Source organism: Megascapheus bottae, chromosome X, assembly GCF_031878675.1.
Source record: "Megascapheus bottae isolate mThoBot1 chromosome X, mThoBot2.hap1, whole genome shotgun sequence".
NCBI lineage: Eukaryota > Metazoa > Chordata > Mammalia > Rodentia > Geomyidae > Megascapheus > Megascapheus bottae.
The window spans coordinates 10,008,606-10,296,963 of NC_143547.1; the positions used below are offsets into that span (position 1 = coordinate 10,008,606).

The following is a 288,358-nucleotide window of genomic DNA, read 5'->3' on the forward strand; positions in this document are numbered from 1 at the left end:
TAATAGACAGAAAGTTCAAAACAACTATTCTCTTTAAGAGCAAAAACAAATCAAAACCCTATTAAAATATGAAATGTGCATTTGTATTCTGATAAACTTAAGGAAATGATTCATAGCTATTACTCATGCTAAACTCCAATGACTAATTTAGTATAATGTGTTAAAATATTAATCTGTTTTTCAACTTGAGTATTAAAACATTTCTAAAATACTGAACTTTCAATTCTTCTAAATTTTGAGAAGATCCAATTTACAAAAGTACTTAGTTATCTCCATAATCAATCAGAACAGATTCAATACCCTCTGGAGACAGGAAGTTTTTCACATTCACATAATGAAAGGCAAAGCCCTTTTTCAAAAACAAAGACAAAGAAACATGAAACACTTATAACTATAGTTATGTAATATTTACTAGAGATCAAAAGCAGACATAGAAGCCAGTGGGGTGGCTCACTCCTGTAATCCTAGCTCCTCAGAAGGCTGAGATTTTAGGACCAAGGTCCAAAGCCATCCAGGTCACTCAAATGTGTAAGACTCTTATCTTCAATTAACCATTAGAAGTGGGGCTTGGCTCAAGGGTAGGCAGTAGCCTTGAGCTGAAGAGCTCAGGGACAGAACCCAGGCCCAGGGGTAGGGCGGTAGCCTTGTATATATGTTTATTTATTTATTTATTTGAAATAGGGAATGGAAGGGGGGAAAAACAAGATGATTGGGGGAGTTGAGGGGGGGAAATGGGGACAAAAACATAAGAAGTGGTATCTGTGTAAGAGAAGTAATGCACCTCCTACCTGACAAATGTAACTGTAACCACTCTATATATTGTCCTGACAATACAGAAAAGAAGATAGCCAGAAAAAAGTAGATCTATAACACAAATATTCACTTACACAAATCTCAGTGTCTTTCCTTATAAGACAGCAAGGCAGTCTAAGTTGAGATCTCCAGTAGGCAAATAGGCAAGTGAACCATAAAGACCAATATTTTCTATTTTCTATTGTCTTTCATCACCATTCATTTCAGAAATTGTGAAGTGGTTGTACCAAAGCCCTAATGAATGCTTTCATCAATGGTGAATAATTTTTGTCCATACATTAACTAGAAACAAATGCACAAAATGTACAAAGGGAACCTGAGGTCTACATATTTCCTTAATAATAAAGCTAGTTTCATCAACTGAGGCTATATGGGCATCCAACCCAATCACCTCCAAACCTGTAAAGTTACTCTCCAAAAGACTAAACTAGAACATTTACAAACACACAAAATAGGTACATACCAAGCATTTGCTTAATTATGAAAGGACCAAGATTATAAAGGTATTCCAAATACATTCTGGATGCCAATACACAATGTTCAATGAGATTTGTGATCTAGACATATACGAGGTTAATAAACTACATGGTCACAAAGTGAGGCTTCATGGTGAGTATTGTTAGGTAAAATAAAAGCCATTCGGTTCAAGGTCAGTTTCAGATAAATGATCATTTTAATATAAATATACCCTAAATATTCCCCAAATACTTCATTTTTATTTTCTAAATCTGGAAACTCTATAGTGGGAGAGAGGAAATATCCATTGGATAAGAAATATTTGTTTTCCTACTGGACAAAATTAGCCTGTAAAAAAAACAGCCTGTAAGAGATGTAAAATAGCTCCAATTACATTAAGCCCAGAACTATACCAAAAGAACATCTAAGCTGGGCACCAGGGGCTCAGGCTTGAAATCCTATATACTCAGGAGGCTAAGATCTAAGGATCATGATTCAAAGCCAGCCTATGCAGGAAAGTACTTCAGGCTCATATGTCCAATTAAACAACAAAAAGTCAGCTGTGGCTCAAGTGGTAGAGCACTAGCCTTGAGCATAAAAGCACAGTGACAACGCCCAGGACTAGCACACAGACAGGCATAGACGGGCATAGATAGACAGACAGACAGACAGACATACACAGACACACACGCACACAGAGAGAGACAGAGAGAGACAAAGAGAGAGAGAGGCCATCTAGTTATCTATTTTACCGATGTACAAATTTTGGATAATTTTTTGAGGAAGTACAAATGAATAAAGTGAAAAACATTACTTATAAAACAGTGTTGGGAATTAAGGTATTAAAAGCAACCATATAGACAATATCCTCATGTCTATATTTAGTTTCAGAAAGCATTAGTCATTTTTCCAGGGTACTATTTGTATTTAGAAGATAATCTGATATTTAAGACTGCATATTATAGTCATAAACACAGGTTAGAAAGGTTATTTTTAGCCATGTATGCTTTTCAATTGCAGAACAATATTTGCTTCCCCAAAAGAAAACATAACAAACCTCTCAATCAGAAAACAAGGCAAAAATTGTTCACAAATGTGCCTTGAACAAGGTCAGTAGCTATATCCTGCTGTGTTCATCTCTCTAAAGCAGAACAAGATATATCATTCCACACAACTAAAATCGGAGTATATTCCTTGTTAGCAGGACACTGTATAAGAACCAAATAAATCTCATTTGAAGTGAGAAAAATCAATGAATAAATGATCATAGTTGTAAAACTTAAGAAGAAATCTGTCCAACAGCTACATAGACAGTAATATTCATATAGTTACTGTTTAAAGTATAGAGGGGTTAGAGTTATATTTGCCAGATAGAGTATACATTACTTCTCACACATTGATATCCCTTCTCATGTTTTTGTCCCAATTTCCCTCCCTCCACCCCCTTGTGAATGGGTCCCAGTTGATAACCGAAAGCAAACAAATTGAGTCTATCCATTCATGAGCTTATTTGGATGAAGTGAGAAGAAGCTAATATAAATCAAGGATGAATAATTGAATTTTAAGAAACGTTTTTAAGAAAAGAATTTCAAAACTTTCACGCTTAAATTTGCCTTGTTAAATACTGACAACCTAATACAAGTTGAGCTCTGTCAACAGAATTATGGCATTTATTTTTAAATTAAACTTCTATGATTCAGGAAGCAATGTCAAAAACAACATCAGCCTAAAGTTCATTTGAGAATGTATGTGAAGTAATGCACCTTCTATCTGGTGAATATAATGTAACCCTTCTATTAATTACAATAAAAATATATGAAAAAAGAAGGCAGAGAATGAGAATCTGAATTTAAAAAGAAAACTTGAATTGTTAAAACACTAGAAAGGAAAAAATGTTTGTACTTAACAAATGTAAGGACAAGTATTGAATGGTCTTATAAAATAGGCAACTCAGCAGGTAAGATTAGGCTCGGTGAGAAACTATTAGTCAGGCAATAATCAATTTGGTAAGACGACGACTTGCCAGAATCAAATGGAAATTTTCCAACTACATACAAGCATCCTATCTTTAAGATTTAAATATCTGTTTGGTGGTTGTAACAACTAGCTACATATCAAAATGGGTTCTTCCTCTCTCTTATGAATTCATTTCTGTTTACCTCTCCAGATTTCTGTAGCTAAAGTTGAGTTACTGAAATGAAAGTAGAAATCTAACATAGTGAACATTGAGGAAATTTAGTTTTTCCCAAAAATAGAGACAAAATAGCTGGCATGCTTTTCTGCCACTTACCACTCTCTATTTCTTTCTGCTCAGAAAGGAACATGATCACTAAAGTCAATGCCAGTACCTTTCCAGAATGAAGAACAAAGCCTTTAAAATTGGAGGATGTAGAGACAAAAAGGAGCCTAAGTGACAATGATTTTCTTGAGTAGCTTTACTTGCTCTATGTTGCCTGTTTCTGAATTTCTTAGTCACTGAGGAAATTAGGTAAACTCTTACTTAGGCAAGCAGCATAATTTGGTTTCACTTACATTCAGCTGGATCTAATTTTAGTGGTAAATGGAATGAAAGAGGAAGGAAAGGAGAAACATGAGTAATTATATTTGAAATTGTTTCCTAAAGGAATTCCAGTGTGACCTTCTTAGGGAATATAAAGATAGGAGTCTTCACATACTTCATGTCATCTAGACCAAAACTCTGCAAACTTCAACATGCATAGAAACTCAGGAAAGTTCTTATTTTAGTGCATGCTCACATCCAGTGTCTTTTGAATGGGGCCTAGGATTCTGTCATTTTAGCAAGTTTCCAAATATTGGCTGCTACTCCATGAACCAAACTGAGCACTCAGAATCTAGACATCGAAATGAGAAATGTTAATTGCCATTATAGGCAGTGTCCATTCAGTTCACATAGCTCTCCCTAACTCTAGCTGAAAGATTATTTTTTTCATTTGAGGTAAGTTTTATAATTAAAACCTACAATGGGACTTAAGAAAATTTAACAAGGTATTACACATAATTCAACCAAGAATGATAATATAAAATTGTTGGGTTAAATCTAAAACTGATCATTCTCAACAGAGCCATAAACTATACATTTTAATTCTTTTTGTGTCAGTAGCTCTATCTGATAGGCTTGCAATTTAACATGTAAATTCATAATTTCACAATATTCAGTAATATATAACATATGAACAACAAGAGGCATAATTATTACACAGCGTTAGTGTAATAATTTTAACTCCAATTCACACCAATAACTCCAATTCACACGTGCTAAAGGAAAACAACTTAGCTATAAGTACCTGAAGAAAATGCTAAGTCCTTGTTTTGTTTCTATCCTTGTTCTGGTTCTTTGTCAGTCACTGATCTGCAGATGTATCACAACTCAGTTTATCATCCATTACATTCTACAGGAAAAATCCATAGACATCTGTGAACAAATGTCTAAGTAGAGACCAAAGACCAAAGAACAGAAATTATGCCCCTTATAACCTTGTAGAACACTACTACACTGAAGGTGGGAGTGCAAACTTATTCAGCCACTCTGGAAAGCAGTAATGAGGTTCCTCAAAGGACTACACATGGAGCTTCCATATGATCCTGAAATCCCACTCCTAGGCATTTAAAAATTACCACAAATAAGGCCACACTAAAGTTACCAGCACAGCTATATTCATTGCAGTATTATTTACCCTACCTAGATAAGGACCCAACCCAGGTGCCCTTTAGTAGATGAATGGATCAAGAAGATGTGATACATATACAATCAAATTCTATACTTCCATCCATATTCATAAGGAAATGAAAAGCCCTGGAAAAATATATTAAATAAATCAAACCAGGCCCAAAGAAAAGTAAGTTGCATGGTTTTCCTCATTTCTAATAACTAGAATATGTCTATGATATTCTTGAGGGGATCGCAATAAGTGCATAGGACAATATCAAAATGAACTCCAAGAACTGGAACCAAGAGGTTCTTATTATATCCTGTATGCCATTAGTTCTATTTTTTCTGTACATTTTATCTTGTATAAAATTTTATCGGATTCATGGAAAGCAAAGGGAATCACACAAATAGGATGAAGTAAGAACTAATGCAACAATGATACTCACTTGATACTCTGTTGGAAACTAACTATACAACTTGGGGGTGAGAGTTGTAGGGATGGATAAGTGGGAGAAAATGAGGGAGGGGATAACAGTGTTTTAAAAGAAATTTAACCATTACCTTACTTATGGTACTGTAACCACTTGTTCATCATTTTTATAATAATTTTTGCCACTCCTAGGGCTTAAGCATTATCCTTGGGCTTTCTCAAGGCTAGCAATCTACCACTTGTACCACAGCACCACTTCCAGCTCTTTCTGTGTTTGTGGAACTGAGGAATCGAACCCAGGACTTTGTGCGTGCTGGGCAAACACTCTACAACTAGGCCACCCTCCTAGCCCCAATAAAAAAATGGAAAAATAGCCCTGTAGCTCAAGTGTTATTACTTAGCCAATAAGGTGAAATTTTTTTAAATGCATACTATAATATAGATTTCTGAAATGGTATTTTACATATTGAAAACTTTTTTTTTCCACCTCTAGCCTTTAGGACAAAGCATGAAACATCTACCATTGATTTGGGTGGAAGAAAATAATTTTTGGAGGGAACAAATAGCAACATCAGAAATTTTCCATGCATCATTTAAAATACCACAACAGAAAAGTGAGTTCTGGATATGGTTGAGTGAGAAGGTTTGTAAAAACTAAGTATAAAGCTGAGTTCAACTGATAAAAGTGACTGGAGTACTATGGCAACAGATCAGAGGCATGCAACCATTGAGAAAATATGTTTTGAAATATGCGGAAAATTGAGGGAGAACAATAGGAGTCTGTGGAAGTGTGGCATGGGGTTACACTCAACACCTCTCCAATTCTACTGTCGTGGTTTACCAGGGCAGTGCAGGTGACAGTCTGAGAGCTTCACTGGCATGGCTGAAGAAGTATGAGCATCTTCCTTGTACAGCAGCATAATATAGATTCCTTCCAAGTACACAGGGAACATTTCCAAAGATAAACTATAATCTGTGCCATAAAATCGAAAAATCTAGGGGCTGGGAGTTTGGCCTAGTGGTTAAAGTGCTTGCCTAGCATGCACGAAGACCCGGGTTCGATTCCTCGGTACCACATACATAGAAAAAAGCTGGAAGTGGTGCTGAGGCTCAAGTGGTAGAGCTCTAGCCTTGAGAAAGTCCAAGGACAGTGCTCAGACCCTTAGCTTAAGCCCAGGACTGGCAAAAAAAAAATCGAAAAATCTAGATAATATTAAAAATACAGAAGTCACATTTTATATACATATACACATAAATATTTATGTATGCAGTTTGGGTTCACAATGAAATTAAATAAGGAATCAAAAAGCAAATCATCTCTGTAAAATCCCAACTATTTAGAAATCAATATAATATTTTAAGATAATCTACAGACCCAAGCTGAAAACAAAAAGTGAAATATTAAAGTTTCACTTGAATGTATGCTGTGTATGTGGATGTGTGTTTCCCAAAATGTGGGAGATTTCAGTAATATCTGAGATACCTCTAAAGCAGTATTTAAGTGCAAAAAGCCTATTTTTTGTTGTTAGAATTTTTTTATTTTTTTAAGTAAAGAATTTATTAACATTGATTTTTACATCATATTTCAAATGACATGTTTAACAAACAAGTGTTCAAGAAGGGAATCTCTATATACAATCACTGGCACTTAGTTTTTAGAACATAATCAAAATTAGGCTAAGGGTTCGTATATCATAGATTAGTAAAGAAAAAATTCTCAAAAAGTATTGTAATTTCTATCTTAAAAAAAAACAAAGTAAACCCACAATAAATAGAAGAAAGCAAATAACAAATATCAGAGTTGACATAAGTGAAATAAAAATAGAAAAATGAATTAAACTGCAAAGTAATTTTGTAAAAACATCAATAAAATTGATAAAACTTTAGTCACTTTAGCCAGGAAAAATGCAGAAATAATGAAAATAAGGGTGAAAGAATGCATCATTATAGATTCTGGAAATTTTTCAATGATAATGGAATATTATGAGTAATTTCTGCCAATAAACAACTTTGATAGAATGGATTAAAAGCATTAACTTACCAGAGTTCAGCGAGGAAGAAAAAATTATAAAAAATCCACACAGAAATTGTCATTTAAAACCTTTCCACATAGAGGATGCAAGAATCAGATGGCTTTGCTGGTAAATTCTATGATCTAAACTGTTCTATAACACTTGAGAAGTTTCAAAGATAGGATTCTCTATTTATAATTCTGGCTAGAACTTCAAATTCCAATAGGAAACTTGGTTAAAACTAATAAATAGATATGAAATTTCCTTTTCTTCATATTTTTCAGGATCGGTCTGTTCTATTCACTCTTTCATTGTGTTATTAAATTATATGAAATAGCTAAGAATTAACTGACTTCATCATTCCTTCTTAAAGTGTTTTGTCTCTGCCTTATATTTTCAGCCTCAATCACGATGTTTTGTTCTTTGATGTGCAACATTAGTTTCTCAACTAGTGTTTCTCTTCCTTAAGGGCGAATAACAGGAACTTTTTTTTCCTCAGTGATCTTCACAGTCCTCAGAACCACACAGAATATAAAGTGGATTTAAAAATATTGCTTCCAGGCAATGGTGGCTCATGCTTGTAATCCTAGCTACTCAGGAGGGTTATCTGAGGATTGCAGTTCAAAGACAGCCTGGGCAAGAAATCCATGAGTCCCTTATCTCCAATTAACTATCAAAAACAAGTTGAAGTAGAGACATGTCTCTAGTGTTAGAGGGCTATCCTTGTGCAAAAAAAAAAGGCTCAGTGCCCAAATTGTGAGTTCAAGCCCCAGGACCAAACTGGCACATATATGCACACATATATGTATATATGTATGTGCTTATGTACACATATATGATGTGTGTGAGCATGTGTGCATGTGCATGCGTGCACGTGTGTGTGTGTGTGTGTGTGTGTGTGTGTGTGTGTGTGTGTGTGTGTGTGTGTGTGTAGCTTCCAGCTAGGAGCTGATAGCTTATATGTAATCCTAGCTACTCACAAGGCTGAAATATGAAGATCATGGTTCAAAACCCACCTGGCCAGGATAGTCTTTGAAACTCCTCTCCATCTTCAATTAACCAGCAAAAAGCCAAAGGTGGAGTTGTGGTTCAAGTAGGAGAATGCTAACCTTTAGCACAAAAGCTCAGGAACAGCACCCAGGCCCTAAGTTCAATCTTCAGTACCAGCACACCCAAAAAAAAAACATTTCCTTTTGTGCTTAGAGAAAATGTATTATAGTTTGAAAATGTCTGAATAACATGAATTTACTATTGCTTTGAAACTTACAATATTTGAGTTGAAATGCATAAAATGTACCTGCAAACATAATGCGTTCATGATATACAAATTCTCAAAGTTACAGAAACCCCCAAAGCTTGTGTCATCTTTCACATCATATTTCAACCAACAGAAATAACACTAAAGAAAAAGGTAAGGGAAAGAGAAAGCCTACAAACCAAGGGAAAATGGGCCCAGTGCCAGGAGAAATGACTCAACACCTTTGAAAAGGCCATAAGTATAGCATGCCTCTTTAGGAAAGACTTAAGGACAGGATGTAGGTAAGTATAGACTGTGAGGAAGACAAAAATGTATCAGCAGAAAAGGAAAAGACCTTTTGCTTTAATCTGTGTTAGAATTATGTAAAATATCTCTGATCTCCAAGTCAAATTTACAAATACAAAACATTTTCTAAGAAGTTGGGTTTCTATTCCTTTGTCTTATTTCCTTTCATTTTAAATATTCTGGCTACAGGCCTCTGTTGAAATTCTTTCAATCACTGTTGAAAATGACTTTGATGGTATAAAAAAAAGACAACTCAAGTAGTGCAAACTAGTAATGCTGTCAATCTATTTTTAGAATGTGAGAAGAATTTCAATTAAGACCAGGCTGTTAGAAAGGGACTGAAAACACTGTCCTTAGTCAGCCATGCTAAGCTCTCCTAAAAATCATTTGGAAGGCCTCATGGTTTCAAATGAATTCTTTACTCAGAAACTGAAAGTCTATATAACAATTAGACATTGACTGTGCTACTTGATGAAACATGATTTGGCCCCATCCTTCCACCACAGGCCATGGCAACCATTAATATAAGATGACTTAGTGTAAGGGAAATCTTCACATCTGCCAATTAAACCTAAATAAACTTGCAATGCACCAAAGTCATTGGACACTTACTGATATGGTATCATCAGATGAAAAACTTATAGAATACCTGTTTATATCTGTTATACACCAAAGTCATTGGTCACTTACTCATATGATATCATCAAATGGAAAACTTATAGGCATACCTGTTTATGTCTGTTATACTGGCACCCTAGTGATATATGGATGGTCATCTCAAAATTCATAGGAACAGCAAAAAATTGTATTCTACAATCTTTAAACATATTAGGTAAAATATATAACAACTCACTGGCTATAAATAATAGCAATTGATTATTTCTTGGGAGGACTTGAATTGGTATAATGATTGTGATCCATATAGAAAAAAAGAGGGAAAGAATAATACATGTACCAATGAACTTTTGCAGGGATAGTATTCAATTGTTTTCTTGTGAAGGCAGTCTGTCATAGGAATGATTCACACTAGAAAATTTTGACAATAGAATTTGTGAAGCAAACACAAATTTGCCTTATAGTACCCGGGTTCAATTCCTCGATACCACACACATAGAAAAAGCCAGAAGTGGTGCTGTGGCTCAAGTGGTAGAGCTCTAGCCTTGAGAAAGCCTAAGGACAGTGCTCAAGCCCTGAGTTCAGGTCCCAGGACTGGCAAAAAAATCTATAAGAAACTGGGAATGTTTTCAAACAATTGAATAATCATTTCACATAAGTATTTTAAATTATTTATATTTTATATTTTATCATGTCATTGTTATAGGACTCAGGCCAGTTTATCCACCATCATTAAAAACAGTAAAACTGCTTTTATGAGCACATGGCTTAGTTTCTTAGGATAGAGGATTTATACTTATTAGACATCACTCAATGCCTGCTTTCTAGGTACCTCTTTTATTTTCAGAAGTGTGGCATTTTAACTTAGGTACTGGAGGTTCACTCCTGTAGTCCTAGCTAATCAAAGGGCTTAGATCTAGAAGATGGTGGTTCAGAGCCAGCCTGATCAATAACATTCAATTGATTCTATCATTATTTAACTAGCAAAAATCTTCCAAGCAAGCAAAATAAAACAAGTGAGAGGCCCTGAGTTCAAACTGTGGTACTAGCAAAAAAAAGTGTATAAATTTGGAAAATGAAGTAGGACACATATTTTAATAATACAGCATCATTTTTACAGAGGAAATTTCATTTTATATAATGTGCAGCGGAATCCTAGATTATGTCAATATATTTTTAGTATTGCCCTCCAGTCAGAATTAAAGTCTTATTTTAGGCTCAAATGGTATATATAGCACAGACATCAGCTCATTTTGGGGGTTAGTGATGGGCATTGAACTCAGCGATTGGGAGCTGTCCCTGAGCTCTCTTGCTCAAGGCTAGCACTCTACCACTTTTAGCCACAGAGCAACTCTGGTCTTCTGGTGGATAATTGGAGATATGAGTGTCATGGGCTTTCTTACCTGGCCTGACTTTGAACTAAAGTCCCCAGATCCCAGCCTCTTGAGCAGCTAGGATTACAGGGGTGAGCTACCAGTGCTGGCAACTCTAGCTATTCAAAGAGCTTTCATCTAGCACCTAATTTTACTTTTGGTAACTTTATAATTACATCAAATTGGGGTGTAAGAAAATGAAATTTTTTGTTTTTTCTAATTACTTTCACTTAATAAAACAGATGTATAAACAAAAGGCTCTATACTTTTATTTCTAGAAACTAGAAAGCAGTTGGCAATACTGTCAAGAATTAGCCAATTTAATCCTAGGCTAGACTACTGTGATCTAGTTGTTGCTTCCTTCCTTAGCCATTTGATGAGCTGCTACCAGGTGGAGAATAGTTCTTCTTAAGCATAACTGAGACATTTCATGAGTATAGATGCTTTAAAGCATATTATGTCTTTATTTACCATCTATTGAATGTTTTCAAGACTTTAAGAAAGGGATAGAAAAGCCCAGGCCTTTAGCTTCGGATTCTCCTGCTATGGCTCCATCTGAGATTCTCCACTGCAATTTTTTTTATTTCATTTTCATGTAGGCTTATTTGAGAAAAATATTTGAAAACTAGAAATAACATTGAAACTGATCATTTCTGAGGTAAGTATACAGAAACCTTCTTTAAATACCATTTGTTTGGTTTTCAATCCATATCAAATTCCAATAGATAAAACCATTCAGTGGTCATGACTAGCTACTTAGATGGCGGAGATCCAGAAAATTGAAATTCAAAGCTAGTCTAGGCAGAAAAGTGTGCAAGACCCCATCTCCAAAGTAACCAGCAACAAGCTGGACTGGAGTTATGACTCAAGTGGTAGAGTGCTGGCCTAGCAAATTTGAAGTCCTGAATTCAAACATCAGTATCTGAAAGAAAAGAGAAACACAGAAAAAGGAAGCCAATTCCTCTTCATTCTAAAAGTTAAATAAAGTCTTTAGTTAAGCAACTTAATTGTTCTCTAAACTTGATTTGACAGTTTTTGGACAAGACTTTCTCAGGCTTTGGTTATAAAATAACCATCTGCCCATTTGTATTGGAATGACTCTGGTTTTTCTCATTGGTGTGAGTAATACTGTAGTTTGTTTTTGTATCTACCACTGCCTAAGTTTGATTGCAGAGCCTTTCACTTGCCTAGCTTGCTTGGTTGGCTGGCATTTTTATCACGTTTCCTTCCTCCAGCCCAGATTTTGGCTGGTACCTTTGGGGCAGCCTTGCAGACTTTTCTTTTTTACTTTTTAAAACTTTGTTTTTATTGTTATTGTAGAGGGCTTAGAGTTACATGAATCAGATGAATCAGATAATGAGTACAATTATTGTATTTTATTTTATTTTTGCCAGTCCTGGAGTTTGAGCTCGAGGCCTGAGCACTGTCCTTTTCTCGTCAAGTCCACTGTTCTGCCACTTGAGCCCGAGCCATGCCTTTCCAGCCACTTCCAGCCTTTCCATGTATGTGGTACTGAGGAATCAAACCCCAGCCTTTGCACATGCTAGACAAGCACTCTACCACTAAGCCAAACGCATAGACTGAGTACAATTCTTTTTTTAACCATGTCTCCCCTTCCCTCACTGCTCTCTCCCAGTTTTTCCCTCCTATCCCCACCCACAAGGTGTAGTTAATTTTACACAGTGTCTCGTGAGTACCACTGTCCTATTTGTTCACCCTTTATTTCACCCTGTCTATGTACTTCTTAACTGGCCCAATACAAACTAACAGATAAGACAAAAGGAAAAAGAGTACAAAAGCATCAACAACAGCACCTCAGAAACAACTCTTGTTTCCTTTTCTTCCAGTTCATTTCATAAAATATTATTATGTGAAACAAGATCTGGAGCTCAGCCTCCTGAGTAACGAGGATCATACTCATGAGCCACAGGTGCCTGGCTGACTGGAATAACTCATAAGGGGAAATGCTATTGTCACCTTTCTGGTTAATATAATCATACTAAACAACATTTCTTTTTCAAATCTATTTATTTTTGTGGTCAGAATAGAGTTCAATCAAATGCTACATCTTTTTATTTCTCATTTTCCTATTCCCTTTTACTTGGGAGAAATCTCTAAGGAAAGAAGGCCTCTATGGCTATTTTGACTTCCAGTAGGGAAGTGTTTCTGGTTACCATGACAACCTTATTTTCCCAGAGCTCTCTGCAGTAACTCATTTGTACTAAACAGGAATAGTCATTATTATTCAATGAAGATTTTGATAAAGCCCTTTCCTTTTTTGATAGTTTTCAATACTCTTTGAAGCTCTGCTTTTTACAAAGCACAGTGGCTCTCTAAGGGAGATTATATTGAGTTTTCCCACAAGAACATCACCTTTGCCACCTATTTACCAAGCAAGCATAGGGCATGAATATAGCCCATGGTATCTTCATCTTCTCGGCACTTCCTGACATTTCTTTGATGAACAGACTTGGATTTAACAAAAATTCAGGTGGCACTTCTAATATTTGAGAACTTAGCCATATTTTTCCCAAAATTCTCCCTATCATATCAGAAATTTCTTTTTCTGGTCAGTCATGAGGTTTGAACTCTGGGCCTTGGTGCTGTCCCTGAGCTTTTTCACTTACGGCTAACAATCTCAGCCTCCTGAGTAGCTAGGATCACAGATGCGAACCATCAGTGTCTGACCGGATTTTTTTTAAACTTAAAAATTAACAGAACATTTGGGCCCAGAATTTGGCCTAGTGGTAGATTGTTTGCCTAGCATGAACGAAGACCCAGGTTTGATTCCTTGGTACTACATACAGAGAAAAAAGTTGGAAGTGGTGCTGAGTTTCAAGTGGTAAAATTCAAGCCTTAAGAAAAGCCAAGGACAGTGCTCAGACCCTGAGTTCAGTCCCCATGACTGGCAAAAAAATAACAGAACTTATAAAAGTAGGTTTCACAATGAAAGCAGTTAAACCTTATGATACAAATAAGAACTGAGATCTATCAATCTCAGATGAACATGGATCTAGAAAATATTCAATTATGCTTTACAATAGAGCAAAACCTAGATACATAAGGCCATATGGGATAAGGCTAAATGTAAGGACCTCCAGGATATAGAAACAAAAGTCATATAATGAGTGATTATTGTCCTTAATGTACTATGTTATCTCTCATCTCTTTTGCTGTCTGTTGGTTATCTCATATTGCTACAGTATTTTACCTTGTTATCTGATATATTGTATATATGCTTGATGGGTTATTTGAAATTGGATAGGGAAGGGGGGAAAACAACATGAGCGGCGGGGGAGAGGGGAGGGAAATGGGGACCATAACATGAGAAAGGGTATCAATGTAGGTGAAGTAATGTACCTTCTATCTGCTGAATATAATGTAACCCTTCTATTAATTACAATAAAAATATATGAAAAAATACTCAACTACGTTACTGTACTTTGCCTTTCCCTGTATCTACTTACCCCTTAACTTTGCATATCTGATACTTGAATATAGAGGCTTGTGAACTATTATTGCCCAAAGGTTGGGTACTAAGAATTTTCAGGGTTTGTAAGCCAAATGGTCTGTGTCCCAAATATTGTGCCACTGTCACAAAAAATGTGGCCACGGAGAATAAATAATCAAATGACCACAACTGTGTTCCAATTCAACTTCATTTACAACAAGGAAGGATTAGACTGGCTCATGGGCTGTGGTTTGCTAATCCTTCTTAAAATAAAAGGAAAGGAAACTTTTGATGTATTTATTAAAGTGGACATTTCTGCTGGGTGTCCTGTAACTCATACTTGTAAGTCTATCAACTTAGGAAGCTGTGAGATCTGAGAATCCCAGTGCAAAAACAGGCTAGGTAGATAAATCCAGGAGCTGTTGTCTCCAGTTAACCAAAAGAAGAAGAAGAAGAAGGAGAAGAAGAAGAAGAAGAAGAAGAAGAAGGAGGAGGAGGAGGAGGAGGAGGAGGAGGAGGAGGAGGAGGAGGAGGAGGAGGAGGAGGAGGAGGAGGAGGAGGAGGGGGGGGGGAGAGGGGAGGAAGAGAAGGAGGAGGAGGAGGAGGAGGAGGAGGAGGAGGAGGAGGAGGAAGTGTGGCATAAATAGTAGAGTACCAGCCTTGAGGAAAATGCTAAGTAAGAGCAAGAAGCTCTGAGTTCAAGCCCAGTACAGCACAAAAATAGTAATAATGTAAAAATGTACATTTTTCATGAGGCAGTGAAAACTTTCTCGGTCTGTTTTGCTCTTTTCCTTGCTTTCAGGAAGCTCAGAGCTAAATTTAGAGCTCCCCTTTTTAATAAATGGTTTCATGGTTTCATGGTTCTACTTTTATAGTGTGTTACTTCGTTATCCTGTGCATGTTTTTAATATTATGAAGTCTTTACATCATTTTTGTACCAGTACTGCTTGAACTCAGGGTCTGGGCTGTCCCTCAGTTGTGTGTATGTGCACGTGTGCACGCATGTGTGTGTGTGTGTGTGTGTGTGTGTGTGTGTGTGTTCTCAAGGCTAACCCTATACCGCTTGAGCAACAGCTTCACTTCTGGATTTTTGGTTGTTAACTGAATATGAGTCTCACAGATTTTTCCTGCCTGGGATGATTTAAACTGTGATCCTCAGATCTCAGTCTCCTGAGTAGCTAGGATTACAGGCATGTGCCACCAGCACCCAGCCTTTAAATAATGTTTGAAAAAATATAAAGGAAAATATTATCCACAAGCCTCTCAAGTGTCTTTCAACACCATTATACAATAAGCAAACAAAGACAAGACTAGATAGGATAATCTCTTTTACATCACCTTGATTGCTTATGTCTGAACATGATCTCTTTTAGAAATTGAATACAGAAATAATAAGGAAAAATGTATTCAAATCTGTTATATCACAATTATCATTGTTAGTTTCATAGGTTCCTTATCACTAGAACTCACCATTCCCTTCTCCCCTCCTTCTTTCAATCTGGCCCACTATTTTCTTACTCCTTCTTTCTCTGTGGTCTCAGAGCACGCATTCTCACAGGCTCATTTCAAAACCCAGGGTACTCCTATGTTATCAAGTCCCATTGTCTGCCTGCTTCTTCTTTCTTCCAAGTCAGTGTTACCTGGAACTTATAATTTTTCATATTTTCTTTCTGCCCACAGAATTCTTGCTTCTAGAGTCCAAGAATCCACTCCATGCTGTGCCCTAACTTTCAGCTCTGATGCAGTATAATCTCTCAAATGTTGTCAGGACTATGGGTTTTTAGTCCCTGTATTAGATCTATTAATAGCAGCAGCAGCAGCAGCAGCAGCAGCAGCAGCATTGTTTTTCCCTGTTCTTTGTATCAACAGCCTCAATCTAGTGGCTATAATTTTAATAGTGTAGACCAGTCCAGTGGCTTTTTTAGTTTTAATAGCCTTATAGAAAATAACTACAAATAACAACTCCCAAAATTGGTCCTTAGTTTCCTTAAAAGGCAAGGTGCTAGAGAGAAAACAACTTCACAAAGGTATCAAACATTGAGTTACACCCATTAGATTCCACTCACAATCATATCAACTGGAAATTGTGTATAAATATCCCCAAAAGACAACTCTGAGACTATAAAACCCTATGCATTAATATAGAGCTGGAACAGATTTAATAGACAAAATTATCATATTCACACTATACTAGACTCTATGAGATTAACTAAAAATAATTACAGAGAAAACACAGTACTTTAATTTATCTTTAGAGATTATTATTAGAATTTTCTTCATTTCTATGTCCTGAATTTTTCACTAAAAGTATTTTATTTTGGTTAAAAAATAACTGGATACAAATATTTCTTCTTAATGATCAAATTTTCCAGAAGACTTAGCCTCTTCAAGTCCAAATTTCATTAGGGACTGAGCAAGAAACTAAGTACATATTTTACTGCAATTTTCTCTTTCCTACTGAGACTAAGAAGATAGATTAGACTAAAAAAAAACCTCGAAAAACCAAGTAGCTTGGAAGATATATAGAAAACTTTGCTTGAAAAGTTGAGGCAGACATTTGCTTACATTTATTTAAACTGAGAAGTTTTGGTAAGGACACCTATATGCAGATAATACCATGTATTTAGGGCTCCAGGGGAGCGAGGCACTAAGAAAAGATATATTTTCAAAATCATGAACTTTATTTCAGTGAAAAGCACAATAGTATTTATCACTGTCATTAGAAATATTAGTTTTCTACTACTTACTATTATTTTTATTTTGAATTGTATGTGGAGACAAAAGAATACACTTTTCAGAGAAATGATCTCTAACAACTCTATTCTGATCCTACCCACTTATGCATATATAGAAAAATATACACACACATATAAGCAAAGTAAAACTGATACTTTTAACTTTTGATTCAAAATAACTTAAAAATTAAAAATACTCAGTTAAAAGAATCATAATGTAATTTTTAGTCTAATTACATTAAACCCTATTTGCAAAATATACATATCTTTTTAGGACCAATTCTGTTACATGTAAATACCACTAATATTGTTTTATTAGCCAGCTATAATAGCAAGTATTTGAGTTCACATAATCAAATTGCTTCTCAGGTGTTTTCCAACAAACTATATTTTGATATGAAAATTTATTATCGACTCTTTTGAGAAGAGATATACATTTTTGCTCTACTAATTCTTGTTGTAATTATGAATACATATTAATTGGAAAAATTAATATACACTGTGATATTTCCAGTTATGCACATGCTATGCATTGATGTCAATATGAAAAATTCAAGATAACCTGATGAACTCAAATTTATACATTTTGAACCATGACTGAACCAAGACGTTTCTCATATCTTCATCCATAGAAACTAAAGCCTGTTCTGAGTTATATTTAAAAATCCTAAAACAGTGTAAAATAATAAGTTCTGATACTAGGGGTAGAATCAAAAGAAGAATCTCTTAAGAGATCATGTTGGAAGTACATGAAAAGAAAACTCGAGTGGTTTCATGTTGGTTGTGTTATCATAATGAAACCTCTTTATTCTCTGTTAAATTTTGTGTCTTTGAAGTTTTCTTGGAAAAGAATAGAAAAATCCAGTACCTGAATCAATGTTACTCTTAGTTCATTTACAATTAGAATTCTAACACTCAAAAATGCTGTTTTCATATTAACATGGTGTGTGTGTGTGTGTGTGTGTGTGTGTGTGTGTGTGTGTCGTAGTACAAGGGTTTGAACTGAGAGCCTTGTATTTTCTAGGTAAGTGATGTACAACTTATGTTATACCCCAGCCTTAATATGTGTTTTATTACAGGGAAAGAAATTGTTTTTGTTTGTTTTTTTGCCAGTCTTGGAGCTTGAACTCAGTGCCTGGGCACTGTCCTTGGGCACTTTATGCTCAAGGCTAGCACACTACCACTTGAGCCACAGCACCACTTATGGATTTTTTTGTGTAGTGGTTCCAGGAAATTGAACTCAGGGCAATGTGCATGCTAGGCGTACACGATACCACTAGGCCACACTCCTGACCAGGAAATTGCTTTAACTTAGTATTTCCTGACAACTAATGCATGTATATACTCTATAAACATAATGTTTTATTACATACACTAATTTGTATCTATGACATACAGCTTAATTTTAATTATGTTCAATAATCTATGTGTCAGTGATTGTATATACAGATTTTCTTCTTGAATACTTATTTATTTGTTAAATGTGACATTTGAAATATGATGGAAAAATAAATGTTAATAAATTCTTTAATTAAAAAAAATTTCCAGGTTCAGGAGTTTGGCCTAGTGGTAGAGTGCTTGCTTAGCAGGCACGGAGACCCAGGTTCAATTCTTTGGTACCACATACATAGTAAAAGGCCAGAAGTGGTACTGTGGTTCAAGTAATAGAGCACTAGCCTGAGGAAAACCCAGGGACATTGCTCAGGCCCTGAGTTCAAGTCCCAGGACTGGCAAAAAAACTTCCCATAACAATAATAAATTGTCCACCAGTGGAGTATTTGACACCACTGGAGTATCCTATAATTCAGTTGAATCCTGGCTCTAACTGCTTGATGTGAACATAGACCTTACAAGTTGAAGGCTCAGTATCATAATAATGGCTATCATTTAGACATCAGTCAGAAGTCCCATATACCCAGTCACATTTCTAATCAACTGGCTATAAACTAGGGGTTCCCATGAGTTCCACCCTCAGTCTCCAAAATTTTCTAGAATGACTTCCAATATTTAGAAAAGCACTTTGCTATTACTGATCCGTCTACAGTTGAGGAGTAGACAAATGGAAGGGACAAACATGGCAAGATACAGAGGAAGCCTTGTTCTCTCAGCACTCCATGTGTTCACCCATCTAAGAATTCATTAAATGTGACTTCTTAGGGCAAAAGATGCTCTATTTGTTCATCTACCTACTTATCTATTATTTATTATTATTAATATAGAATAATTATTTTTATATATGACAGCCAGTGTATGTAACCTTATATTTTCCTCTTCCTGCCTGGTCCATAGCTCAGCTTTCTCTTTTGCTCTGATAGAATATTATTCTTTTCTCTTTTTCCATATTATTAGCTTATCATGGAGGAAATTTCAAGGGGGTTAGAAACACTACATCAGAACTAGGCTAAAGACCAGTGTTAGAAAAGATGCTCCCAGGGGCCAGGAGTTGGGCCTAGTGGTAGATTGTTTGCCTAACATGCTTGAAGATCCAGGTTCCATTCTTTGGTACCACATACATGGAAAAAAAGTCGGAAGTGGTGCTGAGGCTCAAGTGGAATAGCTCTGGCCTTGAGAAAGTCTCAGGATAATACTCAAGCCCTGACTTCAAGTCCAGGACTGGCAAAAAAAAAAGAAAAGAAGAGGTGTTCCCAGAACTCTAAAAATAAAAAATTTATCAGGAAGCTTTGTCCCTCCTTTGGTAGAGACAAACACTAACGTTATTCTTTCTTATTATAGCACACACTGGATACATTTGAAAACAAATTTAGGAGTTTTGTGTCTGCTTTTTACTTTGATATATAGTAAGTCAGAAGTCATACTCATTTTCCATTTGTTTGGTTTATTTTGCTTTTGTTTTTGTTTTGTATGTTGGTCCTGGGCCTTAAACTTGGGGCTGGGCACTGTCCCTGAGCTTTTTCACTGAACACTGAGTTCTAACACTTGAGCCACAGCTGCACTTTCGGCTTTTTGGTGGTTAATTGAAGAGTCTTATAGTCTTTTCTGCCAAGACTGGCTTTGAACTGCGATCCTCAGATCTGAGCCACCAGTTTTGTGTGGCATTCATTTTTAATGAGTCTTTTAATAATGAACCAAAGACCTAGCAGGATTTTCTGATAAATTTACGTGTCCTAGTGCTGAATCTCTAATGTCTACCAGAATAAGAATTTGAGTTGCATTTAACACTTCTTGTACATGTGATGAAATCATAAATAGTGGATGAGACTCTCGGAAAATTCATATGAAAACCCTATGATAACTTCAATCATATTTTCCCTCTGATAAAACATTAAGGCATGTATATTCTTTCTTTTTATTTTTTGTTTGTGCTGGTATTGAACTCAGGGCCTTGAACTCTCCCTTAGCATCTCCACTCAAGACTGGCAGTCTACTACTTGAGCCATGCCTTTGCTTCCAGCTTTTTACTGGTAAGCAACAGACAAGAATGTCTCTGTTTTGTCTCTCATGGCTGGCTTTGAACCATGATCCTCAGGTCTTAGCTCCCTGAGTAGCTAGGATTACAGGCATGCACCACCTGTGCTCAGCTACATATTTATTCTTTTAAGCAAACATGTCAGATACTTATTCATGTCCTCCCAAATATCCCCATTCATTTAAATATCTTACAATAGAATATACATTTTCTAAATAACTGTTCCATATTCCAACCTCACATTCCATTGCTTTTTAAATCTCTGGAAACATTGCTATTTTTCATGATACTTTTTTTTAATAGTAAGGGCAGAAGATGTTACCATGACTTTCACTCTCTTTTGATGAATGTGCCTTTTTCTCCAAGTAAAAAATACTCCCCTTCTCTTTTCCTTCCGCCTTCCTAAAATTATTCTTCCCACTCTATTTCCCTGTTAATAGGATTCTTCTGAAATTGAAAAGAAGAATCACTAAGCCTAGTGACCCAGGAGCTGCCAGCTGGTTCTCAAAAGGTAGGACTGTCAAAGGAAAGAAAAGAGCAACATTCTTTCCTTTCACCTTCCTCTCTACAATTTAAGTGCTTCCTCTTTTTAATTTCCCTGCCCAGATGAAATAGTAGATAGTACTTCTTCTTACTCCATTTTCTGCTTCTATCGCCTGGTGCTTTTCCTTCAGTTGAGGTCAAAGAGACAAATTCCAGGGCCATTAATCTAGTACACTGAGCAGCAAGTCTTCTCTCTAATGATGATATATAATCATGAATAGTTAAGGGAAATCTTGATTTGGGCTTTATTAACTTTAATTCATTTTACTTATCAAACTTACTGTAACTTAGAAATTTATCAGTATTGGGTTCCTTGTTATTAGCACCTATTTTTTTCAAATAAATGGGAAATTCAATTAAAATAATTAATTGTTGGAAACTAGCTAAGAATGTTATATGTTATGAAGTTTCAGGTACATTCTATCTTCAGACACATGAGCTTTTTTTTTTTGCCAGTCCTGGGCTTGAGCTCAGGGCCTGAGCACTGTCCATGGACTTTCTCAAGCCAGAGCTCTACCACTTGAGCCTCAGCACCACTTCCGGCTTTTTTCTATGTATGTGGTACCAAGGAATTGAACCTGGGTCTTCATGCATGCTAGGCAAGCACTTTAACCACTAGGCCAAACTCCCGGCATGACACATGAGCTTTGATAATGCACAGGCCTCCAAGACATGACTGAAATGCACAGTACTGAATACTATTCTAGACATCTACTGGTATACAAAGTCCATGCTGAGAGACAATCTGCAACTTACTCACTGTTGTATTCTCAAGATTTAGCACTGGTCAGGTGTTTCATGTCTATGCGTTGAGTAAATGTTTTTCTTCATCAAGCCATGAAAAATTATTTCAAAGAATGTCCATCTTTCCAATCTCACCTTGCAAAATTTAACAAAAGATTTCACATAAACCCAAGTGATGCTGTAATGACTAGGTCCGCCACAAAGAATTTTGTATGATTAAGTTATTATTCTTACAAATGGTGCTATGAAAAGAATATATTATTCTCCTATTGAAATCACAACCTACATCAGGATAGTGGAGCAGAATAGTTTCCCACTGAGCTGTTATTAGCTTATTTATGACTTGTAATTCATGTTTGAACTATGTACAACCTTCATTGCAGAGGTAAAATATTGTTAGTTCTCTGATTTTAATAAATGTTCAGTACTTGAGAGCCTATTTCCAAGAGGCCAACTCAGACAATGTAATGAGTAAATGAAACGTAATTATTTCTCAAAACATTCACTGACCACTGTTTGTGTGGGGGATATTATACAAGGTCTTACTGAATTCATCTCATAATCAGGAAACAAACAGATTGATCATCCATTGTAAGCACAGAATGAGAAACTGAACTAAGCCACAACACAAATTATTCTACTTTCTTGAATACATTTTAAAATAGTTTTATTTAAATGTAGCTTGCAATATTAAAAATATATGAAGAGAAAAAATCTAGAAATGTTTGCTATTCAGTCACAGTTTTTGAAAGCATGGTTATGTGACATATCTACCTTTACTTATAGTTCATCAATCTCTTATTTCAACTTCTTTTTCTTCCTAGGGTCTTTGATTTGATCACATGTGGGGATTACTTCTTGCTTTATTAAGAAACATATGGGAAGCTTCTGGCTGAGTTAGTCAATGCTGGTTCTTTTCCATTGCTTTCTTATTTACTTTCATCCGCCTGAGCTCCTATTATCTAATGCCTCAAATATAATGGACTTCTTTCCTACATTACAGCTTTATAAAGTCTGAAAGGAGATAAGCTCAATCTCAACTTGAGAGAAAAATATACATAGGGTTAAAACATGTTGGACATAACATGAGTCCAATAACATGTGTCCCATCATGACATTTCTTGCTGCCATAGTGCCTCAGGCTCCTGCTCAAATGGTTTTTCTTCCCATAATGCCTGATGCCTGCTTAACCAATGAAAAGAGTGAGGATGAGCATGCACATGCTGTCAGTCAGTGTAAAGCCAAGGGGAGGAAATATGGGTCGAGCCCCATACAATACAAACCCATGCTCCAAGAGGGCTCTATTGGACCCTTTTATTGTCCCTCTCCAGATGGAGAGGTTCTGCTATTTTCTTTCATAGTTTTCCTTTTACTTTCAAATAAGCTCACTCTGTTTACCTTAAATACTTTCTGCTTTTTAATTCGTTAATGGGTAAATGCCCATAGAGGGTACCAAACTCTAAAGTGGATTCTTTTACACTTTATTCTCTGAGGCCAGGCCAGTTTCATAGATGTGCAATCAATCTGTGTGGTCACAGATGATAACACACTCTAATGAGCCTTATGCTAGTCATCTTGAAATTCTTCGTTATTTTCTTGTATCTGTTTGTATCTGGTAAGTAATGTCTACTGAAATCCTGGAGCATGTATAAGAGAAAAAAGAGGACATATGGACGAAAAAAGTTTTATCATTTAACCTTTAGGATATCTTTGTGCTTTATTAAATAAGAGGCTCTGAACATTCACTTTGTAGTGGATTCCACAAAGGATATAGCCAGTTCTTTCTTGAGGAGAAATATCTGCGAATGTGATCCAGCCATACTTTCTCGAAAAGAAAATTTCAGAGAACTGAATTTTCAAAATTGTTCTCTGAAAACCATCAAAAGTTTTGCTATAGTGAATCTTTGTGATAAATACAGTACCTATCTAGTAGAGCAATTTAATTATTTCAGCCTGTATTAATTACCATAATAAACTCTACTCCAATAGGACTCTAGATAGACAAGTCTTCCAGCCTCAGGCCTCTCCTCATTAAACTGCAATTAGCATGATAAATGGGGAGTGTGATTTTGCTGCAGCCAGTATTAGCCCTACTTATTCATAAGGTGACAGAGGAAACCATCAGAGAAAAGTATTAAAGATATTAAAATAACAAGGAAAATGGTAGGATCTGTGTCTTCTGGCCTTTAGGCCAACACATCTGTATGCTACTATGCCTTACACATTCCTACTGTGAATGATAAATGAGCACTAATGTTGTTATCAGTTGAAACAACCTGGTAACTAAATACAGGCTATCCTTAGTGTCAGGAACATTCTCCCCCTCCCTGAATTCTTAGCGTAAGAATGTGCCTGCATAGTTCCTTGCCCTAAGGTCACTAAGCAACTCAGGCCTGCTTCTATTGATATGTAAACATCCTTCCACCTGACCTCCTACCCTGAGTGGTGTCCCAACCCCCTCTTGCCTCTCCTGAAGAGGCATATAAACCCCTGTGGGAAAAATAAAATTCGCAGCTTGATCAGGACTCTTGTCTTGCTGCCTTCTTCGTGTCTCCTGTCCCTTTCATTCCTCCCTCTAGGTTCTTGGCCCCAGTAGTTGTCCCGCTGGATGGGACACCTTAGAAAGTTTTTAGTATAAGAACTGAAAATAGAGCTTGACTTGGTGGCTTGTGACTGTAATCCTAGCTACTCGGGTGGCTGAGATCTGAGGATGGCAGTTCAAAGCCAGCCTGGGCACTAAAGTCTGTAAGAATCTTACTCTATTTAATCACTAGAAAAGGGGAAGTGGGGCTGTGACTTAAAGGGTAGCACAGTAGCCTTGAGGTGAAGAGCTCAGGGACAGTGCCCAGGCCCAGAGTTCAAACCTCATGACCCACAAAAAAAACCCCTGAAAATGGATATAATTCTAACAAAGGAATAATAAGAAATGTTACCAAATAATATGTTTGTGTTTTCCCTTAAGAATGAGCCATTTCACATGTGCAGATGGAATGATTCCAACAGCATAGTAATACCGCATGCATTATTAACATTCACTAAGACTTTGCCACTTGAGCTACACCTCCAGTTCTAACATTTTTTACACTGGAGATACGTTTCTAAGCCTCAATTCTCAAGTCACAGCCTCTTGCATAGCTAGTATAAGTATGAGCCACTAGTGCCAGGCCAGAATTTTATGTGCTTTAAGAAAAAAATTGAAACAAAATGCTATAGATTATCATGTGGCAAAAATCATCCAAGTTGGCAAGCATGAAGTTGAGGTTATTCATTGTCCTTTCTTTTCCTGGGCTGGAAAACAGAGCCATTTTCAATGCAGACACCATTTCCCCTCAACTCACTTCTCCCACTAGGACTAAAGTACACGTAATGTCCGAGAGGACTGGTGATGAGTAATTATTCTTGTCAGTTGCTTTCGACTAGCATCAAATTCGGGCCCTTTATAGCACATATTCTTATAAATGACAGCTTCAGTCAAACCTATCTCCTTAAATACATGAACCAATTTCCCTGCCTTCAAACATTCTTTTCTCTCTTCTAAGGTTATGTCAAAAATCATCATGATTAATAGTCAATATATCCACTCCTCTCAGAGGAATTTTGTAAGTTTTTATTGTCATTCTTTTAGAATTCTATAGGAAATAAAACATTTCCCAAGGAACTATACTGTTCCCATGCAAACTTTGAGGGAAGAAAATGTCTAGCAATGTGGCTGAAATTGTTATCAGCGATTTTATCACGATCATTATATAATATATAAATCCCTTCATTATCAAAATACTTTATTTCAATTAATATAAAATCATTCTTTCCTTTTCCTTTAATTCACTCCTCCCTTTTCTTGAACATTTCTCACAGTTGGTGATAGCTTATAACAACTAAAAAATAGTAAATAGTTAAGTTGTGTGGTCCTTACTTTTCTCGGGAAGAGAGCAACATCACACTGAATATTTAGCAAAATGGTTTTGTAGGACAGTGAAAATCTTTCATCAAGGGAGGAAATTATCCTTGTAAAGACATATACACAGAAGTACAGATGGTCTATTTTCAGTGGGCCAAATTTAAAATAAAGGATGTTATTTTCTCAGTCAAGTTTAGTGCTATAGGGCTGGGAGTTTGGCCTAGTGGTAGAGTGCTTGCCTAGCATGCATGAAGACTCGGGTTTGATTCTTTGGTACCCTGTAAATAGGAAAAATAAATGCCAGAAATGGTGCTGAGGCTCAAGTGGTAGAACTCTAACCTTGAGAAAGCCCAAGGACAGTGCTCAGGCCCTGAGCTCGAACCCAGGAGTGGCCAAAAAAAAGATTAGTGCTATACCACTTGGACCATAGTTCCATTTCTGATGTCTTGGTGGTTAATTGGAGATAAAAGTCCCAGGGATTGTCCTTTCTAGGCCTGCTTCAAACCACGATCTCCAGATCTCTGCATCCTTGAGTAGCTAGAAGTACAGTCATGCAACACTGTTACCTGGCAAGATGTTAATATTCTACACATTTCATTTCCACTGCCCTTCCTTCTTCCACCTCTTATCCTTCTTTGGTTCATCACAAGATGGGGAGCTGCTTGATGCATGTCACAGGAATAGTATCCATTGAGAGGTCAGAATGAGCAGAATAAGAATGAGAAAATAAATCAAACAGAGAAAAAGAGAGCCAGTGAGAGAGATAGGTAAGAAGTGGATATAATGTTAAATTTCAGTTCAGGTGACAAGAAAACCTCTTGACTATAAAATATGCTTTTGATATTCTATAAAATCTCTGAAGATATAAAATAATCAAGTAAGTGTTTCAATAACCATGAAAGACATTTAGTTAAGAGAAGAGATAAGAAATGATTTATTTTTATGAAGTAGGAAGACCAAAATTATGTCCATTGATTAAATAGTACTTCCTATTATAAAAAAACATGCTAAGCAAAGTAAATTAAGGCTCAGATTCATTTTTGTTGCACACACAAACTAATATTCATAGTAGCAGAGAAACATGGTCCCTGTCTTCCTAATCACTTTCACACAACAATGTTTCTCCTCTGCAGACTGGTATTTTAGAAAGGCAATTTGAATAAGGCTGAAAATCTGTCATACCATATCTGCTGTTCTTTCTCAAATCAGCAACCATGCAGAGAGAGATTACTAAATGAGACCTTTGTCTCTTCTCTTTCTCATCTTCTGTCATTTCAACTTGTAAGAAGCTAACAGATAGTAAATATCCACACAACAGAGCAACCCCAAGTGGAAGACTGACTTAAAATGCGTTTCTCTCACTTGACAGAGAAGAACTAGAAAAATCACTATAGTTTCAGGTAAGTGTAGAAAAAGGTTCTGTTATTTTCTTACTTTAATAATAATTCTATTTTGGCAGACTGCTACTCTTCCAAAACTGACACAAAATGTCCTAAATAAACTCAGTTCTTCTCTTCTATTTTTTGTTTTTACTTTTTAAATTTTATCTATTTTTAGTTTTAGTTTTCTCATGTAGTTTAAAAATGGGATTTCAGCTTAACATGGAAATTTGTAAGTATAATTCATCTTGATCAGTGTCATCCCTTTCATCATTCTCCCCCACCTCTTTCTTTGTTTTTCATGCTGGATTTCTATCATTTTGATTCTTAACATTCCTCTAAAAGCATTGTCAATTTTCTAAGTTCATAAGCCCATGTGGGTTTACGTCTTGCTTTAATTAATACAACACATTGAAGTGAAATTATACATGAAATAATATACCATTTAATAGCAAAAGTTTAAACAGGCATAAAAAGTATAACAATACCCAACAAATAAGGAATATGGGTGTCCTGATTCACTAGTAATCACACATTTACAAACTGAAAGACACAACAAAATATCACCATATACTTAATAGAGTGATGCTATTTCCAAAAGAGGACAATATAAAATAATATAAAGATATGGATAAAGTAGGACTTCTATAAGCATTTTATGGGATTAATTATAAATGGAGTGAATTACTTTGTAAACTGACCCTTTGTCAATGCCCAAGTAAATGGTTTTAAGAAAATGATGGAATCTTCCATAGGCATGACTACTGGTGAAAAGTACTACGAATAGTAAAAAGAAATTCACCATAAAATACTGCAGGAAAAGCTACCCCAAAAGAATAATACCTCATTTCTCCATCCACACAAAGTCAGTGAGGATAAAGCTATTCCTTGCTCTGAGAAGTGAAGATGATTGTTATCCTGGAGTTAGAGAGGATGGAAGTGATCAGAAAGGACAGCAAAATCAGCATCTAGACTATTTTTCCTAGCCTGCTTTTTGCTCTGGATGGTATTTCAGTTGAAAAACACTTAGTGACATAATACATAATTAACAGAGCAAAAGTTGAGAGACAATATGATAGAGCACCAGGATTTTGTGACCAGTCCCCTTTTCACACCCAGCCTCTGGGGTTCCTTCTGTCAATGCCATTTTCATTGTGTAGTAGGGTGAACATTTGTCATTGCCCATCATTTTATAAAATAACTGAATTGAATAGTTTTGCCTGACTGACTTCTATGTGATGCTTCAGCTTAAAAGTTTACCTAGAAAGAAAACATAGAATAAGGAATCATGACAAATACTAATGTACTTTGTATAAAACAATAAATCTCTCTTCAAAAACAAGAAACCTATACATTCTTTTTCTTCTTTCCCCTAATTTACTCACTTACCCTTAGATGATTTGAGCTCTCACCAGAAATCAAGCTATTACAGAGAACTAGTTCCCTTCTGCAACCTAACCCATCTTCTTGCTTCCAGTCTGGTCATATGTACACTCATACACTCATCATACTCTCACTTTGCTTTACTCACATTATATTTGCAATTATTTAAAATGTCATATATAGTTGGGTGTGGGTGGCAATCATGCATAATCCCAGCTTCTCAGGAAGCTGAGATATGAGGACTGCAGTTTGAAGCCAGCCGGGGCAAGAAAGCCTGTGAGATTTTCATCCCAAATTAACCACCTCAAAACAGGAAGCAGAGCTGTGACTCAAGGGGTACAGCACTAGCCTTGAGCACAAAAGCCCAGGGACAGCTCCCAGGCCCAGAGTTCAAGTTCCATGACTAGCAATGGAGTAAAGACACTGGCCTCTATGCAGATTCTTTTCAATAGCATACCGAAATAAGAAACTGAAGAAAAGTTCTTACACTGAAGTCACAATTCATTTATTACACAATGGAAAAAATTAAACAACCCATGCCTTAAATTATTTTTACTTATGTTTAGTGTCAAACTATGTTTTGAAAACTCTAAGTAAAAGTCATACTTGATTAACACAAAGTTCAGAATATTGAATAGTTGTAATGGGAAGGTGGGAATTGGGATTGACTAGGAACAAAAAAAGCAAAGTCTGTATCTTAATGTAGATAGGTGTATGTTTGCCCTACTGAGAAAATTTCTATTTCTTATTCTTTTGCCTATACATTTGCATTTTGTGTACATGGTATTTTATGTTCCAGTACTGGTGCTTGAACTCAGGACCTGTACTCTTCTAATTCTTGAGCCACAGTCCACTTTCAAGTTTTTGGTTAAAAAGAGATTTTCTTCCTGGGCTTCGTTTCATACCAGTCTAATTATAAGTATGAACTATCTGCACTAGGCTTTGTACATTATATACCATATTGTGTGAGTGTTAGTTGCCTATATTTAGACCTGGTTATTTGTCTTCATATTATTATTAGAGATCTTTATATACAATAGACAATATCTTTAGATCATATTGTCATGTTTCCAAATGGTTTTTTTCAGTTTAAGTAAATTTATTCTAGTTGTGAAATGTACAAGATTTATGGCTTTGGAAACATTTTAAATAAACATTGTATTTGGCAGAGAAGTTGATGGACACAAGGAAAGATAGACTTGCATTCAAAACAGCTTAGTATATTGTAACTTCTCATTTTCTTCCTCGTGTGGTCAACCTCTCAATTGAAATGCCAACCTAATTTATGTAATTTTTTCATATATTTTTATTGTAATTAATAGAAAGGCTACAATATATTCACCAGATAGAAGGTGCAATACATCACAAACATTGATACCCTTTCTCATGTCTTGGTCCCCATTTCCCTCCCCTCATCCCCACCCCTCATCTTTTTTCCCCTTCCCTATCCTATTTCAAATAACCAAATAAGCATATATATAATATATCAGACAACAAGGTGAAATACTGTAATAGTATGAGATAACCAAGGAACAGCAAAAGAGATGAGAGATAACATAGTACATTAAGGACAACAATCACTCATTATATGGCTTTTGTTTCTATATCCTGGAGGTCATTACATTTAGCCTCATCCTATATGGCCTTTTGTATCAAGGTTTTGCTCTATTGCAAGTCTCTGCTATGAGAGCCCAAGGTTTCTACAGATTATGACAAATGAGGGAAACCATTGAGCCTAAGTTCCTTCGAGTCTGGCTTACTTCACTTAATATGATTTTTTCTAAGTCTTTCCATTTCCTTACAAATGGGGCAATGTCATTCTTTCTGGCAGCAGCATAGAATTTCATTGTGTATAAATACCACATCTTGTTGATCCACTCATCAACTGAGGGGCATCTGGGTTGGTTCCATATCTTTGCTATGGTAAATATTGCTGCAATGAATATTGTTAAACTTTTTTTTTGATTTGATAGCATAGCTACTCTGTTGCTTCCTTTGGTATACAGAAGCTTTTCAGTTATATTGACCCACTTGCTTATCTTTGCTATTGTTATCTGGGCATGTGTGCAACTCCAAAAAAAAATCATGACCAAAGTCAATATCAAAGAACATGTTGTTTTAGGTTTTCTTTGAGAACTTTTAGAGCTTCAGGTCCTACATTTATATCTTTTTTTCACCTTGAATGTATTTGTTGTGTATAATAGAAGGTTTCAATTTTACTCTTTTGCACACAGATATCCAATTTTTCAAATATCTTTTTTTTAAGAAACTATCCGTTTTCCATTGTGTACTCTTGGTACAAGTGTCAGGCATCCATTGACTGTAAATTCATGGGTTTAGCTCTGGACAGTCTGTTCTGTTCTATTGCTCTATGTATCTGTTTATACAAGGGTGCTCTTCTTTCAGATTGCTTTGGCTCTTCAAGAACTATTTTAGTATCTGTTTATACAAGGGTGCTCTTCTTTCAGATTGCTTTGGCTCTTCAAGAACTATTTTAGTTCAATATGTATTTCAGGTTTCTTTTCTCTCTATCTGGAAATGCATCAAAATTTTGATACAAACTTTGTGAATCTGTAGAACTTTGGAGATGGTAGGGGTTATTTCAAAATATTAATTCTTCTAATCAGTGTACATAAGATATCTTTCCACTTATTTGTGTCTTCTTTCATCAATGTTTTAAGGCTTCAGTATACAGATCATTCACTTCCTGTATTATATGTACTTTTAATTAATTCATTGGTTTTATTGCTATTATATATGGATTTTTTCCTTGCTATCTTTTTAATAATTTGCTGCGAGAGAAAAAATGTACTAATGATGCATGTATATTGATTTATTTATCTTGTTTACCTTACTGAATTTATTAGTTCTAACTTTTCATACAGAAAATCTTTCAAATTTTTTTGAAATGTCTTCACATTTTCTTTCAAAATGAACATTTTATGTCTACCTTTCCAATTTGGATATCTTTTATTACCAAAGCTATCCTGAAACCTTCAGTACTCCTGTTTTATCCTACAAATTACTAGCATTAAAAGTGTACACCACTTTGCCTAGTAGGAAATTTATGGAAAGAATATATCATTTCATGTACATTCCAGTCGATGTAGTATTGGTAAGATTACAATTACTTGCCTTTTATTTGCACAACTTGACTTCTATTTTTCTATCTTGCCTAACAATTCTATAAACCTTACAATCATGTGCTGAATAGAGGTGGCAAGGAGGAGCATTTTTACCTTTTTTTTTGCCAGTCCTGGGCTTGAACTCAGGGCCTGGGCAATGTCCTTGGGATTTCTCAAGACTAGAGCTCTACTACTTGAGCCACAGCACCATTTCGCCTTTTTTCCCCCCTATATATGTGGTATTGAGGAATGGAACCCAGGTCTCTGTGAACATGTTAACTTGCACATAAACATTTATAAAATTTTATTATTATGGTCTGCATTCTTAAAGGATATTTCAAAAGCATAGAAAAGCAGATTTTGTATTTAAAAATATATTGGGTATCAAATACTCCTCTCCTCATGCTTCATATCTTTCTTTCTGGTTTTCTCCACTGATTTTATAACAAAGATGTTCTGGGGAGTAGATTTCAGAGTAGAGAATATATTAGTGTAAATTAGTTTTGCTATTTCACATTCCTAATTGAGTTTTTTTTCTGCCAAAAGCTTCAAATTGAAGTGATCTTGATGAAAAAAAAAAGTCTCTTAATTAGTACAATAAAATTCAAGAGAGGATACAGAGGAATATACTGGGTTAGATTTTCTTTTTAGATTGATAATTTTCTATCAGAATAATTTTTCCAGGAACATTTTCAAATATTTAACCTCCTCTTATTTCCTGTGAAGACAATTGATTGGAGTTGTTAGTCACTTTAATTTTGTGGTGGATTTTTAGGAAAACATTTTCTCACATACAATATAAACACAAAAAAATGTTCAGACCATTGATTTTATGAAGTTCCAGTATCAGGATGACCAGCACTCGTACTCTACCAACTCTTTGAAATCTCCCTGTAAGCCTACTCTCAATTATTGACTTTTTTTACCTGTATCAGTTTCTGACATATGTTTAGCTAACAGCTAATATACAGTCACTTAACCACTTGTTTTTTTCCATATATTTTTTATTGTAATTGATATAAGGGTTACATTACATTCGCCAGATGGAAGGTGCATTACTTCACATACATGGATACCCTTTCTCATGTCTTGGTCTCCATTTCCCTCCCCCCCACCCCCCTCATTTTGTTTTCCCCCCTTTCCTATCCAATATCAAATAACCAAATACAAATATATCCAATATATCAGATAACAAAGTGAAATACTGTAACAATATGAGATAACCAAGGGACAGTAAAAGAGATGAGAGATAACATAGTGCATTAAGGACAACAATCACTCATTATATGGCTTTTGTTTCTATATCCTAGAGGTCCTTTCATTTAGCGTCATACTGTATGGCCTTATGTATCTAGGTTTTGCTCTATTGCAAATCTCTGCTAGAAGAGTCCAAGGTTTCTACTGATTATGGCAAATGAGCAAAATCATTGAGCCTATGTTCCTTTGAGTCCGGTTTACTTCACTTAATATGATTTTTTCTAAGTCTTTCTATTTCCTAACAAATGGGGCCGTGTCATTCTTTCTGACAGCAGCATAGAATTCCATTGTGTATAAATACCACATCTTGTTGATCCACTCATCAACTGAGGGACATCTGGGTTGGTTCCATATCTTTGCTATAGTAAATAGTGCTGCAATGAACATCGTTGTGCTAGTGGATTTAGTATGCACTTGTTTCTGGACGGTTGGAAAAATGCCAAGTAGTGGAATTGTTTGGTCATAGGGGAGCTCTATGTTTAGTCTTTTGAGGAACTGCCATACTGCTTTCCATAGTGGTTGAACGAGTTTGCACTCCCACCAACAGTGTAGTAGTGATCCCTCCTGGCCACATCCCCTCCAGCATCTGTTGTTATTAGTTTTCTTGATCCTGGCCATTCTAACTGGAGTGAGGTGGAATCTTGGAGTTGTTTTGATTTGCATTTCTTTTATGACCAGAGATGTCGAGCATTTCTTCATGTGTCTATAGGCCATTCTTATTTCTTCTTCAGAGAAGACTCTCTTTAAGTCTTTGGCCCATCTTTTGATGGGATGGTTGTTTCTTTGGAGATTAGTTTTGGAATCATTCAATTTTTTGAGGTGCTGATATATTTTAGATATGAGGCCTTTATCCATTGCATGGTTGGTGAAGATCTTCTCCCATTCTGCAGGCTTCCTAATTAATTTACTAGCTATATCCTTTGCCATACAGAAGATCTGCAGTTTAATGCAGTCCCACTTATACAGCCTTCTCTGATTTGTTGTGTTTCTTGATTATTAAGAAATTTTCAACCTGTGCCAAGGTGGTCTATTGTGTTTCCTATTCCTTCTTGTAAAGTTTTCAGTGTGTCAGCTTTTACCTCGAGGTCTTTGATCCATTTGGGGTTAATCCTGCAGCAGGGTGACAAAGAAGGATCCAACTTTAGTTTTCTGCAGGTGCTTAACCAGTTCTGCCAGCACCAATTGTTGAATAGACTGTCTTTCTTCCATTCTATTTTTTTGGTTCCCTTATCAAAGCTTAGGTGGTCATAGGTCTGTGGTTTAATATCTGCGTCCTCAGTTCTATTCCATTGGTCTTCAGGCCTTTAACCACTTGCTTTTATTCAGCTTTTTAGCACTTGTAAATATTTTCAATCCCATTTGACATCCTCTGAGTTTCAGTTAAAAAATCTCTTAAACTAGTTGAGAACTAACTCAAGGAGTGATAATTCTAGTATTTTCATCTACTATTCAATATCATTCCTCAAATTCATGTCAGATTGCATCTATTGTTACCTTTTACCTTAAAAACTAAGAAAATTAAAATAGAAATTTCCCCCTACAAGTAATTATTTTCAAAAAGACAATTCTAGTTTATTTATCCCTTCTACAAACTTAAAGAAGCAAAGCATTCAAATTCCAAACAAACTTTACATTTAGAAGAATTAGACCTGACCATTCCATTCAGCCAACCTAGTGATACAAATAAGAAAGGCCCAGAAAAGTAAATTACTTCATCATCACGTTAGGTTATATCCCCTTTATCACCCAAAATCTAGACATGACCCTTTCTAAACTAAACTGGAGGCAGAGCTGTTTCTGTAGAGTAAGATGAACCTGATATAATATCTGAATTCACCACTGACCAGGTAGTTGAGCTTAGAAAAATTCCTATATATGCAAAACTGTTTACTAATTTTAATATCTAGTTATTATGATAACCCAATGAGATAATGTAAGTATTTAGTATAGTACTTAGCACACTCACCACTGAGACATCAAGAGTTATTACTGCTGCTAGTATTGTTGATAAAGGAAAGAAAATCAGATGTAACTTCACAAATATATTCTTGTAAAGAAAAATAGAGCAGTAGACATTTAAAAAAACTCAAGATTCATGAAGGCTGCAAACACATATTGTCTGAAGTTCTTTTGATGTATTGCAGTTTTTCTTAAAATCCATGAAAAGTATGTTTGGATTACAGAAAGCAAAACAAGACAAGTGACTAAAATCCAATGTTACTTAGTCTGTAGAGTGTTACTGTAACCTTCTTTAGTACCTTCCTCTCTTGAAGGTGAGAAGAGTAAGTAACTTTCACTGCCCAACACTTTGTGGATTAGCTATGGCTATCAAGAATGGCAAAACTGGAGCTGTAGTAAAAGTTGGTTATAAGACCCTTATCTGAAAGACATAAGGAGTACTCTGGAAGATAGAAGAACAAGTTATTGATTTCTGAGTAAAGCCTCAATTGCCCAGGAAATAAAAATAATAATTGACAAGGAAGGACTGCATCAAAAAAAAACTACACAGGCAAAAAAAAGAAAGAAAAAAAATTACAAGATCCAAGACATAAATCTATAGAATTGAAAAAAAATCATTGGCAGTTTTTCAATTGATAAAGGATCAATACCTAGGAAATACAGGCAGCTCAAAAAATTAAACAGAAAAAGAACAAATAATCAGAATATACATGGTAGAAACAAATTGAACAATTTGCAGAGAAATACAAATAGCAAATAAATACATGAAAAAATGTTCACCATTTTAAGGGTTTCATTTTTATCCCTGTCAGAATGGCAATCATCAAGAAAACAAATATTTGTTAGTAAGGATGTGGAAAAAAGGAAATCTCAAACTGTTGATACAAATATAAATTAGTGCAATAACTGTAGAAATTAATGTGGAGGCTCCTCAAACAAGCTAAAATAAATTTACTTTATAAACCTACCATACCACTCTTAGACTTATATGTGAAGGATTATAAATCAGTGTGCAAGACAGATACCCATATAGTCATGATTATTGCAGCAGCTCTGTTCACAAGACACAGCCTGTGAAATTAGCCGAGGTATCCAGCAACAAATGAATGGATTTAAAAAATATGGTACATATACACCAGAGAACATTATTCAGCGATAAAGAAAAATAAAATTATATCATTTGTAGGAAAATGGGTGGAACTGGAAATCATCATAGTGAGAAATGAACCAAGTTCAAAAAGCCATGTATCACTCATTTTTTCACTCATTTGTGGAATCTAGATCTAAAAGATATACATATATACAGGTGTATGCATATATAATAAACACACATATATACATTTTATCTATATATATAGAACATGCTTATAACTACAGAAACTGAGGTGGGAAGGAAGAAGGAAAGATAATGATGGATGGTGAATAATATTGAAATATGGGGATACCATAAGGAAATTCACTGAAACCGTATACAATAGGGATCAAGGTGGTGGAAAGAGAGCTAATAACAAAGGAGACTAATCTGACTAAATTATAGCACATGCACATGTCAAATGCTATGGTGAAACCTCTTGATATAATTAATATACAATTGAAAAATTTAAAAACTAAATGTCAGGAAAGTAAAACAGGATCTCTGTGAGGGTAGGTACCAGCAGGAAAAGCTAGGTCCAAAGGAGAGTGTGAATGAAGGTGAATATAGTCAAAATATATTATATGATATATGAAAATAGAACAATGACACCAGTTTAAATTGATTTTCAAAGGAGGGAAAGGGATAAGGGAAAAGATGGAGGATACGAGTTTGCTTGGGGTACATTGTATGCATATATGGAAATATCACACTGAAACCTCCTTTTAGAAATAATGCTAATTTTTGTCACTTTTGGGCTTCAAACTTGGGGTCTGGGCACTGTCCCTAAGTTTCTTTATGCTCAAGGCTAGCACTCTACCATGTGAAGCACAGCACCAATTCTGTTTTTTTCAGTAGTTAGTTGGAGATAAGAGTTTCACAGGGATATTTTTGACCAGGCTGGCTTCGAACCACAATCCTCATGCTAGCGATTGGCACCCAGCTAATGCAAACATTCTTTAAAATACAAGTATTTGTAAAATAGGTTATAAGTATATTAAATAGAATATTGTTGATTACCAGGAGGGGAAAAAATGCTCTCTCATCAGATACTTCATGTGAAAAGCTATAAAGTACAGGAGTTTGCTCCCTTAGTTTAGAAATCTGCATAACAAAGCCTAAAAGAAACTGGTTTTATTGTAAGACCCATCTGTTCTTATTGTTTTGGCAAACGTTCGTATCTCCCATGTCTCCTTTTTATTTTGTATATCCTAGTAAAATTCATATTGATTAGAGCTTATATTCAAACTATCAAGACTGTTTTGGACACCAGTTTAATATCAGGTTTTAGATATTGGTCTGGAATATTAACATTTAAGAACTGAATTACTTAGCTCTTAAGCCTGTCTGAGTATTTCATATATAACAGTATAAGAAAAGGCAGTAATATGGTATGATGTGTAAATCTTCTTCCCCACATTTATTGACATGGTCCATTATACAATGCACTTAGGCTAGTCATTCAGATACCTACAAAACTACTTAAGTATGGCAATTATCAATTCTTTTATCATCTTCTTGTCCAATGAGAATGTGAAAAAAATACTGACTTTTTCTTGTAGAAACAATAGGAACAAATCCATGAATTTATTCACAAGTACAGTCACCGAAGTATCAAACTGCTATTGGAGTCATGTTAGAACTATGTCCTGTTCCATGCTTTTTCCTCCCTAACACTTTCTTATTTCGATTCAGTCTTCTTTGGTAGAAAAAGAAAACAACATGGGATTGTACTATATACTTTCCGTTTTAATTCGTTCAAACACATGTATTCTCTGGAATAAGTACAATATGGAAATTATCATTTGCTAGCTTTGTATAATTGTAATCATTTCATTTTCTAGCCACTCTAGTTGCCCAGAGAAGACACAATTAGTCCATGGAATAGATGTCAAATAAATATCCTGTGATCCTATTACAGAGATCTCAAAAGTAGTATGTAAATGCCTCACTACCTCTCTGGTTCAGTAAATAAACAGGATTCCTAGAAATCTAAGAAATTTTCTTCTCACATGGAGGTTTGCTTGTTCAACAAGCTCTCTGGGAGTTCCAAGATACCCATCTGCAGCTGTTCTACCTTTTACTGGGCTTTATAAAGCACATGCTTTGCAAAGAAAAACCAATCTGTTCATTCAGGTTCAGAGCACTACAAGAAGCAATATTCCTAATTCAGGAAGGAAAAGAGAAAGTGACCGATGGAGATAGGGTTTTCTGAGATTCAAAACCATCAAACAAATATCCCTGCTATTATTAAAATCCAGAATTCAATGAAAGAACACAACATATACTAATGGGGTTTGTATGAAGTCCAAATCTATCATCTAAAAAATGAAAGAATGCATATGCTTACTACTTTTGTACTTATGCCTTGCAGGGAATTTTTTCTTTTTTGTCTTAGCTTCAGACTTTGATATTCTAGGATGCTATAGCTGGAAATCTGAAAACTGCATTTCTAATACACCTTTGCTGGTAGATTAGTTTCAAACAATTATAACATACCAAACAGAGATTAAAAGGCAAGATAGGGGATCAAGAGCATGGCCTAGGGATAGAGTGCTTGCCAAGCATGCTTGAAGACCTAGGTTCGATTTCTGGGTACCACATACACAGAAAAAGCCAGATGTGGTGCTGTGGCTCAAGGATAAAGCACTAGCCTTGAGAAAACCCAAGGAGATTTCCCAGGCCCCAAGTTCAAGTCCCAGGACTGGCAAAAAAAAAGAAAGAGAAAAAGGACATAAAAATAAGATAGAGGAAGACTGTGCTTTTCATTCCTCAGCATCAGCAGTTCCTTGTAATTTATTTTCCTTTTGAATTCATGGAAATAGACTTACTATGTCTACTTGCATGTACCTATAGTATTAAGGTGGTTTTTACCTCTGTATAAGCTTGAGCTCCAGCTATACATGATACCTCTTCTGAGATCCTAAATAGCACCAAATTAGTTAGGTCAGGATCCCAGTGTAATTACCTATTCTGCCAGTCTCCTTTCTAAGTTTCTGTAGTTGAGTTATCCAAACCACTTTATTTTTATATTTTCTTGTTAGCCAAATCTGTTTACATTGATATTTTATTTATCCATGTTTCCTGCAATTATTTTTTTGTTACCTGGCATTTTTCTGTTCTCTAAAACCTTCAACAACTGTATATTCAATTCTTTATATTAAATTGTTTTGGTTGAAGTCCTAGTGTGACTAAATAGAGCACTCCTGATACAATATAAAATGACATGTTTACATTTCTCACAATTCCCACTCTAAACAATTTTGAAATATCCCTTCTTGATATTATTAAATGTAAGTCAAATGATGTGAATATATATATATATATATGCCACCCTTGTAAGAGACATTTAGCAACTTCAAATTACTAAAACTGATTATTTGAAAACTTAAACATACTTGCATGATAATTACAAACATGCTTTGCCAGTAAATTAGTTCTGCTAAGGAATGCTAATATACGTTTTTTCTTGTTTATTATGCAAACATTTTCCAAAGAACAATATTGGTTGGTTACTATTATGAGAAATAAGGCCCGTACTGACAGTCTGAGTCTATCTAAGCAATTAGACAATGAGACTAATGAGCACTGGTGTAAGCTACCTTACTACAGAGAAATCAAGTAAGTACTCTTAATATGCATTTCCTTAGTTGAGTTTCATTGAGTTCCATGAGGTAAGTAGTATTACTTTAAAATACAAATAGCAGGATAAAAGAACAAAATTGTTGTCCAATGTCAAATAGCTTATATAGGACAGAGACAATATATCATACTCCCTCTTCCATTAGAAGCCACAATTTCTGCTGCAATCAATGTATAGACAAATCATGCCATAATATATTACTTTATATCTATGAAAACAAGTATAATTCTGGATAGTGAAGGATTGTTCATTTAGCTTGATTAATATACTTTAGTCATTTACCTTTTTATCAAAGATTGCAACTTCTCACATCTGCTTCTACTAAGTAAAATAAAACGGATAAAAGTTACATAGGTATGAGGAAATAATTTAACCCATACTTCTGCTATTAGGAAAATCTTGGCCTAATTCCCATGATAAAATTGCATAAACAAACAGAAGTAATTAGTATGTGAGAAGGGAGATGTAATACTGATGAATTTAATTGAATAATGAAGTAAGAAATGACACACTAAACAATAAGTAGTGAGATGGTACAATTGTCTGAGTAAAACAGAAATAATAACTGATTAGGGACACAGACATTGGAATTTCAAATCCCATTCTGCTACTGACTCGCTTGGTAACATTTGACAAGTTATAAGCTGCCTGATTTTTACTTCTCCCCAAAGAAAACAGAGATGATATGATTGTAATTCTCTATACCACAGTACCTTATGAGAAATCTTCAAAGAAATTATTGCATAAAACTCCAGAAATATCAAATACAGCATAATAATATAGTTTAATAAATTTAAATGGTTTAAATTTGCAGATGAATAAAATTATTACTATTTAATTCTTTGAAAACAGGACAAAATACTAACTGAAATTACATTAATTCTTTTCTATTTTCATTGCAATCATATCAATAGAAAAGTTTCACTTAAGTAAGTGTAAATAAGTAGAAGTTGTGCAAATGCTCAGTTTTAATTCTCCTGTAGCCATGGACCCAAATTTATGCATGTTAACTTTTGGCCAACTTAGCCACAATTCTATAGACAAATTCAAGAGCCCTATGGGAGATTAAAAAAACAAAACACTATAGTGTCAATCAAAATTTTACAGGACGTTAAGATAATAAGCAATCATTCCATAGGTTGGGAGAGATAAAATACTAAACTGGAAGAAGTAAATTAATTTAGCATGCAAATAAATCCCTGAAAAAATAGGAGCCCAGAAAGGGAAGGATAATTATACTCTGAAATAATATGTAAAAAGTCTTAAATATAAGTATAAAACAAAATGTAACATTCAGTCTTCAATATTACTCAGAGGATCACAATCTACTGTAATTTTAAACAGATGGCAAAATCAAACTAGTGGTATAATCTGGGAAAATGGGCTAAGAATATGAGTAAATATGATATATTGAGTAGTAGAGTTACATCCAGGGAAATATATCTAAAACAATGCAGGAAGATATGTAGCCAATTATTTTAGTTTGGGGAAAGAGTTTGGTAAAGTCAGGCCCTAATTAATGTCATATTTAAGAGCTTTACCCTCCTCATGTAGAAACTGGAGAGACCAAAACAGAGAGACCTCTTATCCTTTAGAGACTTAGGTCCCCAAACTTTTCCCACAATGCTGATAATATCTATTATGGTCAGTTGCTTTTTAGTCATTTCAACTCCTACTCCAACCCTGTAATTCCCAGCCCCATTCCACTTCCCTCTCCACTGCCAAGGTAGTTGATAAGCACCATATATCTTGTTACATTGGTCTGCAACAGGTATTTTGAGGAAGTGTCTAAAGCATTCTGAATCTGAGCTGGGACTTGCAATGCAAAAGACACTGACACAAATGATTTTTATGAGTCTGTATTGTAAAAAAAATTAAGTTTCTACATTGAATAACAAATTAACCAATAATAGAAATAAACTTAGAAGATATTTGAGATATTTAATAGATATTTTAGAGAGCAACCCCCCCCAAACACAACATACCAGGGAACAAATAGAATTCATCAATCACAGGAGAATTTCTAGCTTAAGGTTGAATGAAACACACCATAGCCTGTAGCCCAGGAAAACTGAAGACAAACATGACTTAACGTGGTGTGTTGATCCAACATTTCTTTACCTTAATGAGTGCCAAAACCTTCCTAAATTTCTAACAAATATTCACGCTGGAATCCTTAAAACAACTCTATAAGTTATATATATATATATATATATATAATTTTATAGGCTATGAAACTCAATCAGAAAATGTTAACTAAAGACAGTGAGCTGCTTACACTCTGACATAATAGAAATTTATTGGTACATTCACATCAGAACCTTTCTTCTGGGCTAAGCATATTAGCACATATCTATAATCCTAGATACTATATTTTGGAGAAGATAGAAAAGGTAGAAGTTCAAAGCTTGATCAGGCTAAATATTAGCAAGATCCCATCTCTATCAAGCTGGTCATCATGGTTTATTATGTTAAATCCCAGCTATGTGGGAAGTATAGGTAAGGAGTATTGTTCTGAGGTCAATTCTAGGCAAGAATGTATGACCTAAAGCAAAAAAATGAAGTTAAGATGGCTGGGTGATTATGCACTGAATATAAGGCACTGATTTCAAACAGGATTTGCCTGTACTGTATTCAAACCACAAAAAAAAATGTGACTCAAATATACAGCCTTAGAAGGTCAATTAAAAACAATTGTTTCACCTCAGTGTCTATGGCCACATGAACGGGACCAAAAATCAATTATGCAAATGTTCAGAGGACTTCAAAATTAAAATTCAGATGCCAACTCAACCAATGATCTCACTGTGAGCTCTGTGTGCCTCATGTTCAGATTATCAGTGTCCTTTGCAGATCAAAAACAGTCTCAGAATGAGGAATGGACTGGCCTGAATTTACTCAGGTAGTTACATGCTAGTTATAGATTTCAAACCAATCTTTCGACCTATGTTCTTTGATCCTTAAACCTTATTTATTCCCTCATCCCAGTTTAAAGTTGGCAAAATTTGAGGTCAAAAAGGAAATGAAGTTTAACAGAATCACAGGAAACTTCATTGAACAGGCTTTATCACTGAAAGCTTGATGCATAAACACATTCTAGTTCATGATTTAGGGAAAGGCTCTATTTAATACCATCTCTGGCAATATTGGCGATTTATAACCAGGTGCTTGCAGTTATTCAGTGTAAATAACTCATTGGTGTAAGATTTACCCTCTAAACTTCAAAGACAACAGGAGGGGGTGGTAAGCTGCCATGAAGTATTTATAATATGTGTTGGTATAAGTCAGGATTCCTAGCAGAAAACACAAATCATTCTGGTTATTTTTTAAAAAGGGATTTAAGTCAGGGACTTAGGTTGTATAAAATCATTGGAAGCCCTGGAGTAGCAAGAATCACAAACCATCACTGAAAACTCTTGGATTTAAAAATATGCTACAATAAATATGATCCAAAAAATAGGAAGCTCTCTCTGGATAGTTCCAACATTGGTTACTCCATTCTGAAGCTCTGATTTTTACACTCCATCCATTCCTAGATAATATCTTGGCTTTACAACTTTTGTAGTTTGACAGAAACAACCTCTTGAATTTGGCCCATACATGAAGTCTACTTCATAAATTCCTACAAATGAATTTAATGGAAGGGAGCTATTTCATATTTAAAAACCTTTCAATGGGAAAATAAAACCTTCCAAGGAGTCTGGGAAATGGCAATTTCAAGTTCCAGCCTTTGTAGAATGGGATAATGCAAAGGTAAAGATAGATATGAGGAAGGAAATTCCAATCAGTCATATCTAGGCTTCAGCTAGCGCTTTCTACTTTAATTATAAAGAAGTTGCACCTTACACAAGGTTTTGACAGAAGTGTTCCTTTCACTCACTATTTTCTGTAGGAAGAAAAGGAAAGGGATAGAGAAGGAATGAAGAGAGAAGACATAGCCTCAGTATTAACTTCGGCCCTTGCTGTTGTGGTCCAGTTATATACATAGAAGATGGCTTGGAAAAGAGCCCAAATGAAATGCTGATCTTTAATTGCTTGGTTTTAAATAATAACATCCCAACTAAGCCAATGATTTAAGCATAATTAAGCTAATACTATAGTTACTTCACAGAGAAGAGAGGATGGCTTAAGAGACAAATTTTACACATTTAACTTTTTTCCCTAAAGGAAATTGAAAACGATATACATTTTTGACCCGATATTGAGTGTGAGCTCCTCTACTCTTTGTGCCATTGGGAATTTCTTGAATATAATACTTGAATTTTTTGTTGTTGGTGGTCATGGAGCTTGAACTCACTTGAAGCCTGGCACTGTCCCTGATTTGTGCTTAGTGCTCGAAGATTTTGAGTGCCAGAGTGTTTGAGTGCCAGAGTGTCATTTTGAGTTTTCTGCCAGTTTTCTGGTGGTTAATTGGAGATAAGGGTATTGTAGACTCTCCTGCCCAGGCTGGCTTTGAACTGTGCTCCTCAGATCCAGCCTCCTGAGTAGCTAAGATTACAGACATGAGCCATCGATGCCTGGCTAATTTTATATTCTAAGTATGATCTCTGTCAATATCAAGGATATATATCGAATGTGAGTAAAAATAAAGGTCCTTTCAAGTGCAGAACAAGCTTCTGAGGGGCCCTTTAGAAAGTTCTAAAGAGAAATTGTAATTTAAAGAAAAAGTCTTTATAAGTAATTCAAGTCACCTCTATTATTACCTTAAAAATACACATTCTCTTTTGAATAAAAAATCAAAAGCTTAACCTCAGCAAAAATCACATAATCACATGCAGATTTTATTCTGGAAAAATTGATTTTTTATTCTTATGGATTTTAAATTTTACTCCTTTGCAATCTATTTATTTCAATCTTAAGTAAATTCAAGGTTGCTGAAGTAATTATACTACAGGGTAAAAGACATGAGTGTAATGTATTTTAGACACTGCTTGATATAAACTATTACTGTTAAATAATTGCAAGTTATTGATAGCATATAAATTAAGAGAAATGATTTGGGAAATCAGGGTAACTAGTCAGAGTGAATGAACATTCATCCATTCATTCATCTGATAAGTGCTTAACAAATTACTTAATTTCCATATATTTTATTGTAATTAATAGAAGGGTTACATTATATTCACCAGATAGAAAGTGCATTATTTCACAAACATTGATACCCTTTCTCATATCTTGGTCCCCATTTCCCTCGCCCCACCCCCACCCTCATCTTGTTTTCCCACCTCCTATCCTATTTCAAATAACCAAATGAGGATATATACAATATATGAGATAGCAAGGTGAAATACTGTAACAATATGAGATAACCAAGGGACAGCAAAAGAGATGAGAGATAACAGTACATTAAGGATAACAATCACTCATTATATGGCTTTTGTTTCTATAACCTCGAGGTCCGTTCATTTAGCTCATATGTATCTAAGTTTTGCACTATTGTAAATCTCTGTTAGAAGAGCCAAAAGTTTCTACTGATTATGACAAATGAGGGAAACCATTGAGTCTATGTTCCTTTGAGTCTGGCTTACTTCACTTAATAGGATTTTTTTCTAAGTCTTTCCATTTCCTAACAAATGGGGCCATGTCATTCTTTCTGACAGCAGCATAGAATACCATTGCATATAAATAGCACATCTTGTTGACCCATTCATCAAGTGAGGGGCATCTGGATTGGTTCCATATCGTTGCTGTGCTAAATAGTGCTGCAAGCGTTGTGCTAGTGGCTTTAGTATGTCCTTGATTCTGGACGATAAGGTAAATGCCAAATAGTGGAATTGTTGGGTTATAGGGGAACTCCATGTTTGAGGAACTGCCATACTGCTTTCCATAGTGGTTGAACTAGTTTGAACTCCTACAAACAGTGTAGTAGTGATCCCTCCTGGCCACATCCCCTCCAGCATCTGTTGTTACTACTTTTCTTAATCCTGCCCATTCTAACTGGAGTGAGGTGAAATCTTAGAGTTGTTTTGATTTACATTTCTTTTTTTTGATATATTTTTATTGTAATTAAAAGAAGGGTTACATTATATTTGCCAGATAGGAGGTGCATTAATTCACATACATTGGTACCCTTTCTCATGTCTTGGTCCCCATTTCCCTGCCCCCACCCCCATCCTCATCTTGTTTTCCCCCCTTCTCTATCCAATTTCAAATAACCAAATACAAATATATCCAATATATCAGATAACAAAGTGAAATACTGTAACAATATGAGATAACCAAGGGACAGCAGAAGAGATGAGAGATAATATAGTACATTAAGGACAACAATCATTCAGTATATGGCTTTTGTTTCTATACCCTAGAGGTCCTTTCATTTAGCATCATACTTTATGGCCTTATGGATCTAGGTTTTGCTCTATTTCAAATCTCTGCTAGGAGAGCCCAAGGTTTCTACTGATTATTACAAATGAGGGAAACCATTGAGCCTATATTCCTTTGAGTCTGGCTTACTTCACTTAATATGATTTTTTCTAAGTCTTTCCATTTCCTAACAAATGGGGCCATGTCATTCTTTCTGACAGCAGCATAGAATTTCATTGTGTATAAATACCACATCTTGTTGATCCACTCATCAACTGAGGGACATCTGGGTTGGTTCTATATCTTTGCTTTGGTAAATAGTGCTGCAGTAAACATCGTTGTACTAGTCGATTTAGTATGCCCTTGTTTCTGGACAATTAGGTAAATGCCTAGTAGTGGAATTGCTGGGTCATAGGGGAGTGATATGTTTAGTCTTTTGAGAAAATGCCATACTGCTTTCCATAGTGGTTGAAAGAGTTTGCACTCCCACCAACAGTGTAGTAGTGATCCCTCCTGGCCACATCCCCTCCAGCATCTGTTGTTCGTTTTCTTGATCCTGGCCATTCTTGATCTTGGCCATTCTAACTGGAGTGAGGTGGAATCTTAGAGTTGTTTTAATTTTGATTTGCATTTCTTTTATGGCCAGAGGTGTCGAGCACTTCTTCAAGTGTCTATAGGCCAATTTTATTCCTTATTCAGAGAAGAATCTCTTTAAGTCTTTGGCCCATCTTTTAATGGGATGGTTGTTTCTTTAAAGATTAGTTTTGGAGTGATTCAATTTTTTGAGCCGTTGATATACTTTAGATATGAGGCCTTTGTCCATTGTATGGTTAGTGAAGATCTTCTAACACTCTGTAGGCTTTCTAGTTAATTTGCTAGCTATGTCCTTTGCCCTACAGAAGCTCTGCAGTCTAATGCAGTCCCACATATGCAGACTTTCCCTGATTTGTTGTGTTTCTTGGTCCTTATTAAGAAAGTTTTGACCTGTGCCAAGGAGACCTAGTGTATCTCCTATTCCTTCTTGTAAAGTTTTCAGTGTATCTGCTTTTACCTCGAGGTCTTTGATCCATTTGGGGTTAATCCTGCAGTATGGTGAGAAAGAAGGATCCAACTTTAGTTTTCTGCAGGTGCTTAACCAGTTCTGCCAGCACCAATTGTTGAATAGACTGTCTTTCTTCCATTCTATTTTTTTGGTTCCCTTATCAAAGCTTAGGTGGTCATAGGTCTGTGGGTTAATATCTGAGTCCTCAGGTATATTCCATTGGTCTTCAAGCCTGTTCTTGTGCCAATACCAAGCTGTTTTGGTCACTATAGCTCTGTAAGAGTCTAAAGTTTGGTATTGAAATTCCTCCTGCGCTGTTCTTTCTGCTAAGAATTGTTTTTGCAATATGGGGTCTTTTATTATTCCATATGAAATTTAGGATTGCCTCTTCTATTTCTTTAAAGAATGACATTGGGATATTGATGGGTATTGCATTGAATTTGAAGATAGGCCTTGGCAAGATTGCCATTTTCATGATGTAAACTCTTCCATTCCAGGAGCATGTGAGGTTTTACTATTTCCTCAGTTCTGCTTTAAATTCCTTTTTCAGGGTTTTAGAGTTTTCATAAAAAAAGGTCCTTGACATACTTAGTTAAGTTAATTCCTAGGTACTTTAATTTCTTTGAGGCTATTGCAAATAGTGTTGCTTTCCTGATTGTTACCTCTTTCCTCTCATTGTTAGCATATAGGAAGGCAGTTGATTTTTGAGGGTTAATTTTACACCCCGCTACCTTGCCAACGTTTTGGATCAGCTCAAGCAGCTTGGGAGTGAAGTCTATAGGGTTCTTTAAATACAGAATCATGTCATCTGCAAAGAGGGAAAGTTTCACTTCCTCTTTCCCTATTTGTATCCCATTTATGTTTGCTTCTTGCCCTGTTGCTCTGGCTAGGAATTTTAATACTATGTTAAAGAGGAGTGGAGAGGTTGGGCATCCTTGTCTGGTTCCTGATTTTAGAGCGAATGGCTTTAGCTTTTCACCATTAAGTATAATGCTAGCTGTGAGTTTGCCATACACAGCCTTTATTATACTGAGGAATGTTCCATGGATTCCTAGTTTCTCCAGAGCTTTTATGCTAAAGAGGTATTGGATCTTTTAGCAAACCACTCTGACAAACATTTAGCAAATAAAAATGAGTATCACACTAGCATTCTAATGAAGTTAACCATTAAGCAGACATGAAAATCAATTATAACCTAAGTTTTAATATAATCATTCAGCACAATGGTCATGTTACAGGAGTGTTTTCATGGGATATATACTCTGGAAAGATAACTTATCTGGTAATTAAGTTCCTGGGTATTCCATGGATCAACATAAAGGAAGGAAAGGAAGAAGGTTGACTAGGGAAATCCTGGTTTTCCATATACTTTTTACTATATATTCAGCAGTTTCCACAAGGACATCTGAAGCAGATATTGCTCCTCAGAGTGGTCACAATCCGGGCCAACAGATTCACCTTGATAAGTCAGTGAATGAATTCTGGTGCTTAATGAGTGCATAATGTTGAGTAAAGTAGCTTCTTCTGGACAAGGGAAGTTATCAAAGATTAATGAAGCTGAGAGTTGTCAGTGGCAGCATTCTCAGTAGTAGGAGAGACGAGTTCTCAGTCCTCAAGGGAAATCTGAGTAACAAGCATAGCATTCACAGGTACTATGATCAGACACTCTTATGGGGATTATCTGAAGAGCATAAGCTCACTCTGAGCAATATGGGCAGAAAGTACAAATTGGAGTAACTTACTGGAGAAGTAGTTGAACTAAAACTTGGACTGTGGTCAACATTATTCCACATAAGAAACTCTTCAGGCAGAGGGGACAACATAAAGAAAGTAATAGAGGTGAATGTGCAAAGCATAATTGTAGAAAAGTAAAACAATCAAAACAGAAAAATAGAATAAGTATTCTAGAGAGAATATATGGGTGAAGAAGGTATTAGGAAGGAATTTAAAGCTTATAAAGAGATTAAAGACTTTGGACTTTCTCCAATAAAGAAATCTAGTTTTAAAAAAGACTTTAAAGGAAGTAAAAAATAGAATATTCTGTGAAGAAGATAATTCTGCCCGTACTGAGGATGAATGATTGGAATAGACAGAGTTGGAAGGAAGGGCAATGGATTTACAATAATCTAAAATGGAAATTGTGAAAGCAAATCAAATGGTTTTCAAGGAGAGAAGAGTGTAACATGAAATAATTGATGAAGCATATATTTCACCATATTATTAAGAAATAAATTAGCTTCTCCTACCCATATACATGACATTCAATACCATCTAGGCTGTAAGGGAAACTTTCTATTTTTAGTATCAATATTAAATAAAAACTATTAGCACTAAGAAATTCAAGAGGAAGCCTTGAACATACGAATGTCTGCTAGGCTAGATGAGAAAGGTAGTTGAGAATGGCAACCTGGTAAATATGGAGGACAAGCAATGGCAATGACCCCACCTGACAAACTGCAAATTCATTTTCTGAGTTTGTAGTTTCTTATTCAACGACAAGTAAGTCAGCTAACCAAAGTCCACAACGTAGGACACAAAAATATTCTATACTAGAGCTTAATACATAATAAACTGAGAATATTTGCTATACATAAAGTATAGTAGATTCTATGGAAAGCTCAAATAGTATAATTTTTTAGAAAGACAAAGCCAAATCCTAATATAGTAAGCACCAAGAAATGGGTACTTGCAAGGGGAATAGAGGTAGATGAATAAAGTGGGGAAGAATGCACCCAAGCATTCATTGCATATACTATAAAATTAAGAAAATAAGGGAAAGGATGGGTGGAAGGGGAGTGAGAATGTTGATGTCGGTGACACTGTGATTAAGATGCATTACATCCATAGACTGCCTTGTTAAATGTCTTCTCCTTTGTACACTACTTAAAGATAAGGAAAATTTAAAGTATACAATACAATGAAATATCTTGTAAATTTAATTAAAATGCGGGAAAAATAGTCATTTAAACATGATATAAATATAAGCCAGAAACCTAGCAACATTGTTCAAAATGAAAGATACTTATTGCCTGACTTATGTAATTGTAACCATGTTGACATCACCTTTACAATATTCTTTAAAGGATAAACCTTCAACTTTAAAAATAAATAAATATAAGCTACAATTGTCTGACAAAAAAAAAACTTTGATGAGGACTGGGAGTGTGGTCTAGTGGCAGAGTGTTCGCCTAGCATGTATGAAGCCCTGGTTTCGATTCCTCGGTACCACATACAAAGAAAAAGCCAGAAGTGGTGCTGTGGCTCAAGTGGTAGAGTGTTAGTCTTGAAGAAAGCCCAAGGACAGTGCTGAGGCCCTGAATTGAAGCCCCAGGACTAGCAAACAAAACAGTTTGATGACAAAGAAATATTTATATATTCATTCAATAAATATATGTTAACTAGTCTGGCAGAACTAGGAGGCAAACTTTAAAACAAGGATTCTTATAGAAGTGATTCTTTCTAAGAAAGCAGAAAGAAGTTACAGTGAGTCGGTTGAGAAAACAAGATGCTTCTCCAGAATCTTTGTATCAGTCAGTCTTTGGTTAAAAAAACAAAACAAAACAAAACAGAAAACATTCAGAATCGCTGTATAAAATTCTACATTGTTCTCATTCTCTGGTAATTCCTATAGCTAAAGGTTTAATCCTATGAACAGAGGTACAAATACTATTCTAACATTGCAAGAATCAATACAGAGTAGCTAAAGAACAGTTAGATAAAAATGGCAGAAGAAGCCAGGTGGCACTGACTCACCCCTGCAACCTTAATTACTCAGAAGGCTGAGATATTGGATCATGGTTTAAAACAAAGCTGTAAGCACAGATCAAGTGTTAGACAGACAGCCAAGTAAGCAAGCAGAGCAAGCGCAAGGACAGGAGTTCAAACCCCAGTACTGAAGGAAAAAAACTAATCTGGGCAATAACAGCAAATTTAGATATTCTCCCACTAAACCTGGATAACCTAATAGAACACCAGACTAAGATAAGGCTACTCTAGGAACATGATTGATTGAGACAATACATGAACACTTTATAATCACATCTCAACAAAAGAAACACATGATCTTTGTTCAACCCACAAATGTAAGCCCAATATGCTCCATCCTGGCTGATATAAATGGCTACTACATCTTCATCAATTACAGTTTAATCAGCTAGTTTATTTCTTCTTTCTATATTAAACATTACTGTTTCCCAGTCATACAATTTACCTTCTTTCTGACAGCTTCCCACCCAGAGCAAAACCCTACTCCCTTGAACGCATCCCCGAAATCATATGAGGAAACTGAAATCACAAAACAAACCTTACCTAATACTCTTTTATTGACACTATTGGGTCCTTAGGATATGCTCTTTTCCTGCCACTAGAAACTCAACTTCATTTGCCTAAAGATATGCTCCTGGAGATCTTTGGCTACAGGACTCTGACACCATTTAAGATTATCTCAATAAATATTGAACTATTGATCTATTAGGAAAAAGTATAGAATGATGCAAAAAGGTGGAATAATTCACAGTAAGTAAGGAAGAAAAAGAAAAGAAATAATAAAAAGGAGAAAATGTATAAAATAACTTCAGAAAATACAACCCAATGCACCAGTGATCTATATTAAATTATATAGATTCAAAAAATAGAATTATTTGAATAGAAAAATCTTTAAAAGACAGAAACATTTTATAAAAAATTGCATCAGACATGAAATAAAAATGATTGAATAACGGTGACATATTTCAATTAGGATCAATTAGAAATATGCAGGGAGTTTGACCTAGTGGTAGAGTGCTTGCCTAGCATGCACGAAGACCTGGGTTCAATTCCTTGGTACCACATACATAGAAAAAGCCAGAAGTGGTGCTGAGGCTCAAGTGGTAGAGGTCTAGCCTAGAGAAAGTCCAAGGATAGTGCTCAGGTCCTGAGCTCAAGCCCAGGGCTGGAAAAAAAATAAAAAAAGAAAAGGAAAGGAAATAAAGGGAATTTATCATGTGGGCCAAATTTTCACATGGAGCATACTCAATAATTTTCACATGTATGTTCTCTTCTGTTCCATAATACAAAGCAGTAGAATTTCAGCTTCATATACTAAAGCCCTGTATAAAGCATTTCTCAGGTTCCCTTGAAGCTAAATCAAAGTAATTTATCAGGAATCATATTCATGATGGTAATACAACTCTAAATCATAATATTTTTTAAATGAGGCAATGTTATAAAATACTTAGTATAAAGGAAGAACTGAAGAAAAATAAATATCTATAAGTACATGAAAGGCTGGAATGTGAAAGATAGGAAAGATTTGTTCCTTGTGGCTTCACAGAAAACATTTATACAAACTGATCAAAATTACAGAGAGAGAATTGCATTTAAAAACGATAAAGTTCTTATCATATATCCACAAATGGTTGCAACCTTTGAACTATTTTCATGCATTCATAGTTAGGATCACCTCACAGATTTTAGGCAGGGCCCATTAGGAATATGTTAGAAGTCAATCATCATATGACTGGTTCTCCTAACTCTCTGGGCTCACATCCAAACATAAGATTCTATGACTCTTACTGTTTAATTTAAAGTTCATTCAATACGGCATCATGATGTAAGAACCAAATTCTGATGATCTCTATACAAATAGAGACCATTGAAGCAATTTCCCAGAAAATTCAGCCTTAATTTTTCCTATAGAAATGTACTTCAAAGATGAACCAGCTTAATATTCACAGAAGTGTAATCCCTTAGCCAATGTCATCTCATTCCAGAAATATGTTGTAGGATATTGCTAGGGGCAGTCATTCCAAGGAAACCAAGCCACATGTCACTCATTTTTTTCTTTTTTTAGCAGTGAAACTTATTTTATTTTTTAAAATTTTATTGTATTGTTGGGGTAATGTGCAGAGGGGTTACAGTTACATTCATCAAGTACTATGTCCATTACTTCTTGAATGTTGTTACCCATTGCCATGTTTTTTCCCACTTTCCCTATCTCCACCCCCTCCCAATGATCTTCTTTTTCCCTTACCTTCCCATTTTCAAATACAAAAATAAACATATATACAATATACCAAGTGCCAAAGTCAGATACAGTAACACCATGAGATAAACATTAAGGGGAAAAGAAGGAAAAACCTAGCTTCACAAAGTACATTAAGAACAACAATCACAGAGATTAACCTCTTGTGTCTATATCCTGGACCAATTTTTTTCTGAAATACATTTTGAATGATTGAACAAAGACATTATCAGTACACTTTTGAACCAGATACATTGTGGTAATGAAAACATTACCACATCTCTGCATGCCTTTCCTGTACAATTATTGGTACATAAGGTCTGGAAACAATTTCCCAGACTCGATTGTCTACATAGTTTCCATTACATCCTGCTAACAAGAAGTACATGATAGAGATTTGGGTGGCACTAGACAAGGAAAGCATGATTTTCTCGGGAAATGGCATCTAGGTACTTTGATATAAAAAGATGGTAATTTTTCTGAAATCCATCCTAATGACCTTCAGTCCTCTAGCATCAACTGTTATGTGAACCTCCAATTCCCAATCCTAAACCTTTTCTGGTGGAAATATCTAGAAAAGCTGCTGTTTTCCTGACCAAGACTTAGCTAATGATCTAAGAATCACAGTCAAAGACAAAATGTAAGAATGAATAACATGCTTCCAATTCCTTTTAAAGGAAATCCATACATCAGTGATTTAGAGTCAGGGATGAATTTTGACAATTGAATTAAATAGTAAGATTCAGAAACATGGGTTCAGTAATGAAACAGCTGAGCAAACGCGTTAAACATCTTCTGTTTGTCAAGACAAAGCAGATACAAACAGACGGATTCTATAATATCATGAGTAGATTTTTTTCAACTTATTAAAAATGGATAATTATGCATATTCTGAAACTCTGGATAAGATGCCAGATCCTCCCATCCCAACATCAAATTAATGTGATCACAAACAAGACAGATGAGGCACATGTCAAGTTTCAGAGACAAAGTTATTGCCTATAGTTAGGTTTATTTCTATAATGAAAGACTCTGCTGACTATGTCAACTGATGATTCACTTGCTATTATTTGATTTCAAGGACTTAATTATTTGTATCCCCTCAGATTTAAGGAGTTTCCAATTAAAAAGATAGCTTAGACCTACTCAGGAAGCTGAGATCTGAGTGAAGCCAACCTGGGCAGGAAAGTCTTCGAGATTCTTATCTCTGTCTCTAATTAATCCTAATTACTCATTAATAAGCCAAAAGTGGAGCTGTGGTGCAAATGTTAGAACCCTAAACTTTGAGCATGCCTCAGGACCAGCACATACACACGTGCACTCATGAGTGCGCACACACGCATGTATGCCTGTTTTTTAATTATTTATATATTTTCATTGTAATGTAAAAAGGGGTTACAGTTATATTTGCCAGATAGGAGGTGCATTACTTCTCATGTTTTTGTCCCCATTTCCCTTCTCCACCCCCTCCCAATCATCTTGTTTTCCCCCTTCCCTTTCCAATTTCAAATAAATAAACATATATATATATATATAAAATATAACAGGTAACAAAGTCAGATACAGTAACAATGTGAGAACCCTGTTTTAAAATTACTCTACTCCCATGTGATTTATGTGCCATTTGTAGCTCAAAATTCAGAAAACTTTGAGTGTGTTTATTTCTCATGGTACAGTAAAATTCTAAATCCTGATCATGTTGGATTTGACTTGTTGCTGTGAGTGCAGCAAGGAAGATTCAGTATATTCCCTAAGTTCTCCACTCAAAGGGGAGAAGGATACAGAAATTGATTTATCTATCCCTTTCTTGTTATGATTCACTTACAATTCTCCTAGGCTCTATTTTCCTGCAAATAACCTCTCCACTCATACATCCTATCATGGGTAGAGGCATTCTTCATCCTACCTGTTTACCACTTGATAGCCCCTTATTTTCGGGCCATTTTTTAGTAAGCCCAATTTGGCTAATTAGCTAGGGGTGGGGGGAGGAGGACAACAGCAAGGGTCTGAAGTTCAGAGTTCAGAGCATTCTCACTATTAAAAGGGAAGAGTCTAGTTAAGCTTACAGTCCAGTCCCTCCAGCTGATACCACAAGCTTTTCTTTTTTTCTATTCCACTAACCTTCTGAGAGAGCAAGTGTTTTGATCATTGTCTTCCACGGTAGGACAAATTGGTTTCATATACTAATAATCATCACTTTTATAAGAGAAATGTCTGGAGAGATATCACTTTCAATGAAAAATGCTATTCTTCTCCATCTATTCACTCATCTTTCAAACACAGCAGTAGCTCACAGATGTATGTCTCCAGAGAAGAAAATTGTGTGAAAATGCTATTTTGTTCAAGCAGGTAAATCGTATGTATTCTAATCTAATTACCATGAAGAATTCTATTAAATAAAACCTATATTGTTCTATAATCTATAAAGAAGGAACAGTATCAGTATGTAGGTAGCCATTTTCTAATCCTTTGTTAAAGATCTAAACCTTCTAATATCTGAGCTCATCTGTGCCTCTCACTACATTATGTACTGCCTGTTTACAAAGCACTTGCACATCAATTATCTCTTTTTACAACAAATCTGAGCCCATCACTTTAGAGGAACTGGGAGATGTAATTAAAGCATTAATTTTTAATTAACCTTTTTCCATTTCTGACATAAAACACTGCACAGACTCCATCAGCCTGTGCATTAAAAACTTGAAGGCTGACAGAGTACACTGTAGAGAGATTTTCTTCCTAAACCTAGTTCAGTGTAATAGAGATGAAATTTCAATTGTCAGAACCAAGAAAATGCTTGCCTAGTCAGTAAGCCAAGGTGTTATAATGGCTTCATAAACCTTTCCAAAGATAGCATTGGAATATTGCAGATGTTACAGGGGAAACAGCAAAACAGATTTGATGATGTCAATTTTAAAATAATTATTAGTTGATAAAACCAATTTGTGCTATCTGGAAGTCAATGATCAAGCAGCTTGCTCCTTCAAAAAACAGGTGAAATAGCATAAAAGATTAATCAAATCAACTAAGAAAGCTATCACTTTACCAATTATACATTTATTAGGAATAAATTATTTTATACAATTTATATTTTTGCTGTTTGAAATTTTTAAACACTCATGCTTACACTTAGCAGTATGTTTAAGTATTGATTTAATAATGAGAGGTGGAGGGAGGGAAATGTGACCAAAATATGAGAAAGGTTATCAATGTTTGTGAGGTAATGCACCTTGCATCTGGTGAATATAATGTAACTCTTCTGTTAATTACAATAAAAAATATGTACTCACCCCCCCAAAATCTTTTACTAACACCAACTAGTTGTTATAAAAGTGGGGGTTCATTTTGAAATGTGCATATATAAATATATACCTTAATTAGATTCAGCCTCTCCATCACTCTCCCTCATGCTCCCTCCTCCCTTCCCAAATCAATCCCAGCAAGTTTCATTGCTCTATTTTCTAAACTGTACATAAAGTATGTTGACAACATTCATTTTCCACCCTCTCCATTCACTCTCCCTTTCTCACTAGCATCATTTCAGCTGAGGGTCATCATGGTTTCTCACACATACATATAAATGTATTTTTATGAAAATAATCATGCTAACCTCAGATATATGAGATAAAAGATAAAAGAATGATTTCTATTAAGTTTTATATTAAAATATGATTGCAAATGTTACAATAAATCAAGTGTTGATCTGGAAAGATAACAGAAAATATTTTCAGTATTGAAGCAAAAATGATATGCTTTATTTATGTGCAATTTCTGAGGAAAGCATTGTATTGTTTTCCAACTTATGAAATTAAACAATACAAGTTCAAGAATGAAGACACAGAAGCCATATTGGAAATCGATCACCAAACCCAGTTCTAATATATAAATGAATAAATACATGTTCACAATAGAGCTATTCTATAGATCCCAAAAGTGAAAAACACTTGAAAAGAAATTATTTTGCTATCAAATATGTAACAACAACCATCTAACACTGAAATAGTAAGATTAACACTCAAAGTCAGACCAAAAAGGGGTAAATGGCTAACGAAAAGTGAAATATATTAACCATCATTTTTCAAAGACAAAAGAGAAAAGTGCTGGAAAGAAATGTACTTTTTACCTCACTTATGAAACTGTAACCCCTCTGCACATCACCTTTACAATAAAAAAAAACAAAACTTTAGTTGTTCTTTAGTAACCCCTCAGCTTTCATCTATACTTTCACCTGTGCCTTCTGCTCTTCTGGCTAACCCTCTGAAATGCTGGAAAAGCATGCTACACTCTGGGATTTATTTCAAATGACTTCCATCAGTTTCCTCATTCCATTCTCATCTAGTGTTGAATGTAAGAGTCCTACTCAACTTTCAGTTAGGTTGAATTCCATGTCTGGATTTTATTAAGTTCAGATAAATTTAATTTTAAAATGTACACTTGCAAACACATTGTGATTAAAGCCTTCATTGCTCTTTTTCACCCTCTCCTTACTTCTTTTTGTCCTTCCTTCCTCTCTGTTCTTTCATTTCATCTCATACTATTTTTCTTCTTTCTTTACCAGTTGGGATTTGAACTCAGGGCCTGGGCACTCTCCTTGGCCTTTCTTAAGGCTAGCACTCTACCACTTGAGCCACAGCACCCTTCCAGCTTTTACTCTGTATGTGGTACCAAGGAATTTAACCCAGGACTTCATGTATGCTAGGCAAGCACTCTACCACTAGTCCACACTCCCAGCCCCTATTTTTGTCCTTCTGTGTATAGCTAACTATCAACCCAATGTATAGAAATAGAAATTTATTAGGGATTAGGAATGAAGCTCATGAAGTATAAAATAATTTCCACTGGATACTAGCATATTGTTCATGTTACTCTATTTTCCTCCTCTTAAAATTATTATTAATATTATCGCTGAAATAATTATTACTAAAATAAGATCTGTTGTTGTTCTCTCCACTGGTGATTTCATTGAATGGTTTCTCCTAGAGAATACCAATATTATTGCACAAGCATATTTGTAGCAATTGATTTTTTCTGTATAAACGTTGGGAAAAAAACCATCAATATAGAATTAATTAAATTATGCTACAGTAAATCGATGGATTTAACCAGTCACTGAAAATAATGACGTAAGCATATATAGAGGTAGTAAAATGTGAAGCCACCTGTTAAAATGTAGCATTTTGAAGTGTTTCAAAAAATATTCTTGGGAAAATTCTGGAATCATAAATGAAAAAAGATTAGCTCAAGGAAAGCTTGGTCAATAGTTTGGTTGTTCCTTTGTTTATGTGTGTGTGTGTGTGTGTGTGTGTGTGTGTGTGTGTGTGTGTGTGTGTGTATGTGTGTGCACGTGTGTACACTTATGTACCCATATTAGGGCTTGGACTAAAAGCTTCATGCTCTACTGTAGCTTTCTTGGTCCACGCTGGTGGCTCTACCACTTGTGCCACACTTCCTCTTCTGACTTTTTGCTGGTTAATTGGACATAAAGTCTTACAGACTTTTGTCAGGACTGACTTTGAACTGTGACTCCCAGATCTCCAACTCTCAGATCTCATCCTACTAAGTAGATCTGATTACAGTTATGAGCCACCAGGATCACTTTATACTCTTTTATTTAAAAACAAAACAATCATATAGGGGGCTGGGAGTTTGGCCTAGTGGTAGAGTGCTTACCTAGCATGAACGAAGACCCGCGTTCAATACCTTAGTACCCCACATACATAGCAAAAAGCCGGAAATGGTGCTGAGGCTCAAGTGGTAGAGTGCTAACCTTGAGAAAGTCCAAGGACAGTGCTCAAGCCCTGAGCTCAAGCCCAGGACTGGCAAAAAAAACACACAAAAAAACAAAAAAAACAATCATATATTAATCATGTACTCAGAGACTAAGCCTATTTAGATAGAGAAAGGAAAAAGAGAGGGGAAGAGAGGAGCAGAATGAAGGAAAGGGGAGTGAGGGGAGTAGAAGAAAAGGGAGAGGGGACCGTATTTATGACACTGACTAATAGTTTTTGAAACATGCTGGCATTTTACTATTTGTGTTCACAATGTGTCTCAATAATTAAATATATGAACATTTAAAATTATTTTTGTAAAAGTCATTCTTTACCCTGGTGTCAGTCGTTCATGTCACTTCGTAGGCTAAGATCTGAGAATCACAGTTTGAAACCAGCCTGGGCAGGAAAGTCTATGAGACTCTTACCTCCAAAAAGTGGGAATCTTGGAGCTCAAGTGGTAGACCACTAGCTTTTTTACAAACAAAACTAAACAACAACAAAAACAAAGCAACAAAGTAGCTCAGGGATTGTACCCAGGACAAGCATACACACACACACACACACACACACACACACACACACACACACACACACCCTTCATCCTATGATGATCAATAAATATATTCCATCCTACTGATGAGAAACATTTGGTTATGCTATACTAAGTAGTTTATGTAAGATACTTTTAAAAAGTAATATATTTTCTTGTGGAACTATATCTTCTAAAATACAAACAAACTAGAATAATTCATAGCAATCATTAGATTTTTGAAAACTTCACATAATCTCAGCATTCAAGCTAATTCATGTGGATTTTCTGAGCTTTCGTCTCTCAGCTTCATTACTAACCAGGAATTCTATTTCTGTGTGTGTATCTTAACTCTTTGTCTTGTACCTATTTTTCTTAATGACTCTACAACTACCACAGTGATTAATGAGCCCATAACCAACAATCTAAACACATTTCTCATTTCTTTGGGTCATACAATATGTGTACTCTTGAGTTATCTTTGCTGAAACACTATGTAATATCTGACCAATCCAGAGCTCCATAGAATGGTGTTTGAACATTCTTTGTTTAAAGGCTCTCAAACGTGTGTGTGTGTGTGTGTGTGTGTGAATTCTGGGACTTGAACTCTGGTCATGTGTGCTGTTTCTGGGCATTTTCATTCAAGGTTAACTGTCACCCCTGTATACATTACCCCGACAATAAAATAAAATAAAATAATTATTATGAAATAAAACAATAACATAATTAAAAAGGAATGCAAGCAGTGAAATACATCATGCCAACAAATAAAAACGTAGTTATTTAGAAGGGAATCCATATTTCTGATAGACACTACCCTTGAGCTTCTGGCCAAGTGTGTGGTTAGGAAGATTATGTTCTTTATGACCTAGCTACTTTATTCTGCCTACATTCTTTATCCTGCCTATGCATCTCAACACCATCTCTCAAATAGTCAAGGTCCAATCAGCTTGACCTACAAAAGCCTGAACTTGATATCCTTTTTCCGGCTGCATGAATTCGGAGAGTTTCTATCTTATTATCCACTACTTTTCTGCCACTCAAAAATTGTACTATTTAGTACTATTGAGTACTAAATTCACAGTAGGTACATCACCTTTACAATGATATTTAAATAGAAAAATAAGAAAAGATACTTTACAGGAATAATAAAGTAATAAATGCTTATTACCAAATAGTATTTAAGAGTCAAATAGGGATGAAATCCCAGATCCTTTAAGTGTTGAGTATCTTATTTATCTGCATTTACTCATTTTTTGAAATTTTACTTGGTTATATATTTAATAAAATACCAAAGAATATTACGCCATATAATTTGATTATCATAGACCTTATGTAAAAGTTATATAACTCAGAGCACATAATATACAATTGTGTTTCTATAGTAAAGTCTCTAGATTTATTTTTAAATGACTATAATAATACCTACATGATCTGATTAAATTAATGACTGTATGGCAAGTAATTAGAATAGTGATTAGCATTTAATAATCTATTAAGTAAATGACTATATGGAAAGTGATTAAATCATTTGATAACTGTTAGCTTTTCTTTTATCCCCTTACAATGTAATGAAATTCTGATATTATATAAATGACCATATCTAAGACAATTTATTCCTTATATGAATAGTGAAGGAATTATTTTTTATTGCCAGGGTGATGTACAGAAGGGTTACAATTCCACTCATCAAGTAGTGGGTATATTACTTCTTTTTTTTTCTTTTTCAGATATTTTTTATTGCAATTAATAGAAGAGTTACATTATATTTACCAGACAGAAGGTGCATTACTTCACAAAAATTGATACCCTTTCTCATGTCTTGGTCCCCATTTCCCTCCCCCCACTCCCATCTCTCATCTGGTTTTTCCCCCATGCCTATCTGATTTCAAATAACCAAATACGCATATATCTAACATATCAGATAAGGTGAAATATTGTAACAATATGAGATAACCAAGGGATAGCAAAAGAGATGAGAGATAACATAGTACATTAAGGACAACTATCACTCATTATATGGCTTTTGTTTTCACTTAGCCTCATACTATATGCCCTTATGTATCTAGGTTTTGCTCTACTGTAAATCTCTGCTAGGAGAGCTCAAGGTTTCTACTGATTATGACATTGTTACCCCTTCCCATGTTTTTCACCCACTTTTCCTCCCTCACCCCATCCCACTCATATTGTTATTCTCTTACCTTCCCTTTTTCAAATAAATGTATATATAATATACCAGGTAACAAAGTCAGATACAGTAACAACATGAGATAAACCATAAAGGGAAAAGAAGAGAAAAGAAATAGCTTCACTTAGCATATTACGAACAACAATCACAAAGACAAATCACTTGTTTCCATACCCTAGAGTTCATTTTGATTAGTCTCATCCTATGTGGCCATATATACATAAGTGTTGAGCTATTATTATCCTATGTTTCTTTGGCTCTGTCTTACTTCATTTAATATGATTTTCCTCCAAATCTTTCCATTTCTGAAGGCATTATTTTGAAGATCATAAAACTGAAGGAAAGCTTTATCAATTTTCTCATAATCTCAAAATTGTGGAGTATTAAAATCTATAGAATTCATATAACTCTATACAATAAAATTTTCTACAAGGTCTTGACCATGTGTTAGAGTTTATAGTCTATGGGTCACCAATTAATCAACCTTAATACTTGCTGGAGTGATACAGGTGGATTGGCCTAGGTTCTATTTCTAGTTAGTATTTTTTCAAGTCTGTGATCACAGCCAGTTACTTAATTTTTCTATGCCCTGAGATCCTTTTGAGCACAATAATACCAACTTTAGAAAGTTATTTATTCTAAGACTCAAATGACATCAGCTATGTACGACATACTTAGCAAAATGCTTGGCACACTGAAAGCTTAATAAAAGTAAGCTGTCATCCATCACTGGTTATTAACCTTGGTAATTTTGTTAGTTTCTGCTTTGCATTATGACATTTAAAAATCTAATTTGCAATTCTGGAGGCATAGCCTCTTTTTAAAAACATTTCCCTGAATACCACCACTTCCCTCCTAGGCATAACTAAGCATACCTTTTCCTTTTTTTCTTGTTACTCATGGAATATAACTGAAGATATCATATACTCTGATAAATTATGAACATCTGGGAAACCTTTGCATCCTTTGGAAATGTTAACTGCAAATGAATGCATCTACAGGGATGAACAGGTCACACGAAGGCGTGAAGTTTGTCTGCTTGCTCTTGCAGTTGAAAAAGGACCGTATTCCCCCAGTTAAAGCAGGTGCCCAAAGAAATATTAAGCAAAATGTACAAAGACATATTACAGGCAAACTATTTTATACCAGGGAAGTTTTTGTTGCTGTTGTTGTTGTTAGTCATGGGGCTTGAACTCTGGGCCTGGGTCCTGCCTGAATTCCCTTTGCTCAATGATAACACTCTACCACTTTCAGCCACAGCTCCACTTCTGGTTTCCTGGGGGAAATGAGTCTCAAAGACTTTGCAATCCTCAGTTCACAGTATCCTAAGTAGCTAGTATTGCAGTCTTGAGCCACCAGCACCTAGCACCAAGGGAGAGCTTAAAGGCAGCCTTACAGTAACTTTGTCATTACTATTAATGCTGGGAAAGATTATCCCAGTAGACCTGTACTTCATTAAATGTTCAAGAAATTCTTCAAAGCAGAAGGAAAGTGGCACCAGGTAAAGATTTGGATCAACACAAAGTAATAAGTAGCAGAGATTGTGATTACTTGGTAAATACGAAAAGGATTTCCCCTTGTATTTTAACTCTCCCCAAATAGAACTTCATAAATGACATGTTGATGTTCATTTTTATTGATCTAATTTTTCTTTATATCATTTTGTTCTTTCCTGTCTATGCTTAGAATTCTGAGTTAATAACAAATTCATTCAGTAATGAAATGGCTTCAAGTAACCACAAAATATTTACAACGGTACTCATTAGATACTATATGTATGAAATGTTAGTTTGAGATGATAATGTGGGAGTCACTTTCCTTAATGAGACATGGTAGGATGAATAGACCAGTGTCTCCATAACTTGTTATATCTCCCTACCATAGCCTTCATGGCACTTTTTGATGATTGTAACAGTGCTTTCTTTCTGCATTTTTTCTATATTGTTCCCTACTCCCCTTTTTCCTTCCTTCTTTCCTAATTATTTGTTGCCTTTGTAAAGGTAAACATTATGTTCATTTTGCTCTCCAGTAACTTTTGAGTATGTTCTATAATACTGGGCACAAAGTAAGGCCAAACTTTGTATATGTGCAAATAATTTCATGGATAGTTGGATGAAATAAGTAAAGTGCTGGCTTCTGATGAAAACTGGCAGATTATCTGTGCAATGTTAATGTGTGACTATGGATGTCAAAGACAGGTTTATTTCTTCCAATAAAAATGCAGAATAAAATCATTCTTCTTAGATTCACAGGTCTAGAAAAGACCTTAGAAATGATCAAGTTTAACAGTTCTTTTATAGCAAAGGACTCTGAGACTGAAAAACGATAATAATTGAGCCTGAATACATGACACCTTAGACTAACAGCAGGTATTTATTCACTGGACACCCAAAAATGTTTGCTAATACCCAATGGACACTGGTTGATTAGGAAAGAGATAAGGCTACAACATTCCTGTCCACAAAGAGAACACAGCTTCAGAGAGAAGATAAGACTTTTGCATATCAAATAATTAGAAGACAATGAGAAAGTATGTTATTAAGTGCTAAATCAGGCAGAACAGTTGTTCAAAGTGAAGGGAGAAATAAATTACCAAATGAGCTCAAATTGATCACTTACTGTTTTGTGACTCCCTCTCATAGTTCTTCTTAGTGTGTTTCTGACTGTCTCTAACGTCATGGCCACCTCTTTCTGGAAAGGGAGCTTTTTGTTGTTTTCATACTTATTTTGCTAGGGGTAATTATCAGCTGAAGAACCCTGCCTGATGCTGTCGTTTGGACTGGGGTGAAATGAAACTTTTACAAATCACAATATCCTCTTCTAGTCAATGATATTAAGATTTTTAATAAGATAATATGTAAAACGAAGCATTAAATTCCAGAAGCTGGTTCATTCCTGTAATCCTAGTGACTCTGGTGGCTGAGATCTGAGGATTGCAGTTTGAAGTCAACATAGGCAAAAAAAAGTCCATAAGAGGTATCAATGATGATTAAACAACAGAAATTCAGAAGTGCCGGGGTCAGCTGGCAGCGAACCAGGACTCCTGAAAAATAGGGGGCAGGGACTAGGAAAAAATAGAAGAGAGACAAACAGATGGGGCTCGGGAGGACCACAGTCCAAGTCAACAGCCCAAGAAGGCTGTGAGCTTAAGACTGCAGCCCTGTTTATTTCCAAATCCAAGCTTATATACTTTCTCTAAACCAGGGAACTGCCAGGGGTTACATTCAGATGGTAAATCTCAGATCAGTTAAGCAGGACAAGGCCAAAAACAATAAAGCAATAAATCAAAGAGATCAGAATGTTCACAATACAGATAATGTAGCTTCAGAAATTGCACTCACTTCTTAGTGAGGTTATCTTACTCTGATGTGCAGATTCAAGGGACAGCTTGGCTCCACACTCTGGCTTCCAATACAGAAGGGGAGCTATGTTTCAAGTGGCAGAATGGTGGCCTTGAACACAAAAGCTCAGTCTTCAAGATTTTGAAGACTGGCAAAGGAACAGATGACTATTTTCTCCTTTTTTCCTATTTCTAAACACCGCCTCCCAGACACACACACACACACACACACACACACACACACTTTTCAGGCCTATGCATGTTTAAAGGAACACAGTGATTAACTTTGCTTTATTTAGCCAATTGATTGCATGTCAGAAGTGTGACGTCATGTTCTGCACATTTCTTTTGCCAGGTCCTTTTAGAAATGTTATATAGCATGCCTGTTCATCTGTCTCATTCCTTGGAGTTCTGTTAGTGTTCCCATCACTTCTAGAAGCTGCAGTGGGTTAAGCAGGACCAAAAACTGTACCTTTCCTGTGTACATGTGATCCTGCCACAAACCAAAAAGTCTCAAAGACAAATAATAGCTCAATATTCATAATATTCAACACCATGTCCTAAACTTCCCTGGTAGAATTAGTCACTCTATGCCCTGCCCATCTACAATTCCCTATGGCAGCATCCAACGATATTTCACATAGAATAGAACTGCAATGATGAATCACTGAGTCTCTTCTGTGCTAATCTGTAACTTCTTATAAGAAAGTCTCTGTAGTTTTTTATTTTAGCTGGCTATCTGACACCCAGAAGATCTCAAACATGTTTTATATATATCAAGCTAGTGGTTATTGAGGCCTGATTTTAATTAAATGCCTAAGTTTTAAACAACTTTCTCAACAGATGACCTAACTGGCTTTTCAGATATAGTCTAAATCAACAAGTTATATTCATTTTCAAAAGTATTTTTCAAGGAGCCTTAACATGGTTATTTAAACAGAGACTACATGAGAGTTCTAAAATTAAGAGCCTTAGGCCACTAGAGAATATAGTACAAATTTATAGGGAGAGATAGGTTTCATCAAAGCTTTACCTTAGAAAGATATTGGCTTTATTTCCTCCTGGAAGATCTTCACAATGGCCTGGTGTCTTAAACACTGACTTGACCTGTTTGGGGTTGATATTATGACTCTGAAGTATGACTAATAAAATATTTATAACCTTCTCTAAGGTACATAGATTTTTTTTATTAGTTTTATATCATAGATATACATGGCACAAAGGAAAACCACAACAGCAAAATTCAAATAGATTGGTTCCTCATAGTTACTAGACCAATAAACTGAGAATGCTGTTTAATATAAATAAATGTAAAGTAGTAAGTTGAGAAACAATGAACCAACACAGAGTCCATATTAAGCAGTAGCAACGTGATGCAATGTAAATGATTTGAGGCTTCTTGAGTGACAATTCTAGAAACTAGTAAACTCTGAAATGTTCACTAATCAAAAGGCTCACATGATGTACAGAGTAGAAATAAAAGTATATGGTAGACATACTATGAAAATGATATTGATGACACACTTAAATCTCTGTATGTTGACTTTTCACCATGTCACCAAAGGGACGCAGGCCCAATTAAGTGTTGGCTGTGTACAAGGACTGATGATAGATAAATACATGTAAAGAGGATATTGGGAAGAGCTGCCTAGGCCTATGGCTTGAAAAATACCAAAATTCCTTAAAAGAAATATAGCAATAGCTTATATTGTGTGCAATTTTCTCAATTGTAGTGTATTTTATCCTAGAAAACCTCATTTACTCCATACAGTAAAGTTGTGGGGTGCTCAAAAAATTGTATTTTCATTTTACATGAAGCTAAAATGAGATTCAGTAGCCAAAGATAGTAGCAAGGACAGAATGGAACCTCAGAGTTTATAAATATCACTTCTTTGCCCTGACATCCTTTCTTCAGGCATCACCAAGAAAAAATTTGGAGCCCAGCTTTTTACCAGATTTCTAAGAATCATATGGAAAATTCTGTTTTCTCTATGAAGGCAAAAGACTGGCTTCTTTTTTATATTTTTTTATTTTTTTGGATTCATTTTTAAAGACACATTCCCTTAAGAAGTTTTTTTAATTCAGTGTGTTTAATTTTACATGTGATCCTACAAGAATTAAAAGTTCTTAACTATGAAAAGGATGGCATTTTGTACATTCTAAAGATGTTCATAACATTTCCCATTAGATGGGCCTCTTCACAATATGATCCTAATTTGTCTTTCATAGCGAGATAAGGTAATTCTCCCATTCACTTGAATCTGGGTACACTTGAAAAGATGGAATGACACAAAATGTAGGTCCCAAAAGTCAATCCAGCTGGAACATTCCATAAAGGAAGCCCCAACTTACCGATAAAATGAACTCACCTATAGAGAACTGAGACTGCCCAAAGAGAGCTTTCTGGAAAGCTCTGATTGCAAGTACAGATAGATATGGGGCCAGAACCCTTCCATGAAGACCTTCCTATATATTCTCGACATACATGAAAAGAAATATGATTTGTTGCTCTCTTGCACTGATAAGTTTGGGCATGATTTGTTATTCATCAAAAATAAAGTAGAAACTGAATGTAGGCATCATCAAGAGCATTTTTCATGTGTATGTTCCAGTACTGGGGCTTGAATCTCAGTGTTGCTTTGATTTGCATTTCTTTATGGGCAGGGATGTTGAACATTTCTTCATGTATCTACTGGATATTCTCATTTTCTCTCCAGAGAAGTTAATAGTTCTTTTTTTCCATCATGCAAAAGCTTCTAGTTAGCTAGCTATAAACGTTTTCTGATTAGAAGTTGCAGATACGTTCAGGTTCAAATTATGAGCTTTGTTACCTGTCTATATAAAGACAACAATGTACCAAAATGACATCACTATTTGTTGTAATTAAAATTACAAGTTAGTCTTTTTTTTTCTTGATAGTGTTCTGTTCTCTAAATAATTATAGTAAACATGCATCCCATGTTCTTTAAAGGATATAATAAAATGGGGAAAAGTGTTGTAATAGTCCTTGGATATACAAATATCCTAACAACAAGCATGTTCTTACCCTTTTTTGGTATGAATAGATCAGAAAATGACCATATGAAAGCTGACACACACTCCATTTGATGATCAGCCACCTATAACCAGGGCCACATTGGGAAGAATACACTGTTTTTCCAGAGAATTGCCATGAATATAGGGTTTAAAAGTTCAACAAATATAAGAACTCAAAATGCATGAGGTTTATAGGACATACAGCAACATGTGAAAGAATTTTCACAGTCTAAAGAAATCAAAGTTTATATTCATAACAACAGAAATTCATCTGGAATCTCATTCAGCACAATGCTCCCTTCTGACCCATCAATCCCACACCTGAGCATCTACTCAAATGACCAGAAACAAGGTCTCACTAATGCTCCCAGCACAACCATGATCATTGTAGCACTATTTACCATAGCAAAGATATGGAACCAACCCAGATGCCCCTCAGTTGATGAGTGGATCAACAAGATGTGGTATTTATACACAATGGAATTCTATGCTGCTGTCAGAAAGAATGACATTGCCCCATTTGTAAGGAAATAGAAAGACGTGAAAAAAATCATATCAAGTGAAACAAGCCAAACACAAAGCAAAGTAGGTTGCATGGTTTCACTCATTCATAACAACTAGAATATGTCTATGATATGCTTAGCAGGCGATCACAATGGCCCAATCACTAAGTGCACAGGACCATATATAATGAAGCACATCAACATGAACTCCAAGAATTGGAAGCAAGAAGTTCTTATTATATCCTATATGCAGTTATTTCTATTTTTTTCTGTTTTATTTTTATGTACCCTTTGTCTTATATATAAGTTTATCCAATCCATGGAAGGGAAACAGAATCACAGAAACAGCAGGACAAAGGATGAACTAATGCAATAATGATACCTACATGACACTATGTTGGAAGTGAACTATGAAACTTGGGGGGAGAGGGGAGTAGGGAGGGGTAAGCAAGAGAAAATGAGGGAGGGGTAACAATGTTTAAAAAGAAATGTATGCATTACCTTACTCATGTAATTATAACCCTTTTGTTTACATCTTTACAATGAAGATTTTAAAAATACATTTATACTTGTTATATATTATACTCTATTTTGATTGGTTACATAATATATATTATAAGTATTCATACAGGTTCTGATATGAGGGCATTTGATTGAGGTAAATTATTTTAGCACTCTTTCAATTAAGGGAAATTTTGAAATAATAAAAAGGGAAGTTCCAGGCCAGCTGGTGCATAAACATGTATGAGAGTGTCTCCACAGAAGGAGCTGAACATTGTAGTGCCTGTCTGTAATCCCCACTGTAATAAGAAGCCTAAAAGAAGCAGATTGTAGTTCAGGTATATACCTGGCTGGGAAACAGGACCCTATCTCCAGAACAGACAGCACAAGAGGGCTGGAGGTGTGGCCAGTGGGGGAATGTCTTCCTAGTAAGCATGAATCCCTTAGTTCAAACCCTAGAATCGTCAAAATAAAAAGAACGTTAGAAATATATGAATATTCAACAGGAGAGCTGTTGCTTTGGAAACCAAGTCTGGTACAACACAATGGCCTATATAGCAAGCTGATCAGCAGACATTTTACCCCAAAGTGAACAAGTACGATATCATAAGTTAATGGTTCATGCAATACCATATTGTATTATTGTTCATATGAATGTTGGAACTAAATACCTGCCCCTAAAGCTTGATATGTCCTTAGTTATTGAACAATTCAAATATAAGGAGCATAGCTAAGTAGAAGATCCACTGACTATGTGAATATTTGTGGGCCTTCAGGACTAAACTTGCGACATCTCATTAAGGGAAGGTGAATTAATAGCATATACCCTGAGTAGTTGGAATGGATGGATTGTCTATTCCATCCCCCTTAAACTTGTAAGTTGAAATCTGGAAGGGAAAGGAAAGTACAGAAATGGTAGAACAAAGGACAAAACAATTCAGCAACAAAACCCACTAGACGCTACATTGGAAATGAACCATACAACTTGAAGGGGAGCGAAGTGGGGAAGGAAAATACTTGGAGAGAAGGAAGAAGGGAGTGACATTTTCCAAAAGGAAATGTACTCATTACCTTACTTATATAACTGTAACCCTTCTGTACATCAACTTTCCAACAACTTTTTAAAATAGAAATAGTGACACTGAGGTCATGAAAGCAGAACACACAAAAACTGTGTTAGGGCCCTTAGAAAAGAGGATTTAGAGACTTCCCCCTCTCCCCTTCTGCCATGGGAAGTTACAAAAAGATTTCAATGAGTTCCATCAGACTGTGCTGTGATCTTGAACTTCCTGGCCTCTAAGGTAAGTTTCTGTTGTTTATAATCCTCTCAGCTAATGGTATTTTCTTATATTAACCCAAACTAAACGCAGACAGTCGTCTTCACTAAGCACAGATGTAACGATGCCAACTATTTTGGCATAGCCATACACACTTTGGTAATATCTAACTTTATTGGACAAGTAAATTCAGTAGAAGACAGAAGAAAAATAAGAATTTCAAATTAAGGAGAATCATGAATTTACTTTTCAATGCTGGAAACATAGTGAAATGAGAAGGAAGGTGAACATGCAGTACTCAAAGCTTACACTAGGCACAAATGTGACTGAGTTTATCTCAGCAGTTATTATAGATAGAAATATCTAATGGGTCAGGCACCTGTGACTTACAACTATAATCTTAGCTACTCAAGAGGCTGAGAGCTAAAAATCATCTTTTTTTTGGTGCCAGTCCTAGGGCATTATAGTATACTGATGATTCATTCTGATATTTACTTCCTCTAAGACCTAGAATCATTTTTCCCCAAAGACCCTTCATTCTATTTCGAATGCTATTTAGAAAATGATTACCACCACTACTGGCACTTTCTGGTTGGATTCTGAATTGCTTTGGAATCAGTCTCATCCTGATTTTGATGGTCTTTTTGCATTTTCTTTATTTTTCTGGTCAAAACAAAATGCTTTTCTCAGCTTGTATTTTGTCCTGTCCCAGGCACAGAATCACACTTTCTATTAAAAATTCTGGTGCTTATCTATCTGGCAAATATGTAACCCTTCTATTAATTACAATAAAAATATATGAGAAAAATTCTGGTGCTTCTCTTGGAGATATGTATTCAGACACAATGTTTGGTTACTAAGTGTATGCACTGGTACAGATATTGCTACTTCTAACATTTCAACTGAAATACCTAGGGAGCATACAAACACAGACATGCCTTTATTTTAATCATTGCTCTTTTTAGTAATTGACATTATATTTTTTATTTCACGACTACATGTTCCTCAACTGTGTGCAGCTGGGTGCTGACTTCGGACATAGTGTGCCTGATGGTACAGAGACATACACAAGCCTGTGTGCCAGTGAGGTATGAACTTCAGTGCTGTGGGTTGTCATTGGCATCTGGCGCTGGGATATTTAGGCAGCCTTCCTGAGCCAGATGGACTAGATCCCCCATTCTGTGAGTGAGGGAGCCCACAAGGCAAAGCACAGATGGGCTTTGGGTTTTGGTGAGGTACAGACCCCTGGCCCTATGGATGAGGGTATTCCATGTAAGGATGCCCGGGCTGGCTTTAGAGGAGGTCTGATCTGAGTGCAATCCTCAGTGCTGTGGGTAGTGCCTTCTCAGGTTAGGAATGCACACACAGGCTTTTGAATCCAGTTGAATGCAGATATTCCCCATTCTAGTGCTTTTGGAGGCTCACCTGCTCAGGGGTAAAAGGTCAAGTGTGGGTGGGTGCTACCCTCCTTGTGCTGTGGGTGGCTCTCAGGTCTCTTTCATGGATGCACAGATGGACAGGCTATGTGTAGGACTGCCCCCTCCCCCCACCCTGGGGTGGGCTTGGCTGGCAGCTTCATCCCAGGCCTGTAGGGCCTTAAGTCCTCAGGCAGGAGTCTGGGCTATGACTGATGTGGGCTCTGAATGGGAGCCCCAGGCTTTGTCCTTTGCCCTTGGTTCAAGCATGCCCAGTGTCGGTCAGAGGCTCAATCCTCTCTTACCTAGTATGAGCTGGGACTAATGCCTTCTCTGAGTGCCCATTACCAAACTCTGTTTCCTGATTCAAACTCCCCCAAGTGCAAATTCTTGAGGCCATTTGAAGGAATTTAAATCCTCGCATTGCTGGTGCAGGCTAAGATCTATGTAGGTTCTTGGTTCTGAGCTCAGAATTTTGTCCCTAGTTTTTGGTCCCTCTGCCAACCTTCCTATGCTCCGGATTTGCTTCTGAGTTGGAGGTTGAGTTCCTCCCTAGGGCTTGAACTTAGGGCCTGAGCACTGTCCTTGGGCTTCTCAAGGCTAGTACTATAGCACTTGAGCCACAACACCACTTCCAGCATTTCTATGTATGTATATGGTACCAAGTAATCAAACCTGGGTCTTTGTGCATACTAGGCAACCACTCTTCCACTAAGCCAAACTCCTTGATCCTGAAGGTCATCTTTGAAGCCAGATTCAACAAGGAAGTCTAGTCTCTTATCTTTAATTAATCATCAAAACCCAGCCGGAACTGGAGGTGTGGCTTATGTGGTATAGTGTTCATCTTGTGTGAACAAAACAAAACAAAACAAAACATTAAGGAACAGCACCCAGGACCTGAGTTAAAGTGCCAGTACTGTCCACCCCCCAAAAAAAATCTAATGAATACTTGTCTTATAAGTGGATATGAAAATAAATTAGTTGACTGTTCCAGCTGTACATTTCAGTGAGTTCTGCAGAACGGGGAAAGTGAAGGCAGATATTGAAAGTCCTTAACTGGGTTTACTATGTCATATATTTTCTTTTTTGTTTTTAAATAGAAATTGTAATATCTGTACAGTACAATACTAGGTGAATACAAAAATAAATGAGACATAGTCATTGTACTCTAGAGCTTTGAATGTAGTCATTTCTCATGTACCTGAGTCACCAAGAGAAAATGAAATTAGTATTTTATGAGAATTATATAACATTGCATCAAAGCTGTAAAGGATAGAGCACTGATATTTAAAGGTGGGAAGGAAGGTAACAGTGAAGAATTCAGGGTAACAATATTTGACAGGATAACAATATTTGAAGTGAAGCTTGGTAGATGAATCAAAACAGAAAGATGTGGAGTTCCCATACACAGAAAGAAGAGGATATAAAGAAGAGAAAAGGTTCACAATGGATACTACGTTAGAAAGCATTCTCACACTTCGATGTGCCTATTAATCAAATGGGGAGTATTGTTAAAATGCAGGCCGGAATTCAGTTGGTCCTCAGGGTGATGAGGCAAGGTTGAAATTCTGATTATTTTAGAAACCTCCAAAGAGATGACCAAGTTAGAGATCCATGGTAAGATACCCATTCTGGTGGCTCATACCAGTGCTCCTAGCTACTCAGGTGGCTGAGTATCTCGGTTTGAAGCCAACCCAGGGAGGAAAGTCCATGAGACTCTTATTTCCAATTAATAATGCCCCCCAAAAACCAAAAGTGGAGCCATAGCTTAAGTGGCAGATCACATCCAGGCCATGAGTTCAAAGCTCAGGACCAGCCAAAAGACAGACACAGAGAGACAGAGAAAGACAAAGACAAAGACAGGAAAGAGATGAAGGATGAAAGAATGACAGAAAAGAGAGAGGGAGGAAGGGAAAGAGAGAAGAAGGGAGGGAGAGAGAGTGGGAAGGAAGAAAGAAAGGAAGAAGGGATGGAAGAAGGAAGGAGGGGGAGAGAAGCAAAGAAGGAAGGAAATATAGGAAGGAAAGGAGAGAGGAAGGAAGGAAGGAAAACAGAAAAGAATAGAGGGAAGGAAGGAAGGAAAAGAGTGAGGGAGGGAGAGAGAACAAAAAGAAAATGGAAGAAATATGAGAAAAAATAGTAAAAAGGGAAGAAGGAAAAGAGGAAGGAAGGAAGGAAGGAAGGAAGGAAGGAAGGAAGGAAGGAAGGAAGGAAGGAAAAAACACATGCCATTTTGGCCATACTGAAAAGATTAGAGTGTGTGATGAAGCTGATAATGGAGTTGAGGTTCAATCATGAGTGGCCTAGATTATCATGCTAAGGAATATAAAGCTGATTACACTGTGTCCTGAGGAAATATTTAAGACTTGAATGGTTCTACCTGATTTAGCAATATTTTTCCATATTATTAAAGGAAGAATCTTTAATAATACATATCCGAAGTTGCTATTCTTTTTAACAAAATCCCAAGATCTAGAGTTCTAAAGACCTTAATACAAAACAACTCCAAAACAGCGCTTGGGGCCCAGAAATCTGTGTTGTAAGGTATATTTAATTGTTACATTCCTATACATGCTTCTAACATGCTCTAATCCATCTCCTTTCCCTTTCTTTTATTTCCTCCCCTTTCCAAAACAAGGCTAGTAGGTGATTTTCATACATGCTAATTTTTCACACTCCCATAGCTAAAAGGAGAATAATCCTAAGGCTTAAAGTTTTATAAAGGATACATGGAAAATGGAAGACTTGAAAAAAATCATATTAAGTGAAGTAAGCCAGACCCAAAGCAACATAGACTCCATGATTTCCCTCATTTGTAATAATTAGTATATGTCTAGGATTGTCCTAGCAGTGGATCACAATAACTCCAAAGCTATGTACATGCACTCATAATGGATTAGACTAAGTGAAATGAACTCGTTTTATCCTGGGATAAAACTCTCAGAATAGGCAGGTTTACCTTTGTGATTGTTGTTTTAAATGTAGTATGTAAAGTTATTCCTTTTCTCTTTTTTCCTCTGACAATTTATTTCATGTTTCTACTGTATCTGAATGTGGTACCTGGTATATTGTAAATACATTTCTTTGTTTACTTGGAATAGGGAAGGCAAGGGAAAAACAAGGTGTTTGGGAGGCCATAGAGGGAGGGAAAGTGGAAGAAAAACATGGAAAGGGGTATCAATGTTCAAGAATGTCACTACCTGACAAATGTGACTGTAACCCCTCTATACATAACCCCAACAATTTTTAAAAAAAACAGTACATGTAGCTTTGTTACACTATTCTGTATATTTGTATATGCTGGAAATTTTGCAATTGAAAAGTTAAATAATAAATAATATGAGAAATTAAAACATTAGCTATAATCACTTCCTTCTAAAGAGTACGGCAGAGGCCAGGTGCTTGTGGCTCACACCAATAACATAGGAGGCTGAGATCTGAGAATCGCAGTTCAAAGCCAGCCCAGGCAAAAAAGTCAGTGGGAGTCTTCTTTCCAATTAGCCTGAGGTGAAGCCATGTGTTAAGCAGTAGAGTACTAGCCTTGAGCAAAGGATGCTCATGGATAGCTCCCAGGCCCTGAGTTCAAGCCCCAGGGCTAGCACAAAATAAAAAAGCGTATTGCAAAAAAAAAAAAAGAATAACTTTATAGTGGGAAAATCCTGTAGGCACTATCTCAACCAGCCAGTGATAGGTGATGTGATGACATGTACCAAACTGCCTTTGCTTCACTTCAGCCTTGCCCCTGTTCCCTTCTCCCTTTAAGATTCATCTATTCAGAACAAATTCATGGTCCAACACATTGAGCAGAAGCTATTCACTTTCAATGTCAAATAGTCAGTCCATCCTTATTTCATCTTCCTTTACCCTCAAAAATCTATCCAGTCTTTCCAAATACAGTTAATTCTCCTCCCTTTCCCTGATTGTTGCTATCCTCTCTCCCAAGTATATGACTCTCATGTGTTCTTAGGTTACCCTGTGTTTACATGGCTGCTCTCCAATGGATGGTAGATTCTTTCAGCCTGTTCTCCAGGCATAGAGCCAGCTCACATTCTGCTTCCACCCCTGTCATGACAAATACTAGTAATTCAATAAAGATTAGTTGAAGGGATATATTTTGCATCACCTATTGTCCCTTATGTTCTCAGCCCTTGGAGAAAATGTCCCATAAGGAATTTACCAATATAGGTTGAGAAACTGTTTTCTTGTACTTCCCGGTGATGGTTGTATAATTACAATCATTATCAGAAACAAGCTATTTGCATAAATATGGCCAAATCCATATTTGGGTTCAGCAGTGTTGATAGGATTCACAAAAATCCTTTGCTTTCTAGCACTGGCATTTTCTTATTATCTCTGCATTTCAATGTTACCTTCCAGGCTCTGCAATTAAACAAATTCTTAGAATTTTAAGCAAATAAGCTTGTACATTTTAAAGTGGCAAAACACCCAGGGGCAATGCTTAAGCCTCTGATTCTCTCTCTCAAAGGGTTTTCTGAGCTGTGGCTGACAGCTTGGTGATTACAAATCCTCCTTGTCCAGAAGGGCTGGACTTTCTGTTTTCCACCCCATGGTGCTGTGCTTCCTCTGCAGAATATATTTACTTGCAGCATTCAAGCAGGAAGACCCTGGGAGGATGAGTCATCAACTAATGCAGAGACTCATCCTGGCAGCCATACAGAGAAACTCTCTGCTTTCTTACTGTATAGATAGGCCCTGGTTAGGAAACAAGGCTTCTGTGTACAGAAATGCTTACCACCTAGGCAGGAAATGACACTTCAAAAATGCTGAACAATAATTACGAGGGGGACATAATGCCATTTCTGGGACCCAAGTGTACTATAAGGCAATAAATCTAGTGTAAAATAGGTGAGTGTTCACTGCATATAAGAATCTATGGCAGGTGCTAGAGAAAAGTTTTCTCACCTCTACATGAGGACAAACATGTCATTATCACAATTCTAACAGCCCCTGATTATAAGTCCCACCATTATCACATGTGACTCAAACAGGGAAAAAATTAATAGTAAAATTTTTTGATAGTAAGATGAATCTCATTAGATATTACAGGAAAAGGAATTAATCAAAGAATCTACGACCTGATCAAACACAGCAATGTAGGAATAACAATCACACAGGGCTGTTTAAAAATTAGGTAAGTGAATATGTGAAATGTACTTAGAACAACGCCAGATAAATGATCCATACATCCCCTATGGGAATGAGATAGTAGGAAATATTTTATTTATAACACTATTGTGTGTGATTGCAGGGGTTTCTCCTACTCTATTTCCAATCTGCCTTTTGGATCTCTTTACAAACATGAAGACTTTAAAGTCTCCAAACCATAGTATGCCAGAATAAGCAATTCCTTTGTGGGAAAGGTGACTTTTGATCCTGGTCAGAAGTGATAATATGAAACAGGTAATTAGTATGCTGTGAGTGTGTGTGTGTGTGTGTGTGTGTGTGTGTGTGTGTGTGTGTGTGTGCATGTGTATGCCAGTATTGCTGCATGAACTCTGGACCTTGCACTCTCACTTAGATTTTTCAATCAAAGCTAATAGCTAATGCTCTACCACTTGAGGCACCTCTCAACTACGGTTTTTTTTTTTTACTAGCTTGTTAGAACTAAAAGTTTCTAGAATTTGTCCTCCTACCTGATTCTGAGCCCTTAGCACCCTGAGTAGTTACAATTACAGGTTTGAACCACCAGCAACAGGCATTATTATTCTTTTTTAAATTACTATTACATTTTACTTTTAATTTTTTTTTGCCAGTTGTGGGTCTTGACCTCGGGACCAGGGCGCTGTCCTTAGACACTTTTTCTCAAGACTAGCATTCTAACACTTGAGTCACAGTGCCACTTCCAGCTTTTTCTATGTATATGGTACTGAGGAATTGAATTCAGGGCTTTGTGCATGCAAGACAAGCACTCTCCCACTAGACTACGCTCCCGGCCAATGCATTATTATTCTTTGATAATTATTTCACAGTGTTTATGTATATTAAATAATCAACATGTAAAACTTAAATATATTTGGTTGGAATTGCAAGATACAGTTCAATTAAGAAACAAAATTGGTTGGGAGTGTAGCCTAGTGGTAGAGTGCTTGCCTAGCATTCATGAAGACCCAGGTTTGATTGCTCGGTACCACACACATAGAAAAAGCCATGTATGGTGCTGTGGCTCAAATGGCAGAACTCTAGCCTTGAGAAAGCCCAAAGACAGCGCTCAGGCCCTGAGTTCAAGCCCCAGGATTGGCCAAAAAATTAACATGGTTTCAATTTAGATGTGTTTCTGTATTTACGAATAGTCTTTACTAAATTTTTCCATCATATGTTTTGCTATTTTATAGATATTTAATACCTCTAGGGTTTTTTAAGATCTTAGCTGACCAGTTTTAATTGGTTTGAGTGAGCACTCAGTTCAAATTCATTAATTAACTCTTTAGAATATTTAAACATACATAACATCCAGGATATAACAACTTTTCTAGATAATATAAATGTACCCAGGTCACACTGGGGAGCTAAATATGTTCTATAGATTTAAGTATTACATGAAATATAAATTACCACAAAAACTCTACATTAAATACCCACAAAAATTTCTATTACAATACAAGTAATATAATTAAATTGAACATATAAATTAAATATTTCATTATAAAAACACCTATGTATGTCAAAGAGGCATTCAATAATGTCATCTATTTCTATCATTTGAGTCACATCTCCAAACCTATTTTTCTTCTGTTCATTTTGAAGATCGAGACTCATGACCCTTTTATCCAGGCTGCATTCAAAGGTCCTAGCCTTCTTAGTAACTAGAATTACATTGCCCAGCAGTACTTATGTTTGTATGACATCCATCATTGAAGATGAAAGGTCAAAGGATCTCATGCCCCTTCCTCTAATGAATGATCCCTCGAATTTATACTAATCATATTTTCTTTCATCATATGAATGCATACAATTGCTTAAACTCTGGGAAACAGTATTTTCTGTGTCTACATACTTAACTAAAAATTAGAGACTAGATGAATATAGATGAACGAAGAACAGGCATTAGATGAGAAATCGTCTCTGAAAAAAAAGTTTATGTTTACCTGGCTCAAATCATTCATACAGCAAGATAACTATTATGAGTATTATATGATATAATATTTTTAAAAAGGGAAATTTAATATGCTGTTAAGAAAGCTTAAATATGCTTATGTGTTAAACTAACAATCTTGTTCTAGGAAATTATAACAATCTAATGCAATGAGCAATGAGTGTCTCGTTGTAAAACAAGTAATAATAGATTATTAGATTAAAAGTAGGAAATAATCCAAACTGTTGAATAATAAAATATAGCCATAAATGAAATATTATAAAGCCATTAAAGATCTGGGAGAGGGAGCTGAGGATATAAAAGAGATAAAAGAAGGTGGAGGGAAAGGAGAAGAGGAGGAAACAAACGGGCCAAATTAGTGTGTTGTCTTTTTTTGTAAATTTTAATCATATTAACACCCAACCTTCATTGAGCACTTATAGTAAGTAATTTGCAGTACTGTCTCATTTACTCTTTACAATGCCCTGTCAGTACATACTATTATCTTGCAGATAAGAAAACTATAGCAGGGAGACTGGGGTAATTGCCCAGAGTCACACAATTAGTAAAGAACCAAAAAGGATATAATACCAGTAGATTTAACCCCAAAGTTTGCAGTTTTATTTTGTCAAGGGGAAGATGCACATCATTTCAAGACTGGTGACCTTCGTGATAATTGTATAGACTATTTACCTCAATATATTTTGTGAAAGTCTAAAATTTTTCCTTGTTGATTATCAGCTTAAATAATGAAATTGATTTTTTAAAAACTCAAGGGTTATGAGCATGTACCATAATAACTAATGTTGCAGATGGAGATTTGACTTGTTTTTAAATCAATGCTTTTACAAAATTTGTTGTATATTATCTAATATCATTCCTGGGCATCTATCCTGAACATCATATCCCAGGATATGATAAGGACACCTGCTAAGCTATGTTCATCTCTGCACTATTCACAATAGGTAAGCAATGGAAACAATCCAGATGCCCCATTACACATGAATGGATACAAAAAATGTGATATATATATATATATATATATATATACACACACACAATGGAATTCTACGCAGCCAACTGACAAGATAAAATAATGGCATTCACAGGGAAGTGGATGAATCTAGAGCAAATCATGCTGAGTGAGACAAGTCAAGACCAAAGGAACAAAAGCCACATGGTATCCTTAATGTGTGGCTATTATTCCAAACAGTACAATATTTGTGGACTCAATGCTATGGACATGATATTGGAAATATAAACACAACTACATAGATATAAAAATTTATGACTCTATAGACATAATGTTTTATTACATAGAACTATATGTATCTATGACATACAAACCCTCAGTCTAATTTTAAGTATATTCTAAAATCTAAGTGCCAGTGATTGTATATAGAGATTCGCTTCTTGAATATTGTTAAACACATCATTTGAAATATGATGTAAAAATCAATGTTAATAAAAACAAAAGAAATGCTAGCAGTGTTCTTGTTTACCCATAGTTAAAGGAAGGAAAAAAAAAACCTGTTTCCCACTTCATTGTTGTTATGCTCCTGATTTTCTCATCAGAATGCCTGACAGATAATAACTCTGGCTATTCATACGCATATGAATTTAATATACTAATATCCAATGTCCTGAATATAGGACATTTGTGGTAAAAGAGGAATGACAAGTTAACGAGTTTTTCTTCTGAGTAGCTGGCATTAGCTCTAGTAAGCAATAAAATATATGTGCAGCACATAGTAGGCCTGTGACACTGTTGTGTCATTTTCTCATCATTGTGACAAAATACTTGGCATAAATACTTTTAAAAGGAAAGATATTGTCGCATCTTGTTTGGTTCAGAGAATGCAGGTATCATGGATGGGGAGGTGTGGCATTGCAGATCAGCTCAATTCACGGAGGCCAGGAGTGCTAACTTACACTAGTCGGATCTCCCTTTCCCCATTTTAATACACTCAGGCCATCAGTCTATGAGACAGTCTAACCCATATTCAGGGTGGATTATCCTTTAGTTAATCCTTTCTGAAATAGTCCAAGAGAGATACACAGACTTGAACTTTAGTAATCTCTTAGGGGCTTCTTACACCAATCAGGCTTTAAATCAAGAATAACCATTTCAGATCCTTACATGCTGAATAAAAGAAGATCATTTATATTTAACTTGGGATTTTTTAACATGCTATATAATTTGAAATGACAAGAATATTTCATTCCATTAATGTTGGTGAGGCATAGGATTTTTACGATTCCAGGGTTAGATGACAAAGAGCACTTGAAAGCAGACAATCTCTACCTTCAGTATGCTTATCAGCAGCTAAAGCACTAGAACAGGGGTCAGCAAACTATGGCACATAGGGCACATCCAGCAAAGCATCTGCATTTGCATATCCCATGCCCTTAGAAGGATAAATGGTTGGGGGGGAAAAAAAACTTCAAAAGATTATTTTGCCAGTTGCTAGTGGCTCATGCCTGTAATCTTAGCTACTTAGGAGGTTGAAATCTGAGGACCGAGGTCCAAATCCAGCCCAGGCACTAAAGTCCTTGAGACTATTATCTCCAATTAACTACCAGAACACCGGAAGTAGTATTGTGGCTCAAGGGGTAGGGCGGTAGCCTTGAGCTGAAGTACTCAGGGACAGCGCCCAGGCCCAGAGTTCAAGTCCCCAAACTGACAAAGAATATTTAATGAAATATAAAAAATACATGCAATTCAAGTTCAGCACCCATAAACAAAGATTCATCCTCTCATATATTTATAGAGTTTACTTGAAGGACTATGAACACTGAAGCTGTTTTTGTCAATAAATGGAATCTATCGGGTGCCAGTGGCTCATGCCTGTAATACTACCTACTCGGGCTGAGATCTGATGATCATACTTCCAAGCTAGCCCCACCAGGAAAGCTTATGAGACTCTCTTATCTCCAATTAACCACCAAAAAAGCCAGAAGTGGAACTATGGCTCAAGTGTTAGAGCACTAGCCTTGAAGAAGAAAAAAAAGCTCAGGGATAGCACCCAGGCCCCAGGACTGACATAAAAATTAAAAACAAAAAGTAAATAAATGACATTTTTGGCTATTTCTCAGATATCATTAGCAATTAAAACATAATTTCAGCCAGGTATAGTGGCTCATGCCTTATAATCTTCCGTGACTCAGAGTGGGGAAACTGAAAGGATAGAAACTTGAGGCCAGTCCTGGCAAGATGTTCATGATACTACTTCTCAACAAATAAAAGCTGGACAGGGTGACATGCACCTGTCTCACCGCTATGCAGGGAACATAAATAGCATGGTCCATGACAGGTAGGGAATAAATGTAATGGGGCATGTTTCAAGTAGTAAAATATGAGACCTAACAAGGACAAGGTCATAAGTTCAAATCTTAGCATTACTACACCTTCTTATCCCATTCCCAAATAAATATTTTAGGTCATCATATCTAGGCCAGAAAGTAAATAGCTGAGGCTATGTGGACCACATGATCTCTACTGAAACTATTCTACTCTGTCTTGGAGGAGAGATAGTAACAATGGACATTAGATAAACGAATAGAAGTGGCTATGTATCAGTAACTTTAGTTATTCATTAAACTTCACTTCTCAATTCGTTTTGTTCACTGTTCTTTCTAAGCAGAATTCGGGCGAACTATCTTATTAAGGAGATCAAATATGTTGCAACTGTTTATAGTTATGATCAATTTCTAATGTGAACATTGGGAAAACTAATATATAACACAAGTTTCACTTTGTTGTTATTGTTGGTTTGGGGACTTGAACTCAGGGCTTGAACACTATCCCTAAGCTTTTTTGCTGAAGGCTAATACCTTTCCACTTTTCCTTCCATGGCTGTCTTTGAGCCATGATCCTCAGATATCAGCATTTTGATAGCTAGGATTACTAGAGTGAGCCAGCAGTTGTCTTTTGAATAGACTCCATTATATCATTGATAAGACTTGAATGTTAATGCAGTATCAAGCTTTATATCTTCTGATTAAACATCATTGATTAAAAAATATGAGTAAAGGCTATCTAAACATTACACCAAATTTTAATTCTTGATTAATTTCCACAAACACTGTGAGTCAAAAGCAAAGCAAAACTATACATTCATTGTAAAGTGTTGTCAAGGGCATGAGCAAGTAGAATTATTGTTCACAGCTAGTAGAAGCATATGGTGGTTAAAAAAATAAAAAGTTCTGAAACAGTTCCCAGTATCTATCAAAACTTAATATATGCATTCCCTATGACTCACTGTTTCTGCTTCTAGTATATACTTAACAGAAATGCGTATGTATTATGTTATATATAAAAACATTTCTACAAATGCTTTGTTGCAGTATTATTCTTTAAAAGTCAAAAACAAATTCAAAATCAGAAAGAACTAAATGTTAACAGTAGGATGGAAAAATCTGGTATACTCATATAGTAGGAAAGAACAGCAAGAAGAATAAAAAGAAACAAGAAAAATTATACTCAGTAAGTAATTTCAATTAGTGAAAATTCATCTGTACACTTATGATATGTGTGCTTACAACTTTTTCAAGAAAATTGTTGTGACTTCAGGAAAAAAATTAATCATTCCAATGATTTTTTGAATCCCAGAATATAAATTTAGTGTATCCTGTTATTCTTGCTGTGGTGAAGGTAAATATGATTCAAATACCAAGTCATTCCATTGATCCCAATTTGCCTGCAAAATAGAGCCCTCAGGTCATGTAAGCTATCTCCTAACACAATGATTTGAAGAATTACCTAAGGATTCCTCAACCCAAAGCATAGGATGCCTTATGAAAGAAGAAGGCTCAGAGAGAGGCCCTTGGAACCAATTGCTCTATTCTCATAACAATTTTAAGGTACTTTTGGACTCAGATATTCCTCTATGGTGGGACATAGTCATAGTATACTGATGCCAACATACTCAGGAGTATGAGGACAATAAGACAAAACTGAGACCATCTTTGATGTGTCACTCTATGGTATGAATGTTCACAAAATGAAATATAAATCAGATCCAGTGAAATTACTCATGTGTGTATTCCTTGATACTTGGGACATGGAGCTCAGGAGACTGTGATTTTGGAATCAGATGAGGCAAAAAAGTTCATAAGATGCTTTCTTAATCTACATTTGTACATAAGGCAGAAAGTACAATAGGAAGATTGTAATCTAGGATACCTAAGCAAAAGCATGAGACTCTATTTGAAAAATAAAGCAAAAAAAAAGCCTAGGGGCAGGGCTTAGCTAGTAGAGCACTTACCTAGTAACTACAAAGCCCTGAGGTCAGCCTGCAGGACCACCCATAAAATGAAGAAACATAAAACATAAATTATGCTAACTTTAGTCCTGAAACCATATCAAATATGATATCATTGAAAACATCTCTCCTTCTAACAATATATAAAGATCATGTCCAAATGGAAGTCATCAAGAAACTTGCAAATGGCTTTTTTCTGTTCATATCTATTATCTCTGTATTTCTATAAAAAGCCAGAGATATCACTATAATTGGCTAGGTGAAGTGCTATTTTGTCATTATAAAAGAAATGATTTGACAACTAATAATGATTGACTGGGATGCCAGGGTCTTATGCATGTAATTTGAGCTGCTTATGGAACTGAGAACTGAGAATCATAGTTGGGAGGTAGGCCAAACAGAAAATAAATCTACGAGACTTATCTCCAATTAACCAGTGAAAAGTCAGAAGTGGAAGTTTGCCTCAAGTGGTAGAGAGCCATCCTTTAGTGAAAAAGTCAAATAAAAGCATAAAGCATAAGGCCCTGAGTTCAAGCCCTTGTACACACACACACACACACACACACACACACACACACACACACACTATGCTATCAGTGTAATAAAACCCACAAAAGTGTAAGCAAATATAAAATGGGAAACAGTGAAACCAATTACAAAAGCATGGAAATTATTAATAATTGGTTTATTTGTTCTCACAAGTCCACATTTTTTAAATTTTAAATAAATGGTGTGTTATTATTTTAATATTACAAAATAATGATGAAAGCACAAAAGTTTGAAAGACTCACCAGTATCTCAAGGAAAGAACATGATAAATGCCATGTGGCACACTGAAGAAAAAGATCTGAAGTTGAACCTGAGGGTTCAAATTCTGTTGCCTTTCATGTGTCATTTTCTTCCCTCTTTCAAGCCTAAAGTCAAGCCTTCATCAGACAGGCTTTTCTCTTTATTTGAAAGAGCAAGTGTCACCTGGATTCTTCTCCTTCCATGTTGGGTACAGTAGACCACTGCTCAGTTAGACTCCTAAGACATTGTTATCTGCTTACCTATCTGTCTCTCTCTCTCTCTCTCTGTCTCTCTCTCTCTCTGTCTCTCTCTCTCTCTGTCTCTCTCTCTCTTTCTGTCTCTCTGTGTCTCTCTCTATTTCTCTGTCTCTGTCTCTGTCTCTTTCTCTCTCTCTCTCTCTCTCTCTCTCTCTATATATATATATATATATATTATTTATATATATACTGATTTGGTTAGTCACTATAGATTTAAGAATTAACCATATGACAACATTAACCATATGGCAAAACGTGACCAAGTTTCTAAATCCTCCTAGTGTAATAGTCTTTCTAGAACCCACTTATTTGTCATCTTCAATAGCAATAGACTTGATAAGATTTTCTCCACTTGCATTTCTCATCTGGGAGCCATTTCTGGGTACCAGCTCTCCTTAGGCCCAAGATTATACCTTGATCTTAACCAATTCATCCAGTATCTACCAAATTAGTCAAGTACACAATTTGAAAAATCATAATTATTCTACAAAGCATTAAATGAATACCCCTAGCATTACTTGCTTAAAAAAACAACCTCAGGAGATGCTTCATTCACTCAGAATAGAACTATAGCTTCACTATGTCTAGGACTGGCCTGAGGGAAATAGACATGCCAAAAGAGAAGTGAGAAGCTGCCAAAGAGATCATTTCCAGTTTTATACCCTGAGTGACTCTATATCAAGAGCAGTTAAAGATTGGTAGACCTTAAGAAAAAGTTGAACTCACTCCATGGCTTAAATCATATAGATATGGAAAACCACAGACTTCAGTGGATTTGTTCAAAAACTCAGAAATGTGTCTGTGTATATGAATATAAAGAGAGATAGTAAAAATGAATTACAGAATGAAGAACAAGAGATTTACTTTTGTGGGTTTTGTTGTCAATGTACTATGTGAAGTTATTTCTTTATTCAATGTTTGATTATCTCTTTTCCTTATGGTTTATCCCTTTTTGTTATATCTGACTTTGGTATCTGGTGTACTATATATACATCTGTTTGTTTATGTGAATCAGGGAAGGGAATGTTAAAAACAAGATGATGTGACAAACATCAAAGGGTGAACCAGTGTAACAGCAGAGTGATATTCACAGAACAGTAGGTTGGAAATGAACTTTACAGCTTGGAATGGTGGCAAGGGAAAGTGGGAGAAATCATGGGAAAGGGTAACAATATTCAAGATGTAATGTGTTCACTACCCCATGAATGTAACTGTAGCCCCAATTTAAAAAATAATAAAGAGATAGATGATAGACAGATAGATGATAGATAGATAGATAGATAGATAGATAGATAGATAGATAGATAGATAGATAGATTCTATGGCTTTGCATATGTCTTGTGAGTTCTAAATGAGAATTGCTGGCTACCAGATGTATTATATACTTGCCAACATATTACTTTGCTAAATAATTTTTGACACTGATAAAAATTCATTGTAGGGGCCGGGAGTTTGGCCTAGTGGTTAAAGTGCTCGCCTAGCATGCACAAAGACCCAGGTTTGATTCCTCGGTACCACATACATACGAAAAAAGGCCGGAAGTGGTGCTGAGGTTCAAGTGGTAGAGCTCTAGCCTTGAGAAAGTCCAAGGACAGTGCTCAGACCCTGAGCTCAAGCCCAGGACTGGCAAAAAAAAATTCATTGTATTTATAAACTGACATATTGAATGATTTTAAAATATGTGTATTCATAAACCAACATGTTTAAAAATTCTCAAAGTTGATGGCAATGCTAGTACCAGTAACCACATAAACCTTAATTCAATTTGTCATTTGGTAATGCTGATTATTAAGAGCATTCGGGTATGAGTAAACTACCCTGCAGAGAAAAACTTCTGTCCTTTTTTCAAAAAGTCTATATTAACATTGATTTTTACATCATATTTCAAATGATGTGTTTGACAAACAAGTATTCAAGAAGAGAATCTCTATATAGAATCACTGGCACTTAGATTTTAGAACAGAATCAAAATTAGGCCAAGGGTTTGTATGTCATACATATTGATCTATGTAATAAAACATTATGTCTATAGAGTAATAAATTTTTATGTTTATGTAGTTGTGTTTATATTTCTAGTACCATGTCCATAGCATTGGGTCCACAAATATTGAGTCCTAGTTCTTGTACTGTTTGGATCTAATAGCCACATATTAAGGATACCATGAGCCTTTTGTTCCTTTGGTCTTGACTTGTCTCACTCAACATTATTTGCTCTAGATTCATCCACTTCCCTGCAGATACCATTATTTTATCTTGTCTGTTGGCTATGTAGAATTCCATTGTGTGTGTGTGTGTATATATATATATATATATATATATATATATATCACATTTTTGTATCCATTCATCTGCAATAGGGCATCTGGATTGTTTCCATTGTCTGGATATTGTGAATAGTGCAGAGATGAACATAGCTGAGCAGGTGTCCTTATCATATCCTGGGTTCAGGAAGATGCCCAGGAGTGGTATGGTGGGATTATAGGGAAGGTCTTTCTAAATATTTTTTTTATGAAAGACAGAAACTCAGAGAAGAGGACATTCATTTAAACTTTAGAAACATGGGCTGCTATTAAGGACTGGTGTGGCCATCTTTTTCTGTTCCCCAGTTATCAGCCAGTTAATATCATATGGTTGAGCTGTGGCTCAAGTGGTAGAGTTCAAGCCTTGAGCAAAAATTTCAGGGATAGTGCTCAGGTTCTGAGTTCAAGCTCCAGAAGAGGTACCCTCCAAAAAGTCAGAAGTAGAAGTGTGTCACAATTAATAGAGCATCGGCCTTGATCCAGAAAGCTAAACAAGATTGAGAGGTCTGAGTTCAAGTCCTATAACTGATATGAAAATAATAATGTCTAATAGCATGTGAAAAATTAAAGCAGTGGAGTACTGAAAGGATTGAGCAGGTAGGTGCTGCAGATAGATCTCAGGAAAGAGAGAAATCTTTAGAAAGAGTAAAGAAAAGCATTGTCCTCTGGACCTGACTGGAGAGCTGTCATCCATGAAATGATAACAAGAGGCTTCGGCTTTCTATTTGCTGATAGTTTTAAGGATGAATTTTAAGCAGACAGCCATTAATGACTCTTAAAATATTTTTACTTTAGGCCATATATGGACAATATAGACCAGTGGAAAGAACAATAGCCGATATTTCAAATAATTCTAGAATAATGTCTATCATTTCCTCTCTAGTCATTTTCCTAGTTTACAGGCATATACAATTTTAGCAGCATCTGGCATGATATTATTTTTCCATTGATGCCTTTCATTATGTGGAAATTGTAGCTGCTGCCCCAAAGCACCCTCTACTCAAGACGCATCTGTCTAGCCTAGCAGTCTGTGTGGCTTTGAGGTTAGTGGCAAAACCCTGGGGGGCTTACCTGTACTTCAGAATCAGCTCTATCTCAATGTGTATCACTAATAAATCAGATGATAAATAAATAGAACGTCATCTAAAATCCCGGTGTAGAATTTAGTCACTTCCCAGGAACATAAACAAAATCAGCATAATTTATTTGAGGTTTCTCTTCCATTGATCTTTTGTCTTTTGTCTTTTTTGTTTCAAAAATAGGCAGCAAACATTCACTAAAATACCTGTATCAGTATTCTAAAGACAGCTAATTTTTTTAACTGAATTTTTTTGCTAGTCCTGGTGCCTGAACTCAGGGTCTGAGCACAGTCCTTGGGCTTTCTCAAGGCTGGAGCTCTATCACATCAGCCACAGAACTACTTCCAGCCTTTTCTATGTATATGATACCAAGGAATCAAACCTGGGTCTTTGTGTATACTAGGCACTCTACTAAGCCAACTCCCTACCCAACACAGCTAATTTTTGAAAAGCTAATTCATATGATTACTACTGAGCATTCATTTCAAGGTGATGATGTTCTATAGTCTATGCAATAATCTATATATAATTATTTTCTGTGAGCACTTCCCTATTCCATATGTCTTCAACTCTTCTTTATAAGCATCCTGCTTAGGACACTAAAGAGAAACTCCAACACACAAACTAAATCCTGCAGAACTGGTAGACAATGTGCAGAATATAAAATGAAACAAGTATGAGGGAAAGATGACTTGGCTTTTTGGTCATTGCATGATACTCCTTTGCCCCCCCCCCACATCAAACAGCTGTCTGAGCAGACTTCAAGTCACAATTATACTCTCCAATCAAAATCCAGCAATGACCAATCTATTGCTTCTATCCTGAAATATCATAATAAAAGCCTCAATCTCATTCCTCCAGACGCTTCATCTCTGACTTATTATATAAGCAAACTCCCTTAATAGTGTGGTTTGCTTTCCACTACTAGTCATCCTAGACATGAAGTAAGTTACAAGCATTAAATAAAGTACTCTCATTACTCTTCATTCTTCAAATTGTTAACATCATGGTATACACAGGGAAGGATAGCAATTGTGTAACTCCTATGAACAACTAACTTACAATTTCACAAAATGAGTACCAGGAAGCTGGAAAGTGTGTTATAGAGGATTAAGGGAGAGGTAGACAACTGGGGAGAGAAAGAGTGGGACGATACAGTCATAATATTCAATGTACATATATGCAATGGGAAGTAAGTAACTAGAGAAGATGGGTGAGGTTGGAAGAGATAGAAGAAGGGACACTGATCAAGATACCTTTTATTCATAACCTGAAATGTTGAATGGAAATTCCTTTATGTAACTACTCAATGATAATCATTTAAAAATTCTTTTAACTGCAGAGCAGTGAATGAAATATATATTGTGAATCCTCTCTAAAAATAAGGATACACATAAACATACAGATAAATACACATTTAGTCATATTTCATATATTTTCATCCCTTGTACATAATCTCCCAAACAGATGTATACTCACCTGTACCATTCTTTTCTGTGATACAAATTTGGAGAAAGGAGCAACAATTGTCAGAGATGTAGAGATTTATCCCATACAATCTAGTTTCTCTAAGATTCAAATCTTAGAGAATCCAAAAGAAAATGCTATGAAATGTAAAGGAGTCAGCTGGGTGGTTGGTGGCTTATTCCTATAATTCTAGCTACTCAAAAGGCTAAGATCTAAGGACTGTGGTTCAAAGCCAGCCTGGGCAGGAAAGTATGTGAGACTCATATTCAATTAGCCCACCCCCCCAAAGAAGTGTAGTTATGGCTCAGGTGGTAGCGTACTAAGCCTCAGGACTAACACACAATTAAAAGTAAAGGAGTACATAAACATAAGGAAAAAATACTACAAAAATTAAGAATATATGTATATATATTTTGGTTTGGAACCTCAGAGAAACAGAATCTGAGTGTAGGACCTTAACTAGGTAGTTTCTTTGGGAGGAAGATGGAAAGGAGTGGAGAAGAGAAGACAACTAATAGACTCTAAGAAGGAGCAAGTTTACTCTGTAAGAAATGCAGTTTGAGCCCTTTAGCAAAAATCTGGGAATCAACATAAAACACACTTCAGAGAATACTGACAATCAATATAAAACACACAACAGAGAATTATCATCATCCAAGGATAAAAGAGGAGAAGATTTTCATCCCAACTCCCTTAAGTCATTCTAGGACACTCTTCCAGACCTGCTGCATGTGGGAAGCTGTGGAGGCTCGGGAGAATCTTCAGACCAATAAACCTGAGTGCTGACAAGCTGCCAAAAATGGTGAGGGATACAAATGACATTTGCCATAGCAAATGTCTGCCTCTGTACATATTTTAGTATATTCCACTGTATGTGTTTTAGTATAGTTATGTGAACAAAATTGTGTCTATAAATGGAACATAAGACACTTTGTGACAGAATAGTAGGCCAGCAGTGAAATGAAAAAGACTCTCCAAATGGCAATGAAAAAAATATCTATCAAAAAGAAAAACAGAGTGACTAAGTTGTACATCACATACACCAGATGTTGACTTGAAAATGCCACAATGATAGAATGTTCCTGAAGCACACAGAAATAGCATTATTTCATTTGAACCATGAAAATTGGGAAGAAAAATTAGAAGTGAAAGTTTACTAGATATTAAACATATTATTTGTCTTATAGCAAAATATGATAACTAATTATAAAAAATAAAAAAATAATAATAATAATTAGGATGCCCATAGTTTTATGAAGAGACAAAAATAACAGTATGAAGTTTGTATTAGAGTTATGTGTGATTGCTCAAGCTTGTCATTCTAGCTACTTGAGAGGTAGAAAATCAAGGTTTGAGGACAGCCTGAACAAATAAATCTGTGGAGTTCCATCTTAATAAATGCTTAAACATGGCGACACAAAATATCATCCAAAGCTACAGGAGGAGCTCAATGTCTTGGTGCAGTGGTATCAGCAAGTGACAAAAGGAAACACACATAAATAGATCACAGTCCTGGAGTTTGGTTTTTCTAGAAGTGGATTCTATGACAATGCAAGTAGAATGGCTCCTGTAAGAGGTGATGTCAGCCACCTTGGTAATGAAATTAAAAATGGAGAAAGGAGAAACTAGCTAATAAAAATCAATTAAGGTGCCACATAGGCAACTGAATCATCAAGTCTTGATAAAATCCTGGGAGACTGTCAAAATATACCTTAGAGTACGGCAGCTGAGCAATAAAGAATTGGACTATATTTCATCAATAACTTATAATGAAATAAACATCTCCTTATATTCTCATCCTTGACCCTGACCAATGGTCTTCAAGGGTAAGCAAAAAGTAGGAAGTGATTGCGTCCAGACCATGTTTAACTGTATATATTGACATATGAAGTACAGTCATCCTTCAGCATCCATGAGACATTGAGTGTAGGGCCCTGTGCCTTTGAAAACCAAAATCCATGAATGCTCAACCCCATTGTATAAAATTTTGTAGCTCTGGCAAACAATTTGCACACATACCTTCCTGCACACTTTAAATCTTCTCTAAATTATTTGTAATATGTAATAAATATAAATAATATGTAAATAATTACTATACTGTATTTCCTAGGAATGAAAAAGTAGGTATATGTTCAGTAGATATGCAATTTTTAAAATACACTTGATGCACAGTTGGTTAAATTTGCCAATTAGGAACCCTCAGAGATGAGGGACAAGTATAAATACAAATTTTTATCCATTATCTATTTTAATGGATATAAAATCCAGAACGCCCATCTTATTCTTCAAATGCCTTTTTCTTCAAAGTAGCTTATAGATCAAAAATATGCATGTTTATACTTACCTTTTAATAAATGTGAATATTTACTAATTTTCCATAAGCTTCTATCGGCCAATGCTAAATAAATATACACTCTGGGTTCTATTTCCTTCTTGTATGAAACCTATAGCTGGAAATCTTTACTGACTCATTTCTGGAAGACTTTGATTATTTGCACAGCAGTACTCCAAGATCAGAGTACCTCATATAAATAAATACAGACAGGAACAATAAATCTTTCTGTGCCAAACTTCATTTTTACTGGGATTTTAAAGAAAGACTTAACCTCCACCTATTTCTGATGCTGCGTGATTTTCTGACACGTGACAAAGTTATTGGAAAGAGGAACAATTTTTCTTCAGGCAGACAAATACTTTTCACTTCTTAAAGAAAGACAAGGTTGGATAATGTCCTAATTTCATTGATATATGCATTTCAATTAATGAAATTCACTGAGAGCTTATTGAGAGGAAATAAAATCTGTTTGCTCTTTTACAATACACTCCTTGTTTTCATCAATGTATTGGCTATGTTGCACAGACTAGACTATTAGATTAGATCATGTAACATGATTTTATGTTTCCTTTTCACCAAACTGTGGGTCTTAATAAACATGATTTGAAAATAACAAGTTCCCATGAGATAGTTTGCTGTTCAGCTTCTCACTGTCATGTACAAACTTATTCCAAGCACAACACATCTCTTAGATCCTTTAAAATATTTTGGTCATTGGAAGTGGTTCTGTGGCTCAAGGGATAGGGTGGTATCCTTGAACTGAAGAGCTCAGAGACAGCCCCCAGGCCTAGAGACCTAGTTCTATGACTGACAAAAAATATTTTGGTCATTAATTTCTTATCTTCTTTGAAATAAAGTTAAATTATTGGGCTTTTATAGCACCAAGTAGGATCATTCAATAAGTAAGATATATATTTTTCATGTTCAAAATATTGATGGTTTCTTCATGGTGTATATTATTCAGAGAACAGGAGGTAGGGTCGATGAAATTGATTAAATATAACCCTTCAGCAACCTGGTTTTTATTAAATTGCTTATGTTTGATGGGAAGTTAGATGATTCCTGGAGTTTAAACAAAGAGCCTGAGGGGCTGCCTCAGAGTTTTTGTGCTCAGGGATAGTACTCTAACACTTTGAGCCACAGCTCCAGTTCAGGCACTTTGATAGCTTATTGGAGATAAGACTCTCACAGACTTTCCTGCCTATGCTGGCTTTGAACCCTGATTCTCAAATCTCAACCTCCTGAGTAGCTAGGATTAGAGATATAAGCCTCACAGTGCCCAGCTAAATGTTTTCCTTGATGATGGGGATGAAAAATTGATACATATGCTCTTTACCACATGTGACAGTTACTGCAAAACAGAGCCTTCCTAATTGCTATCTAGTATAGTAGGTCTTGACGTTGGGTAATATCATTCCCCCAAGTCATTTCTTTTTCTTTGGTATTTAGTAGATTTTTTTTTTCATTTTTGCCTTTTCAGAAAAACTTTAGGAAAAATTTAAATTTTTCTTGTAAAGGTAATGTAGAGAGGGTTACAGTTAGATGAGTCAGGTAATAGGTACATTTCCCTATGAACAATGTCATCCTCTCCCTCATTCTCTCCCAGTTTTGCATCTCCTGATTTTCCTCCTTCACTAGAGAGATTAGCCATAGCTCTACAGTTGATGGGGAAAAGTTAATTCTGGACACGGATTTTAGCTTTCCTTTACCACAAGTATAAGCATAAAGTCAACATAAATAATCATTTTCTGTGAATAAGTCACGGAAATGAACCACAACATTGCCTCCATCAAATAAATGAATGAATGTTAACTTCTACAGTGTAGTTAAAACTGATAGAAGCTTCTTAATTTTATCTGTGTTCTACTATAAAGAAAAGAAAATCTAATTTGATTCCCCTGCTCCTGGAGTGATCAGCAAATGTACTTTCAACATGGATTCACATCATTTCATAGTCTTTGGCAGTGTTCACCTAGAGACTTCAGGCAACCTGTCACAATGTTTTATAAAGATCTCTGCTCACTCAGTACACATTACAGATCTATCTACTCTGTCTTAATTCCCATTGCTACCTATCAACTAGTATTGTCAAGAGTACGCAAATATACTGAGAAAATACTACTCCTCTAAATATCTTCTTCCACCTATTTCAGTCCGACAGGATGTTCTTTGAAATATAATATAATCAAGTCAAACATATTTACTGTGTCTAATCTGTACCTTTCCATGTTTCTCCCATGACACGATATAAACCAACAATTCCCAACCACTTCAGGCAATCCTGACAGTCTGGCTAACCAACTAATAAGTCCATTGCCTTTTGTTGTTCAACTCAGAAATGACACTGCCCACTGCACAACTAACATACAATGACTACTCAAACCCGTATGTTGCTACTTCATTTGGAAATTTCATTTTCTATTTGTGACATCACTGTGTTCTTAACAATTCCAGTAAGAATGTCTCATGTACTTCAGGAAAAAAAAGGACTTAAGCTGTAGTAGATCGCAGGAACTCAATGTGAATGTAAATCCTCTGACAGCTAAGGAACTATATATATTCTTCACCCATCTTCATCTGAAATTACAAATACCATAAGGTGCTATGTTTTGCTATAGTTCAATACTGAATACACATAAATCATATAGAGTTCTTCAGGGAAAATGATTTGGTCATTCAAGACACTGGAATCTTAGTGGAAATTATCACCGGTGCCAGATCAGAGGCTGAAATTGGAATTTTTATTAAAAAGAGATAAGAATTTCCAGTGCTACCTCTCTAGCCTCAGTTGTGTAGGGATCCCCTAGGATGGGTATGTACTCATTACCTCCAATCACAGTTCACGGGTGAGGAGAAAGCTGTTATGCGGAATGGATCAGTCAGGTTATAAAATGAGAAGTGATCAAATGAACTAATCAGGGGCCGGGAGTTTGGCATAGTGGTTAAAGTGCTTGCCTAGAATGCGTGAAGACCCGGGTTCGATTCCTCGGTACCACATATAGAAAAAAGCTGGAAATGGTGCTTAGGCTCAAGTGGTAGAGCTCCAGCCTTGAGAAAGTCCAAGGACAGTGCTCAGGCCCTGAGCTGAAGCCCAGGACTGGCAAAAAAAAGAGAAAGAAATGAACTAATCAGAAAAAAAAAGCATGTATTGAAGTCAAGTGAAACGGAGGAATTTAGCACCTATCAAGAAAACCTGTTATTACAATGTAGTAAAAAAAAAAAACAAGGCAATCTGAACTTAACACTACAAAGATATTCTATATTTGAAAGGCACTTTTAATGAACTTGGAGAGTCACCTTTCAGTGGCTAAACTACATGTGTGACACAAAAATGAATGGGCTCAAGAATAGCGGACTATGCAATTAATTTTGTCTGATTTATAAACTAGTTCACTGATATACCCATACATATATAAACTGATAATAAATGTGTGTGCTCTAATTGTTCCTCTAGCAGGAAAGGTGAGGACTTGAGGCTTTGATATCTTAGGTCTTTCTTAGTGCCTGAGACTACTAATTTTACTACTTCTCTTATGTCTTTTGCTTACTTCTGTGCAAATTTGGAATGTTCTCTGCTTTGTACCAAAGAATATGTAATAAAAATCAAATTTATGAAAATCACAGTCTATGATCCATAGTATATTTTATGTAGCTCCAGCTAATTGAGAATACTCAATTAGCAACTACTCAGCTCTAAGCTGTGTTGAGTACAATTAAATTTTCTCCCTTCTGATGTTTCTTAAAAACAGAGGCAGCATATAATATCAGTTATTTTAAAATTTTTCCTCTAAGTAGCAGTGTGGGAGATGTAGTTTGCACTCTGATTGCTCTGAATTTCAAAGAGAGAAAAATGTTCTGAAAAGTGTATTATTCAAATGAGGGATCCCCCAATCAAAGTCATTATGTCTGGTTTTTGTGACACACAAACATTTTCTCTGACAACACTAATAGTTGCTATGTAGTCACTTCATAACACATTCTGTTTGGACCACAATTGCATGAATCTTACTTTTCTGGAAGGTAGAAATGGTCATTCATTCCTATCTTCATAATTAGCAAGCTCTAGAATTCTTTGCTATTTTGTCACTCAGTCCACCAGAGCTTTTAAGCACCAAGTGTGTAGTAGGGACTTGGAAATAGTGATGGTAGAGAAACTGGCAGGATATTCTTGGGTAATGTCTCAAGTTAATGCGCAGACAGGGCCAACTAACCAACAAAGCTTGTCTCAGAAAAAGGAATACATACTCTATTTACTTTCTCCCTCAGTCTAGAACCCAGACTTCCATAGCCTGGTCTATGATATGGAGCTGGGGCTCTGTGATACATATTTCTGCTTTGCTGACCAGATTCCTATTAGTCTCTACAGGGGAGTGCAGGGATGGAGGAAAGACACAGGACTTGATCCTGCATGCTTCCTGTAGGCTTTCTCTACCAACGTTTATTCACCAGCGAAATGACAGTAGCATTCCATGAGAGCATCCGGATACCCTTTTTCTTTGTCAAACCAGCTTTATTATACTCCCTTCATAATCACCAGAACAAGCCACGCTCAGAGGTGTGGGTTTCTACTCCATCAAGATCCTCTTCTATGTAACCAAATATTTAGAAAAAGCATCAAGCATTCCAATCTCTTCTGTTTGTTTTTCTCACCCCTGGGACAGATGTAGCTTCTTGTAGTTTCTCCTTTCTCAGTTTCTTAGTGATTTTTTATACCTTGCTAGCAATTCTTTATATTGCAGTATAGATTTTTTTTCTGTTAAAATAACTGAAGGAATTTCTGCATTCTTACTGGGCCCTGACTGATTAGTTCATTTCTTTGATCACTTGTCATTTTATAACCTGTCTGATCCATTCCACATAACAGCTTTCTCCTCACACCTGACCTGTGATTGGAGGTAATGAGTACATACCCATCCTAGGGATCCCTACACAACTAAAGGTAGAGAGGTAGCACTGGACATTTTTATCTCTTTTTAATAAAAATACCAATGTATTTTAATAAAAATCCCAAATATACAATGCAACAGATTTGGAGAGTCTCTCTAAACGCTCAGAATAATATAAAGACGCACAGGTAAATTGCCTCCTTTCTGACCAAATGGAACATACTCAGAAATCTTAGAGTATATGAAGTCTTGAGACTTGAAAGCATTTACAGTAACTCATAGCGTCAGTGATGTATAGAAACCAAAAACTATGTATACCCATCTGAGGATCACCTAGGTCTAGTCCCAAGTTGACTACTTCCATGCACCACCACAGATTTAGCCTGCATTTCATAAGATCATGACCAATGATTGTACTTGTAGCACCTTGGAGCTGGAGCTATTTTCTGGTTCACACAGTCTTGGCCAGTCCCCATTCCTGTATTTTAGCACCCTTACTTGATTTTCTCTACCTGCTGGCTTGGAACCCACAATCCATTGCAAGCTCTCTCTCCTGTAAAACAACAACATGGTGCCTCTACCTGCTCAGGCTTTGCCTAACCAAGATAAACTCCCCTGGAACACAGAGATTAGTAACACAGAGATTCCTTCTGTCAAAACTCCAGCAAAAGCCTTGATATTCTAAATGGTAATAGCAACCAAACTCTTTTTAAACAAAAATGATTTTTCTTAATCTTATTAATACACAGAAAGGGGTTTTATCATGACACTTTCATATGTACATATAATTATAAACATATTCACCCCTTTAATTGCTGTTTATTTTCCTTTCTCTGCCCTCCTCCATTTCCCATCGCCTTTCATCTCCCCAGTAGTCCTCTTTTACTTTTATAATCAAGATATTTTGTTTTGTTTATCCTTACTTTCCACAAATGAGCTAAAACGTGCATCATTTGTTTTGCAGAACTGGCCTAGTTCACTTAACCTTATGATCTACAGATCCATCTATTTTCTAGCAAATGACATAATTCATTTTTCTTAATTGAATCCCAACCCCTAATATGTATTTGCTTACTCTAGGGCTCAGTCAATCCTATGAGGCCGAAGATTTGTGCTTATGCCCTTGTCTTCTGCTCAAAGACAGATGCCTTAAAAGCCTGCCCACCAACACCATAAAGTTATTTCAATAAAGTCCAATGCTCAGAGCATGCTTGAGCACAAGATCCATCATTGGAACTAGTGGAATTTGCAGTGTGAGGCCAAAAGAAACAACCATACATAACTCAGGTTGTTTAAAGATTTTTTTTAACTTGATGTGATTCTCTTGCAAGATTTTACAAGTATACTGGGGGTGGGAAGATTTTAGGCATGAATTAACATAAATGAGATTATAGTTCCAGGATCAGACCTGGAGTGGTAACCAGGAAGTAATACACACTTCGCCCTCCCCAAATATGTTCTCACCCCTACTTTCTCAATCTAACTGAGAGTCAATGCTATGATCATGTTTTCCTCCCAGGTCCTCAATGATAAACTTCAAGACCTGCCTCAAGTTTTCTTTTTGCTTCATAATCTTACCAACAACACCAACTGTCAGTTATTCATTTATGGGCATATATTTGGGTCCATCAATTTCATATTATGTATAGTTCACTAAAAGGGAAGAGTCTAATAGTCATAACAGAATGGGTGGCCCACAAAATAAAAAAATATCACTCTGACCTTTTACAGAAAACATTTGCCCACTTTATAATCATTTTAGATACATATTCCATTTTAAAACAGTAGAAATGACTTTATTGAGTTCACTAAAGCTCTCCTGCTATTTGCTTCAGGATCATGATACGAGACATATGAAACCAATGGTCTAGCCATAGCTGATCATATCTGAAGCCTAGGAAATTGCTTGTCATTATTTCTTCTCAGAATTAGAACTGCCTGCCTTTGGTAAGCATTCTTAACATGTGCATTTCATCTACTCTTACCAACTACAATATACATTACTGTTTCTATTTTTAGATGAGAAATATGTTTATAGAATTTAAATAACTTTAGCAAGGTGATCCAGGGAATAGTTGGTGAAAGCAGGATACAATTTTTTAATGTACTCCATTATATAGATCTTTTCAAATCTTAATAATGCATAGTAATTGCCTGTGGATCTTGATAAAGTACAACTTCTGAGTCAGGAGGTCTGAGATGAAGCCAGTGTCTTCTTTTCAAACTAATCCCCACGTAATGCTGTTGATTTTCAGACTATACAACCAAGGAATCATTTCATTCTGTGTCAGACTGTAAGAGAAATATTTTATTCCTATTTTAAAAGAATAGAAATATGGGGCCAGGAATTTGGCCTAGTGGTAGAGTGCATGCCTAGCATGCACCAAGACACGGGTTCCATTCCTCGGTACCACATACATAGAAAAACGTGAAAGTGGTGCTATGGCTCAAGTGGTAGGGTTCTAGCCTTGAGAAAGCCCAAGGACAGTGCTCAGACCCTGAGCTCAAGCCCAGAATTGGCAAAAGAAAAGAACATAAACTTAGAGACTTAGATAAAAGATTCAGTAACTCATCCAATGTGACACAAATGTAAGCAGAGGAAGAGAAAATCAAACTTCACTCTATCTCTCATGAACCTAAATTTAACTGGTGATTTACTACATCCTTATTGTTTAAGAGACATTAAAGACAAATGCTGGCTCCAGCTGTGAACCAGCCTCTGTCATTTCCAGCCATTCTTAACTGGGCTCCCTTAGACATTCATTTTCCATAGGACAAATCATGACATGAATATGTTCAGTAATCTAGGACCAACTTCCAATACAGCTGGAATCAACCTTGCTTTCACACAAATAATATCAAGCATGACACATCGATTCTGCCTTACATAAGCCTCATCCTATGCTGGAATAGTTTACAAACAAACCTCCATCCTCTTTCCTTCTACCCACAATTCCAGTCCTTCCTAGGCAATGCAATCTCAGCACAAATCACAGCCTGTTTGGGTAGGACCCTGATCCCTCATCAGTGACTTGTTTCTTAGAATTAGGTAATCACAACAGCTCTCTAGCTGGCAAGTTTTCTGTGTTCCATTGGTCTATATGTCAGTCTTTATTCAGGAACCATATTATGATTCCTATTACAGCATGTTATATTTTAAAAAAAATATCAGATGTCTCCACTTGGTCTTTCTTTCTCAAGGTCAATTAGCTATTCATTTTTTGTTGATCCATTTGAATTTTAGAATTTTTTTAGTATTATAACTACACATGTTGGGTGGTATGTAAGTGGTTACAAATGAAATCAACTGAAATATAATCAACTCAATGGAGAGAGAGCATAGATACTATAATCTCTTTAAAGGACTAGGTCAAAGTCCAGGAAATAGGTATATCCATGAACTGCGGATGGGACCAAGAGGAGATGGGTACATGAATGAAGTAGGAGGAGAATGTAATCAAGAGTTCATTATATATACCACAAGGGGTAGGTTGAAGATAAGAATGTTGAAGGAGTGACACTGACCAAGATGCATTTTATTCATATTGCTTTGTTATATAGCATCTCCTTTGTATAACTAAAGATAATTTTTAAAAATAAAGTGTAAAGCTGGAATAGGTTAAAAAATTAAAGATGAATATCATTGGCTCACGCCTATAACCCTAGCTACTCAGGAGGCTGAGATCTGAGGATAGCAATTCAAAGCCAGTTGAGGCAGAAAAGTCTATGAGACTCTTATTGTTAATACACTACTCAGAAAAAGCTGAAAATGATACCATGGTTTAAGTGGTAGAGCATTATCCTTGTGCTTGAAGAGGCTCAGGGATAGTTTCCAGACCCTGAGTCCAAGCTCAAAACCAGCAATAATAATAACAACAACAAGAAGAATAATAAACATGCTACTCACATAGTTTAAAAATAGCCAATTAGTAAATAATCAAGTGTTTGATATGATTATTATTAAACAAAATAGGTATATATATATAAAGAAATTATTTGATTCCATTAAGTTACCTAGTTAATAATAAATATTTAAAGTCATCTAAAGAAAAAAATAGATCTTGTTCAGTTTCTTCCACCAATGCCTTCATTTTAACCTAATAGCCTTTTGCCTCCTTTGCTTATTCCCTGGTATTTTATCTTTTTGAATAAACTAAATGGGATTGTTTTCTTAAGTCTGCTTTCAGATATTTTACTGTCGTTGTATAAGAACACATGTAAATTTTGTATGTTTGTTTTGTTTCAAGCTAAATTACTTTATACAGATATGCTCAACTAATTTTTTACAAAGGTATCAAAACTATTCAATGGGAAAAATGATAATCTCCTTTATACATTTGGGTAGCAAAAGTAGATATTAATATTCAAATAAATATTGGATCTTTATCTCATATATTTAAAAAATCAACTCAAATTGGACTACAGATTTAAACGTAAGATCCCAAACTCTAAAATTGTTAGAAGAAATTTTTCATGATATTAGTCTTGGCCATGGCTTCATTGATAAAATACTAAAACAATAGGCAGCTAAAACAAAAGTAATCCAATAGGGATACATCCATTGAAATCACATATCTAACAAGGAGTTAATCATTAAATTATATAAAGAATGCCTACAGCTCAATAGTGAACAAAATTTGACTGACTCGATTTAAAGGTGGGCTAGGAACTTGGATATTTCCTTGTATAAGATGTCAATGGCACATAGCTATATGAAAAATATCCAGTGTCACTAATCAACAGAGAAATACAGATCAAAATCACAAGAGATGTAACTTAACACCTGTCAGGATGAAAACCATTTTAAAACAAAGAAACATCTGTTAATGAGAAATTGGAACATTTAAGTCCTTGCATACTGCCAATAAGAATGAAAAATGGTACAAACAGCATGGAAAGCAGTACAGGAATGTCTCAAAACTTTAAAAACAGAATCACTACATGATTCATAAGGGTCACTGCTATGTATTTATCTAAAAAAGTTAAGTCTGCATTCTAAAAGACGTCAGTAACTCCTGTGTTTGCTATCGCTCTATTCACAATAGTTAAGCTGCGGAAAATGACCTAAACTACCATTGCCAGATAGACATATAAATAAAATAGAATATGGACATAAATGGAATACCAGCCTTTATCAAGAAGGAAATTGTTACTAATTTTTAAAACATAAGAAATGAATGATTAACATGCTAGATAGTGGAAATGAAAGAACATGCGCAGAGATGGGATCCACAGTCCCCTAGACTGACTTGAGACTTATAAATAAACCTTACACAGAAAACTCATGGCATTTCTCATGTGCCCACATTGGCACCTTATTGGATGAGCTTTGTTATCTTGATTTATTATATAAAACTTCTCACCTTATATAAACTTCTTACCTAAAAAAAAGGAGTTCTGTAACATGTAAGAGCATGGATGAACCTTGAGGATATTATGCTAGGTGAACTGAGCCAGTCATAGACAGACATTGATTGTGAGCTCATCCATAAAACAGTGAATTACGTTAAACCAAAATGTGAAGTGGTCAATTCCAGAGGCTTTAAAAAGCAGGAATAAGGAGTTACTAGTCAACCAGCATCAAGTTTAAATCAAATAAGATTAATGAGCTCTATAGGTCTGCTGTAAAATATTGTGCCTAGAGTCAGCAATAAGGCAATACAAACATAATTTAAGGAGATAGCACCCATTTTAAAATTCTCTAACATGAAAGTACTCCAAAATTTGCATGATTGAGCATGTTATCTGTCACAGTGAAATCAGTATTATTTGACAAGCAGAATGTCCATAAGAAAGTCAGTCAGTCAGTCTAATACCACTTGATACTTTCTCTGAATGGTCTTTAAATAACCACACAAATTAATTTTCTGCCATAATTCACTGAAGTTGTAATATTTTTTCAGCGAATTGAGATCGACTCCATGATGAGAATTAAATGATACAAAACACCATGTCAGTAAAAATTGAAAAATCAAAAGCATTAATATTTGTAGAGCAATGGGTAATGTTGAAAAGAGTAAATGCCAACAAATGCATTTAGTTTCCTGTCAAGTGTTGTAATGAGAGTGGCAGTAAAACAAGATGGCAAATTAATCCTCCCTTAAAGGCTGCTGCTTTTCCTTCCACCAATTTTCTGCTCCCATCATTTAAGAAAATCAATCAACTCTCAAAGGGAAGAGTTGTTAACATTGTCATCTTGTGTTTCCCTTCACCTACAATATCTCATAGTAGATTAAAGATAGCAGGTGATAAAAGTCACCTGCTCTCTCCCTCTGCACACAGCAAGAAAGTGAGCATAAACCCCTTCCCCAAATCCTCAGTCTAAATGGTTTTATCAACTACGAGCAGTCCCAAAGTGCCTGAGGAAGGCAATCAAAACTTATGTCACACTGGCTTGCCTTTTTTAAAATCCCAGATTATCAGAACTGAATATGTTTATTGGAAATTATATCCTTCTCAGTGTTTCCCCAGTCTATTGTTAATTACCCTGTAGGGAGTCAGACTATCTGTTTATGTTTGATTCATCACACTCAGGAGTTAGCTGTGTGACCTTGGAAAAACAACAAACTATATTTGTATCTTGATTTTTCTCATTGCATAAACTATTGCTTTGAGAGAACACAAAACTGAAGGATGAACTGAAACAACATGTAAAAACAAAAGGTTGAAAAGTCCTTGGAAATCTAAAACTCACACATGATGTATGTTAACCATTTACTGAGATGCTAGGCATACAGGTTGGCATCTATAACCTCAGCTACTCCTGTGACAAAGATAAGAGGATGGTGTTTTGTGGACAACCTGGTCAAAAACTAACAAGATTCTATCTCAAGAAACAATCCAGATGTGGTAGTAAGCATCTGTAATTTTAACTATGTGGGAGGTGCATATAGGAGAATCCTTACCCCAAGCCATACTATGCAGAAAGTACTAGACCCAATTGGAAAAAATAACTTTAAAAATGGCTATGGATGTGGATCAAGTGGGTAGAGGAACAAATGACCAAGCATGAGTCTCTGATTTCAAAGTTCAGTACTGCCTAAATAAATCATAAACAGTACTACTCAATTGGTCTGGTAGATTTTCTAAGAATAATCACATTCTCATTTTCAAACGGAAAGTATGTCTACAGAAATCATTTTGAGAACTGAAAACTATCACCTTTAAATAGAACTCTCTGCAAACCTTGTTGAAGAAAAAGCCTTCCGTATGCCATTGTGTATTATGGCTAGATAGAAGTTCTTTGTCAGATATGCAATTTGCTAACATTTTCCCCAAATGTAGGGGTTGTCTTTCCATCTTAGCACAGTCTACTGCAATAAATCATGCTTTCTTTGTACATCATTAAAATTATTTTTTTCTTGTAAAAGCACTTTCAGGACTAGGTGCAGTGGCTACTGCCTGCAATTCTACCTATCAGAATAGAGTTCAGAAGGGTCATAATTGGAGACTAGGCTGGTACAAAAGTTACCAAGACTCTAACAAATTGGATATGGTACGTGATTCATTCGTGTGCTTCCAGAAACTAGGAGTCAACTAGGTAGAAAGACTGCAGCCAGAAGCTAGCCCCAGAGAAAATACATACTTACGTGTATATATATATAATCTGTCCAGTGTCATTGTTTACAGCTTGATGCAGTATGAAAACTATATATCCTTTTATGTACCTTACTGTCCTTAGCTCTGATTATCTTAATATTTCTCCTACCTCTACATACAGTTAAAGTCACATCAGACAGTTTTAATTCATATATTCTGTAAGCTTGTTTTTATCATTTCTTTTGGGCTTGAAATCCTTTTGTCATTATTTTAATGTAGATATGCTGGGAAAAATATTTTGTTCCCACTCATCCTGAGAAAATTATACTCTTATTTTCATTTTGGAAGGTATTTTCTCTGTATATGAATTCTGGGTCTATGGTCTTTCCTTTAAGTACTTGAAGACTATTGTGCAACTTCCCATGGATTCTGAAAAACAGTCTGCTATCATTTGATCTGATGTTTCACTATAGGAAATATGCTACTTTTTCTCTAGTTTTCAGAAATAGTACATTGTCTTTATATTATGTAAGTTTGATTTTGGTACATCTTAGCTGAAGTCTGTGTTGATTCATCGAGGTTGGAATTTGCTCTAAAAATATAATTTTCATGAAACTGGACATTTATAGTTATTGTTTCATTAAATATTTGCTTATATTCATTATATTCATTCTTTTTCCTCCTTTGGAAGTGCAAAATCATGAATATGAAGCTTTTCTTTCTTGTACACAGATCTCTAGCACTCTGTTAATTTTCTTTCTTCCTTCCATTCTTTCTTTCTTCCTTCCTTCCTTTCTTCCTTCCTTTCTTTCTTTCTTTCTTTCTTTCTTTCTTTCTTTCTTTCTTTCTTTCTTTCTTTCTTTCTTGTGCCAGTCCTGGGGCTTGAATTCAGGGCCTCAACACTGTCCCTGAACTTCTTTTGCTCAAGGCTAGCACTCTGCCACTTGAGCCACAGTGATATTTCTGGCTTTTGCTGTTTATGTAGTACTGAGGAATTGAGCCCAGGGCTTCATGCATGCTAGGGAAACACGCTACCACTAAGCCACATTTCTAGCTGGGCACTCTGTTAATTTTCTACAGTATATATTCCTTTTTTTCTTAATGAATTTATTCTAATGTTCTGTCTTCAAGATCAAATACTCCTCTCGTTTCCAATGCTTTACTAATCCCATTTTAGAGATCTTAGTTCTGAAGTTCCTATCTCATTTTCATTTTACTATCTCCTTCCTGCAAAGATTTGCCTTTTCTTTTTCATTTCAAGTATGTTAGTAATTGCTTACTGAAGTAATGTTTATGATGGTTGCCTTTAAAACCTTTCCATATAATTCCAAATGTTTCTAAGTGTTGGCCTCTATTAAATGCGAAAAGGCCTTTTCTCATTCAAATTGTGATTTTTTTGTTTCTAGTTCTTTCTATGTTGAATATTTTTTAGACATTCTTAGATAATTAGTTCATTCTATTATATTATTTTGGCTTCAATTTTAATCCTCTACTTTAGTAGGCTTCTATAGACACCCCAGTAATAAGGAAAATATGTTATAGTCTCATTCAAGTCAGCCAGATGTGGAAATCCGGGCTTCCAATTTAGCCTTCATCTCTCTACATTGTGGAGAGATAAAAGAAGACCTTATTATTGGACAACAAGGGTAGTCTGAACTTACCATATGACATAATACAAAATGGTAAAGAGATGCATCTCATTACCTCTTGGAAGTGCTGAAAGTCTGTCTAATTTCATCATTTTTCTCTGTGGGTACTAGCTAGTGGAAGGAGGGACAGAGTATCTCATTACCATTTCAGATGGATGAGGATGGAAATCTAGTTTCTAGATTATGGATTGTCATTCTTAAGTACTATGTGAGGTTATTTCTTTTCTCTTTTTTTTCCAGTTATGGTTAATATCATGCGGTTACTGTATCTGACTTTTTACCTGATACACACTATATACACTTATTTGTTTATTTGAAATAGGGAAGGGAAGGGAAGGGGGAAAACAAGATGACTGGGGGTGGGAGGAAAAAGGGGACAAAAACATGAGAAAGGGTATCAATGTGTGAGAAGTAATGTACTTACTACCTGACGAATGTAACTGTAACCCCTATACATTATCACAAAAATAAAAATAATTTAAAAAAGAAATCTGGCATTCTTATTTGGCCTTTGCTAATAAGATTTTATGCGTGTTATTAATGCTTCTGTTTCAGTGATGTTTGAATAGGGAAGTTAAGGTCATACCATTTTTTTCCTCGAACTTTGGCTTAACATGATGTTTTTCTTGGGCCATTTTAACTTATTACACATACATGTCAATATTTTCATGCTGTATCCTTTTTCATCACTCAGTCTATGATGTACGGAGGAAAAAAGAAAATGCAGTCCATTCACCACTATGTCATTTCTCAAGTCCCAAAGTCATTAGCTGGTCTGCTTTCTTCTCTTAGATTTCATATGTTTCTGCGTATGTGTACATATGTGTGTTCAAGATTTTTAGCAATATTTAGCAGAAAGAATGTACAGAAATATGCCTATGTTGTCTTGTCCAAAATCAGGTCTTCATTTCTTCTGCTTTGAAAAAGTGGGGCTATTATTTTTTTAAATTTTACCTGAGACTCACTTAAACCACATGTAGATTTTACCTTTACTTTTAAATAAACAAGGTGGAAGACATGTTCCCCAAAGCCAATCCTTTATACCTCTAAAATCTTGTCATTGTTAGGATATTGTTTTTTTTTCTTTAAGCAATGCAAACTATGTCAATAATACTGTTGTTCTTTTTATTTATCAACTTCACAGTTAATAATAATATTGCCCAGGAAAGCCTATCCAACTCCTCAAAATAGAGGTAAGATATAGCTGAAGACTATTATTACTTTTAAATCACATGCCAATATGTTAACATTTCTATATACTGAGTTGGTAAGCAAGAATTTCCCCCAAAGGAACTTACTGCAGGTGCTAATCAGCTTACACTATTTTTTTTTTACTTTTTATGCTGAAGGGAGAATTAATTACCTCAGTAGCCTTACTTTTCATATACCTAAATAATTCACTCCCCCACTCTGTGGAGAATAAACTCAATTTGATAGAGAAAGCTTTAAAGCATAGCTAAAAATAGCACGGTAATCTCCTTGAAAGAACTCTCAGCACTCTCCTCCCTCCTTTTAGACAGACTTTCCTTTTCTGAAACTGCTAATGAATGGTTTCTGTATCCTTGTGATACTCTCTCATTCTCCATCCTCCCCCATGTTTGGAAAGACTATTAAAGTTCATTATTCTCTAATATTCATGATAAGTAACTTTCTTGCAATCCATTAGATCCTTAACAGGACAATTTCAATCTATCCATGGAAGCTTATAAAATCGGCTTTGAAAGGAAGACAGTGCCCTTTTGTTTTAGGTGTAAAACGCGAAGCTCTCATTCCATCATTGTGATTTCCTCCAGTGAGCTAGTTGTCTCTCATCTTAATTGTTCCCTTGGTAGTATGTGTTTATACAGCACTCCAAGAGCCTTCCTGAAGATCTTTAATGATTTCATTGTCCCAGTGTCAGTACTTTATCTTCTGTCCTTTATAGTGGTTTACATTGTTTACCAAGCATCTTCTACACAATCTCCTGCCTGACTTCCTGTTATATCACTGTTGTTTTCTGAGTCTCTTCAGTCTTTCTTATCATCTGCCTCTTGTCTGCCTCATCACCTAATCATATCAACTCTTTGGTTACTTAAGATATTCTTAAATCTGTTTCTTAAAATTATTTTTCATTCCTTTTCTCATCTGAGACACAGCCCCAAATTTCCAAGTCCATTTACAATTGTTTATCCCACTAACACCCCAAACAGACACAATGAAATCAACTTTTTTCCCCTATAAACTGCTTCTCTTTCAGTCTGTCAAATGGCTCTAAAATTCTGTGCTTCAGTGAATTTCCAGCCCAGAAAATTGAGTCATCTTTACTTAAATATTCTTTTCATCTCATATCTAGAATCAGGTAACAAAATCAACTACTTCTCTCCCCTACAGACTTGAGTCTGATAAATAGAAAAAGATCTTGTAGCTAATCTAAGACCTGTGCCTAATTTAATTATGTCATTTACCGTAACTTTGTCTGAACTTGGATATATTATATATGCTCTCCTAGCTTCCATGGTTTTACTGAAAGAGGAGAAAAATACTCAGTGTAGAGTCACTGTGATGAATATATGAGTTAAAACCATTGCATATTTTGGCATGGAGCAGGATTGAAAGATATAGCATACTTTGAGGTGGTAAAAGCAAAGTCCCACAGCTACACTCTGTTAAAGTCACTCAGTCTGAGGTATTAGAAATATCACAACCAAAGCCTCTGTTCTTCATTTCATTTAATTGAGTTCAATTTCTTTGTACAGACATGCTTCCCTAATTGTCATATAACTTCATTATAAATTTCTTACATTTACAACATGCTAATTTGCAACTTCTTTGTCTTTAAGGTTTCTCTAATTTCAGTTTTCCTTCTTTCCTCTCAACTTGAATGTTCTAGTTCTCCAACTGGCTGTTATCTATTCCCCCAGGCCTCTGTTGGTTTCTTCTACTTTATGATCCTTCCATCTCTATTTTTTTTGCCAGTCCTGGGCTTGAGCTCAGAGCCTGAGCACTGTCCTTGGACTTTCTCAAGGCTAGAGCTCTACCACTTGAGCCTCAGCACCACTTCCGGCTTTTTTCTATGTATGTGGTACCAAGGAATCGAACCCCGGTCTTCGTGCATGCTAGGCAAACACTTTAACCACTAGGCCAAACTCCCCGCCCCTTCCATCTCTATTTTTATACCTCTTCCAGTGACAGGTCAGACCTACTTTCGTCATACATCATTGTTTCAACTTTGTAACCTTGGAACTCTCTCTAGCCCTTCCTATCTATAAACATGAATATCACTTCATAGCATTCTGACTTGGGTTTTAAAAATTAATACCAAACCATAAGGCACTGGGATACATATATCATAAAAACCTTTTAGACACCAAGACGGATGGGGGGTGTGGGGGGGGGAGGGAAATGGGTACCAAGACATGTGAAAGGGTATCAATGTACGTGAATTAATGCACCTTCTATCTGGCAAATATCATGTAACCCTTTTACTAATTACAATAAAAAAATAAAAATTAAAAAAAAATTTAAAAAAATAAAAAAACCTTTTAGACACCAGGGATAAGATCATTAAAAAATATGTGGAACAAAGAATGTCACATTGGTGATCCTTAATTTAGGTGACAACTAATTTTCCCAAGCAATAAAGCTAATAAATGATTCTTAAGGGACAAAATCTCTCAGTAGCTATAATATTTAGAAAAGACTTATTTCAGTCCTGGGTCTTCCCAGCAATTCACCACAATGACTTGTACCTTAAAGTATTCTGTACTCAAATTTTACAAAATATGACCTTTCTTCATTTCACTTTCATGACTTGTTCCCATTCTTCCATCTCACCAACATAAAACAAGATTAAAAGCAAAAGTTAAGGTATGGAACCAAAGCAGATGCCCTCAGTAGATGAACAGATCAAAATGGGGTGCTTATACACAATGGAATTGTATGCTGCCATCAGAAAAAATGTGGCATCACCCCATTATTAAGGAAATGGGAAGACTAAGAAAAAATCATATTAAGTGAAATAAGCCAGACCCAAAGGAACATGGGTTCAATGGTTTCCCTCACTAAATATCTAAATATCTTTGGCCAAGTCCAGAAAATATTTTAGTTCATCGATTTCATTTTTGTTATAAAGGTCTATGATTTATCCAACACTTCAAAAACTCTGTAACATATACTATATAAGGTAAATACTAAGAAATAGCCTGATGTGTTGGTTCACACCTGTAATCCTATCTACTCAGCAGGCTGAGATCTGAGGATCACATTTCAAAGCCAGCCTGGGCACTAAAGACCACAAGATTCTTATTTCCAATTAACCCCTAAAAAACGGGAACTGGGGCTTTGGCTCAAGGGTAGGGGGTAGCCCTGAGCTGAAGAGCTCAGGGACAATGCCCAGGCTCAGAGTAGAATCCTCATGACCCACAAAAAAAGACTAGGAAATAAAGATAGGAATATAACTGTTCTTTCTCTAAGAAAAAGCCAAATTTTATTTCTAAAAAAAGAATTCTTGTAAATAGTTAATGAAGGTAGTGGAAATTCCTCACTTTGGTTAGAATGTGGATGATTTAACAACCAAATGAAAAACAAAACTTGGTTTACATAATCTTTTTATATAGAGCAGTGTGTTTTTCAAATTGCATTACCCAAAAAACACTGCTTGTTATAGAAAATATTAAAATGAATTGCATTAAATGGACAATGGGCCCTTGAATGGGCTCTCTGAATGTAGTAAACTCACATTCAAAAAATTAAATGTGAAAAGGAAGAAATAATTTTTACACTGGAGATAGTCTGGGTAACAACACCACTTAACCAAGTGACCGAGGTTAACATTACTAAAGATGGGTCATGTTGATGTGAAGTAGCCATTTTCTTAAATAAGATATGATGAAAAAGGTGCTTCACCTCTGTGGTTTTTGTCCTAAATTCTATAACCCCAGACTAATCATGAGAGATGACATCAGCCATAGCTAATTTGAAGGACATTCTACAAAAATGTCTGGAAATTGTTCTTCAAAACTGGCAAAGATAAGAAAAATAGGGGGAGACTGGGAAATTTTTCTAAACCATCCCTGAAAAGTAAATAGAATGTGGGGTCCTCCTTGCAGTTTTTGTCCATTTAAAATTCTCTTTCTCTTTCTTCTCTGCCAAGCCTATCATATTTTTCCTTCTAGGTTCACATAAAGTGCCACATTCTTCCAAAGTTCCTCTCTACTCTCCTTTCATTTCAAAACTCTGAGTTTTCATTCCCTATCACCACTGACATTAGTAAAACACTACGTTGCATTTCTAGCTTTGAAAAACAAAAATTAATAAAAATAAATTGCACTACCAGATACTTAAATTTATAAAAACGTAACAGCTAAAATAGTCTTATCTCATGGGATTAACAAACCATGAGAGAGAGAGACATCCAGAGCTACACATATAGAAACATCAGGTATAGAGTAAAGACAGAATTTTAAATAAGTAGATTCTAAAACCAAAAACATAAATAAATAGAAACTATATAATTCATGGCAGGAAAATTGATCAGCCAAAAATACATATTAAAAAGAAATTAAATTTAAAAAATAATTAATGACTAAAAGCATCTCCACCAGATTTTTGTTTTTGATAGAAACTAATAGGTGTACAGAAATACAGTTTTTAAGATCAAAGTAGAATATGAATTTTTGCCACTCTTGGGGCTTGAACTAAGGGCATGAGCATGCTCCTTGGGCTTTTTCAAGGCTAGAAACTTACCACTTGAGCCATAACACCACTTCTGGCTTTTTTCCCCCTATGTATGTGATACTGGGGAATCAAACCTGAGTCTTCGTGCATGCTAGGCAAGTACTCTACTACTAGGCCAAACTTCTGGCCCTGGAATATGATCTTTAAATATAAGAGCACCCACAGAAATTTTATTTACTTTTAAATTTCAAAGTATTAGGATTAATGATATAAAAGGAAAATCTTCTAAATGTAAAAATATGCCATCAAAGGCAATTAAAACACTAGAAAAAAGTCCATATATAACACTATCACTATGATTTATATTTAATATTCAGAACATTTTATGAAAAGGAAGATAAACGAATCCCAAAGTAATAATATAGTTAGAAATGTTAAAGGCAATTAACCAGACAAGTGAACAATGAACACTTGGAAAAGTACTTGGCTTTTTTATAATCAAAGATATAAAAATTAAGCCAAGGAAATAACTTTCTTCTCCAGTAACTGAGTTAAGAGTAAGAAACATAAAAGGAAAGAAAATATGAATGCAGAGAAATACGGACAGATAAGTTATAATTTGGTATTACTATATTCCTTGGAGGGATAGTTACAATTATGCATAAAGTTTGTAGACGTTTAGAAGACTTTGACCTAGTTAATTCATTTGTAGACTCTTATCCAATAGCTAGTGAGATATGCATATCAACATTTATGTACAAAGCTATTTACAATAGTTAAATGTTAGCACATTTTAAAATTAACATTTAACATATTTAACATATTTTAAAATCCTCAAGTTTAATGCCATGACACTAAATAAGTAAATTACAGCTTACATAGTCCTGAGTTGTAATACAGAAATCATGGTCTTAAGGAATATTTAAAAGTCTGAAGGATAAGTATTCATTAAATGATCTTGTGTTTATAAGATTATATTGACCAGAATATTTATAGAGGTAGAAACAAACATAGGCACACACTGATGACAGTGATGATTTTCTACATGATTAGTGGCATTAGTGGTAGCTTTAATTTTCTATCCTATTTTCTAAGATTTTTAAATAACATTATTTTCATTGTCATAATGTTCACCTTCATTTTTAAATAATTGTTTCAAAAGTAATTTAATAAATAATTGACTGAAGAAATTATTCATCAGGCTTTGTGTTTGAAGATATTTAAGGAACAAATGTTTTTGTCTTTCCCACACTGAAATACAAATATGGAAAGGGAAAATGGGTCTGTTTGATAGTACTGCATATTAAGAGCTAAGAAACCAATAGAAACACAGACAATATCTGAATGAATAAAAGTAATTTTTTTTAATTTCTTTTCTTTGTTTTTTCTGGTAACATTTGCTGATTTGCACTTCACTTTTTGTTTAATAGTATGAATAGGAATGCATGTTTTGGTATTTTTCTTGTGTGTGTATGGGCTCATGGGGCTTAAACTCGCCTGGACACTGCCTTGAGCTCTTAAGCTCAAAGCTACCGCCCTAACTCTTGGCCTGGGCACTATCCCTGAGCTTTTGAGCTTAAGGCTACTGCCCTAACCTTGAGCCAAGCCCCACTTCCCATTGTCTAGAAGTTAATTGGAGACAAGAGTCTTGGGTCCTTTTGTGCCTGGGCTGGCTTGGAACCTTGATCCTCAGATCTCATACTCCTGAGTAACTAGGATTACAAGTGTGAGCCACCACATCAAGCTGTATGAAGGTTTTATGCCTTTTATATATATCATGCATATGAAGGGACATCTTATTTATCATTTTTCCATGAGGCTGAGATCTGAGGATTGAAATTTGAAGCCAGCCCTGGTAGGAAAGTCCATGAGATTCTTATCTCCAATTAATCACCAGAAAATCAGAAGTAGACCTGTGACTCAAAGCAGTAGAACAATAGCCTCAACAAAAATGCTCAGGGATAGCACCCATACCTTGAGTTCAAGTCCCACAACCAACCAAAAGTAGGGGAAAAAACATAAAATACCTTCTGTTGCGGTAGTACATTTTCTGTTATTGAGAAGTTCCTGTGAGGTAGAATACTTGAATGGAGCTTGAGTATAATAAAGAAATTAAAATCTCTCCTGGACAATTATTTAATGGGGACACTGAAAATGCAGGAGTCTGTGGGGAATTGCTGTAATGTTATAAAAATTGGAAGCATATCAACCAGGCCAGTTTTTGAACAGTCAGCAGCAATTAGAGGAAGAAGTGTGAAACCAGCAGAGTAAGAAAATTGAGCCACAGTCATGAAGAGAACCACTATCAAGGTCATGTGAAGCAATAGCTTTAAGAGCATTCACACTCGACTGCACATACAGTACATCACTGACTCTGACAGATTTGAAACAGAGTCAACCAGAGAATTCTTGCAATCAACAACCTAGAGGGGCAGAGGAAAAACAATTCTACCTAATGGAGAGGCATACTCAAAAGCAATGAGAATCATCTCTGAAACACAATGAAATAAAAAATAATACTCCCATACACAGAAGGAAGTAAAGAGAGAATCAGATAAGCCATCTTTATTTTCTAACCTGAGCTTTCTTAAAAGCCAAGAATATATTTTTATAAGAATACTGAGAAATCAGAAAAAAATATTTCTCTCTCCTTTCAGGGAATGTCTTTTCCCTTATAAACAAAACAAAACAAAAGCCAGGTGATGGTGGCTTACACTTGTAAACCTAGTTTCTCAGGAGGCTCAGATTTGAGGATGGCAGTTAGAAGCCAGCCCCTAGCAGGAAAGTCCATGAGACTCCATTTCACCAACAAAAAGCCAGAAGTGAAGGAAGGTGTGGCTCAAGTGGTAGAGTGCTAGCTTTGAGCAAAATAGCTCAGGAACCAAGCCTAGGTCTTCAGTTCAACTTCAACCCCAGTACCCTCCTCCCTCCCGCACACCCTGCCCTACACACACAAACACACACACACACACACACACACACCCTGTAAATCAGGATTTCTTGTTATAGTGATTGGATAAAATAATCTTTAAGGAAAGATGAGAGGGGGAGGTTGGTCTCTCTTCATGCTGACTATTTCCTCTTGCTTCCCAATTACTGTCAACGCTGTTTGATCCCATTCAGGCTCATAAGACAAACATAAACTTTAATATCTCCTCCCTGTCTAGAACAGAAACAATAACTAAAGGCTGACATTGCTTTACTACCTGTAAATGCACTCTTCACTTTCCCTCTTCTACTGTAAGTTTCTGTTTTATCCTACCCATTTCAACACAGTAAAATGTCCCTGAGTGATGTTTACTCATCATAAATCAAGTCAATTCAATATTTCTAAGCTTGCAGTATACAGTGAACTCTCAACAACACATGTACCAATGTGCTTTAGGGTCTTAATTAAAATTTCAATTGAAACCCACTTCTCATATCCTGCAAAATCCCTTTGAAGACTTAACTAATTGCTTTTTGAATCATATTCTGTAAGATTTTCCATAATTTTTAAAATTTTCTCCAGAACCAATAATGGTGACCTTTTATGACTTTCCCAGCTATTTCTGGTTCTGTTGCATTTAGGCTCTCCTACATAAATGCATGGGATATCATATGACACTCCCTTCAAATTCTGCCCTTTTATGAGAGAAAAGAAAATGGTGGTAACTAAAGAGAATACATGTTTTCTGTTTTAGAGGAATCTTTAAGTATGTGTGTGTGTGTGCATGTGTGTGTGTGCCCACACACATATGTGTATGCACACACATGCGCACTTGTTTTTGGTCTTAAACTTAGAGTCTTGAGCTCTCGCTTAGCTCTTCCACTCAAGGCTAGAAATCTGCCACTTGAGGCACACATATCTTCTTGTTAAGTTTTGTTGGTGATTTAGAGATAAAAGGCTCAGGCATATGACTTCCCAGGCTGGCTTTGAACCTTGATTGTGAAATCTCAGCATTTTGAGTAGAGTTACAGCTGTGAATTACTAACACCCAGTAGACTAATTGAGTGTACACCAGGAGAGAGGGAGAGAAAGACAGAGAGACACAGACAGGAGGGAGACAGAGAGACAGACAGACAAGAGAGAAAGAGGCAGAGAGATGGAGTCTTGCTTTGCTGAGAACACACAGCCTTCCTGACTACTACCTCCTCTGAACTTCATTCTGTCATTCAGACTTCAGAATATTATCATTTAGTATGCAGAATAAGTAGAATTTACTGTTTGTGTACATGAAAACAAGAATCTTCTATGTTTTAGAAGATATCATTTGCTGCCCTCAGATTCAAAATTAAAATTATAGCTTAGGATGTATTTTCAGGAGTCAGAAAAACGTTAAGTATGTCTCAGTTTAGGCACTTGCTCCGAGTTATATCACTTTGGGCTCTAAATATTGGGTTTCCTAAGCTATGAAATATGATAACTTTTTACTTGTACTTGATAAATATTAAGTTGTAGACATAGAAAGTACTCAGGATAAAAACTATGTTACACTTAATGGTCGAAATCAAAATTAAAAATACAGGAGTAGATGATAAAAGGTAACCAATTTAAACTCTCACTCTCATAAATTATGAATGTTTCTGTTTCATAAAACAAGTCCTCAAATAGTGTGATTTATTTGAAGAAATGTTTCCGCAGAGAAGATACTGTTCAGTTTGTTCGTGAAATGTATATATTCTTGGTCTCTCCTTTGTCCTCCATATGTACTCCCCTTCTTCAACATGTCTCTGAGTGTCACTTTTCTAGTTATTATGACCAAACACCTGACAGAAACAACTTAAAGAAGGAAGAATTTGCTTTGACTCATGATTTCAAAGGGTTCAATCCATAGTTGTTTGGCCCTTTGTTCTTGGATAGAGCATTATGGTGGTAGAAGTATGTGGCCAAGGAGGCAGACAAGAAGCACAGTGGGACTGGAAGGAGCCAAGAATATAATATCCCCAAGGGGACTACTTCGAGTGACCTAATTCATCCAGCTAGTTTTCAACTCCTAAAGTTTCCAGAACCTGCAAAAATAGTGCCACCAGCTGGAGACCAAACATTCAACAAAGAAGCCAGTAGAGGGGCATTTCATATTCAAGCCATAACTCTGCTTTTTGTGAATTTCACATGCACATGGTAGAAGATGGATCCCTGGTTGTATACCATCTGTTCGTGCCATGGGTCCAGATAGGGCTAGAATGTCTCATAGCTAATGTATATCTCTGTAAAAAGAGATTGCATTTAAATCAGGCATCGCAGTCATGATTCAATCAAGTGTTATAGGTAAGAGTGCAAGTAGTAGCAGGGTTCTCTAAGGTTCATTAATGTTAATATAGCTACTATGGCCGGGAGTTTTGCCTAGTGGTTAAAGTGCTTGCCTAGCATGCATGAAGACCTGGGTTCGATTCCTCGGTACCACATACATAGAAAAAAGCCGGAAGTGGTGCTGAGGCTCAAGTGGTAGAGCTCTAGCCTTGAGAAAGTCCAAGGACAGTGCTCAGGCCCTGAGCTCAAGCCCAGGACTGGAAAAAAATATAGCTACTACGAACCCATCTCTATAAAAATAACTTAGTACTAAATTGTTTATCTTATATATAAAGCTAATAGATATTTATAAATATATGGATCCAGTTATCATTTGAACCTGCCATACAAAAACTATTGAAGTTCTTTTATTAGTGTTTCTTTGAAATATGAGCATTTTCCCCTAAGGAACCAATTCTCTGGCATTCATTGGTATAGCAATTATTGTTTATTTTATCACATATCTAACTTATTCTTTCTTGAAGCTTTCATAAGAGCATTTGATCAGCAAAATTTGCCTCTAATGAATTTTAATCACTGTTTTTCAAGGGCAGCACTCCTATATTTATGTCATTTCCCAGGCCTTTATTGTTAAAAAACTGTAGCTGTTCAATTAATAAATTAAAATGTTTAAAATAAGACAACACATATCACTATCTGCCCCTACTTTCATGAGCATAGTTTTATTATCATTGTTCTTACCTTTAGATGTTTACATTCTAAAACTAAAAATACAAGTTGAGCTTTACATTTATGACTTAAATAAGAAGAAGTTATTTCTTGGCACTACTCTTCATATCAACCTAAACTATCTGCTTTTACCTAGAGGTCTTTGATCCATTTGGAATCGATTCTGGTGCAGGGTAATATACAAGGATCTAACTTTTGTATTCTACATGTATTTAGTCAATTCCACGTTTGTGGAAGAGGCTTTCTTCTATCCTGTTGTTCTGGATCCCTTATACCATAGATTAGGTTCCCACAGGTTTGCAGGCTCATTTCTGAAAACAATCATATTAAGTGAAGTAAGCCAGACCCAAAGAAACATAGGCTCCACAGTTTCCCTCATTTTTAATCATTAGTATATGTCTAAGATAGTCCTAGCAGAGGATCACATTAGCTCAATAGCTATATTCATATGGCCATGTAAAATGATGCTAAACAAAACAAGCTCCAAGATACAGAAACAAGAGGGTTTCTCCCCATTATTCTTTTTAGTGCACTGTATTAAGTTATTTCTTCTTTTTTTCATTTACCCCCACCCTTTGGTTTATCCCCTGTTGTCATTGTATTTGATTTTTTTGTTTGGTAACCCATGTCTTGTATATACATTTATTTGATTTGGGAAAGGGAAGGGGAACAAGAAAATGATGAGACAAAGACAAAGGATGAACCAATGCAACAGTGATACTCACAAGACTATGTTGGAAAAGAACTTTACAAATAGGGAATAGGGAGTGGAGAGTGGGGACGGCAGGGAAACTGGGAGAAAAACAAGTGAGGGGATAAAAAATTTTGAGAGAAATTTATTCATTACATGAGTAACTATAACCATCTATATATCACCTTAACAATAAAATTAAAATTTTTTAAAAAGACCATAAAATTAAATTTTAAAAATTAAATTTTAAAAAATTAATGGGGGAAATGGTCCAGAAACAAGGACATACTAAATCCACTAGCACAACGATGTTCATTGCAGCACTATTTACCATAACAAAGATATGGAACCAACCCAGATATCCCTCAGTTGATGAGTGGATCAACAACATGTGGTATTTATACACAATGGAATTCTATGCTGCTGTGAGAAAGAACAATATTTCCCCATTTGTAAGGAATTGGAAAGACTTAGAAAAAAAATCATAGTAAGTGAAGTAAGCCAGACTCAAAGGAACATAGGCTCAATGGTTTCCCTCATTTGTCATAATCAGTAGAAACCTTGGGCTCTCCTAGCAGAGATTCACAATAGAACAAAATCTAGATACATAAGGCCATATAGTATGATGCTAAATGTAAGGACCTCTAGGATATAGAAACAAAAGCCATATAATGAGTGATTGTTGTCCTTAATGTACTATGTTATCTCTCATCTCTTTTGCTGTCCCTTGGTTATCTCATATTGTTACAATATTTCACCTTCTTAACTGATATATTTTATATATGCTTAATTGGTTATTTGAAATAGGATAGGGAAGGGGGAAATCAAGATGAGTGCGGGGTGGGGGTGGGAAATGGGGACCACGACATGAGAAAGGGTAACAATATTTGTGAAATAATGTACCTTCTATCTGGTGAATATAATGTAACCCTTCTATTAATTACAATAAAAATATATGAAGAAAAAATTAATGGGGGAGGGAAATGGGGACAAAAACATGAGAAGGGATAGCAATGATTGTCAAGAAATGTACCTTCTATCTGGCGAATATAATGTAACCCTTCTATTAATTACAATAAAAATAAATTTTAAAATAATCTTTAATTTTTAAAAAGCGCTGGGTGAGTAACACTCCAATTCTAGCTACTCAGGAAGCTGAAATTTGAGGATCACATTTTGAAGCTATCTTGGCTACAAAAGTCCCCATGAGACCCTGACCTCCAATTAACCACTGAAAAGCCAGAAGTAGAGCTGTGGCTCAAAATACTAGAGGCCTAGCTTTGAGCAAATGACCTCAGAAACACTCAGGTCCTGAGTTCAAGCCCCACAACTGATTAAAAAAAGAGAAAGTATTCATGATTTCATCAACAACTCTTGGTAGAATTGTTCACCATCCTGTACTCTATGGAAAATTCAGACTATGATACATCATGGATATAACCACTTAAGAGCTAACCACTGTGGCACTATTGAATCATGTTTCTGATCCTACTAGTAAAAGAAATACTATGAAGTGGAGTCAGTGTCTCTCTTATGGAGCTTAGGTAGTGAAAAATCTCTCAGCTATTGAATACAAATATTTATGTTCAGAATAAGCTCTATCACTTTTAAAATTTCAAAACATATATAAAACTCAGAAATAACAAAAACCTAAATTTTGAAAATGCCAATAATTTATCATGTTTCTTTTAGACTTCACTTCACTAATATCTCCAATTTCATGTGTCCTTCCATATTGCTATAAAGGACCTGTGCCTAGGAGCAACACAGACCAGTATTCTGTCTTAAATTTTATATAGTGTCTTGACATATTAATTCTTTTGAAAACTCCCTTAGCTCAATACAAAGTGAAATTAAAAGGATCTTTTATATAAAACTGTTATTTATTTAATTTGCTGGCTAGCTTTGCCATCCTATTATTCTACAGAGATACATGTATCCATGTCAGATATGCTTTTATATATATATATATTTACATACCTGTGTATATATGTACATGAAGATAACCTATATTAACATTTATCTTAATTGAAGCTTCAAGTAATGTTGCAATGAACCTTCTTGCAAAAATCTCTCCATGCCTGTGTATACGAATTTCTCTAAGTCACATACAAAAATGATATTCAAGGGAAATAGATCAATATCATCATGATAGTCACTACAGCTTATATTTCTACTGATCAGTTGATACTAAAGAAATATTATTAAATACTCTGATTATCACCCCCCTGGCACATATCTAGAATGAGATCAGCCTTACTATATATTGTCCATAGTTCTTTAACGAGGTTAAAACAATTTACTCTCCTAATAGTAGTATCATAAGTATATCTCCATTTTCTTACAAGTCTATTATTAGACTTTTTCACTTTTTCAAGTTTTATGGCATATATGTAAATTCATAAGGTTCTATTTACTAATTGGTAAAAGATCATGTTTATCAAGTCATTTGGAACTTTCACTTTGTTCATTGAATCTTTATAGCATTTATTCCATTTTCTACTCAGAAGGCTATTTATCTTTTTCGAGTTGATTTATTGTAAGTGTTTTATATTTTTTCTGCATATTAATCCATTGACAACTACAGTTTGTTAGCAACTTCTTTAGATCTATGAATTATTTCATTTTCTTTGTTTTTGCTCTAATTCTAAGTCCTATGATTTTGGATAGACAATTTAAATTCTCAACAACTCAATTTAGTCATTTATAAAATGAGAACAATAAAGGTTTTTTTATAAGCTGGAAGATGACTCATGCCTATAATGCTAGCTAATCTGGAAGTGATCAAGAGGATCATAGCTTAGGGCTGGGAGGGTAGTCTAGTGGTAGAGTACTCGTCTAGCATGCATGAAGTCCAGAATTCGATTCCTCAGTTTCACATACAAAGAAAAAGCTGGAAATGGTACTGTGGCTCAAGTAGCAGAGCACTAGCCTTGAGCCAAATATGTATCCAAGAACAGTGCCCAGGCCCTGAGTTCTAGCCCCAGGACTGGGAAAAAAAAGAATAATGCTTTAAGACCAGCCTGTGCAATATGTTCAAGAGACTCCATTACAGCAAATGGAAAGTTGGGCGTGGTGGCACATACCTGTCATTCTAGCTATCGTGATCTAGGTCAGCCAGAGCATAAACATAAAAACTTGTCTCAAAAATAACCGAAGCAAAACCAAAGCTAGAGATATGACTCAGGTATAAATCACCTACCTAGCAAGTGTAAGGCTAACGAAAAACTGTTTTTCTTTAGAAGGTTGCTGTGAATAAAAATAATGAGATATAAATGCAGTTAGCTAGGTAATATGCAATGAATAACCAGTGTTTTCCCTGGGGCCATACCCTCAGACTACAGGGGAACAAGAGTCACTGCTGTGAAAATATCTTCACTGTGTTACTATGAATCATAAAAGAAGCCTTTTGGAAGCTTGAACTGGAGGATATATTGACTGCATTATATAATTCACTGAGTAAATATTTAATTAAATCTTCCTATGTACCAGACATAAAAACAGACTTAGAAAGAAAACAAACCAAAGATTGTCTACTGGGAGAGAGACAGGAAAATGAATTCTTATTTACTGTAATGTCAGGATGAAACAAACTAACAGCATGTATAGGATTACAAAACAATATAAAGGTACAACTTCACACTGAGCAGTCAGAGAAATTGCATTATGAAGGTGCTTGGAAGAGAAACTCATAAATGCTGAGGATGGGAGCCGTGTGAAGTAAGTATGTGTAATGGCCCTGAGACCCTATCACATCTGTGGATTAAAGACAAGGATATTGAGAAGACAGAAAACAGCAAAACAGGGCCGGGAGTTTGGCCTAGTGGTAGAGTGCTTGCCTAGCATTCAGGAAGACCCAGGTTCGATTCCTCAGTACCACATACATAGGAAAAAGCCGGAAATGGTGCTGAGGCTCAAGTGGTAGAGCTCTAGCCTTGAGAAAGTCCAAGGACAGTGCTCAGGCCCTGAGCTCAAGCCCAGGACTGGCAAAAAAAAAAGGAAAACAGTAATAGGTGGTACATCTTGGAGGGCACAATGAGGATTATTTGATTCTAAAATCCTTGGAGGGCTCTGAGTAGAGAAGTAACATGTTGTAACTCATTTTTACAAGATCCATCCAGCTATGCACCAAAACTCACACCTGTAATCCTAGCTAGTCAGGAGGCTGAAATCTGTGAACAGATGTTCAAAGCCAGCCTAAGGAAGAAATTGCAAATCTCATAGACTCTCCAATCAACCTTCAAAAAGAAGTAAAGCCAAACGTGGTGGCTCATAGCTACTCAGGAGGCTGAGATCTGAGGATCAAGGTTCAAAGCCAGCCAGGGCACAAGAGGACCTGAGACTCTTATCTCCAATTTTCCTCTAGAAAATGGGAAGTGTGGCTTGGCTCAAGAGTAGGATGGGCAGTAGATTTGAGCTGAAGAGGTCAGGGACAGTGCCCATGACCCCTCCCCCCAAAAAGGAAGTAGACCTATGGCTTACATGGTAGAATACTTGCCTTTAGCACAAACTCTCAGGGACAGGGCCCAGGCCATAAGTTCCAGCCCCAGGACTGGCTCAAAAACAAACTAACCAACCAACCAAAAAGATGCAGCCAACTTCAGACTACTTGAGAGTAGCCATAGGAGGCTGCCTTTGTTATTCTGAAACTTTATTTAAAACCATTTCTAGTAATTTTCCCCAGGAGCCATAATGTTGAATTGAAATTGCAAATACAGCCAATGGAGTTATTGCCATTTGCTCTTAGTGGTCATTTCATGTTTAATTCACTCACAGAAAAAAAAATTACAAAACAATAGTATGGACCTTGTTTATGTCCTATTTGTATTAGCCAGCATATGTATTTTTCTCTGATTTAAAAAAAGTTGAAATTTATTCAAGATGTTTACTACCTGTACCTTTTTAAAGTGTAAAATGGCCTGGGTAAAAGCAATTGTTTCCCCATATTTTTTTTGAACACCATTACTTGATGTCAGGGAGAGGTTATCTCTGAACTTCACTCTCAAGGAATAAATCGCTATCTGAAAATGAATTTTTCTCAATTCTCTCTTCATTCTTCAAGGTATTTTAATTGATTTTTCTCCCAGTTATTTAGAATCCACGGTTATTTAATTAATGAAACCTTTTTACACAAGTAGAAAAACTCAGCATGACTAAAGTCAAATTGGTCAATAGCTGAGCTCTTCTTGCCTCTAAGCAGTATAAATTCTGCACCATAATGTTCCTATTAGGTCCAAAAAGATTTTCTTTGAAAAAGTCAAAATCTTTGCTTGTATTTCATAGTAAATTATTACTATCACAGATTTTCCCAAATTTGGATATGGGTGGGGCCCAGGATTATGCATTTCTCAGGTGATGCCACTGATTAGCTAAAGGCTATGATAGCCAGGTTCTCAAAACTAATCAAAGCAAAACCATACATTTTAATCATATGATTAAATAATTTAATCAATTTATATTTTCAAACAAATTTTGATATCAATCAGCAGTTGTCAAAGAAACAGGACCAACAGAAGAGTTAATTCTTAGATAAATAAATATATTATGTATATTACAATAGTTTTCTTATCTTAAAAATGTTTTCACATAATTACAAAGGCTGAGAAGTTCATGAGCTGCCTTCTAAGCTGGAAAGCCAGAGGTAGAGTTTTAATCCAACTTGTAGGCCCTGAAAACCAAAGGAACTAATGTTATATTTCCTAACTCTAGCGCATGAGAAGATTGATATCAAGTCAAATAGTAGGCAGACAGCAAAAATTCTATCTTTTTGTTCTAATTTGTTCTTTCCAAGTTCTCAACTGTTTGAATGAAGCTCACACATATTGGGGAAGGTAAATTGCTTTACTCAAGTCTACTGCTTGAAATGCTTATCTCATTCGGAAATAGATACACAGACATACTGAACAAAAGGTTTCATCAAATCTAATGTACAATTCTCTCAATACACAAAAATCGTTATTGCAATATTATGAAGGCATATATGAAGTTTATAAAATTATAATGTTAAATATGTGTGTGATATGAATCTTACTATGTGAACCAGGCTGGTCTCTGAATCAAGATCCTCTTATGCCAGTCTCCAAAATGCTGGCATGACAAGTTTAAGTTACCATACCTTGGCTCCATGATTTTTCTTTGGGCATCATTACTTAAAGAGAAGAATTAAACCTAAGTATGATGTGCATAATTATTAAGTTCTGTGAATTAATGACCATTAATTAATAGCCATTTCCCCTAACACATGAGATCTTTTCAGGAAAGGGAGAATTTTTTTTTAGTGTCTGGAATTTCCTCAAGGCCAATAGTTCAAAATGCTGAATGTGTTCAATTATCTGCCCTGTTTCTCAAACTACACTCTTAGACCCTCTCTGTCAGAACATCTACAACCTTCTTAAAATTGCAAGCTTTGGGGTCATACCATGCTGACTGATGAGAAATGATTTTCATAGAATCCAGGTATTTGTGTTTGAACAAGCCTCTCAAGTAATTTAAAATTTTTTGGAACCACAGTTTTATAGGACTACTTTTTGTTTCCTTTCCTACATAAAACTCATTGTTAAGGTTTTTCTTAAATTCAGTGCATAGGACTAGTTTTGCAATCCCTAACAATAATGTTAACCCACTTTTCAAACTGTTTTGCACATATTAATGAATTAATAAATACAAACCTTGAATGGGGAAGATTAGCATAATCTATCTGACAATTTGAAAAATATCACCTTTTTTCTTACTAATTTGTTAGTTCTTCATTGCATGATAAAGGAGTTTCAAAATGTGACACAGACATTAACATTTAAATTTTGAGGCAATTTATAGTAAGAAATAAGGTCTCAGGAGGACAGCTTCATATTGCCTTGAGGGTCACTGCTCAATTTTTTATACAAAGAATATCTAGGCATTATTCTTTTCTCATCTCCAAGTCTATTCCTCTTGGGAAGAATCCATTTGAACCATCTCTTCTCTATAATTGACTATTTATATGCAGCCATAGCTGGCAAACTTTACTCTCTTGTGGTCCTTTAACTATGTGCAGGCCCAATGTGGGGTTATTTTTATGATGAAATGTCACCAAATAAGAATCAAAAATAACTCAAGGCTCATTTTCTTAAACCTTCTACAGGAAAAATATCAGTAGGTTCATGTTTAGTCCTGGGCTCTGAAAAGTATCAATAGGATTGTGTCTAGTCTTGGGCCCCACCAAAATAATGGAAGGAAGGAAATAAGTAAAGGAAAGAAGAAAGCTTAGAAAGAAGGAAAGAGACAGGGGAGGGAGGAAATAAAGAAAGGGTGGAGGAGAAGGATGGAGATGGAAAGTGAGAGGAGAAATGGTGACTCTATCATTTCTTTTTTCTTTTTTTTTTCCTGCGGGTCATGGGGCTTGAACTCAGCTTGGGCACTATCCCTGAGCTGTTCAACTCAAGGCTACCACACTACCCCAGGCCTGGGCATTGTCCTTGAGCTCTTCAGCTACTCTTCAGCCAAGCCCCACTTCCTGTTTTCTAGAGGTTAATTGGAGATAAGAGTCTCAGGTCCTTTTGTGCCTGAGCTGGCTTTGAACCTTGTTCCTCAGATCTCAGTCTCCTGTGTAGCTAGCATTACAGTGTGAGTGACTGTAGTCTGTTGTTTCTTTTTGTAATTTCCATTGATACATCCCAATTGCTTCTCTGCAATATTTTGGCTACATGTACATATTGTATAATGTTCAAATCAAGATAAGCATATATTAATGCAAACATTTATCATTTTTTGTGGTAAAAACAATAAAAAAATAATCCATTAACTTGTCTGGGCCATGGTGCTCAGATATTTGTTCAAATATTACTCAAGATGTTTCTGTGAAAGTGTTTTGTAGATGAGATTAACATCTCATTGTATTTATAGGTTTGAGGGAAAATATATTTGCCTCCATAATGTGTATATATTTTATTTAATTAGTTGAAGGCCTCAAGAGTACAGTGACTAAGCTCCCTGGCGTAACAAAGAATTTGGGGACACGTGTCCTATAGGTTCAAACTACAACTCTTGCCTGACTCCAGCCTGCTGTAAGATCTTAAATTAAGTGGTCTCTATCTATTTATCCATTCATCCATCATGTATCATCTATCAATATGCTTACTGATATGCATGTATCCTGTTCTGTTTATCTGGAAGATACATAAAGGTTAAAGAATTGCTTTTTGTAAGGGTAATGTGATATTTATTGTACAAATATGAAATGCTGATATATCCATTTTTGTTAACTTATTAATTACAAGCGTAACTAGAAAGACATTACAACAGGTTCCACAAAACATTCAAACTATATAGTTGAGTTGAAAATGTTAAAGTGGTTTCAGAAATAAAATGCCAGAATAACTTTTGCTATAGGCTGGAAGAAAATCTCCTTCAGACAGAAAATGCTTGTCTGTAGAGCAGTGTAATAGTTGTCATATAACTCAAAAGCAATGACAGAAGCCATCCATACTAAGATAACTCAGATTTTGTGCTAAACAATGTCTTGATTTTTATTGAAAACATCTAATTCGAGGCTTCTCAAAATTTAATTCTACAAATAAAATATAGATGTTTTCAGTGATAACAAAAGTGGTTATCACTGTAAAAAGGAAACAAAGTCCTTATGTCAGAATTTTAAATATTGACTCTAGAATATTATGTCCTCCTGTCTTTGAATAAAGCTCAGGCTGTCAGGACTCACAAGAATATTTGTACATAAAAGTATTTGCATATAGAAGTATTTGTACACACAGATAGACAGACTGACCTCATTAGCAAGAAATTACACATATCAGCTTATCTGTTATTTTGGCTCTTAATGAAAAACAGTATGTAAAACTGATTTGATGTTATCACTAAAGTCAAAATTGTGTCCTCTACCTGCTCAGCTATGTTCATCTGCACCATTCACAATTGCCAGGTGATGGAAACAATCCAGATGCCCCACTGCAGATGAATGGATACAAAAAATGTGTGTGTGTGTGTGTGTGTGTGTGTGTATACACAATGGAATTCTACATAGCCAACAGAGAAGATAAAATAATGGCATTCACAGGGAAGTGGATGAACCTAGAGTGAATAATGTTGAGTGAGACAAGTCAAGACCAATGGAACAAAAGGTGCATGGTATCCTTAATATGTGGCTATTAGATTCAAACAGTACAATGCGAAGACTCAATATTTGCATACCAAGTGCTATGGACATGGTATTGGAAATATAAACACAACTACATAGACATATTTGTGACTCTATAGACAATGTTTTAATATGTAGATTAATATGTATCTATGACATACAAACCCTCATAATTTAGAACATAATTTTAATTATGTTCTAAAATCTAAGTATCAGTGATTATATATAGAGATTCCCTTCTTGAATATTTGTTTGTTAAATATATCATTTGAAATATGATATAAAATCAATGTTAATAAATTCTTTAACAAAAAAATAATTAAATACATGTGTCCTCTAAAGCAACTGTCCTATTCTGTTTATTTACTAGGACAATGTCCCTCCTGTTGAGAATTTCTTCCTGGAAAAAGAACTTAAGTCTTTCAAAATAATATTGATTGTATCTGTCTGGAATGTACTCAGCATGGGCCAGGCTGAATAAAGATAAATTTGATACAGTATATAGATGTATAAGAACATCCCCTCTCCTTCAGTGTGTTAATTCTTAATTTCTTGGTCTTTTACCTATTGCTGCCAAGATAAAGGTCCCCCTTCTCCCTTGGCACTAAAAGAAATGCCTATCAGTTCATTTAAGACTTGGCTCCAGCTACAGAAATTGGGAAAGTGGAATTTTTATCTTCCTGACACATGTTGTTTTAGCTCTTAGTGAAATAAATGGTTTCTATATTGCACATCATTATTCATATGCCAAAGCTTTTTTTTCCTCTAACATCTCAAAAGATTATTTGTACTTTGGATCATCCCTTATCATTCTGATTTTTCTTCAGCTGTATTTAGAGAGCTCCAGGAATAAAAACTTTCATAAATAACTAGCAGTAAGCCTGTAGGGAAAGAAGATGGAGGAATGCCTCTTTTTCTCTCCTTCCACAGTTCAAATAAGGGAACCAGCACATGGTTTCTACATCCCGTTATAGTTTTAAGTACTGGGTATCCATTAAAACTTTATTCCTAAAACTGGTAAAATATAAGTTTCTCAGAATAATTCAGGCTTTCCTTTTAACTGAAAAAATATGAACATTAATATTGTGTTCTTCAAACTCACAGTAGAATATACACTAGTCATTATGTATAATTCACATCACATTCCTAATAAATTTTCAAGTCCCATCTAGGACTGCATAATAGAAGAGGAGTGGGGGAGTCCAATTATCATAGGATTTGGGAACAAAGACAAAGATGGAATTAGGCTTGTAAATTAAGATCTTCTCAGAGAATCAGAATTTTTAAATGAAAGAATTGAATAACCAACTTGTGCTAAAAATGAAAAGGAGCAATCAATGCATACTAACTCCATTTGAGATGTGGAACAACTAAAGTATCAGTAGTAAACTACAGACAAATGAATCAATTCAGACATAAAGCACACATTTTTCTTCCTTCTAGAAAGGTCAGGAAACTTTAATAACAATGAGTTTTTCTGAAGATTCACTGAAAGGCTGGGAGGCAGTGGCTCACACTTCTAATCCCACTTACACAGGAAGCTGAGATCTGAGGATAACAATTTGAAACCAATCCATGGAAGACAAACCCAATTAACCAGCAAAATATAAGAATTAGAGGCATGACTCCAGAGGAGAATGCTAGTTGGGGGCAAAAAGGCCAAGAGCACAAGGCCATGGATTCAAGCCCCAGTAATGCCACACACACACACACACACACACACACACACACACACACACACACACACAAACACACATGACATATTGATCCAGCAAATCTATTCCTGTAATCGCTCTCTCCTCAACTTCTTGCTTCCTCATTACTCTCTCTGCTCCTGGCCTTGTTCTCACATATGCATCCAGTCATGCATCTATTTGGGAGCTTAGCAATTGCCAAGTTCCTTCTGCCTGAAAATTTCCTTCTTTGGGAAGATGATTTGGGGTCAATTCTTTTCTTTCTTTGGATATTTTTCTAAAACAATTCCACAATGAAACTTACAATAGATGATACGTTTATTCTTCTTGATAGCTCTCAGACACACTACCAATCATACCGAACAGTAGTACTCTATTGTATCACAGTACCAAGGTTGTTTTAACCAGCAAAAATCTGGGCACAAAACTCATATTACGAAGCCACTATAACCCTCATCCAAAACCAGACAGAGATTCAACAAAGAAAGAAAACTATAGCCCCATTTCTTTGATGAATATTAATGCAAAACTTCTTAACAAAATACTGGCCAACCTTCTTCAGCAACATAAAAAAATTATACACTATAATCAAACAGGATTCATCACAGGGATTCAAAGTTGGTTCAGCATACACAAGTCAATTAATTCATCATATCAACAAGATCAAGGACAAGAATCAAATGAATATCTCATTAGATGCAGAAAAGCCATTTGACAAGATCCAACATCCCTTTATGCTAAAAGCTCTGGAGAAACTAGGAATCCATGGAACATTCCTCAGTATAATAAAGGCTGTGTATGACAAACCCACAGCTAGCATTATACTTAATGGCGAAAAGCTAAAGCCATTTCCTCCAAAATTTGCAACAAGACAAGAATGCCCACTCTCTCCACTTCTCTTTAAAATAGTATTAGAATTCCTAGCCAGAGCAATAAGGCAAGAAGCAAGCATAAAGGGGATCCAAATAGGGAAAGAGGAAGTGAAACTTTCCCTCTTTGCAGACTCCACTCCCAAGCTGCTTGAGCTGATCCACAACTTTGGCAAGGTGGCAGGCTATAAAATTAACCCTCAAAAATCAAGAACCTTCCTACATGTCAACAATGAGAGGAATGAGGCAGCAATCAGGAAAGCAACTCCTTTTGCAATAGCATCAAGGAAAATAAAGTACTAGGAATTAACTTAAATAAGAATGTAAATGAACTTTAAAACCCTGAAAAAGGATATTAAAGTAGAACTGAGGAAATGGAAAAACCTCTCATGCTCCTGGATTGGAAGAATTAGTTAGCATCATGAAAATGGCAATCTTGCCAGGGGCCATCTACAAATTCAAGGCAATATCCATCAATATCCCAATGTCATTCTTTAAAGAAATAGAAGAGGTAATCTAAAATTTCATATGGAATAATAAAAGACCCCATATAGCAAAAACAATTCTTAGCAGAAAGAACAGCGCAGGAGGAATGTCAATACCTAACTTTAGACCCTATTACAGAGCTATAGTGACCAAAACAGCTTGGTACTGGCACAAAAACAGGCCTGAAGACGAATGGAATAGAACTGAGAACCAGATATTAACCAACAGAACTACAGCCACCTAATCGTTGAGAAGGGAGCTAAAAAAATAGAATGGAAGGGAGACAGGGGTGCTGGAAGAACTGGTGAAGCACCTGCAGAAAACTAAAGTTGGTTTCCTCTTTGTCACACTGCTCCAGGATTGACTCCAAATGGATAAAAAACCTGGAGTTGAAATTGGATACACTGAAAACTTTACAAGAAGGAACAGGAGATACACTAGGTCTCCTTGGCACAGGTCAAAACTTTCTTAATAAGGACCCACAGACACAACAAATCAGAGAAAATCTGAGTAAGTCGGACTGCATTAAACTGCAGAGCTTCTGTATGGCAAAAGACATAGCTAACAAACTAGAAAGCCTACAGAGTGAGAGAAAATCTTCACAAACCATACAACAGGCCTCATATCTAAAATGTATCAACAGCTCAAAAAATTGAATCACTCCAAAAATAATCCCCAAAGAAGCAACCACTCCATTAAAAGATGGGCCAAAGATTTAAAAAGAGTCTTCTCTGAAGAAGAAATAAGAATGGCCTATGCACACATGAAGAATTGCTCGACTTCTCTGGCCATAAAAGAAATGCAAATCAAAACAAATCTAAGATTCCACCTCACTCCAGTTAGAATGGCCAGGATCAAGAAATCTAATAACAACAGATGCTGGAGGGGATGTGGCCAGGAGGGATCACTACTACACTGTCGGTAGATTGCAAACTCGTTCAACCACTATGGAAAGCAGTATGGCAGTTCCTCAAAGGACTAAACATAGAGCTCCCCTATGACCCAGTAATTCCACTACTTGGCATTTACCCAATTGTTCAGAAATAAAGACATACTAAATCCACTAGCACAACGATGTTCATTGTAGCACTATTTACCATAGCAAAGATATGGAACCAACCCAGATTTCCCTCAGTTGATATTTATACACAATGGAATTCTATGCTGCCATCAGAAAGAATGACATCACCCCATTTGTAAGGAAATGGAAAGACTTAGAAAAAAATCATATTAAGTGAAGTAAGCCAGACTCAAAGGAACATAGGCCCAATGGTTTGCCTCATTTGTCATAATTAATAGAAACCTTGGACTCTCCTAGCAGAGATTTGCAATAGAGCAAAACCTAGATACATAGGCCATATAGTATGACGCTAAATGAAAAGACCTTCAGGATATAGAAACAAAAGCCATATAATGAGTGATTGTTGTCCTTAATATACTGTTATCTCTCATCTCTTTTGTTGTCCCTTGGTTATCACATATTGTTACAGTATTTTACCTTGTTATCTGATATAGTGTATATATGCGTATTTGGTTATTTGAAATAGTATAGGGAAGGGGAGAAAACAAGATGAGGGGTGGAGGTGGGGGTAGAGAAGTGGGGACCAAGACATGAGAAAGGGTATCAATGTTTGTTAAGTAATTTACCTTTTATCTGTTGAATATAATCTGACCCTTCTATTAATTACAATAAAAAGTATATGAAAGAAATCTGGGCACAAAATGGTAAAGCTGTCATAAGTGAGGAAGCAAACTGAGCAAATGTGAGGCCCTGAGTTCAAGCCCCAGTACCAGCAAATGTTGTTGAGTTTCATTTCATAAACATGATGAGTCTATATATCAGTTCTGAAATATCTATGTGTTTCTTATTTATCTTTTTTGTTTAATATTTTAATTTCATTTTTCCTAGTGCACTTATCCATTTCTGAAGCATTTTTACAATAGTTGATTTAAAGTATGTAAGTAATTCCAATTGTATACGATTTTTCCTGGCATACTGAGCAATTTTCCAATACATTGTAGACATTTTGAATGCTGTGTTATGTGATTCTGTGTCTTATCTAAATTATGTTAAGATTGTTGGTATTATTAGATGAATCTAGTTGACTTCATGCTACACACTCTAGGCAAGCTTTCCTAAGTTGATATTTCCTCTCAGTTCTCATTTAATAACTTTTTCAGGATTTTATGTATCTCTCTATCACATTCACTATCCTATGAACAACCTTGAGCCTAAGTGGTGATATTCAGCTGTCTGATTCTATAATGGCTACATATGTCAGAGCCCTGCACAATGAATCATGGGAGGGTTTAGAAGCTCACAAAGAACTTAACCTGTTTGCTGTTTCAATCATTTCCCAGTATATTGTGAACTTTATGTTATGGATCTCTAGCCAAAACCTTGAGGGCTTTAACTCTCCTTGCCACACATTTCCTTCCATCAGTGCTATTTAGACCCATTGACAGAAGCAAAAGAAACATTTTGATGAGTTTACCTCTACCTTCTTGTTGTCTCATCATCTTACAATAGAAATATCCTTCTTTTCAGGGATGGGGTAAAGTCAACAGGAAAGCGAAAGGGATCAACAAATGAAGAGAAGTGGAGGAGAATGCAGTGAAGAATACAATGTACATCTTACAAACTCGAGAACAAGGGAAGGGGTGAATAAATGAGGGAAGGTAAGAATGTTGAAAGGAGTGACATTGATCAAAATATATTGTATTCATAAACTCCACTGTTAAAAGGAAACTAGTTTTTGCCAGTCCTGAGACTTGAACTCAGGTCCTAGGCACTGTCCCTGAGCTTCTTTTGCTCAAGGCTAGCACTCTATCCCCTTGAGCCACAGCACCACTTCTGGATTTTTCTGCGTATGTAGTACTGATGAATCAAATCCAAGGCTTTGTGCTACCACTAGGCCAAACTCCCAATCCATGCAAACTCTTTTATACAATTATTGAAAGATAATAAAATAATAACTAGTAAATAAGTAAAATATAAGACAGTGAACCTGCTGTTCTCTCACATGGAGAACAATCAGTGTCACAGTTCTGCGGCTCAATCTCCTGAATGACTTAAACGTTCATTTTGTTAAATAAACTTTTCATTAGCCTAGCATAGAAAAGAAAGATTTGCCTTTTCAGTATTTTAAGCTTTTATGAACTACTGCCCCTATAATATTTAATTCATCTCTTTCCAAGGGATTCCATAGGGTGAGATGTGAGAAAATGAGGAAATAAAACTAGATTTCCAACTTGTAAATATTGGAAGACTGTTTCCCTACTTCTAGATCTAGAAATCAAATCTTCTCCTGGAGATTCCTTTCTTTACCTCAGGCCTATTTTTGTAATCTAGGCTTCACTATCTTCATGATGGAAGATGCTAAAGGCAACAAAGATAAACTCCTCACTGCCTGTTCAATGCTTTTTTTTTTTAAATTTGGGCCTTCTATCCCATTCTGCCTTCTAGTGTTTATATTTCAGAGGCCTCAAATAACTACTCCATACATTCTTTTTCTTTTATACCTGTATTCAGTGAAAAACAAAATGGAGTTCCTTACTTGACCTTATCCTGTATTAGACATGCTCAGACACTTCATATTCTTTGGCTCTTTGTTTAGGATTTTGCTTTTCATGAGTTAGACTAGAAAGTCTGGATATCATGGATTTTGGCTTTTTTTATAACCATGATTTCAGCATGGGTACATGGTAGGTACAATTTTGATGAGCGATTGAATGAATGACTCTAGAAATAAATGATTACCACTTGGAAATCAGTTTTTCAAAGCTTAAAGTTACTGATTTATTTTTTTGTTGTTGGTCATAGACTTGAACTCTGGGCCTGGCTACAGTCCCTGAGCTCTTCAGCTCAAGGATGCCACCCTACCCCTTGACCTACAATACCACTTCTGCCTGTTTTCCAACGATTAATTGGAGATAAGATTCTCACAGTCTTTAGTTCCTGGGCTGGCTTTGAACCGAGATCCTCAGGCCTCAGCTTCCTGAGTAGCTAGGATTATAAGCGTGAGCCACTGTGCTTGGATCTGATTTACCTTTTTTATACCTAATATATAAAATTTTTAAATACAAACACTAGTTAAGGTGTTCAGACCCACACTCTCACACATTGATTTACATTTAAAGAGTAACTACGAACTTTTTATTTTACTTGAGAATGATGTAGGAACTTGTCAATATTTAGGTTTAGTACAGATATAGAGCTGTAACTTCAAATGAAAAATATTTGACATTTCTTATAAAAATATAAACTAGCATTATGAATGCCAATGACCATTTTTGATCAATAGGGTGACTGAAGGACATGGATAAAGGAAGCAACTGGTTTATTCTGATTAAAATATAATATATACACATGGAAATATGCTAAACACCTTGGTAAAATTATCATACATTGAAAAAGTGAGTGGCACAAAAGTAAAATATGCTATGCTGGATATGAGTATCAGGAATGGGAAGGCAAATGGCAAGAGTAGATGAGGATGAATATAGTCAAAGTGCTTTACTTGCATATATGAAAATATAACTGCGAAACTTGTTGAAATTGTGTTAGAAGAGGAAGGGGTAAGTATTTTCAGGATACATCAGCTGCCTATGTCAAAATATCACAATATATATATATGTATATTCCCTCCCCCTGAACAACTAATGTATGCTATATATTTTTACATGTTAAAAATTCAACTACAATACTGTCATTTACCCCCAACACCTATTGCAGAAAATAATAATTGGTCCTTATTAAGAAAGTTTCAACCTGTGCCAAGGAGGCCTAGTGTATCTCCTATTCCTGACACACTGAAAACTTTACAGGAAGGAATAGGAGATACACTAGGCCTCCTTGGCACAGGTTGAAACTTTCTGAATAAGGACCAAGAATCACAACAAATCAGAGAAAGGCTGGATAAGTGGGACTGCATTAAACTGCAGAGCTTTTGTATGGCAAAGGACATAGCTAGTAAACTAATTAGGAAGCCTACAGAGTAGGAGAAGATCTTCACCAACCATACAACAGACAAAGGCCTCATATCTAAAATATATCAACAGCTCAAAAAATTGAATCAACCCAAAATTAATCTCCAAAGTAACAACCATCCCATTAAAAGATGGGCCAAAGACTTAAAGAGAGTCTTCTCTGAAGAAGAAAAAAAATGGCCTATAGACACATGAAGAAATGCTCAACATCTCTGGTCATAAAAGAAATGCAAATCAAAACAACCCTAAGATTCCACGTCACTCCAGTTAGAATGGCCAGGATCAGGAAAACGAATAATAACAGATGCTGGAGGGGATGTGGCCAGGAGGGATCACTACTACACTGTTGGTGGGAGTGCAAACTCTTTCAACCACTATGGAAAGCAGTGTGGCAGTGCCTCAAAAGGCTAAACATAGAACTCCCCTATGACCCAGCAATTCCACTACTTGGCATTTACCCAACCATCCAGAAACAAGGGCATACTAAATCCACTAGCACAACGATGTTCATTGCAGCACTATTCACCATAGCAAAGATATGGAACCAACCTAGATGTCCCTCAGTTGATGAGTGGATCAACAAGTTGTGGTATTTGTACACAATGGAATTCTATGCTGCCATCAGAAAGAATGACATCGCCCCATTTGATAGGAAATGGAAAGACTTAGAAAAAAATCATATTAAGTGAAGTAAGCCAGACTCAAAGGAACTTAGGCTCAATGGTTTCCCTCATTTGTCATAATCAGTAGAAACCTTGGGCTCTACTAGCAGAGATCTGCAATAGAGCAAAATCTTGATACATAAGGCCATATAGTATGAAGCTAATTGAAAGGACCTCCAGGATATTGAAACAAAAGCCATATAAGGAATGATTGTTGTCCTTAATGTACTATGTTGTCTCTCATCTCCTTTGCTGTCCCTTGGGTATCTCATATTGTTACAGTATCTCACTTTGTTATCTGATATTTTGAATTTATTTGTATTTGGTTATTTGAAATTTGATAGGGAAGGGGGGAAAACCAAGACGGATGGGGGGTGGGGGGGAGGGTAATGGGTACCAAGACATGTGAAATGTTATCAATGTATGTGAATTAATGCACCTTCTATCTGGCAAATATCATGTAACCCTTTTATTAATTACAATAAAAAATTTAAAAAAATAATAATTGGACTACGAAATACTCTGTATACCAAAGTATAATAACCATCACCATTTCATTAGGTAGAAAAAAATAATCTCAATAAACCTTATAAACATTATTCCAAGAAATAAAATCTGACTTGCCTCTTTAGTGACAAATGCTTTTCCTGTTTACAGGAACATGTTCATGCCATCCCAAACTTAAGAGATAGAACATGGCAGAGAGATTTTTAAGAACTTCATTTTTAATTTGTAATAAAAGTGTACAACTTGATTTTTTTCACCAAAAATGGCAACAAACTACAAGCACCTGTTAATAAAGGTCTTAAATTTTTTTATAAAAAGAACATGGCAGGAATCCCTGTCTTTCAGGTGAAACAAACACTCTAATTAGTGATAGCTAGATCCACGACCCTTACCCTTGCCAGTTTGCATTGAGCATTGTGATTTCAATTTCTTTCATCTTGAGTTGTAGCAAAGACAAGGGGGATAAAAGAAGTGTATTTTAAATATTATTACTATTAGAAAAAAATCTAATAAATGTATGGGCTGGTACAAAGCCAGTAATTCACACAGAAGGTCATGTGGAGTAATTCCTATACAATATTTGTCTTTTCAACTTTTCCCCTCATTTGCACAGGGGAGAAAAAGGAAGAGATAAATAGAAAATATATACGTCACCAATCAATGTCAGAATGCAAACACATAGCACATAATAGGTTAGTCAAGCTCCTACTGAATTTTCTTCCCGGTTTCAAATCAGGAAATTTTCTACAGACAGTATAATGTAACTTAAAAAGAACAATGATCAAGTGTCAGCAGGCTGTCCCATAGTGTCATATTCTTATATTCTCTGTCTAAGGGGATTTATATGATTGGATTATTATGTGAACAGAGCCTATGGAAATCAATAGAAAATAAATACTGCCTTTTTCATGTGACATCTTTTCCATTAAATTTAAACACTGTTATTTTCATAGTCTCCTTCTGAGTACCTTACAAGATAGACTGTGGGCTTTCTGCTAGATTAATACAACTGTTCCTATCCCTGATACAGAACTAGAGGTGACTTTCTCTGACCTACCTTTTCAATTACTCTTATCTAGAAATAGTTGTAAAATCTACACTGTCCAGAGACATAATCTCTTTCCAAGAAAACATGAGGTTTCATTCTACACAGGCTGAAACACATACCAAATTTCCTGAAAGAAGAGGGAAAAGACAATCAATAGCCAAAGAAGGTATAAATAAAAAGAAAAAGGTTTATGGCATTCTTACATGTTTAATAAAGGTATATGTATATATACATATTTATGATGTGTGAATATCTATATATGTATGTCTATATGTATGTATATCTATGTGTAAATATACATGTATATTTCTGTTTAAATAGCTAAACTTTAGTGTAAATCTACTATTGACTTAGGTATGCCATTGACTTTCTGCAGAGTATTTTTTTCATCTTGAAATCAAGTAATCGTATCAATCTTATTTGGGTAAAGAAGTTCACTACTTCCTGAATATTAATCAGTATCCTTTTTCTCCTTACAAACTTTTCTGTCTGAAAACAATGGTTGTTTTAGAATTGCTCATGCTGGGTATGGTGACTCACATTTATAATCTATAATACTTGGGAAAAAATTTTGAGGCTGACCAGGGCAAAATTTAGCAAAACTGTATTTCAACAATAACAATAAGCACCTGTTCTCTCAGTTGTGCTGGAGATGTAAGTTAGGAGGGTCACAGCAAATAATAGCCCAGCAAATAATATAAGAAAAATAACTACTGAATGGAGAAATGTACATATGGTCAAATATTTTATGGATATGTGTGATAAATGAAACAATGAAGCTTGTTGAGGGTGATTTGGGAAGAGGAGACCAGGGGTGACATGGGGTAAATCTCATATCACAATGAAATAAACTTATACAACTAACATATGCTAATATGAATGTTAAAATGGAAAATAAAGCAATAAAGATTTGAGTATATAAATATATATACACATAGATATACACATACATTCTTTCTTCTTTTTCTTTTGGAAATATAGTCTTGCTATGTTGCTCAAGCTGATGTTGAACTCCTGGGATGAAGTAATTCTCTTAGATTTCTAAAACACTGTATATTATCATGCCCAGTTTTTTTGTTTGTTTCTTAATTAACTAGAATCATTCAGTTACATTAGTTCTAAATAATTTTTATACAATGAAAAATGTTCCCTTCCTTAAGATGCAAGACTTTTATTTCTGAGAATTTTTCTACTATTATATCTCTAAATAATTTTTGCTTAGAGTTTTGTACTAAAATTTCATTTTCTGCTGTATCTCTCATTTGTTTAAAAGCTAAGAACATGCACAATACTTATATTTTTAGTTTAGCCAAACATTATTTTTCTCTCTTTCAGAGACTTCTTATGTCATTGCATAATGTAATATTGATTTTATAATAAATAATTTTTCTTTTTGTTTTTTTCCCTCTTTTTGCCAGTCCTGCGGCTTGAACTCGAGTGCTGGGCACTGTCCCTGAGCTTTTTTTGATCAAGATTAACATGTGTTATTTTAGATCTTGATTTATTAACTTGTTGTACATTCTCCTTTCCTATCTTGTTCATTTGTACCTTCTTATCATTGCAGTCCTAATGTTTTATTAATATTATTTCCAAGTTCTTTAAGAGTATGAACAATTCTAGAGTGCTTTCTTTTATATATTAGCCTCAGTTTTATTCAGAAATTTTATCCTTTGCATTTATCTTTTGTTTACAATTTTCATTGATTCATTTACTTATTCACTTAATGTTTCTGTTCTGTTGCACTACAATAGTGTAGCTTCCATTTTACTTCTTATCATCTTTCCCATGGTTTTGTTGATATATTTTAAATGAATTCCCCTTAATACCATACCTGTTTTCAGAGCTCCATTAGTCTTTTCCTGAATTTACAGAGAAGTCAACATTTAACTTGATCTGTGTGAAATTTGAGCTCTGCTTGTCCAAATCTCCATGCTACCCACTTATTCTCTGAACTTAACCATGTAAATTCCTCAGTAAATAAGGAGTTTTGTCATTCTCTTGGTCCTAAATTCTCTTATCAATATAGTAACAAGTATTTTTCCTTAAATTTCCCAGTGTCTAATTACTTCTCTCCTTAGTAAATATTCTCTAAAACTAAGCAATGTTCAGGGTAAATTTCAGGTTTTGTTTCTTTACTACAATCTATTCTTGGATGCAGCAGAATCCCTGGAAATTTTTTTTTGCCAGTCCTGGGCTTGAGCTCAGGGCCTGAGCACTGTCCTTGGACTTTCTCAAGGCTAGAGCTCTACCACTTGAGCCTCAGCACCATTTCCGGCTTTTTTCTATGTATGTGGTACCGAGGAATAGAACCCGGGTCTTCATGCATGCTTGACAAGCACACTACCACTAGGCCAAACTCCCAGTCCCCATCCCTGGAAAATTTTTTTGCCTTTTTTCTGCCCCTTTTCAAATTTGGAATATAAGCTTAACATTTTCCTGACTTGCTTTCTACTTTTTACTATTTTTCCAGTAAAGCCTTTCATTTATTTTACCAGTTAATTTAAGATAGATGCCATTATTGGGGCTTGAACTCAGGGACATTGCCCTGTCCCTGAGATATTTGCTCTAAGTCTAGTGCCCTACCATTTGAGCCACAACCCCAATTCAGTGGTTAATTGGAAATAAGAATCTCACCAACTTTCATTCTTGTGTTGCCTTCATCTTTTTAAATCATAAATATAAATCCATTTGCTTTATGAAATACAATACTTATCTGTTATAACCAAATTCACTTTCAAATTTATAATACTGTTTATAAATAGAAGGGATTGTATAAATAGGGGTAATTACATATATTGTGGTAAGTATTGACTGAACAGTGAGCAGCAATCTGGAGCAAATCCTCTGACTAGGAACCTCCCCGTTTCTATTATGAATGCAGAAATATATAGAAAGTTTCTTGTTTTTCATTAAAATCTCAGTATACCACCTCTAGAGGGGAATGTATTCACATATGCCTTATTATAATCCTAGATCTCACACATCATTGGGAGAAAAAGACAATAAGATCATCAATTTTCAGGATTTATAACCACTTTTCTGAAGGTTTTTTTTCCCATCCTATTGTTGCATATCTAATCGTTCTCTCTCACTGTTCTAAATCCACATCTTTGAAACAAAGTAATAATTTGAAACACAATCAATCAATTCAGTGTTGTTTACATCAGACATGATACCTTCAAATTTAAAAGTGAAGAAAGGATACTTTAACACAGAAAGAACTTCTTTCTTTTATTTTTTAGAGGGATTAGAGACCTGCTCCCATAAAACACAGATGAAAGAAGATTGAAAAATGTTGGATCTCAGTTACAGGATCGGGAGAGCTTTCTTTAGAATTATCAAAAATGCAATCCATCCTCCATCAAGTTTCGAGGCTCTGGATTATTTGAACTTTGTAAAGGTTATGATTATGCATAATTTTGAGTTTGTTACACTATCTTTAGGACAAGTTCCATCTAGGGTTATTATTTAGACTGTGAAGAATGTGGAGTGGATACCAATTGTATGCTGGTTCTCTTGGGGTAAGATGAGGGGAAACAAAAATATCAATGGTATAAATACTCTTATCATGACTAATTTCAAGCTCCCCTGTAGTGCCACTGGACACCAGGCTTAGAATACATGTGCCACAATCAATTCTTAGTTCTTGCAATGTGGTGGGAATAGTTGCAGCATGCTTCTAATAGAACTTCAAATACAATACAGTAAGAGTAAACATACGTATGATCATTCCTTTTCTTTGCCATCCAATTATGTCTCATTTCAAAGGAATCAACATTTTTGGAAGTGAAAGTAAAGAAAGAGAAACCCTTTCTGTCCCTAAGCAACTCTGGAATAATTCTTTTTATCTAAGGCCTTCAAATATTGAAAGCACAAATAATAGCAGTTTTGCCCTTTAGAATTATTTTTTTTCTGCAAAACACTTCAAGTACTTACATGAACAGCATTATCAAAGTGTAAACTCTATTATAACTTTTTCACTTCTGGAATTATAGTTATTAATAAGGATTACACAAATAACTTTTTGTAAGTTAAAGAAAAATCCACATATAATTAAATCCAAACTACGGTAAGAATAAATAACAGTAACTACTGCAGAGGTATTTCATACCCTCTTCAATGACAACTGCAGCTGTGCCAGTTATTTAAAGGGTGGTCGTGGAAGTATACAATGCATTATGAGAAAGTGGTGCATGCAACTCTTAAGAGAAAAAATCTGAGTAGGTGGTAGAGAAAAGGAGAAAGCAATAACAGAATAGTCTAAAAGATAACCCAGCTGTCTTTGTTTGTTAAGAATCCATAAACTCTTCCCTTTTTATCAGTCCTGGGTCTTGAACTCAGGGCCTGTGCACTGTCCTTGGGCTTTCCCAAGGCTAGAGTTCTACCACTTGAGCCACAGCACCAGTTCCAACTTTTTTTTTTGTATGTGATACAGGGGAATGGAACCTGGGTCTTCGTGTATGCTAGACAAGCACTCTACCACTAGGCCACACTCCTGGCCCTAAACTCTTCTCAACTGTAAGCTCTGTAAGAAGTCCCATCTTCTATTTCTCTATCCAAATTTGAGTATCCTATACTTCAGTGCTTCAGAATTCTAGGCAATCCCTCTCAACTTTTGAATTGCTAACTGACAAACATGTCTTCCTTGAATAGATAATGTCAAATATTTTAAAAGGGCTATACTTCCTACAAACAATGGGGTATTGGGGAAAGATTCCAGAAAACATAGTGCCTTCACATGATCTTTAAATGAAATGATTCACATAGAAAATGTAACTCCTGGCAGTAGCAACTGGGATAAGTGGTGAAGGAATCTAGAAACTTCAGATGACTAGTTGCATTTGCATTTATTCCACACCAGAAAATGTTAATTCTTAGTGCTTGGAATATCTCAAAACCATTTAATCACATTTAATACATCCAAGTATCAGTTGGGAAACTGACAGCCTAGGGGGAAAAAAAAGATCTTGCCAGGCATTGGTGACTCATGCCTGTAATCCTAGCTACTCAGGAGGCTGAGATCTGACAATAGCAGCTCAAAACCAGTCCAGGCAAGAAAGTTCATGAGTTTTTATCTCTAATAACCACCAGAAAACCAAAAGTAGAGCTGTGGCAGAAAGTGGTAGAAAGCTAGCCTTCAGCACAAATAGGTCAGGGACAGCGCCCAGATCCCTGAGATCAAGCCCCATGATCATCATCATCAACAACAACAGCATCTTGTTGTAAGTCATGATCCCTAGGAACCATCTCTGAATTAAAATTTAGCAAGTAGTACATTTATTGAGCCAATTCAGATATAATGGGAAGCAAAGAAAGAAAAAAAATCTACAAATACAATTTAAAAATGTACCTGAGCCACAATTATTGGCATTAAATGTAATTTTGCAAAATTGATAGATCTAGTAAATCGATACTAAATATAGCTGAAAATTTTCATTACTAGCTATTTTAATAATGCTTTAAAAGTGTCTAAATATAATTTGAAATTTTTATGACAAAAAAGATAGAAAGAAAAGAAAAGAAAAGAAAAGAAAGAAAGAAAGAAAGAAAGAAAGAAAGAAAGAAAGAAAGAAAGAAAGAAAAAAGGTAGGATTGTGGTCCAGATATACCAGATATATGCCCAGGTGAGAAGTAAGATCCTATCTAAAAAAACCAGTGAGGGTACAGGAGTGTGGCCTAATGGTAGAGTGCTTGAATAGTATGCACAAAAACCCAGGTTTGATTCCTCAATACTACATAGAAAAAAAAAACAGAAATGATGCTGTGGCTCAAGTGGTAGAGCTCTAGCCTTCAGAAAGCCCAAGAACATTGCTCAGACACTGAGCTCAAGCCCGGGACTGGCAAAAACAAACAAACAAACAAATAAATAAATAACAAACAACCAGTGAAAGAAAGGACTGAAAGGCATACCTCAGTAATAGGGTATCTGCTTACTAAGAACAAAGCCCTGAGCTGGAAGGGAAGAAGGAGGAGGGGGAAGAAGCAGGGGAGGAAAAACAAAGGAGGAGGGTAGAAGGAGGAGGCAGGGAAGGAGAAGCAGGAGAACCAGAAGGGGAAGAAGGAAGAGGAGGAAGAGGAGAAGAGAAAAGAGAAACAGAAGGAATTGGGAGAGAAGGAGGAAGCAGGGGAGAAGAAGAAGGAAGGCCTAAGTGATTCATTTGCTTTTGTTTTCTGACTAGACACTTAAAATACCAATATCCCTTTAATAAATAAGACAGCCATCCTCAGTCTTCCTTAATCAAATTGTTTACTATGGAAGAACACAACCTCATGTATCTCATAAAGGAACTAGCTAAATGGAATAACTGAACGGAAATGGGGACATCAATGTAAAATGGGCCAAAGGAAAACTATGGTTGAAGACTTGCCCTTTTCAAATGCTGCTTGCCTTTTGCCTTTCACATGTTGCTTCCTTGGAAGTTCTTTGATAAGTATGATAAGATTTTCTCATCCAATGATTGGAGAATGTATCCATTAGTTCTTCAAATAACCATATGGGTGATTGTTGTCCTTAATGTACTATGTTATCTGTCCCTTGGTTATCTCATATTGTTACAGTATTTCACCCGGTTATCTGATATATTGTATATATGCATATTTACTTATTTGCAGTCAGATAAGGAAGGGAGGAAAACAAGATGGGGGCGGGGGTGGGAGGAGGAAAATGGGGACCAAGCCATGAGAAAGGGTATCAATGTATGTGAAGTAATGCACCTTTTATCAGGTGAATATAATGTAACCCTTCTATTAATTACAATTAAAATATATGAAAATAACAAATAACCAGGAAGAAATATAAATGCTTACTAAAACCATAGAGCCAAGAAACTATAGCCAAAATAATTTATATTTCAATACTAATAAAATTCAATTTAAAGGTCAAATTGATAGAATTTTCAAATGTAAAGGTAATCACACACTTCCTTATATCATTTCATTCACCTGAAATACTTCTGTTGCTTCCATATCTTTGAAGCATATCAGACCTTCAAGTTCTTTGTTTCCCAAATACTCCAATCATATTTCCTTTCCAAATTCACAATATGATTGATTTTTATTGCATTGCTACTAATAGCATTAGTTATAGACTTTAGTTATTTGATTAGATCGAATATTTGCATATACCCTGTTATCATAACTTGAGGCCTAGGTCTATGTCCATATGATACATAGAAAAGAACATAGGTCCTGCAAGATGAACAGTCCCCACAGATCAAATAGAAGATGATAAGCCCAGCTCACACGGACTTCAGTAGCAGTGTGCTTTTCTCCTGCTGCCTATATATTGTGCGCTGTTCTTTTCTCTCGGGTTAGATATAGACTTACTAGTAACCATGTTCTCATACCTTCTTGTACTTACACCCCTACCGCATCATAGGAATCAGAAGCATATATCATGCATCCATTTGAGAAAAATATAAAGAAATAACTGAAACAGGAATATCAATATAGATAGATTCCTACAACTATTCCAGACGATTGTTCCTAAACCTCTCAAAATTTGCCAGAAGGATACATTTCATAAAAAGATTGAGAACAATTTCATATCCATCCATGTCTGCTTCCATGTACTGATGCCAATGTGTGACTTAGTTTAGACCTCAGCTTCTTCACACACTAATACAGAAAGCAAGAAAAATCGATTAAGAGTAGGGGTTATCAACAGCATGAAGAAGCTTAACACAGATACATGTCTGGTTGCTTTTGATTAAAATAAATTGAAATTATTTATCTTGAAATGATAACAATACAATTGGAAGCACTTGGCAGTTGCCTTGAATATATAATTAAGGATTATTCTCCCACCCACATTTATATCCTGTAGTGTGTGCTGCACTGAGAAAGGCCTGGAAAATGACAACTCCTTAATTAGTCAGTGCTCAGTGACAAATTAGGGAAACTTGCTCTGAAATGTGTAGGGAGGGAGGAGATGTTAGATTGGCTTAAAAGTCTCTCTGTATTTTCTATTATATGTTTCACAAAGCCCGATTTTCATTTCATTGTTAAGATTGTACAAACCCAAAGAAATAAGATTCACTAAATACCATACTAAAAACCAAATGAAGGGTTTTGCTTCATTTAGTACCTGAATCAACACTACTTTACCTATCAAGGCAAACCTGAAACCTCCTCCTACCAATGTTTCTTTTGATATGAGAAAAGCAATTAGAATTACCTACCAAATTTTATTCATCAGTGCCCTTGATCGGCAAGCTATGTTTTTTTTAATTAAACAATTTTCCTTAAAATGTTATCCTGTCAGCAGTAGTACCTTCCTTCTAGAGTTAGGACTCAAATTATTTATTGAATTACATCAAATGCCATACAGAATTTAGTAATGATAGCTGTATGCAATAATTACATGCTACATTGCCTCCATTGGAAACCATGGCAACTGATCAGCTACTGTTTCAACCTGCCTCCATACCTGAAAATGGCATAGAGGAAAAATATACTCATCATCATACATAGTCAATCTGCAGATAACTGTTTAAAATTAAGCTAATATCTTGTTCTAATTGCAGCCACATTTTCCTCTGTGATTGATTTGTGCCTGTAGTTTTGAAAGAAGATAAGGAGAAGTAGGGAGAGAGTAAGACAGGAAAAGGAAGATCGTCAAGAAGATAACGCTAATAATGTGAGTGATTTTGAATATCAAGTTCATTTCATAGGAAAAACTGTAATGATAAAGACCAAAACAATTTCCTGGAAAATCCCTAAAACAATAATAGTAACTTTAGTTGTTTACCTTTCTCCTCAAGAAATGAACAAGAGAGAGATCATCACCTTTAATCTCTCACTTGGGAATTCTTCCCTGAATATTCTAGATGGAGGAACTCACTATTCATTTAATTCCTGGGTGTTGTCCTTACAAGAAAAATCTTCTAAATTCCATTAAAATCTGTCACTGGACATTTGGACATTTCATTCTTACATTGTTCCATCTGGTCCTTTTCTAGACTATGGCATACTTGCTCTCTCCTTGGAAACTTTGCATGCTCTGCACCTTATCACTCAAGATTTAGCTCAAATGTCATCTCCTTAGGGAAAGCTACCTTTGATCATCTGGCTGCACAAATTAAACTAGCTGCTTTCACATCTCTCTTTATCACCTAGAAAGCATCTACCATTTTCTGAAATAATGCTGGCACATTTAGTTATACAATATGTAAGTTACCTAAATATTTAATGTACTATGTACCACTTGGTACTCACTTGGCTGTCATCTTCTTGCCAAAATGATTCTTATTCTCAGTAGTAATCATAAGGCTTATCTTCAACATCATCTGCTTTCTTTTTCCCCACAAGTAAAATCTAGTAGAATATATGTGTCCATGGGCATGTCATAATAATGGTTTAAATATATATATATATATATATATATTTCAAGAATAAATGAACACTAAATACTCAAAAAACATCTGAAACATGAGTAAATTCAAACCAAGTAAATTTATCATCCCTTTCTCCCTGAGGCATGCCTATGTATTTTTTTTTTGCCAATCCTGGGGCTTGGGCTCAGGGTCTGAGCACTGTCCTTGGGCTTTCTCAAGTCTAGAGCTTTACCACTTTAACTACAACACCACTTCTAGCTTTTTCTGTGTATGTGGTACTGAGGAATTGAACCCTGGTCTTCATGCATGCTAGGCAAGCACTTACCACTAGGCCAAACTCCCGGCCCCATGTATTTTTGAAGAAAAGTATCCTACATTAAGCCGGGCACTAGTGGTTCATGCCTGTAATCCAGCTGCTCAGGAGGCAGAGATCTGTGGCTAATGGTTCGAAGCCAGCGCAAGCAAGAAAGCCTATGAGACTCTTATCTCTAATTAACCAGCAGAGAATTAGAATTAGAGCTGCGGCTTAAAAGTGGTAGAGCAGGCCGGGAGTTTGGCCTAGTGGTAGAGTGCTTCCCTGGCATGCACAAAGATGGGGGTTTGATTCCTCAGTATCACATACACAGGAAAAAAAAGCCGAAAGTGGTGCTGAGGCTCGAGTAGTAGAGCTCTAGCCTTGAGGAAGTCCAAGGACAGTGCTCAGGCCCTGAGCTCAAGCCCAGGACTGTTGCAAAAAAAAAAAAAAAAAAAAAAAAAAAAAAAAAAAAAAAAAAAAAACAGTGGTAGAGCACTAGCCTTGAGTGGAAAACGTCCAGGGACAGCACCTAAGCCCTGAGTTCAAGCCCCACATCCTATCAAAAACAGAAAATTATCCTACCTTATTTATGATTTCTCTTAATACTATATGTGAATGATATCTACCACTTAAGTGATGTTCACTGGAGTACTCAGTTGAGGACATTAAGGATTTCTTCAATTCCTCTTAGGACCTGATTTCAAATCTCTCAGCATTTCCTTATGTTCTCAAGTATGTGAGTGTAATATTACATTTTAAAATCTGGCATATAGAACTGAGTAGAGTTTTCTGGTGTGATCTAACCAGTCCAGATATATATAGACACTGACAGACATGCTCAAAATAATACAATCCTGTGAGACCTGCTTAAACCACTGGTCAACCAACTCCTCTCCAAAAACATTGTTAACAGTTTTTTCAAAACATAACCAAAAGATGATGTGATACAATGCAGTACTTCTCAAAGTAGACTATGCAGTTCCAATCTCTCAACTATGCTTTAAAAATCATTAGAAATTAGATAAAATTAGACTGCAAATTTGGATGCAGTGGGTGTAGAATGAAGCTTGAGATTCCACATTGTTAAAAAGCTGGTGTTAAGCCAGGCAAGATGGCTCACGCCTGTAATCCCAGCTACTCAGGAGGCTGAGATCTGAGGATCAAGTTTCAAAGCCAGCCCAAGCACAAAAGGACCTGAGACTCTTATCTCCAATTATCGCTAGAAAATGGGGAGTGGGGCTTGGCTCAAGGGTAGGGTGGTAGCCTTGGGATGAATTGCTCAGGGACAGCGTCCAGGCAGAGTTCAAGCCCCATGACCCACAAAAAAAAAAACTGGTGTGAGGCCTATATTTTAATAATAAAGCTATACCATAATGCTAAACTCAGAACTAACAAGGCTATGTCTGAACAGGAGTTCGGCCATTTAATAATAGCATACAGGGCCAGGATTTTGACCTAGTGTTAGAGTGCTTGTCTAGCATGCACAAACACCCAGGTTTGATTCCTCAGTAACACATACATAGAAAAAGCTGGAAATGATGTTGTGGCTCCAGTGGTAGAGTGCTAGCATTGAAAAAAAAAGCCCAAGGACAGTGGTCAGCCCCTGAGTTCAAGCCCCAGGACTGGCCAAAAAATAATAGTATATAGATATGCAGTTTCAATGTTTTCCCTATATGTCGAAATAAATAGTGATGGCCTAGAGTTGTCTCACGAGCTAAATAAGACAATGGATGAAGTTGGCATATAGTAGGAGTTTAACAAATATTTTTCAACAAATGGCATCTATTGATGGAAGTTGGAGATTCATATTGAATATGTAGTCAGAAAACAACCAACTATTTTTCATATAAAATGGCTTTGAAGCCAAAATTTCTCTCATCCAGCACTTGTATAATTGATTTTTAAAGTAAATACAAGATTTAACATTTATAACTATGAAATTTCATCTTGTTTGGACAGAGTTCCAGCCTGTCTAGATTGTTTTGAATTAAGATTCAGTTACTCAGCATATGAGTTCCTACTCCCAGCTTTATGTCATCTGCAAATTTGATAAGTATGCCTTGTATGTCATTATACATATCATTAAAATGTTGAGTCGGACAGACCAAGGGCAGAGAGATTTGGCATTTTATATGTTTTGAAGGAAAGAACATTCATGAGGTTGAGAAAGGAGCTAAAATTGACAAACTATAAATCCATTTAACTCAAAGTAACCCAGTCTACATTTTCCAATTTCCTTAGAGAGGTTCCCCTATTTTTTTTGTGAAATGTATGAATTAAATCAATACACATACAGCATATAAAGAGACTTTCTCATTTTTTTTCTAATTTTTACCTCAAACTAAGTGAAACAAGATTAGTTTGTCACGGCTTATTCTTAGAGAAACTAAGATATCTCCACGTAATCATTGTTTACTTTTCAAAGTATTCAATTAGAGTCTATTTGGAAATTTTAGCAGACAATATAATTGGAGCCATTGGTAGTATATGTATTCCAACACCAAAAATTGTTAAGATATGTTTTTAGAAATTCTTACCATAAATACATGGCAGATAGGCATGCATTGTTCTTTATATATCTCAGGTTTATCACTAAGCACACGTCAGTGATTTTAGTGGAATGGCTTACCTCTATTAAGCCCTAAGACTTCTTTTTTTTTTCAGAATTGAAGATCTTTATTTCACAGAACAACAGGACTGTTTGTTCAGTACATGGGATTTCATCTTTACCTTTGATAGAGTTTATACTTATTTGAAAATCTTTTTTTCTTTTTTTATTGTAATTAATAGAAGGGTTAGAATTATAATCGCCAGGTAGAAAGTGTATTACTTCACATACATTGATACCCCTTCTCATGTTTTTGTCCCCATTTCCCTCTCCCCACCACCTCCCCATCTTGTTTTCCCCCTTCCCTTTCCTACTTCAAATAAAAAAATAAACATATATACAATATACTACATAACAAGATAAGATACTGAGAATGGTAATATCACGACAGAAATTACCAAGATCCAGAGCATCATGAGGGAATACTTTTCAAACCTTTATGCCAACAAGTTTGAGAATCTAGAAGAAATGGATGAATTTCTAGCCAATATTAACATACCCACACTGAACCAAGAAGAAATAATCCAAAGAAACTGGCCTATTTCAAGCATTGAACTAGAAATGGCAATAAGAGAACTTCCACCTAAGAAAAGCCCAGGGCCAGATGGATTCACAGCTGAATTCTATAAGGTCTTCAAAGCAGAGCTCACACCAATAATCCTCAAGCTCTTCAACAAAATTGAAAATGAAGGCCCTTTACCAAACTCATTCTATGAAGCCAGTATAATCCTCATCCCCAAACCAGACAGAGATTCATCAAAGAAAGAGAACTACAGACCCATTTCTTTGATGAATATTGATGCAAAACTTCTCAACAAAATACTGGCCAACCGTCTACAACAACTCATCAAAAAAATTATACACTATGATCAAACAGGATTCATCACAGGGAGGCAAAGCTGGTTCAACATACGCAAATCAAATAATATAATTCAACACATCAACAGGAACAAGGACAAAAATCACATGTTTGTCTCAATATATGCGGAAAAGGCATTTGACAAGATCCAACACCTCTTTATGCTAAAAGCTCTGCAGAAACTAGGAATCCATGGAACATTCCTCAATATAATAAAGGCTGTGTAAGACAAACACACAGCTAGTATTATACTTAATGGTGACAAGCTGAAGCCATTCCCTCTAAAATCAGGAACAAGACAAGGATGCCCACTGTCTCCAGACTCTTTAACACAATATTAGAATTTCTAGCCAGAGCAATAAGGCAAGAAGCAAGCATAAAGAGGATCCACATAGGGAAAGAGGAAGTAAAAATTTCCCTCTTTGCAGATGACATGATTCTGTATTTAAAGAACCCTATAGACTCCACTCCCAAGCATCTTGAGCTGATTCAAAACTTTGGCAAGATAGCAGAGTATAAAATGAACCCTCAAAATCAACTGCCTTCCTCTACACCAACAGTGAGAAGAACAAGGCAACAATCAGGAAAGCAACTCCTTTTGCAATAGCCTCAAAGAAAATAAAGTACCTAGGAATTATCTTAACTAAGAATGAAATGGACCTTTTTGATGAAAACTTTAAAATGCTGAAAAAGGAAATTAAAGCAGAACTGAGTAAATGGAAAAAACTCCCATGCTCCTGGATTGGAAGAATCAACATCGTGAAAATGAAAATCTTGCCAAGGGCCATCTACAAATTCAATGCCATACCCATCAATATCCCAATGTCATTCTTTAAAGAAATAGAAGAGGCAATTCAAAATTTCATATGGAATAATAAAAGACTCCGTATAGCAAAGACACTTCTTAGCAGAAAGAACAGCGCAGGAGGAATTTCAATTCCAAACTTTATACTCTATTACAGACCTATAATAATCAAAACAGCTTGGTACTGGCACAAGAACAGGCCTGAAGACCAATGGAATAGAACTGAGGACCCAGATATTAAACAACAGACTTATGGCCACCTAATCTTTGATAAGGGAACCAAAAAAAATAGAATGGAGGAAAGACAGCCTCTTCAACAAGTGGTGCTGGCAAAACTGGTTAAGCACCTGCAGAAAACTAAAGTTGGATCCTTCTTTGTCACCCTGCACTAGAATTAACTCCAAATGGATCGAAGACCTCAACATGAAAGCCGACACACTGAAAATTTTACAAGAAGGAAAAGGAGATAAACTAGACCTCCTTGGCACAGGTCCAAACTTTCTCAATAAGAATCAAGAAACACAACACATCAGAGAAAGGTTGGATAGTGAGACTGCATTAAACTTGAGAGCTTCTGTATGTCAAAGGACATAGCTAGTAAATTAATTAGGAAGACTACAGAATGGGAGATCTTCACTAACCGTGCAAGGGGGAAAGGCCTCATATCTAAAATATATCAACAGCTCAAAAAATTGAATAACTCCAAAACTAATCTCCAAAGTAACAATCATCCCATTAAAAGATGGGCCAAAGTCTTAAAGAGAGTCTTCTCTGAAGAAGAAATAAGAATTGCCTTTAGACACATGAAGAAATGCTCAACATCTCTGGTCATAAAAGAAATGCAAATCAAAACAACTCTAAGATTCCACCTCACTCCAGTTACAATGGCCAGGATCAGGAAAACGAATAACAGCAGATGCTGGAGGGGATGAGGCCAGGAGGGATCACTACTACACTGTTGGTGGGAGTGCAAACTCGTTCAACCACTATGGAAAGCAGTATGGCAGTTCCTCAAAAGTCTAAACATAGAGCTCCCCTATGACCCAGCAATTCCACTACTTGGCATTTACCCAACCATCCAGAAACAAGGACATACTAAATCCACTAGCACAATGATGTTCACCTTAAAATAAAATTAAAAATTTTTAAAAAGACCATAAAATTAAATTTTAAAAATTAAATTTTAAAAAATTAATGGGGAGGTCACAGTGTCAGCTCCCGAGTCTGCACTGTGTCCCTGGCCGGTCAGTTCACCATCTACTTCCCCAATAAATGCACCTTTTTATATGAGACTGTCTCTGTGTGGTGGACTCTGGTGGGACGTGGAATCCCCACCTGGAGGGATGTGGAATCCCCTCCTCTTGACCCCATAACATTTTTGGTGCATTGGCCGGGAAGAGTCCTTAACCACAGAGTAACGCGTGGGTTCGTGTCCCACCGGTGGATGTGGAATCCCATCGATAGCGTTAGACCCAAGAGAGTCTCTGACTATCCTCGAGGAATTCTTAACCATCTTTTTGGGGAAAGTTGCCTGGGTGAAAAGTAAAGGCCTTCGGAGAAATTTGCAGGTGACCCAGCAGGAGGTGTGACATTCCATTGGAGCTGCTGCGAGAGACAAAGCTGCTGCTATACATCCTGTCCAGCCTGACTCCACAACTCTACAACTGCTTCCTGACTGGAACTAAACCCTTGGTGATGGGACAATATATCTGTGCTAAGTTCAAAGTCCTCTAGGTTTTTGCAGCCATTATGGTGACTCTGGATGGGTGAAGGGAATTTTCCATCCAGTGCTGAACAGCCTAGAGGTGAGAGGTGCAAATGTAAATGAGGGCTCAAATGAAAAAGAGAGAAAGGTTAGTAAAGGTTTGAGGAGAGGAGTTGAAAAAAATGGTTTGTGAAGGATAAGAAAGGATATGTTCGTGTGAATTATAAAAGGTTTGAGTATATAGCCAATGGTATGAGCATTATCTTAAAAATGGAGATTACAAGTAGAATTGGAAGGTATGTAAATGAGTTATCCATGATACAAGCTGGGTCAGGATTGGTAGACTGGTGTGGAACTATTTTTTGTGCCTACCTGAGGGATTGTTAAGCATGTTTCCTAGTTGTGAGAGCTTTTTCTTGGGTGCAGAACTGGGAGGGCATGCTATATGCCACTCCAAACCAAAGAATGCTGTGTGCCCGAGTCTGATAACAATTGCTGGCCCCCCAAGTCATGTGTAATCTCATCTGGCATTGTTTACCATGATTCAATCCAGTCCTTACAGGCCTTACAAGTTGATTTGCGGACATGGTCATCGTCTGGTTTCCAGTACCCTGGCACTCAAGTGAACCTGCACTGTGATTCCCAGCACTCCAACCACTGTGAAGGTAGCAGGAAAGAGCTACTGGGTTCTTCACACCTAGGCGAAGACAGCCTGTGAGGATCCTGGACTTTCAGACTCCCAGAGAACTCACTGAGGTCCCTACCTGAAGTTGTCCTCCAGAACAGAAGAGGACTAGATATATTGTTCCTAGAGGACTGAGTGTCGCCCTGGGAGGAGAATGTTGCTTTTGGGTGAACCACACTGGAGTAATAAAAGATAGCCTGGCAGCTGTAAAGAGGAGACTAGATGAATGAGAAAGGGAGAGACAGAGGTCCCAAGGATGGTATGAGAGGCTGTACAACTGGTCCCCGTGGGCAACTTCTCTAATCTCAGCCATTATTGGCCCACTGGTGATTATTTTAATGTTATTGTTGATTGCCCCTTGTGTAATTAATGCAATGATATCCTTCGTAAAAAAGAGGGTTGGAGTTATCAAACTGATGATCTTACGCACCCAGTATAACCCTGTTTGTACTAAGGTACAGTCAAGGATTTGACTAGGCTAAAAGAAAAGCGGGGAGTGATGAGGGGAGCCCCTCACTTATTTTAAGGTTTAGGGAGGATATGTCGGAGACATTCTCCTCCTCCCTGAATTCTTAGCATAAGAATGTGCCTGCATAGTTCCTTGCCCTAAGGTCATTAAGCAACCCTTGCCTGCTTGTATTGATATGTAAACATCCTACCACCTGACCTCCTACCCTGAGCAGTACCCCAACCCCCTCTTGCCTCTCCTGAAGAGGCATATAAGCCCCTGTGTGAAAAATAAAATTCGCAGCTTGATCAGAAAAAAAAAAGAAAAAATATTAAGTGAAGTAAGCCAGACTCAAAGGAACCTAGGCTCAATGGTTTCCCTCATTTGTCATAATCAGTAGAAACCTTGGGCTCTACTAGCAGAGATCTGCAATAGAGCAAAATCTTGATACATAAGGCCATATAGTATGAAGCTAATTGAAAGGACCTCCAGGATATTGAAACAAAAGCCATATAACGAATGATTGTTGTCCTTAATGTACTATGTTGTCTCTCATCTCCTTTGCTGTCCCTTGGGTATCTCATATTGTTACAGTACCTCACTTTGTTACCTGATATATTGAATTTATTTGTATTTGGTTATTTGAAATTTGATAGGGAAGGGGGGAAAACCAAGACGGGGGGTGGGGAGGGGAGAGGGTAAAGGGTACGAAGACATGTGAAAGGGTATCAATGTATGTGAATTAATGCACCTTCTATATGGCAAATATCATGTAACCCTTTTGTTAATTACAATAAAAAATATTTAAAAAAAGGTTCAGAGACTGAACCTGAGTTCAATCCTCAGAACTGGAACACAAAATTAGAAAAGTTAACTAAAAATGAGTAATTATTGTTCCTTCTATCCTTTGAAAATACCATTGGGGAAAAGAAACAGACTGATGAGGCACTGATTACATTTTTTTGCCAGTCCTGGGCCTTGAACTCAGGACCGGAGTACTGGTTTTGGGCTTTCTCAAGGCTAGAGTTCTACCACTTGAGGCACAGCATCGCTTCCGGCTTTTTTCTATGTATATGGTACCAAGGAATACAACTTGGGTCTTTATTCATGCTAGGCAAGCACTCTACCACTGGGCCAAACTCCAAGACCCTGTTTAGAATTTTTTCCATATATTGTTATTGTAATTAATAGAAGGGTTACATTATATTCACCAGATAGAAAGTGCATTACTTCACATACATTGATACCCTTTCTCATGTCTTAGTCCACATTACCCTCACCCTATCCCCGCCCCTCATCTTGTTTTCCTGCCTTCACTATCTGAATTCAAATAAGCAAATAAACATATATAAAATATACCAGATAAGAAGGTGAAATACTGTAACAATATGAGATAGCCATGGAACAGCAAAAGAGATGAGAGATAACATAGTACATTATGGACAACCACTCATTATATAGCTTTTGTTTCTATATCCTAGAGGTCATTTCAGTTAGCGTCATTCTATATGGCCTTATATATCTAGGGTTTCTTTTATTGTAAATCTCTGCTAGGAGAGCGCAAGATTTCTACTGATTATGACAAATGAGGGAAACCATTGAGCCTATATTCCTTTGAGTATGGCTTACTTTACTTAGCATGATTTTTTTCTAAGTCTTTCCATTTCCTTACAAATGGGGCAATGTCATTCTTTCTGACGGCAGCATAAAATTCCATTGTGTATAAATACCACATCTTGTTGATCCACTCATCAACTGAGGGACATCTGGGTTGGTTCCATATCTTTGCTATGGTAAATAGAGCTGTAATGAACATCGTTGTGCTGGTGGATTTAGTATGCCCTTGTTTCTGGACCATTGGGTAAATGCCAAGTAGTGGGATTGCTGGGTCATAGGGGAGTTCTATGTTTAGTCTTTTAAGGAACTGGCATACTGCTTTCCATAGTGGTGGACGAGTTTGCACTCATGGCCTCATTCCCGCCAGCATCTGTTGTTATTAGATTTCTTGATCCCGGCCATTCTAACTGGAGTGAGGTGGAATCTTAGAGATGTTTTGATTTGCATTTCTTTTATGGCCAGAGAAGTCGAGCATTTCTTCATGTATCTACAGGCCATTCTTATTTCTTCCTTAGAAAAGACTCTCTTTAAGACTCTAGCCCACCTTTTAATGGGATGGTTGTTTCTTTGGAGATTAGTTTTGGAGTGATTCAATTTTTTCAGCAGTTGATATATTTTAGATATTAGACCTTTGTTTGTTGTATGGTTAGTGAAGATCTTCTCCCATTCTGTAGGCTTTCTAGTTAATTTGCTAGCTATGTTCTTTGCCATATAGAAGCTCTGCAGTTTAAGGCAGTCCCACTTATCCAGTCTTTCTCTGATTTGCTGTGTTCCTTGTTCCTTATTAAGAAAGTTTCGACCTGTGCCAAGGAGGCCTAGTGTATCTCCTATTCCTTCTTGTAAAGTTTTCAGTTTATCTGCTTTTACCTGGAGGTCTTTGATCCATTTGGAGTTAATCTTGGTCCAGGTTGACAAAGAAGAAATCAACTTTAGTTTTCTACAGATGCTTCACCAGCTCTGTCAGCACCACTTGTTGAAGAGGCTGCCTTTCTTCCATTCTATTTTTTGTGGCTCCCTTATGAAGGATTAGGTGGCCATAGATCTGTGGGTTAATATCTGGGTCTTCACTTCTATTCCATTGGTCTTCAGGCCTGTTCTTGTGCCAGTACCAAGCTGTTTTGGTCACTATAGCTCTGTAATAAGAGTCTAAAGTTTGGTATTGAAATTCCTCCTGTGCTGTTCTTTTTGCTAATAATTGTTTTTGCTCTCCGGGGTCTTTTATTATTTCTTATAAAATTTTGGATTGCCTCTTCTATTTCTTTAAAGAATGACATTGGGATGTTGATGGGTGTTGCATTGAATTTGTAGATAGCCCTTGGCAAGATTGGCATTTTCATGATGTTAATTCTTCCAATCCATGAGCATGGAAGGTTTTTCCATTTCCTCAGTTCTGCTTTAATTTCCTTTTTCAGTTTTTTTTTTACATATTTTCACTCATGTGGAATATAGATTTCAATTTTTATTAAAGAATTTATTAACATTCATTTTTACATCATATTTCAAATGACAAGTTTAACAAACAAGTGTTCAAGAAGGGAATTTCTATATGTAATCACTGGGACTTTGTTTTTAGAATTTAATCACAATTAGGCTAAGGGAAGGTTTCCCCTGTTTAGATATTTTTTGATGCCACCAGTTTTTACTTTAATCGCTTACATAACCCTGGCCTTTTGCTGTTATATTTCCACTATTTTGTTATTTTTATTCATTTAGTTTACATAAAATTGCATGCTTTATTTATGTGCAAAATGTTATAAAGTATGTACACATTGTGAAAAGGTTACACATGGTTAATTGGCAAATTTCAAATCCCTAGCAGTGAAATAAACCTTTCTTTGTCTTTTTACAAGTACTTTTGGAAGAAATAATGATCTTTTTATTCTAAAAAGTCGTTCTTTATTTTTGACTCAGCAAAGAACACCTCCCCCATTCAAGTCTAAATGCGTGTTCACATATAATTCATAGACAGAGACTCAGTTTAAACATACAATGTTAATGAATTTCAGCTGCTCTGAATTGCCACCAAATTAAACAAACTCGATCATCTCCTACATACATGCCTGTATACACACTCCCCCACACATCATACCCACACAGGCTCAGCTAGAGTTCATAGTTCTTCATGTACCTTCCCACTATTCCTCTATAGTCTTTTAAATATCCTGTTCAATAAACACTGTTGTTCTAGGTGACACTGTCTCCTGAAACACAGTGATGGAAATCATGAGAGAAATATGGTTAATCCCACTTGTGAATGTTTGTGAAATGCAGGGTCCAACACAGTTTACATCAGCCTCAAAAGAGAGCAGAGGAAACTAAGCTTGGCCTCAGGTTTTTTGTTTTTTTGTTTTTTCTTTTTATGCATGTCTTGTCTACGTTGTATGTCCGTATGGGTATGGGTATGTGTTTGTCTGTAATACATGAAGACACCTATTTAACATATCTGTTTACTAGAAATCACATAAATGCATGCAGATTTGAACAGAAGAGGTGCTATATTACAGTGTGAGCTTAAGGAGTTGGTTGTTCAGCCCAGGATTAAACAGTAAAATGTAGAACCTGGATGCCATTCAGCCTATAGGATGTCAAAATTCATGCAAATTCAAGAAGCACTAGAACAGATAAATGATCAGTCGATAGACAAGTGTTTCAGGACTTAAGGTAATGGAGAGAAGCTTATGGAGAATAGAACTCTACTCACTTTATAATACTTATATTCACAATTTCCTTTTCCTTCTTAGGATCAAAGTTTGCATGGGTGCTACATATTTCCTCTAGCCTGTACACACCAGAGATCTTGAGAAGTTTGCAAGTTGGGAAAGGTCAAGAAAATGAGCTTGGCTCTTTTAATCACAGAAGTATACCATGCTCCCTCTTGGTAAAGGGTAGGTCACGTAAAGAACACCAGCAGCAAGGAAATCTGGGTACTAGAATCATTAGCACACCTATCTTTGGGGTGCAGGAAAGTAACAAGAAGCACGTTCAAGTGTATTGAAAAAGTTCATTCCATGACACATATGAAAGAATTACTTTTTAAGTTCCCAGTACTATTTTGAAGGAATTCACATAGGTACAGTCTCATGAGACTGCTTCTGAGTATATTTTCCAAGGAAAGGTCTTCAAAATTAGAGTCATCTCCAGGTGTTTGTTCACTTTAATATTGTTAAACAAAAATGAATGCTCAGTGTGTATACATCATCTGTATTTTTCCTACAGCGTGTTTCAATAGCATTTAAGTATTGAGTGTTTTCACCTGTGTATTTCGTGTCTTAAACAACTATTGGTGTTGTTGAAAGAACAGAGAAATAGGCTAAGTGTGGCCCAGAAAGTAAAGGAGAAATCTCCCTTCTATAAAGCATCTTGTGAACTCACCTTTCCTGCCGGCACAATCTGCTGCTGGCTTCAAAAACAATAATTGCATTTTTTCATTTCTTCCTCGGAAAAAGAAATTGCCCCTGTTCTCAAGGAGATACATTTCCATTTTTTCCTATGCTTTCAAGAATTTATTAATCTCAAGAGTCAATTATTAGAAGGAAAAGGCTATCTGTGAAAAAAGATGAAGGCTAGATCTGAGAGATAAATGAACTGAAGGAAATTCAAGGGTATTTGAAAGTTATTACTGATTCCCTTTTCCAATATGAAGTCCAAAGGTTTACAACTCCTAAATTAAAATCTTGAGGTAACATTAAAATGAGATATATGGTTTTTTAATCTATACAGCTAAAGAAGCTTTGTGTGGCCGTGCTCTAAAATTACCACTAAGCAGGAGGTTTGTGCTTTTATGGGGTCTTGTTTAACTCTACCTAGACCTTAAGATTTCTTAATGAATAGTATCTTCCTAAGTTCTGATGTTTCATTTATAATTGGTCGTGTATAATTTTTCTATTTGCTATAACAGAAACTGCATAATCAGTACATAAAGTTTAGTTATGTTTGTACACATGCATATGTATATCATAATCTCCCCAATCCAGGTGACAAATCATAATCATCATCTTTAAAAGTTTTCTAATGTATGTCCTTTTGTGGTTTTGTGTGTGTGTGTGTGTTAAAAGCAAAGCATGAGATTTACTTTCTTAACAAGTTTAAACTACACAACATTTTATTGTCAACTATGAGTACTGTATGTTACAACACATAGGCAAATCTGTCTATCCGAATGACCCCAGTTAGCGGATGCCTACAGAAAGAGAGCCCCTTATTTGCCCTTCAGACTCACAGAATCAATCACATATTGTCCAACTCACTTCTTATTGCTTGGAACTAAACATAAAATGTTTATAATAATACCTTAGTGCAAAAGAGTACATTAATCAGATCAAAGTACAATGTAGAACAACTATGTGAAATACCTTTGTAAAATGCCATTGACTAGTAATATGCCCTACTAAAAATAAATATAAAATGTATTTCTTTTTATTATGATCATGGAAATAACATAAAAAGAAAGAGAGAGAAAGCATGGAAAGAAAGTTAAACCTTAGGACAGGGAAAAGTTGAAAGAATAGCTGGTTTAAAGTGATATCTAAACAATCCTACTTAATCTGTCACCCTCCAGGTTATGGATCTTTTCACAATACCCATTCTTTATACTCTTGCTTGACCCTGAGTCATTCTCTAAATATTTAGCCTACCTCTGAAGGAAAGAATTAAGAAAGTAATTATTATAGTATAGAATGTAGTATGTATTCTATATGTAAATGTACTACTATTTAAGAAAGACATATTGGCTAAATCTATGGGCTTCAAACTTTAGTGTACATCAGAGTCACATGGAAGGTCTTTAAAAAAACAAAACGAAATGAAACAGGACTGCTTGGCTTAAAATCTCCAGAATTTGGAATTCGTTAGGCCAAAGATGGGGCCTTCGTATTCCTGTTTCTAACAAATACTTAGATGATGTTGAGAGTCTGAGAAAAAAACATTTTTAACTACAATCTACAATCTACAGATTGTAGTTTTAGGCGAGACTATGTCAATTCTTTTACACTAAAATCATCTGAGGGGATTGTTGAAATATAAAAATTAAGAAACTCTATTATATGATAATTAAATTAGAATATTGGAAAGGAGCTCTCTACTGCTTGGAGGTTTTATCCTTTCCAGGTAACTCAAAGCTATAGCCAGGGTTAAAAATATCTTTTGTAGATAAATATCAACCAATTTCAGCTAAAATAGTCCATTTTTTAAAGAAGGAAAATACATTTGACCTAGATTTAGTGATTAATCCTAGGGCATGAAGTTTTACATTTGCAAGTGATGATACACGGTTAATTTGTGGAAATCATTACTATATGCCTAAGGAAATAACAGAAAAAAAGAAATAGAACACTGTGCTAATCACACAAGAAAGAGATTTTGAAATGTGGTTCACAGCTTCTAGGAGTAAAATTATAGAAAATGGCACATCTTGAACAATGCAGATCGATGCAAAGAAAATCATATAGGAGGACCAACACGAGCTACTTCAGAGACGCTAAAGATGGTGATGTTGAAACCGCAGGTGCACAAATCAAACAATGTTGTTCCCAAAAAGTACAATAGAACAAAACATTATTTGTAAAAATTATTTATGTTTTATAAAAGGGATGTTAAATTTTTGTGTGTGTAATTTTTTCATCCATTTGATATTATCAGTAGAAATTTCACCAATTTACAAATGTATTATATTTGTCAAAATTTTTAAATTTTGTCTATCATTAGTTCAGATGTCATCTCACACTCAGATATATATATACACATATATATATACATATATATATATAGTATTTTTGCTGGAAAATCAGCAATGTCTTTGTGACATTTAAGGTGGCCCTCATAAAATAAGTGGATTTTTAACCAAGCAATACCAGAGTAAAGGAAGCTTCAAACAGAAAGACCTGTATGTGAAAGATTATAGTAAGAGAGTAGAAGCAGCAAAGATGCTAAATTGAGAAATGAATATACTGCTGAGTCACAGAAACTGCATGATAATGAAATTTTACTTTTAGGTAGAATATTTTCTAAATGGTGCTTCTTTAAGGATAATATCTATGATTTGAAGCCTGCTTGTTCTTCTTCACCCCCTCTCATTCTCTATTTTTTTCCTTCAGAAAAATTCTGTAATTTTCCAAGATGATTCTAAATGGTTGCTTGACATCAGTACTTCTAGTATTGTCTCATCTGACATTATAAAATGCTAAAGCTTGCTGGGCACAGGTGGCTCATGTTTCTAATCCTGGCTACTAAGGAGGCTGAGATCCGAATGACAGCTCAAAGCCAACTTAGACAAAAAAAAAGTTCACTAGACTCCATCTCCAAAATGACAAACCAAATAAAGGGCTAAATATGTGGCTTAGCTAGTAGAGCTTCAGTCTGGCAAACATTAAGTCCTGAGTTCGAATGACAGTACCACAAATAAAAACAATTCCCTTAGAGAAATCCTTAAGAAAGTAATTTATCACATCTATATCAACTACTGCTGTATAACAAGCATGCTTACATTAGTGATTTCTAACATCTATTGCAAGTAGATTTACCTTGCTTACAAGAAATGTTAAAAGTTCTCTAGGGAGAATAAAAATGACATAGGTCATAAATCCAAATCCACATAAAGAAAGGAAGATTATTGAAGGAGTAACTTAAAACATTTACTATTATTAGTGGATCAAACAGGTAATAGCATACTCAAAATAGTAGCAACAATATATTCCATTATATATGTATTATATCTTATACATATATATCTTGTGCATATATACAGATTATATATAAATTCATATGTATACTGTGTGTATATACATTTACATCTATATATGACATATGTATGTTTCTATACATATTGATATACATCTATATTTATATGCAAGTACATTTATATACATGCATACATATAAAAACCATAACAAAAATGACTGGGGATATGGTTTATAGTAGATATTGTCTAGCAAGCATAAGACCCTGAATTACATCCAGTGCTGCCACACACACACACACACACACAAGACACAATGCCCAGAATGTGTCTTACCAAGCCTTTCTATGCAGGCATTAGAAAGGCTACATTTCTTTCTAGCCAATCTACTGAAAATTTATTTCCTCATTTATATGATTCTTGGCAGCTTTCAGTTCCCTAAACATATCAGCTCCAGGTATCTCAGAAAGAGTAATGGAGCAGTTAACCATTGTGCTACCATCTTTCTCTCTGATTACACCTAAGGAAAGTTTTCTCTCTTTAAGGACTCATATGATTACATTGGGCCTGCGTAGACAATAGAAGATAACCTCCCCATCTCAAGGTCCTTAATGTTAGTGTCACATCTGTAATGTTCTTTTTGCCACATAAGGCAAAATCTAGAGATTAAAATATGAAATCCTGGTGGCCATTATTGTGTCTGCTATATGTCATCAAATTCCACATTAAATCTCATGGACTTTTTGTTAATGGATTAAACTTTAAGTTAATCAATACATGACAGCAAATATATATATATATAGTATGCAAGATCAATCATTCATATTAGATATTTCCTCAAGCCTATAGAGTAAGACTTTACAGCTTTACTCAAACATATCCTGTGACTTGATTCTTTAACCAGTCCTAAATAATGCCAGTAGTTCAAAAAGTCTTGTCTAATACTAAAAGTAAATCACTTAGAACTAGAGGCATGACTCAAATGTGCCATTTAAGCCCTGCATACCCCTACACTGCCAAAAAATTATTTTACCATAAACCTAACATCTCCACTTTGAGCACATATCCTCTAGTTTCTGCCTAACAAATAGGACTCCTACATGTCACTGGAATGATGCTTTGATCCTAGCCTTGCCATGTTTGCCCAGATCAATTGACTGGCTTTTTACCTCAGTTTTTTCGGTGAGGGAGGGTGTGGTTGCAGTGCAAGGGACTTACATATGCTTGGTAACTGTTGTACCACCCATATCCCTGAATCCCTCACTCTACTTTGTTTTGCTTTGTTTATTTGTTTTTGGTTTTTGTTAGTCAGTTGGTTACGGTGCTTGAACTCTGGCCTGGACACTGTTCCTGAGTTCTTCGGCTCAAGGCTACCACTCTACCATGGTGAGCCACAGTACTACTTTTGGTTTTCTGGTGGTTAATTGGAGATAAGAGTCTCAAGGAATTTCATGCGAGGGCTGGCTATGAACCAAGATCCTCAGATCTCAGCCTTCTGAGTAGCTAGGATTACAGGCGGTGAGCCACCAGTGCCGGGCCCTTTGTTGTTGTTGTGTACTTATTTTTTATTTGCCTTTCAATCCCTTTACAGTAATGGCCACCATATTCCTTGAGTCTTCTCCCTTTCATTGTGCTAATATTCTAAGTACCTCTCAAGTCTTTTTCCAATGGTATAGGCCAAAAAAATATTCAAGAATCTCCAAGAAAAAAGTCACTTTCTGGTATGCCCAACCTTTTCTTTGATGATGGGTACAGACACAGCCTATATTGGTCCAACTTCCCATAAGCTATCACACTGAGGCTTGGACTTTTGACCCCTAGAATTCCAGACACCCTTGCTGATGTAATTCCCCTGAGCTAGGTCAAAAGGTTTTCTTCTCATTTCAGCAGTGAAAGGAGCCTTCTCTGAAAGTCTGAAAGTTCTGGTTTGACCCATCAATCACTTTGAAAGGGGACAGGGAGAAGGAAATAGAGGTATGGTCATACAATGGAGTAGTGAAGATGTTCAGTGTACTTTGTGTATATGCATATTTCATTATCACAATGAAACCCATTCATATAATTCATAAATGCCAATTCAATTATGACTGTCCTAATCTGAGTAGAAAGGACACCAATCTTCAAGTATTAAGAACCTGGTTTCTTGTCCAGGCTCTGCCACCTACTTGGACAGTATTTTCTACTTGGAAATGCAAATATGTCCTACCTCATGGGGTGTGAGAATTAACTGGGATAATGAGTATGAAAGCACTCTAAACTGCACATGTCAGCTGTTGTCATTATGATTATCTGACTAATTCCCCATATCTCCACAGCAGCAAATATTATAACTGTTCATGGTGAATATTTTCATGCTAATCATTCAAATTCATGCAGGAGATCATTTATTTCTGTTTTATCATGTTAGTAGAGGTCATTTTATTGTAATCCTGTCCATCAAGTTTCATTTTGGACACAGTTCAGGCTAATCAAACCTGCCAATATTAGGTTTGGCTCTACTTAAAGATTCATTCAACTACCTTCTCTGAAAGCTCAAGCCAACATTTGTGCATATTTGAATAATAATTCATAGGCTAACAAGATGCCAAAGTAGTCACCTCCTTCATGAATCAGTTTCTGCCTTCCAAAACTAAATTAGCTCCTTCTTCCTCTTCCTTTTTCTATCATGTGTTGCCAACCTCATTACAGTAATTGTAATATTGTATTCTAATACTGCCTTTGACCTTCATTCACAGAAGATTGTGAATGACTTTGTGGTAAAGATTTACTCTTTGTATTCTCATTCAGAATTCATAGCTGAGAATGTTAAGGTATTTATTGAACGGAAAGGGAGGATACAAGGAATCCTAACCTATAGGTGAGATCATCCATTAGAAAGCTACAATGCTCTGACACAGTTCACATAAAATAAAGCAGAAACATGACATTTGAAATATGATGCAAAAATCAATGTTAATAAATTCTTTAATAAAAAAACAATATTCGAAAAATATAGCAGAAACAAAAATTCTATCAAAGCATAATTTCCAAAAGTTTATAGTTAACCTTATTATAGAATGTATAAGGATGATATGGATTTTTGTGCCTGAAACAAATTAGTTATTTCAAGTACTTTACAGTAAGAAAACAAGATGATTGGGAGGGGTGAGGAGAGAGAAATGGGGACAAAAACATGAGAAGGGATATCAATGTGTGAGAAGTAATACACCTACTACCTGACGAATGTAACTGTAACCCCTCTATACTTTATCCTGACAATAAAAGAAAAACAAGTAAACATGAAAAAATGTGTATTTGACCCTTTCAGCAACTAAATGAGATGCCCTATATCTTGGACTTCCCACCTTTCTTCTTTCCTTCTGTCCTTCCTTTCCTTACTCCCTCCTTTCCTTTCTTCCTTCTTTCTTTCTCTACCTCCCTCCTTCCTTCCTTCATCCCTCCCTCCCTCCCTCCCTCCCTTCCTTCTTTCCTTTCTTCCTTCCTTACTTACTTTTCCGAGGTACTGGAGTTTGAATTTAGGGCCATGAGCTTGACAGATGGGCATTTTGCTGTTAAATCACAACTCCTAGCCCTTTTATGATCTGCTTATTTTTGAGATAGAGTATTACTTCCCCCTGAGATACACATCCCGGTCACAATCACCTATTTAATGCTTCATATCAGAGCTTGAATGACAAACCTATAATGTACTACTGCACAGTACTCAGATTCTTCCATTGGGATGGAGTCTTGTAGATGTTTCTACTGGAGTTAGCCTGAAATCCGATCCTCTCGATCTCTGTAACCTGGCTAGCAAATGTGTGCTACTACACACAGCTATGTATTGGCGAAAGGGGACTCATGAACTTTTCTGCCTGGGCTGGCCTTTCAACCATGATCATCTCAGTCTCAGCCTCCCAAGATGTTAAAATTATAGATATGAACCACTGGTACCTGACATTCTTGGGCTTTATTTAGAGAAAAGATTCCAGCATTACTAGGAAAAAAATCAGGGCAGAAAAATAAAAAAGTTGTTTCTGAAATAATTTTAATTATTTGTCTTCAAATTATAACATCATCTATCATAATATGGCAGAGTCCTTTCTTGTTATATCTTTCTTCATAGTTGACTTGTAAAATAGTCCAGTAATGCTTGAAAGAAATGGGAAAACATTTGCTGTGCTGTGGGATTTGTTTTGAAAGTGCCAGATAACATAAGAAAACATGGTCTTTCTCTGTGAGCTGAGAGGTCAGAGTTTCAGTGAATACCAGACAATATTTTGCTTCTGTGTCTCAAATGCTGACATGTACCCCTCAGAGTACTGTCGAAGTGCAGATTCAATTGAGTGAGCACAGGAAGGGTCTTGAGAGTTTGCATTTTAACAGTTTCCCAGCTGCCCCCCAAGCTGCAGACCACAAATTGAGTGGTACAAGGTTCTAGTAAGAGATGTGAATAAGAAAATTCACCACCAGTAGAATTTCTCAGGTAAACTGCCATTTTGTTTCCTATCCATCAGTAATTATACACAGTTGCCCTATTAACACATTTTACTTAAGAGAATAATTGCTTTAATAAACAACCTTGAAACATGGAACCTTTCAGTTACCCAGAACTGAATTTCTATAGGAAATGAGGATCATGGAATGATTAAGAAATGAGAATGTCCTTGGCAGAAAGGGTAAGTTTTGTTTAAGCTACATTTTTTCCCTGAAAGATTTCTTTTCTTTCTTTTTTAAAATTTTTTATTTTATTTTATTTTTTAATGCCAGAAGTAAAGCTAGGCGTGATGGCTTACGCCTGTAATCCTAGCTACTCAGGAGGCTGAGATCTGAGAATAGCAGTTCAAAGCCATCCCGGGCACTAAAGTTTTGAGATTATCTCTAATAAACCTCTAAAAAACTGGAAGTGGCACTGTGGCTCAAGAGGCATGGCAGTACCCTTGAGCTGAATAGCTCAGGGACAACGCCCAGGCTCAGGGATAGGGCAGTAGCCTTTAGCTGAATAACTGATGGAAAAGCCAAGAGTTCAACTCCCACGACTGACAAAAAAAATGCCAGAAGTGGAGCTTGAACTCAGGGTCTGGGCACTGTTTCCAACTTTTTCATTCAAGGCTGCAGCTCTAATACTTGAGCCAGAGCTGAACTTCTAGGTTTTGGATGATTATTTTGACCTAAGCATCTCACAAACATTCCCACCCACTGATTTGAGCCAGGATCCTCAGATCATAGCCCAAATAGTAGCTAGGATTACAGGCCTAAGACACCGACATCCAACTAAAGTTTTATTTTTTTATAACTCCATTTACATGCAACTTCTAAGAGACATTTCTGAAGTTTGAGAGGGACATAAAGCATAGCATTCAGTAAGCCCCACCACAAAGCAATGCAGAATGCCAATCACTCATAGTGGTTAAAGGGATTCTCATCTTATTTATGCATTTCCCAGTAATGAGAGAGCCCTTGAGATAATTTAAATGACCATGAGAGCCAATGCAGACACCCCTTAATCAGCTCTGACAAATTAAAGAATCTTAAAAGTAATTAAGCTGTGTTTTCAAATACTTGCCCTAGAGTTATACAACTGCATCCCTATCAATCCATTCTTAGAGTTACTAATATCTTTTAGTTTGGCTAAAGAATCAAGAGAGAATTTTCTAAACTAAATAATAAAAGACCTACATTCTTTAGGCCCCCAAAAAAACTCTTCCATGATGGTATTGAAGATCTGTAGACCCTTACAGTCAATTTTAAAGTTTTCCCTCCAATTCCCACTTTTTTGTGGTGGGGTCAGTTGTGGGGCTTGAACTCTAGGCCTGGGAATTTTCCTCTAGGTCTGGACATTGTCCCTGAGCTCTTCTGCTCAAGGCTATCACTCAACCATGTTAAGCCACAGTACCATTTCAAGTTTTCTGGTGGTTAAATGGCGATAAGAGTCTCACAGACTTCTGTGCTTGGGCTGGTTTTGAACCGTGATCCTCAGATTTCAGACTCCTGAGTAACTAGGATTACAGGCATGAGCCACCTCGCTCAGCTTCTGATTCCCACTTTTAACAAATATTCTTTGTTTTACTTTCTTCCCTCCCTTCTTCAGTTTATATACTACATAAAATTGTAAATACACTAAATTTTGAAAGACTATATTTTCAATAAACTCTACATTTCCAAACATTGCACTTTGTTAAACATCATCTCCAAATACCTGCTAAAATGTATTTTTTCAAGTGCTTATCTTATCTTAAAATAGAATACATCTCTATTTTCAATTTATGCACAACTCTGTTTTATTCCGATCAACAAAGGGAAATTATGGAATGGAGAGAGATATGAAGTGAGCAGGAAGAGAAGGTAGCTACAAGCATGAGGACTGAGACTGCAAGGAACTATTTCCTAGAACCCATTAAAAACTGTAGCTATAGGAAAGGAGCATTCCTTCAATAGAGAAGTGGAGCAATCCCTGGTAGTCCCATTGCTGATTGATGGTCCTAGAAATCAGACTGCTCAGAGGAAGTTAGAGACACTAGAAATGGAACATGTGGAGCTAAAGAAGAATACCTGACATAGTAGCATTTAAAAGAGGTATAGAGAAAATAAGAGGAATAAAGGAACATTCATTTACTGAATGTGAGGAGACCATTGCTTTCCCCATAGTCAGTCAAGAACCTCAGCAGGCAGGCATTGATGCTCCAGACAAGAAATTAGATGGTTCATCTGAGAAAATAAAAAGAAATGAAAGATTATACTTCAAAATTTTTCCTGGTAAGATCAAGGGGTAAATCTTCAAATGTAAAACAGAAAGAAAAAAATAGATCAGATAAGGGTTCTAATATCAATATAGTAAAATAGAAGAATTTTGGAAATGTGGGAGGAAATGGACAAGGGAAAATAAACAAAAATAAAACAAAATTCAGGAAAACTTATCAGATAGATTTCCAGATTCAAAGGACTTATCAACTATGCAGCACAATAGATTCATTCTCACAAAAGACCCATTACATGGAATTGAAGAACATTGGGAAAAATCTGTAGGTTCAGGACAGAGGAGGAAATGAGGTCATAATGTAAAGGATCAGAAAAGAGTTCATTTTTTAAAAAACTTTTAACAGCAACCCAAGAAGCTGGAAGGCAATGGAACAATGCCTCTAAACTACTGAAGGAATGTAAAATCCAATCACTAATTCTCTATTGAGCTTCCTTACAGTTAAATGAAGACTTTTTCCGGAAGACATAGATTCATAATTATCATTTAGCATTTCATTCTCCTTTAACTTTGAAAAACATGCTAATTCAAAATGGAAGAAGTAGAGTAGAGAAATATAATGCAGGATATACTCAGAGACAAAGGTATTACAGAATAACATGATTGCACTAAGCACAGAGAATAACCAGTGTCATTTAGATGAATGTAAAGAGAACTGAAATGTATGAATGTATTGAGGACTTAGTGTCAAACACAGAGAAAACTAAATAATCATAGCACAAAGACAATGTTATTTTCAGAGAAAACTATTTTACAAGAGTAAAAAATCACTATAACTTACATATCTCATTTATAATGCTCATATAATTACAGTAATATACACAGACTATACTAAGTTACACTATGCTGAAAAATTAGGAGGATAAAATGAGAAGTCTGAGGATGTGTAGATAGAGAGAAACAGTTAACTAAATCTTCTTTCATTCTTGGATGTCAAATAAGAATGTCCAAACCTGGGAAATCAAAAAGTGGTAATAAAAATAATTTTATCAATAATAAGAGTTAAACATTTTCCTATATAAAACTTGAATTTGTATTTTTGTTATTCATAAGCTTTGTAAGTCAGAATGATGACCCTTATCAGTGTGAATCTAAAAATAATTATGCATGGAATTATTCAATCTCAAAGAATAAAATAAAAATAAATAAATGTCAACATTTACATTGTCAACAGAAAAAAAAGAAATGGAGATAATTATTCACAGACCTGGCTAACAGATTATTGCATTTTTGTTAGTAATTTGGATGAATGAATGAATGAACGAATATATTTGTTTTTACATATAAACCTTCAATGAGGGGATAGCAAAAGTGTGTCAGCAAAAGCAAGTATCAGATACAAAGTTTGAATCTTGGTCGCCAACAAAAAAAATCATGTTAAGTGAAGTAAGCCAGATCATCCAAAGAAACAGACTCCATGGTTTCCCTCATTTGTAATAATTAGTATATGTCTAGCATTCTCCTAACAGAGGTTCATAATAGATCAAAAAAACTATATACATATGGTCCTTTAGAATGAGGCTAAGAAAAATGAACTCCAGGATATAGAAACAAGAGGTTTATATTTGTGATTGTTGTTCTTAATGTACTATGTGAAGTTATTTGTTTTCTTTTTTCTTTGTAGTTTAGGGGATTCTTATGTTGTTACTGTATCAGAATGTGGTACCTGGTATATTGTATATTTGTTTATTTGTTTATTTGAAAAAGGGAAGGTAAGAGAAAATCAAGATGAGTGGGAGGAGGTAGGGAGAAGGAAAGTGGGAGAAAAACATGGGAAGGGGTAACAATGTTCAATGTTCAACCAAATTCAATATTCATTTTATACTTTTAAAGTATAAAATAACTAAGAATTTGTTGTCATTTCTGAAGTATGACAGCTCCTAAATCACAGAATGCAGTTTTCTGAATATTTTTATTACCTTTAAGTAGTTGTACAAAGGAGTTGCCATTCAACTGCAATTTCTTTTTCATGATTATTTTTAATATGCATACATGCAGGGTATTCAAATTGCTTCATAAAATATGATCAAATAAAATTCTCATCTTAAAGTAAATTATTATTATTTTGCTTAATAAAGCATGAATATACAATTCAGATCCATGTTTAATAATGTCTATAATTTATGCTGTATTAATTTAATCTGGGGCTTGAATTCAGGGCCTGGGTGTTTCCCATTAGTTTTTCAAGTCAAAGCTAGTTCTCTACCATTTCAGATACAGCTCCATTTCCAGCTTTTTTTATGGTTAATTGAGGGTAAAGGTCTTATGTAATTTTTTTCTAGGCCTTGCTTTGAACCACAATGCTCATATCTCATTCTCCTCAGTAACTAGCCTTACACATGTGAGCCACAGATGCCAGGCTTATATATTTGTTATTCTTTTTTTTTTTGCCAGTCCTGGGCTTCAGCTCAGGGCCTGAGCACTGTCCTTGGACTTTCTCAAGGCTAGAGATCTACCACTTGAGCCTCAGCACCACTTCCGGCTTTTTTCTATGTATGTGGTACCAAGGAATCGAACCCGGATCTTCATGCATGCTAGGCAAGCACTTTAACCACTAGGCCAAACTCCCGGCCCATATTTGTTATTCTTTATACCAAATTTATATTATCATGATTTTTGTATTTCTCCTAATGAAATACTGTATGTTTAAAAAAACAGAAATTTCTTGCTTTGTATATTATAGTTAGAACTTACAACTCTTTTTTCTTTTTTTATTGTGATTAATAGAAGGGTTACATTATATTCACCAGACAGAAGGTGCATAACTTCACAAATATTGATACCCTTTCTTATGACATGGTCCCCATTTCCCTCCCCCCTCCTCCCCCACTGCTTAGCTTGATTTTCCCCCTTCCCTATCCAATTTCAAATAACCAATTAAGCACATATGAAATATATCAGATAACTGACTTTCTTTCTAAAGACTTAGATGAACAGTTTCTAATATGACATTTTTCCAGGATAATTTGGAGATTATACTTTAGAATTCCTAATTAAGTAATGTTGGTCCAACAGGCCATTCTACACTATATCAGCAATGTACCTTATACAGAGGGGATAGAGTTATATTCGTCTGGTAGTGAGTACATTATTTCTTGAAAATTGTGACCCCTTCCAATGTTTTTCTCCAACTTCTCCTCCCTCCACCACCTCCCAACTTGTAGAGTCATTTCCAACATATTGTCTTGTGAATATCACTGTTACACTGGTTCATCCTTTGTCCTTTGTCTCATCTTGTGTTTCCTCTTCTCTTCCCTGATTCAAATAAACAAATGTATATACAATACACCAGGTACCAAAATCAGATACAGCAACAACAGAGGATAAACCATAAGGGGGAAAAAAAAGAAAAAGAGAAAAAAAGAGTACAGAAATATCTTCACATAAAACATTAAAAACAACAACTTTGAGGACAAATCTTGTCTCTATCCTGGAGTTCATTTTGTTTAGCCTCTTAATATAGGGCCATATGCACATAACTTTTGAGCTATTGTGCTCCTGTGCTAGGAAAATCCTAGACACATACTAATTGTTACAAATGAGGGAAACCATGGAGCCTATGTTTCTTTGCATCTGGCTTACTTCACTTAGGATGATTTTCTCAGTCTTTCCATTTCCTTATGAATGGAGCAATAGCATTCTTTCTGATATACCACATCTTGATCCAGTCATCTACTGAGGGGCATCTGGGTTGGTTCCATAACTTAGCTGTGGTAAATAATAAAAGCATCAGTGAACATGGATCTACTGATAGGTTTAGTGTGGCCTTGTTTCTGGACATTTGGGTAAATGCCCAGGAGTGGGATTGCTGGGTAATAGAGGAGCTCAATATTTAGTCTTTTGAGGAACCAGCACACTGCTTTAATGCCTTTAAAGTATACAATAGGAGAATTTCTTCCTATTCATTATTCCCCTAGCTAAGAAAAAGAATGGCTCTGGGTTAAGGGAGAAAATGTTAAATGAGAATAAGGCTCTGAAAATATGAAGACTGACCATTAAATTACTTATATAATGACTCAGAACTAATCTGTAACTACTTAAGTTTCACAAAAGAAAGTTTAAGAGACAAGCATGGTGGTTAAAGCCTGTAATATTAGCTTCTTAGGAGGCAGAGATAGGATCATAGTCTCTGGTTCTAGGTAACTTTTGCATGATCTTCCCTGTTTAAAAACAAACTACGGTCTGGGAGTTTGGCCTAGTGGTAGAGTGCTTGCCTAGCATGCATGAAGACCCAGGTTCAGTTCCTCGGTACCACATACATAGAAAAAAACTGGAAATGGTGCTATAGTTCAAGTGGTAGAGCTCTATCCTTGAGAAAGTCCAAGGACAGTGCTCAGGCCCCGAGTTCATGCCCCAGGACTGGCAAAAAAACAAAAAAAGTAAAAACAAACTAAAAGCAAAAGGACTTAGGTGTGGCTTAAGTGATAGAGTACTTGTCTAACAATTGTGAGGCATTGAGTTCAACCTCTAGTAATACACATATACACACAAAAGTGTTATTATGAGAATCAAGTCATAAAAACATTGTTATAAATACTAAACTAAAATGTATTGTATCATAAACTGCTTTGCTAAAGGGTAAAAAAATAATCCCTAACTGTTAGGTATTAAGGAAATTAATGCCAGGTATGGTAGCTCATGCTTATAATCCTAGCTACTCAGGAGGCTGAGATCTGAGTATCGCAGTTCAAAGCCAGCCCAGACACTAAGTCCGTGAGACTCTTATCTCTAATTAACCACTAGAAAACCTGAAGTGGCACTGTGTCTCAAGGGGTAGAACAATAGCCTTGAGATGAAGAGCTCAGGGACAACGTCCGGTCCTAGAGTTTAAGTCCCAAGATGAAAGAAAGAAAGAGAGAGAGAGAGAGAGAGAGAGAGAGAGAGAGAGAGAGAGAGAGAGAGAGAGAGAGAGAGAGAGAGAGAGAGAGAGAGAGGAAGGAAGGAAGGAAGGAAGGAAGGAAGGAAGGAAGGAAGGAAGGAAGGAAGGAAGGAAGGAAGGAAGGAAGGAAGGGGAAGGGAATGAAAGGAAGGAAAGAGAAAGAAAGAAAGAAAGACAGAAAGAAAGAAAGAAAGAAAGAAAGAAAGAAAGAAAGAAAGAAAGAAAGAAAGAAAGAAAGAAAGAAAGAAATTAAGGAAAGTGAGGGAAGGAGGGTGGGGTGGGAGGGTTGGAATGTTCAAAGGGGTGACATTGATCAAGATGCACTGTATTCATAAACTGTTAAATGGCAACTACTTAAAGGTAATAAAATATCCAAAAACACTGAAAAAATGGCTCATATTTCATATGTATTAATTCATTAATCTTCAAGCAGGCCTGAAAAATAAACACTATTACCGTAAGAACCTATTTTGTAGACAATGAAGTGGAGACATAAGAAAGTAAAAAAAATTACCCTGCTAGAAAGTTGCCATCAAGATAAGTATTATTTGAGTGGAGTTTTTCCTTTTAATCACTATTTTGAAAGATTTCATATTTACCTTTAGCTAATGTTGCTATTCAAATATATTGTGTTTTTAAGTTAGAAATGTAAAAATAATTGTTCTTTCCCTGCATTTATGTTCAGTTTCCATGGTCCTGCTTATTTTCTCAAATGTTTATGGTCTAGTACCAATGCAGTTTATTGTTTTAATGGAAAGGGGGGGGAAATTTTGAAATTCTATCAAAATAGCCACTCTAGTTTTTTCTCAATATACTGTTTTTTAACTCATAACAGAATTCTGGATGTTTTTACCTACTGGGGAAAAATGATTACTTGGTCATCTTATCCACTTGATAGCCTGTTATTTTCTGTCTTCTTACCAGGCTTGATTTTTCTCCATGGTTCTTATTACCTAACATTATTCTATATATTATTCCCATTTCTTTTTATCTTTTGCCTCAAATGCAAATTCCTATGCACAGTAATCTTGTTATCTTTTCCATTAAAACCCTTGTAGTCAAAACCGTACCTATCACATATTATGCACTCAATTATTATTCACTGAGTGAATAGCCGCATTATTTGCAAATAATCTTCTTCACTTGCAAAGAACTGTTATTGTAGCTACTAAAATCATAGAATGTATTCTAAAATCATAGAATTACATCAAGTATTTTATATTACTTAGAATGTATTTATTTTATATATAAATATCTATCTTATATTTAAATGTAAAGAACATATAAAATTCATGCAGTTTAAATATCATAAATTTAAATTCCTGTGTTCTTCATTGAGTTTATTATCAAAACTCTATAATCAATTATTTTAAATATACTTGTACTCTTGTTTTATTTTTATATTCATGTTCCTAAAAACTAAATTTGTACCCAAATTTACCAAACTCATTAATGAGATTATCTAAATAAGAGATGTAATGGTTCAGTTAGATTTTGCTCCTAGTTTACTGTAGTTCTTAAAACAAGAAAGAAACAGGGAGATATGTAGATTGAGCATGCTTTAAAATACATTGTCCCTACTTGTATATCATTTACTACCTCTTCATTATATTTCTAATATTTTTATCAGTCATAGGCTGTGCTCCAAGCATTTTGGAGAATGGCAGTTCAGATATAAAATGTAACAGTGTCTGTAGAATTTGTAAGAAGGATACCTCGGGCATACTTAAAATTGAGCGCATTTTTGACACTTCACACTCATTATAATTCATACTCCTGGGCTTTTTTTCATCTTTGTGTATTGGCAAGCTGGAAAACTGCTACAGATAGGATGGTTAAATTCCCTAAGCTATGAACTATGTTTCTAAAAGGAGTAAGCTAAGAGCTACCTCCTCCCAGTATGTAACGCTTTCAAAAGTCTGCATAAACTAATGCCCTCCCAAACAAAACCATTTTGTCCATTAGTAATATTGTGACACTGCTTAATAATTCACACACTGTAGAAAAAGAACATATATCCCCCCAGTGACATTATTTACTGCTCTGAGAGAGTAGAATTGCCTGGCTTAAGTAAATCCTAATTCATGGTCATTTACTAAAATAGAATCCTTTAGATTTTCAAAATAAAGTGTCTGTATAGAAGATGCGTTTTTAATGTGAAAAAGTACAACATGATCAACCACCTTAAACTGAATATTAATAGGAACATAATGAATACTTGGGAGTATTTCTTAAATATGTGTGCTAACGTTAATGTTTTTGTCCAGAATTCAATATTTTCTTGATTCACAGTTCAAAGCAAAACTGCAAAGCATCACACCTACCATATGCCACATACTGAAAAACAGTTGCTATTGCTTGCTGAAGACATAGATGATTCTCAGTTACAGGCACCGTCTTCAATTGTGATCTATTTTACGTTGCTTAAAGACTCTAGTATTTGAAGCTGCTAAGTCAGTAAGGATTCAACAAGAACAACAACAATAATAATATACAGACTCTAAGCACAAAGGAGTATATAATCTAGTAGCTAAACAGAGTGTTTACCAAATAGTTATAATGCAGAGTAGTCATGATATAAAACAATAAGACAGAAGTGCAGCAACATGGAACTCCAGACCCAGTCTTTGGGGTTAGGAAAGGCCCCAATGACAGATTGTATTTGAACTGAGACTGGAATAGTTGGTGGAGTCTCCAGAAAAGAGATTGGGCACTTCTTATGAATGAGTCCAGAAGCAAGAAAAAAATACTATAGGAACTTCTAGTATCTCAGGATGACTAGAGCTTAAAGTGTAGGGACAAAGCCAGGAGAAGAATGCAGATTCTTCATGCTAAGAAGCTTGCAATTCATTTGGAGAGAAATAAAGAGCCTTGTATGTCTTTCAGCAGAGGGTCATGTGATCTACATGGGAACAGCACGTAGAGAACTGATTGGAAGGGGCAAAATTAAAGCCAGGCATTCCTGCCTGTAATCCTAGCTATTCAAAAGGCTGAGATGTTAGGATCACAGTTAAAAGCTAAACAGGGTAGGGAATTTTATGCAACTCTATCTCTAATTAACCAGCAAAATGCTGGAAGTGGTATGTTTCAAGTTTAGAGTGTCAGCTTTTAGTGGAACAAACAAGCGAGCGAATCCCTGATTTCAAGCCCAAATAACAGCATAAAAAACATTGCCCCATTTGTTAGGAAACGGAAAGACTTAGAAAAGATCATATTAAGTGAAGTAAGCCAGACTCAAAGGAATATAGGCTCAATGGTTTCCCTCATTTGTCATAATCAGTAGAAACCTTGGGCTCTCCTAGCAGAGATTTGCAATAGAGCAAAACCTTGATACAAAAGGCCATATAGTAGGACGCTAAATGAAAGGATCTCTAGGATATAGAAACATAAGCCATATAATGAATGATTGTTGTTCTTAAGGTACTATGTTATCTCTCATCTCTTTTGCTGTCCCTTGGTTATCTCATATTGTTACAGTATCTCACTTTGTTACCTGATATATCGGATATATTTGTATTTGGTTATTTGAAATTGGATAGGGAATGGGGGAAAACAAGATGAAGGGAGGGGGTGGGGAGAGGGAAATGGGGACCAAGACATGTGAAAGGGTATCAATGTATGGGAATTAATGCACCATCTATCTGGCAAATATCATGTAACCCTTCTATTAATTACAATAAAAAATATATATATAAATAAATAAATGAAATAAAAATTCAGGGTCAAAGGCAGAGGGAAAGCTTGGAATCTTTGCAGACATGTGATAATGGTGGCTTTAACTACAATGGTGGCAGGAAAGAATAAAATAGATACCTGGATTTATACTAGCCAGGATATAGAACCAATAGATAATAGGGATGTTTAATGGTCTAATGGATATGGGTAGAAACAGAAAGGGAAATGTAAGGAGGAACCCTGACTTTTTTCACGGACTCTATCATGTTTCAGGTAAGTTGCTCAGAAGGCAAATGGATCTACAAATCTGGAACTTGGGATCATTAACTGGTTTGAAAGATTAGACTACTGTAGTTTTATTTTTCCTCTTGGTCACCGATTTTCTGAGCTCATTTTATTTGGCATATAGCTGTACATATTTCCCATATACATTCTTTCACTTCACAGTCTCTTTTCTAGTTATATAATCTATGTAACTATCAGAATTGTCTTTATGTTTACCTGCCCCCCCCAAAAAAAGCAATATATTTGGAAGGTGATTTGAGGGAACACCATTAGGGGACTATGAAGAGCGCGTACTCATTAATAAATGGTCAGTTTTCCAGCAAGCTGCCACGGGAAGAAGCCAGAGCTACAACTCAGTGAAAAATTCTAGGCGATGGCAGAAGGCATGCCTTAGAATTAGCCAGCTTGAGAGGTAAGGCATCTGAGAAATTAATACAGGAATTTCTGTCAGGTATTGGCGAAGGGCTGCTAGTGTGGATTTTAGCCTGCTGGGTACACAAAGTGGGCTTTAAATAGAAGGAATATTTTCTCATCATGAAAGTACTCTAGGATACAAAAATAAAGCCCAAGGATATATAGGCAGGACGCTACTAATCAGCTCGCATATATATGCGATGACTCTCAAATCTTTAAAAATTTGTTTAAGTAGTTGTACAAAGGAGTTGCCATTCACCGAAGCAGTTCAGGAATACAATGCCTCTTGATTAATGTCACCCTTTCAATATTCTCACCCACTTCAACTCTCAAGTCTTTAACCTCAGCTGTTCAAAGACAATATTGAAATGCCAAGTTCTATTGTGAAGACATGAAATATTATCCTAAATGAGTTGTTGATTAAAATGACCCTGAACACATGAAATTCAAGATAAAGAATCCAATAAATGTAAAAGAACAAGTGAAGTGAAAGTAAAGATTAAGCATTCAGAAAGCAACAGATGGAAAGAGCCATCTCTGAGTTCCGAGGACTAGCAGCATTGGCATCACTTGAGAGTATCCGAAATGCAAATCTACCGGATTAAAATTCACAGAATTCAGATCCTCGGTCATTATATATGCACATTCAAGTTAGAGAAAGCTTTTTTTAATCTCTTCTTTATAACTCATATTGTTAAAATAAAGACTTTGAAATGCACTCCTAGCTTACATTTGGGTGAGTGCCCATATATGTTTTTCCTTTAGTAGTAACTAAACCTAAACTTTCTAAAAATCTCCTAGATCTACTAAACTCTTTTAGTGAAAATCTGGACTCTCTCTCCTCTCTCCTCTCTCCTCTCTCCTCTCTCCTCTCTCTCTCTCTCTCTCTCTCTCTCTCTCTCTCTCTCTCTCTCTCTCTCTCTCTCTCTCTCTCTCTCTCTCTCTCTCTCTCTCTCTCTCCTTCCCTCCCTCCAGTGACTATCTCTATGACCTTCTGCCAGTGCCACAGTACAAGTATACAATCCTTTCCAAAAGATTATTACAATAACTTTTTCATTGATTTCTGAGTCTTGATTTTCATTGATTTCTGACTCAATTTATGTACCAGATGACACAGAGTAATTCTTGAAGCATAAATTACTATCATATTACTTTACTTGCTACAACAGGTTGCCCATTCCAATTGATGCTCCAAATGACAGAGTGATTCTTAAAGTATAAAGTGCCATAAAATTCCCTCACGTTTAAGTAATATAGTAGTCTAAAAAATAGAATGCAAGAAAGACAGCCTCTTCAACAAGTGGTGCTAGTAGAACTGGTTAAGCACCTGAAGAAAAATAGAGTTGGATCCTTCTTTGTCACCCTGCACCAGGATTAACTCCAAATGGATCAAAGACCTAGAGGTAAAAGCAGATACACTTAAAATTTTACAAGAAGGAATAGGAGATACACTGGGTCTCCTTGGCACAGGTTGAAACTTTCTCAATAAAGACCCAGAAATACAACAAATTAAAGGAAGTTTGGACAAGTGGGACTGCATTAAACTGCAGAGTTTCCGTATGGCAAAGTACATAATTAGCAAATTAATAAGAAAGCCTACATAATGGGAGAAGATCTTCACTAACCATACAACGGACAAAGGCCTCCTATCTAAAATATATCAACAGCTCAAAAAACTGAATCACTCCAAAACTAATCTCCAAAGAAACAACCATCCCATTAACAGATGGGCCAAACCCTACAGTATGACGTTAAATGAAAGGACCAAAGGACCTCTAGGATATAGAAACAAAAGCCATATAATGAGTGATTGTTGTCCTTAATGTACTATGTTATCTCTCATTTCTTTTGCTGTCCCTTGGTTATCTCATATTATTACAGTATCTCACTTTGTTATCTGATATATTGGATATATGCGTATTTGGTTATTTCAAATAGGATAGGGAAGGGGGGGAAACAAGATGAGGGGTGGGTGTGGGGGGAGGGAAATGGGGACCAAGACATGAGAAAGGGTATCAATCTATGTGAAGTAATGCACCTTCTATCTGGTGAATATAATATAACCCTTCTATTAATTACAATAAAATATATATGAAAAAAAGAATAAAAGGAGGAAAAAAACTTGCTGTTTGACCAAATGCAGACAATGTATACATATAATATAAGTATGTGTTATTTTCTTCATAATAAAAATAGGAAAAAAACTAAAAAACAAGATGGGCCAAAGACTTAGAGACTTCTCTGAGAAGAAATAAGAATGGCTTATAGACACGAACAAATGCTCGACATCTCTGGCCATAGAAGAAATGCAAATCAAAACAACTCTGAGATTCCACCTCACTCCAGTTAAAATGGCCATAATCAAGGAATCTAATAACAACAGATGCTGGAAGGGATGTGGCCATGCATGATCACTACTACACTGTTGGTGGGAGTGCAAACTTGTTCAACCACTATGGAAGGTAGTATGGCAGTTCCTCAAAAGACTAAACATTGAACTCCCCTGTGACCAAGCAATTCCACTACTTGGCATTTACTCAATCATCCAGAATCAAAGACATACTAAAGCCACTAGCGCAATGATGTTTATCACAGCACTATTTACCATAGCAAAGATATGGAACCAACCCAGATGCCCCTCGGTAGATGATTGGATCATGAAGAAGTGGTATTTATACACAATGGAATTCTATGCTGCCATCAAAAAGAATGACATTGCCCCATTTGTAAGGAAATGGAAAGACTTGGGGAAAAAAATCATATTTGGTGAAATAAGCCAAACTCGAAGGCACATAGGCTCAATGGTTTCCCTTATTTATAAATAATTAGTACAAACCTAGGACTCTCCTAGAAGAGGACAACAATAGCTCAAAACCTACATAAGGCCATATCAGATGAGGCTAAATGAGAGGATCTCTAGGATATGGAAACAAGAGATTTATGTTATGTAATAATTTATCTTAATGTACTATACTATTTCTATTGTCTTTTGTTTTCCTTTGGGCAATCTCATATTGTTACATTATCTGACAAAAAACCAATATAATGAGCTACCCATCAACTTCAGGAGACATTCTTAATGGCTTTGAATGGTGGGAAAATTAAATCTTCCACACAAAGAAACTAGTGAATCAAACAGGGTAGAAAAGGAATAAGTGACCCTGCCCACAACAAATAATGAAAACAGCTTAAAGGATGATACAGAGAAAAAGCCCCACAATGTTTATAAAAGTAGTAGTTATTCCATTAAAATATATGGAATATTAATAAGAAAAACAGAAATCTTCCGAATATCTTCTATAGAACTGAATTATAATTAAAAACTCAAGATATTCTAGCCACTTGGAAATGTAAAAAAAAATTTGGAAAAAACTGAAAACACAAGAACTCAAAATGTGTGGGCAAACTAGTTACAAATAAATGAACTAAGAAGCCTGTATATGAAATATGAAAAGGGGCCAAGATTGCTCAGTTGACTAGTTATAGCCTTAGAGTCTTTTATTTCGCTATAAAAATATAATAGAGGTGTAAACAAAACTAGTCACCTTAAAATTTAGAAAAAGCCCTGCAAAATAAATAGATTTAGAGATTTTTACCTGCAAAGCAAAATTGGAAATATAACTCAAGAATTGAATGCTAGCCTACCAATTGAAGGTCTCTATGTTCAAACCCTACTATCATCAAAAATTGTAAAAATAAGATTCATGTAAGTCAAATAGTTATTTTGAAAAGACAACCTAAAATAACAAATGCTAGAACTGATAAATATAAGCAAGCGCTAGCATTTTCAAGGGACAAATAAAACTGTTAACCTCTGGGCCAGGAGTTTGGCCTAGTGGTAGAGTGCTTGCCTAGCATACATGAAGGCCAAGGTTCAATTCCTCTGTACCCCATACATAGTAAAAAGCCAAAAGCAGTGCTGAGGCTCAAATGGTAAAGCTCTAGCCTTGAGAGGACAGTGCTCAGGCCCTGAGCTCAAGCCCAGGACTGGCAAAAAAAAAAATAAGAACTGTTAGTCTCTGACAAATGTGAATGAGAATTTGTAAAAAGAAAGAAAATATGCAACATGAGAATCAAAAACTGAGATATAATCATAAAATTGATTTTCAAATATTCTGATATTCATTTTATAAATTTCCAAATTCTAAATGAAATAGATGACTCTTAAGGGAACGTACAAACTGACAAAAATGATCAAAGTAAATTTTAAATGAACCAAGAAAATTATCTGACAGAAAAATATTTATGAGAGAATAGGAGAATTGTTTCTCAAATATCAAAAGGCAAAATTATCTCTGTGTAATTTAAGTTCTCAAAACAAAAAGAGTCTTCTAATTTATTTCAAGAAATTAGTAACACCATAAGACCAAATACTAAAAAGAACAGCAGGAAGAATTGAGGTCCAATTGTTTTCAAACATGGAACCAAAAATCTTACACCGATTAACAGAAAAGTCAGTATATCAGGGGCTGGGAATTTGCAATAGTGGCAGAGTGCTTGCCTGACATGTTCGAAAAGCCAGGTTCGATTCCTCGGTACCACATACATAGAAAAAGCCACAAGTGGTGCTGTGGCTCAAATGGTAGAGCTCTAGTCTTGAGAAAGCCAAAGGAGAGTAGTCAGGCCCTCGGTTCAAGACCAGAACTGGCAAAAAATAAAAATAAAGAAAAGTCAGTATATCAGAGTGTCTTATCAAAGTATCTTAAACTAATCATCATGATCAAAATCAGTTCAACAATATGAAATTGTCTTAACTTATTCTCTGTGATATGTGGAAGTTAGATCTAAAATACACTGGGAGATGATAAATTATCCAAGATTACAGACACTCATGCACAGTAAAAATAATTTAATATTTGTGTAGCTACTAAGTGTAATTATCCTGATGGAAGCTGGAAGATCTCAGAAAAATTTCAAAAGGCATTTGTGATTTTAAAATAATAGATTTTTGTAAATTAGAAATAGGGGTATAATTGTTTAATATTTACACATATCAAAAAGTACCATCACTATTAATTTGCTTAAGCTTAATAGGCACACCCATCATCATTAGGAACCCATTATCTAACTACCCTTACTTGATCTTTATATAATTACAGTATATATGTAAATATATATTACATAAAAGTAGAAACATAAATAAATTTTTACAAACATTACTCAGTACTTCACAAATGTGTACACTATGCTTCCATTAGGACTGTAGGCGCTCATGCACAGTGATATCACAGGAGGATCTCACACTTAGGGGAGGAACACAAAGGTACAATTCCAGGAAATGGAAAGAGGAGGGTTTTTTTTCTTTTTGTCTTATTCATTCATTTACCTGTCTTTGAAAGTATAAGAGGAGGCACAGAAATAGAAGGGACAAAGGGTGAACAAATGCAGCAGTGGTACTCACTAGACATTATGCTAAAAATGAACTATACGAGTTTGGGTAGGATAGGAGGGAAAAACTAGAAGAGAGCAAGGGAAGGGATGACATTACACAAAGAGAAATGTACTCATTACCAGACTTAGGAATTGGTAACATTCACCTTTATAAGAATAAGCTTTCGCCAGGCATGTTGGCTCATGCCTGTAATCCTAGCTATTCAGGAGACTGAGATCTGAGGATCGCAGTTCAAAGCCAGCCCAGGCACTGAAAACCTTGAGACTCTTACCTCCAATTAACCACCAGAAAAACAGGAAGTGATGCTGTTTCTCAAGGGATAGGGAAGTAGCCTTGAGCTGAAGAGTTCAGGGACAATACCCAGGCCCAGAGTTCAAGTCCTACAACCGATCAAAAAAAGAAGTTTTCTTTTAAAAAGATAAACATTGGCAAGGAGTTTGGTCTAATGGTAGAGAGCTTGCCTAGCATGCACAAAGACCCAGGTTCAATTCCTCAGTACCACATACATAGAAAAACGCTAGAAATGGTGCTGTGGCTCAAGTGGTAGAGCTCTAGCCTTGAGAAAGCCCAAGGACAGTGCCAGGGCCTGAGTTCAAGGCCCAGGACTGGCAAAAAAAAATAAGAAGAAAAAAGTTTAGGCTAAATCAGATTGTACTCATTAGGTCAATAAGAGCCAAATTAAATTTTGTTCATGGCTGTCTTCCTGGCCCTGGCAAAGTGTTCACTACCATTTTTTTTTGCTTGTTTCTCTAGCTTCTCCTTTTTATCCTTTTGCTGCTGTCCCCTCATCCTTCCAATTTCTTCTAAATATTGTCTTCAAACACTTATTTCAGTTCTTATTTCAATTAGTGGTGCCATTCTCTAACCAGTTATTTTGGCCAGAGATACAAGTCCCATCCATACTTGTGCCTAAATTGCTATTAATACATGTAACTAGACATGGATGGGCAAATCTCATTGGCACTTTCCAAACGCCTAACATCTATAGGAAATCTGGCCATTTTTTAACCTAGCCATACTTAACTGCTTCAATTTCCACTGTCAGTCCTCTATTGTCCATTTTACCCATAAGCCAAACTATTCTTAAAAGCCAAACTGTTTATCTTTCTGTTGCTAATTCTCCAGTGACTTCCCACTGCATTTAAAAGAACACCTCTAGCTCCTACCTCAAACACTGCCTGTTTTCATAGTCATCAGTCACAATCCAACAACAGTCACGTTTGTCCCTTGAACATGTCATTCACCTACCAAGTCCCCACGCTTCCTTGGCTTTTCCTGTTACACATTTCATTTCCTCTGAAGGATATTTTTCCCCAGTTTTAAAGTAACATTCCAGCTCTGCAGTCCTCTTTTGCATCTCACAGTCATATTTTCCTTATAGCCTTATTTATTACATTGCAAAATGGTACTCACTTATTTATACTCCTCTTTGCTACAATGAAAGTTCCTTTTAAGGAAATACATGCAAAGATTTTTGTGTATTTTAATCAGTTTAGTTTCCCCATGGTCTCATGCATTTATTCTTTGAAATGACCTTTAAAGCCATTTTGCTAGTAGAAAAATATTATTCAAATTTTTATTGGAATTGCATTAACCTTATGGACTGGAATGTAGTAGGAACTTAATAAATTTTTTGAATAGAAAATGAGGATTTATGAAGAATACAAAACTAACAATTATTTTTTATTAACATTGTCTCAGAAGTTCTAGAAAAATGCCATAATAAATAAAAGCACCAAGAGACTTAAATATTGCAGAGACAAAACTGTAATTAGTTGCAAATGATTTGATTGTCTTTCTAGACAGTACAAGAGAGTCATCAAAAAACAATTAAAACTAATAAGAGATTCAACAGGGTGGAAAGTTACAAGTTATTTTAGAAAATCAAATACTTTCGAATATACTAGAAATAACCAGCTAGAAAAGATTGTGTAATTAGAATTAAATTCTAACCCAAAATAAAATATATACAACATTTACAAAATGATCTCAAAAAAGATGTAATAGAATGTATATAAAAAGTATTATAGAGGCTAGAGTTTGGACTACTGGTAGAATGCTCGTCTACCATGCACAAAGCCCTGGGTTCAACTCCTCAGTACCACATACACAGAAAAAAGCCAAAAGTGATGCTGTGTCTCAAGTGGTAGAAAGCCTAAGGTCAGTGCTCAGGCCCTGAGTTCCAGGTCCAGAAATGCCAAAAAAAATATTATAATACTAAAGGATACAAAGAAATACTGAATAGCCAGGTATGGTGGCTCACACCTATAATCCTAGCTACTCAGGAAGCTGAGATCTAAGGATCAAGATTCAAAGCCAGCCAGGGCACAAAGGGACCTGAGACTCTTATCTCCAATTAACCTCTAGATAACAGGAAGTGGGGCTTGGCTAAAGGGTAGGGCAGTAACCTTGAGCTGAAGATCTCAGAGACAGTGCCCAGGCCAAGTTCAAGCTCCATGACCCACAAACAAAAAAAAAAGGGGGCCGGAAGTTTAGCCTGGTTTTAGAGTGCTTGCCTAGCATGCATGAAGACCTGGGTTCGATTCCTCGGTACCACATACATAGAAAAAAAAAGCCAGAAATGGTGCTGTGGCTCAAGTGGTAGAGCTCTAGCCTTGCGAAAAGCCAAGGACAGTGCCCAGGCCCTGAGTTCAAGACCCAGGACTGGCAAAACGAAAAAGAAATACTGAGTAAACAGGTTTATAACATGTTACTTTTTTACAATTTTTTTTTTGCCAGTCCTGGGCCTGAGCACTTTCCTTGGACTTTCTCAAAGCTAGAGCTCTACCACTTGAGCCTCAGCACCACTTCCGGCTTTTTTCTATGTATGTGGTACCGAGGACTCGAACCCGGGTCTTCATGCATGCTAGGCAAGCACTTTAACCACTAGGCCAAACTCCAGGCCCCCTTTTTTACAATTTTTAAGTGATGTTCATTATGATATTTCATATGTGTATTAAACGAACTACTTTGATCATATTCATCCTCCTATAATTCTTTTTTCCCCACCCCCTCCCAGAGCTTTCCACTTTTGCTATTAAGCCTCCTTTTTATATCTAGATTTCACATATAGAGGAGAAAACATAATGTATTCTTTATAGGAATATTTGTAGTTTCAAAGTGACATTTTTGTTCAAATGAGTCTGTAAGGCAAATATAATTTCAATTCATAAAATCCAACAGAATACTTTCACATTGATGAAAATGACTTCAAAGATCATCTTAGAAACAAATGCCAAGAATCTCTTGACAAAGATGACCAGGAAGTTTGAACTTCTCTCAGATATTAAACCATAAAGCATACTAAAATATAAGCGAAACATAAAATATTAAATATCCAAACATCACTGGAGAGACCAATGAAATAAAAAAGGCTCCAAAATAACAAAATATATAATTAATATATTATGAAGGTAGCATTCAGTACAATGAAGGAGAAGCAAATTATGTACTAAATGTTATTAAATCTGAATAATAATTGTTTTCAATAATCCACTCCCCTACCACACATCTTATTCCAAATTAAATCATAGAATACTAGAAATATAATGGCATATCAGAATAATAGATGAATGTCATTTTAAGGATTTCAGTTATATCTGTGAGAACAGTTTACCATTTATAATAAATTATAGTAATTTATGCAGGAAAGCATTTTAAATAGGACTATCAGAGTCTAATATAAAACCAGTTGTGGTGGCACAGACCTGTTATTGCAGCTACTTGGGAGGCAAAAGAAAGGTAGATTGTGATCTTGAAGCCAACAAGGACAAAGATAAGACTGAATATCCTATGAAACTAGGGGAAATGGGAGGATAACTGGTTTGGGAGGACTGGTGTAGAATGACAAAAGGAATGAGACTGATCAAGATATATTATACTCATAAACTGACATGTTGAACAGTAAACAATTTGAACAATCACTTAAAGACAATAAAATATCATTTAAAAAGAAAGATATGAATAAAAAAGAAAGGAATCAAATGATAGAGCACTTGCCTAGCATACCTTAAACCCTGGGTTCAATCCCCAAAACAAGGATGAGTTCAGGGATGAAGACAGGCATTATTAGAAGAATTATTAGAAGATTATATTAACAGTAATCTAGATAGGAACAGGAGATTGCTAAACAACACCAATATGTTCAGTGTATTTTGCTGCCATTAGTAACAGGACATATTTCACCATCCTACAACTCAGATATTATCAAAGATTAATCTGACATCCACATGTACTACATACAGAGCGTTTCATTACTCTAAAAGTCAGGTACTATTTTTTCCCTTTTATTGTCAGGGTGATGTATAGAGGAGTTACAGTTACATTCATAAGATAGTGGTGAGTACATTACTTCTTGACCATTCTTACCCCTTCCCATGTTTTTCTCCCTCTTTCCTCCCCTCACCCCCTCCCAAGTTGTAAAATTCATTTACAACATATTGTCTTGTGAATATCATGGTTACATTGTATCACCCTTTGTCCTTTGTCTCATTCTAGTAGTATTTTCTATGAATACTTTCTTCCTTTTGAATATATCTTTAGGAATACTGAATATGGAATTTTACTCTAGTCTCTAGGTAATAAGGAAGTGTTCTGAAAAAAAGAATATTAAGTCATTTTAATTTTCTGCTCATTTATAAAACAAACAAAAGACGAATACTGGAAACTCAATAATTAAATGGCAATCTGTTTGTATCCCTCTTCAATCATGGGGTTGAAAATTCTCAAGTTATTAGCATTTAAATATCAGATAAAGAATACATGATTGACTGCTACAGTCTGAAAAGGAAAGAACAGAAATTCACAACAGATTCAGAAACACACATTAATGTTCTTTAACACAGACGAAAATGCCTGAAGGCTTGACTAGTTGGGGGTAAATTATTTTTGACGAATAGTCTTCAATATAAGTTGCAAGGTGGTAGACATTTGTTGTCAAAGGGTCAGATCAAAGGAATACACAGTGTTTCCACATATGCTTTATTGATTCAGCTCTCAAGGTAAAGCCGAGTGCTGTTCTAAAAAATTGCTCCTGGGGATGTTACATATTTAATTTAGTCTTAGTCTAGCTGAAAAAAAAGATTACAAGGTGTAGTCTCCAATTTGAATGACTGTTCTGCTTTTAAAATGGAGAACTTGTTTTCTTTCCTATCATGTGTTCTTACTGTGTTTAAATACTTACTGTTGTTAAATACACCTGTCTCCCTGCTAAGCACCCTTGTTGCTTCAGTAATATGTACGTTCTTTCTGTCCTGAGTACAAAAATCACCTCATCTAAAAATGGTACTATTGCTTCTTCAACTATAAAACCTATATCTTTGTTTACTTTAACTCTCTCCAAAGGCCCAACTAGATCCCCTATTATATTGAATTAATTCAAATCATGAGAGAGGAAAGTCTTGTCTGGATATTTCATAACTAAGTAAGCCTGACCTATTTGGAACACCCTTTTATCAGATTAGGAGATTCCCTTTTAGATCTATTTTGCTCAGACACTTTTGTAAAATCAGGAATTGTTGAATTTCATTCAAACTATCACCTGCATCTAATGGAATGATTATGTTTCTTCATCTTCTATATGTTAATGTGACGAATTACATTATTAGATGTTTCCAATGTTGAAACAATCTTGCAATCTGAAAATAATTCAACTTAGGAATGACAAGAACAAGAAAACTGTGCATTGTTGGTTTCATTTGTTAATCATATGTTTATAGTCTTTTCATTAATATTCATAAGTGAGAGTACTCTGTAATTTTCTTATCCTTATTCAGTATGGGTAACCAAGTTCTATTTGATTTGGGAAATTTGGAGGAAAACTAACAAGATACTATCTTTAAAAGTTATTGTTGGCAGATGCAATGGCTCACACCTGTAATCCTAGCTATGCAAGAGGCTGAAATCTGAGGATCGCCCAAGTCAGCCTGGGCATTAAAAAGTCCATGAGACTCTTACTTTAAATTAATTATCAGAAAACTAGAAGTGGTGCTGTGGCTCGAAGGATAAGGCAGTAGCCTTGAGCTGAAGAGTTCAGAGACAATGCCCAGGCCCAGAGTTCAAGTCCCATGACTGACAAAAAAATAAAAATAAAAATATAATTATCTTGCAACAAGTTCATGGGAATAGTATTATGAGAAATCAATTCCATTTAAATAATCCAGCATTGACAAAAAAACAAGCAAATATATTTTCTTTAAAATGTATATTCTTCCATTTCAAGTACATCTGCTTTTGCCTAATTGATAAAATAATAAGAGCTCTGTTTCTTTAAATATAAATATGTGATATTCCAAGGGGAATAAGGTCTATTTTCCAACTGAGTTCATCCTTTTGTTAACATGTGTAAAAAAAAAACCTCTTACATTAATACCTATTTGGGTAATATGTATAGAGTATACTAGTTGCTATTTGCATTTTTTTCAATTTTTTACTTTTAACATTCTCTGCTTTTTTTTCCTCAGACATGACTCTCCTAACATCATTTAGCTAAATATTGCCTTCTTAAAATTTAAGTGTTACTCTACTTGTCTTTTAGTTGTCATTTAGTTGCATATTTTCGGATAAACTCATGCACATATACGTATTTTAATTTCAAGATTTAATGTTTTCTTTCATCTTTTTTGTTCTTAAAAGTTTTACTTTATCAGGAATTAAAATCCAGATATTCATTCTGTGGTAATTCTGGAAAAGAGTAATATCTCTCAATATGTATTTTTGCCTTCCTTCTGAATATTATTTTTTGGTGCAAGTACTAGAACTGGAACTCAAGGATTTTCCCGTTTGTGGCTGATGCTCTACCACTTGGCGTTTTGCTGGTTAACTAGAAATGAGTCTCCTGACATTATTGGTATACCACTAGCATCCATATCCTTCTGAAGATTTAAAAACATTCCATTCTCAGCCACACACATTCGTACTTTTTCTGTTATCATGCAATATGATTTTACCCCATAGATAATATTATAGTTTATATTATGTTTCATCTCTATATTTTTATACCATATATTTACCATGCTTTTACATTTACCATGCTTTTGCTTGTTAGTCTGAGTGAAATGGGAAATCACTGCTGAGTTTTGGACAGGAGAGTTAGGCTCAGAGATTTCTTCCAAGATACTAGCTAACTCTATGGGTTGTATCAGCCAGCTTTCATTACCCTTTGGCTTCTAGGTAAATTTGGCTAGGTGGAAGCATGAGTAGATGGTCCTAGAGGAGAAAATTTGATGTGTTCTTTCTCTTGCATCCGCTCTGCTGGGCTGCAGAAAGGAAGCAGTAGTGACTGATTTCATCCATCTAGGACCAACGACCCTGTCAGGAAAGCCCTTAGGCATGGAACAGTTCTCACTTGGTTCTAGTAATAGCTTCCTCCCTCTTCCCTTTCAGGACTAGAGGTGCGTATGGCCTCTCAGTGTAATCAACACTGAGTACTTTACTAACACATATTCCTTTAATCTTGTCTAATCCTTTATAAATAAATGTTTGCATTTTGAAATACTCTTCAATAAATCCTTGGGGGTATGCCACCTAGTTCTTGGTCTGCGTTGGATCAATACAAAGTGAGTAAGCATAAGAATAAATTTTCTGCCTTTATATGTATTTTTGCTGGTACTGGGACTTGAACTCAGGGCATTCTACTCAACTTGGATTTTTTTTTTATTTTTTTGGCTCAAGGGTGGTACTCTACCACTGGCACCACACCTTCACTTCTGGTGTTTTGCTGGTTATATGGAAATAAGAGCCTCTCAGAATTTTTTTGGTGATGGCTGGCTTTGAACCACAATCCTCAGATCTCTGAAACCTGCTTAGTAGCTAGAATGAAAGGCATAATCAATAGCATCCAGCCTAAACTCTCTACTTTTTTATTTCTCTACTCATAGTTGATCAGCCATATGACTTACTCAATCACCTACCACCAACAATTTCTTAAAAGGTAATTGTATCAACTCTAAGCAATTTCTATTACTCATGGGAGGAGGGTAGCATGTGTGACACTGGAGGTTGAAGGAGTAGGACACCTATTTAAAAGTTTAGTCGCTGTTATCTTTTGTAGCTATCTTTCCCACTTGTGGAGAAAATTGTAGCTCTAATTGGCCAATGAATAGTGCATTTTAAAGCTATTCCTTTTTTCTCTGTCATTCATTATTTTTATGCCAAGAATACCAGATTGTAAATCAACCCTTGGACCTCCTCCATTTCCTTGCAAAGAATTTTAACAATAGTTAATCTAATCTTTTCTCTACTGAAACATTGCATGCACCTGAGAATGTCAGAATGCCACACAGAAAATACTGGTTTAAAATTCCATTGGCAGAGAAAGGAAAAATATGACATTCTCAAAGTAGTGTCTTAGGATTCTTCCACTGAATTACTTATGTTATCTACAGGAAATCTGCAATCCCTTAGACACTTAAGAATTTTAGATTTTGGAATATACAGGCAACTAGACCAGTATTTGTTTTTACTAACAAAGAATCTTCCCTCCAAAATTCAAGAAAAATGACTATGCAGTTACTGCTGAAGCAGTCCTAATGTGTCAAAAAAGTAATAAAAAACTTTTAAATAGTCTAATTACTTCACATTAAGCATTTTGAAAATGCATTTTTATGTTGAATCAAAATGTGCAAAGGCCCCAAACTGGAACCAGTATCACTCTGCAGAAGTAAGAAGTCCAAATTAAAGCAATTTTTTCCCTTAAATAAATTCACTTATTTCCTTTCTGGGATGAAAATACAGTAGCTGGCATATAATAAGCTATTCAAGATACCGATGAATTTGAATATCTAAACGATTTCTATACATTTGCAATATATCAAGACTTCCTTTGGTCTCCTAATTTTTTAGCCATATTGAAATGATGCTGTAGAAACATATTGCAGTTTGAACAGGAGTATGTGAAAATCTAGTCATCAGTACTGATTGAATACCTCTAGATATAGGTTGGCAAGACAACCTGAAAATGTTTATATTCTTTTCCTCTTTAAGATGCTGAAATTCTTTGTAACTAAATGGAAAGACTTAGAAAAAAACCATATTAAGTGAATTAAGCCAGACTCAAAGGAACATGGGCTCAATGGTTTCCCTCATTTGTCATAATCAGTAGAAACCTTGGGCTCTTCTAGTAGAGATTTAAAATAGAACAAAACCTAGATACATAAGGCTATATAGGATGATGCTAAATGAAAGGACCTCTAGGATATAGAAACAAAAGCCATATAATGAATGTTTGTTGTCCTTAATGTACTATGTTATCTCTCATCTCTTTTGCTGTCCTTTAGTTATCTCATATTGTTACAGTATTTCACCTTGTTATCTGATACATTGTGTATATGCATATTTGGTTATTTGAAATAGGATAGGGAAGGGGGGAAAACAATATGAGGGGTAGGGGTGGAGGGAAGGAAATGGGGACCATGACATGACAAAGGGTATCAATTTATGTGAAGTAATGCACCTTCTAACTGGTGAATGTAATGTAACCCTTCTATTCATTACAATAAAAATATAAGAAAAAAATTTAAGAATGAAAAAAGAAAATGCTGAAATTCTAGTACTAATACTTAAGTATTCACCAGCCTGTATGATAACACATTATTGGTTTACATCCACTTATACTCATTGAAAACAGCCACATTTCTTTCCTATGCATTCACTGACTTATTTCCCAGACTGTTGGAAACAATGGGAATAGAATGATGAAAACAAGCTAAAGATCTATTTTTCTAAGTATCTGACATTTTAAAACAATTCAAATTTTGGGATTCTTTTTAAATAAGAGTTAACAAAATGATGAGACATTAGTGTACAAATAATATATGAATAATGATGGATAATAATAAATGAATTAGAAATGAAGAAGGAAAGAGTTTCAAATAAGGGAGAAAGGTCAAATTTTTCACAGTGAAATGATTTCTTAGACTAGATTTTCTGAAATTTGCTTACCCTGAATAAACGTTCCCAACACAGAAAATGGCTAATGCTACAGTATTCCTCTATTCTTTCAGGGCCCATTTCTAATGAAATAACCATCTCTTCTTAGAACTGGAAGAAACAGAAGCTAATGCTCTCCTTTTTACCTCACTCACCCTCCACTTCTTTCCCTCTCTCTCTCCCATTTCCTCTACCATTTCTTGCTACTAATATTCTCCTCAGAATTCAAGAACCCAAATGAGGCTCTTGCAATAGGTTATTCTAAGAATTTAATCTCTGTGTTTTTTTTTCTTTACAACACTGTAGTTACTGTATATCTACCACTTTATCTTTATGTTAAAAAATACTTTTTTGATGTATGTACTGAGGAGGGAAAGAAAGTTCCAGATATTGTAAATAAAAATGCACAAAAAGACTCTGACATTACACAATAATCCAAGTTCCACGAAATTTCATGTTGAACATGGGAATTACATGATAATTCTTCTAGAAAGTGAAATCTCATTAAATCAGGCCTATATGTAATGATGGTTTCAAAATAATATGTAAGATATCAATCAAATCAGAAAGCCCTGGCCAATGGGCTATAAAGCAATTTCCCCCTCATATAACATCACCCAACTTTAAAATGCATATATATTTACACTAGTGCCCTGAAAAAAAATCTACCCGTGGTTTCCTTTTATTCCTAAAGTGGGCTGTATTGGTATTTTTACCTTATAGGCAAGTCTGTTTACAAGACAACAAAGAAAAACACAATGATGCTTGTCAATTTAAAAAAAAAAACATGAAAGGGTCTCAGAGAGCAAAAAAGATAATTCAAAAACAGTGAGGTAAATCTGGCCACCCATGGCACACATGTAATTCTAGTTATTCAAGAGGTTGAGATCAGAGAATCAAAATCAACCCTGCCAGACAAATCTACTAGACACTTAGCTCTAATTAACCAACAAAAATTTGGAAGTGGAGGTGTAATTCAAGTGGAAGAACGCCAACCACAAGCGAACAAAGCTAAGTAAAATCTCTAGTCTCAGAGTTCAAGCCCCAGTTCCAGCACACAAAAAAAAGTTTAAAAAGGGATGTCTTTAAGATAGCAGCTGGCTTTTCAGATATGCAGACTATTGATGACATGGGCACTTTCATGGTTGTTCGTAAAGTAATTATGACAATTTGGATCTCTTGATTTGAATGACTTGTGATGGTTTTCTGGGCCAACTGAATAGTGAACCACTTTTACTGATCACATCTATCACTTCAGGCCCCTTCCAGGAAGAGCTCCAAATAGTTATGATTGTCTCTCATTCTATTGTTAAGCTGGTAATAAACAATCTCTAACCTTTGCCATGCAATAAACGTTTGGAATAGCAGGAATAATTTGGCTACACCAGAATTCTGGATCTAGTTTTAGATTTCCTTTGCAAAAGTTAAATAATCTGTGAGTCTTGAACTGGAAAGATGTGCTGTTATGTCCAAAGGAGGAGAAAAGCTGATAGCTATCTACCATACCTACTTCTCCCTCATCCTAGACCTCCAGATGGACTGTTCTATCCAGCTGTCCTTAAAGACAGACATGGTCATGAAAGGAATTATTGTCCATTAAAATATGAGCAGAAGAAATACATTCTGTCTCTGAGCTTGGCACATAAAAGCTAACGTATGCATGGTACTCCATATTCTGTCCCCTCTGCTGTTTGGTCTGGAAAGCAATACATGACAGAGGATAGAATCCAAAGACAGAGCTCAGGCAGCCAAAAATCATCACAAAGAATAAAACTGCCTGCTAATGAGGAGCCCTGTGAGTGAGAAATACATTTTTGCCATGTTAAGGATCTGAGATTTGGCAGGTTTTCTTCTAGAAACTGGCATCACTAACTAATATGCTACAGTTGTCATCATTATTTGCAGAGTCCCAAAAGGAAAGGCATTTCCCATTACAGAGTTGTCACCCGTCACAATCTTCCCAAGATTAAAACTGCCCGAGACTCACACTGCTAGACAATGCAAGAATAAGAGAAAAGGATTCTTGTGCTGGCAACAATGAAGCAAATAAAATTCAGCGCTCAAGTGGGTCATCATATCAGACATCCAAGCACATTCACATACCCAGGGAGAATAAATGCCATACTAACTTCTCAAAATGAGTGTGAAACCTGTATAGGTGTGCAACAGACACTATAAAAAAAAACAAATCCATTCTGTGCTATGTGCTTTATATATTCTACCTCCATGTCGTAAGTATATTCATTGCAAACTTCCCATTACATAATTTCACATGGTATACAACTTCCATTCATTCATTCCACAAGATAGTCACGAGGCAGTTAGGAACTGGGAAACAGTTTGTCAGAAGTGAACGTGCACACCATTGCCTTCAGCTGTTGAATCAATTTACTGAGAAAAGTTGAGCAATTGCAATATTGTTGGGAGTGAACCCTAGGCAAAACTCAATTTAATAAAGCCAACTGACGTTTTGATATTCTGACTCTGGCAGACAATGTCAAATACTATTTTTCTACTTTTGAATGAGAAAATTTAGTGGTTGCACTCACCATCCATTTACAATTTGTAATCTACCATATTCAAAAAAGTTTCTCATTTCCAGCCGAAATGAGGCCTAAAATGACATCAGAAAGTAATCATTTTAAGTATTTGTCCAGTGAATATCAAGTGCTGTCGAAAACACAGATACAAATCTAAGAGTTCTTACCCTCAAGGAATTTACTATCTGACTGGCAAGAAATAAAAGAGAAGCAAACCAAAACATTACAAACTTCAGACAGGAATGTTCACGGAGGAAAAGTCATGGGGGTGTGCAGCATGTATCCCACTGTGGATTCAAAACTAGTTCTAAGGAAACAGAACAAAATCAGGGCAATGTTTTCAGAGGACAAGGAAGTCTCCTAAGACTGAACGAGTGCAAGAATCAGGAGATTTGAAAGCAGGGCAGTTCCTGTGCAGTCACTGTACTTGCTTCTTGCCTCCATCCTCACTTTCTCTGGCACTACACTGACATCATCAGTTTGCCCCTTCCATCTGTGAGCTCTGCAATGACAGGGCCCATGTCTTGATCATGTTCACACATTTATCCCTAGCCAATTAGTTCATGGCAGAGGCCTAGTACATGCTCCTTGAAAGGACATGTGGATATCAGATAAAGTATTAGTCCCTTCCTTGCAATCCCAGCCATGCAAAATACAAAGGAAACCTAAAAATATTCTCCAGAACTTTCCTCACTATACAATGGATATCTTACTAGCAATCTATAGAGACTTGAATAGTAAAGTTTTCCTTCTGAGTCGCATGTCCATATATAAAATACATGTTTGACATCAACAACTATATAAAACACATGCATACATATATCCATATACATACATGTAGACACATAAGTGTATATATATATGAATACATACACACATGCAAAAGATCACAATTCCATTCCTTAATATTCTCTTTCTTTAATCACACCACTACTTTAAAAATCTTATATCTGAGAAGTACTCACCTTGTGTGGGAAAATTATTCATCATTTTTGTGAACTTTCTATAGATAACAAGACCAGTTCCACAATAGTCTTCTAAAGAAGTAGTATTTCAGTCTCTATGTCAGTGGTTCATATGTGTAATCCTAGCTATGGGAGGCTGAGATCTGAGAATTGCTGAAGCCAGCCCAGGCAAAGGAATCCAAGAGACTCTTATCTCCATGTAACTAGCAAAAAGCTGGAGGTGGAAGCATGGCTCATATGAGCAAAAAATTTAAGCAAACATAGAAAGCCCTAAATTTAAGCATTGGCACATAATGCACAAACACACATACACACATACAAATACACAAATCGTATTTTACCAATCCACACATTTGTTATCTAAACTTGCCAGTTACCCAGGGTAAATTATATTTAACACATGATGTTTCTGATGCAGAAATTATAACCAGGGATAATTATGGAGAATCCAGTTCTTAATCATGGTACTGAAACTATCCACAAAAAAGAGATCGTTGGACTTACATTTGAGACATAGGCTAGAATATCCCCATATAGACACAAAAAGATTATACATCAATAGCTCAGTTTACCAAAATATAAATAAAATCGCAAGTAATAAGTACAAAAGGAGAAATGGTAAAAATCTAGCATAATTAATTACAATCAATATCCTTAGAAAATTTTAAAGAATTTATCAAAGATCTACCCACATAGCTAGCCATGTGTACATATAAATTTATTTATAAATATATACTTCCTATTTTATAGAAACTATTGAACAGATTTCCACATATCAACTTGTCAGGGGCTGGTTTGGCAGAATCTAAACAATGTCACACAGTAATATTTATAACTAATTTGACAGTGATCTTTGCCTCTCCCAAAGCTATAATCCATCATGGAACCCTTAGCCAATAGATATGTGTTAATACTGGGACCAAACAGACCAACTGCAAAATCTCCTTGTTCTCAATAGATTGGCTAATTTGAGTGTCTCCGATAGACTTATCTACCACAGCTTCGGGAGCCACTACACATTAGGCTAATGATTAACAGATGTCAAGAACATTTCCAAAACCAGATAAAGTTCTATTACCCTAACATCTCTCTGCAAGTTTCTCTCTGAATTCAGAAGCTTCTGACCTGGGCAAAATAATGACATCGTTAGCCTTACATAGTTTCTACCTATACACTGTTTGATTCCTTTCTTATATAACGATATTTTGAGGATACAGACCATTTTGTATTACCATCCTGTCGTGAAAAGGCTTTCAAAAATAGTTCATGTATAAATGGATGAATAACGAATTTCCCATTAGACATGCCAACGAGATTTTCAACAGATTTTCAAACTCAGTATAGTAAAAATTGAATTCATAATTTTCTCTTCTCAGTTTGCTCCTTTTTATTTTATATCATTGTTCTTATTTCAATGGCATAGGCCAAAATGCTTTTTTTTCTATTTCTTATTTTTATATTGCTAAGAATATCCAGAAAGAAAGTAAACATCTACCTCCTATTTGATGTTATATTTTCATCTTGTATTGTTACTATTAGACTATATTTGCTTCCTGGAATCATTTAGAGAATAAAATATTTAGAGAGTAAACATAGAGACCAGTTATAGGCCAGAGCTTTCGGGAACCAGTATTCAACTGATGAGGTGGATGTGTAAGTACCCAGGAAAGCAGTGACAAGAAAGCAGCTAAAGGGCCAGGAGTTTGGCCGAGTGGAAGAGTGTTTGCCTATCATTCACAAAGACCCTGGTTCAATTCCTCAGTACCACATGTATAGAAAATAGCTGAAAGTGGTGCTGTGGCTCAAATGGTAGAGCATTAGCCTTGAGAAAGCCCAAGGACATTGCTCAGACCCTGAGTTCAAGGCCCAGGACTAGCAAAAAAAAAAAAAAAACAGCTAAAACAATAGATGGCAAAGAAAGAGAAATGGGAGTCGTATTTTAAATGATATATTTTTAAAAGTTTCTATGTTTCTCTAGTTATTACACAAAAATTCGCTATTTGGCTTGGGTTGTTAAATGTATCTTTTTCTACGATAACTCAATTTTCTTGTAAAATAACTTTCTCTAGTATCAGAAAAACTCTTAGATTTATGTTACATTAGTAAATACATACTAAGTGATCTGATTCTTTCATGTGTAGATGCAAGTTTTTCTCTTATGTCTTGTTTTGATTTTGTATTTAATATAGCTGTTGACCTTTTTATTCACATTTAATGTTATGATTGATTTTTGTCTCAGTCTCTGTCACTCTATGTTCATTTCTGATGGTGTTATTGGCTTGCTCTTTCTCTTAATCTGTTTTTGCAGATGAATTTAAAATCCTTAGGTTGAGCCAGAGATAATTTGATATATTTTTCTAACATCATTATATGCCACTAACATTTGTCTGAAGCATTATGCTTCATAAAATATTCTATGAAGTATTATTTTATGGATACTAATTCAATTATTCCCAATATCTCCTAGTAGAAATATCAATTGCTCTTTTCAATACTTGCCCTATCTTAATCTTGCATCTGAGTAATCAGACTATTACTAATGTGAGTAGACCTCATCAAATCAATTGAAGATCTAAACAGAACAACATTGCTAAGTAGGACCTGCTTGATTGCTTTGAGCTGAGATAGAGGTTCTTTGCTGCCTTTACACTCAACCTGACATATCAATTCTTCCTGGTCCTCAAGCCTGCTGGAATTTGGTCTGTCCTATACAATGGATTCACTGGGTCGTTGGTTTGCTGATTGTAGATATTGGGACTTGTCAGCTGCTATAACTTTTCATTCCTTATAAAGAATCTCTATTTCATTTATTAATACATGCCTATAGATTTGGTCTACTATTTCTCTGAAGAATCCTGATTAACACAATCACATATTGGAAATTACATTTTTGCTAGTTCTGGGCTTGAGGTCAGGGCATGAACCCTGTCCTTGGACTTTCTCAAGGCTAGAGCTCTACCACTTGAGCCTCAGCACCACTTCCGACTTTTTTCTACGTATGTGGTACCCAGGAATCAAACCCGGGTCTTCCTGCATGCTAGGCCAGCACTCTACCACTAGGCCAAACTCCCGGCCCCTGGAAATTACTTTTTTAAAAAATCTGAAAATGCAAATGAAAACAACTCTAAGATTCCACCTCACTCCAGTTAGAATGGCCAGGATCAGGAAAATGAATAACAACAGATGCTGGAGGGGATGTGGCCAGGAGGGATCCCTACTACACTGTTGGTGGGAGTGCAAACTCGTTCAACCACTATGGAAAGCAATATGGCACTGCCTCAAAAGACTAAACATAGAGCTCCCCTATGACCCAGCAATCCCACTACTTGGCATTTACCCAACCATCCAGAAACTAGGGCATACTAAATCCACTACCACAACAATAATCATTGCAGCATTATTCACCATAGCAAAAATATGGAACCAGCTTAGATGTCCCTCAGTTGATGAGTGGATCAACAAGTTGTGGTATTTGTACATAATGGAATTCTATGCTGCTGTCAGAAAAAACGACATCGCCCCATTTGTTAGGAAATGGAAAGTTTTAGAAAAAATCATATTAAGTGAAGTAAGCCAGACTCAAAGGAAATTAGGCTCAATGGTTCCCCTCATTTGTCATAATCAGTAGAAACCTTGGGCTCTACTAGCAGAGATCTGCAACAGAGCAAAACCTTGATACATAAGGCCATATAGTATGAAGCTAATTGAAAAGACCTCCAGGATATTGAAACAAAAGCCATACAATGAATGATTGTTGTCCTTAATGTACTATGTTATCTCTCATCTCTTTTGCTGTCCCTTGGTTATCTCATATTGTTACAGTATTTCACTTTGTTATCTGATATATTGAATTTATTTGTATTTGGGCCTGAGCACTGTCTTTGGACTTTCTCAAGGCTAGAGCTCTACCACTTGAGCCTCAGCACCACTTCCAGCTTTTTTCTATGTATGTGGTACCGAGGAATCGAACCCGGGTCTTCATGCATGCTAGGCAAGCACTTTAACCACTAGGCCAAACTCCCAGCCAAGAGGAACTTTCTAAATCTTAATTATTCCCCTCTTTGTTCTCAGGAAAGAAGAGCCATGTTCTGTGGAATATCTCATCCTATTCCTGAAAATTATTTTAAGATTTTCCAGGTATCATCTCATTTAAAGAAATCTTTTAGAAATCCACTTAGGAAGTGTCTTTAAAAAAGACATTTTTCAAGAAACGCACTTCCTTCATCCTTTCACATGGTTCTTGTTTTCAAAAAAAATCATACCTGTGCCCTTTACATTTTACAAACAATAAACTGCAAAATATCAGGTAAGCATGTAAGTGCTAAGACTACCTTCCAGTATTTTAGTCAGTCCATTTATTTGTTAGAATTCAGATATAACAGCTGGGTACGGTGGCTCATGTCTATAATCCTAGCTACTCAGAAGGCTGAGATCTGAGGATCAATGTTCAAAGCCAGCTGGGCACAAAAGGACCTGAGAATCTTATCTCTAATTAACCTCTTAAAATGGGAAGTGGGGCTTGGTTAAATGGTAGGGTGGTAGCCTTGATCTGAAGAGCTCAGGGACAGCGTTCAGGCTGAGTACAAGCCCCATGACCCACCCAAAAAAAAAAGAATTCAGATATAGCTCCCAGCTTCCTATTTTTCTTGTATAGAGAAAGATAATCTCTTCTTTTTCTTTGTGGGTCCATTTTATTCCTTCCTTGGCCATCTTTTCCTCCAACCACTTCTCAGTATATCAGTTTCACTTTAAATTCTAATACTTGCACCTACTTGTGCCAATCAAACCATTATCATCCATTTAGTGTGTACATAACCCAACTGAATTAAACTGGCCAGACCTAGTTAGAACAGAACTAATCACTGAAGAGCTACCTAGAGACTTTTTGTTTATGGCTCTACTCCTTTTTTATGAATTTTTGTTGTTGTTTAGGGTCTTGCTCTACTCCATCACTCCCAAGGGTATCAAACAACTTCTTACCAAATTTTCCTTTAAAGAATTCCTCTTAATTTCTCTAAAATTCAAAACAAAAGCACACTAAGTCCCAGTCTGAGTTTTATTCTTCCGAAAAGTAGGTACCAGCTCATAACCATCTAGAATGCTCTGCTGTGCTCCACATCCATGAGATTTCCTCAGTCAGTTAAGATTACTATCATCTCTCATTCATTTTCCAAAATTCTCTGTGACTCAGAAGAGAATGAGATATGAGAATTCATGCTTACTCTGAAACACTAGTTACTGGGTGGTATGCTCCATCTCTCAGACTTTATGCAATTAGACCTTATGGGAAGATATTATCTTATTTGCTATGTTTTCCAAACATACTGGTTGATTTGTGGTTTCCTTTTAACTGCTGGCACTCAATATTGGAAGATTTTCACATTTGTATTTCTATCTTTTATGGCTTTTCAAAATTTGACTAAGCCTTGAGCCTACTTTTTTATGGAATGAAAAGAAAGTATCCCTCTTTAATTTGACTCCTGATTTTGTCTACTGCTAAGCAGCTAGGCTTAAGAGAGCTGAGGAAAGGACTGTTGTTGCTGATATAAACAGCTAGTTCTGCACTGGAATTTGTAAAACAGTCTTCTAGAACAGGAAGGTATTTCAATCAATGTTTCCATAATGGAAGAATTCATAATAAAAATTGTGGGTGCAACATGCATGTTATCTTCAAGCTGCAGCCCCATTTCAGTGGCAAAGGACTCTTGGAAATGTTTTATTCTTTTAATTTTTTCCACAAGAAACGCTTGCCCTTAGTTAAAAAAGTAATTTATACTTAAAAACAATTCCTCCTACCTCTGCCACACACATACATTCATCAGTCCCACTCTGCAGAAACAAATTATTCTTAAAACATTTAAATTTTCATTTCCAGGTTATTATCTTTACAACATTCTATCCACTCTCCTTTCAATTTAGGGGTAATATAAATTTTGGGCCTCATGTTAGGTATAACTTTCTACATTCAAAATGTAACTCAATGCCTCTCCACTGTCTTATCTTCCCTATCTCTAAAAAGAAATCTGTTTCCACAGTTATTGAATGTAAACTTCAATTCTTCTGTAAAACCCTCTGGAATCTTTTCCTCACTGTGGTCTGAAATTTGACATGCCTGGCCACATCATTTTCTTTCTATTCTCTCCATGTTCATTGAATCCTTTTAATACAGTGAAATTTTCCTCTCTTAGCTTTAAAAAATAGACTTAATACATCTTTGTATATTACTTCCTTGTTATTTTCTATTTTATTTCTAGACCTGTTCATCAGATGGATCATTTGTATTGCTTATCTCTTCTTATATTTTCTAAAAAAAATATTCTGTTCTGAGAGTTCTCACAAGTTTATTTTCTAAAATTTCTATTTAAAACTACATATGCAATCATGTTTAATCCCCAAGTATTCTTATTTGCTTCTTTAACTTTATTGATTACATTTTCTGATTTCCTGTGATAATATCATCTCATCACACTGAGGGCATCAAGTAGAGATTTCTTTGTGTTATTCTATTGAAATAACTGTGGGTATCCTAATATCTGTTGATTTTATATCTGTTATCACTTGTATCTGCTTCTGTTTCTGTTAAATATCTGGCCATGTTTGGTTATACTTTTGTAATTAGAATAGATGTCCAGTCTACATGTAGATCTTATCTTACCTTTACAGATCATTGAGAGGGCCAAGTGTTGGATCATAGGAAATCAGCTGATAGACTCTGCAGGCAATATTTTATGTCATCATATGTCACTATTTCTTGAAGATAGCTGAGCCCTTAGTAAGTACCATTTTCACTTCCATTGTCCTTTGTAACTTTGAGCCTCAGAATTCCAGGTCATCTGGGGAAATCAACTCTTCTCTCAACTGCACAGCCTTCCTACATTCCCTAGCCTACTATTTCCTAGTTTATTCTATCAGCCAACTTTCTTAATGGCAGACACATCTTTCTCCTGGAAATGAGAGATTGGCTTCTGTATTTGACGCAGTTTATTTATTATCATAAGCAATGACAAGAGACAGGAAAGACAAACACATGGGTTTAGTCTGTCTATTTGAACTAGAAGCCAGGAGGGCCACTTCTGCTGCTCCAATAATTGGAAAATGGTATTAATCAATCCCAGTGGTTATCAAAATGTGTTGAAATGCTAATTTTTAAACACACGGCATTCTGTGTTTAAAAAAAAATAATCTACTTCATGCTCACATTTGAGGATTTCTGAACTATGCACACATTTTCTATCTTCCTAAGGTTTAAGGTCACCCATTTGAAGCTACATTGGCCAGGGTACAATGAATCCAGCCTAATTCTCAAAAGTTTCATCCCTCATCCTTCTTCAGCTAAGGACATTAATTTCAATAGGAAGGTGAAGACTTTCCCATGTCCTAATACAAAAAGTATGAAAGGAGCACAGGTTCATCTCTTGATCCTTTTGATTCACTTTACCTTCTTCCCCATATTAATATTATACTTCTGATAAATAAGTACTTATTTTCACTCCTATTTTGCTAATCAAACAAATGTTCTTAAAAATGGCAGGATTTTGTCCTACCAGCTTCCATTCCACCCATTTTGGTTATGCCTAAAATTCAACGAAGTGGCTGGAAACACATAGTTGATTTGTGTCTATCTTACCATTTTCTTTCTAATAGTGTCCTGGTAAGAACCTCTTAGATATTATGTTTTCCTTCTATACAGTATCTCATCTTTATTGACACTTGTCCTGGAGTCTGACAACTCAGACCTGATGGCTATCCAATATGTAACCACAAAGGAAAAGCCAACCAGTAACCTTGGTAGCATTTACTCTGCACCCTAATCAAAGAAACTAACTGGTCACCCACAAAATCGATTGGCAACTGACACCGACAATTATACATGCCATGCCATTTTTAGAGTGTCATTTATGAGAACACTGAAATCTGGATCTAAGGAGGAAAAGTACATTTGCCAGGTGACCTGCAGAGCAGCCTGCTGTGGTAGAATAAATAAAAAGCATGTTGACCTTTCAGTCCCAGGAAATGACACCTTGGCCTTCCTTGTGGGAGTTTCTTTGACAAGCATTGGTAGAGGCCATCCTGCTCCATCTGTAGTGATCTCAGCAGGCATCCATAGAGAGGAAGGTAAAGAGCAATGAGCAATTATCTAACTCTGAGCAAAACAGTGGGGAAAAGATAGGGAGAAGAGAAAAGGAAACACCTGTTGCAGATTTCCTACAACCTACCAAACCATGAACAGCATGTTTGCTCCAGATAACCTCTTCCTCTTTTACTAGATCCCTAAACTGTGAAGATGCCTTGTTATCAAATATATATATATATATATGTGTATATATATATATATGTGTGTATATGCCAGTCCTGGGCTTGAGCTCAGGGCCTGAACACTATCCTTGGACTTTCTCAAGGCTAGAGCTCTACCACTTGAGCCTCAGCACCATTTCTGGCTTTTTTCTATGTATGTAGTATAGGTCATCGTGCAAGCACTCTACCACTAGGCCAAATCCCAGCTCTCAAATATATTTTTATAAAACAAACAAATGTATATATATATATATATATATAAATTAAAGAACAAACAAATCAGAGAGAATCTCTGATTGTAGTGCATGTAAACTGAATAAATATGCCTCTTATGTCTTAAGGGAAACACTTAACAAAGCCATTGAAGTATAAAAAGTGATAACCAAGGTCCTCATTTCTTGATCAATTAGTAATATATTGAGTATTATAAAGTTTTTGTACTTAAGATTCCATATAATTTATTTTAAAAAGTGCCAGATGGGCAATTGAAAAAATGTTATCATAAATAAAATTTCCAAGAATTATAAATATTCAGAAGTTCACAAAATCAAGCTAATATCAGTAATATATTAAAGTTCCAGATTAAAATAATATGAGAGGGAGAGATAACATTATATTCCATTTGTTGGATTTTTGGCACTATGAAACAGTTAGTAGATAGCTGGTATGTGGACTTATATGGACATTTCTACTTGTTTCTGAAATAAGAAAAATTCAAGTATTTAATTTGAGAAGGCATTGTGATAAATATTGGTGATTTCTAAAATATTAATTGTTTGTGTTCATACTGGGGCTTAAGCTCAGGCTCTGTTGCTCTCACTTGGCTTTTTCGCTCAAGCCTGGCACTCTACCACTTGAGTCACACCTCCACTTTCGGCATTTGGCTGGTTAATTGGGGACAAGAATCTTACAGACCTGTGTGTTTAGTTAGGCTGGCTTTAAACTGAAATCCTTAGTTCTCAGCTACCTTAGGATTAGAGGCATGACCCACACACGCCTGGTCAGAACAATGCATGTCAATGCATGTTTTTATCTTGACTTTGATTACCAAACTGTTACTGCTAATACACACACACACACACACACACACACACACACACACACACACACACACACACAGAGGAAAAACCAGGATATGGAATGGTTACTGGAAACTCTTGCTTCCATATATCTATTCCCTGATATGTAGTCATTTAAGACAACAGTGAAAATAGTGTTTGCTACTTTTCACTACACACCCCTTCCCCATCTAGCCAATTCTTAAATGATTTACACTTCTAATTCTTATCTCCAAAAACATGACAAAAATTGTATAAAGTTCAATGGAAAATGGAAAATGTATTTAAATCATTGTAGATCCTTCTTTTGGACTTTTTAAAAGCATTATCAGAATTTTGTATATTAAATTTCAAGGGAATTGGAAGAACTAAAGTCATTATAATTCCTGAACACTAGGTCTTGCTAGAACATTGTTTATTTTAAAAATGACTAAGAATTCAACCTACAGCAATTTAGGAAATTCTAGTCCCCCAAAGTGCTTTTGTATTTTGCAAGACTTGTAGGGTACAAGTAATAAGAACCACAATGTGAAGTTTTAGAAGTTGTATGCTACACAATCTACAGTGCAACACTTAAATAAACTAAGATGTAAATGAGCAAGCTTTGTCGTTCTGTATTTCTGAATGTCTGAAAGTTATTGCAGGAAAATATACAAGTATGCTCTAGAAAGGCAATGGATGCAAAGTATGCCACATACATATTGAAAGTGACTTTTGAGAAGATGGACCATTTTTTAAACTAAATTCTTATTTCCTAACTAGTCTGTTATTTTCATAATTCTGTGTTCCTTCTTGTCTTGTGTGAAACAGTTTCTAATTGCCACCACTAGAGCATGAGCACAAATGCAAAGCAATGTTCAAACTACACATGTTCTCCTGTTTTCTGAAATATTCTAAGTCAGGGAGTTGGAAGTTTGTTTTTAGTAGGTATGAAAGGATTAGTTTTATTTCCACTCTTTAACTGGATACAAATCTAATAATGTTATGTTCTTCTGGGCAAGTAAATATAATTCATTCACCTAGTAAAAGTCACTGAAACATGGTGTACTCCAAGAAACGTATCAAGGAAAGACAAGAGGTCATGTTCAAACATGCCTTGCCTTCTTGACTGAATCTGCTCCTTATGAATTCCTTTTTTTTTTGTTTTGTGGGTCATGTGGCTTGAACTCTGGGCCTGGGCGCTGTCCCTTAGCTCTTCATCTCAAGGCTACCACCCTACCGCTGAGTCACAGCCACACTTCCTGTTTTCTAGTGATTAATTGGAAATAAGAGTCTTATGTTCTTTAGTGCCTAGGCTGGTTTTGAATCACTATCCTCAGATCTCAGCCTCCTGAATAGCTAGGATTAGAGGGATGAGCGACCACAGGCAGTTTCCTTATGAATTTCCAAGTATGTAAATAAGGGTTCAAGCTCCTTGAGGAGATCATTCCTCCAAGTCTACCTCCAAAATCTATAACCTTCAGGGAATCACAAAAGAATATGAGACAGTGTCAGATAGCAAAGTAGACTTCAGGGAAGCAGAGGGCCCAACAATGAATGATTGCTAATAAGCACACAATAAATAATTGGAAAATGCCAGCTGGAACTATTAAAAATAAAATATAACTTAGTATGTAATGGAAACACAGGTAGTCTTAAAATGAACTAATTCATTTCAAGTCCCAGGTCTGCTATGGACTATTTGGCTGACTCCACTGATGTCATTAAAACAGATTATTTCTCACCTCCCCAGTCAGGTTGCTAATGTCTGTCTCCCTGGCTTTAGTAAAGCAAGATTGTTAAGACAACAAAAATGAGAAAGAAAATACAAAAATATTTTTGAATGAACAAGGACTATACAAAAGTAAGAAATTCATTTTACCCCTAAAATGTAATAGTCATAGGATGGGGACAAAAATCTTAAAGTATAATCAATATAAAATATGACCATCACTAAGCAATAAAGTCCATGAGACTCATATCCCCAATTAACCACAAGAAAAACACATGTGGCACTGTAACTCAAGGAGTGGGCACTAACTTTAAGCTACAGAGCGCAGAGATAGCACCCAGGCCCAGAGTTCAAGCCCCCATGAACAACAAAAAAATCTGACCATCTTGGTAGGAAAAAATAAAGTTATTCATCCTCCCCACCTCAAGCCATGCAGTGAACACATTGTAGACATAGAGGAGTTAATATGAAGCTTTTACAAACTCTCAGCTTAATTTTTTTTGCCAGTCCTGGGCTTGAGTTCAGGGCCTGAGCACTGTCCTTGGACTTTCTCAAGGCGAGAGCTCTACCACTTGAGCCTCAGCACCACTTCCAGCTTTTTTCTATGTATGTGGTAGAGAGGAATCAAACCCTAGCCTTCATGCATTCTAGGCAAGCACTCTACCACTAGGCCAAACTCCTGGCCCCTCTCAGCTTAATTTAAATTTTGTTCTTAAATTTATGTGCCAGTGATTGCATATAGATCCCTTTCTTGAATACTTATTTGTTAAATGTGACATTTGAAATATGATGTAAAAAAATCAATGTTAATAAAATCTAAAAACATGAAGCTTGTATAGAACTATTTTCCCTTATTAGTAAAGACTTTATCCACTCATGCTTTAAGAAGCTATAATTTAAGCTAGATGTGACAATATATGCCTGTAATCTGGGCACTCAGGAGGCTGAGATTGACGAATCTTGAGTTGGAAGCTAGAGCAGGGCATATAGTGAGACTCTACCATCTTTCATGATGGAAGCAAGAACTAAGATGGGAATAGCACAAGAGACTAGTGGGCCTTCCTTTTCCAGCCTCCCCCAAGGTCTGTCAAATGAGAGGAAACGAGCCTTCATTTCATTGAAGTTGCTGTTATTTGGCTTCAGATTAGACATTTATAGTTCCTGTGATGAACACCCTATCTACACACTAAATATAATAATATATTAGCAAGGGTTTTTATTTGTAGTTTCCCTGTCTGGTTGTGATAATATACTATTCCAATGTTTACATATTTATAATAAACATTTAAAACTCATTAGGCAGGTTCCTAATTTATAATATTGAGTAGATCAAATAAGATATCACATCATTATACCTAAGACTATTCCATATCACATATCCTGTTCCAATAGCTTAATTAAAATTGTGTGAGATACATTTTGCTTTCCTATTTTTTATTCCAGGGAAACTAAAAATACATTGCATTGGCACCTTCTGGAATTCCTATTGCTAAGAATGGTAAAAGACTAGCATGATCCTTGAACTTTGCTCAGAAGCTTTCTGTGAGGAAAACCATCCTAGTATTCTGAGACCTGATTTACATGATAAGGACACACTGCATTTCAAAGCCACACTTAGTTCAAGCACCCAATCTTCCTATAGTGCTAATCACATCTAGTAGCACTTCTTCTCTAAATAGTAATCACACATTCCAATGGAAAAGTACTCATCATATTGTACTAGAAGATTTAATGCGCTAGTGAACTAAAGCATAGTACTGCTCATTTTCAGAAATAAAAAGCATCATTCTTACTGTGATGAATTGACATCTGTACAAACTTTAATTTTCTGTATCCCCTGGGTTTTCATTTTTCCTTTTTTGGCTTTTTGTGGTGATATTAAGATCTTTGAACTCAGGGCCTTATGATTGCTAGGCAGGTGGTCTACCACTTAATCCATGCTCCCAGCCATTGTTTCTGCTTAGTTATTTAGATAGAATCTTGCATTTTTTTTGCTGAGGCAGTCCTTGATCATGATACTCTCAGTGTAACTGGGATTACAGGTGCACACCACCACATCTGCTCTCCTTGTTGTCATTTTTGTTGTTGCTGACATAAGACCTAGCTAATATTTTCCCAGATCTAAACCATAATCCTCCTGACCTCTGCTGTCCAAGTAGAGATTACAAATGTGAGATGCCACACACAGTCCCACAGGAAATTACTGACATACATTGGGTTTCTAATACCCTATACATTCACATTCTTAGGGTTTATCATTTATATTATTTGAAAGGAGGATAAGTTTGCTCACTTATACGATACTTTACCATATTGACTTTGATTAAGTAGGTGAGTGAATGCTACCTTTTTCTCTTCTGTATCACACAATCTTTAAAACAGAAAAGAATCTCTATCATATTTTTTATCAACCAAAACACTTAACATTGTACTTCAGGAAAAGTTGGCTCTGCTTAATTCAGTTGACTATTCAGTGTATTTGTGTGATGAGTTCGATTTTGATAGGAATACATGACGAAAGGGTACAATTTTACTTGCATTAGTTACTACTATGAGTACAGGAGCTTATCAGTCTCTCTAAGCCTTGGTTTGTCATTAAACATAGCTACCCTTTTCATCCAGTCCATCTCATACTGTCACTGGTTAGATCAAATGAGATAATGCTCTAAAATACCTTTTGTAAGCTATTATAATTCTTTATTACATGCGTGTTTCTGAAGTGCAGCCTGTCTAAGATAGATACATATATTTTTATTTTCAAGTTCTTTGTGACAATGTTATTTTTCCCTTTATCTATCCCCAGTGAACCTTTATTGAGTTTGTGAAATCATAATGTCAGAGTAAGTAGAAGCTGGCAGCATTGTCACGTGGTCTATTACACGCCCACACAATACAAAACTCTGGTCACTTGTCCAATGGTGCTCTCGAGCAGAAGAAAGGATTTTCAACTCCTTCCTTACATAATGACTTCTTACAGCTATAAATTAAGCTCACAGAGAAAGTGGCAACATGTCATATATCTTGTGCAAGGGTCCTAAGCATTTAGTAATTCAAGGTCACCAGCAAAGGGAGAGAAAGGAATCAAGTGACTTCAGTGGATCTCTGCCTTCATGATCTCTCGTGCAACTGTATATAAAAACACTCCAACTGCATATCTGGAACAGCTGTAGATTTTTTTTTCCTGGGCTGAATTTAATCAGTACACTTTTAGGAAAAATGGAGACTTTAAGATCTCTTATATGTTCACAGACAAATGAGAATGCAAAATGCAAAACCAAAATGAATCTGTGTTTGGATTAAAAACCATTTGGAATTTTCAGCAACATGGAAACAAGCGAAGTTCATTTTCACATATCTATATCAAAGCTTTCTATGCCATTTTGACTAAAATATTAATTCATACTACATATAATTATATAGTGAAATAAACTGTAGAAATGATTCCCCTAATATTACAATTGGTGGGGTTATTTTTTCCATTCCTGAGCTTGAAGTCAGGGCCTGGGCACTGTACTTGGGTTTTTCTCAAGGATAGTGCTCTACTACTTAAGCCATACCACCACTTCCAGTGTATGTGGTACCGAGGAATCGAACTGGGGGCTTCCTGCATGCTAGGCAAGCACTCTACCATCAGGCCACACTCTTGGCTCACAACTGGTGCTTTTGAAATATTTTAAATAGGCTAGCTAGCTCAGGAACAAACTAATGTACATCAAACTAATGTACAATTCAATAAAACCATGGCCTGAGACACTATAGTTACAAAAGAATAACATACTCTGCCCTCAAGTAAATACAGTCCTATGGGCCTCCAGTAATTTAATTAAAATAAAGTAGGAAAGCAAGAAAAAGAAAGTTAAGATTGTTACTTCTCCATTTTTCTATGAGGAAAACCCAGACATTAAAAATGTATATTATCTTAATAGCTCCTTTAATTAGCATTTATTGAGCATATGATATCGCATTAATGTGAAGGATCAGCTCAATTAATCACATGCACATGAATCAGAGATATAAACCAATAACATGCTACTACTGATACTTTCAAGGGATGGCTGACTTTCAAGATCATTGTATTCAATTCTTGCCTAGGGATGATTAGCTGCTTTTTTGCAGAACTGGCATTTGAACATAGGGACTGTCATTTTATAGGCAGGTGTTCTACCACTTTAGCCATGTCCTCAATCCTTTTGGTTTTCATTACTTTTCAAATAGGGTCTCACTTTTATGCCCTACAACCTGGACTGTGATCCTCCTGTTTACGCTTCCTTCATAGCTGGGGTAACAGATCTATGCCACCATACTCAGCTTTCATTGGTTGAGATGGAGTCTCAAAAACTTTTTGTATGGATTTCTTTCAATGTGAGAACCCTATTACTCGAGTAGCTAGAATTGGAAGCATGAACTACTATACTCAGCCTAGACTGTTTTTTGTCTTTCAGGGAACGGTTCTTCTTGAAAAGTAACATTCATGTTCATTTTCCGTATGGCAGATCTAGTAGTCCCGTTAGATTCACACATTAATCCTGTGGAAATACCCTAACAGTGACCCAGAATAATAATCTATCAAGTTTCTAACTATTCACCCAGCCGAAAGTGATGCAACTATCTTACATACAACTTAAAAAAACATACTAATCTCTCCTCAGAATTCTTTCTATATATTTTATATAATTTTTAAAGAACAAAAGGGAATTGTGGTTTTCAGAATTTCATATTTCCGTATTTCAACATTTACACTTTTTATCTTTTGGATTACAGTTTTCAAGGTGCAAGACTTTAGGCATTTTCATCTCTGGAGGTTTTTACATAAATAGTTATACCATTTGGGATTGTGTACTGTGGGACTGTGGCCCGGAACTACTTGTCCCTTTAAACCTTCAGCTCTAAGATATCGTGTGTGTACGTTTGTGTGTGTGTACATGCTCATGTGTGTTTGTGTGTGTAAATATACAGTATCTAGTACATCTGGTATGTTTAAATATAAAAGCAAACACAGGATCTCAAATGGAACTTAAACACGACAAACAACAAACATCATATAAATGCTCCTTGCTACATTTATTATGTAATCATGAATACGGTGGTTATTTGTTGAGTACATATTTTCAGGTTGCCTGAGATGAACCATGTTAATTGGATATTCTTCTCCAAGTAGCCCTTTAACTCAGACATTAATGTATCATTGTATCCAATGAGCAAATGACTTAGACTCAATTACAGAGATATCATCAGTCAGCAACCAAAAGCTTAGTTCTGTCTTATGGTTTTAGACCATTCATGCTGCTATAAAATAATATCTAAATCTAGGTAATTTATAAAGAACAGAAAGTATTGTTCACAGTTCTGGCAACTAGAAGTTCAAGTTGAAGGTGCCAACGGATTTGGTGCCTTGGAGAGTTTTGATTTCTCTTTCTTAGATGTCACCTTCTTGCTGCATTCTCTATAGGATATGGATGCCTGATATGCACATGAAAGATGGCAGAAGATTACAAGGGACAGTTCTCTTACACATCTTTATAGAATGGCACCAATCTCATGCACAAGAGCTCTACCACTAATATTTAATCACCTTATAAGGCCTCTTTTCTTAATATGATGTTGATGACTGAGTTTCAATACATGTATTTGGGTAAGATACATTCAAACCATAGCACTTACATGCTACGACTTTTTAATATGCTCAGGCCCCATCCCAGTTCTACTTCATTATTACAAAAGGTTAGTATTATTCATAGGCAAGGGTAAAGCGCTTTAACTTTATGATTATAAAATAGGCACAATACAGTGAAGAAGTAGGGTAGTAATTAAGGTACTAAGAATTAGGATGTCATTTGGCATAATCAGTAGAAACCTTGGGTTCTCCTAGTAGAGATTTATAATAGAACAAAACCTAGATACATAAGGCCATATAATATGATGCTAAATGAAAAGACCTCTAGGATATAGAAACAAAAGCCATATAATGAGTGATTGTTTTCCTTAATGTACTATGTTATCTCTCATCTCTTTTACTGTTCCTTGGTTATCTCATATTGTTACAGTATTTCACCTTGTTATCTGATGTATATATGCGTATTTGGTTATTTGATATTGGATAGGGAAGGGGGAAAACAAGATGAGGGGCAGGGGTGGGGGGAGAGAAATGGGGACCAAGACATGAGAAAGGGTATCAATGTATGTGAAGTAATACACCCTCTATCTGATGAATATAATGTAACCCTTCTATTAATTACAATAAAATATATGAAAAAAAGAATTAGGATGGAGCTACTTTTTACACTGATTGTTGTAAATGTTATGGTACATGCCATAAAATGAGTCACATAACAACAGACACTTATTTCAATGGCAGAAGCTGCCTATGTCTCATCCATCACCCCTGGGGTTCACCTCTATATATCCTCAGTATCTTGTGGATAGTTACACTGTATGCTAAAAGCTGCCTACAGCAAACAATTGTGTTACTCTATCCAATGACTATTTCTGGCCCTCAGAGCATGTTGAACACTCTGCAAGGCAAGCCTGAAAGGCCAAGGAGTCAGCATCCCAATATATAAGCCAATGTAGGACAGTAAATGGTAGGTAAATACCCTCAGTTTTCCATTTTTCAAGGACACAATTGATGTGAGTGTTGCACCGAGAGGATAAAAGTTTTCCTGTGGGATTGAGCCCCTATTGTCATAGTGGTCAATGTCACTTCCTCACTATTATACCCTGTACTTGCTTTCTTCCTTCTCCTTGGATCAGCTCCCCAATAGACAATGTATACCCTGTACTAATATTTTTCATCCTGTGTACTTTTCTTACACTGTGATACTGATCATGTCAAAATATGGGATGTTCCTTCCTAATACCGGCTAGCCTATGATCATTATAGGAGATCGGTGATGCTGCTACTGAGCCGAGCTCTTGTCCAGCCTTACTGATAGGTCCATTCTTAAGGCCTAACTGCTCTGCAATAAGGAAGCCAGCTAGCTACATGGAAAGGCCAGATGTAGGTACTCTAATCACTATTTCCAGTTAAGATACCAGCATCAGTACCTGACCTAGGGGCTTTCCAAAGATTTTAGCCCAAAACTAGAAGCCTATAGAATGAAGACAAGATATCCCCATTGAATCATGATTCTATTTCAGATGGGTAAGAAAAAATTAGGTGCTGTCATTGTCTTAAGGAACTAACCTTTAGATTGGTATGTTACTCAGCAATGAGTAACTGGAACATACTCCAATTCTTCTGCTTTGGAAAAAACCTACAATTTAAGGCATTACCAAGGTTATTCAGCTAGTAAATGGCTGTAAGTGAAATGTGAACCAATTTGCCTACAAAAAGCCATATCATGTCCATTCCACCCCACTGATTACTCATGCAGCCAAGTAACTATTCTTTTCCTGAAATATAGAGGCCCCAAGGTCTATGAGTGAGGAGGCCAGAGGACATTGTGTTCCTCACAGTTCCAGTAATTTTGTGTACCAGTACTGGGGCTCAACTCAAGGTCTCTCTTGCTTGTTTTGTTGAGGTTGTTCAAAGCTGATGCTATATCACTTAAATCACAGGTCTGCTTCAAGTTTTCTGGTGGTTAACTGGAGGTATGGACCTCACTTCTCTGCCTGGACTGGCTTCAAATTGCAATCCTCAGATCTCAGCCTCCTGAGTAGCTAGGATTACAGATCTAAGCCACTGGTGCCAGGCTCCTGTTCTACACAATTCTTGTTATACAATAAATATTAAATCTGAATAAGTGTGCCTCAACTCTTTATACTGTTCATAAATCTAACATGCCAAATCCTATCCATGATTCTGGGTGCTATTGCCAGTTTCAAAGCAGCAGAAAGAAGCTTAAAGGACATTACTGCAAAGGAGAAGAAAAATATAAATAGCTAATTATAGGCTTTAATGTTTTGCTTTTCATCAGAGTATTCTCAGCTGAGCAGTAAAAACTAGGCACATTTTCAACAAATTACAGATGAAAAAAATAAAAAAGCAAATCGTGATTCATCTAGATTTCTTTCCAATATAGAATTTGGAATTCATGTTTCTAACAAAAGAATCTCAGTCCTGAAAACATATATAGTTTCTTAAGACATTTTTTACCACGTAGGTACATCTTCTTAAGAAAGTTACATCGCAAAAATTAATTCATATGGCAAAAAATCAGAACCAGATCCAAAATATAATAATAAGTCTCACTACTGAAATCAAATTAAAAGCCAATTACAATATCACTATGCACTAAAAATATTACCCACCACTTCAAATCCACTGTAGTACATTCAAGTAAAAGCCTGCCTGAAGGAATTAGCACATGAAAAGAATAAATTTTAACTTGCCTAAAGTTCTCTGTAGCTTTCCAAGTACATACCATCCTTATTTCCAAGGGGTTAACTACAACAACATCAGTTTCAAAGGTACAAGACATCAATTCTATCAACCCTTCCAATCTATCTCTCTGGCTAACTTTGTACAATGTGTTACTACAGCTATTTTAGTGGCTCAATCTAGCCTAACTGGATTTCTTTGGATCAAAATGTGTTTATTGAAATAATGTCTCTCTTTTAATTCCATTGCTCAACTTTTGGCATTTATCTACTTCATCCTTGATTAGTTTAAGTACCAGTTGGCATTTTTCCTTCACTCTAATATATTTGTTTTAAGAAAAATATACCTTAAAATTGGTTTCTAGCCCATTCTTCCAGTTTGACACAGAGCAATGTTCAATAAGAAATGTCTTTAGAGAATGTGAATACCAAATGTAGTTAGGGGTATAGTTTGTGAAATTCCACTATGTCTGTTTAATAATAGTGATAAACAAGCACTTCTATCTGTACAGAGATTTGCAAGAATAATTTATAGAACACTAAATCACTGAAGAGTTGAAGATCCTGACTTACTTAATGGTAATCCCTCTGGTCGTCACCTTTATACAAAAAATAAAAATATTAATAATAAAGTGGAGTTGAAGAATGGGCTGGGAGAGTGGCTTACTGGTAGAGTGCTTGCCTAGCATGCATGAAGCCCTGGGTTCAATTCCTCAGTACAACATACACAAAAAAGGTGGAAGTGGTACTATGGCTCAAGGGTAGAGCACTAGCCTTGAGAAAGCCAAAGGACAGTGCCCTGCCCCAGGACTAGCAAGAAAAATAGTTTGAGATCCACCAAATGAATCCCTAATCCCTAGAACCTTGCTCCATATTGAGTCATGGGTATTGTTCAGATTGTCTTGCAAGGTAGAATCCAGAATACTATGATCTCTCCAGTTGCATACAATTATATAACTGTACCTAAGATTTATGAGACTCTAAAAATTCTCCTATAAGTGTCTTATTTTGAAAAGAAATGTAATTTACTTTGTATTGTCACCACTATGACGGGCTTCCTGTAGAATTTTTTTTATTGTAATTAACAAAAGGGTTACATGATATTTGCCAGATAGAAGGTGCATTAATTCACATACATTGATACCCTTTCATATGTCTTGGTACCCATTACCCCCCCTCCACCCCACCGCACCCCCGTCTTGGTTTTCCCCCCTTCCCTATCAAATTTCAAATAACCAAAGACAAATAAATTCAAACATATCAGATATCAGAGTGAGATACTGTAACAATATGAGATACCCAAGGGACAGCAAAGGAGATGAGAGATAACATAGTACATTAAGGACAACAATCATTCGTTATAAGGCTTTTGTTTCAATATCCTGGAAGTCCTTTCAATTAGCTTCATACTATATGGTCTTATGTATCAAGGTTTTGCTCTATTGCAGATCTCTGCTAGGAGAGCCCAAGGTTTCTACTGATTATGACAAATGAGGGAAACCATTGAGCCTATATAAGAACAGCACTGGAGGAATTACAATTCCAAACTTTAGACTCTATTACAGGGCTATAATTATCAAAACAGCTTGGTACTGGCACAAGAACAGGCCTGAAGACCAATGGAATAGAACTGAGGACCCAGATATTAAACCACAGACCTATGGCCACCTAATCTTTAACAAGGGAGCCAAAAAAATAGAATGGAAGAAAGACAGCCTCTTCAACAAGTTGTGCTGGCAGAACTGGTTAAGCACATGCAGAAAACTAAAGTTGGATCCTTCTTTGTCACCCTGCACTAGAATTAACTGCAAATGGATCAAAGACCTGGAGGTAAAAGCTGACACACTGAAAACTTTACAGGAAGGAATAGGAGATACACTAGGCCTCCTTGGCACAGGTCCAAACTTTCTTAATAAGGACCAAGAATCACAACAAATCAGAGAAAGGCTAGATAAGTGGGACTGCATTAAACTGTGGAGCTTTTGTATGGCAAAGGACATAGCTAGTAAATTAATTAGGATTCCTGTAGAATTTTAAGGTACAGTACTGTTATTAAAGTTCAGACTTTTTCAATATATTGTCTGGAAAATTGAGATAGATTTAAGGAAATAAAATCTAAGAGCAAGAAGCATACTAATGATGGTTGTAACCTATGCTTAATGAACATATAGTAAGTTTGTATTTTCCCAATTACAGAAAAAAATCAGCATTGATTTCCTTCTCCTAGGTTACTATGAGATTCATATACTTGTAAAAAGCTAAGTAATGAAATGCTATTCAGCAACATGATGGACATATAACAAATTAGCTGGAGGCCCCTTGAAGAGCTAGTATTCAAACTATCACTACCTCTTCAATTTGGTAAAACCTTTGGGTCTTATAATCCAGTTTTCCTACTCAATGTCACAATCTCCCTCCTACATGTATCTCCACTAGAAATAAGTTCCTCATGCAAATAGCTTATGACTTCTAGGGCTACATAGAGTACCTAGGGCTTTCGCAACCAAGCACATCAGCTGAAAAGAAGTCTTACTCAAGCAAACTGTACCTGCTTTAGACAAGAAGCAATAGTTAAAGGGGAAAATTGAATACTGAAACTCTTGACTTATTTCCCTCCATCACTTTCAAGTATAGCTTTCAAATGACCCTTAATTGTCACATAATTTCAGGTATAATATAGTTTTATCATACAACACAGACCTGGGTTTTAGGTCTGCCCTGGAGAACAGCCCCTCCCCACTTCCTCTTCACCTTCCTGGAACCAGTAGTCACTAGAGGGTTAAACCACCTGACTGTGAGTCAGCAAAGGACCCCCAGTATTTGAGATCACTTCCTCATCTGCTAAGGTATTCTTCAAACGCCCTAGACAAGCCTCTCTGGGACATTGAGAGGTTCCCTGGGGTGTGATATCCACTTCCACATTCACTGTGGTCCCGCCCCATGCCTTTCCCTATATAATCCAGTTTAACATCAGTCCCCTTCCCTTTCCCTCTTTTTCTCTTTCTCTTTCCCCTCTGTCTCCACATGCCACTATCTTGTACTGCCCGCAGTTTGCTCTCCCCCACCACCCCCAATAAACTCTTTTTCTGTAGTGGCTTTCCTTTCTTTCCCTTTCCTGAAGACTTTACACTGGATGCATAGTAACAGGTGTACCATATGATGTGACTGAAGAGTAGATAAAGGGAAGGAGTTTCTGTGCTTCCAACTATATCTTCATCATCTTTTTGGTTTTTTTGATTTTTTATTTGTAAGTCCTAGGCATTGAACTTGGGGCCTGGGCACAACCTCTAAGCTTTTCTGCTCAAGGCCAGTGTTCTGCCACTATGAGCTGACCCAAAAGAAGCTGCAGGTAGAAGTCGAAAAATAGCAACATCTACAAAAAGACTTCACTAAATCCATGTCAGGGAGGCAGAAGCTTGAGGCCCAACTAACAGAAAGTAACATCACGAAGGAGGAGTTGGCCCTGCTAGATGGGTCCAATGTGATCTTCAAACTTTTGTTTTCAGTGCTTGTCATACAGGAGCTGGAAGAGGCCTGGGTCACAGTGGAAAAGAGGCTGGGCTATATCACAGGTTTAAATAAACTGATATGAATCCCAGGTTCCAGATCTAGAGTGGCAGTCAGACCAACAGATGGGGACTCTAGCCCAGCTGCAGCAGAAGTTCCAGCGGGCCCAAGTAGCAAAGCAGGAGCTCCTAGCAGGACCTGACCCCCATATTAAGGGGAGGGATGGGAATGAGACAGCTCTAGGGTCTATATTATACTATCTGATAAAAAATTCAAACACCTACCCAGACGTGTGGCTCCCACCTGTAATCCTAGCTACTCAGGAGGCTGAGATCTGAGGATCACTAAAGTGAACATGGGAAAACCAAAGCAATATATGAATAAAACTAGATGTATTGGGGTTTTAGTCCTCCGTCCCTCCTGACCCTCAGGAAGGATAGAACAAGCCCCGACCAGGACTAGCCGAGAAAGAAAGGGCCGACTGACCGCCGGCACCCAGCCCTCCCTCACCAGAGGACAATCAGACACATCAGGAAGACCCGTCAAGGGCAGGAACTCGTTTATTGAGAAAGTTCATTCAGCTAATATAGGGTGCAGGAGCTTATCAGCACAAAGGTGGGCAGGGCAGGCAAGGTCCACGAGGGGGGTGTTTACTCTCAGTATAGGTCTCAGCAGAGAGTGATAAAGCAATAAGACATCCGTACCCAATGGTAATCAAGTCTCAGCAGAAAGTGATTCCCAATACCGACAATATAGCTCAAAGTTAGGCATGGCGTTCATACATGACAGCTCATTTCTTTCTTTCTTTTTCTTTTTGCATTTTTTTATTGTAATTAGTAAAAGGGTTACATGATATTTGCCAGATGGAAGGTGCATTAATTCACATACATTGATACCCTTTCACATGTCTTCGTACCCGTTTCCCTCCCCCCCCACACCCCCCACCCGTCTTGGTTTTCCCCCCTTCCCTATCAAATTTCAAATATCCAAATACAAATAAATTCAATATATCAGATAACAAAGTGAGATACTATACCAATATGAGATAACCAAGGGACAGCAAAGGAGATGAGAGACAACATAGTACATTAAGGACAACAATCTTTCATTATATGGCTTTTTTCTTTGCGTGGTTATCTCACCCCGTGATGCAGAGTCATGGGCCAGCCTGACCCTGCACTCGACTCCTTACATAGATGTTTTGAATAAGAGAGCTCAAAAAAGAACTTCTGAATATGTGAAGTAATGCACCTTCTATCTGGTGAATATAATGTAAGCCTTCTATTAATTACAATAAAAATATATATATATGAAAAAAGCATCACTAGAAAAAAAAAGAACTTCTGAAATTTCAAATCAAAAAGCAAATCACATGACAATGATGATGCTGATGTTAATAATGAGACATGAATGTAAAAGTGGGAGTGGAGATAAGTAGGCCGGAAAAGGGAAAAGGAGGGTATATTGAGTAATAAAGGAAATCAAAGACCATGTTATACACACACATGGGACTACAACATAATGAAATGCATCAAATGCTGTTTTATAAAAGGGGAAGGAGGAGGAATGAGAAGATGTTAGAGGGGGTGAAATTGCTCAACTTATGTGGCATGCAAGTATCATAATGAAATACTGTGAGTTTACAAATGCATATTAACTCAAAAACAAACTATATAATGTGTGTAACAGCATGTAAAAATGGCATATGTGTCCTAAAATTGACCCAATGTATATTAAAAACAAATAACTTATAATCAATGAGATTGAATATTTAATATGATTTTATATTTTATTTTTATTTACATTTTCACTAAAATCATTTCAGCAAAAGTAATGTGAAAATATTGCTGTATTACTTTAAATAAGTATCAATATATTTAAATCATAGTTTAACATATTATGACTCAATTCCGAACAAGTTGTCTCTATCACTCATTTATGCTGTCTGTCATAGTAGAAAATTCATTTCACAAAGATGTGCAGCTCCAAATGGAAGAATTTCATTATTGGCTGTGCTTGTTAAATCAGGATTACCATTTTTTAAATCTCATTCTCCAGTTATATGAAAAGATTCATTATATTTTTGGCTAATACATGTATATCTTCCATGGTGTAAAAGGGTTATTACTGCCAACTAATTGAAAGGTAAATAAATACATACTTGCTTTCTGAATAAATATACAAAATTCAGTAAACAATTATTTGAACGATTTTTATGATGTTTCATGTGGATTATATAGAGAGATTATATACATAGCTTTAAACAATAAGCTAGCAGGACTAAAATTAAGACATGTATGTAACAATATATGAGAAAAAAGAAAATGTAAGGAGGCCATTGCCATACTTTCCATGCAGCTGACTGCTCATACTTGCACTTCCCCTCAGGAAACTCACTTAGGGAATACAACAGGCAAGAACTTTCAAGACAAATCCTTATATTCACTATCATTTAAACATTCCCCCCACACACCCCTACCAGAAAAAGAGTTATATGGACTCACTTGGTACACTCTTTGGTGTTCATTTTGAAAACAACTGCCCTAGAGAGCTATTTACTTTGTAATTTGCATCTCTAAATAGACATACACTATTGTTAAATGTAAATGAGTGCTTTAGTTTCTGTACCTCACCTTCTCTCCATGCACATTCTTGAGAGTAATAACCCTCCATCACAACACACTTGGCATAAGCATGTAGACAAAGCCAGGCACTAGTGGCTCGCACTTACAACTGTAGCTACTCAAGATGCTGAGATCTGGAAGATGGCAAACCAAAATCAGCCCCAAATAACTCGCACAAAGCTGGACTGTATTTGTGGCTCTAGTGGTAGCAGACCAGCTGAGTAAGTTTGAGGCCCTGAGTTCAAATACCAGTACCACACACATCCAAAAACAGAAGGAGGGGAGGAAGAGGAGGAAGAGGAGGAGGAGGAGTGAGAGGTAGACAAGACTTAGATTAAGTGCATCTTTTTCATTCATACATAATTAAAACACAAAAATTTGGGCATCCGTCTGTGGTTCCTAACATTTCTGCCTGATTCAGTCTAGAAGTTGAGACTCACCAAATTAATTAAACTCTAGCAGCGTCCTCTAAACTTTAGATGAACTTTAGCCAACTTCTCTGTGTCTCTAATGAGAGGTTATTAATCAGTACTATGTTTGTAGTCATGAAAGAGTTGTTTAGAATTTTAATAAATGTCATCTAGAAAATTAACAAAAAGGTAATTAGGAAGATTTATGTCCTGATTCCCTACCACCCTCATGGTCAAACCAAAGGAAAGTGTGATAAAAAACGAGAATTTCCAAAACCTTCACACTCTATAAATATGTCCTCAAATCCATCCTCATGCCACAAAGTTCAGCACTTAATTCTTCTCTACTGATGCAACATTTTGCAGTATTTCATCCTTAATGTTAAACAATTGTTTATCTTTTCCAAATCCTCTCAACACTCTTTTAAATGTCTTCTGAAACACAGTAAAGTCCAATTAGAATTTGTTGAAATTAAGGAAATTTTATAAAAGTTATCAAAATTGCTTTAAATTTTTCTGAACTACAATGGAGGAAATATTTCAGCAAACTGAATGTCATTTGTTCTTCCTGAAAAATAGGGAGAAAATATTTCCTTCTAGATTAGTAATTTTGCAAAACTCCTGTCTTTATGTCATTAAGCAGTGAAACAGAGAGCATTCTTCTTGAAATGAATCTCTTACAGATGAATTGTAAGATATGGGATTAAACTTAAAATTGGGGCTGGGATTTTTCTCAGCATGCACAAAGACCTGGATACAATTCCTCGGTACCACATATATAGAAAAAGCTGGAAGTTGTAGTATGGCTCAAGTGGTGGGGCTCTGACCTTGTGAAAACCCAAAGACAGTGCTCAGGCTCTGAGGTCAAGCCCCAGGACTAGGAAAAAAAGAAAAAGAAAACTTAAAATTGACCTTAACTTTGATAAAGTAGTTAAAACTATAATTATTTGCACAAAACTCTGTGCAAATCACAATCAACTGTTATTGGATATATCAACCTTCACAACCAATAATCTTTCTCTAGACCAATAACTGCCAATTAAAAATTTTAACCAGAAGTAAATGATTCTTCTATAATAGAAATGGTGTGGCTGGACCGGGAGTTTGGCCTACTGGTTAAAGTGCTTGCCTAGCATGCATGAAGACCCGGGTTTGAATCCACATATAGAAAAAAGCCGGAAGTGGTGCTGAGGCTCAAGTAGTAGAGCTCTAGCCTTGAGAAAGTCCAAGGACAGTGCTCAGGCCCTGAGCTCAAGCCCAGGACTGGCAAAAAGAAATGGTGTGGCTACATCATAGGAGTTTCTATTTTTATTTTCTATTTTTTTTTTCTTGCAAAACCAACTAACAGATTTCCATAGTGGCTATACTTAAAGAGGTCTCTGCACACCATCCTTGGCAGCAAGTATTGTTATTCTTTCTTTTCTTAGTGAGGGCCATTATGACTGAGCTGAGACAGAATGTCAATGTAGTTAGCTTGGATTTGCTTGTCTCTGATAACTAAGGATGCTGATTTTTCCCTTTCATTTACTTAATATTTGTACTTCTTCACTAGAAAAAAAACATCCATTTGTTTGGTTGGGTTATTTGTTCTTTTGCTGTTTAATATTTTTGCCTTTTTTATATTCTGGATAATAATTCCCTGTCCTATTACTACCAGGTTCAAGATTTATTTCCTTTCTTTTCAGTCTGTCGATTGTTTCTTTTGCTGTGCAGAAGTTCTTTAGTTTGATTTAATGTCATTTATCAATTCTGGTTCTTTTTTTTTTTTTTGCCAAACCTGAGACTTGAAATCAGGGCCTGGGCAATGTCCTTGGACATGTTTTGTTCAAGGCTAGCACTCTGTCACTTGAGCCACAGCACCATTTCCACCTTTTTCTGTGTATGTGGTACCAGAGAATCGAACTCACGGCTTTGTGCATGCTAAGTGAGCATGCTACCACTAGGCCATACTCCCAGCCCCCAATTCTTATTTCCCGAGTTATCGGAACCCAATTGAGAAATTCCTTTCCTATACCTAAATCTTGAAGCCTTTCCACTATTGCACTTTCTCAATTGCTTCCATAGAAGTCTTTCATCCAAAGTTGATTTTTGTAAACAGTGAGAGAAAGGTTTCTAGTCTTTGGACATGTAGTATGACTACCACCATTTGTTAAAGAGATAACCTATTTTTCCACTTTGTGTGTGTGTACTTTTATCAATAATTAAATGTCAGTGTATGTTTGGCTTATAAAACAAATATACTTGTACATAAGTTTTTATCACAGCACTATTCACAATAGCCAAATTACAGAATTAGCCAAGATGCCCACAAATGGATGTGTAGATAAAGAAAATGTGGTACATATGCACTATGGGCTTTTACTTAGCCATTAAAAACAAAATTATGTTACCTGTTGGACAATGGATTGAAGCCAGTCCTACAAGGATAAGTAATATGTATTCTCTCTTATTTGTGGAAGTCACAGGAAAACTAAACAACATGGGAGAGAAAAAAGAAAGATCAGAAAGTAAGACCAAACTTCCAATGAAGTAGAAGGGGCAGAGAAGAAGGGGAAGTAGGAGACAGGCTTAAGAATGAATAATAGAGGGGGTATAATCAAAGTACATTCTATGTCCTAGAAACATATCCCTGGGTGTTTTGCTCACAATCTGTAAGAGAGCATAGTCAAGGATGCTCTCATTACAGCATTCTTTTTGAGGTATCGGGCTACAAGTAGCAGGAATAAGTACAATGGAACAGATGCACTCAATGCATTACTATGAAGCAATCTGATGAATTAAGGTAAGTGTATACACAGTAACATGATTACAATATTAAAATTATGGTGCTGAAAACTAAGAAACAGAATGGGATTCCTAGCACACAATACAATTAATGCCTCTGTTGATTCTTTTCATCATGAAATTTTATGTATCTACACAAAACAAAATGTATTCTCAAGAGCATACAGAAGTGAGAGACAGACTTTGTTCACTAAATGTTTGCCAATGGAAAAAGGAGATTTGAGTAAGCAATGGAGAAGGAAAAAGAAGGAAGATAAACAAAGTGAAAAAGAAAATAAGCACACATTTATTGATTGTCATGTCTTGAATGGAAGACTGTAAGTGGCACTAGCCTTTACATCTGATATAATAATAATCTCCAAAGCATGGCAAAAAATGAGTGTACTAGGCAGAATTCCACACCAAAATGTAAAGACTGAGAATAAAACTTGGGCCAAGATACAAATATTTCTTTTTTATTTTTTGAAAGTTTTAACAAGGATTTATTTTAGTATAAAAGGATTAAATTAAGGAGAAATGGAAAAGAAAAAAAAACATTTCCTGATCCCCATGCAGAAAATGGGAGTAAAAGACTCAAAATGGAGGCTCCTATCTATAGCATCCATGCTTTTCTGATCTGGGTAAGCACAAGGGGTCAAGTCACCTCGTAACTCCTAATCCTGCTTCTCAAAACATGGGAAACAGGAATTCATTTTGCCACACATACCTTCTAATTCTTTCTGTCTCTACCCATTCATGAAGAGTTCAAAAATCAAGTTGCAAAGGTTTCTGTAAATGAGTTTATTAATTACCCAAAATATATTTTGAAATAATTTCAAATTGATGAGAAATAGGCAGAAACATCTAGGTATTCCTTTAATTAGGAGTAAAACATGGATATTTGAAAAAAATGTACTTTACTCTCAAAAAAGTCTTTTATTATATAGTATCTAGTAGAAAAAATAAATGAGTAAGATCTTTCCCGCCTCGATAATAGATAGGGCTTGAACTCTTGGCCTGCGTGTTGTCTCTGAGCTCTTCAGCTCAAGGCTAGTGCTCTACCACTTGAGCCACAGAACCACTTCTGGTTTTCTACTGGTTAATTGGAGAAAAGGGTCTTACAGACCTTCATGCCCAAAGTGGCTTTGAACTGCGATCCTCAGATCTCAGTCTCCTGAGTAGCTAGGAATACAAGCATGAGCTACCAGTACCGGTGAGTGAGATTTTTAAATAATCTTTAAAATAAATTAAAACAGACTACATGATTCACAATAAAAACATATTAAAGCTATCACCTAAAGAACAAAGAAATTGAAGTTGGTGTATAGAAGAAAAAATAAACTGTTTTCAAATCGATATAGATTTTAAATATTTTATAAAACTAATTACATTTCTAAGAGCAAATAAATATTTTAATCTCTTGATTGTTCCTATTTATTAAACATTGTTTAATCTGTATGATAGATTGAGGGACTGAATTAGTCTCAGGAATTGAATATGATTTAATACAATAATAAAACAAGCCCAGATCCAATGACAGAATTTTGGGAAATAGCCAAAGATTGTTTCATTTCCTTCATATTACTTTGACAACTGATTTCAGTGTGGGCTGACTGGTGTGTGCCTTCTTTTGCTTGGCATTCTCATTTAATAATAGAGTCATAGCTGTTACACTTGAGATACTGTCACAAAAGACAGAGAGGGCTGAAAACCAGCTAAAATACTATGAGAATATTATCCCTATGGAGGCAAAAGAAATTTCTTCAAGTCAACCAGAGCTCTTGGCTTCCATACAAGGGTTCTTTTTAAAAGTCAACAAAAAGGGTACTTCTAAGTCCAAATCCCAGAAGATAAAAGCCCAGAAGAGCATAACCACTAGCATCCCTTACTCTGTCACATTCAAAGCCTGAGAATATATAAGCAATCCATATTTAAACTCTTCCAAGGGCACTGACAGAAACTATGTTTATTGTTTGCTCACTTTCAAGGACTCTGAAGGGAAAGGGGCATAAAAAATATACACATCTATGGGCCAGGATTTTGGCCTAGTGGTAGAGTGCTTGCCTAGCATGCACGAAGTCCCGGGTTCAATTCCTCGGTATCATGTGCATAGCAAAAATCAGAAGTGGTGCTGTGGCTTAAGTATTAGAGTTCTAGCCTTGAGAACGTCCAAGGACAGTGCTCAGTCCCTGAGCTCAAGGCCCAAGACTGGCAAAAATAAAAAATAAAAAAATATATACAGATCTTAGTTTTGTTAATGAGATTCTAATATAATGCCATTATAATTCACTGACATTTGAACATTTGTGAAGGCCCAAATTAAACACAAATAGACAGCAAGCCAGAAATCTATTTTGCATTAAAACTTATTTCTTGCAAGTGATCTCATACTTTGTTTTGTCCTTTCTGAGATAGTAACACTTAATAGGTTTCCCCCAAATAATAAGGTAACTTGTAATTTTTTTTCCTTTCAGCACTAGGGAATACCAATACTTCATGAATGCTAGGCAAGCACTCTTCCACGGAGCTATATCCTCAGTCAGCAAAACAAACAAGATAATATATATTGCTAAAATGTCCAAAGAAGCTTCTGAATTAAATGATATCATAAACCAAATGATATCATTAAATGATACCATAAACCAAATAATAGATGTCTACAGAGCAAAAATAAAAGAGGGGGTCCAAAGAGTAAAGAGGGTTTTTTGCTAGCTCAAGGCCTGGGCACTGTCCTTGGACTTTCTCAAGGCTAATGCTCTGCCACCTGAGCAACAGCATCACTTCGAGCTTTTTCTGTGTATGGAGAACTGAGAAATCGAACCCAGGGCTTTGTGCATGCTAGGTAAGCACTCTACCACACTTCTGGCCACACTCCCAGCCCAAGATGTTTATTTTTTAAAAGACCTTTATTATATATTGAGAGATCTTTCTTGCTTTTTTTCCCTTTTTTTTCTTTCTTGACTTTTAAATTATAATGGATACATTATGGTCTCCTCAAGAAAGATGCATCAGTAAATAAGCAAAGTAAAATTCAACAACATATTTTTCTCCTGATTGGTAGCTACAGTTTAGAGGGAGGATTCCACTGTAATTCCAGTAATAGTATAATCAATTTATAAGAAATTTGGTTGTTAAAAACAAAAGAAAAACTTTTTTAAAAAATGGAGTTAACATTTGTAAGGAAATGGAAAGACTTAGAAAAAATCATATTAAGTGAAGTAAGCCAGACTCAAAGGAACAAAGGCTCAATGGTTTCCCTCATTTGTCATAGTCAGTAGAAACCTTGGGCTCTCCTAGCAGAGATTTACAATAGAGAAAAACCTAGGTACATAAGCCCATACATATAGACTGATGCTAAATGAAAGGATATAGAAACAAAAGCCATATAATGAGTGATTGTTTTCCTTAATATACTGTTATCTCTCATCTCGTTTGTTGTCCTTTGGTTATCTCATATTGTTACAGTATTTCACCTTGTTATCTAATATATTGGATATATGCCTATTTGCTTATTCGAAATTGGATAAGGAAGGGGGGGAAACAAGATGAGGGGCGGGGGTGAGGGGAAGGAATTGGGGACCAAGACATGAGAAAGGGTATCAATGTATGTGAAAGTAATGCACCTTCTATCTGGTGAATATAATGTTACCCTTCTATTAATTACAATAAAAATATATGGAAAAATGGGGTTAAAATCAATCTTCACAAGACAATATGTTGGAAATGAACTCTGCAACCTGGGAGGGAGGGGAACAGAAAGTGGGAGAAAACATGGGAATGGGTAACATTATTCAAGAAGTAATATACCCATTACCATACAAATGTAACTGGACCCCAGTATTTTCACTATGACAAAAATTTTTAATTTTTAATGTGGTTATACAAAGTCAGCAAAGGATGATTTTAAGATGTTTGGGTGAGTTAAGTGGGCATTTTGACAACATGGCTTCTCCTTTGACATGTGTAATTGTGATGCAGTTTAAGATGACACTTTAAAATATAATTCTCTCATAATGGTAACTTGAGCCCTGCCACTATAGAATAATCAGTGTGGGGCACGTCACATCAAAGGTAAAAGGCCTACCTCATGGCCCAGTGCTCACTTCCTGGTTTTGGAGATTCAACCTGCCTGTCTCCTGGTTGGGAGGTTTGGCTGTGGTTTGTGATGTAAAATAAGGCTACCTGGAACCCATGGATTGGCCCCGCAGCCCTCTCTGACCGCACCTACCTCCCCCTGTCCTGCCTACTTTTATGTTAATAGATTCCTGCTTCTTATTTTAGCCCCTGGTATCTTCCCATTAAACGAGTCTGCTGTGACATTCTCCCTGGCGCCTCTGTGTCTTCCCTCTGGAGAAGGGAGGGCTGGGTGAAGGCGGCCAGCCGGCCCTATCCTTTCTCAGTCTCATCTTAGTCGGGGCGTGTTCTCTTTGCCCTTCCTGCTGGTCAGGAGGCAAAGAGTGCTAAAAACCCCGACAAATCAGCATACCCTGTAGGATCTTCTTTGGAACTGACATTCTCTATTGTAATTTCGTTCATTTCTTTTTAATTTTCTTTTTGTTTTCACTGGAAAGGAATGATGATGCTCAGTTTTAAGTGCTAAAAGTGTACCAGTTGCTTTGTTACAATAAAACTAAATGTGAAAAAAAGAAATGTGGAAGTATTTAACTAGGTGTCAGACATTCTTAAGTACTTTAATACATTAACCCATTTAATATTTAGAAAAAAAATGAAGGTTAATGCTAATGTTCTCCTCAGCCGATAGAGTCTTACCAACCAAAATTAAGTTATTTCCTCAAGACCACAGATCCAGCACTTCAAGCTATTTAGGCAGCTTAGCTCCACAACCTGTACTTTGTTTTTTGCCAGTACTGGTGCTTTAACTCAGAGTCCTCATCCTATCACCTGGCTTTCTGTTTAAGGTTGGCACTCGACCATTTGAGCCACAACTCCACTTCTGGCCTTTTATTAGACAAATTAGAGAGAAGAGATTCATAGACTGTTATGCGTGGGCTGGCTTAGAACTGCAATCCTCAGATCTCATCCTCCTGAATAGGTAGGATTTTAGGTATAAGCCCCCAGCATCTGACTAGAATCTGTGCTCTTAATCATATTTTAACAGTACTTCAATAAAGAATCAAAAAATTAAAAAAGAAGAATCAGAAAATACATTGAAGCAATTGGCTAAAGTAGATTTGTTTTTTTTTTTTGGTAGGCCTTTTTATTTGTGGTACTAAAAAGAACTTATGACCTTGTACCTGCTAGGTAAGCATTCATCACTGAGTTATACCTCCAACTCTGTTATAATTGGCAAACTGATGACATTCTTAATTTCTCTTCATCTGAATGTATCCCTTTTCCAATAAACTACAAGAGCTTCCTCCCCCAAAAGTTACTCCAAATTTAGTTTTTTGGTCTATAAAGACATGACAGATCTACAACTCCAGTCCACAACTCCAACATTTAAAAGACTCTGGAAACTAGTTTTCAATTGGCTTTATATTGTACTTAATACATTTATATTAAGTACTTTGAGAGTGAATTGGACCAAAGCATTTCATATTCATGTACTGACATGTCACAATAAGAACCACTTTATACAAGTAATATATGTTAATATAAACTAAATAAAAGAGGATGGGTTAAAGATGAAATACTCTAAACTAAAAAGTAAAAGCATTTTTCATTTAACCAATTCATTTGTCTTGATCAGAACTCACTTAAGAATCTCCTCACCTTTTCTCTTTTGCCCTCATCCAGTCTCATTTTGTGATACTTTCTTTGGACCCTCCAATTATTTCTAGCCCGATTCAAGTGGTCCTACTCTTTGGTCAAATAACATTTCAAGTTCAAATTTGGCTATGTATATAGACGTATGTTCATGTCAATAGCCTTCTCTGTCTATCTTCTCTCATCTTCAGCTGATCCTTTCAGTCAGACATATTCAGAGATCAAAACTTAAAAGAGAAGATGGGAAGACAAATAGAGTCAAAGCATGACTGAAGACTAATATAGGCACATATAACCAAGGACATAAGGGAAATCTTTTTAAGCCAGTTTGGTGAATCATGCCTATAAATCCTAGTACTTTGGAGGTCGAAATCTAAATATCTGAAGATCATTGTTCAAAGCCAAACTTGGGCAAATAGATCCATAAGATTTTTGCCTCCATTTAACCAGTAAAAAAAATACGGAAATGGAGACCCTGGCTCAAGTAGTCAAGCACCAGCATTTAGCAAAATAAAAGGTGAGATAAAAGGGCTCTGAGTTTGAGCCCCAGTACTGGCAAAAATTGTAAGAAAGTTTAAAGTTGAGGGTATATGGAAAGGGGAATAAAGAAAGAGTAATAGGAGGAATAAGTATAACCAAAGTGTATATAAGCAATATATACTGTTTTAAAAATAACTAAGAAGGCATAAACATAAGTAAAATTTAATCTTAGCTTACGGTATCTAAAGTATAAAACTCAATGAGATAAAACAAGACAAAGCAAAATGTCTTAGGGTAAACTAATAAACTATTCCTGGATACAGAGCTTGCAGGGCAAAAAAATGACATTTGTCTCTGCCACTAATCAGTTTCAACATTTAATAAGATAATAAGCCAGTGTATAAAATATCTCATGCAGACACATTTCTACCAAATGTACCAGATTGTTCGACACTGATGAAAAGAATGACTGTAATAAAATTCATTTATAGTAGAGTTCCATGGTGAATTTGAAATTAAGTTGACAGCCTACTTATTGATAAGGACTGTTCAAATTTGTGTGTTTGTGTATGGTCATAGAACTTGAACTAAGGGCCTGGATGCTGTCCCTGAGCTTATTTGCTCAACACTAGCATTCTACTTCTTGAGCAATAGATCTACATTCTGGCTTTTTGATGGAGATAAGGCTCTCAAAGATTTTCCTGCCCAGTATGGCTTCAAATGGCCGTCCTCAGAAATCAGTCTCCTGAGTAGCTAGGATTACAGGCATGAGCCACTGATGCCTGACTTGTTTTTAAGTTTTTAAAGAAAAAACAAAAATTATTCATATGTTCCTTTAGAAAAGAAAATATGGGTTGGAGTCTATGTTGATATGATTCATTATATACAGTCTGATGCACTAAGCAATTGGGTTATTGAGATTCCTTGTTAAGAATATCATAGGCACAGGGGCTGGGAGTTTGGCCTAGTGGTGCAGTGCTTGCCTAGCATGCACGAAGACCTGGGTTCAATTCCTTGGTACCACATACATAGAAAAAAAGCCAGAAGTGGTGCTGTGACTCAAGTGGTAGAGCTCTAGCCTTTAGAAAACCCAAGGACATTTTTCAGCCTCTGATCCCAAGTCCAGGACTGGCAAAAAAAAAAAGAATATCAGAGGCATATTCTAGTTCTTACAAATAAGGGAAACCATGCAACCTACTTGTCTTTGGGTCTAGCTTACTTCCATTAATATAATTTTTTCCAAGTCTTTACACTTCCTAACTTCTGGGGCAGTGTAATTCTTCTGATGGAAGCATAGAACTCCATTGTATGTGTATACACACATCTTCTTGATCCATTCATCTACTGGAGGGGCTTCTGGGTTGATTCCATATCACTTGACCCTATGTTGTATGTGAACCTTACATCTTGAGGGAAGGAGAGCATAAAAGGGTAAGTGGGAGAAAAATGAAGGATGGGGTAACAGTGTTTAAGAACAAATGTACAAATAGGATGAGACTAAATGAAAGGATCTCTATGATATGGAAACAAGAGCTTTATTTTGTGTGATTGTTGTTCTTAATGTACTATGCTATTTCTCTTCTCCTTTGCTGTTCTTTGGTTAACCTCATATTGTTACTGTATCTGACTTTGTTACCTGGTATGTTATATACACGTTTATTTGTTTATCTGAAACAGGAAAGGGAAGGGGAAAAACAAGTTTTTTGGGAGGGGTTGGGGTGGAAAATGGGGGCAAAAACATAAGGAGGGGTATCAATGTGTGAGAAGTAATGGACTTACTATCTGGCAAATGTAAATATAACCCCTCTCTACACATTACCCAGACAATAAAAGATAAAATGAAAAAAATTAAAAATTACTGACATGAAAAAAGAACAAATGTACTCATTACCTTATTAGGTAACTGTAACCCTCTGCTCATCACTTTTCAATAAAATAAAAAAATACAAATAATAAAGTTTTAAAAAATAAAACACTTAAACATCATGGAATGGTTATAATTTCACATGCGGACTCTGTGAGTTTTTTTTATTTTTTTCCTCATATATTTTTTATTGTAATTAATAGAAGGGTTGCATTATAGTCACCAGTTAGAAAGTGTATTACTTCACATACATTGATACCCTTTCTCATGTCTTGGTCCCCATTTTCCTCCCCTCACTCCTGCCCCTCAACTTGTTTTCCTCCTTTCCCTATCCAATTTCAAATAACCAAACATGCAGATATACAATATATTAGATAACCAGGTGAACTACTGTAACAATATGAGATAACCAAGGGACAGCAAAAGAGATGAGAGATAACATAGTACATTAAGGACAACAATCACTCATTATATGGCTTTTGTTTCTATATTCTGGAGATCCTTTCATTTAGCATCATTGTATATGGCCTTAAGTATCTAGGTTTTGTTCTGTTTTTTGTCATGGTACAGGAACTCTGGGCCTGAGCATTGTCCTTGAGCTCTTCAGCTCAAGGCTATCACCCTATCCCTTGAGCCACAGTGCCACTTCCTATTTTCTAGTGGTTAATTGGAGATAAGAATCTCACTGGCTTTGTAGTGCCCAGCCTAGCTTTGAGCCTCCATCCTCAAATCTCAGCCTCCTGAGTAGCTAGGATTACAGGCATGAGGCACTGCACCTGGCTTATGTGGCATTTTAAATGATGGTTTTTTCCCCCAAAAAATGCAATATTTTAGAACAGAAATTTGTTTTACAACCTATAGATTGTGCCAGTAAAGGCTCAATGGTTTCAGTTGACAGATATAAGCAAGAAAAGAATAAACTATTAGGTTTTTCAAATTGTGAAGTTATCGCGATTCTCAATGTCATTTTATTTTTAAACAGACAATTTTGCTGGAGGTTTTCAATAGGACACTGGCTTATAAGCAATGCCTTTTTTAAAAAAATAAATAACATCCATAGGACTTGAATAGCATCAGACATAATGGTCAAAAAGGCTCTTTGAGGCTGAACATTGAATTTTTCTATGTGATAAAAGTGACACAAGTAGGCAAGTTTACATTATGGAACAGTTTTTCCAAGCCAGCATCTATGAGATGAAAAATATCCTTCAGGTAAGGTGGTACAAGAAATGGACTCTCTTATTAGTAATGTTTCACTAAATTCTAACATTCCATCTGAAGGTTCACTGCCTTTTGAAAATTGGTTTGGTTTGCTTTGAAAAACAAATGGAAAGAAACCAGACAACCCTTAATGTATTCAAATGGTCTTATCTAATTCAGAGCTTTCCTCTGTTTGTTATGATAATACCACTTTTAGGTCACATCTCCCTAAGCAATATAGTTGCTACTTTAACTGTTGGTGGTTCTGTTCATGAATAGGTTTACCTGGTCTAGAATAAGTAGCTTCACTTTCTCTTATCTTTTCCTCTTACTCCCACTCACCAATTCTCCCATCATAGGGGAGAATTGCAACAGATTGCCAGTTCACAAGTATTCTGTTGGTATCTTCCCCTACATGTTTGTTTATCATTTATAAACACTATCATTTTCTCATTTCTGTCACGGTTTATTCTTTCATTTCTGGTCATACTGCAATGTGTCATATGGGTGACACAAAGCTGAAGTGGCTTAGTTTATAGACCATGAAATTTTGATGACAGTTAAGTTAATTTTGCATGAAGATCAAAAGCCAAAGCTGCAAAAGTCATTCATAGAAAATGACTTTGGAAGGTTACTGTTTAGTTTAACTGGGCCCAGGTCTTTGTTTGGGATTATTTCAAATTGCTTTATTCACAGCACATAACCTGTTTGTAACAGTGTTTTCCTTTCCAAAAGCTTTATACTTCAAAATGATAGATTCTGTATGATTTATTCATTTATTCAGTCATTGAATGTATAATACTCCTCTTTAAAATAAGTTTGGGATCCAACTAGACAACCAGGTGAAAATCTGGGATTTTTCTTTTCACCATTATCAAAGTTTATTTTCCGAAAACCTACAAGTTCATGAATTTTTGAAAAGTTCTGTGGAAGGAAGTCATAACAGAACCAGTTAGTAATACCAGCATAGTGATTCTCAAGATGCAATCAAATTACAATGACTCATTCATTCATTTACTCATTCACAAGAATTCACAAGATACAGTGGTGAGCATAAGAAACACTTCCTTGAGCTCTTAGGGTGGCAATAGCCTAGTGGGGTAAATTTTTCTTCATTAACAACACGAATAGAGAATATTGCATTAATTATATACACATGTATATATAACTTAAAATATAACTGGCTTAAAACAAGCAAAAAAAAATCTACTGTCTCGAAGTTTTATAGGTCAGAAATTCAGGAGAGACTTCTTAGCTAGCAAAATGCAAAGTCTCTTATAAGTTTGGGGTCCAGATAGCAGCCAAAGCTGTAGCTATTTATTTAGCTTAACTGGGATGCTGGGTTGTCTGAAACAGTTCTGATTTTGCCCCCTTTTCTAGCACAATTATAATTAGCATCCCTTGCCATTTTCAAATGTCTTGAACTGTACAATATACTCTTCACTGAATTAATTGATAAACTAAATCAAGAACAAACTTCTAGTATGGATACTGTGATTCCATAGCCTCGAATCACTCCTAGTCCCTCACAAAACACACAATAGCTTTCCTACCTTTCTATACCCAATTTTGTTCAACTTCCCACTGATTCGGAGATCACCCCCATATCCATTTAATAACTTTTCTTGAATCACCAGAAGTCAAGTTCTACTGCTTTTAAACAAAGAATCTTAAAGTAACTCAGCCAGTTATAATGATTTTCTTTATCCTATTAGCATTATAAATTCACAAAAAGGTGTCAATCTGAAAGAAGAGATTAGATGTACATTCCAGAATAGTTTTTTTCTTGTTGCAGTACAGAAAATTAGAAGGCTAAAAGTGGGAATGACAGGAGGTAATTGCACTAGTCCACATATCATTCGATGATATTGTGCGACGCAAGCTGCAAAGACAGGGGAATGTGAAAAGAAATCTGTGGGAAAGGAACAAACAGAATGGGAAAGCATGATATAAGTGGTGACTGACCAAGAAGCAATGGACACTTAAATGGATATGTTAAATCGTAAATCCTTGTACAACCATTTGAAGTTTACAAAATAAAAGAAACAGAACTTGAGGCTTACTTGGTTGAAAACTACGACCCTGTAGAACATAGACTATTCTTTGCTTCTTTGTGTGCACCAGTCCCAGTACTTGACCTCAGGGGCTAAGCCTTGTTTCTCAGCTTTTTTTGCTCATGGCTAGTATTTTTTGTTAATTAATTAGAGATAAGAGTTTTACGGCCCACTCGGAAGCTCTGGCCAACTCGGGACTCTCAAGATGGCGACCTCTCTGGGTTCCAACACCTACAACAGGCAGAACTGGGAGGATGCGGACTTTCCCATTCTGTGCCAGACGTGTCTTGGAGAAAATGCCTATATCCGAATGACCAAAGAAAAGTATGGGAAAGAATGCAAAATCTGTGCCAGGCCATTTACAGTGTTTCGCTGGTGCCCTGGGGTCCGCATGCGCTTCAAGAAGACAGAAGTGTGCCAGACCTGCAGTAAATTGAAGAATGTTTGTCAGACCTGCCTCTTAGACCTTGAGTATGGCTTGCCCATCCAGGTCCGTGATGCAGGATTGTCTTTTAAAGATGACATGCCAAAGTCAGATGTCAACAAAGAATACTATACACAGAATATGGAGAGAGAAATCTCTAACTCTGATGGAACACGGCCAGTTGGCATGCTGGGGAAAGCCACATCCACCAGGGACATGCTCCTTAAGCTGGCCCGGACCACACCCTACTACAAAAGAAATTGGCCCCACATTTGCTCCTTCTGGATGAAAGGAGAATGTAAGAGAGGAGAAGAATGTCCATACAGGCACGAGAAACCTACAGATCCAGACGATCCCTTGGCTGACCAGAACATTAAAGATCGGTATTATGGAATAAATGACCCTGTAGCAGATAAGCTTCTAAAGAGAGCTTCCACCATGCCTCGACTGGACCCACCCGAGGATAAAACCATCACCACACTTTATGTTGGTGGTTTGGGTGATACAATTACTGACACAGATCTCAGAAATCACTTCTACCAGTTTGGAGAGATCCGAACGATCACTGTAGTGCAGAGGCAGCAGTGTGCTTTCATCCAGTTTGCCACAAGGCAGGCCGCAGAAGTAGCCGCTGAGAAATCCTTTAATAAGTTGATTGTCAATGGCCGCAGACTCAATGTGAAATGGGGAAGATCCCAGGCAGCCAGAGGGAAAGAAAAGGAGAAGGACGGAACCACAGATTCTGGTATCAAGCTAGAACCTGTGCCTGGACTGCCAGGAGCTCTTCCTCCTCCTCCTGCGGCAGAAGAAGAAGCTTCTGCCAACTACTTCAACTTACCCCCAAGTGGTCCTCCAGCTGTGGTGAACATCACCCTGCCACCACCCCCTGGAATCGCCCCACCCCCACCCCCAGGTTTCGGGCCACACATGTTCCACCCAATGGGACCACCTCCTCCTTTCATGAGAGCTCCAGGACCAATCCACTATCCTTCTCAGGACCCTCAGAGGATGGGAGCGCATGCCGGAAAGCACAGCAGCCCCTAGCACAGTATCACCACTCGGGTTCTATGGAAGAAAGGGCGCTTTTAAATCCCAGTAAATGAATCTTGGAATAAATATATTTTTCCTTCCCAAAAAAAAAAGAGTTTTACGGACTTTCTATACAGGTTGGCTTAGAACCATAATCCTCAGATGTCAGCCACCTGAGAAACTAGGGTTACAAGTGTAAGCCACTCAGCTCTTTGCTATTAGTTGACTGGATAGGTTGACTCAACAGACATAGGTTACTCTAGAAAAAGGCAGTCAACCAGTAGTTGATGAACATTTTCGTAATATGTTTTATATGTCAGTCACAATACTAAATGCTAGAGATACAATAATCAACAAAAAGAAATGGTTCTTATCTTGACTCAGAGCCTGATACTCCTCAGTAAGAAAGAGAGATACTGAAGAAATATTGAAGACAATAATAAAACTGCAGGAAATAATTAGTGTCTTTAAAAAGTCTGTAAAGAAAAAGTTTCCATTGAATAGCTGCTTAGGAATGTGAGGGATTTATTAACCCTACAGTAGGGTGAGGAGGTAATAGATAAGAATTCAACAAAGAAACTTGATTTTAATCCCCAAGCAACTTGACAGTACGAGTGACTTTAAGATAAAGAATCCATAGCTAGAGTCTGCTTAGAAAAAATTTCATATTTAGTTTTGGACATACTACATTTGAGATGAAGCCACAAAGCTCTAAGTTCAAGCCCCCAAAGACAGTTGGAGAAAAGGCTCTAAAGAAAGAATTGGGCTGCAAAGGTAAATATTTTTTGCTCAAATGAATCCTAAATGCAATCACTGATATGCTTAGTGCCCAGTTGATGAAAGCAGAGTGAATGGGGATGCTTTATTCAGATTTCTTTTTATCACATGCCAGTTCAATATAATAATCAAAGCTGGTCTTAAGCAAAGTGATGACAGAGTCAAGAACTAACTTTGATTCCAAAACTCAGGTTTATGTTATTAAATAACATAATCTCTTTAATCCACAAGAAATTATCTAGGCTTCTAAATATGGTATTCAGGACATTTTATCATTGAGCTTCACTTTGAATCTCTGTAATCTTTAGGAACCATTCTATGTCACACACACACACACACCTTTTCCTTCAACAGTCCATATTGGCTCATGTTTCTATAACTTATTCATGTTGGGAATTCTTCCCCAAGTATTTTAGTACCCCTTCTCTACTTAAGAAATTTCCTCTCTTCTCTCAAGATCCTGCTTCAGTTATTGATGCATTTTGAACCCTTCCTGTGTGACACATACTCTTAGATATGCAATGTGGGAATCCATACACAAGAAAGGCATTCATTATCCATATTGTATGCTGCACTTCATATTATATACAGCATGTAGAAAAGGACACAGAGTCAATGAGATAAATATATATCCATTTTTTGGTAAAATTATTTTTTAAAATCCTTACCCAATATGCTAGTATGTAAAAATGCATATGTACAGTGTGTCCTTCAAACACATGGATTATATATATGCAAATTTAAATGATCACAAGCTAAAAATATTCAGGAAAAATGTATTTGTATTAAACTTATACAGATGTTTTCTTTATGTACTAAACAATAGAGTCTAACAATCATTTCTATAGCATTACATTATATTAGCTATGACAAGTAATTGGGAGGCAAAAAAAGTATTCAGAAAGATGTGTACAGTTTATATGCAAATGCTGTACCATTTTACATAAGAGACTTGAGCATCTCAATTTGATAACTGTAGGAATCCAATTTCCCCAAAATATTGAAGAAGGACTGTGTGTGTGTGTGTGTGTGTGTGTGTGTGTACGCGCGCACACGCATCCATGCTATATATGCATAATATATACATAGAATATACTGATACTTTCTGGATCTCTCTTTTCCTTGTCTTAGCTAAATTCTCATCATCTATATATTTCATGAGTTTTTGCCTCATAGTGTTTTTATCAAAACATCCATCTCATTTGTATTTTAATTACTCAGTGTTCACTTCAATGTCTAAGAAGATTTGTTAATGTCAACATAATAAAATAGTTGGTTTTTTTGTTTGGTGGATTGTCTGTTTTCCTCTCTTTGGAAAGCTGCACTCATCTCTGTTGCTCTGCGTGTATGTTTGTATGTGTATGCCACATAAATATAATTCCATGAAATATTAATAGCCTACTATGGCCTGTGTAACATTTTGTGACCTCAACCATCACTTCATATGGGCCACCATTTTCCTCACCAACTAGTACTACAAACTGTCAATGTCAATTCATTCAGAACACCAGAACCTGCCATCAAGACATTTCAAGGCCATAGGGAGGAATATCGAACTGTTATGGGAGTAAGGGTTTTTTGCAATGCCTGTCTAGCCAGTCCCTTTCGCTGCTCTCAATATAAGGTACAGTGCTAGAAATATTATGGGTATTGTTCTCTATTCTCTACAATATTTTGTGTACATGCCAATCCTGGGGTTTAAACTCAGGGTCTAGGTGCTGTTTCAGTCTTTCCACTTAAGGATACGTTGCCACTTAAGCCACAGCTCTACTTCTGATTTTTTGGTGGTTAATTTGAAACAAGAGTCTTATGGACTTTCCTGTCTGGGCTGGTTTTGAACTGCAATCCTCAAATCTCAGCATCCTGAGTAGCTAGGATTACAAACACGAGTCACCATCACCTGGCTAGTCTTTACAATTTTTAAATGACATTATGCTGTCTGAAAATAAGCAGTAACAAGCCAAAGCAATGAAGCTTCAGAAGAAATACCTTTATGTACAATAGACAGTATTTTATTATTACCGAGGGAATCAATGTTGTCATTCTATCACCTCCTAAGCTCTGCTTTAATTAAAAAATGACAGTGATCTTACATTAGTCTCAGACCAAATAAGTGTCAGCTCAGCAATTATGGAAAGAGCTCAGACTACAGGCCAATGATGTATTAGCCTAATTCACAGAATAATAATGCTACCCCATGAACTGTCATCTCACTTCTTACATGCAATGTGTCTCAGAGGAGGAAATTTGGATAGATACAGTGGAGAATTACTACCTCTATTAACAAAATGGCTGAAGTGGCAGTGGCAGTTTATAATCACAGATTTCCATTTTATTAGCTTTAGCAATCAACAGTGTTCAGAGAATAGTGAAATCTAACTGGTATGAAACTGACTTGATGGGCAAGCATGACAACACTGACAATGAGAAATCTAGGTTCTTTGTAGGAAGATAGAACCACTTGAAAGAGGAACTCCAAATGAAAACAATTTTATAGTATACATAAAATGATAGAATGCATACATCTATAGACAGGATAAATCAATACAATAGATCATATCCTATATTTAATTGTGAATAAGCATGTCAAATCCATTAACACCAATAAATTGTATTTTATAACAACATTAATGACTATTTTTACAATGCTTCATAGTGTTCAAAGTATGTCTGCTTATTTTAGCCCACATAATTGTTACATGAATCCTTTGAGGCGATAAATCAATCATTGACATTTACATTTTACATGAGAGAGCAAAAGATAGCTTCCTCTAAGTGCTGATGACTCATGACTGTAAGCTACTCAGGAGGCTAAGATCTGTGGACTGTGGTTCAAAGCAATGAAAGCCAGTGACACTCTTTTTTATTTAATATTTTTATTGTAACTAATAAAAGGGTTACATGATATTTGCCAGATAGAAGGTGCATTAATTCACATACATTGATACCCTTTCATATGTCTTGGTACCCATTACCCTCCCCCCACCCCCCATCTTGTTTTCCCCCCTTCCCTATCCAATTTCAAATAACCAAATACAAATATATCCAATATTTCAGATAACAAAGTGAGATACTGTAACAATATGATATAACCAAGGGACAGCAAAAGAGATGAGAGATAACATAGTACACTAGGACATAATCATTTATTATATGGCTTTTGTTTCAGTATCCGGGAGGTCCTTTCAATTAGCTTCATACTACATTGCCTTATGTATCAAGGTTTTGCTCTATTGCAAATCTCTGCTAGTCGAGCCCAAGGTTTCTATTGATTATGACAAATGAGGAAACCATTGAGCCTAAGTTCCTTTGAGTCTGTCTTACTTCACTTAATATGATTTTTTCTAAGTCTTTCCACTTCCTAACAAATGGGGCGATGTCGTTTTTTCTGACAGCAGCATAGAATTCCATTGTGTACAAATACCACATCTTGTTGATCCACTCATCAACTGAGGGACATCTAGGTTGGTTCCATATCTTTGCTATGGTGAATAATGCTGCAATGAACATTGTTGTGGTAGTGGATTTAGTATGCCCTAGTTTCTAGACCATTGGGTAAATGCCAAGTAGTGGAATTGCTTGGTCATAGGGGAGTTCTATGTGTAGCCTTTTGAGGCACTGCCATACTGCTTTCCATAGTGGTTGAACGAGTTTGCACTCCCACCAACAGTGTAGTAGTGATTCCCTCCTGGCCACATCCCCTACAGCATCTGTTGTTATTCGTTTTCCTGATCCTGGCCATTCTAACTGGAGTGAGTGGAATCTTAGAGTTGTTTTGATTTGCATTTCTTTTATGACCAGAGATGTTGAGCATTTCTTTGTGTGTCTATAGGCCATTTTTGTTTCTTCTTCAGAGAAGACTCTCTTTAAGTCTTTGGCCCATTTTTTAATGGGATGGTTGTTACTTTGGAGATTAGTTTTGGAGTGATTCAATTCTTTGAGTTGTTGATATATTTTAGATATGAGGCTTTTGTCCACTGTATGGTTGGTGAAGATCTTCTCCCACTCTGTAGGAAAGCCAGTGACACTCTAATCTCCAATGAACTACCAGAGAGGGGGAAAAACAATTGGAGCTTTAGCTCAAAGTGGTAGAATTCTAGCCTTGAGCTGAAGAACTCAGAGACAGTGCCCAGGCCTTGAGTTCAAGACCAATGACCAATAACAACAAAAAATTATTCCCAGAGTTCAAGCCCCAAGAAAGAAAGAAAAAAGGAGAGAGAAGGAGAGAGAGAGAGAGAGAGAGAGAGAGAGAGAGAGAGAGAGAGAGAGAGAGAGAGAGAGAGAGAGAGAGAATTTATATGCCACTCAGCAAGCATCAGAATCCAAATGCAAATTCAAGGAATGGAACCCTAAACTACCTTGTGGGTCTGGCTACATCCTGCTACTAATTTTAAAGCTATTGAAGAAGTAAGCTACCTCCCAGTAATGTTCATATTTAAGGCATAGTTTTGATTACCCTCTCAGCTCTCTACTTACTCAGTTCTTATGCTCTCAGTGTGACTCCTTCCTCTCTGAGAAAAGATAATTCATTCATATTAATGTGTTAGAAAGGTACTGACTGTGCTCTAAAACTTATTTTTGCCTTAGGAATACTAAGAAAGAACATTTTGAAAAAAATGGAGAATTTCTAGAACTGCTCAAAACTGAGGGGAAAATACTTGAGAGGTCCTTCAAAACATACCATCATAGGATCATTTATTCGCATACTCACCAGCATGCTTGCAATTTAGGATGCCAGCTGTGGTAAAGTACAAAGAAGACAAGGTTTTCTACACTATATCAACAGTGTGATAGAATCTAAACAAGATGGAGTGACTGAGAGCCTCCATTTCCTCATATAAAGAATGAAAATCTTTGTTTACAGTATTGAGGTGAAGATAAAACAAGATTAAAACTTCATTCCAGGAAAGAGGTGATCATTACTCTTAATAATTCCAGCTAGTTGTTTTTTGAGGGTTTTATCTTCCAAAATCAAGTTACTTCCTCTGCCAGTGCTGTTATTCCAGAAGTAGCCTCATAAATTTTAGAGTTTACTCAGCATTACATAGAATGAGCAACTCATCTAACAGAATTTATGTGTTATAAGAATCCGCATATAACTGAAAATTATCTACTATGACTTTGTTCAAAATACTTTTTTTTTCATTTTTCATCACAAAGAAAGCACCTACATTTAGAATTTATTTACATATTATGTATATGCATCATAAAGCCATCCAACTTAAACATCATATATCAATTTATTAACTCCATCTTATTTCCTCCAGTAATGACTGTTTCAACGGTACTTAGGCCTGACATCTGGCAATCTGTACTTATAATATTAAAGTTCTCCAACTTGGATGGTATATTTGCCTGAGCCATGTACTATTGAGAGCTCCACGTGTTTGTCCTATTTTATAATTTTGTTCTTTATGGCCAGCACAAGTCTAATACCTTAGAGTAAACATTAATTTTCTACTATGATCAACACAAAATACAAATGTTTCTTGTGAATATTATCATCTTCTATCATGATTTGCCCTCAGGCCACATGACTTTCTGTTCTTAACTAAATATAACGTCTCATGAAAAGAGAACACATACAGATATGTTTGAAATGTAGGAGATGAGTGAGCTAAGTCTGCAATATAGGATACTTGTGAAAGTAGGTATATGAGTATTGTAAGGAATGAGCAGCAAAGAAACTAGATCATTAAAGCTTACAGTATTTAATTCCTACTAAGAGTCCCCATCATACTTTCCAAAAAACATCTCAGTCAGTACCCCTGCCTCCCTCATATAGCCTGTATAACTCGGAGGGAGTTGTGTCCACTGTCCTGAAGTTCTGAGATAGGTTACACCAGACCAAGGAATAACCCAGTATTCCTTCTTACAAATGATTGGTTCGTAAAGGACCACCCAATTCATGCAGGTCTGATGTGATTTCCAGTAAGAGGCATTTGGTGGGGGGAAGAGGGCCTCTGGATATTCATTTTTCATTTTTCTACCTGAATGTTCAGAGGAATTCTTCCATTGCTTCCTTTTGTATGCTGTGATGAAACAACATGAGATTCAGCCAGAGGAAGTCAGCACTCAAAAGAAAGCAGAGCAAGGAGAATCACATAATAGCCTAAAATCACCGAATGAAGTGTCCCTGAAACTCACCTCACCACTGGATATTTCCATGTGTGAAACAATAGAATTCCTCACTGTACAGGCCAGGGTAAAACCAGATTTTCTGTGGCTCGCCCATTCAGCCCAAATAATCTTGAGACAAAGACAAATGTTATGTGGTGTAGGTCGTACAACCACTGTGCTTTGAGAAGACTATTTTTTATTTAATCACAGGCATCTATGCCATCTGTCACTTGCTATAAGTAAAAAGCTAGACAGCAAAAAAAGACACATGATTGTCCAAAGCATTGCTATAAAACTGACAAAACCTAAGGTGAAATATTCCTATCTCTACATTTTGACAGTTACTTCCTCTGGATTGCATTTTGTCCACCATCAAAACAGCTATAAACTACAGAAATCTTCTATAAAAATGTCACCTTTATTTCACAATTATTTGAATACTTCATTATCCATCCATCTAAGAAAAATAATCCATTTTAGAAAATTAATTATCGAGTGTACAAAGTGCTTTCATTCTTAGAATCCATAATGTGAATTGGCTGGATCTTAATTAATGCTTTCTAGCAGGATTCTGACAAAGGTGTCTGTCCAATAAGATCTGACAGCCTACTTGCCCAACGTGGCTCTTATGCCTTCAGGATCTTACTAAAACAAAGTGAACTTGAAGGCTTCCACAAATAGAAATGCAAAACTGCATATATTACTCCTATCTAGTATTTGTATTTATCTTATTAATAATGATAATGTCATAACAGAAAAAGAATTACTTTGAAGGTTTATTCCCCCACAAAGCTCTGCATTAATCCCTTCCTAAAGGAACAGTTTGATTGCTAATAGAGACAACTTTAATTTACATTTCACAATACCTTTTACTCTATTATATGCGTACACCTCTATTTTTATAGTAGAACAGATTTGAATAATTACCCTGAATAAAAAGATACAGTATAATAAATAACTAGTGTAATAAATATACAGGATTCTACCTTGGCTCACAAACAATGGACTTTACTTATTCATTTAAGCTGTTAAGATTGGATTTGTGAGTAGATGACAATCTTTAGTAAGTATAAATCTGGGGGGAAAGCACTATAAAAATGTCTCATTATATACCTGTGGTTTTACAAATAAAATCATAGGGTTTTTTCAACTTTATATAAATACTTGCTGTTAAAACACCATAAACCTCTCCCAACATCTCTAAATAGGATCCATACATTTGGAATCTTTGAGAAAAATTGTCACTGATAACTTAATTCCCAGCCCTGCAGTAAATTTTATGTTAATATTCTGGTAACCCAACATATGACCAAATCCAGTAAGCATTTCTTATAATCCAATAAGCATTTCTTCCAATAATGGAGCTTTAACTGAGGACCTCACTCTTTCTAGGCAGATGCTCTACCATGTTCACAACATCTTCAGCCCAGGACTTCTTTCACTCCAGATATAGCTGTTTACTCTTGTGCTGCAAGTAGGCATACTATCTTACTCTCGGCTTAAGAGATAGCTGCTGGTACGTACAAAGATCAACATCAAGGTGTAAACTCATAAGGACATTGTCAAACAAGTCCTCTATATTAGTAAATTCAGGGACCCAGCCACAAAAATGGTATTATATGCCTAGTTATAAATGGCACTCTTAGGCCATATTTGTCTCAAACAATATTTTGCAGTAGAAAGGAAAGAGAGCCAGCACCCCCAATCAATTAAGACTTCTTGGGCTTGCTTTCTACCTCCATCCATTATTTGTACTACTCTTCATGCATGCTAAGACAGATAAAATGACAAAACCATTAGAGTGACTTCATTAAATGGATGAAGTTAACTGATACAACTACAAGGGAACAGCAGAGGTTTCATGTATTTTCTTTTATTTCTTGGAAGCCCTAAGTAAGTATTTGTAGACAAAGCGTCCACTTCCCAGGATTTCAATTCAGCAAAATATGCAAGAAAGAAAAACAAAATAAAAGCTATTTATGATTTACCTTTGCAGCATACAGATAAATGTTTATCCTCCAGAGACATCAAACATTAATTGCTGTAATACAGATAGTTTCTTTGTACCAGATGACTTTCATGGAAAAAATGGTTATTAAAGTATCCAATTAATTTAAAATAAGAAGGACTAGGAGAAAGATATAAAAAATCAGCTGACTGAGATTTTAAACGCTAACATTATTTCAAAGCAAGACTTTAAAAAGATAAAACTATATAAGACCAGGGACAGCTACTAACATAGGAAATGACAAATAAAATAGGACTCAAGAAGAACCTTGAGATATCTCTTGCCAAAAAAATGTTTAAAAAGAGAAAGTTGTTTGGTATCAAAACCCTAGAAGCTCATAAAATAAAATTTGTTTGGTATCAAAACAGTATAAGCTCATAAAATAAAATTAAGGGATTTGAGGAAGAAAATAGCACCTGGTCTTTAAAAAGTGGGCAGAGGGAAAATTTGTGTATAATTTATTGGACATATAACATTGGCACTTCTATTAAAACTTCTAACTGGAATGATACTGGTGGCTCAGTTCTGTAGTTGACAACTCAGGAGGCTGAGAACTAAGGACAGAGGTTTGAAGCCAGCCTAGGAATATAAATCCATGATACGAACTAACTAGCAACTAATCACCAACTAACGAGCAAAAAGCTAGAAGTAGAGGTATCACTCAAGTGGTAGAGCAGCAACCTTGAGCAAAAATGCTAAGATAATGCAAGGCCCTGAGTTCAAGACTTAGGACCAGACAAAATGAAAAAGAAACAAAAGCCCTTACTTGACACAAACCATTAACATTAATGGAGAAATCCCAAAGCCAGTGTTTTCTGAGTCATGAGACAAATCAAATTATCTTCAGGCAAAAAAAAATTAGAAGAAAGTTAAGTATAAAAGATGTTAGCAATTATAAAAAGAAACCTTATAGTTCCATTTTAAATACAACCACAAAACACATGCTTTCAAGACAGTGTTGGGCATCTGTCACGTTTAGGCTATAGATGAATTCCCAGACACCTAACATCGCAGGTGCTTTATTTTTAATGCAATGCAGTGGCATCGAAACATGCTAAAACTTAGAAACACATACCATATGCCCATTGTGTTCCAACTGAAGTAGAAGTCCTTTTTACCTGTCTCAACTCTGGCATGAAATTAACCAGTGGAGAAAGAACTAAAAGTGGAGTTATAAATCACAGTTGTGTCAAGTTGAAAGAAAGCATGTAAATCATTCTGAGACCAGGGAAGAAACAAAAAAGAATCTTCCCTAAGGCAGAAGTAAGAATGTTTGCTTACACCTTTATAAATAAAGTTCTGTCAAGCTGTGAAGGAAATACAATCATATCCATAGGAGTAGTCAGGTTGTCAGCCCTGTGAACCTCCAGTGTAATCGATTTCCACACAAAGGACATTCTCACCAGCTACCTCCTGGGACAGTAAATAATCGCTAATCATCCCAGATGGTGTGAATCTAAACTTATCAGTGACAGATAATAAATCAGGGCATTCTGATGTGTGCTATACTATTACAATTCCAATGATTTCACAGGAATGGGATATTCAAATGGCTAAGTAGCATAATTAGTTACAGATAATTCTAAGACATTAATCATGCTTGGGATAAATCCTTAGAACAAATACTGAAAATATTCTTTATCATATATATATATATTACCAAATGCTTGAAAGGCATTCATCTAGCACTGGGTTTGTAAGCATGCAGGCATTCAAGGTGCAAAGCAGTTTGTAATATCTAGAATCGATATTGCCACACATCATTTATAAATCGAAATACCATCGCTCCATGATTTTGTAATTTTTCCAGTTTTGCTCATATGATATTTAATCTTATGTTTAGGAAAACAGAATTCAAATTTACTTTCTTTCAATTGTTTCTTGAAATAATGCAACTGTCCTTTTGCCAAGTAGTGCAAGTGAATTTTATTTGGGAATCCAGCGCTTATTTCCACATTCTGCTTCCAGGAAAAACAATCTGTCAACTCCTAAGGTTTCCTCAAACTAATGCCCCATTCAAGGCAACATTCTCAAGAATGGATCTCTGCTTATTCTCTGCAGGCTTTCTTTTAAAAAAAAAACTTATTTCTTCAATGACCTATTTCCTTAGAATCATGATCTCATTTTCTAGCTTCTCACAATAATTAAGCCAAAGCCAAATATTAACAACTGTGAACAATTTAGAAGCAATTTGTCTTTACTAGTTTTATAGTTGCATTTGAAACTGTTTTGCTAAGGCTTGTTTAACATTCACAAATCAATCAATGTAATACATCACATCAATAGAGCTAAGGGTAAGAATCATATGATAATTTCTCTGGATGTGGAGAAGGCATTTGACAAAATACAACATCCATTCATGTTGAAATCACTAGAAAAAATAGGAATAAGAGGAACATTCCTTAGAATAATTAAAGCCATATATGACAAACCTACAGCCAGTAATATACAAATGGTGAAAGATTGGAACAAATTACCTTAAAATCAGGAACTAGACAGGGATGCCCACTCTCTCCACTTCTCTTCAATACAATGCTGGAACCGTAGCCAGAGGGATTCACATAGGGAAAGAAGAAATTAAGCTATCCCTATTCGCAGATGACATGATCCTTCACTTGAGTGACCCAATCAAGCTCCACTACCCAAATCCTAGAATTAATAAACTACTTTAGCAAAGTGGCAGGATACAAAAGTAAACTTCAGAAGTCAGTAGCCTTCTTGTACACCAACAATACACAAACAGAAGGCCAAATCAAGAAAATTATCCCATTCGCAATAGCCCCCAAGAGAATAAAATACTTAGGAATATACTTAACCAAAGATGTAAAGGAATTATTCAATGAAAACTACTTAAGCATAATGAAAGAAATTAAAGAGGACACTAGGAAATGGAAAGACATCCCATGCTCATTGCTAGGGAGAATTTTGGCTATATTGCCAAAATTGATATAAAAATTCAATGCAATCCCCATCAAAATCCCAAAGACATTCTTTAAGGAAATTGAAGATATAATCCAAAGATTCATATGGAACAAGAAAAGACCTAGAATAGCCAAAACAATTCTAGGCAAAAAGAGCAATGCTAGTGGTATTACAATACCAGACTTCAAACTCTACTCTAGAGCCATAATAACAAAAACTGCTTGGTATTGGCACAAAAACAGACCAGAAGATCAGTGGAACAGAATAGAAGACCCAGAAATAGAACCACATACCTATAGTAAACTTGTATTTGACAAAGGAGCCAAAGATATACAGTGGAACAAACACAGCCTATTCAATTATTGGTGCTGGCAAAACTGGGCAGCCACATGCAGAAAACTAAAAATTGACCCTAGCCTTTCGCCATGCACAAGCATTAACTCAAAGTGGATCAAAGACCTCAATGTCAGACCGAAAACTTGAAACTGCTACATGATAAAGTAGGAAAGACACTGGAACTCGTAGGCATAGGCAAAAGATTCCTGAACAGAATCCCAGGGTCACAACAGATTGGAGAGAGACTCAATAAATGGGACTACCTAAAAATAAAAAGTTTCTGTACAGATAAAAACATAGTTGCAAAAGTAGAGAGACAGCCAACCAACTGGGAAAAGATATTCACCAACAATACATCTGACAGATGCTTAATATCCAGTATCTACTGGGAACTCAAGAAACTAATCCCCCCAAACCCAACAAACCATTCACTAAATGGGCAAGGGAACTCAACAGAGACTTATCAGAAGAAGAGATTAAAATGGCAATAAAGCATATGAGAAAATGTTCATCATCCATGGTCATAAAGGAAATGCAAATAAAAACAACCCTAAGATACCACCTTACCCCAACAAGAATGGCCAAGATTTTGAACTCAGACAATGACAGTTGCTGGCGGGGTTGTGGAGAAAAAAAGAGCCCTACTAAACTGCTGGTGGGATTGTAAACTAGTTCAGCCACTCTGGAAAGCAGTGTGGAGGTTTCTTAAAGAACTGAAAATTGACCTTCCCTACGATCCTGCCATACCACTTGTGGGCATCTGTCTTGAACATCATAACTCAAGATATAATAAGGACACCTGCTCAGCTATGTTTTTCTCTGCACTATTCACAATAGCCAGGAGATGGAAACAATCCAGATGCCCTACTTCAAATGAATGGATACAGAAAATGTGATACATATATATATATATATACATATATGTATACACACACACACACACACACACACACACAATGGAATTCTACATAGCCAACAGACAAGATAAAATAATGGCATTTGTAGGGAAGTGGATGAATCTAGAGAGATTCATGTTGAGTAAGACAAGTCAAGACCTAAGGAACAAAAGGCGCATGGTATCCTTAATATGTGGTTATTAAATCCAAACAGTACAAGAGCGAGGACTCAATAGTTGCATACCCAATGTTATGGACATGGTATTGGAAATATAAACACAACTACATAGACATAAAAACCTATGACTCTATAGACATAATGTTTTATTACATAAATTAATATGTATCTATGATATACAAACCCTTAGCTCAATTTTGATTATGTTCTAAAAACTAAGTGCTAGTGATTATATAGAGAGAGATTCCCTTCTTGAACACTCGTTTGTTAAATATGTCATTTGAAATATGATGTAAAAATCAATGTTAATAAATTCTTTAATATAAAAAACTGCTTTGCTAGAAAAGGAGGAAAGAGTTTGAAATACAGTATTTTGGCCTTTAAGGGCCCCATAAACAAGTATATAAGCTATATGAGCCAATAACTTGTATCTACAGTTGTATATAAAGGAAAAGGTGAGCCTTGGGTATGTGAACTGCCAACTTAAGTTGTTACAAGCATTCAAGATATATACATATTGAAAGCCATAGAGCACTTAAATGTGTTTCCTCTAAATGTTCCATAAACTGTCTACAAACAATATTCTAAATCCACTCCCAGATTTTGTATCCTGTCATGTAATTTCTGGTGGTCCTAACAATTCAGAATACTTTATGATATGAAATCAGTTTGTTCCTATCCTTTAAGTTCTTGAGTTTTAGGTAACTCTTGCAAATTTGCCTCAAAAATTCATTTTTGAATATTCTCTTCAGAAATAATCCCTACTAGAATTTTGAATTGTTAAATCAGTATTTTAATTTCAGTCTTTCTGGAATTTATTATAGTATGCTATAAACCAAGGATTTAACTTTGTATTTTTCTAAATAAGTAGATAATTTTCCTATCAAAATTAATTTAAAAGCCACCAAAAATAATTTAAAAAGCAAGCATTTGATCTAAATCATTTCATGTTGGGCAATGGTGGTCCAAGCCTATAATCCCAGCTAGTGAGTTGGCTGAGATCTGAGGATTTGGGTTCAGATCTTGCCCAGGCAGATAAATCCAAAGGGTTCTTCCAGTTAATCAGCAATAAGATGCAACTCAAAAGATAAAGCACCATCCACTCAGGAAAAGCAGTTCAAGAGTGTGGCATCATGAGTTCAAGCCACAGCATAACACTAAAAGAAGAAGGAAGAAGAGGAGGAGGAGGAGGAAGAGGATGAGGAGGAGGAGGAGGGAGGGGGAGAGGGAGGGGGAAGGGAGGAGGAAGAAGAGGAAGCCCAGTGTGATGGCTCACACTTAGTAATCCTATCTACTCAGGAGCCTGAGATCTGAGGATCAGAGTTTTAAAGCAGGAGCACTAAAGTCCCTGAGACTCTTATCTCCACATAAACACTAGAAAACAAGAAGTAGGGTTGTGGCTCAAGGGGTAAGGAAGTAGTCTTGAGCTAAAGAGCTCAGGAACATTTCCCAGGCCCAGATTTCAAGCCTCATGGCCCACAAAAACGCCCAGGGGGGAGAGGGGGAAGAAGAAGACAAAGAGGAAGAGGAGAAGAAGCTGAAATGAGTAAAATGAAATATGTATTAATAAAAATGCATCTTTTTTATAATTTAATTTTTTATTGTAATTAATAAAAGGGTTACATGATATTTGCCAGATAGAAGGTGCATTAATTCACATACATTGATACCCTTTCACATGTCTTGGTACCCATCACCCTCCCCCCCACCCACCACCCATCCCCCATCTTGGTTTTCCCCTCTTCCCTATCAAATTTCAAATAACCAAATACAAATAAATTCAATATATCAGATAACAAAGTGAGATACTGTAACAATATGAGATACCCAAGAGACAGCAAAGGAGATGAAAGATAACATGGTACATTAAGGACAACAATCATTCATTATATGGCTTTTGTTTCAGCATCCTGGAGGTCCTTTCAATTAGCTTCATACTATATGGCCTTATATATCAAGGTTTTGCTCTATTGCAGATCTCTGCTAGTAGAGCCCAAGGTTTCTACTGGTTATGACAAATGAGGGAAACCATTGAGCCTAAGTTCCTTCGAGTCTGGCTTACTTCACTTAATATGATTTTTTCTAAGTCTTTCCATTTCCTAACAAATGGGGCGATGTCGTTTTTTCTGACAGCAGCATAGAATTCCATTGTGTACAAATTCCACATCTTGTTGATCCACTCATCAACTGAGGGACATCTAGGTTGGTTCCATATCTTTGCTATGGTGAATAATGCTGCAATGAACATTGTTGTGCTAGTGGATTTAGTGTGCCCTAGATTTTGGATGGTTGGGTAAATGCCAAGTAGTGGAATTGCTAGGTCATAGGGGAGTTCTATGTTTAGCCTTTTGAGGCACTGCCATACTGCTTTCCATAGTGGTTGAACGAGTTTGCACTCCCACCAACAGTGTAGTAGTGATCCCTCCTGGCCACATCCCCTCCAGCATCTGTTATTATTCATTTTCCTGATCCTGGCCATTCTAATTGGAGTGAGGTGGAATCTTAGAGTTGTTTTGATTTGCATTTCTTTTATGACCAGAAATGTTGAGCATTTCTTCATGTGTCTATAGGCCATTTTTGTTTCTTCTTCAGAGAAGACTCTCTTTAAGTCTTTGGTCCATTTTTTAATGGAATGGTTGTTACTTTTAGTTTTGGAGTGATTCAATTTTTTGAGTTGTTGATATATTTTAGATATGAGGCCTTTGTCCATTGTTTGGTTGGTGAAGAGCTTCTCCCATGCTGTAGGCTTCCTATTTAATTTAGTAGCTATGTCCTTTGCCATACAAAAGCTCTGCAGTTTAATGCAGTCCTAAAAATGCATCTTGATCAGAGCTATCCACCCATCCTTCTCCTTCATTCCCTAACCCAGTCTCATTGAGTTTCCTGTTGAAACATTTTGGGAGTAGGGCATGTGAGGAAGATGAACAGAATCAGGTAAGGAGAGAAAATATAGTCATAATAACATCTGTGCATACAGAAAATAGAGAAAAATTTTAAAGAGTTCATGCGTCATTGGACCTAGTGATAATGTAGAAATGGTCAGTGTTAGGGGTGTAAGATAGAAAGAGAAAAAAGAGAAATCCCTTTCTCCTTTACTCATCAGAGATGCATGTTGCTAGAAAGTAATAAAAAATCAATACTTAATTAAAAATCATTCCTTAGCCAAGCAACAGTGGCGCATGCCCGAAATCTTAGCTACTCAAGAAGCTGAAACAGGATCATAGTTCTAAGCCTGCCCACCCAGGAAAATCTGTGAGAGACTTCGGTCCAATTAACCAGCAAAATGCTGGAAGTAGAAGTGTGGCTTAAGTGACAGAGTGCCAACCTTGAGCAAAATTGCAAAGCAGGACCATGTGATCAAGGCCCACTACCAGCACAAAACAAGTCATTCCCTGTCAACATTAGTGAGTTTCCAAAGGAGTAAAATAAAATAATTACATACTTGTAATGAAATACTGTACTTATAAAATTAAAAATATTATATCAATAAAAATTTAGGCAAAATTAACTTTTTGAATGAAGTGGCTATACAAAGAATTCCACATTTTCCCTCTCAAAAATTATGTTTAAACAATTGTATTTTTTCATTGCAAAATTCACTTTTTATTAACTCATATTTTAAAAATTACAAATTGGGATAACACCTATTTTATGATTTTTAAGCTCATATTACTTAAAAAAACTAGCTTGATTTGCTTTCAATTTAACTAATATTTTAGTTTCCATTTTATGTCAATATTGAGAAGAAAAATTTGCCTGGAAATCTTCTGTAATTCCATCACATATGTACATGCTATAATTCAAACTTTCCACAGGCATTTGAACCTCACTATAACCTAATATAGGGATAAGTCTGGAATTATAATCTTCATTGTACAGATGCATTCAAATTCCACATAAAGAAGTACTCTGGTTTGCCTCAAGTATACAAAACAAATTTAAGTAATAGAATTAGAATAAAAATTGAGGCTTCCTAAACTGAAAATTCAATGTTTTTTAAACAGAACATCACAAACTTTCTGTTAGAATAAAATATTTGGCCTCATGTTGCTCTTTTAAAAGATTGCATATCATTTTTCATACAGATGTTGGTGGGCTTTTGCCTGGTTTTTGCCACAAATAGAATGAGATTGTGCCCTTTGTGATAGCCTGAGGTTAGTGAATAACACCTTCAAGAAAGATTTATGATCACACAATATTTTACTGCCATCATTAAAAAAAACAGTGAGATAAAGTGATTTCAATTACACAGTGAAAGACTTGCCCTATTTTATAGGTACACTGAATCCAAAATGCTTGAATTTGAATTTTCTCATTTCTTCAATTATTTATGGTGAAATAATGCTGCATATGCCATAACAACAATCAATCATCTCAAAAAACACTTTCTATTCTTCATTTAGCTAAGTTGCACATATGAAAACCTGCAAAGGCTATTGAATTTTCAGATTTTTTTTTTTGGTGCTGGGCTTTGAATCCAGAACCTCCCATTTACTACCACTAGATTAAGTTCCTAAAGTCTTTCTTTGGGTTGTTAAGTGGTATATTTCCCTCCTTTTAGAAGATAAATCTTTTTTAGAACCTCCTTTTCTTTATCTGACTCAGGGTAAAGGATAGAAAAGTTGACTGAGTGAAATTATATATCCCTGATGCCTCAAAATTAACAGCTAGGGTCAAATCTGAAAAAATAAAATATTTTCATTTTATATCACAAATAAAAATTGTCATCGGCCACAGAAAAGACCATATCCTATTTACCCTGGGGAAAGTTTTCAGCCTCTCATACATCAAAAATGTACACCAACCATTCCAAAAATACTTTCTTTGACTTCGATGAAATACATACAAAGTTTCCAGATGGTAGCAGATTTCTCTGGGTATCTGTGATGCTGCTTAGGTATGGTAGCTTGCTTACAGAAATGGCCCGGACTCCCTGTCCGTTTTGTACTACTTGTGAATAGAATAGCAAACCCTTTTGAAAATGAGGTTAATTGTATCCCTACAGAATCTGTTCTGCCTTTGTGACTCAATTTAACAAAGAGAATGTGGGAAAAATAATAGTACTGAGCTTGGGTCAGCCATCATTTGAGGAGAGCAATAGGGCATGAAAGGCCTCATAGATCATGGGCAAGCTGCTCCAGCTGAAGTCATCTACAATCAGTCAGCATCTAGGAGACCCAACATAACTACAGACATATAAGCAAACTCACTCAAAAGCAACCCGAATTGCTGAATCATGAACTTAATAATTTGCTGTTGCTTGGTGCCCTTAAAGTTTTGGAGTGGCCTATTGTGTAGCAAAAGCCAATTGGTGCATAGAGGAAAACACTGACTTAGGAAGATTCTTATATTCATACCTAGAAAAGATGTTCTGTCAAGGGCCACACTTTTAGAAATGCCCTGCAGATGAAATTTTCACTCTATGTTTTTACCTTTAGTTCATTTCTTACCAAAGGAACACACATAAAGAGCCTAAGTAAGGAAAGGTTGATATTTCCTGTACCACATTTTTATAACACTGGGATTAAAATTAAAGATAGCTGACCTGCACTTTGTCCTCATCAATTTGCTCACAAGTAAACAAAGGTCCTTCTTCTCAGTTTCCTATATTTTTAGGACAGACTCTTATGTGTTTGTGAGTAAAGGAAGGGATCCACTACTGTCATTCACTGTCTTGCTGATTATCATGGACATAGCAGGCCTGCGGTTCTGCTCAGTATTTAAAATGGTCATACAGACCCAATTCCCAACACAGGCAAGTCCAGATTCAAAATGGAACTAAGAAGGAACTTGGAGCAACAACTACAAACTGTGGTTTCCAACAAAGATCAGGAGTGGGGTACCTTCTCACCAAAAATAACCCAAGAACAGAAAGGAATGAGCTTAGAACATTGGTCTGAAATTTGTAGTATTTGACAAACTAAGAGTTGGATCCTTCAGTTTTCTAGAGTGCAATGTCAGTCTTTGGTTCCAGGTTTTACGAAGTTGTTAGAGCATCACTTGGCTCTGTAAAAATGGCTATTAGAAAGACCAGAGAAACGCTGAAGGGATGATACAGGTCAAGATGTGTTATATGTACACTGCTTTGTTTAAAAGGAAAAAAGCTCAATATATCCTAAAAAATAAGAAAAGGGGTAGGCTGGGAAAGGATGAGTGAGAATGTTGAAAATAGAACTCATATAAACAGAGAGTAAAATTGAAGCACAGAGGGTGGGAATAGAACATTGGGGAACTTTTAGTCAAAAGATATTGAATTCCAGTTTGATGGAGAGAATCACTTCAAATGATCTATTGTACATCATGCTGACCACATTTAACACTACAATGCACACCGATACTCCATGAGTTATGATAGTGTTGAGTCTAGATAAATTCATTCTAGGCTGAAAAATATCACAGGCTAAAATATGTATTTAAAATATCCATGCTTAGCTGGGTGCCAGTGGCTCACACAATCCTAGCTAGGCTGAAAACTGAGGATCATGGTTTGAAGCCAACCGAAAATCCAAAACATTCAATCATGAGTTAACCAGCAACACATCTACACTTGGAAGCTAGGTCTAATGGTAGTAAACTAGCAGTCAGTGAAAAGTTAAGCTCAAAGCCCTAAGCACAAATCCCAGTACCAATATTTTTTTTAAAAAAGCACACATTTCCATAGTAACCAAAGTGATTTAAAGATTCAATGCAATCCCTATTAAAATGCCAATGATGTTCTCTATAGAAAAAGCAAGAATGAGGGAGGGAGGGAGGGAGGGAAAAGGAGAGAGAGGAAGAGAAAGGAGAAAGAGGAGAGACAGAGAAAGAGAGAGAGAATAGAAGCAAAGAAACTAGTTGGTAGACCTCTGGAAAAAAATCCAGTATGAGATAATGTAGCATTGAAGCAATAGAGAAATGAGATAATGTAGTTTGAGGTATATTCTGAAACTTAGAATCAAATAGGCTTATGGATTAATATATTAGATGTTTTGTAAGACAGAGGAATTGATAATATGTCCTATATAGTATGAACAATGAACATTTGAGATTTGTATTTCCAAAAATTGGGATAACTGCAAGTGTTCTTTGGGTGCAGGAAACCAAGACTTTGTTTTAGAATCTGCTAAGTTAAAGACATACCTGAGTCATACAGATGAAGCTGTCTGGTTGACATTGGAGCTCCCCATGAAAAGTGTAAACTAACCATAGGAAAGTCATCACATATAGAGACAGTCTTTAAATCTGTGGAATGGGATGAAAGCATCTAGGGAGTAATGATAAAGAAAAGATCTAAGGATGTAGACCTAGGGCATTCCAATCTTTAAAAAGTAGGAAGATGAAAAGAACACAAAGGAAAGTGAGAGGAGAGAGAGAGAGAGAGAGAGAGAGAGAGAGAGAGAGAGAGAGAGAGAGAGAGAGAGAGAGAGAGAGAGAGAGAGTGTGTGTGTGTGTGTGTGTGTGTGTGTGCTCTGAGTTCTGAAAGCCAGGGGGAGAAAATGATTTAAGAAAGAGAAACTCCATTGCCTCTGAAGAGAGAGGATGGGTGAGATGAGAACTAAGGCTGTTTCACTCTCAGACAGGCAATGAATAGAGAACTTGAATAAAGTCATTTCAGAGAAGTGGTGAGGGATGCATGCTACATTGGAGTGTGTTCAAGTGAGAATGAGAAGAGAAAGGAGAGACTAGATCAAATTCAAGTGGTCCTGTAAAGAGGGATTGGAAAATGAGGACAGTAGTATCTGGAAGAGGACAGAATCACGATGATGTGATTTTAGAGATGAATGGTATTATGGCATATTTTACATTATTAAAAATGACAGAAAAATGATTATGCAGGCAGAAAAATGTCAATTATAGGAAAGAAATCTATTTCAGAGTTCATCAAACTCTATCAAGGTCCTATTGCAAATAATTTAGACTTTGTGGCCCATACTAACCAACTCTATCACTGTAACCTGATAAAACAGTCATAGACAATAGGTACATAAATAGACAAGAGGCTTTTTATTTTATGTTTTGTGGTCCTTTTTTCCCCTTTTGCCAGTGTTTTTGATGTCTGGACCCTTTTTCTTGTAAGTTGATCTGATTTGGGAAGAGGAAGGGAAGCAGAGAAATGGTAGAACAAAGGGCAAACTAATTCAGCAGTAATGCTAGACACTATATTGGAAATGAACTGTAGAACTTGTAAGTGGGGATGGAAGGGAAAAACTGGGAGAAAATGACAGACAAGGTGATACTATTCAAAAAGAAATGTAAGCTGGGTGCAGTGGCTCATGCCTCTAATCCTCGTTACTCAGGAGGCTAAGAGCTGAGAATCACGGTTCAAAGCCAGCCCAGTCACTAAAGTCCAAGAGACTCTTATCTCCAATTAACCACTAGAAAATCAACCAGTAGTGGCACTGTGGCTCAAGGGGTAGGGTGATAGACTTTAGCTGAAGAGCTCAGGGACAACGCCCAGGCCCAGACAGACAGAAGCACGGATGCACGCACGCATGCACACGAAATGTACTCATTATCTGAATCATGTAACTGTAACCCCTCTGTACATCACCTTTTCAATGAAAATGTAAAAAATGAACAGAGCTCTGTTACAATAATAATTTATGTCCTAAAATATGAAGCTGGGGGGGCATTAAGCAGTAGTTTGACAGAGCCCTGTTCTATTCAATAAATATTTTCTGTATTAAAATAAGTTCATTTGAACAAAATAGACAATTGTACAATTGTACACTATATAATAATATAGTTTGGCAGAACTCAGTTTCTGTTTTATAATTAAATTCTAGATGACTGTTTTTGTTACTCTGGAAGAAGGTTCCTAGAACTGGACCAAATAACTTTTTGCTTTATCCCAACCCATTTTATTTTCATCAATAATGACATAAAAATGTAAAATAAGCTGGTGATGATATGGAAGAGAAAGAAACCTCATACACTATAGGTGGGAATGTAAATTAGTGTAGCCACTATGTAAATCAGTATAGATGCCCCTCAAAAATCTGCAATTAGATCTAGCTTATGACACTATGCCTATTGGACATGTACCTGAAGGAATGTAAGTCAGCACACACTAGGGATCATTGAAAGCCATGTTTGTAACAACAATTTTCACAATAGTGAAGGTATTCATGATAGAAATATAGGGAAGGGAAAAGACAGGATGAAGTACTCTGTTATTCAATTATATTTTATATATATCTGTATAATATACTATAATTTTTTAAATATTACAAGAAAGAGAAAATAGAGCAGGGGAAGAGGGAGGAATAATAGAGGAGATAAAATATTAACATTTTATGTCATATTTGGACATATCACAATGAAAGTTCCCACAGTTTATAATATGTGCTAAAAAAAATCAACCAATTGAAAAAGTTGATCTCCTCTGATATATGTAACATTCATAACACGTAAGAATATTATCCCAATGTGTAAATTTATATAAAATTCCAAGGGGGTATATTTACACAATAAATATTCAAATATTTCTAAAATATTTTAAGGGAGGCTCTTATCATTTTATCATTTAAAATCCAATTAAAGGTAAGTGAACTAGGATGATGAGAGATCAAAACACATTTTATATAATTAATAGTTGAAGAATGCAAGGACAGCTAATATAGAAAGGAGAATATTTTAAAATAAGCATAATAATAATAAGCATATATAAATATAAATATGAAAGAAGTCTTCCAATATTTGAAAGGAAAAACTAAGAAGTCACTGGCTATAGGACAGCTGATTTCTATGCGATAAAAAGAAATTTCACCATTCCTGGTACTTCAACTGAAGGCCTTAGAGCTGTCCCTGATTTTCTTTGTGCTCAAGGCCGTGAGTTGCAGTGCCACTCCTATGCCCCACTATTTCGGAGCAGTTTATTTACTGAGATAAGAGTCTCAAGGACTTTCCTGCTAGGGCTGGCTTTGTTTTGTTTTATTTTTTATTATAAAGGTGATGTACAGAGGGTTACAGTTACATGAGTCAGATAATGACTATATTTCCTTTTGAACACTGTCATCAGCTCCTAGATTTACCCCTCCCAAATTCCCTTCCTCCCAAAGTTGTATAGTTCATTTCCAACAGAGTCTAGTAGGTTTCACTGCTGCATTGGTTCACCCATTTTCCCACAATTTCTTTTCTTCCCCTTTCCTCCCCCAAATCTGATAAATTTATATATAAGATAAAGGGTACCATAATTAAAAACAGAAGGGAACTAACCAAAGAATAAAGGAAAAAAGAACCACAAATATTATAATAAAAAAACCTCTTCAATTTCTCAGAGTTCATTTCAATAAGCATTATTTTATATGATCTTATGCACAAAGCCTTGTGATCCTTTCCTATACATATGCAGAAAAATGAAGTTAGATCCTTATATATCATCATGACCAGAATCAACTCCAAATGGATCAAAGGTCTCATTGTAAGATCCTGAAAATATTGCAAGAAAGCATAGGGGAAACATGAGGGTTCCCTAATACAGGTTTAAACTAACTAAGTAAAGGCCTCAGAGCTGTCAAAGCCAACCTGGCTTTGAACCAGATTTCAGCCTGTTTATTAGCTAGGATTACAGGCATGAACCACTGTACCTGCCTAAGAAAATTTTTCTAATGGTTTATCAGAGCTTTCCTATAAATGTTTGCAGGTGAGTTGAGCCCTCTGCAAGTAATAAAACAAAGGACAGAATTGAAAGAGATGATTTTTCTTATATGTGCTTTGACTTTTCTCATTAATAAAAGAGACAATAATTATGACCTACCACTTAAGAAAAATTTCCACTAAATCCAGAGGGGCCTCTTTTGATTTTTTGAAAGGACTTTAGAAAGGTTTAGATACATTTAGGCAGTATCCAGGAGAGAACTGAACCATGGAAAATAAAACATCACTCTAGTTTTTGTCATTCAAAAAGCTCTTCCATCATGACTTTTGTTCTTCACATTTTATATATCTTTCTGGAACACTCCACAGGCTCTGTATGAGCTGTCAGCCGTAGGGTTCAGCAATGCAATCACCAAGCCATCATTTTTCCAACTCATTAGACCATATTATTAGAGCTGTTGCTACTACATCCCTTGTAGCTCAAGGCATAAATATATCTGAGCCTAATTTCAGGAACTTAGAACCTATCTTTCTATTCTATTCTATTTTATTCTTTTATAAATTTTATTTAACAACAGTTAAAGAGAATATACTCTCAAGGCTTGGATTGCCTTAATGTGTTTACTTATAACAGTATTTCTGGGAGAAATACAAACAGCAAGACCTAGGTGATTCTCCATCACAGAAAAGGGCAGGTCATGCATTGCTGGTAGCCTGAGGTGGCTCTGAAATGATCTGTCAAGCACACAGAATACCAGGCTTTGACAGTTTCAACATCACAGGACAGAAAAGCCCTGGTATATACTGGCATTTTCCTGTTCTAGATGGTTTTCTGACCACTTTATTTTACTCATGAATTTTATAACAAGATACAATTGTTAAAGACAGATTGCTTCTTAAATGTTCATTTCTCACTAATATTTGCTTTGCTCTTGGAATCACACAAGCTAAAAATCTAATTACATTTGTTGACATTCTTTTCACTACTGATTTTTCAGGTGTCCAATTATAAAACTATACTGACAACACAATTGTAGCTAACAATCACACCACATTTTGTTATTGATAAAAAAAATCCTTTTATCACTGGGCACAGATGGTTCACGCCTGTTATCCTAGCTTTTTAGGAGGCTGAGATCTGAGAATCAAGGTTCAAAGCCAGCCAGGGCAGAAAAGTCCCCATTAGACTCTTACTTCCAATTAAACACTCAAAAACCAGATGTGGCATTGTGGCTCAAGTGGTAAAGTACTAATCTTGAGCACAAAAGCTCAGGGACACTGCCTAAACCCCAAGTTAAGCTGTGGGGTAGCAAAAAATAATAGTAATAATTAATTAATTAAAACTAAATACATCAATTAAAATATTTTAAAGTATTTTAGGAGCAAAGAAATGAGATTGGACTTGCACAAATCATAGTAACAATTCACATTAAGTAACATTAAAATGATGCCAAGCGGACAGGTTCTGAGTAGATCTAGTGTGTCAGATATAGGTCTTAGCAGTACTGTTTTCCTAGGGCTGGTAGAACAATGTACCCCAAACTGAGTAGCACAAAACAACAGGAAATATTATTTCTCACAATTCTGCAAGCCAGAAATCCAACAACTTTTCTCAAGAGTTGAGTCTATTCCAAAGCCAGACATCTTTACCATTCCTCAGTGTACCATTCCTCAGAGTCTCTGCCTCTGTCTTCATGTGACATTTCTTCCTATATGTATGTGTTTCCATTTGCTTATTAGAATGCAAATCGTATTAGATGAAATCGAATAGAATATGGCCTCAGTTTTACTTAATTCTGGAAAGACTGTATCCCGCAATAAGATTATATTCATAGGTATCATCATGGCAAGCTTATTTTTGTGGTTGTTGTGTTGTTTTTTGCCAGTCCTGGGCTTGAGCTCAGGGCCTGAACACTGTCCTTGGACTTTCTCAAGGCTAGAACTCTACGACTTGAGCCACAGCACTACTTCCGGCTTTTTTCTATGTATGTGGTACCAAAGAATCGAACTCTGGTCTTCGTGCATGCTAGGTGAACACTCTACCACTAGGCCAATCCCGGCAGTTTTTAAGATATACAGTTTAAGTCACAACACCAGCCTTACCAAACAACAACAATAAATTGTCATCTCTTTTCAAAAATATTTCAAGTATCATAATATCTGCTTGTCACAGACCTACTTCAGTGTGCCTTCAAAGTCTCCACAAGCATTTTCCCCAACAAACTCAAACAGTCTTCCTTTACTTGGACTCTGGCCTTCCCACCCTGTTTTCATGTGGTTATGTGGGTACTGATGATCTTTGCCTTTGTAACACCTTCATTCCCTCAACTATATATGCCAGTTAAATATACTACTACTACTACTACCACCACCACCACCACCTACCTAGTTTCAGGTTTAACAATGCCACTGATGAGATGAGGGCTCAGACATAACTAATTCAGGCTGAAGGGGTTGAAGTTCTGTGTGTGGCAAAATCCTGACAAGAATGGTGCTGCTCAGCTGAGGCTATCTTCCAAAGTCCAAGACTTCCCAAAGTCACCAGTCCTCAGTATCGCCCATTTCCTTTGCTTTCTAACTTAAATTTCTTTCCAAGGAAATAAAGCAGTAAAGGTCTATGGTCTTCAGAGAAAAAGCTACTCTCTCTCATCAAAATGGGATTTCCATCTCAAAAATAAAAGAGGAATGTGCTATTTGGAGACTGAGATTGTTGGTTAACTGTGCAATATGCTTCAGCTCATTCCTTAGAAGCAGGATAATTACTTTCTTGGGGGTGTCTATGGCCCCATCAATAAAATATTTGCCCAAGCTCCCATTGCAGATAAAGGTAGTCATAAGACACAAGTTTCTCAGCAAGAATTTTGGGAAATTTCTTTATAGAGACCTGACTCAGCACCTCCCTTTTCTTATCTGCAACGTATGGCTGAAATCAATACAGCCATTTCACCACCATGAAGTGACCTTGAGGGTCACAGATACACATTAAGGATGGGAGAATTTTAAAATAAAAGGGTTAGGGATGTTATCACAGTGGCACACTATGTACTTAGTACTTATGAGGCATTGGTTCAATGCCCACATACCCCCCCCCCACATACACACACCCACTCACAAAGAAGAATTGAGAATGTTTGTGATGTTGTCAATTACTTTTACCTTGCTCCCCAAGATACATATAGTAATATCGGGATGTATTTTTGCTTGTTACTGGCATTTAGTGAGAAAGAGTCAAAGATGAGACTAAACAGTCAGTCGACAATAAGGAAACATCCTACCTAAAACATCAATAATCCTGAGGTTAAGAAGTTCAAGAATTAAAACCTATGTTACTTCACACCAATATTGTTAGCAGTTGAATGCAATTATTGGCGCACACTGGAACAATGTTCAGAATCAAGGTTATTTTATCCTTAGTTCAATTGTGCTATCAGATGTATAAATACAAGAGTATTAAACAACATGTTGGCATTGTGCAGCTAAGGCTTACTTTGTTTCATATTTCCACTTCCAGGAAAGATCAATAATTACAAATACTTCAAGTGCTGCCAGGCAAGGCATTTTTAACAAGGAATATGGCTGGCTCCTCAAAAATTAAACATACAATTACCATATGATCACACAATTCCACTTCTAGGTAATACACCCCAAAGAACTGAAGACAAGTATTCAAATTAATATTTGTCCATGAATGTTCCCAACTGCACTATTCACAGCAGCCAAAAATTGAAAATCCAGAGGACCATCAATGGATAAATAAAATGTGAAATATGTGTACAATGGGATATTATTTAGCCATAAAAATTGGATGAAGTATTGGCAAATTCTAGAATGTGGATAAACCTCAAAAACAGCATACAAAGTGAAAGAGGCCAGACAAAGAGCCACATATTACATGATTCTATTTGTGTGAAACATCAGACAGGTAAATCCATAGAGAGAGAAAAAGGATTAGCTTTAAGAGATGGAAGTCAGAAAAATGAGAAGTGATTGTTTGATGATTACAAGATCTCCTTTTGAGATAAAGAAAATGTATTGGAAATACACTGAGGTTTCATGAGATTTTGAACATTCTGAACTCCACTGATTTGCATACTTTGAAACAAGTAAGATCATTTTTGGATGATGTGTATTTTACCACATTTTTAAAAGAGCAATAGGATAATCATTGTTGTCTTGTTTAGAAGTATTTAGGACCCTCCAAATTTCCTGAGGGACAAGATTCATTGCCTAGAAAGTAGACAAGAGAGATGGAAAACCCTAGCACTTCATCTTGACATATGTACCAGGCCAGTCCTGGCACCTGTGGCCCACACCTGTAATCCTAGCTACCCAGGAGGCTAAGATTTGAGGATAACACTTCAAAGTCAGCCAGGGCAGGAAAGTCAGTGGGATTCTTATCTCCAATTAACCAGCAAAAAAAAGAACTATGGAAGAGAACTATGATTCAAGCACGGTAGAGCTCTAGCCTTGAGCAAAAGGAGTTCAGGTATGACACCCAGGCCCAGAATTCAAGCCCCAAGACTGGCAAAACCAGGCCATATATAGTATTTGTTTTGTATACAGTTTGGGTCTTGATTGTCACTACTTTGGCAGAACTATGCTGGAACTAGGTGGACATTAAGGTTACCTCAGTCTAAAATGTTTTCCATCACACTGGTAAAGTTCCTTTACTTTATATGAGCTCTATACAAAGGTTCTGTTGAATAAGCTAGGTTTGCATGACAATTTATTTGAGACTAGAATTAAATTTACTTTTTAAAGAGTTTTTCTCAAACTAGGTTGTTGGCAGAATTCTTAATTTGAACTGCAGAAGAAAAAAATAAATGAACCTTGTAACTTTCTTTACTTATTTGTAGATAAGAAATCATGGGGGAAACCAAGACGGGTGGGGGGTGTGGGGGGGAGGGAAATGGGTACCAAGACATGTGAAAGGGTATCAATGTATGTGAATTAATGCACCTTCTATCTGGCAAATATCATGTAATCCTTTTACTAATTACAATAAAAGAATGCAAAAAAAAAGAGAAATCATGGGGGAGATGTGAATTTCCTCCAATCTACAAAGGAAAAATACTCCCATGTTTACCTCAAAATTGAATAACAGATTTATGTTTTTCATGCTGAATCATGTGAATCCAAACAGAAATACCTTATATTTTGACTTTTATTTCTACCCCCAGGCGGAATGTTTACGGCTAAGTCCACACTGGAATATTTAAATAAAGAGACATTCTCTTGTGAGTACACATATAATGGCACATTTTACTTCTTAAATAAGCCCATCTGTATTGTATAATTAAGTATTGCTTTTGCCTTTCACTCTGAAAAAGAATTAAAGGATCAGTCAATCCTGCTAAGAATTGCTTACATATATTCGTAAGCTTAAAGCAGCTTTGGCTCAATCAACTATATATTTCTGAGCTCAAGTTAAGTGAGTGGGCAATTAGATGCTTTAAAGAAGCAACAAGACAAATGCTAAAACTAGATGTACAATTGTTTTTACCATTCCATCATTTGAAAATTCCTCATAATGATATCTGTGAGCACTCAGTCACTCAACCTCAATTATCATACACCCATTTAAGTAATATAAAGCATATGAACCAAGATCCAATATTTTTTCAAATTGTAATTATGGTTGTACAACTGATACCTTCCTTTTAGAACCAGGAATTGTTTTAGAACAATTCAGGTCTCTGAATAACAAGATGCAACAGGCATGTCCATGTGATGCACTCTGCACTCTTCATTATAGTCACTTTTCTTTTACTGTAGCACACTAGTCAAAGAAAGGCAGAAGAAACCATTGTTCACTCTAGGGAGAACCTCTGAGCAAATAACAATCAACACAATAATGATGCCATCAGCTTTGAGGGCTTTGTCCTCAGCTCTTCAGCTCAAGGCTACTACCCTACCCTTGAGCCAAGTCCCACTTCCTGTTTTCTAGATGTTAATTAGAGATAAGAGTCACAGGTTCTTTTTTGCCTGGGCTTGCTTTGAACCTTGATCCTCAGACCTCAGCCTCCTGAGTAGCTAGGATTACAGGCATTAGCCACCGTGCCCTGCTCATCTCCATTTTTTATGAACTTTGAGATGCTATCAAAAACACACAGCCATTTGCAAGAATTCTAGCCATGGAGGACAAAATTTTTTAATTTACTTTTTATTATCATAGTTATATATAGAGGGGTTACAGTTACATTCATAAGGTAGTGTGTACATTACTTCTTGATCATTGTTATTCCTTCCCATGTTTTTCTTCCTCTTCCCCTCCATCCCCCTTCCACCCTAGTTGTAGAGTTCATTTCCAACATATTGTCTTGTGAATATCCCTGCAATCTCCCAAGAAGAATAACAGGACAATATGAAAATGTACTTAAAATGTACTTCAACTGGATCAAGCATATTTTTAATGGGCTCATAATGTCTGTTCAACCAAGTTAGTCAGATGTTACACTGACATCATCTCAGATGATGTCATGTTCTACATTGAAAGCCTAAATCTTGGTAAAAGGCTACATTCATCAAAATCGATCTGCTACAGAGAAATATATTCACCAACAGAATTGTTTCTTAATCTAGATAAAATGACTTTTGGTTGCTCAAAACAGAAGAGTTGCAAAAGTCATAAGAAAAGATACATGAGCTGGGTGCTGGTAGCTCTTGTCTCTAGTCCCAGCTACTCAGGAAGCTGAGATCTGAGAATCAGGGTTCAAATTCAGCCTGGGCATGAAAGTCCATGAGACTCATCACCAATTAATCACCAGAAAACTGGAAGTGATGTTGTGGCTCAAAATGATAGAGCACTAATTTTGAGCTGAAGAGCTCAGGGACAGCACCCAGGCCCAGAGTGTAAACCACATGACCAACCAAAAAAAAAGATACATGAAATACACTCAGCATGTACAGTGACATCTATAAAGGAAGTACATAGTTTACTCCGTAAAAGCAATAGCTTTAAAAATTATGAACCTTAATGATGTTTCTTCTGACAGAACAAATTCACCAATGAAATTAAATATAAAAACACTTTCATTGATTTTCAACAATGTTTTATATGTCATAGTCTCTTCTAAGACTCATTAGTATGCCTTTTAGTAAAACATGTCTCTTTTTTATTTTTCAGTGCCAATCCTGGGGCTTTAATTAAGGGCTTGATTTTTTGTGCTCAAGTCTAGCCCTCTACATTTGTGCCACAGCTCTACTTCTGTTTTTTGTTTTGTTTTGTTTTTTGAGAATTAGAAGTAAGAGTTTCACAGAGCTAGCTGTCTGGGCTGGCTTTGAACCACAATCCTCAGATCTTAACCTCCTCAGTAGCTAAGACTCAGAGCCACTGGCACCTGGCAAAGATGTATATTTATACGGTTCCCTTAGATTTTGAAAATATACAGAACATATTTGCTTACTGCAAATGCCAAATTGTCTAGACACATAAATTCAGTCCCCATAACACCATGTTCTGGTCCATTAGATAGTGATGATAAAGACAAGTTTATATGCATTATTGGTTTCAGCATTTTGCTTTCTCTGGGACTTAGTCATCTGATTATTCAAAAAGAACTTTTATAGGTATGCCGGTTCCTGGGGCTTGAGTTCAGGGCATGTATGCTTGCTATCCAAGACCATTTTATTCAAGGAGAGTGCTCTACTACCTGAACCTCAGCTCTCCACTTCTGCCTCTTTTATTTTTGTGGTTGATTGGAGATAAGATACTTATCTATTTTCCTGAGTAGGATGGCTTTGAACCATGATCCTCAGATCACAGCCTACTGAGTAGGTAGGATTACATGTGTAAGCCACCAGTGCCAGAACCCGAATCAAAGAGCCATTAAAATATTTCTAATCTGATATATTGTGTATATGCTTATTTGGCTATTTGAAATAGGATAGGGAAGGGGGGAAAACAAGATGAGGGGTGGAGGTAGGGGTAGGGAAATGGGAACCAAGACATGAGAAAGGGTATCAATGTTTGTGAAGGAATGCACCTTCTATCTGGTGAGTATAATGTAACCCTTCTATTCATTATAATTAAAAATATGTGAAAAAATATTTCTAGCCAGGCACAGTGGCTCACGTTTGTTATCCTAGCTACTCAGGAGGCTGAGATCTTAGGATCGTGGTTCAAAGCCAGCCTGGGCACTGAAGACTCCAAACTCTTATCTTCAATTAGCCACTAGAAAACTGGAAGTGGAGCTGTGGCTCCAGGGGTAGGGTGGTAGCCTTGAGCTGAAGAGCTCAGGGACAATGCCCAGGCCCAGAGTCCAAGCCCCATGAGCAACAACAACAACAAAAATCTACTCTAACAGTTCTCAACCTTGGCTTCACCTTAGAATTAGCTGGAAAGATCATTGAATTCCAATGCCCAGGGCATATCCTATACTAGCTAAATTAAGATTTCCATAGGTGGGAGTTAGCCAAGTATTGGTATATGGGTATTATTTCAAAATCATCTGAGTTTCCAATATAGAGAGACAGCTGAGGAGACTTTGAGTACATCAAGTTCTACATTTAGTTAACTTTCTCTCCTAAGCTTTCTAACATTTCTAAATGAGAGCTTTAAGAGCAATCTTCAAATACTGAGAACCAACTCAACAGTCAATAAATATTCATAAAGCCCCAACTATCTGCCTGGTTCCATGTTCAGTCGTGGAAATGCAAGAATGAAATAAGGTATTTGGAAAGACAAAGAACATGGCTTCTCAAATTTTACTGTGCACATGAATCATCTGGGGATCTTGTTAAAACGTGGGTTCTTATTCAGTAGGTCTAAGGTGGGGCCTGAGCCTGCATTTCTAACAAGTTCCCAGGTGAGATGTTAATGTTGCCTGTCTATGGACTTCATCTTGAGAAACACAGAGCATTATAACGTAAAGCTATGAAAAAGTACAGGGGGCTCTAGCATGCCTACAAGAACAAACAATAAATCTATAATTCTGTGGAGTACTGTACTCCTATGGTTTTTTTTTATCATCTGTACCCCTTCATTACAGAGGGTTTTCCATTTTAAAAATCTGTGCCATTTCTTGATTTTTATAGAAGGTACTAAGTATTTTTTTTATTTCAACAATAAACTCACATAGGTCTAAAAGGAGTATTTTAAACATGCAAGGACATAGATTTACTACTGATGAAATTCATAAAGGAAAGGCATAAAGGCACATTTTTATATTAAATAATTTTTATTGTGATTAATAGAAGGGTTACATTATATTCACCAGACAGAAGGTGCATAATTTCACAAACATTGATACCCTTTCTCATGACATGGTCCCCATTTCCCTCCCACCCTCCCCCCCCCACTTATCTTGATTTCCCCCTTCCCTATCCAATTTCAAATAACCAATTAAGCACATATAACAAGGTGAAAAATTGTAACAATATGAGATAACCAAGGGATGGCAAAAGAGATGAGAGATAATATAGTACATTAAGGACAATAGTCACTCCTTTTTTTGAAAAAAGAAAAATATCAGAAAAAGACATAGACTGTTAATGAGAATTCAACCTTCCCATCCTTCCTTCCCTTGTTCTCTTGATAAGCCCATAATACATGCTTTTCCCCAGAAGTATGCCTTCAAAATCCCCAACATCTAGATTTCTATAGTAAATATGTTTAAAGCTACCCAACCCTTTCTCAAGAGTCCAAACTATAAGCTTTCAATGAAAGTGAAAAATTTAACACATATTTGATAATTAAACATATTTTGAATAGAAATGAAAATGTGTCATATCTTCTTTAAAATAGTTGCTACTTCTTAGTAATAACAAATGTACAATACTTTGAGTTTCTTACCAGTTCTTTAATACCATTAGATTCTACTATGTCCAAATATCAGAGTCACTTATATCTTTTTCCAGGAAGAATGAAATAGTGACATGTTGGCATTAGGGATTAGGAATCCCTATACAATAGACACATGATAAACAGAAGTGGATTCTCAGGACCAAACAACAAAGAGGCTGATAGAGAAGGAATGGAAATGAGGTTCTGAGATATGAAAACCTCTTTTTGTTTTTTAATTTTTTTATTATCTTTAAGTAGTTTTGTGAAGGAGTTGCCATTTAACAAAGCAATTTCTAAAGGCATCTTTAGAAGAAATGATTACGTTCCCTGTTATGAGTCTCTCAGTGGTTTTAGTAGAAGAATTCTCTTTTGACATATATATCTCCTTACCACAAATTAACACTATGGTCCTTTGGTATAAGAAGACAAATTAGAATTTGTGTATCACTGAAAAGGGGGGTTTTACTGAGTTGGACTTACTATAAACTAGAGTGAGCTCTAATGTCATGAGCAATGCGACATGGAGAAAGTAAGTGGTTACCGGCTTGTATTGTAGTTCTGCATCTTCCTACATCTAAACATAGTTGGGTAGAATTATTTAAATGATGCAATGAGCTTCAGTTTGTTTCTCTATAAATGGGATTAGCAATATAAATATGACTGGATTATTGTAAGAACTAGAATTTTTGCATTTAAGTGTCAAATAGTTAATTCTTTTAAAACATCATTCTATCTTTTAATAAGGAACAAAAGCAAATATTACGTGTATACATTAAGCTTAAGGAATTAATGATGTTGATGACCCAAGTACTTGTTTTAATATGATCTGATCTTTTGGTCTCTTCTCTCTTGCTGACTTGAAATACTTTGGCACTAACACACACACCAACAGGAGGCCTGAGGGCCCCATGCAGCAAATAAATAACTTTTGTTTGATTTGCACAGTGCTCATTAAAATGTTAAGTTAACTGATGACATTTGAAAATAAAAAGTCATATAAACATCAAAATTTCTATTCCTTTTGGAAAAAATGACAAAAATCTGGCTACATTACTCAAACACTCACGTTTGGCAATTACCAGCTGAGGCTGAAAGACAACTATTAAAGCTCTTTTAGACAGAATGTTCTGCCCAGTGAGCCCCTCTTTCTACCTTCTCCCCCTCATTTGCTTTAACTTCAGAAAGTGGCCCAATAGACATTTTAGGATGAAATACACACATACACACACACACACACACACACACACGAGAGAGAGAGAGAGAGAGAGAGAGAGAGAGAGAGAGAGAGAGAGAGAGAGAGAGAGAGAGAGAGAGAGAGAGAGAGAGAGAGAGAGAGAGAGAGAGAGAGAAACAAACTGTGGAAAATATGAGATGATTATAAACCTAAGTTCCTTCTGTGAAACTGTAGCCGACTTGAGTTTGGATACACAAAAGCACTTGAAGAAAATAGAGTTATGCTTTAAGAAGAATGGGGGAATTCCCCCCCCCCCAAAATAGTGAACACTGTTTTCAATTGAGATTATCTTCCCTGGTCCTGCACCCCGATGCTTATACCCTATAAAAGAGAATAATAAAAGAGCTTCAGGGCGGGTCTTGGCTGCTTTGATGGTATTATTCTCACGATGAGAAACTTTCTTTCTGCCAAGAGCCACTTAGATATTTATAACACAATTCAAGAGCCATATAAAATTATCGACACAAGCAGATGGGCAGTGGGTAGCTGATGAGAAGCAGACATGTTTGTCTAGTCACATGCCCAAAGATTTCACAGCCTTTGTTCCCCATCCTTAAGATAGCACCTTCCCAGAGTCCATAGACAACGAGAGGTGGTGATACTAGCCCAAATCTGAAGAGATGACCTCTTTGTAAACACCAAAGGTGCCTACAAAAGATTGTGAGCAAACAATTTTGACATTTTCGGAATGCACTGTTAACAAGAAAGAATTAATAAGCTAGCTGGCAATGTGGCAGAGAAGTCAATGAATTCGTACTAAGTGCTCAAGAAAGACACATCCAGAGCTCTTTCAGAATCATTTGGGCTGAATTTCTTATCTAGACTCCATTTGCAAAAGGGCAAGGAGCAGGGCCAGGAGTTTGGCCTCGGTACCACATACACAAAAATAGCCGGAAGTGGTGCTGAGGCTCAAGTGGTAGAGCTCTAGCCTTGAGAAGGGACAGTGCTCAGGCCCTGAGCTCAAGCCCAGGACTGGCAAAAAAAAGGACAAGGAGAAGAACTAGAAAAAATGTTGCTTGGTAATTATAATGGAAAACTCCAGGCTTACCCACGGAATAGGGTACAAAACAAAAAGGCACTTTAGCAAATGTTATCAGTTGTTTTGCAAACTTGTCAGTTGATAATTATCAATATGCTTTCCTTTTTTTCAAAAGTCACTCCTCATTAAATTTATTTTAAGTGTATTAAACAGAGGATTCAGATTTTCGATGTTTAATGGTCCATTTGAAATTGTCAATACACTGAGTATTTTCCCTTGTTCATCACTGGCAAAGGGCATTGCTTGGATTTTGGTCAGGTTCAACAGTAAGCACTTGTGATTTTTCTTCCAGCTCTTTCCTTAGTATGTTGGAAAGGAAAAAAAAATCAGGGAAAATGTCTGAGGCCCATTGTGTTGTAGGAAATGTGTGCAATGGCATTCTTCAAAGTCATTTTGGAACAAGTTATATCTAACTTAATGGAATTAATGGGTCGTTCTAAAAACATAAATAAATGATGGGTAAGAATGATTTCACAAGTTGGGTACATGTGTATGAGAACTTATTGTGCTATCTACGCAACTCTTCAGTAAATTTTATTCTTTTTCTTCGGTAAATTTTAAAACTAACTTTTTTCAATGTAAAGAGCTTCAAAATTACTGCCTGTTTATCAATTTCAACATTTTTTAATGATTCAAAGTATAAAGAAGCTGGTAGAAAATGAAGTTTCCGTCCTAACTCAATATTTATATGGTGTATTTTCATTGTCTTACACCATAGACATTTATCTGTGATTATCCCTCTCAATATATTTTAATTTGTATTACAAGCCAATCTTTGTGATACCATCACAAAGCAAACTCCTGGAGGTTATTTTAACAATAGCACAAGTCTATGAAGAGAAGTTTTTGTTTCAGAGTCTCACGATCATAATATTTTTAAAAACTTTTTTCCTTTCAGATTCTTGGCACATATCATCACATTTCAAAGAAAATACTCTAGGGGATTACATTTGTCTAACACTATAGCCAAAGTTGCACTTTTCTTGCAGCGAAAGATATAAATTTCTAATCTACTAAAACACAAGGGAAAACTTAAAATGGTCACAATTGAAAGTCACAAAATATCTAAGCTATGGAAGGAAAAGTGTTCAAGAGAGCTATTACATGCTTAAGAAGTTATTCTATGAATAACTAAGGGTATTCTGAAATTTCTCATTAACTTTCCTTCATTCTCATTATGATGAAATTGATGATAGACATATTTGGGGCTTCAGTAAATATTAAAGATGAGATATGCTCATTAGCACAAAATAAATTATTACGTTTAATTTTTGCAAGAAGCTTATAGAGGAGGAAATATTTATTTTCCTTATTTTACCCATTAAAAATCGAGCCCTTTAGAATACTCTATGTGACACGTAAATACAAGTATTCCTTTGCTTTCCTAAATCCAATAAAATCAGTTTCTAAGTCCTCACCCAGATGATCAACTATACATTCCACTGAGACTTCAATAGACCTAGAAAAGGAGGCAAAGGCACAGAATAGTCAATCACTGTAATGGTCTCCATCATTCTCCTTGTTGTTTCTGCTTTAGTAGGGCTCTATGGAAATGATCTTTCAGCCAGTTATTGGTTACTTCAAGACTCACAGTAATTCTTCTCACCTGCCACAGGCTCCTATAGAAATCTCAGCATATGGTTGCCATGTATAAGGAATAAAAATACAGGACACCTGATTAAATTTGAATTCTAGATAAACATCACTTAGCATAGGAATGTTATATTCTCTGTAATGCTTGGGACAATTATTTATTTCTCTGAAAGTTAGACTAAGCAATCTGGTTGATCAATCCTTTCTATTCATGGCCATCAAGACGAGAACACTTAGTTTCCCATGAATACATTTCATTCATCCGACAGCCATTTTCTCTCCAGGGCATATGAGTGCATCTGGGTAGATGCACGGTTCTTTTACCCCACTAGCTCATCACTTGGACATCAAAGGCCAGTTCAATTCTGACAAGCTCCCTAGAGTACAAAACAAGAAACCAAAAAACACAGTGGCAATGCATAGGAAAATCTCTCTGCTGAAACCTGATATCCAGAGGTTAACTTTGTGACCTTACAGTATCCACATGCCAGAGAACTCAGATAGGCCAGTCTCAATATAAGGCCAATCACGAAAAGAGTCCATCACAGAGCTGTCAGACTAAGAACATTCCAAGTGTCATTTTCTTGCTCTGACACTTCACACCCTAACTCTGAAAATTGCCACCAATTCTAGTTGGTCATTTAAAGTAATCACAACTCAAAATTAAACTTGTTTTGTGTGATACTGGGGCTTGAATTCAAGCCTGAAATGCTATATGCCATTTGAGTGATTCCCATCATCCTTTTGTTTTTAGTTGGTTTATCAGACCAAGGGTTTTTTTTTTTTTTGCCTTTACCTGGACAGAACTCATACTGAGGATCCACCTACTTCCACTTTCTCAATAGTTAGGATCACAGGCATGCACCGGCATACCTGATCTCAAAACAGAAGAGTTTCACTACTATATGAGTAGTAGTCTTGCAAATGTTTTAGCATCTGGCTTCCCCATGTAATTCTTTTATTCTTATGTTTAGTGATTTGCTTAAAAAAGACTTCGCCTTTTACATTAAAATCAGCTAAATAGAAAGTGTTGAAAGACACTCTATTCAAGCAAAGCCAGAGAAATTTTTTTTCTCAAATTGTTCTCACATTGGCACTTAAGAATAAAGATGATTCAATTCACAAATATGTATATAGGCACTAAGACTAATCTACAAAGAAGGCCAAAACAAGATGACAATAGAATTCTCCACCTTCTGTGGTATTTATACACAATGGAATTCTATGCTGCTTTCAGAAAAAATGACATTGCCCCATTTGTAAGGAAATGGAAAGACTTAGAAAAAATCATATTAAGTGAAGTAAGCCAGACTCAAAGGAACATAGGCCCAATAGTCTCCCTCATCTGTCATAATCAGTAGAAACCTTGGGCTGTCCTAGCAGAGATTTACAAAACCTAGATACATGAGGCCATATAGGATGATGCTAAATGAAAGGACCTCCAGGATATGGAAACAAAAGCCATATAATGAGTGATTGTTGTCCTTAATGTACATGTTATCTGTCATCTCTTTTGTTGTCCTTTGGTTATCTCTTATTGTTACAGTATTTCACCTTGTTATCTGATATATTGGATATATGCTTATTTGGTTATTTGAAATAGGATAGGGAAGGGGGTAAAACAAGATGAGGGGTGGGGGTGGGGGAGGGAAATGGGGACAAAGACATGAGAAAGGGTATCAATGTTTGTGAAGTAATGCATCTTCTATCTGGTGAATATAATATAACCTTTCTATTAATTACAATAAAAAATATATGGAAAAAAAGAAATCTCTATCTTCCCTTATTAACCCGTAAAGGCAGACAAAACATTCTGAATAAGTAGTGATGCGTTAAATAACACTTGGTGAATTTCTTTTTTTAATTTAATTTTATTGTCAAGGTGATGTACAGAGGGGTTACACTTACATACATGAGGTAGTGGTACATTTCTTGTTGAACGTTGCTACCCCCTCTCCCATTTTTCTCCCATTTTCCTTCCCCCAATCCCCCCGAGTTGTAAAGTTCATTTCCAAAATATTGTCTTGTGAGTATTGCTGTTGTTTTGGTTCACTCTTTGTCCTTCGTCTCATCATTTTCTCTAATTCAGTTAAACATACATACAATATACAAGGTATACTTGGTGAACTTCTGAGCTTTTTTTTGCTCAAGGCTGATACTGAGCCACAGATCCACTTTTGGTTTTTAGGTGGCTAGTTGGAGATTAGTCTTCAATTAACTTGACTTTCTTGCCAGAACTGGCTTGAAACCTGTATCCTCAGATCTTACCTTCGTGTGTACCTAGGATCATAGGCACTGGCAACTAGTTCCTAGATTGACCCAAACAATTCTAATTATTCATATTTAGGATATCTCAGTTTATAAGCATGTGATTCAACATCTTTCCGAATCAGGATTGTATAATGCATTTATTAAGAAAACTACCAACAGAATATATTTCCCTTAAAAGACAAAAAATTATCTTCTATCTCTTCTGTCATACTTTTTGGACCTATGTGTTAGATAAAAATGGAAAACAAGAGGAAGCAATCTGGTAGATTGAACATGAGGTACTCTACATTTTTAGGATCTGCTGAGTTATCTGTTCAGGTGTCAAACTACATGGTAATGATGATTCATGTGAATGTTGTAGTACAGCTTTACTAGGTTTTCTGTGTAGAAGTGGGCATTTCAGGCATTGTGTGTCCTCACTATTCTGTTTTCAAACAACAGCTCCAAACAAAAATTCAGTGAAGTAAGCAAGATGTTATTTGGAAAAGAAGGTATCTACTACATTTCTTTCTTTGTCTTTTTCCTCTTTCCAACCACAGTCTAACTGAAGACTGTTAATTGCAAGATGTTTCCTGAAATTCTTAAGAAGGTAAGGAAAAGGGGGGTGAGGAAAAAATTGATAAAGCACCTAGACACCTTAAATAGCATAGATCCTTCAAATTTTGTCTCTAAGTAGAAATCCTTGTATACTTTCTAAACCGGATTTTGAACTAGTGATCCTCTCAATACAAGATAATTGAACAAAACCCCAAAGGGCATCTCATTTAATTATTTCCATGTATCATTTTTGACTCAATGACAATAATCAGTCATATCATAATCATTTAGCTGAATAAATGAGACCAAAACCTAAACAAGTTAATCTCTGTAACTATATATAATGACTTAAAATCTGTGACAGAAAAATAATCTGAGCATTATACTGGATATTTACCATTGTAAAATTCATCATGATTATTGTTAGCATTTTCAAACTAACTAAAATCAAGCTGATGAGTTTATTTTAAACAATAAATATGCTCTATCTCATACTGATGTATAAAAATAAATTTAAGTTTTGTCAGCATTTATTAATAAATGCATTATACAATCTTGATTCAGAAAGCTGTTGAATCAAAGTATAAGTCAGACATGGTGGTGCATGCTCTAAACCCAGTACTAAGGAGGATGAAGCAGGAGGATCGTGAGACCCAAGCCAGCCTGGGCTACATGTATATACCAAACACAATTATCTGTAGTACATAACAGCTAATAATGATTATGTTGCTGTGTTATGTATCTACTATGCTATGCTTTTATCATTATTTTAGCTTGCACTATTCCTACTTATTAAAAAAGAAATGCATTGTGAAATAGTCAGCTATGTTACTCTGGCAACAAATATATTATTTTTCTATTGTGCTTGATTTAATTTTGCTTTGCTCATCACGGCCTTAGAATCAATAGGCTATATCATATTCCTACCGTTCAGTCTAGATGTATAACACATCATAACATCTAGGATTGAGCAAGTAGAATCTGCAGTGTTTGCACCATAAATCACCTAATGATTAATTTCTCCGAGTGTATCTCTTTTTTTATATATCTCTTCTTTAAGTGAAAAAAATGTCTGCTTTTTTTCATTTCAGACTTTATTAGAACTCACATATATCTTATATTTTGAATGCACAAAACTGAAAACTATATAATTCATAGGATTTTTTAATAATAATTAACTTTTTCAATTTTTTCTCACAATGTATAGAGGGTTTACAGTTATATTTGCCAGGTAGAAGGTGCATTAATTCTCACACATTGATACCTTTCTTATGTTTTTGTCTCTATTTCTTCTCCTACCCCCTCCCAATCAACTTGTTTCCCCCCCTTCCCTTTCCTATTTCAAATAAACAAATAAATGTATTTACAATATGCCAGGTAACAAAGCCAGATACTGTAACAATATGAGATTAACCAAAAAAGAGAAGAGAAATAACATAGTACATTAAGAACAACAATCGCTGTGGCTATTAGATCCAAACAGTATAAGAGCAAGGACTCAATAGTTGCATACCCAATGTTATGGACATGGTACTGGAAATATAAACACAACTACACAGTCATAAAAACTTATGACTCTATAGACATAATGTTTTATTACATAGATTAATATGTATCTATGACATACAAACCCCCAGTCTAATTTTGATTATGTTATAAAATCTAAGTGCCAGTGATTGGATATAGAGATCGTCTTCTTGAATACTTGTTTGTTAAACACGTCATTTGAAATATGATGTAAAAATCAGTGTTAACTGAAAACTCTACAGGAAGGAATAGGAGATACACTAGGCCTCCTTGGCACAGGTCGAAACTTTCTTAATAAGGACCAAGAATCACAACAAATCAGAGAAAGGCTGGATAAGTGGGACTGCATTAAACTGCAGAGCTTTTGTATGGCAAAGGACATAGCTACTAAACTAATCAGGAAGCCTACAGAGTGGGAGAAGATCTTCACCAACCAAACAATGGACAAAGGCATCATATCTAAAATATATCAACAACTCAAAAAATTGAATCACTCCAAAACTAACCTCCAAAGTAACAACCATCCCATTAAAAGATGGGCCAAAGACTTAAAGAGAGTCTTCTCTGAAGAAGAAACAAAAATGGCCTATAGACACATGAAGAAATGCTCAACATCTCTGGTCATAAAAGAAATGCAAATCAAAACAACTCTAAGATTCCACCTCACTCCAGCTAGAATGGCCAGGATCAGGAAAATGAATGACAACAGATGCTGGAAGGGATGTGGCCAGGACGGATCACTACTACACTGTTGGTGGGAGTGCAAACTAGTTCAACCACTATGGAAAGCAGTGTGGCAGTGCCTCAAAAGGCTAAACATAGAACTCCCCTATGACCCAGCAATTCCACTACTTGGCATTTACCCAACCATCCAGAAACAAGGACATACTAAACCCACTAGCACAACAATGTTCATGGCAGCACTATTCACCATAGCAAAGATATGGAACCAACCTAGATGTCCCTCAGTTGATGAGTGGATCAACAAGTTGTGGTATTTGTACAGAATGGAATTCTATGCTGCTGTCAGAAAGAATGACATCGCCCCATTTGTTAGGAAATGGAAAGACTTAGAAAAAATCATATTAAGTGAAGTAAGCCAGACTCAAAGGAACTTTGGCTCAATGGTTTCCCTCATTCGTCATAATCACTAGAAACCTTGGGCTCTACTAGCAGAGATTTGCAATAGAGCAAAATCTTGATACATAAGGACATATAATGTGAAGCTAATTGAAAGGACCTCCAGGATAGTGAAACAAAAGCCATATAATGAATGATTGTTGTCCTTAATGTACTATGTTGTCTCTCATCTCCTTTGCTGTCCCCTGGTTATCTCATATTGGTATAGTATCTCACTTTGTTATCTGATATATTGAATTTATTTGTATTTGGATATTTGAAATTTGATAGGGAAGGGGGGAAAACCAAGACGGGTGGGGGGTGTGGGGGGGGAGGGAAACGGGTACGAAGACATGTGAAAGGGTATCAATGTATGTGAATTAATGCACCTTCTATCTGGCAAATATCATGTAACCCTTTCACTAATTACAATAAAAAAATAAAAAAAAATTAAAAAAAGGAAAAAAAATCAGTGTTAATAGATTCTTTAATAAAAAATATGAAAAGAACAACAATCACACGATATAAAGCTTCTTAAAATGTCTACTTTTTCAATGAAAAAAATGAATTAAAAATGTCCCCAACCAAATTATTGGCACATACTTAAATCCCAGTAAAATACATACAGATAGACATACATGATGAGATGTGCAATGCTTATAACCTTACTTTATGATTACCAATTCATATGTGTTTAAATAGAGCTGCTTATTCTGAAAGGCATGACACTGATGCCCCTCTTAGTACAGACCACAGAGTAAGAACATCTTGTCTTGATACTTCACTCTGGGTATCTATCTAAACATCTACACATGATTTTAACCATCTACCAATGTAGATACCCACCTTTGACAACACATTAGAATCAAGTAGGCAACTCACAAATCCCTAAATTCAAGCCACACCCCAAGCTAAATGCTTCAAACTCCAAATGTGAATAATGTCAAACTGGAATTGATGGATAACATAAAAATTTCTCCACAAGGAATACTGGCTAGAAAACTACTGGATATTCCTATCTCCTTCTAGATCTGTCTGAGATCTAGAGACTGTCTATAAGGTATCACCTATGGCAAAACTTTCCCCCGTCCTCAAAGCTAGATTAAAAGCCTTACCTATGGTTTCCAACAACAGCCTGCCCTCATCTTACCATCATCTTGCTCCATCACTTTAAGCTCCACATGACCAAGAGAAACATCATTGTCAGTCCACAGTTAAGTGTCAAAAGTATTTGTTAAATGAATGGTTGAAAGTAGTTTTAATCATTTCTAGCCCTTCCATCACTATTAAACTCCAATCCCACCAACACTTCAATCCTCTCAAATATCATCCCTTGAGTCACATGTACTGGCTGCTGTTAAATAGCACATTATAAAATTCAAATTCTTAATTACTGATCGGATCAATGTTACTAATGTTAGCAATGCATCAACAGGCAACTATTTTTTAAATATTTTTATTGTAATTAATAAAAGGGTTACATGATATTTGCCAGATAGAAGGTGCATTAATTCACATACATTGATACCCTTTCACATGTCTTGGTCCCCATTACCCTCCCCCCACCCCCCATCTTGGTTTTCCCCCTCTTCCCTATCCAATTTCAAATAACCAAATAGATCATTAAATCATTTCTTCTAATCTCTCATTTATGGAAGCTACTACCTTGTGACTCTGTAGGATTCTATTGTTATCTCTGGCTCAATTATCCTGGCCCTGAGCAAATGAATAGCTCATCATTTCAACGATGGGGTACAGGAGACATTATTCTAAAGCAACCCTGCTGAACCTATCTGATTATACAGACAGTACCCTCTGTCAGTTCCTAATGTGGTCACTTGTGGCACAGGACACAAACGTTCTTTAGTACTTGTTACCATCCACTCAATTGCTTTCCTGCAATTGTTGATGTTTCTGCTTACAGTTGAGTTACTGCAGTCAATGGCAACATACTTTAGCTTAAAGCCAGTAATATCTTTTTTATTGTAATTAATAAAAGGGTTACATTATATTCACCAGAGAGAAGGTGCATTATTTCACAAACATTGATACCCTTTCTCATGTCTTGGTCTCCATTTCTCTCCCTCCTCTCCCTCCGCTCATCTTGTTTTTCCCCTTCCCTATCCCATTTCGAATAAACAAATAAATATATATATACAATATACTAGATAACAAGGTAAGATACTGTAACAATATGAGATAACCAAGGGACAACAAAAGAGATGAGAGCACATTAAGCACATTAAGAACAACAATCACAAATTATTAAAGCCAGTGATATCTTAACCCATACTTTCCATTCAAATACTTAATGATGAGGAAGAAATGCACAAGAGGAAGATAACTATAAGTAAGCAGTTCAAGAATGTTTTCCCAAGTTCAAAATGAACTGGAACTCAATACTATGGTTGAATATTCAAATAAAATATTTAATTCAATTTTACTTCTTACTGAAAAATTCTGTCCCTTCAACCTAAGGATTTCAGCTGAAAAAACTTTTTCAGATGACAATTGCTTACACAGAGGAACATTCTGATAAGTAATAAAGTATAGATTAGAAACATATGGAGACTGGTTTCCTTCAAATTAAATGTAGGTGTAAACCTTGCGAGCAAAGGAGAAGTAGTTAGCAAAACATTCTTGAGTCATGCTGAATGTACAAAATTTATTGGAGAATAGACATTTAGAAAGGTTAAAACATTTTTTTGCTAATGGCAATACACACAGCTAGCATCGGTGTCATGGAAACAGGGACCCAACTCAGCAATAAAGTCTTCATTGTAAAAAATCAATTTATTTGTACACATATTTATTATTGGACTCATATTTCCATTTTTTAAATAAAAGAAAGAACAAATGTGGAGATTCCAAAGAGAAGTAGTTATCTGTTTTGGCAATATTTCAGTTTCTTAAAGAAAAATAACTGAGGTCTGGGAATGTATCTCAGTGGTATAACACTAACCTCGCATGCACAAGGGGCTGAGATTCAGCACCAGCATGAAATAAAATTTTAAAACAACACAGAAAAGATTCAATTTTTTGAGCTGCAGGTATATTTGAGATATGAGGCCTTTGTCTGTTGTATGGCTAATGAAGATCTTCTCCCACTCTGGGGGCTTTCTATTCAACTTGCTAGCTATGTCCTTTGCCATACAGAAGCTCTGCAATTCAATGCAGTCCCATTTGTCCAAACTTTCTTTAATTTGTTGTGGTTCTGGACTTTATTAAGAAAGTTTTTACCTGTGTCAGTGTGTCCTAGTGTATCTCCTATCCCTTCCTGTAAATTTTTCAGGGTATCTGCTTTTACCTCAAGATCTTTGATCCATTTGGAATTAATTCTGGTGCAGGGTTTAGGTTTTTTGCAGGTGTTTAACCTGCAGGTGCTTAACCAATTCTGCCAGCACCATTTGTTAAAGAGGCTATCTTTCTTCCATGTTTTTTTAGCTCCATTATCAAACATTAGGTAGCCATAGGTCTCAAAAACAAATCTTCAAAGAAAAAAACAACCCATTAAAAGGTGGGCTAAAGTCTTAAAGAGAAACTTCTCTGAAGAGGAAATAAAAATGGCCATAGACACATAAAGAAATGCTCCACAGCTCTGGCCACACAAGAAATGCAGATCAAAACAACTTGGAGATTACACCTCACTCCAGTTAGAATGGCCATTATCAAGATATCTAATAACAACAGATGCTGGAGGGGATGTAGCCAGGAGGGATCACTACTACACTGTTGGTGGGAGTGTAAACTCATTCAACCACTATGGAAAACAGTATGGCAATTCTTCAAAAGACTAAACATAGAGCTTCCCTATGACCCAGTAATTCCACTCCTGGACATTTACCTCAAAGTCCAGAAACAAGGACATAATAAAGCCACTAGCACAATGATGTTCATTGCAGCATTATTTACTATAGCTATAATATGGAACCAACCCAGATGCCCCTCAGTAGATAAATGGATCAAGAATATGTGGTACTTATACACAATGGAATTCTATGCTGCTATCAGAAAGAATTACATTGCCCCATTTATAAGGAAATGGAAAGGCTTAGAAAAAATCATATTAAGTGAAGTAAGCCAGACTCAAAGGAACATAGGCTTAGTGGTTTCTCTCATTTGTAATAATTAGTACACATCTAGGATTCTCCTAGCAGAAGATAAGAGTAGAACAAAAGCTGTGACCATAAGGTTGTACAGGATGAGTCTAAACAAAATGAACTCTAGGTTAATGAGACAAGAGTTTTATCTTTGTGATTGCTGTTCTATGTACTATGTGACATTATTTCTTTTTTTTTTTTTTGCCAGTCCTGGGCTTGAGCTCAGGGCTTGAGTACGGTCCTTGATCTTTTTCTCAAGGTTAGATCTATACTACTTGAGCCTCAGCACCATTTCTGGCTTTTTTCTATGTATATGGTACTGAGGAATCGAACCCGGGTCTTCATGCATGCTAGGCAAGCACTCCAGCACTAGGCCAAACTCCCAGCCAGTGACATTATTTCTTTTCTTCACTTTTGTTTTCTTCCACTTATGGTCAATCTCAAAAGGTTACTGTATCTAAATTTGTATACAGGTATACTGTATATACACTTATTTATTTGAAATGGGGAAGGGAAGGGAGAAAACAAGATGATTGGGAGGTGGAGGGGTGAGGGAAAGGGGACAAAAACATGAGAAGGGGTATCAAGGCTTGAGAAGTAATGTACCCATTACCAGGCAAATGTAACTGTAACCCCTCTACACGTTACCCTAACAATAAAATACAATAAAAAAGACATGTCTACTAGGAGAGTAGTGGTTGTATACATTTTTTAAAAAGATATAGAGAAGGATAATGTGTATGTCTTCTGATGGGTATATATATGTTTGCTTTATTATCTCTGTCTATATTATATATATATATATATATATATACTCACTGTTTACTAGAAAATAATACAAGCTAGGCATGGTGGCTCATGCCTGTAATCCTAGCTACTCAGGAGGCTAAGATCTGAGGATCACAGTTCAAACCCAGTCAGGAGCTAAAGAACATGAGACTCTTATCTCCAATTAATCACTAGAAAATGGGAAGTAGGGCTGAGGCTTAAGGGGTAGGGCAGTAGCCTTGAGCTGTAGAGCTCAGGGACAATGCTCAAGCCCCGGAGGTAGGGCAGTAGTAGTCTTGAGCTGAAAAGGTTAGAGACAGTGCCCAGATCCAGATTTCTAACCCCACAACCAACCGACATAAATAAATAAAACAAGATACAAGCAATATTTCAGAGTAGATAAAACAGAGGATTTGGTTTGAGGCATATGTGGTGGCTTTTTGTTAGTTTTATGATCTTGATGATTGGCCTTAGGTGGTAAAATAAGGAAATGATGAACTGATTCCTTCGTGAAGGTCAAGTACTATTATTCAGAGAAAAGACATGTGTATGCCTTAAGCCAGGCTCCCTTCCAAATAGACTTTGAAACATAGATTTGTGCAGAACTGTTACTGGAAGGACTCTCAGGAACACCACTATTTAAGGAGTAAACCATGCAATATCAGCAGGAAAGTAAGTTGAACTATGATGTACTTGCAGCCAAGGTCTCTGCCATTGCTTTGGAGCTACACTGGAATAAAGATGGCATCTCAGAATTATCCAGAGCCAAACTAAAGAGGCAAATCTTTGTACCTCTACATCTATCTTTGAAATCAATAGATAAAAGCTACTTTAAGTGAAAAGATGGAACTTTTGAAAAAGCAATACCCTTCAACCAGGGCAATGCCTAGATATGTAGTAATACAAGAACTGTGAGCAATAGCTTCCCTAGCTAGGGAATAGCATCGTCAACTCTGGAGGGTTGACTAAACACCATGCATGCACTATAGTTAGGACAGTTACCCCTATTCACTAAGGAAGGTAAGTAGTCCATAGGTGAGAGGACAAAGGGCCAATGATTGAAGGGGTTGGATGACTGGGCCCTATGTGGGATATGATGGGATCCAGCAACCTGGAGACAAAGTTGATTATGTCAGGGTAAGAGTTCTGCAAGTCAAAAATCTTCTCATTCCGTGTATTTTGTGTTCTGTCTCTGGTGCTCACTAGCAAAAACAAATGTATGCAGCAACTCCAACTGATTGCTGTTTGGGATAGTGTTTATGAGGAAAGCAACACACACCCCTGCATTCGTGTCCTGCACAAGCTGAAAATACAAGAGGAAACTTCAGGTGAAGAAATCAGGCCACTGAGTTAACCAACCCCACTCCCCAAAACCACAGCCATAGCCACATTTTCCAGAGCTAAACCTTGTAGTCCTA

General features: G+C 36.0%; 2 pseudogenes; both read left to right on the plus strand.

Annotated features, from left to right (window-relative positions):
- The first annotated feature begins 71,077 nt into the window (after positions 1-71,077).
- On the plus strand, positions 71,078-221,018 carry LOC150040463 (prefoldin subunit 6 pseudogene; annotated as a pseudogene).
- A 16,856-nt stretch (positions 221,019-237,874) lies between these two features.
- On the plus strand, positions 237,875-239,247 carry LOC150040464 (pre-mRNA-splicing factor RBM22 pseudogene; annotated as a pseudogene).
- The last annotated feature ends 49,111 nt before the right edge of the window (positions 239,248-288,358 follow it).